The 225,660-nt window shown below is 37.6% G+C and overlaps 2 protein-coding genes across 8 annotated transcripts; one reads left to right on the top strand and one right to left on the bottom strand.

Moving 5' to 3' along the window:
* The first annotated feature begins 32,998 nt into the window (after positions 1-32,998).
* Positions 32,999-65,797, top strand: FAXDC2 (fatty acid hydroxylase domain containing 2). The gene is made up of 9 exons (XM_074291882.1): positions 32,999-33,095; positions 53,756-53,803; positions 57,432-57,523; positions 57,718-57,821; positions 58,879-59,000; positions 61,463-61,665; positions 62,130-62,235; positions 62,676-62,842; positions 63,554-65,797. Exons 2-9 carry the CDS (start codon positions 53,756-53,758, stop codon positions 63,708-63,710), a joined length of 999 nt encoding a protein of 332 aa, XP_074147983.1. The 5' UTR covers positions 32,999-33,095; the 3' UTR covers positions 63,711-65,797.
* Positions 65,798-69,261: 3,464 nt separating this feature from the next.
* Positions 69,262-144,512, bottom strand: LARP1 (La ribonucleoprotein 1, translational regulator). 7 transcript variants are annotated; one of them, XM_074291879.1, is made up of 20 exons: positions 144,312-144,512; positions 142,395-142,667; positions 91,494-91,555; positions 91,064-91,129; positions 89,688-89,862; positions 89,420-89,551; positions 89,095-89,277; positions 88,474-88,636; positions 87,438-87,582; positions 87,048-87,222; positions 86,732-86,901; positions 80,697-81,074; positions 80,202-80,325; positions 79,776-79,981; positions 79,178-79,284; positions 77,843-77,994; positions 77,100-77,244; positions 75,457-75,566; positions 75,140-75,267; positions 69,262-73,733 (listed from the first exon to the last, which is right to left on the bottom strand). In XM_074291879.1, exons 5-20 carry the CDS (start codon positions 89,809-89,811, stop codon positions 73,533-73,535), a joined length of 2,643 nt encoding a protein of 880 aa, XP_074147980.1. In that variant the 5' UTR covers positions 89,812-89,862; positions 91,064-91,129; positions 91,494-91,555; positions 142,395-142,667; positions 144,312-144,512; the 3' UTR covers positions 69,262-73,532. The 7 variants fall into 7 exon arrangements, with proteins under 7 accessions (XP_074147980.1, XP_074147982.1, XP_074147978.1 ...); XM_074291881.1 differs by lacking the exon at positions 142,395-142,667; XM_074291877.1 differs by lacking the exons at positions 142,395-142,667; positions 144,312-144,512 and adding an exon at positions 120,441-121,369 and having other exon boundaries at positions 89,432-89,518.
* Positions 144,513-225,660: the final 81,148 nt, after the last annotated feature.

The raw sequence follows: 225,660 nt of genomic DNA, 5'->3' as shown, positions 1-225,660 counted from the left end.
AAGATCCACCTCAGATCTTCCAGGCCGCTCCTGATTCAAACATTCTGACTCCATAAACCATTGCTGAAAAGTCTAGATATTTCAGCAACTAGTAACTGAATAAATCAAGTAAACATTATAATAAAAAGGTCAGTTGTAAAATAAAATCACAAGGAGTCAACATCTGTATATGTATGAATTTTTGTACATATGTAAATGTATACATATATATGCATATGGTAGAGGGTAGACTATAAATGGCAACGTTTCTCATCTTAAAGCCCAGGAACATAACTGTTTTATGGATGCTGTGCCCATATACCTGTAATGTCAAAGCAATTTGACCATAAACTATTGCCATCAAGCCTTTATTTCTATTCTGATCAACAGAAAACTACAGTTCAGCCTAGATGATCCTAGGATATTCCCTCCAAACACGTATTCACACACATCTAGAATTTAATAAGGATAATAGAAAAGACTAACTTTAATAAGGAATTTAATATATAAATGTGCCAGAGAGCGAAACATTCCCACTTTCCCAGTACTCTGAAAGGTTTGTATCTTTTGCTCACTTTTAATAAGATGCAGGGAATAAATTAGCAACTGAGAGCTTTTTTTTTAGGGCTTTTTTGTTTTGGGTCACTACCTGCAGCAATTTCAGTTTAACAGCCTGAAGAAATAAAATAAAAAATTTACTATCCCCATTATCACTCAAAACTACTCTTACATTTCTAGATAGATGCATTAAAACTACACAGAGATCTCTTGTTCTTTGGTAGGTGTGAGAATGTCTTAGGGTTTTTTGGTTTTGGTTTTAGGGTTTGGTTTTTTTTTCAGTTTTAGGCAGATTTAGTATGTCATTTTGATGCACACATAAAAGCTATTTGGATCAGAAATTCTTAACCTTTTTTTATGTTACAGAGCCCTTTCACAGTCTAATGAAGTCTGTGGACCTCCGAATAATGTTTAAATTTTTTTTCAATTATTTTTAAATAACTTTTTTATTTTCAAAATGCAAAAATAGTTTTCAACATTCACCCTTGCAAAACCTTGTGTTCCAATTTTTTCCCCTTCTTTCCCTTCACACCCTTCCCTTAGACATCAAGCAATCAAATACAGGTTAAGCATATGCAATTCCTCTTTAAAGATATTTCCACATTTATCATGCTGCACAAAAATCCAAAAGGAAAAAAAAATGAGAGGAAAAAAAAGCAAGCAAACAACAAAAAAGGTGAAAATACTATCTTGTGATTCACATTCAGTACCCGTGGTCTTCTTTCTGGATGCAGATGGTTCTCTGCATCACAAGTCTATTGGAATTGACCTGAATTACTAATTGTTGAAAAGAGCCATGTCCATCAGAATTGATCATCACATAATTGTTGCTGTATACAATGTTCTCTTGGTTCTACTTACTTCACTTAGCATCAGTTCATATAAGTCTCTCCAAACCTTTCTGAAATCATCCTGCTGACCGTTTCTTATAGAATAATATTCCATAATATACATATACCATAGTTTATTCAGTTATTCCCCAAATGATGTTCATTGGTTGAAGTAATTTTCCCACAAGCCCTTGAGTTCTCATATGCCCATTCTCTGGGAGGATAAAAGAAGACAACATTGAGCAAGGAATGAGTCTACTCTGGGATAGAGTTGGGACGGCACTCTGGAGGAAGAAGGGTCGAGTCCGGGATTGAGTTGAGACAGCAAATCTCCTCCCAGAGAGTGATCGGCAGTTTCTGGAGACAACAGAACATTACAATTATATACTTCAACAACAATACTACATAATGATCAACTGTGATGGATGTGGCCCTCTTCAACAAAGAGATGAACCAAATCAGTTCCAATTGTTCAAAAATGAAGAGAACCAGTTACACCCAGCGAAAGAACTATGGGAATGAGTATGGATCACAACATAACATTTCCATTCTTTCTGTTTTTGTTTGCTTGCATTTTTGTTTTCCTTCTCGGGTTATTTTTACCTTATTTTTTGTATTTAACATATATTGACCTACCTGCCATCTAAGGGAGGGGGTGGGGGGGAAGAAGGGGAAAAGTTGGAACAGAAGATTTTGCAAGGGTCAATGCTGAAAAATTACCCATGCATATATCTTGTAAATAAAAAGCTATAATAAAATAATTAATTAAAAAGTAAGTTCACAGAAAGACCTTAGGTTACCCAGGTTTAAATGAATTCTTAGGAGAAAGAAAGTTAATGGCTTTTACTTAGGAAACCTTAAAATATTATTCCACCATGGCTATTAATAATAGCTCATTTTAGTATAACACTTTAAAATTTACTAACTGCTTCCTCATAGCAATCCATTAGTATAAGTAATATATTACCCTCATTTTACAAATGAGGAAAATGAAGCTGAGAGAACTGATTTGTGAACTAATAAGTTTCAGATCTAGATTCAAACTCAAATCTTTTGACTCCCTGAGTCTGGTATTCTTTCCACTATACCTGTTATGAATACCATATCTTCCAAGCACATTTTCGCTGCTCACAATTCTAAGGAATACCCTTCCTTAACAATCTACTTTTAAAAAAACAAACAAACGAACAAACAAACAAAAACAAAACTAAAATCAATGTGTAATTATAGGCACAATAGAAAATATTAAGGATCCAGAAACCTGAGTTCTAGTACCAGCTTCTCAACTTTTGGTGTTATCTTGGGTAAATCAAATCACTTTCCCTCTCTGGGTCTCAGCTTCCTATTCTGTGAAATGAAGTGGTTGAATCAGAGGATCTCTAAGATCCTTTTTGGTTTCCTTTTGATTAACTGTCTTCTCAAATCCTTCCTAACTTCAACACTATGTAATTTTGTGTTTCTGAATTAAGTCTACCTTTGCATTCTTAAACTACATTGTAAATTCCATTATCTGTCCTTTCACCTTATTGTAGATAAATAATAACTTCAAAAGACTTGATTCTTCTAAAAGATGGAAAAACCCTCGTCTTGCACCAGGAAATTATTGGCAGTTGTAAATTAATGGATGCTCATGGAATGAAACATGAGGATCATTATTTTTATAATTGATTATTTTGCTTTTTCAATTTCAAACACTGTGGACTCTAATCATTTCAGGTTTCAAATAAACAAATATTAAATTTTTCCTATGTGGAATATACAAAAAGACAAAAATAAAAACTCCTACTCGGGAACATTATATTCTACTGGAAGGATATAACATGTTCACACATAAGTAATTTAGAAATTATGAGAAATAAGTTAATTTCAAGAGGGAGAAAGTCCTAATAATTGTTGAAAATCAAGGAAAGTTTCACAGAGGGGATGACACCTGAGTGGAGCCCAAGATAAAGATACTGAAAAGTAGAAAGGAAGAAAGAGGACATTCCAGGATAAGAAAGCTATGTGAAAGCATAGAGTATTTGGAGAACCCAATGCATACGGTAATAAGAAGACTAGAAAATCAGGTTGGAGAGAGATTATCCAGGACTTAAAATACCAGTAGTTTGTATTTGTATCCTAGAGAAAATACAAAGCTTAAAAGTTTTTTTTAAAAAGAGCAATGGCATAGTCAAATCTGTCTTAAGGCACAGCATTTTGGCAGCATTGTGGAGGATGTTGTAGCCAAGTATTGCTGAAAGCAGAGAAACCAGTTAGGAGGTATCATTATAGCGGTCCAGGCAATTGGTGATAAGTCTAAAGTATGGCGGTAGGTGAATGGTAAGAAAGGAACAGATGTAGAGGATACTGTGGAGATGGAATTTATACAACTTGGCAGCTTATTTGATGTGAGGATTGAAGAAAGAAAAGTTGAGGATAAAATTAGAAGAATAGTGATAGATAGAGGAACTTAGAGGAGTTTTGTGTAGAAATTTTCTACACTGAAAGTATTTTTCATTCTTTAAAATGGAGAGTGAATTATTTTTCTAATCACTTTTTCCCTCTCAAAGTTATTGAACTGACAAGATCTTAAAGATTTAGTGAAATGATTTATAAAACTATAAAACATCAGAACTGGAAGAGACCTTAAAACAGAACATTAAAGTAGCAAGGGACCTTAGAATACAGAATATCAATGCTGGAAGGAGCCTTAGAGATCACTTAATATATCCTCTGTCCTTTTCCACCATTTTACAAAGGAAGAAAGTAAGGTGTAAGAAAAAGGAAGTAAGCTGATCAACCTCACAGTGCCAAGACTAATACCTAAATTTTTTGGCTCCCAATTTAGTAATCAACTGCTACTTAAAAAGAATAGAGTGTATTTAACATGGTTATAAAATAAATTATTGATTCATTAATTCTGAGGCCAGTTAAACATGTAGTCCTAACCTTTTTTTCGTGATTTGACTAGGTTTGTAATGAGAGGAAACTATGTCAGTTACTGTATACCATCTATCACCAAACCTGATCCTACTAATGACTTTATACAAAACTTTAGCAGTAGGTACTTAGTACATAGGAATTCATGAAAGAGATAAAAAGGAAAAGTGTTTTGGTTTTTTTTTTTCCAAAAGGAACTCTTAGACCAAAGATAAGCTTTTGAAAACACCAAAAAATAGCATACAAATAAAAGCTTTTCTCTATGACTCCCATAACTGCCTAAACACAGGCTCTTTGGGACATTTCTACACTTTCCTCTTCTGTTCTGCTCTGACCCACACTGAACTACAATGCATTTATTCAGTTACCTCTTATTTCTCACAACTGGGCTACAATTGGTATCCCTCTATAAAAGTTTTCTTCAAATGTTTTACAAATTAACACCAGCTATGGGAATAATGTTAGAGGTAATCAAGGCACAAAGTACTTCAGGATTTTCTGTGAATTTCCCAATTAGGAACAAGAAACATTAGGCAAAGAGAACCTAGAAACAGGGAAGAAAAATCCTTGCTCAAGCCATGCCTACAGGTCCCTTTACTAAGGAAAATTTTCCAGGAGGAGCTCATTTTATAGTATCTTTTGTTATCAAATATGATAGGAATTCTCCCCCCCCCCCAGGATAAGAGACCCCTAAAGACTTTCTGGGTTTCCCCCTTTCCCCATTATTGGTTAGAATAGGGGCTAACAACTTAAGTGTTAAGAGTTTGATCCATTCCTCTGTACAAGCTACTAATTCCTTTTTGGTAAAGTATTTGTGATGATGTATTGGGGGATATGAGGAAGGAAGAAAGCATGGTATTTAAAATCAGAACACCTAGTTCTGCTTCTGTGACCTTTAGTATGTGGCTTAATCCCTTAGAACTTCAGTTTCATCATCTATAAAAAGAGTGTAATTCAATTCAGTTTCCAAAAATATATTTTTTAAATGTCTACTATACACAAGGTACTGTGATGGGCATATATGTCTCTGTCCTAAAGAAGCTTACTGGGGACAGATGCAATATATAGACAGATAACTATATGTAGTATAAGGCAAAATGAGGACAGAGATTCTGAGAATCAAAGATGAGATAGGCATGCATATCAGTCATAGAGAATGGTTTGTGCAAATATATGGAGGTAGGACTTCAAAAAACAAGTTTTCAGATCTGTTGATTATGCAATTTACCTTTAATTAGTAAATGGAATGAAATATGAAATAAAGGTAAAAAGATGGGTGATTGCATAGAGCTTTAAATGCTAGACTAAGGAATATGTAGTTTGTTCTATAGTCAGTAAGCAAGTGAAAGTTTGAGCAGAGGAGTGATATGGCCAGATTTTTTGTTTAGGAAAATTATTTTGGTAGCTATGTAGAGGAAGGATTGAAGAAGAAGAAGTTCCTTAGGAAATGTAGTGATAAGATTGCAAAGAAGTCAATTCTGGGAAACATTCAGTTTTAAAAAATAGGAGAGGGATAAAAAAGGATCCATCAGACAAGTAGATGGAGAATAAGGAGAGAATAGCATCATGAAATGCCAAGAGAATAGTGTCTAGTCTTTGTCCAGGGCCTCCTCATCTTCTATATTATTTCACTTGGTCATCTTATCAGCTCTGGTGGTTTAATTATCATCTGCCTCTAAAGAGTTGGACAGCTAGGTAGCACTATGGATAGAGGCTTGGGCCTGTGGCTGTGTATATGTGTGCGTACATGCTGTGTTTGGGAAAAAATAAATGCAAGGTATGGAATACCACAAGAGACTTCATTTGAAAGATTGGCACTTGAAATGAGTTTTGAGGGAAACAAAATTCTAAGAGGTAAAGATGAGAAGGAAGTATGTTTTTGTCAGTGAAACAGCCAATGAAAAAGCACGAAGATGGGAGATGGAATAGACAGTGTGATGGTTCACTCTTGTCTGACTGCATGACCTAATTTGAGGTTTTCTTGGCAAAGATACTGAAATGATTTGTCATTTCTTTCTCCAGCTCATCTTACTTATGAAGAAACTGAAACAAACAGGGTTAAATGATTTCACAGGGTCACATAGCTAGTGTATGTCTGAGGCTGGATTTGAAAGCCTCAAGAAAGATAAATCTTCCTGACTCTTAAGTCCAGCATTCCATATACATCTACTTCCCCACCAGCTGTTAGGAACAGCAAGAAAGCCAATTTGCAGTTCCAAAGGATCCATGATGAAAAATACTATATCCTTCCAGAGAGAGAACAGATGAACTCTGAATGCAGATTAAAGAATACTTTTTAAAAAAATATAGGTATTAGTATAAGCACCTCTACTCATAAGATGAAGACATGGTGCTTCTAGCTTCACTTCAGCTCTCCCCTCTGACTTGGACTCCCAAACCAAGAGCTCTACCATCCTAGAAGTGCCTGGATATCTATCTTCCTAGAAGTGCTTGCCAGCAGCTTCCCTGCCCCCCTGCTTCTGCATTCATGGGTGCTGGTTCCTTCTTGACCAGAGCCAAGTCTCTATAGCACAAATAGGCCTGGTGTTCCCAATCAGCCAAGACCCACTATCTTGCTGGACTCACACCCTGATTCCACACACAATCCAGGAGATGAAAGTATCTGTGGTTTCTGCTGAGACTCCAGCCCAACCCAGTTAGCTCCAGAGCTCCCTACTTTATGTTTCTGTGGAACTAGCAAGGAGGTATTTGCACTTCATATGGGTTAATCCCTGGCCTGGAGTCTTTCCCCAGATCTTCTTGGGTTGTACCTAGAGGATCTTGTTCTGTCCCAAGTCATCTTGATTTTTCACCAGTCTATGTTTGCCCAGAGGCTCAAAGTTGTTCTATTTGTGGGGGAAATCTGGAGACCTTGAGATTTACCAACTCACTTTGTCACCTTCCCAGAATTTTCCCCGAAGAATACTTTTTTTTCCACTTTATTTTTGTTGGGGTTTTTTGGTTTGGGATTCCAAGTCAGAGGGGAGAGCTGAAGTGAAGCTAGAGGCACCATGTCTCCATCTTATGAGTAGAGGTGCTTATACTAATACCTATATATTTTTAAAAAGTATTCTTTAATATGCATTCAGAGTTCATCTGTTCTCTCTCTGGAAAGATGTGTGGGGTTTTATAATATGGAAATGTGTTTTGTATTACTTTACATTTATAAAGAGTATCAAAATGCTTGCCTTTTCAAGGAGGGGAGATGGAGAGATTTAGGAGTATAAAATTTTTTGAAATGATTTTAAAATTTACATGTTAATTGAGAGATATTTAACAAAATAAATAAAAATATTTTTTCAAAAAGGAGGCAACCAATCTGGCTCTTTTTTAGAAGTTGGAAAGAGAAGAAACATTTAAATTTAGAAAAGTAGGTTGAAGCTAGATTGTAAAGAGTTTTAAATTCCCAACAGAGGAATTTAGATGTGATTCTGAAAGCAATTAGCAATTTCTTGAATATGAGGATGGCAAGTCAGACTTGCCTTTAGAAAATTTTGACAGCTATGTGAGTGTATGGTGGAGTGGAGGCAAAAAGAAGAGGGATTAGAGGACTCTTGCAATAATTTCAGAACCTCAGGATAAGTGTACTAAAAAGAAAATTTTATTAGCTTTCTCAAGAAAGGATACTCTTGAACACCAAAGGTTCTGTCAATAGAGAAGTGTATGTGTGTGTTCAGCAAAGCAGATTATATAGACTCTAACCACAAACTCCTCCCTCCCTTCTTCCCCTTTAACCCATCTGCTGGATCTCAGGAGGTATAATCTACTCACAGAAATCTACCCCAGTACAAAAAGCAATGTTTTTCATAACATCTTTTACCAGATAGTGAGGCGATGACTCTTTTTCCTTCTAGTCTGGAGATTATGTTAACTTTAATTTTGGTTAGAAGAAGTAAGGTTTCATGGTCAAAATGTATTTTAGCTGTCAAAAACAATTTTATTTACAAGACAAGATACAGGATATTTTGGGCCTGTCATAATGAGAGATACTTTCCTAGCATAAACACCTCTTTAACCCTGAGAGGATTTCATCATCTCATTCAGTACCTCCTCTTATTCCTTACTATTTAAAGTCCTCTCACACCAACGCTGATAAATCTTTTCAGCAAGACTCTCATAGTTGTGCTCATCCCCTATTCTTTTTGCCCACCTGAGATATTCCTTTAGCTTTAAAATCATAAGTAGGACAGAATTTTCTGCCTTTCCTTCCATCATAACCATTTTAGATATAACATCACATAGGACAATTTGAGTTATTAGCTGTATTAAGGTAAACAAGGAGAAAAGTTACTCCACTAACAGCAATCAGAAGGAACCACAAGGTCTGTTTCCACCAGTTTCCTCCAAATCAAGATATTTGTGAAAGGAAATGATCAAATTTGTATGGGAATATGACCAATTTACCATTATCATCAATTTTCATGAAACAATTTGACAAGTTTAACTTTCCACAGATAGCTCTTCTTCAGTCGATAAATACTAGGCTTTGTTAAATGATTGATTCCTGGGTCTGCTTAACTTGATCAGCTAATAAATGCATGCCTTTTCAGTTTGATTAGTGATTATTTCCCTTCAAATCCCATTTTGGGCCCAGGTAGTAGGGCTACCTATCACCCCAACCATTTGCATCCCTAGTTACTAGAATAGGTAACCCTTCACAAATACAGATGCCTATCATGAAAGTCAGCAACAACAGACCATATCAATAACCAAATTAACAAAAACCATATGATCATCTCAATAGATGAAGAAAAAGGATTTGATAAAATCCAACATCTATTCCTATTAAAAAAAAACACTTGGGAGTATAGGAATAAATGGACTTTTCCTTAAAATAATCAGTAGCATCTATTTAAAACCATCAGTAAGCATATGTAATGGGAATAAACTGAACCATTCCCAATAAGATCAGGAGTGAAACAAGGTTGCCCCTATCACCATTACTATTTAATATTGTATTAGAAATGCTAACTTCGGCAATAAGAGTTGAGAAAGAGATGAAAGGAATTAGAGTAGGTAATGAGGAAACCAAATTTTCACTCTTTGCTAATGATATGATGGTATACTTAGAGAACCCCAGAGATTCTACTACAAAGCTACTAAAAATAATCCACACCTTTAGTAAAGTTGCAGGATACAAAATAAACCCACATAAATCATCAGTATTCTTATATATCACTAACAAAACCCAACAGTTAGAGTTACAAAGAGAAATTCCATTTAAAGTAATTACTGATAGTATAAAATATTTGGGGATCTATCTGCCAAGGGAAAATCAGGAACTATATGAGCAAAACTACAAAACACTTTCCACACAAATAAAGTCAGATCTAACCAATTGGAAAAATATTAAGTGCTCTTGGATAGGAAATATATAGATGACAATACTACCATTTATTTAGTGGTATACCAATCAGACTCCCAAAAAACTATTTTAATGACCTAAAAAAATAACAAAGTTCATATGGAAAAACAAAAGGTCAAGAATTTCAAGGGAACTAATGAAAAAAAAAATCAAATGAAGGTGGCCTAGCTGTACCAGATCTAAAATTATATTATAAAGCAGCAGTTACCAAAACCATTTGGTATTGGCTAAGAAATAGACTAGTAGATCAGTGGAATAGGTTAGGCACAAAGGACAAAATAGGCAATAACTTTAATAATCTAGTGTTTGACAACCCCAAAGACCCCAGCTTTTGGGATAAGAATTCACTGTTTGACAAAAACTGCTGGGAAAATTGGAAATTAGTATGGCAGAAACAAAGCATTGACCTACACTTAATACTGTATGTACACCAAGATAAGGTCAAAATGGGTTCATGATCTAGGTATAAAGAATGAAATTATAAATAGGATAGTTTACCTCTCAGACCTGTGGAGGAAGAAGGAATTTATGATCAAAGAAGAACTAGAGACCATCATTGATCACAAAATAAAAAATTTTGATTATATCAAATTGAAAAGGCTTTGTACAAACAAAATTAATGCAAACAAGATTAGAAGGAAAGAAATAAATTGGGAAAACATTTTTACAGTCAAAGTTTCTCCTAAAGGCCTCATTTCCAAAATATATAGAGAGAATTGACTCTAATTTATAAGAAATCAACTCATTCTCCAGTTGATAAATGGTCAAAGGATATGAACAGACAATTCTCAGACAAAGAAATTGAAACTATTTTTAGCCATATGAAAAGATGCTCCAAGTCATTATTAATTAGAGCAATGCAAATTAAGACAACTCTGAGATACCACTATATACCTGTCAGATTGGCTAGAATGACAAGGAAAGATAATGATGAATATTGGAGGGGATGTGGGAAAACTGGGGCACTGATACATTGTTGGTGGAATTGTGAATACATCCAGCCGATTTGGAACTATGCTCAAAAAGTTATCAAACTGTGCATACTCTTTGATCCAGAATGTTACTACTGAGCTTATATCCCAAAGAGATCTTAAAGAAGGGAAAGGGACCTGTATGTGCCAAAATGTTTGTGGCAACCCTCTTTGTGGTCGCCAGAAATTGGAAACTGAGTGGATGCCCGTCAATTGGAGAATGGATGAATAAATTGTGAATAAAAATATGAATTTTATGGAGTATTATTGTTCTATAAGATATGACCAGCAGAATGATTTCAGAAAGACCTTGAGAGACCTACATGAACTGATGCTGAGTGAAATGAGCAGGACCAGGAGATCATTGTATACTTCAACAACAATACTATCTAATGATAAATTCTGATGGACGTAGCCCTCTTCAACAATGAGATGAACCAAAGCAGTTCCAACAGTGCAATAATGATTAGAACCAGCTACACCCAGCAAAAGAACTCTGGGAGATGACTATGAACCACTACATAGAATTCCCAATCTCTCTATTTTTGTCCACCTGCATTTTTTTATTTCCTTCACAGGTTAATTGTACATTATTTCGAAGTCTGATTCTTCTTGTGCAGCAAAACAACTGTATGGACATGTATACATATATTGTATTTTACATATACTTTAACATATTTAATATGTATTGGTCTACCTGCCATCTGGGGGAGGCGGTGGGGGGAAGGAAGGGAAAAATTGGAGCAAAAGGTTTTGCAAATGTCAATGCTGAAAAATTACTCATGCATATATCTGGTAAATAAAAAGCTATATATATATAAAGAAAGAAACAACAGAAATGCTAAAAGAAACAGACATCTAGCAACTGATAAACCAAATACTCATTTATTTATTTAGGATATAATGATCACATATTTTCAGATCAAAAACTGCAAGATCTTACATACTTGAATTGTATTCATGGCTTCTACCGACCACTTGCTCTGATTATAGAAATTTATTTATAAGAAAAAGCAGGGACATAATTATAGTAGCATCAAAACGTCCTCCAGGTCTCTCAGCCTGATAGGGTTAACTCAGTTTGACTTCAGGTAACTGTCACAGTTTTTCAACCAATCATGTAATAACTCAGGATTAATCAGGTGGATTCTTATTCAAAGGAACTCCACTGGGAAATTGAATCAGAAGGATCCCACCTTAAGAGGAGGCCAAGATTGCTCTCCCAACCCTAACTCTTACCCAGATATTAATCTCCATCTCTAACAATTCAGGATGACTTTCTTCTGAGTAGCTTGTGGCACATTTCTTTCAGGTGATGGGTCACTGGCTTGTGATTTATCAGATAACAGTGAAGTGCCCAGGTGAGAGAAAACACAGGACAGCCACAATAATGAAAATTTAAGAGCATTTATTGCTAGCTAGTGACTGAACCCCACCTGAACTGGGGAGTCAGCAAATGAGTGGTCTTAGGGCCACATATTTATAGAAAGAAGAGAGAGACATCAAAATGTTTCTTAATACATTTGTCATAATAAAGCAATTTCTATTCTAAACAGGAGGCAAAAAATTATCATTCAAAGGGGGGGTCATTCCCAGACAGCAATAAGCAGTATTTAAGTTTATCAAGTTGTCAAGGTCTTAGGTTTTTCAGGACAGCACATCTGGGGGTGTAAAAAAACCATCTGCATTAGGGAGTGAAGAATTAGTATTTAACTACAAAGATTCAAGATTATGTTTCTCACGGTCCCATTTAGGGTGCTTTTCCACTTAATTTTACTCTTTTGAGACTATCAGAGACTGGACTCATCAGAGGCCAGGGGAGAATAAGTGACCCTGGCAGCAAACAACTTAATTGCCTGGATCCTCTTCCTGATATATGTGGTTAAACAATCAAACAAGGGGTAATCAATAGCTCCAGCAGAAATAGGGTAAGGGGGCCTATCAGGGAGGTCACAAGAGAGGTTACCCAGAAGGAACAACTGAAAAATGACTGGGACCAAGACATTGATTGGCGTTGAACCTTCTCTCATTCCTCTATCTGCTTCCATGCAGGGAAGAATGGGGGTGGAGCACCCAATACGCCCCTACCCAGGTCTCCCAGTTCCCAATGGAGTTCAGCAATGTACTCCTTAAGTATCCTGTTCATGACTTCTCCCTGACCAGAACCCTGTGGTCCATAGGCACAGTGCAGGTACCCTTGAACCAGAGTTACCTGGAAGGTGCCAGAACCATAATGTTGACCAACCCTATTTGAAGCAAATAAACCAAAATGGAAGTAGAAAAATGTAAGGACACTTATATGGAAGGGCAAGTCTCTCCCTGACAGCTCCAAAGTTAACAGCAGTACAAAGGCTCCCTCTTGCAGCATGACAGATGGAGCACCATCTCAGCCAGAAAATCTAGTTTGAGATGGACAGTTCACTGTGTTAGGTGGTCTGCAGTCATTTGTGCACTTAACTCAGCCTCTGCTTATATAGGGAGTAGCAGTGCTCAAGACAGTCATGCTGCCCATTCAGAGGGGCAACCCACTCCAGGGGAGAAGGGTGAGGCCTGGAGTAGCTCTACCTGTCCCCAGCCAGGATCCAGATTTCTGAGCAGAGCTATGAGAGTACGCACAAGTAGACCATCAAGGCAGGCAAACTCCGAACTTTAGAGGCCTGAAACGTCCTTTGAGAATGCCAATACCAGTTAAGAACCTGAGGTTACAGGACTGGAGACTGCCAAGTCCCAAGGTGCCTGATTTCTGGTTGTTTCAAAAAAAAAAAAAAAAAAAAGTGCCAAACACTGAGTCTGCCGGGGCAATTCCAACAAAATAAGCGGTTTCAAAGGTAAAGCATAACCAGCAGACACATCCCAGTAGGTTTAAGCAAGGAGTAAAAATGAAAAAGGACTGCTTAAAGGACTTCTAATTCAATCTGAACTAGTGAGATAGGGGGTGGGCAGAAGTACCTAGGGCAAAGTGAACAGGAAAATAAGGGTTCCCATTCTTCCTCTTCCCCAATTTCCTATCTCTTCTTCCCTCCCTTTTTCTCTCACGCAAATGGAATCATCCTAAAAAAGCAAATCAATTGTCAAATAACTATCCCACATATAAATCCCAAGAGTGAATTCCTATATATATATCACAGTAGGGTTTCCCAAAAATCATTCAAATATAACAGCAGGAGTTACACAATTTTAACAATTTCCATCCCAATCTCATCACACAGTTATAAATGACCCATTCAGGGTTTAATAGTCATTCATCAACCATTTTCCAATTCCTCATATCAGTCTATCAGGGGCAGAGGGCAAAACATCTCATCCAAAAACTGCTTCATACTGTTCAGGGACGAAGACAGTCTGAGATAAAAAGACTGGTCCACAAAAACTGCTGCAAGATGTGGGAAGGCCAAAATACACAGGCCAGCAGCTGCCCATGTAAAGATACTTATCTCACAGTACAGCCAAACAGCTGTCAGCTGCAGTCCCAATAAAAACAGTAATTAGATTTCACAGACCACTGTTAATTGTCCTCTCATCATTTAGAAACCTTTAAAAACCTGAATATCTTTGGACACGAATGTCTAGTAACAGATAGATGACCAGGCTAAACATGCATTTGCCTAAGTATTTAGGATATAATGATTACATATAACCAGATTGGAAATAGCAAGGTATGACATAATTGAATTGCATTAACAAATTCTACTGACCATTGGCTCCTATTAGGCACAGGAGGAGAAAAAAATGCAGAAATGACTATAACATAATATAAAACTGATCCTTCAGCACGTACAGGACACAGGATAAAGGCTTTAACCCAGTTATACTCCAGGTAATTGTCCCACTAACCATCAGAGAGTGGAGCTTAAAAACTCCCTACAAATATTAATTACAAGCCCAACAAATTTTACCTCCAATAACAAATTTCATTGAACAAAGTTTCAGATAGATCCCAAACAGGTATTTACCATGACTTTATATTGATAACAGTAAGAAAATTGTCCCAGTAAGTTCGCAACTCATCTTTCATATCTAAGTAGGCAGTGTCATAAGTCAAACATTATAGAAATCATTTTGTTTTAAAATACCTAATACATAGACAAATTCCAAATTACATATTGCCCATAACAGAAACATTTTCAAAAGGACAAAGAAAAAACTATTATTTTTAAAATTTCTTTAAATGATGGGTATACAATCAATACAATCAATACAGAATATTCTAATATCACATAAAAGAATCTGAAAGAACAGCAATTAAGCTTTTAAAAATAACTTTGCCAAATTATAGATCACATTTATGACTATATTCCTTAACCAAGTAAATCATTATAAATCCAAAAAAAAATGTAGACAGTTGCTCCTGTCAGCTAGCTTCAATTTGATAAAAAAGGCTGGAACACACTTGGGGGGGAAGGGGAGAAGAAGGAAGGTGAGCTAAATCGGCACTCCTGTTCTCACTGAAGCTTCCCCACACAGAAATCCTTTCATTAAAACCCTTCCTTCTTCTCTTTCTACTTAATTCTTCTCTTTCCCTCAGCTACATACTATAAACACATTTTAACAATCTTTTACTAGATGCTCCATTGCTAAAGTAGCAGAAGCAGTGGAGAGGGGGGGGGTGCGGTGTGAGTTGAATTTTTACCTTTGAAGACAAAAGATCCTCTCCTATTTCTCTTACCCCCACCTGTAAGGTTTCTTACAAATGGCGCCTGAACGTGGACACATCAGGAATTATCAAGTTTTGAAAATATTTAATATTCAGAATTAAGATTCTGAAAGATCCAGTAGAAACGCCACTTAGGAGGGAAGGCAGAAAGGCAATATGGACCGAGGTAACTCTGGGATCAGGCTCAAGGATACAGCTGAACATAATGCTTATATAAATAGGTTAAAGAGCCAGATAGAAGATCTTTTAACAAAGATCACCACTGAAGAACAGCAGGAAGCTTGTAATCAAGCTCCCAGAAGGCTATCCCCACACCCATTAAATATAGCTCGGACAGGGAGCAACCTAGAGCTAATGTGTTTGTATGACAGTATAGAGTATAAAATGTGACAACTAGACGACAATTAAAAAAGAGTTGCTGGAATTGCAGGTTAAACTACAGATTGAGATAGAGAAAGAAAAAAAAGCTAGGTTACTACACAAACCAGTGGCTGAAGCTAAGGAGGGAAATAAATGAACCACATGGACTTCAGTTGGAGAAATTCTTCTTAGCGTTTTCTTGATTTACCTCATGCATTATTGTTTTAAGGACTTTATTGATTATTCTTCCATTGAGAAGAAGTTTAGTTCTTATGTGCAAAGCTTGGGTTGGATTCTAAATCAGCCTTTAGGGAATTTTCCAATTCCTGACCCATTTCTCTCAGCCCCACCATGGGCCAAGAGAGGAGGAGGAGAAAAAGGAAGGGCGATAATATCATCAGCACTGCCCATTAATCCATTTAAAACTCCTGTGTCTTCATTTCAAAAGACAGGAGTAGGCTTTATGGACCAAGGCAAAAAGTAATTGTGCCAGAAAAATTTTAAAAATACAGTTCAGTTAATTTCTAAGAAACCTTACAGGGATAAGACCTTGCAGTTAGAGAAAGTGGAGTTTTATACTTGTAAAACTTCTACGATAGTCTTTGGAGAGTTGAAACTCCTCTTTTCTTACCTCATGGATTTTTCACTTCCACAGGTGGGCTTGATTGCCCAACCTTCTACCAGTACTTATAAAACAGTGTCTATGTTTAGAATGGTTTGGAAATTTGCTGTTTTAATCACTAGAATAAATAGACAATGTGTGATCTTTGACCCAGGAGGAAAAGTAATATCAGATTTATTGATTCACACTCCTGAAGTACAATTCGGTATCAGAAACTCAAACTTTGATGAAACTCAAACTTTGATTTTTAGGCAAAAGAATTCAGGAATATAGCCGCGTGTTCTTTTTTCATTAACTGTATGAGTGGCAGACCACTGAAAAGGTATCAGCTCTTTTAAGAACTTCGAGAGCTAGTGAGAAAGTGCTCATATAAATATTATACCCTATATGTCCATTTTCAGAGTGGACCTTCAAATCATTTACAATCAGGCTGTTAGAGTCTTATATTTGCAAATTGTGATAACTAAAGAGGAAGTTAAGAGCATGGCAGAAGGCTACACAGCTTATCTTTCTTTCACTCTCCTACCCTATAGGACAAAACCCTTATGGTTTGAAATTTAATGTTTTAAGACCAATGGACATTATGGTTTCATTCCAATCTGGAGAAGCAGCTAGACATGTGATCAACCATTTTTCCATTGTAGAAATTTCACATGCATTTAAGACAGTTTATGGATTGGCTTACAAATATTTTGCCTTTAGGTGCTTTTGCATTGAATTTGACTTTGCCCATTCCATTGGCATTTCTTATAATCCTATTAGTAAAGTCATTACTGCACAGACTATATCCCCAAGATCTTCTCTTCTAAACAAGAGAAGGGAATTTTGGGATATGCACAAGATGTGGCAATACATATATGTGATTGCTTGCAATTTTTAAATTTTGATTTTACATTTTTAAACACTTTTGATTTTACATTACTAAGTTATTTTGATTTTATATTTTTAAGTTATTTTGGTTTTACATTTTTAATCTATTTTGGTTTTACACTTTTAAATTATTTTGGTTTTACATTTTAAAATTCTTTGCATTTTACCTTAGCAATGCACTTCGGGCATACACAGAAATTGCAGCTAAGTGACAGACTGACTAACTTTTGTCTGATTTTTATTAATCTTTTTGACAACAACTTTGTTTCCACTGTGATGTGGAAAGGCCTGGATGGCATTTGGAAAGGCCCAAGTTGGGCCCCAGGTACATTCCTTCCTAGGTGCAGATCCAGCAGCAGAGTTGATCCCCGCCAGAGACATTTGTGAACTGGGGATCCAAGAGAAGGACCAGACAACATCCCAGAGGGACCAGCCAGATGTCAGCAGCCCTTCAGATGCTGATGGCAGCAATGTCCCTCCTGACTGTGACACCAGAGACAGCAGACAGTTCCAGTGTTGCAGCTGAAATGGACTGTTTTGGGTGATATGCAATATAAAAACTGTAAATAGACAATGGGCCTTATTGCTTCTCCTGTGGCTACTTGCCATATGGTGGCCTGGGGAGAGGCTTTGCCCTATGCTTTCTATTGAAGGACTATGCTTTTAAATTAGTGGGTGAACAAGCAACACACCCACCTGCCATTGTTATTGAGAAATGTTACTGGACATGACTTTGCTTATGTGCACCTGTGAAACTAGAATTGCTCTAGGATTGTGAAAAGTTCGATAGAGAATTGTGATAAGCTAGAATTGCTCTAGAATTGTGAAAAGAGCAATAGAGAATTATGAGAAACTAGAATTGGTCTAGAATTGTGATAAGTGTAACCAGAATTGTGACAACCTACCTCACTGATATTTAATTGTTAACTAGAATTGTGATGTTTTACCTTGTTAACTTCCCACCTCAATGCTGACATCCAACCTCATTGGCTTATTATCTCCTTGAGTATGACTTTGATGAATGGGTTTAACACTTGGGCCACTGTTGAGCCTAGTTCTCATTGTCATACTTCTGTTTACTGATCTGCTGCTTTGTACCTCCTTGGGCATAACACTCTGTCATCTCACGGATCAAGTGAACTATAGCTGGTGCTAAAAGTTTAGCTTGGCTTGGAGAGACTTACATCAACTGATGCTGAGTGAAATGAATAGAACCAGAAGATCGCTGTACACTTCAATGCTGTATGAAGAGGTATTCTGATGGAAGTGGAAATCTTCAACATAAAGAAGATCCAACTCACTTCCAGTTGATCAATGATGGACAGAAATAACTACACCCAGAGAAGGAACACTGGGAAGTGAATATAAATTGTTAGCACTACTGTCTATCTACCCAGGTTACTTATACCTTCGGAATCTAATACTTAATGTGCAACAAGAAAATGGTATTTACACACATATATTGTATCTAGGTTATATTGTAACACATGTAAAATATATGGGATTGCCTGTCATTGGGGGGAGGGAATGGAGGGAGGGGAGTGGATAATTTGGAAAAATGAATACAAGGGATAATATTATTTTAAAAAATTACTCATGCATATATACTGTGGGAAAAAAATTCTAAATTAAAAAAAAAAAAAGTTTAGCTTGATGAGATGTGCAGTTCCTGCAAAACAAGAGAAGGGAATTGTAAGGGTCCTTTAAATGGGCGGCACCACAGCACAACAGGAGATTGAGTGGCCCGGAAGTAATCTCTGTGGATATTAGGACTGCCCTATGGTTGGGATCTTGGCCATATTGAGATAGCTTCGTAATGGGTGATGACTCTCACTGATTGGCTGTGTGTGTGACCTCACAGGCCCTTTATAAGCCCACTGTAGACAGCAGTCACTCTCTTTAACCTGGCTCCCTAACCTGGGATAGCTGAGCCAAAATGAGGTAAGGAGTTTGGTAGTGAACATGTGGGTCTTCTGACCAGGTGTTCACTAGGGAACCAACAAGTCAGGGCATCAACTAGGGCATTATGTGAGTAGGTATAATAAAGGCTTTTAAGATTACACGTGGCTGTTCTTAAGTGTGCTACTGGTTATTAAACTATAGATTGAAGAGATCGTGGCCAGAGATCTTTGAAGGCCTCAGAGGAGGTGAGCCAGGTAGAGTTGACACTGCAAAGGTCAGTGGTCAAAGGTACTCTGTTGGGCCTAGGACAGACTAGTAATTGTAACTGCCAGGAAGGCATATTACACCCACCTCTTCTCTTTCCTTACTCCTAAAACTTTTCAAACCTACAACTGCTCCTACAAATCAATCTTTCATAAATCACCATCATTCTCCTTTCCTTTTCCCTTCAGAAGTTTTAAAATTCACAATACAGTAAATAGCTAAATAACTCTATAAAACCCACATGTCCAGCAAACATAACCCATAATGTTAACAAATTATCCAATGTTTCAGAAGCAAACCAAATAGTTTTTTTTTTTTTTTTTTTTTTTAAGTTTTTCTTCCTTCTGTCTGAGTGTTTCAAGGCCACTAGCATAAACTTCTTTTTCCCAGGTGGGATTAAGCAGATGAGATTATATTGCTGTTACTCCTCTCTAACAGACTTTGAAAACCTGCTTTTCAGGGAAAACTTCCTCACCAGTTTAAAATAGTAAAGTTTTTTTGTTCTCAAAACTTAACAGAGCTCTTTAAATCAACACAGCAGACAGACAAGTCATAAACACAGAACACAAATCACACATAGACAGCACAATTAAAACATTAAACAAAACATTGAACATATACAGACTAGGGAATATTCAGAAACCTTAGAATAGCCTTGAGGGAAGTTGTTGCAGCACAAGTGTCTTCCCTCCAGAATCCAAACAGAGCTTTTTAGGCTTCCGAGCCTCAGTTTGGTGCATTTCTCTGCCTTCACAGAGAATGCCCAGAGAACCAGATAGTGCAAAAAGGCACTCAGAACCAGAGTTGTGCCACTGGCACACAGAACCAGATAGACACAAGTACACTTAAACACAAAGAGACAGTAGACAAACAATTCCGGAATGCAACAGACAACCAAACCAGCAGGACATCCCCAACAGCATCCTGTGGAGGCTGGTAGACGTTACTATTGCTGGGTCCAGTGTAACCACCTACTATCCTTGAATACTCACCCAAAATTAAACCGGTTCCCAGAATGCTCAAAGCCAATTGAGTCAAATTTATGTCTCCTCTTCTGGTACGCAAAGGTGGATTACCAAGGTCTGAGGCCTCAGAAAGTCTTTTGTTGGCCACCCCCTAAAGACAGTAATCCCCTTCGCCCTCTAGGGAAAGGGACTGGCTATCGAAACAGACCCAAAAGCTATCTCACTGAGGCCTCCAAATGAAATGCCCAGGCAAGAGAAAAAACACAGGGCAGCCAAAATAATGAAAATTTAAGAGCATTTATTGTTAGCTAGCAACTGAACCTCACCAGAACAGGGCAGTCAGCAAATGAGTGGTCTCAGGGCCACATATTTATAGAAAGAAGAGAGATACATCAAAATGTTTCTTGACACATTTGTCATAATAAAGGAATTTCTATTCTAAACAGAAGGCAAAAGTTATCACTCTAAGGGGGTCATTCCTAGACAGCAATAAGCAGTATTTCTTTAAGTTTATCAAGTTGTCAAGGTCTTAGGTTTTTCAGGACAGCACATCTGGGGATGTAAAAATACCATCTGCATTAGAGAGTGAAGAACTAGTAATAAACTACATATAAAGATTATGTTTCTCACGGTCCCATTTGGGGTGCTTTTTCACTTCAATAGTTCCTGAATTCAAAACTCCAAATAATATTAGCTACCATCCCAAGAGATTTTATCTCAAATATAAATCTCATTAATCAATGCTTCAGATGAATTTATCTCTCAAGTATCACATATCCTAAAGTATTGATGATAATTTTGCATTGATAACAATTAAGAGATTCATCCTAGAAAGTTCAGTTTTATCTTTCATATCTAAGTAAATGTTTTAAGTTCAACACAAATCATTTTGCCTTAAGATGCTCAATAACCAATAACCAAAGGCACATATTATAGAAATATAAAAAGATTCTAAATTGCATAAAATTTAGAAATATAAAAAAATCTAAATTGTATAAAAATATGTTCAGCTTAATAACTGAATAATAACAGTTTAATATTCATGTTCAAAAGGACTACTATTCTCAGAATGCCTTTAATCCAGCTTTAAGATGGCTCAATAACATATTTGACCACCCTTTTTTTTCTTTTCTTGAGCTTAAATTCATTCTAATATAAGAGATAAACATTAGAAATCATTTTTACATAACAAACTTGCAGATTATCATTAAATCCATTCCTTGTTTGGAATTTATAAAACCCAAACAAACTTTTCCCAGCCTGACTAGATGGTTTCAAAAAATAGTATTCTTTCAAATTAGGGGTAACAACAAGGACCTAAGAAGAGAGGATGAGCTTGACGTTCCTGCTTGTTCACCCAACTATCCTCCAAACACAATTAATTTCCCTTTCTACCAAAATATTCCTAATTGCCCCTGTGCAAAGTCAATTTTGGAGGTTATAAATTGTCCTTAATCCATTCTTGAGATTTCTTCACAAGTCCTTTAACCCTGGTGTCATGATCTGCCTCTTCTTAGCCTCTAGACCACAGCCTCAGTCATTAATAATATCTGATTAAGTCCATTCCATCCTGATCCTTCCAGGATTTAGAAGGTACCAAGTCTCCTGGAATTTCAAACTTCAAAAGTGGTTTTTTTGGGGAGGGCCAGCAGTTCTTGTTTCTCAGGGGCTGAAAAGGATAAGGACAATGCCAGTACATAATTCTTTTATTTTTTTTTATTTAGAATTTTTTCCCCACAGTATTATATGCATGAGTAATTTTTTTTATAATATTATCCCTTGTATTCATTTTTCCAAATTATCCCCCCCTCCCTCCACTGCCTCCCCCCAATGACAGGCAATCCCATACATTTCACATGTGTTACAATATAACCTAGATACAATATATGTGTGTAAATACCATTTTTTTTTGTTGTTGTTGCACATTAAGTATTAGATTCTGACGGTATAAGTAACCTGGGTAGATAGACAGTAGTGCTAACAATTTATATTCACTTCCCAGTGTTCCTTCTCTGGGTGTAGTTATTTCTGTCCATCATTGATCAACTGGAAGTGAGTTGGATCTTCTTTATGTTGAAGATATCCACTTCCATCAGAATACCTCTTCATACAGCATTGAAGTGTACAGCGATCTTCTGGTTCTATTCATTTCACTCAGCATCAATTGATGTAAGTCTCTCCAAGCCTCTCTGTATTCCTCTTGCTGGTCATTTCTTACAGAGCAATAATATTCCATAACCTCATATACCATAATTTACCCAATCATTCTCCAATTGATGGACATCCATTCATCTTCCATTTTCTAGCTACAACAAAAAGAGCTGACACAAACATTTTGGCACATACAGGTCTCTTTCCGCTCTTTAGTATTAGTACATAATTCTTTAAAAACTTATTTTTTGTTTCAAAAGAGGATTTTCCCCTTTTCCTTTTTCCCTTTCAAATAACCCAAGTAACATCTCATATGGGGAAAACCCCAGATCTCTTCTAGGGGCAGTTCTTTAACAAAGCAATAGGCAAGCATTTGATCCAAAACAATTTAGTATCTAACATAAATTTAGTAATCTGTTTCTTTAAAACTGATTCATTCAAAAAAAGATTTCAAGCAATGAAAATTGCATAGAGAATTGTTATTGTTATTATGCTGCAATTACAGTATAATAACAATAACAATAATAGCTACTATTTGTATGATACTTTATTTGAAAAGAGATTTGCATGTTACTTCATTTTATCTTCACCAAACCCCTCTGAAAGGAGCACTGGACCCACAGTTGGGAAAATGTGATTTGAATCTCACCTCAGGCATTTACTAGATATGTTGCCCTAATGTCCTCCTTTGTAAAATAGGAGTAATCATAGCACTTATTGGGGTTACTTCAAGGCTCAAACAAGATAATATTTGTAAAGCTCTTAACATAGTACCTGGAACATGATAGGTGTTATTATGAATGCTGAAGTAGGTGCTATTATTATCCTTATTTTGCAGATGAAAAAAACTGAATATGAGAGAAGGACTTTCCTAGGTAGTACAATTAATGTTAAAGGCAAGATTTGAATTCAGATCTTCTTAATTCAAAGTTTAGTGCTCAAGTCACTATGTCTCATAGGGGGAAAATAGTATTTTTAAAAATTATCAAGATAATATAAGATCCTAAAAATAAGTATATTGATAATGTTTAGAAAGTAAGGGATCATAGAAGTAGCAATCCACAATGTAAATGAAGATACAGTTTTCAAGAGTTACAAGTATCATCTTTCGGAGCAGCAACGTAAACAGTTTAACCTTGTTGTTTTTTTTCTTTCCTGTTAACCTTTGTATGCTTCTCTTTTATCTTGTATTTGAATATTGAAACATTAAAAAAAAAAACTTGATTCATTCTTTTCACTTTTTCTGAAGAGGACAGATACACTCAATTTGCAACTCCTTTCCCTTATTTATTAATAAAACCTTAGAAGTAAAAAAATATGTTCCATTATCAGAATTCAATAGCCTCTAACAATCCATACCTAGTTATGATTTATTCCAATATTATTCTACTAACACCTCTCAAAAGCAAAGCTCAAGGAAAAGCTTCTACTCATCCTATCAGATGACCCACTATAATAAATACCTCAATTTTCCTACTAGTGTCCTTTCAGTAATCTCTAACTTGAATATTCTGGAGCCAGACTCCCAGGCCCTGGAGGGACTCCTCCTCAATAACTTATTTGTCTTTAGATATTATTACATACTTTTCAGATTTTTTTTTGCAGTTTTCTTAAAGACATCACACATGGGGCAGCAAGGTGGCAGAGTAGATAGAGCACCAGCCCTGGAGTCAGGAGGATCTGAGTTCAAATCTGTTCTCAGATACTTAACACTTCTTAGCTGTGTGACCCTGGACAAGTCACTTAACCCCAATTGCCTCAACAACAACAACAAAAAAAAAAAAAAAAAAGAAAGAAAGAAAGAAAGAAAAAACATCACATATGAATAAAAGCATCTACACCCAGAGAGAGAGAGAGAACTGTGGGAACTGAGTGTGGATCACAACATATTATTTTCACTCTTTTTGTTGTTTGCTTGCATTTTTTCTTACTCATTTTTTTTCCTTTTTGAACTTAAAATTTTTAAACCTCTCCTAATTCTGCCATTAATATTCTAATAGACTTTCAAATACTATCTGATAGTTCAACACTTCTAAGTTCAATATTATTTGTATAATACAATCTCTGCCAAACAAATTATTCCACACCTTGGGATTTACATCCATCCTTTAATTTTGCCCATATACAGAAGTGACTTTTATAATAGGAACACAGAAATCTTTTCCTTTAATAATACCTAAGATTTTCCATTAATAATACCTAAAATTCATGACTAATTTACAGAGTGAGGATCTTTCCACTCTAATAACTACAAAATCTTTTCCTTTTTACTCTTGTTCTACACACACAGAGTAATTGTCAATTGTAAGCTTTAACATAACAATCTTACAATTTTCATAAGTAATAACTAAGTGGTGTTAGCTATAATTTCCTCTTAACTCAACAAGCAAAGGGGGAAATACCTAATCTTCTGATTTATGTTTACTATTAGCAAGGCTGATTTTTAAACACCTTCTTTAATTTTTCGGCTTATATTCTAATAACATTCAGGTACTAGATAACAAACCAAATCTGGGTTCTACAGTCTCAGAAAGAATCCACTGATTATCAATTCAGTGGAACAGAGTCTATCACAATTGCTTACAATTTTAACAGACATATCAATTTAAAATTATTTTTAAATTAACCAGTACTTTAGTTTGTTAAATTCCCTAAAATCTATCTAGATGTTCTATTCAAGCAAATTTATCTTTTAGTTGTTTTCCCAATTCACACAAACCACTTTTATAAGCCAGGAAAGAGGTAAGTGACAATTTTTGCTTCAGAATGGGTTTTTACCTTGAGATTCTTCCAGGCATGGTTCCCCAAGCTTGAGTTCTGATAATAAAGTTACACGTTTCTTGCTTTCAAGAGTTTTTAAGAATGATAGCACACTGCTTTTCTGTTTTCCCAAAAGTTCCCAAACTCTCTAATCCCTTTCAGTCTATGTTCTTCTCATTCCTACAGGCTTAAACTTTCTCACTTACCTGTTTAAAACTGTATATCTCATTTCTTTTTTATTCTGCCTACTGTCTTCCACTTGTACTTCCACTAATACATCTTCACTATATTAAATATATTTTCCTCTTCTGACTTTCAAAATTATCTGACATTCTAATCTATTCTCCTACATTCCCTTGTTTTCCTACATTTCCCAAAACTAGGAATGTCTCCAATTTCAAGGGAACTTAAGAAGACATTTCAATATGACAGGAGCAACAGGATAGTTTGAAATCTCTAAAGATCTTACCTTGAGTCACTGTGAAAGAATGACTACTATGAATGAAATCCAGCAATTTATCCCGATCTTTTTCCAAGCCAGCAATACAGAGACTAAATTCTTATCTCTTACAATCTTGCTAACTTTTAACACAGAACAAAAAGTGGAGATTCACACACAGACACCCACAGAAATTTCCTATATCCAGCTTTTACATAACAGTTTTAATCCTGACATGCCCAATTAGTTCTAGGTGTGTCCTCCCATTTTTTTCCTTTATATTTTGGTAATTCATTCCAATAACTAACTTTGGATTCTAAGGAGCTATCAGCTGGCACTTCCAGTAACAATTCCTTTCTGGCCAACTTCAAAATTTATCTTTCCCATCCTTAGGGACTCTTAAGAGCTTAGGCTCAGGGAGCTCAGGTCACACAGATCTCACTTACCTGGGTTTGTGTACACAAAAGTATGTGACCATTGTTGCAGCCAGGCAGCTTCATAGTTTTCTCCTTACCAATTGAGAGAGAGAGAGGGGGGGGGAGATGAGACATAGAGAAGAGAGAGACAGAGAGATGGGGGGGGGGAGAAATGAGAGAAAGGGGAGAGACAGAGAGACAGAGAACAGAGAAGTGGGGTGGGTGCTTCTGTTTTACTACCCTCAGGTCTCTTTGGATTTTTCTCTTTTCTAAGGGAGATCCCCAATCCAGAGTCAAACATGAAAGCCACCAGAAGTTCTGGTGTGACACCTGCTTTCACTTTTAGACCTGGGGACCCCCAAGAAATGAGTTCAAATCCTGGATGACCCTCAGTTGAGTGGGATGCAGAGACCCTTATCAATAAATCCAGAGCCTCAGGATAAGTGTAGTAAAAAGGGAAAAGTTTATTAGATTTCTTGAGAAAAGACATTCGTTGATCACCAAAGGTACTGTTAACAAAGAAGTGCATGTTTGTGTTCAGCAAAGCAGATTATATAGACCCTAACCACAAACTCCCCCCTCCCTTATTCCCTTTTCACCCATCTGTTGGGTCTCAGAAGGTACAATCTACTCACAGAAATCTACCCCAGCACAAAATCAAAGAAAGCAATGTTTTTCATAATATGTCTCACCAGATAGTGAGGCGACGAGCCCAGTCCTTTCTAGTTTGGAAGTTATGATAACGTTTTTAGTTTTGGTTAGAAGTATGGTTTCATGGTCAGGATGTACTTTAGCTGTCAAAAACAATTTGATTTACAAGGCAAGATACAAGATATTCTGAGCCCTTCAGAATGAGAGATACTTTCCTAGCATAAACATCTCTTAACCCTGAGAGGATTTCATCATCTCACTGATGGTATTTTAATTATTTTCAGTTGTGTCTGACTCTTTATGACCCCATTTGGGCTTTTTCTGGCAAATATACTTGTGTGATTTGCCATTTCCTTCTCTAGCTCATTTTACAGATGAGGAAACTGAGGAAAATGGTGTTAAGTGACTTGCTCAGGGTCATATAGCTAATAAATATCTGAAGCCAGATTTGAACTCAAGAATATGAATCTTCTTAACCCCAGGTTAAAAACTTTATTCACTTTGCCAACTATCTATCCCAGGTGATAAGTACTTAAACTCCATGTGAAAAAGAGAAAGGGATAGATAGATGACATGTTATGAAATAGTCAAGGGTTACAAAGTATAATCAATCATATTTATATCTTCCAGAGTGTCTCTGAGGAAAATATTTTCTATAATGAAAAACCTTATAGGAATATGAGAAGTCACATGACATACTGAGTATCAGTAATTGGGAGTCAGGAGCCCTGGGTTTGAATCCTTCCGTAAGCACATTCTAAACTGTATGACCCCATGGAAAATTTACTTAAGACATCAGCCCTTAGTGTAGACTAAGAAAGGAATCAATTTTCTCATCCATAAAGTGGGGATAAATAATGCTTGCATTCCTTCACTCATACATAGAGTTATTTTAAGGAAAATGCTCTGTAAATCTTGTAAGTGCTATGTAAATGTCAGCTATTAAAAGTGATGAATATTATGAATGCTTTGGTGAATTATAAATAATATTTAAAAATTGATTTTGTGCTGTGTGCTGGCAACACCGTGCTTTTAAGGAATGGGGGAGGATAGATAGAAGTTTATATATGATGCCCTGCCCTCAGACAGCTTCCCAGTTAGTTGGAGTAATATGACAAATTACACAATCATTTCAAAAAACATTTATTAAGCACTTTGTACCGAGTACTGTTCTAGTCATTGAAGATAAAAGCGAAAAATAATTTCCTTGTCCTCAAGGAAATTATATACTATCAAAGAGATAGGACAAGTGCATACAAGGAAGTAGATCAAAGACTCCTTCAGAGGAGGCAAAACTTGAGCTGAGCCATAAATTAAGATAAAAATTGTGAGAGATAGGGATGATGGAGAATATTTCAACATTGGCAAATACCTATGTAAAGGCGTGGAGATGAGACATGAAATGGTGGGTTCAGGGAACAATTTGATTGGGATACAATAGAAAGTTATTTAAAATAAATCTGGAAGTTGTGAGAGTTAGATTTTGGAGGATTTTAAGTAACAAATTGAGAAATTTGTATTTTATATTTGAGGCAATAAAGAAGACTTGAATAAGGTACTGACAGGTAATTACAGAGATGTCGAAGGAGGAAAAAGTTCAATACCAATTAAGGGATATTATGGTAGTCCAAAAAGCTTCTGTTTTGTGGGGCCTCCTTAAGATCCATAAGTGTTTTGTGCAACAGATTGTCTCTGCTCTAGACATACCACCTCCTCTTGCCTGGTACCTCAGTCATCTTTTCCTCTTGCCTCATACCTCAGACCCAACCTTATCTCTTTCTGGAGTCCTCCATAGTTGGAATCTTCAGTCCTGGAAATTTCCATGCCCCATATGTTGGCCAGCCTATCCCTGGCATTTTCCTGCCTATGACATCAGAGGTCCAAACCAACCAAAAGAACTTGAGCTGGACACTATTCCTTTCTGTATGGTTTTGGCTTCTTTGTTTTTTGATCTGAGGATTCCAGATTTTGGTTAGGATATAGAATATATAAAAGATTTCCTAAAAAGGCTAGAATTTTAGTGTAGCATCAATTAATATAGCATCTCCAATGCCAAAGCAAAGAAGTTTAACTTTACTCATGAAAAATAGGGGATTATTTGTAAATTTTTTTAGCAAGGGGATCATGACCAAATCTATGCAATAATAATATTAATCTGGCAAAAGAAGGATGAATCATAAAGTAGGGAAAACATGGAAGGCCTGTTAGGTGGTTAGGTTCTTTGTCTTGAAGACTATACTATAGTGATTCTGGAAATGGGTGGGGGAGGGGAGCACAGGACAAGGGATTTTGCAAAGATAGAATTTACAGGATTCAGTAACTAAAAATGAGTGAGAAGGATTTGGATTATCCCAAGGTTTCAAACTTGGTCTATTAATGTAATAGCACTGAAAAAACTAGTCAGGAGAAAGAAGAAATTTTAGGGAGGAAGTAATAAGCTTAATTTTTGATATAATGAGTTTGAGTTGTTATGGGACAGAGATATATTGTTAATAGCTTGATATGTGAAGTTTGGAGGTCATGAGAAAAGTTCCTGTATATTGGAAATAAGATTTCGATAATTAATTCCTGATTAGAAATGATAGATGAAACTACAGAGGTTATTGAAGTGATGATGATACAGGAGAAAGTATTATAAGGAAAGAGAGCTAAGGATAGAACTGTAGGGAACACATTCCCTACATGGTCAGGAAAATAACAAAGGGTCAGTGAAACAGGTCATGGAAAAAGTAAAGGAAAATCAAGAAAGTAAGACAAAGGACCTTATCTTTAGAAAAGGAAGGAAAAGGGGGTGTGTTGAAAATACCAAGGGCCTAAAGATGAAGAAAAATATGGACTATAAAGCTATAAAGCTCATTAGGTGTGGTAAATAAAAGAGTTAATTTTTGAAAGAGAAGTGTTATTTGAATGGCAGAAACAAATCAAATCAACAAGCATTTATTAAACACTTACAAGCATGTATTAAGTACTTATTATATATTATGAGGGGCATTTAAGTGGCTCAGTGGATAGAACATTGGATTTGTAATTAAGAGGACTTAAGTTCAATGACCTCAGACACTTCCTAGCTGTGTGATAAGTGATTTAACCCCTTGACTGCATAAAACTGGAGAAGGAAATGGTAAGTCATTTTAGTATCTTTGCCAAGTTGGTCCTTGAATTTGCAAAGATTCTGACACAAATGAACAACAACAAGCATATTGGACACTACTCTAAACTTTGTTGTTGTTTTATCAATTAGTGGTATCTGACTTCTTAGTAAAGGACCTCATCTCTAGAAAGGAAAGGAAAAAAGGTTGTCCTGAAAGTACCCAATGCCTAAAGAAAGATTAGGTGGCTAGAGTACTGAGCTTCCTCACTCCCCTAATGTGCTAAATTCTGGTCATATAAATCACAAACAGAAAGAATATAAGGATTTATTCTGCAAGGTTGAGAAAGTGGAAACAACTGACATAGAAAACTCTGTTAAGAAGATAATACTAATTATATATTGTGTTATATTTAAGGTACTTAGAAATGCATTGTTTTAAATAGAAATTGAAATTCTCATAATGATAATGCAGTCTTTTCAGCTAGGCTTGCAATTAGGTCAGGGACCAGCCTTAATTGGTGGATAAAGAGAACAAAGATATTCTATGGCAAGGTAAAGCAAATTCAAAGTGTAGTCTGCAAAAGAATGGTCTGTGACCAGCTTGTACCCACTTCAAATGAAGGTTCTAGAAGGAGCCATCCCATTCCAATCTGAGAGAGGAATTGAAGGACATTTTCTTTTTGAGAATTCTAGGGCTAGAATAAGGTTACAGGATAAAGAGCTGGGACAGGGTAGAGCAGAGTCCCTACTATAGTTTAGAGAGGGATATTTGTTGAAGAGAGGATGCCGGTGGGAAAAATAGTGGGGAAAAGGAGCCAGAATTTAGATAATCTTGAAAATCAGGCAGAGGATCTGTTGTTAAATATTTTGAATCCCCCCTGATGTTATGCTGGGCACATTATAATGTTGTATTTCGTTTTGTATTGTTTTTTCTGTTTTTCTTTTTGTTTATTCTGTTTCTTCAAATAAAATAAATTTGAGCGAAAGAAAAAAGAAAATCAGGCAGATGAGTGTGGATTCAATGTATTAGATAATGCTAAGAATCTTCCATTTTGGGGGTAAATTGATACAGATCAAAATCCTTCATAATTTAGTAGATAGTCTTTTAGAATTTCTATGACTAAAAAATTCATCTTTCAGCCAACCAGGTGATAAGCCTGATTATCTAGATCAGTTTAAGTTCAAACTTAGACTGGTTTTAGAATCACAGATATACAGCCAGCCATGCAATCCAGCATCAGGCCCCTTTTCTCACCTTTTCTTTTGGTGAGAACTGATTGATGGAGTTTTCATTATGCCAGATTAGCCTTGAGACACAGTTTCACCTCTACACCATGAATTTATTTTCCAAAAAATTAAGATTGAAACCAATTAAAGGGCAATGGGGAAAATATATGGTGAATGTGAATAGATTACAACAAAAAATATGATAAGAATTACCAAAAATATGTAAAAGTATGACATATGATCTGAAAAAAGAATGGCCAGCAATAAACCAAGAGTGAGGAATGTCACTGGCACATGCAATGGTCTTCTCATGGATAATTTATGCAATTTAGGGACAAAAGTCTGACATATAAGATGTAGTTGGGTCATAATCAACATGAATGGAGAGAATATCCATATTGATAAAATCACAGATCTATTTTAGTATTAAATTTATTTTAATAAGGTGGCTGTTGGAATGAAGAAGAGATAAATCTTTTTTTTTTTTTTTTTTAGAAGAGATAAATCTGACACATTTCAAAGGACATTTCCAGTGCACAGAGGGAAATGGAGAGGGAATAATCAAAAATAATTTCACATTTTCCAGACTTTGAAACTAGCACCATTGAGGAAAGGAGGGCAGGAATAATTTGGAAGGAGAGCCAGCTTGGGTGGTGAGGGGAAGGTCAGTTTTTAGCTGAACAGAAACTTATAGGATAATATAAGATATAGAATAGATAACTTATGGGAAATAATTATAAACACTACATGTGAACATATATCATTAATTTTGGGGAGAGTAGAATAAAGACTTCTATTTCCCAAACACCCAGCTTCGAAACATACCTCCTATTTCTACGGCCTTTAGCAGTTTTCAAAGTTATTTCCATGTAAGGAAAAAGCCCTAAGATCCCTGAGGCCTAGCCACTTACTCTGAGTTGAACTTTCTTTTATGTATTTCTTCACCCACCCACCTACCTCCATTAGATTGTGCACTAGCACAGTGCTGGGCATTTTGTGTACCATAGTTCTTAGCTCCATAAACACATAGTAAGTTCTTTGCCATTCCGTGTCATAACAATCTTAAAAGGAAGTAAATGCAAACTGTACATGTGCCCATTTTACCTATGAGGAAATTGGAGACCCACAAAAGTTAGAGGTCTCATTTTGAGTTTCAAATCTACATGTTCTGATTACAAGGTCAATGTTCTTTTTACCGTGCTCCATTTAATCTCCAAAAAGTGCATAAAGCATCAAATTTATAACTAGTGTTGAAAGCTAAGAAAACAGAGAAAGCCACCTTGGGTAGGAAAAAAAAAAAAAAGCCAATATTTAGAAGGCACCCAATTGTTAATTTGATTATCCTATGAACTTCCTATATTAGTTTATTGACTGGTGGTTATCCTGCCTCTCTTCACTTTTGCCTGAAAAACCCTAAATTTAGTGCTTTTCAAATAGCAACAGGTGGTTTAAATAAATTCATTTAAAATGGACTGCCTGTCACTCTCTAACATAGTTGAGGACAGTCTAGTGTAGCAGAAAGAACATTGGACTTCAGAAGTGAGAAGTCCTGACTTAGGAGAACCAAGTTCTGGTTTTACTACTTCTTAGATGTGTGTCATTCGGCAAGCCAGACACTACCTCTTTTTGAGATCAGTTATCTTATATGTAAAATGAGGATGATAATCCTTGGACTACCTTCTTCTCCCAGGGTTGTTTTAGAGAAAATACTTTAAAAACTTGTCTGTGACCTAACTAGAATGACTGTAGTTGCTATCTTAAGTGCCCTTTCAAGGAGGGAAACAAAACTCCACAACTGACTCTAAAGGTTTCTAAGCTCCCACCAGAATGACCCATTTTCTCCTGGATTCTGAGAAAATCAAGCACAGTCCCTTTGCCCCACTAGAAGAAGGACATTTTTGTCTGTAGTCATGAGTGAGTGACCCAGCTCATTCTGTGTCACGTGCTTGCTAAGAGCCAGTTGATTGCTCAGTAATATGACTAACACACCCGACTGGCCTCCAGCCAGACTTGAACTTATCGTTGGCAATAGTAGCAGTAGCCTCAGCAGCAGCAGCAGCAGCAGCAGATCAAGCTAGGAAAGGAAGATCAAACTGTGGCCGTGAGTAGCTCAGGGGACTTTTTTGGAAGCCTGAGATTGTAGCAGCAAGCTGTGATAAGCAGATGAGAGACGGGGCAAAAAGAAGGGATGAGGGAGGGAATTTAGTTAGGAATCCTGACCAGAAAGTTTCAACTCAGGTCCTCCATCAAGACTTTGTATAATTGTATAAGTGCACCCTCCCTCCCTCCCCAACAGCAAAAAAATATATTACTATATTCTATTGTATTAAAAGATATAGCTATAAAAGGAAATACATATTCATAACAGCAGTCCTCTTCTGAGATACCCCATAGGGGCACAATCTTTCGGTGCATCCCTAGCTACTTTCATTATTGTCTGTAACCTGTGTCTATTAGTAACTTAAGTCTCCTCCTTCATTTTGTTGTTGTAATTGACTGGTTGTTCTGAATTATTGCTTCTAAAGTTAGGACAATGTTAGCCAGAAATATTGGGACAGGAATCAGACAAAATCAGGAAGAGGAAACCCAAACTCTTAGGGATTCTGTGTTGGGGAGAAACTTCTGCTTAGGCTGACCAGAAGAGAATAATAGCAGCTCCCCTTTCTATTGTGCCTAATAATTCACTAAGTACCTTCCTCCTAACAATCCTGTATGATCTGGCCCACTTTGTGGATAAGAAAATAATCTCAGAGAAGTAATCCACCTAAGGCCACAAGTCCAAGGTTCTTTCCACTGATTAAAATTACAATAACAATGGCTTTCACCTTAGGATTTAAGATCAGTTATAAGTTTGATAACAGACTGTTTAGAAGTAGCACATCAGAATCTTTGATTGTTTCTGGAAACTGTTAGTCTATCAGATGTTATTGAGAGTAGGGGTGGAAGTGCTGTTGAGACAGAGATGGTGGTATCAGTTTTTCAGAGAGGAATGGGTAAAGGGAGACTACCAAGGGGTTTAAAGAAAGATGGACACACACACACACATACACACACACACACACACACACAATTTAACCCTACCTTGTAATAAAATAATAATTAAAATCAAATGACCCAATCACTATGACAGGATATGCAATTCTCCACTGGTGATCCCTACATCTCTGCCTAGATAAGAAATGTATGTATACCCATGATCATTAAAATCAATTAAGGTGGGTTGTGCAAAAAATTTGGGTTTAGTGCAAACTTTATTAATTACTGTTTTCCTAGTTCTGCACATCCCATGTTTCTCTAAAAACCTCACATTTGTCATTTCTTATGATGAAGAACAATTCAATTAACATTATATACCACAGGACCAGTTAAGAGGCACAGTGGATAGAGAGCACCAGCCCTGAAGTCAGGAAGATCTGAGTTCAAATTCAGACATTTAATACTTCTTAGCTGTATGATTCTGGGCAAGTCACTTAACCCCAATTGCCTTAGCCAAAAAAAAAAAAAAAAAAAAAAAAAAAAAAAAAAAAAAAGATTACATACCACAGCCATTGTTCTAATCAATTGGTACCTACTTTGTTTCTAATTTTTTTTCTTTGTTATCATAAGCAGGCTTCTACAAATGTTTAAGTATATATGAGTTGTTTCCCTCTGTTGTTGGCTTTCTTTCAGCTTACAAATCCCCTATGGTGTGTTCTCTGAATAAAAGGGTATATAAGCAATTAAGTGATTTTTCTCATCATTCCATCTTGTTTCCAAGTACCTGGTATTCCATTATACTCTAAGAGAAGGGGGCTGAAGATTTCCTCTCCAGTAATGGAATGCCCTATAAGGGAAGCAGAGAGAACTGAATCAAAAGCTCAGAGGCCAGGGTTTTGTCCGCTGGCTAGCCATATCAGCTCAAGCAAATTACTTCTCATTTTCTGAGTTATTTCTAAATGTGGAAAATCAAATGACTTTCTAGGGTTGTAAATGAGAAAAGTACTTTATAACTTTTAAGAGTATTGTATCAGTATAAATTGCTACTATCTGAAAAACAGGAATTACAGCAAAAAATATTTAATAATTCAATTCAAAAAGCATTTATTGTGCTACTCCAAGGAAAACACTGATACGAGAAATAGTTCCTACTATGAAGGATATCATACATTTACTGTACACTGTGGTAATTGAAGACTTTGTGGAAATAATTGATTTTTAGGGAATTTATTGATATGAGATTTTAAGAGGGAAATTACCAGTTAAAGAAGAGAGAAAGAAGGCACTCCAAAACCCAGTCTCATTTCTTTCATAAGACAACATGCCACAGTAGAAAAAACCCTGGACTCAGAATCTGAACATTTTATTTCTCCATGTGACCTTGAGCAAGTCACTGCCTCTTAGCTTTCAATGACTCCATTATAAACTAAGAGTGTTGAACTAGAGAACTGAAGATTATTTTCATTTCTGATTTTAATGTGCTTTTAAATCCTTCCATTCAAAACATTCTGTATTGTGTAATGCAGTGATCTTTCTAACTTTTCTTACAGGAATAGTATTGCATGACTTCTTTGGCTTTTTCCTTTTTTGGACCTCAGTTACCTCATATATAAAATAAGAATCATACTTGCATAGTTATGTCATAGGAGGTTTTTAATATGGCCAATTATACTGATAGTTTTCCTAATATTGAACCAGCCCTGCATTCCTGGTATAAATCCTACTTGATCATGATATATTATCCTGGGGGATGATTTTTTGGAGTCTTTTTGCTAATATCTTATTTAAGATTTTAGCATCAATATTCATTAGGGAGATTGGTATAAAGTTTTCTTTCTTTGTTTTCAACCTACCTGGTTTGGGTATCAGTACCATGTCTGTGTCATAAAAGGAATTTGGTAGGACTCCTTCAATCCCTATTTTTTCAAATAGTTTATATAACATTGGAGCTAATTGTTCTTTGAATGTTTGGTAGAATTCACCTGTGAATCCATCTGGTCCTGGAGATTTTTTCTTAGGGAGTTGATTAATAGCTTGTTCTTTTTCTTTTTCTGAAATGGGACTATTTAAGCAATTTACTTCCTCCTCTGTTAATCTGGAAAGCCTATATAATTTGGAGGTAATCCTCCATTTCACTTAGGTTATCAAATTTATTGGCATAAAGATGGGCAAAGCAACTCCTTTTTATTTCTCTAATATTTCATCCTCATTGGTGGACAGTTCCCCATTTTCATTTTTAAGACTAACAATTTGATTTTCCTCTCTCCTTTTTCTAATCAAATTTGCCAAAGGTTTATCTATTTTATTGGTTTTTTCATAAAACCAACTCTTAGTTTTATTTATTAGTTCAATAGTATTTTTACTTTCAATATTATTAATTTCTCCTTTTAATTTTAGAATTTCAAGTTTAGTATTTGATTGGGATTTTTTAATTTGGTCTCATAGGAGGTTTTTGAAATATAAATAAGGCAAAGTACAAGAAAGTGCTACATTATTCTATCTTTAGGGGTAAGATCACAGAAACATTTCAGGCCAATGAAAGTGTGCTAGGTTTTCAGTCACTTTTTGTAATGTAACCTACTTGGGAAAGGATTAATAACTTTTATATATTTCATGTTTTCATGCTTCAAAATTTTGCAAGTTTTTATTATTTTACCATCTCTGATTCCTGTTTGCTCCAAATCAAGAACTCAGTCATCCCAAGTAAGACAATGCATTCTTTGACTTGTCTATTGGGTTTTATTGGTCTTTCTGTCAATGTCCCAATTAAATGGATCAATTTCAAGATTAATGTGTTAAAGTAAAAGATATATAAAATTCAAATAGCATGAGTCAGGGGGCAAATCTCAAGGAACAAGAAGCTGAAGAATTAAAATTCTATTGTTAATGTTAATTACTAGCTAGGGATTCAGGCCAAAGACTTCCTCTTCTTGTATCCTGTTTCCCATTTATGACAATGAAACTCACGAAACACATCCTGATGGTAAAGTGAAATAATGAAAACAGCAGTGGACCAAGAACCAGGAGACCTATGTTCTAGATTTGACTTCCATTAACTTTTTGTTTGGATTTTGTCAAGAAACTACTCTTCTTTGGATCTCACTTTCTTTCAATATTAAATGAGGAGGTTAGACATAATGGTCTGTCCCCTAAATACTCTTTTAAGGTAGATACCCCAAATATAACATTCTTAACTAAAAATCACTTAATATAGCCTCCTCCTTCTCAGAGAAGGAAACTCAGGCATATAAAAAGGTATGATTTGCCCATGAAAACACAGCAAGTTAGTTGTAAAGATTTAAATGGAACCTGGACCTAGTTCAATGTTCTTGCTATTATTTTATTTTGCTGTTCTTGAAACAACATATGCAATGTCATGGACTTTGGTACCGTTTGTTTTTCCCTTTTAGTCCCAGTGTCCAGAGCACAGTGGGCTCTTAATAAACATCTATTGTTGTTGGTATGAAGCTTGGAGAAGTGGAAGATTGGTAGTGAGCTTAATGTGTTGACACATTTATTTTTTTTAACCTTTACTAGACAATAGTGAAATATTTCTTACCTACTTCGGTCTTCCTCATTCCTAGAATCAATTGACATCTGAAATATTTATTGAGCATATGGCATTGCTCCAGGCACTACTGTAACATAGAAACTCTGTTACTTACCATCTTTATGGCCCTCAGCAAGCCATTTAGTGTGAGCCTCAATTCTTCCTTATATAAAATGAGTATGCTAATACTGAAAAGCACTATAAAAACATAAGCTTCTAATAATTAAAGTGGCTATCCTGAAACTGCTTATGATTTTCACTGTTCTCTTACAGCTACATGAAGCTTACAACACAGACTAAAATTAAATCAGTATTTTACTATGGTCAAAGTACAGTAAACTCATATCTAATCTTTCTTCTAGAATTTTCCCCAAATTATCTATACTGTTATTTCATCAACAATTTTCTGTTTTTTCTTAGAGTGGAAATTTTTTCTTCAAAAAGGTCAGGCTTGACAGACCTCATTTATCTCCACCACGTCCCTAAGAGATAGAAAGGGGTTATTTACAGAGAAGAAATCTGGGATCAAAAGAAATTGTGTTCATTTTCTTTGGGTCACAGAGAAATTCTGTGTAATATCAAAGAATAGACTTCAAGGCTTTATCTGAGTAGGAAGAGATTAATAATGCTTGAGGAGTGGAGATGGCTAGAGTGGACAGAGGTTAGCTCCAGGGAACTAGATAATGTAGCACTTGTGGATTTAATAGAAAGACAACATGGTGCAGTAACAGTGGACCTAGAATCTTGGTTGTAATCTTTGGTTTGCTAACATGATGTCCTTAATCACATTCTTAACTTAGGTCTGAGTTTCCTTCTTTGTAAAATGAGACTCTTCCCACTAGGAAAGAGTCCTTTCTAGGCATTAACATTTTTTCTTTTAAGTTTCTTTACAACTCAAATATTCTACTTAAAAGTCAAAATTCAACTTACATTAGACACATAGATTTGAGGTACTACATTTATAAAGGCAAAGGCAAGATAGTTCCTGCCCTCAAAGAACTTAGGTCTACCAGAAGTAAAATATTTGATGTTCTCAGATCCCTCCATTCTGCAATATTTTACAATTCTGTGACAAGGGAAAGGTTCAAAAGATATGGAAGACATTTCCTTTCTTTAATGTGTTGTTACCTAGTGGGAAAGAAAAAAAAACATAAGATACTTTTATAATATTATGATTCATATTGTGTGCATAAAATAGGTTAATGTCTTGTACATAGTACTGGGCTCAATAAATGTTTGCTAATTTGATTTGTCAGGATCCTTATCCTGAACTGTGGTGTAGACTGGTCTTTAAGAATCCTCTTTGGGAGAAGATATATCTGGTTCCTCTCTAATTTTGGGTCATAGAATTACAAATGATACAGCTAGAAAGTTCTTGAACATTGTTTAGTTCGAATATCTCATCTTTCAAATAAGGGAACTGAGTCTCAAAGAGAAGAACTAGTAGTCTGACCCATAACACCAGCTAGTTAGGGACAGAGGCAGGACTCAAGGCCCAAATTTTCTCTGATCTCAGCTGCCACCAGAGCTTTTGTTCAGCAACAACTATATTCAGGGAGGGAAAGTGCCACAAAAAAAAAAATTGAGGGGCATAGCATATTCAGCAGACAATTTCATAGTTTATAGAAGGTGGTTAACAGCTATCTCAGTAGTTAGTATACAGAAGTATTTCATTGCGGGATCATAAAAGAACCTTATGAAAGCTGGTGTTTCTTGCTGGCACAGCAAGTCAAATGGCCAATTTCCAAAGATAAACATTTTCCCTTTGATCAGAGAGATTAAGTGGAACAGAACTGGTCCTGTCTATCCAAAGTCGACTGGATTGTGAATTCAATATCTAATTTCCTATCCTGCCCCTTAGCTTCATGAAAACAATTGTAGTGGACTTCAGACTTACTTCACAGCTTAAGAGGCTGGTTTTGTCCCTCAGAAGCACAAAGGAAGAAGCTTTATCACTGTATATGGAAACATATCTTAAATATATGGATAGAAAGATTTTGTGTATGTATAATGACAGATATGGAAGGAGTATGCACTTTGTAATCTATAAATCTAAATTTTCCTTATAACATTTCTGGCAGACCAGGTAGGGAAAGTAATACTTTAATTCCCATTTTATAAATAAGGAAGCTGTGTTAGGGAAATTAATAATAATAACTAGAGATTAATTATAATAACCAATAGCAATATGTGCTTTACAATTTACAGAGCAATTTTTTCACAACTTTCTGAGATGAATAGTATTAATATTATTAACCTCCACAAAAAAAGGCTCAGAGATGTAAAATGACTTGTCCACATCACTGGGACATAATGGAGCCAGTACTAAAAACCATGTCTTTTGATTCCAAGTCCAGGGATTTTCCCTAACATTACCAATCATGGACAAAAAGCTATTAAGATCATCCTAGCCTGTCTTATTTTTTTTTAATTCTAAGGAAAAGCCTTAGGCTTTAGTGTTCCAAGATAATTCAGAAGAAAAAATTCAATTCTAGGCCTAAAGTGATTATTCAACTCTCTCTCTTTAAATAAATCTTGACATTCATCTTGCCTGTGAAGAGAAATCTGTTTTCTAAATCTTCCTTCATAGATTGGATATATGTATTTAGAAATTAATTTTGGCAGTCAATACTGCATAATCCAAAATAGTTTGAACATAGATGAGTGCTTAATAAGTTAGGATAGGATAGGAATAGGAATGAACCTGTGATGGCAAAGAAATTCTAACTGCCAATTCAAGTCAGCACCTGCAATTTATATGCATGTTAAAGCATGTTACAGATTAAGTGACTTGACTTACTTATATCGTTGGACATATATATTTGGACAAATATGTAATTATTTAATTATTTAATGAGAATAGTAGTGGGAGAAATGGATAAGACTGAATTCTCAGCCCCTTTGGCCTGATAAAACAGAAGAGTTACAGAAGATTTAACAAATAAAGCAAATTAAAGAAATTAAAAAGTTATCACTCATATAGTGTAATGAGCTCTTGGACCACCAGCAGGTATAGGTTCTAATTACAACTTTGTCAATATCTATGTATCAGCCCTAAATAATCATATTCTTTCTCTGGACTTTACTTTTCTTAATGAGAAGTTAAACTAAAATTATAAAATTTTTAGGGTCCAGCTCTATCATCCCTAAACAATTAATACTGGTTCTCCATTAAACGTTGATGTGGAGGCTATGTTTATTTGCTAAAATCTTGGTGCTATTTAAAACTTTGAAGTATTTCCCAGTGGGCCAATATTACTTTGACACTTGGTTCCTTGGCTGTGAGGCAGACAGTACTATTAACTCCCACAAAGTAACCCACACCATTAACACCACACCTCATCTCTTAATGATTTATGTTTTTCAGTCCCCAGCTGGCAGCTTACCTACTAGATGGAAAAAAAGAGCTTGCCTTAGCTTAGGATACTGTCTCTACCTCTTTGGGGGGAGGGGAAAATTTTCACCATTGAGATAAACTCAGCACTTAGCACAAGATGATAGAATATTTGAGGATCCTATCTATTCTTTATTCGATCTTTCCATCCCCATTCTCTTCTGTCTTTTGTAGTTAAATTCAGTGTCCACTTTTTCCTCCTCTCTCTTAATCTCTTAGAATCTGGCTGCTAACTTCATTATTTCTATTAAAACTGATCTCTCCAAAATTATTAATGATTTCTTAGTTGCCTAATTCAATTGCCTTTTCTCAGATCTCATTCTCTTTGATATCTCTGCAGCCTTTGACACTATTGATCACTCCTCCTTCCTCTTCTGGTTTTTGTCTGTCTTACTGATAGCAGCTGCATCTCAGTCTTCTTAGCCATATTATCTTCTAGATCACATCCTTTGTGAGTGTCCCTCAGGATTATCTCCTGGACCCTTTCTGTCTTCTCTCTATATATTGCTTCACTTGATGATCTCATCAGCTTCCATAAATTGAAAATACCATCTCTATGATGATTCTCAAATCTACCTATCCTGCTCCAATTTTTCTGCTGGCCTCTAGTCTCACATCTCCAACTGCCCTTCAGAAATCTTGAATTAGATGTCCAGTAGACAGTTTCAACTCAATATGTCCAAAAGAGAACTCATCATTTCCCCCCCTAAATCATACCCCTATTTCCTCATTCTTTGTTACTTTATAAAACACCACCATTCTCCTAGTCCTTCAGGTTCACAATTTAGGAGTCATCCTGGATTCCTCCCTAAGTGAAGTGGGTGGTAAGGACATTGTAATAGTCCTGGTAAGTCTCTCAGTACTTTAATCCAACCTTCATTCAGTTACTAAAGTGATTTTCCTGAAATGCAGATCTGAGCATGTCACCCATTCTATAAACTCCAATAACTTCCTTTTGCCTCTAGAAGCAAATACAAAATTCTGTTGGGCATTCAAAGATCTTCATAACCTAGCCTACCTTTCCTACTTTTCCAGTAGTTTTATACTTTACTTCCCAGTATATATTCTTCAGTTCAATGATACTGGCCTCTTGGATGTTCCACAAACAAGACATTCCATCTTTCATTCCAGATAGCTTCTTTGGGTATTACTCCCTCTCTGCTCAGACTGATGGCTTCTCTAGCTTCCTTTAAGTCCCAGTTAAAATCCCACCTTCTGCAGAAAACCTTCTCCAATTTCATTACCTTTGCTCTGCAAATTTTCTCCAGTTTATCCTTTATATAGCTTGTTTATATATAATTTGTTTCTGTTTGTCTCCACTATTAAATTGTGAGTTCCTCAAGGGTTCTTTTTTGGCCTTTCACCCCTCATCCCCCAGCACATGGAACATAGTAAGTGCTTAATAAATATTTAAATTATCATATATACTTAACTGTATTCCTCCTTCTGTAAACTATAAATTCCTGGATCTTAATTTATTAACTCTTATTTAGGCTTTTTACATTGTCAAAAGTATGTATTAGTGATTTGAAAAGATATATAAGTATATGTAATCACTAGACTGCAATCTGTTTTTGGAAGCTCAATAAACCTTGAATATGTTGGAATTCAAGGTCAGGATCACACATAAACCCAATGACTATTTTAGTGGATCATGGAAAAGCCAAATTCTTAAAGTACTCCTGGAGGTCATTGTAACATTCAGTTTGTACTTGTAAAACTTGAATTTTACCCATCTGTTACCACATTATATGTCTTTACCATAGCAACACTGATGAGTCAATTGAAAAAGCTAGTAAATAATCCCAGAGGTCAAGTGATTGTATGTGTTTGGAAATGGAGTTTGGATAATGCTCAGATGATATTCTCTCATCATAAAAAGTAAGAATTTTGATATCACAAGTACTTCAGCAGTAAAAATAGCAGAATACATGAGATAAGTATTAAGTTTTTCTAGTTTATCTACCTAATACACCCCACCCTTCACTTGTCACACACATCAAACCTTACATATGTTGAACATTATAAAAATATTCTAAAAACATGACATAATAAATGCAGCATTGTCAGTTCTAGATATCATCTATGTAACTCAGTATTATGATAACTAAGCCATTATTGGATGTTGATTAAGGAAACATTATTATCTCCAGGGATTATCATGTGTCCTCAATTAACTTTATTGTACTACCATTCAATAGTGGAAATAGTGGAACAAATAAATACTTGCATGATTATCCCTATTCAGCAAGATTCCAATAAGATTCTGCCTCAATTCTTTTAATTTTTGAACTCCTATTCCTAAACTTACCATTTGAGTAGGCTGTTAACTATATGAAGTAGGATAAATATGTACCACCTCCAAGGTCACATGTTAAGCATATATTACCCTTCTGTAAAATATTCCAAGTTTTCCTCTTGGAATGATTACCTTCCTTTTTTCATTTCATATCAAAAAACTTATCATTGACTAAAAAACATTTGCTTCTCAGTAACCGCTATTTATGGTTTTAGAGGACAATGGAAGCACCATTCTCCCTAGCCAATTCAATTGGCTCTGGATTGGAAAATATATACTAATATAGAGGTTATGCCAATTATCCAATACATTCATATCATATATTCAGGAATGAATGAAAGCACTACAAAATACCTCTGGGACCCAGTGGTCCAATGGTAAAGTAGGCTCTTCACTATTACTTTCTCATAACAAAGGAACCATAAATACCAATTTGATGCTTCTAGTATCACTTCTGAGTCAATAATTCAGTGCCTCTTAAAACATCTGGTTATTTTCCTTAGCTCTTGGCATGGTAATACATCGAAATTACCTAAAATCCTAGAGACATGGGTACAAGTCCAGGCCATTTTTAGACAAGTATTTCTAGGTTCTTCAATTGATTATCAGGGTAGAGATAAGTTGTAGAGAATCTTCAGTCAGTCACTCTAGCCTTTTCTGTTCTACTGTGGTTTTCTACCTATCCAGATATAGGAATATATCTTTTTTGAACTCTATTGATTGGCTTTTATCCTTAGAGAATTCATTCCAGGCTAATTTCTATTGTCACATGTTCATATTACCAACAGAATATAAGCTACTTGAGAGTAAGAACTTTAAATTTATTTATTTATTTATTTTTAGCTATAGTGCTGAACAAAATTCCTTTACACATGATAAGCACATTTAGTAAGTGTCTATTAAATTGAATTTGCACTTTTTTGTTGGTACCCAGTCCCATTTATTTGGACTGACAAAGCAGATAGCTAGTAAGTAAGTAGTAGTTCATCTGGGAGTAAGTTGAAGCCATCTGAGAGTTCAGGCATTCCCAACTTGTTTGGCTCTATAAAAGTCCTCTGGATATTCACATTCCATGACTCAGGATTATGATATATTCCAATTAGGGTATATATCTTGAAAATAGAGATCTGAAATGGTTTTGATTCAACTTTTTTTGGTAGCATAAGTTAAGAGATGAGTCTGACTTGTTTTTGTTTTGTTACCTGAGACCATTTTTGGTATCACACCCAAGGATTCTTGCAGTAATGTTCCTATTTTTATTCTCATGTGGTCCTGGACCCTCTCCAATTATCTAGAGTGATGAGCAGTGATGAATGATGATAATCAGGCTATCTTACAACTTATGGACTCTTTTTTACTCCATCATAATATTCCTTTTTTTAAAAAAAAGTTTCTGGGGCAGCTAGGTGGCCCAGTGGATAGAGCATTAGCCCTGAAATCAGGAAGACCTGAGTTCAAATGTGGTCTCAGACACTTAACACTTCCTAGCTATGTGACCCTGGACAAGTCACTTAACCCCAACTGCCTCAGCCAAAAAAAAAAAAAAAAAAAAAAAAAAAAAAAAAAGAGTTTTGATATGTGTTATTTTTGCATTATAAACATTTACAAAAGTTCCACCTCCCCATTCCATGTGAGGGTTCTTATAACAAATAAGTGAATATTTATACAAATATAAAATACTCAAATTAACAGAATGAGAAATAGAAAGTTTAACCAAATTTCAGAGGAAGAAATGAACAAGTCATAAGTATAAAGAATGAATAAAAACTTTGATTTTAAAAAATGATATTAAAATCACAATTTTCATAGTATTATTTCCTAATAAAACACTTAAAAACAAAGTAGGTGCCCATGAATTGAGAAAAGGATGAACATATAAATGTAATGAAATATTATTGTGCTGGCCAGCTGACAGTTTGGCCCTAAGCAAATTATTTAACTTCTTAGGACTTTTAAGCAACTCTTTACAATTAAAACTGAAGAACTGTTGCCAATCTGTCTTAAAAGAAGGGAGTTCCTTTTTTAAAATGTTAAATATTCTCAATTACATTTAAATTTTTTAAAAAATTCTTTCCTTTCTTTCCTCCTATCTCCCACCCTTTGAAAAGACAAACAATATGTTATTGATAAGACATGTGAAGTCATGTGAAACATTTCCCTAATAGTCATGTTGCAAAAGAAAATTAGCACCAAAAAACAAAAAAAAAACAAGGGAAAAAAAAAGGAAAGTGAAAAAAGTATGCTTCAGAATCTTTCTCTCTCTAGAAGTAGGAAACATTTTTCATAATGAGTCTTTTAGAATTGTCTTAGATTCTTGTCTTGATTAGAGTAGCCAAGTCATTCACATCATTACAATATTACTCTTACTGTGTATAATGTTCTCTTGGTTTTTCTCACTTCACTTTGCATCAGTTCATACAAGACTTCTCAGATGAAACCATTTTGCTTGTCTTTTCTTACAACACAATAGTATTCCATTACAGTCATATACTGAAACTTGTTTAACCATTGCCCAATTGATGGGTATCTCCTCAATTTTCCAATTCTTTGCCCCCACAAAAAGAGGTGTTACAAATAATTTTGTCCACATAGGTCCTTTTTTTTCTATAATCAAAGAGTATATATGGCATTGTAGGCCTTTGGGCATAGTTCCAAATCTTATTCCAGGATGATGGGATGAATTTACAACTCTACCTTCAGTGTATTAGTGTTACAATGTTTCTACATCCTCTCCATCATTGTGTTATGTTACTTTTCTGTTATGTTAGTCAGTCTGATAGGTATAAGGTGACATAAAAATTGTTTTAATTTGCATTTCTCCAATCAGTGGTGATTTAGACTTTTTTTTCTACATAACTATTATCTTTGATTTCTTCTGAAAACTTCCTGTAAGTATCCTTTGCCCATTTGTCAACTGGGCAATGCTCATATTTTTATACATTTCTGTTCCCTATATATTTGAGAAATGAGGCCTTTATCAGAGAAACTTTCTGTAAAAAAAAAAAAACAAAAACCCAAATTCCCCAGTTTCTAGGAGAGTTTCCTTGCTGGGACATCTCCATACCAATAAAATCACAGATACAGATAAAAAAGGAAAGAAATGATAAATATAAGGAATTCAGAAAGACATAGATTTATATTAATTTATCTAGAGTAAAATAAGCAGAATTCCTTTTTGTGATCTTTTTACTTACATTGTCATAAAGAAATTAATCATTGAAAAGCCAATAATAGTTTCTATTAGGAATGAGTGTTGGATTTTATCAAATGTTTTTTTTTTTTTGCATCTATTGAGATAATCATGTGGTTTTTGTTAATTTGATTATTGATATAGTCAATTATGCTAATATTGAACCAGCCCTGCATTCCTGGTATAAATCCTAGTGGGTCATGGTATATTTTCCTAGGGATGATTTTCTGTAATCTCTTTGCTAATATTTTATTTACATTTTTTGCATCAATATTCAATAAGGAGATTGGTCCTACCTGATTTAGGTATCAGTATCATGTCTGTGTCATAAAAGGAATTTGGTGGGAGTCCTTCATTCCCTATTTTTCCAATTAGTTTATATAGCATTGGAGTTAATTGTTCTTTAAATGTTTGGTAGAATTCACATGTAAATCCATCTGATCATGGAGCTTTTTTTTTTTAGGGAGTTAATTAATAGCCTGTTCTATTTTTTCTAAAATGGGACTATTTAAGTAATTTATTTCCTCTTCTATTATTCTGAGCAACCTATATTTTTGTGGGTATTCCTCCATTTCACTTAGATTGTCAAATTTATTGGCATAAAGTTAAGAAAAGTAACTCCTAATAATTGCTCTAATTTCCTCTTCATTGATGGATATGCTCTCTTTTCATTTTTGAGACTAACAATTTTATTTTCCTCTTTCCTTTTTGTAATCAAATTAACTAAAGGTTTATCTATTTTGTTGGGTTTTCTTTCATAAAACTAATTCTTTTCTAATTGTAGCTTCAGTGTATTTGAATTTTTTATTTATTTGTTGCAAAATTTTCTCTTTGATCTGAGTTTTGAAATTTGGCAATAATGTTCTTATGGGTTTTCCACAAAGGATCTCTTTGAGATGGTGATCAATGAATTTTTTCTATTTCTACTTTCCTCTCATGTTCTATTACTCCAGAACAATTTTCTTAGATTATTATGTAAAGGTCCTTTTTATCTTTTAAAATTTTTTGAAATTATTATTTACTTTTTAACTAAAGGTTTTTATTTTCAAAACATATGCAAGGATAATTTTTCACCATTGACCCTTGCAAAACCTTGTGTTCCAATTTCTCCCCTTCTCCCCACTCCCTTCTCTAGATGGCAAGTAATCCAATATATGTTAAACATGGTAAATATATATGTAAATCCAATAAAGGCATACATATTTATACAATTATCTTGCTGCACATGAAAAATCAAAACAAAAAGGAAAAAATGAGAAAGAAAACAAAATGCAAGGAAAAAACAACAGAAAGAGTAAAAATACTATATTGTAATCCACACTCAGTTCCCATAGTCCTCTCTCTGGGTGTAGATGGCTCTCTTCATCACTAGAACATTGGAACTGGCCTGAATTGTCTCACTGTTGAGAAGAACCACATACATTAGAATTGATCCTTGTATAATCTTGCTATTGCCATGTGCAATGATCTCCTGTTCTGCTCATTTCACTTAGCACTAGTTCATGTAAGTCTCTCCAGGCCTCTCTGAAATCATCCTGCTGATTGTTCTTTATAGAACAATAATATTCCATAGCATTCATATACCATAAGTTATTCAGACATTTTCCAATTGATGGGCATTTACTCAGTTTCCAGTTTCCAGGCACTACAAAGAGGGCTGCCACAAACATTTTGGCACATACAGGTCCCTTTCCCTCCTTTAACATTTCTTTGGGATATAAGCCCAGTAATAACACTGCTGGATCAAAGGGTATGCACAGTTTGATAACCTTTTGAACATAGTTCCAAATTACTCTCAAGAATGGTTGGTTCAGTTCACAACTCCACCAACAATGAATCAGTGTCCCAGTTTTCCCACATCCCCTCCAACATTCTTCATTATCTTTTCCTGTCGTCTTAGCCATTCTGTAAGATGTAATGGTATTTCAGAGTTGTCTTAATTTGCATTTCTCTGATCAATAGTGATTTAGAGCACTTAAGGTCCTTTTTTTTATCATAACTTTCAGGCAGTCTAATTATTCTTATATTTTCTTTTCTTAATCTGTTCTCTAGACCTGTTATTTTTCTTATGTTTCACATTCTGTTCTAATTTTTGATTCTTTATAATCTGTTTTGTTATTTCTTGATCCATTTATTCTTTCTTACAAGAGAGAGCTCAATTTAGGCAGCTGAAATTTATTATCTAGAAATTATTATGATGATAATATAATATGTATTAAATAAATACAAATACACACAAACTATATAGTATAACAATATTGTTATAATATATGAAAAATAAAAGCTGTCAATAAAACTTATTTTTCAAAAGTTTTAAAAAGAAAAGCAGTGAGTTTGTCTTTGAATCCCCAACTCATTTATTTAGATCTTAAAAATGAAATGTTGATGTGAGAATTCTGATACTGTTCATGTGCTGTTGTACGATGAATACACTTTTTCCATGTGAGGTGGTAGCCTCCTAGACTTTCTTCTACTTATTTCTGGAGGCATAGTCAGCTTTAGATAGGGTGGGATTAAAGACCAGGTTACACACATAGATGGGAACCAATCAAAGGAGTGGGGGAATGCTTAAATGAGATTCCTTACTGGCCAAGTTGAACAAATTGAATATGACAAGCACAGCAGCAGGATATCTGTCATAAGAATTGAGCATAATTGTCACATTATGTAGACATTTAATTAAATAAATTCAACTATCCACAGTCTATTAAATGAGAAATATACAGAGGCATAATTGTTGAATACATGCATACAAAAAGTTGCATGCATATAACCACTGAGCATTGGAAAATGAGTCTTCTGAATAATCACCAGGCCTCTACTTAAACAATACATAGAAAGGGTCCTGCTTATGTAATCATTCCTCCATATCCCCTTGTTGGCCTTTGGCCCTGGGTGCTTCACAGCCCCTGACATCATTTCCTGTAGTGGAGCTGCCATACCCACCTCCTCTGTGGTAGAGAGCCAGAAATACCCCTGGGCTACTCAGAAGAGATACTATATCCATCTACTTTTACTTTCAACCAGTTTGCTTCACTTGTTCTTTAGGTGCAAATGAAGGAATTCAGAAGACAAGGTAATTTTGACTATCTAATTTTCACTTTCTCGGTTGATTTTAGAACCTAATTTCTACAACTGCATTGTTTGTCAGAAAATTCATTTAAGTTAGATACCTATTATAATCAAGGCATGACTGTTTCATTATATCCTCTGTCAAAGGCAACTGTAACAGCTCTAAATAGAAGTCCTTTTCAATGTTGGGACTTAGTCATTAAATACTTAACAAAAAGAAGTTTACTTTGTCCTAATGTAACAAAAGTATTAAACTAGGATACTGTGATTTAACTTCTTTGGACTACACTCCTTTCATTTACATATGTAAACAAGCCTGGTCATTAGTACAGATATGATGGATATAGTGATTTGTATGGTCTTCAGATGTCCATCAAGTACAAAGGGGAAGTCTGCTAGGAGTTATCATATTTATTATGCTCAAAAGCTAATGTCAGTCAAGTCTGTTTTACAACTTTGCATTTAGAGAAAGCTAATTCTTAAGGGCAGTGGATAAGGCTGGGCCTGGAATTAGGAATACTTGAGTTCAGTGCTGCTTTAGCTAAAATACTAGCTGTGTGACCCTGGGCAAGTCACTTAATCTTGTTTGTTTTAGTTTCCTCATCTGTAAATGAGCTGGACATAGAAATGAAAAACTACTCTAGTATCTGTAACATGCCCTCCTGGCAGTTACAATTACTAGTCTGTCCTAGGCCCAACAGAGTACCTTTGACCATTGACCTTTGCAGTGTCAACTCTACCCGGCTCGCCTCCTCTGAGGCTTCAAAGGTCTCTGGCCACGATCTCTTGAATCTATAGTTTAATAACCGGTAGCGCACTCAAGAACAGCCACGTGTAATCTTAAAAGCCTTTATTATACCTACTCACATAATTCCCTGACTTGATGCCCTGACTTGTTGGTTCCCTAGTGAACACCTGGTCAGAAGACCCACATGTTCACTAGCAAACTCCTTACCTCTCTGGGCTATCCATAAGCTTGGCTCAGTTACCTCAGGTTAGGGAGCCAGGTTAAAGAGAGCGACTGCTATCTGCAGTGGGCTTATAAAGGGCCTGTGAGGTCACACACACAGCCAACCAGCAAGAGAGATGTCACCCATTACGAAACTATCTCAATATGGCCAGGATCCCACCCACAGAGAAGTCCTATATCCACAGAGAATACTTCTGGACCACTCAAATCTCCTGTTGCGCTGTGCCTGCCCATTTAAAGGGCCCTTACAAGTATCATTGCCAAGAAAGTCCCAAATGGAGTCACAAAATGCCAAACATAATTGAAAAATGACCAAGCAACAACATAAGCCTTCAGCTAGTTGAAGATAGGGATGGGGAGGGAGGAAAGAGGCAGTGCTGTAACAAATGCTGTTCTTCTGTGGACTAAAGAGTTTTGGGTTAAAACTGCCTATCACATAAAGCCTCTGACTAATCCTCTTTTCCAGAAGTAACTATGACTTGGAACTTGGGACAAAACAGCTGATCACCCCAACCAGGCAATGCCCTCATCCAAGAGGTAGCATTGTAAATATAAATACAATGATAAGCTACAAGGGTAGCCTGGGGAATCTTCCAATCCAAATCAAGACCTCAGTTTCCTTATCTGTAAAATAAGCTTAAGAAGTAAATAGCAAATTACTTCCCGTATCTTTGCCAAGAAAAGCTTAAATAAGGTCATGAAGAGTCTGACATGACCAAAAATAACTCAGTAACAACATACTTACATATATGGAAATGACTTTTATTTGATATTTGTTTTCACATTAAAAAAAATGGAAAAACAAAATAGAAAAAATCCACCTACTTAGAGAAATATACTTTTCTAAGAGAATTAGATATTTTCAAGGGTCTTTGAAGTCCCTCTGATTTTCACAGTAACTGTATAAAGTGCATAAAATAAATAGCATCATGCCAGTTTTACAGACTGAAGAAAAATCAGATCCCAAGCAGGAAGGTAGGAAGTAGCAAAGCTGAAAAATACATACACACGTACACACACACACACACACACACACACACACACACACACACACACACAAAGAGACAAGGAAAGGGAGAATGACATAATCTCTGCTCTAAAGGACCTTATAATCATTTAGGAAGATGTAATAGAAATATAGGAATACAGTGGAAAGATTTCTAGATTTGGACTTAAAAGACAAGGGTTCAAATACTGGCCTTGCCACTTGCCACCTGTATGATCTTGGGGAATTTACAACTTCTCTGGGCCTCAGTTTCCTTGTCTCTAAAATCAAAATTTGTACAAATGACTTTTGACATCTTGTTCAGCTCTAGAGCTTAATGGCTCTAAAGGCAACTTTGAAGTCTTTCCCTTGTCACTAGAACTTGCATTTGAGTCCTGTAAGTAAGAAAAACTCTGTAACTTCCCTCTTACTATAATGCTGTCCCTCACTGGAAATGTTGTTCCAATTGCAAACAACAATATAGAATATCTGAATAAATAGAGAATTCCTTTTTTTTTTAAATAAAGCTTTTTATTTTCAAAACATATGCACAAATAATTTGACAAAATTAACACTTGCATAGCCTTGTGTTTCAGATTTTTCTCCTCCTCCTGACCCCTTCCCCTAGATGGCAAGCAATTCAATATATATTAAACATGTTAAAATACTTGTTAAATCCAATATGTATAAACACATTTATATAATTTCTGCACAAGAGAAATAGAAAATTCTTCATCTGTTATCAGTTATTCTTCTTGGTTTTGATTCTACAAACATCAGGCCTTTCATAGGATAAACTTATCGCTAGAAATTTCATAATTATGGAGATTAGCTATTCAAAACCACCTCAGAATATAAATTTGAGTGCTTATACTCTCTATTAGAATATTGGAAGGTAAAGCCATAAACTTTCCCCAAAGCCTTTCTTTGTGGAAGAACTTTCTTGCTAAACTTTATCTTCCATCAACTTCTCTGCTTGGCTATAATTACAAAAGCATTATGTCTCATTAGATTGTAAGCTCCTTGGGGCAGAGAGACTTTTGCATGATACATTATAGGTGCTTAATAAAAATTTGTTGATTTGAATATTGTAGGTAACTCTTCTTCATAATCCTTTTTGTTAGCCTTAGCAACTGACTTTTGAACCTCAGGAAAGAATAGAACTCTATGATAATGACTGTTATTTGGGAATCTAAAATAATGTCATTTTCAATCTAAATGACTTTTGGAAATGCAACTTAGAAAAAGGAACAATTTTCTAACCCTTACATCCTTCGAGAACAAGCTCCTATGAAGCTGTCCCTATGTCCCTCCCATCCAGTGACCTCTCTCTTCTCTGGCACTTGCTTTCTCTATCAAAAATTTAGCATTTATTATCATTTCTTTACTTTATGTATATTTGTGTGCATGTTGTATTTTCCATTAGATTTGTTTTTTGAGGGTAGGGTCTGTCTTCTGCCTCTCTTTATATTCCTAAAATCTGACACATAGCAGATACTTAATAAATATGATTTATAACATACTGCCTTCTATTATTGTGTCACTTCCCAATTAGAAGTGAAATTCCTTGAGAAGAGGTGCCAAGTATTAGATGCCTTTTATACCTCCCTATAACACCCAGTTCATAGTAGACATTCAATAAATAATGAGGATTAGTTGAGTTGTCTAGGTTGGATTTCATCCTGGGGAATGTGTCAAGTCATTGTCCTTGCCAAACCTGGAAACCTTGCAAAACACTGCCTTTTTATGAATTAATCTCTTGAATTCAACCTTCCTAATGAGTAGTTTAGATGACACATTCTTTTTCTATGTTACTTTGACTAGTCTATATTTTCATTCCTCTTATCTCTTATCAGTTCATAAACCAGCCTAGGCTCATCATAGTCCTATTTATCCAATGCCATTTCTTTCCTACTAAAATCATTAACTTTGCTTTAGATGTAGCTAGTTCTTTTGACTGCTTAATCAGTTAGTCCACTATGATCACAGGACCAGAGGCCTTCTTAAGTAGTCAGTTCCCTTGGAGGCAAAAAGTCTAAATCAACATAGGATCTATTTCAAAAGAAGACTGGGTCAGTGAACTTGAGGTGAAATCTCAGTTCTGCCATAGACTAGAAGAATCATGTGACCTTGGGCAAGTAAGGCCCTTTGCTTCTCTGGTCTCTTCTAATTCTAAGAATATGTTATATTTTAAAGTTCCTCCTTGTTCTGACATTTTTTATTTGAAGATCTCTTACAGCTCTAAATGTCTGTGTTCTGTGACTATCAATGTATTACCTGAAAGAATAATTTGAAGAGACATTCATTTGTGTTTTCTTCTTCTAGATGAAGGGAAAAGTTGGGGACCCGTTACCAAGTGAGAGGCCAAGGCAGGTAAGAACGAGATTCCATCAGAGTTAGTATGCTCATATTTTCATAGAATGTTACAGATTACATGTTAATAAATAATAATAACTTTGATAATAACCTTTTTGGATAGATAGATAGTTTTAAAATCATCATTTTAATCTGAAAGAAACAGACTCAGAGCCCTAGTTGCTCAGCTAGGAAGTGGCAGAGTTGGGCCTGGAACTTAGCTCTCCAAACTATTACTTTTTTTCTCTCACATTACCCTGTACTTCCAATCTGACTGGAGACCTAGCAAAAATTCAGACAACAGAAATTTCTCCTTCAAAACAGGGTGTTTAGTTTTAGGATATGGATAACACATGCTGACATAGCCTACTCTATTTGAGGTTCTTCCCTCTTTGCCACTTTATTCACACAAGACCCTCAGCATAAAGATGAAGTTAAATATTATCTACCAGAACACACAAAAACATGAGTTTGAAAAAAACAAATTTGTTCTTTGAAAGCAGGACAAGTATGTTACCATCCTTTATACCTTTTTATAGCAATTAAGGGTTCCCAATACAACATTCAACTTCGAGGTTCTCTAGGACAGGGATTATCTGTTATCTTTCCTTTAATCCCCAATACTTAGCACAGTGCCTGGAACATAGTAGGTGCTGAATAAACACTTACTGACTGACTGATACTGGGCTGTGTTACTAGTTTTCAGGAACCCAAGTGTTGAACTCCATACTGTATTCCTGTATTCCTCTCCTATTTTCAGAGGCCTTCTGGGCCACACAGACTAGAAAAAAAAAAGTTAGTTCTCACCCCCTACCTAGTGTCCTCTTGGCTAAGGCAGCCACCAGCAAGATTTTATCTCAGCGCCAAAAGATGCCACCTCCAATAAAACACCCTCCTCAGCACAAAGTCCCCAAAGCAAGTGAGAAAGATCAGCTTATAGCTATTTCATTAACCTCCCCCAGGTTCTGTTTTGATTGAAAGCTGGGGATTCAAGGTGAGGTCAGTAGCCAAGAAGAAACACTTTGAAAAGAAAGACCTTTCTCTGTTTAGTAATCCCTGAAAAATGCATAATTATCAAAGCCCAAACCAACCAGTTTAGCAGGCTTGAGGCTGCCTTTTAACTGGCTCATTTAAAAATAGGCTCCAACCCTGTACCACCTTGTTAATGAAAACAAGAAACAGCAAGTCCTCCCGAAGCTGAGGAGACAATCTTGGGCTCACAAAGAACTTCAAAATTCATCTAAGCCAACCCACACCTGAAGTAGGACTTCGGGCCAATGTCTGCCAGTGCATGAAGCCTTCTAGGGACAGGCTTCTCTGTATCTGTATTCTGTAAATAAACTCTTAGCGGGATTCTCTGTCCTCACAAGAGAGCCAAGTGCCTACTGCTTAAGAGACCAGCAGACTGATGATGGAAATTAGTTCTCATCCCCATCCCAGTCTGGCTGGCTGAGGTGGCCAGAAGCAAGATTTTGTTTTAATTCCTGGTGTGAATGAGGTTTTGTAAGATCCCCAAAATTGAAACCAGGTCTGTCATGTCAGGAGCCAAGGCGTGAATGACAAATAGGTAGCATTTGGAGGGCATATTAGGCAGCCCACTTCACTTGGTATGACTTGTTAGGTAGTATTTCCTTATAACCAAAACTAATCTATCTTCAGTTTTCTCCCATTTCTTCCAGTTGTGCCCTCTGGGGACAAGGACAACAAATATAGTCTCCTGTCTGTCACAGCCTTTTTCACGTTTTGTAGGCAGTGATCATGTGTCCCTTAAGTCTTCTCTCCAGATAAATTCTCAGTTCCTTCATCCAGTCTCCTATAATCCCCTAACTATCCTTATGACCTCCTCCATATATATTGTAATTTGCGAGCATCTCTCCAAATGTGGTATGAGCAGAGCAGAGCACAATGGGATTATCACACATTTGCTCGAGACACTAGACTTTTGTTGATGCAGCCTAAGATCATATTGGTCTTTTTGGTTATCACATATCCTTGTCAACTCATTGACTTTGGAATCTGTTGAAATAGAGATGGTCAGGCAGGTAAGCAGACACAGACAGGCATACAATAAAACCTATATCCATCAATAACAGAGTGATTGTGGCTTAGGAAATAGCACAGAGCTGATTGAAAGGGCAGCTTAAGACTGAAATGATAATCGAGATCTGTGATTAATACCTGGGCCACAATACCAGAGCTCTATAGAACTCTTTGTTAGGCAACCAATGACTCTACAGGATAGTTAGTAATCAGTCATACACCTCTTAAGCTTAATGATGATGACAAGCATAGCTTTGGACTTTAAAAACTACAATGGTCCCCTTAGACCTCAAAGAATCAAAGCATATAAAGGAACACAAATTTAATATACAGTTGTACCAATTGGATGAGAGAAGAATATTTAAAATCTCTGACTCACTGGGCTTTAGTGGCATTATTGTCAGCCTTTAATTGGCTCCTCCTGAATTGGACTGTCTCCTGGAGGGGCTTTCTAATTCCTCACCCCATCTTTCTTGTACAAAAGATAAAACCATACTAGAGTAAAAAGGCAGTAAAGTAGTATACTGAGAATAGTATCAGCCTGGAATCCTGAGTATGAGCTTCTTCCTCTGCCACCCTCTAACTAACTGGACAACACTGACAACTCATTTCACATCTTTGGGCCTTCACCTGTGTTTAAGTCTGAACTCAATGGAACTGTTTCTACCCTGACAGATTTTGTTCCAAGATTACTTCAACTTCTAATCTTCAATATCCTGAGACTTTCTTCCTCTAATACACTGATCTTCAGTGAATACTTTGAATCTCTAATCATCTTTTTCCTTTCAAACTTATTGCCCCAGAGAAAATATAAATAGATAACAAAACACATTGACTACATTTATTTCTTCTGCTTTTACTTGATATTGAGAAAGACAAGTTCAATTGACAGGAAACCAGGAGGAGTGGAGTGAGGAATACCACAGCATTCTGGATCTCCTAAGCTAGAGAAAGGGGGGCATTTTACAAAGTTTCCTTTCCTCTGGAAATGACTCCAATAATCAGGAATTTTTCTTATACCTCATGCAACCAAAGCCCTGAATGACTGGTGGTGCAATCCACTCTCATGTGCTCATTCCCCCCAACAGCTCATGGCTAGACTATTCTGAACTATGTAAATTTACCTGACCTCTTTTCTGTGATTAAGGTCTTATCCAACCCTTACCCCGGAATTCATATTCTTCATAAAACTCTACCTGGGCTTGGGATTCCTCCCAATATCTAGATTTTTTTTTTAGAGAAACCCAAATGGGAATAAAGTTCTCATGTTTAGAAAAGATTCAAAGATCTTTTAAGGGGAAGGGAAGGAGAAATTTGGAAGATAAGGTTTTGCAAGGGTGAATATTGAAAACTCTTTGCATGTATTTTGAAAATAAAAATCTATCACTTAAAAAAAAGAAAGAAAGAAAATTTGGAGCTCTGGACTCTAATCAAAATTCTACTATAACTTAGTGCCCTGGTTCCTGGGGAAGAGCAAGAGGCTGGGGAGTGCATGTTAGACTAATAATTATCTACCCCTACTATCATATCCTTTCAGCAATGACTAAAAAAATGAGCTAAGAGAAACCTCATCTTTCCTTTGACTGATTTTCTATGCCATCTGCAGGAGGGGTATATCTGGGATTCTATGAAGAGGACAGCCTTTATTCTGAGCTCTGGTCTGCTTTTGTCTGTGGCTTTTTGGAACTCTGTCACCTGGTAAGCCAGCTTGAACTTAATCAGAATCTCTGAGTGTGTGTGTGTGTGTGTGTGTGTGTGTGTGTGTGTGTGTGTGTGCATGCATGCGAGCTCAAGTACATACATTGTGGGAGAGGGAAGGGTAGAAAAATAAAATAAGACTTTTTTCATACCCCAAATGCTCTCTCTTCCTTGGGGGGGTTTTCTCTTTGAAGGCATCTGCAGAAATTTTGGGGTGCCTCAGGCTACTTCTGGCAAGCCCAATGGGAGAAGCTACTTTCTACTTTTGCTGGAAACGAGTGGATTCTCTTCTTTCTAGGTATAGTTTTTACTCAATGACTCCATTCTACTGGGCAGTCTCTTGGGTATGGGTATATTACCTTGTTTTTTCCTTTCACTTTGTGCCTCAAAGATTCATCAACTTAAAAAAATTTTTTTTGATACTCAGGAGGAAGCTACCATATTAAACAGGGAAAGATGAGGAACATGGGAAAATGAATGGCTCAGAGGAGGAAAACAAAAACCATACTAGATGACAACAAATGTTTATTTGTTCTTATGTTCAAGGTCCTAAGAATCACTAGAATGAAGGACCACTTGTTGAAGTGAAAAAACTACTGGTTTTAATCATTCATTGAGTCAGAGAAAGGAGAAATCACTTTGTCTTTGGGTGAAACAGAAGGCTTTCTAGAGGAGGTAAAAGGATCTTTAGAAAGGCAAATTATTTTAAATCCAGCTCTTGTTGCTTGTTATTGGTGTGACTTGGAGGCATTTTGGCCAACAGGTGTAGGATTTTCAGACTTTAAATGGCTTTAAAAAGCCATTTTATAACAAATATTACAGTTACATCATGCTTTATACTTTGAATCCTCATACATGACTCAATGATTGATTATTTCACATATGATCTATTATCCCACATGATTCTCAAAAATCTCATGAAATTTAGTTGGGTCCTCATTTAACCAAAAGGAAAACAGAAATTCAGATGTGGAGTGACTTGTCCAAATTTTCCTGTCAAGTAATCTTTTTTTTTTTTTTTCAACTATGTCTTTCAATGGGGCTGAAAAAGGAAACATTTTTTAAGTTGTCTAGTTTACAGATGAAAACATTGTTCAAGAAAGGAGACATTTAATTCCTCAACTCAGAATCTCTCTGGAGAGTTCTTTAATGGTGTATTTCCCACAGGAATTAAAATCTACCATTTTAATCACTATAAACCCTGCTGATAGATTTAAAGGGCCTCTTACCCTCTTTGGTTAATTGGAAAAATGGCCCATTTATTTGAAACCCAACCCTACAAAGGCAAAAGTTAAGGGTGAAGAAATGGATAGGGATGACTTTGACTAGCACTTCCTTTGTCTCCCTTGCTGTAGGTACAATTCTGGTTCCTAGCATATTATTTTGGAGTTTTAATGCCCTTCTTCTAGTGGTGGACACAACTGGGAAGCCACATTTTATCTCCCGCTACCGAATTCAAAATGGCAAGAATGATCCTGTAAGTCTTTTTAGCAGCACTTTGACTATTTGGGTTCTTCATGCTATGTTGGGGGCAGGACAGGGTAGAAGGGTGGTGGGACTGCAAAAAAAAAAAAAAAAAAAGCCCCATTGTAAATTGTTTAGTGACCAGACCTGTTGTTTCAAAATAGGATCATAAGATTTAAAATTAGAAGGGATGTTAAAGATCATTTAATAAAACTCTCACCTCCTCATTTTAGATGAGGAAACTGAGGATGAGAAAGAAGTGATTTGCTCAAAGTCATATAGGCAGAAAACACTGACTCCCAGATCACAGGTTTTTCCATGATGCTTTAGCCCTTCTGACCCTTGACCTCAGATAATCTAAATATCAGAACAAGCATTATTGACAAGTTGGAAGTTGAAAAGCTGGTGGCCTCTGGACTCTGGAGTACCTAGGAGAGAGCATGAGCATGGGGAGTGTGTGGTGTCAGACTAATAAAACAGATATGAGGCTCTAAAAAAACGAAAAGTCTAGTACCTTTTGCCTGATAGAATAGCTGTGATGAGAAACTAGTTTACAAAGTGATTCATCCTCATCTGGACAAGACATGAACAGACTGACTTTTTAACCTGTTTGGATTTGGCCAAGAACACAGATCCTATGTATAGAGACTAAAGGTCCTACTGGGCTGCCAGAGACAGCTTTTTGTTAAGGACCATGCCTAAGTGAAGGGACCGGTCAGTTCTCCAGAGCCTCCACAGCTGGGGATCATAACATCTGAAGGAGTTGCAGGGCAGCCTTTGCTGACACAGGTGTTTCAGACTGGGAATGAGATAAAGTGGAGGCAGAGGGAAGAGGAGAGAGGTCAGACAATGTAACAGCCTCTCACTCTCCTTGAATCATCATCATCCGCTCACATGAAGAAGATCCACACTACAGGTCTGAGTCAGACCTCCAGCAGTCAGACTACAGCAGCTCCTGTATCACAATAGCTTTTATTTGATATAGTTCTAGAGATAAACAAGAAGCATTACTCTGGGATCTTGGACCTTTTCTCGGTAGAATGTTATAACTGTTTGCAGGAGGAATTAACGTATCTGGACTCCTCCCTAAATCTGCTTTTCCACTGGGGGGATGCTAGGTACCTGTTTCTCTTCCTCTTTGACAGAGATATAGTTTGAAATCCAGATTGCTCTCTGATCAAAAAAGCCCTGCCCTGGGGAAAATCAGGTTTGCACAGGGACTAAAAGTATTAGAAGACTGTATAGGCTTCTAGTCAGGAAAAGCATCTTACCAATAGAAGTACACTGGCCAACTTCACCCTTGGTGGAATTTATAGGGAAAAGCAGGTTGAGATAGCAGGCTGTGAGAAGCCTATCAACTCTGTATGTCCATGGGTGAAACCAGGGATGTCCTGAACCCATTTTGAACTGCTTTTGAGGGCAGACTGTAAAGTTTTTAGTTTGAGCATTTACAACTATAAATCAGGGCTCTAGAGTAGGACTTCTTAAATTTTTCCACTCATGACCACTTTTTGCCTAAGAAACTTTTACACAACCCCATGTCCAATTGGAGATGAAGCAATGTTCATGCATGGCAGTGCAAAGTGCACATGTTTTGTGTTCTGAATCAATGCAACATGGGCAAATGCTACCAGAAACACCTCAGATTCATTACACATTTGATTTTCAATTAATTTTTAATTGTTGCCAGGTTTTTTCAATTAATATTGTTACATGTCATGTGTAACTGACTCATATGGAGTTGTGACTCACAATTTAAGAAGCTTTAGTCTAGCATCCCAAAGATATTAAACTTGAGGCTCAGAGACAACAAGAGGCCAGCAAAACTCCTTACCTTATATGTAATTGGGAAATGTTTATCAAAATAAATACAGTACACCTGTTAATTTGCAATTATCTAAGTCAATAAATAAGAATCCCTTTCTATTTTAAGGTAATGTAAGAATATTAGTAATGTAGATACAATTTAAAAGTTTCATACCTATCTTCTTCCCCACCCATTTACCAGCACATCCCTGGGTGGAGCCATTATAGAACTATAGAATTGGAAGAGACTTTTTTGGGTATCCATGATTTAAATGGCAAAGTAGAATTAGCAATCAGAAACAAGGCTTTGTGTCCCAGCTCTAGCACTTACAGATGAACCTTGTGGTTGATATGGGCAAGTCACTCTGCCTCTCTGTATGTCTGTCCCACAAAAGGGATAGAAATGTTTTTATCCTTTATATTGCAGATTTGTAATGAAGGAAGCATTTTGCAATCCTCAGATTATATGCCTACATGAATTATTATTATTAACACCACTAAATATTTAATGAGTGCTTAGTATCTGTAGAGCATTTTGCTGTGTCAGCAGGGTGGGACAGGACTTCTAGCAAGGAAACAAGGCAAGGTTCCTATCCATGTTCCACTGCCCTATGCCAGGCTGTACTGGCCCAACCCAAAGATGACCTCTACCTTCCTTTCCTGGTACAGGTAGACCCCATGAAACTCCGCCAGGCTCTTGTTACAGTTCTCTTCAACCAGTGCATCTCTGTCCCCATGCTGGGGCTCTACTACCCCTTCCTCAAGTGGAGAGAAGATCCTTGCCGCCCTGAGCTGCCCACTTTTCACTGGTTCCTTCTGGAGCTGTCTATCTTCGTACTGATAGAAGAAGTCATGTTTTACTATTCGCACAGGTGAGCTGGGTAGGGAAGGAGAGGCAGGGGAAGAGAAGTCTGAGAGCACTGTGACTAGAAAGAGTTCTGGCATTTGAACCAAGAAGGACTAAGATTTTAATTTCATCTCTAACACTTATTATTGCTCTTGGGAAAGTGACTTCACCTATTTGAGTCTCAGTTACTCCATCTATAAAAATGGGGTTACTAATCCATGGGTATAGTTGAGAAAATTACTTTGTAAACATTAAAGGAATAAAGAGATGCAGGGGATTGTTATATGCTAAATAAGATGAAGATCTCACCTACAACTCACTGAGCTGGGATGGCTGTAGGAACGTGCTTAACTAAGTCCCTTAGTTGTATAGTGTGAGACAAAGATCAAAAGTGTCCCTTTATAAGTGGTTACCATCCTTTGGCTTGTTCCTGTCCCTCTGTGCTATTTGTCAAGCAAGGAAATGATGATTATTTCCTTTTCGTTACAGGCTTCTTCATCATCCCATATACTATAAGCGATTCCATAAGAAACATCATGAGTGGACAGCCCCCATTGGTGTAGTCTCTCTCTATGCTCATCCTATAGAGCATGTGGTAAGCAGATACAGGCTATGGGGCCCTTCCCAATTAGCCTAGGGAAGGGACAGAGACCCTTAACAACTTCTCAGGCAGTCTGGCTTTATTTGTTCTTCTCTCGTTCCTTAGTCCAGGATACATCAGAAAGCCACTTCATTTCTAAACTAGCTACCTTCCCTCCTTCCTCCATTCTCAGGATTATCATCCAAGCAAACCTTAAGTCTCTGAAAACCTGCCAGTGTTCTGGGATCCTCTTAGGAACAACATAGCCAATCTGGCAGAAATAGTCTTAAAGGGCCGATTGAAGAGAGAGGAAAGAGTCAGTGCTTAGTTTCCACAGCATATACCATTGACAGAGCTCTAAGTTCCTTCTTTTGCCCCCATTTTTAGCCTTCTCTTATTGGTAACCCCTCAACCTCCCCCTTGCTCTTCAAAACAAAGCTGTCTCCTACCTGCAGGTCTCCAACATGCTGCCAGCCATAGTAGGTCCCATGGTAATGGGTTCTCATCTGTCTTCCATTACCATGTGGTTTTCCTTGGCTCTCATTATCACCACCATTTCTCATTGCGGTTACCATCTGCCTTTTCTGCCTTCACCGGAATTCCATGACTACCATCACCTCAAGTAAGATCCTCTTCAAGAGTTCCTTGACGTGGGGATTAGCTCAAATATGAACTATATAAAATTTTTACTCTCTTGCCTACTGCAGCCCGCCTGAATAGCTAGCCACTGATACATAATGGGGAACAAAATGGGGCTTTGGTCCTTGTCTTGAACTAGGAAAAGAAGTAGAAATTATGATTTATTTAGAAGGGAGAGGGATCTTAGATAATCTCCTAATCTAATTACCAATTTGAAGAAATTTAAACCCAATCTACACTGACAAAGTTTTATCTTTTATCTCATGCAATCCTTATAATGCGAGCTTGTCTACAAATGGCTCTGCTTTGGGATTGAATCCATAATGAGAGATAAAGTCCCCTAACTTTCCTGGAGATTTTCAGCAAAGGAGAGTCATGCTGTGGGCATACACTGGACTAGATATTCTCTGAAGTTTCTTCCAACACAAAGATTGTATGCAGAAGAAACTTCTTTCTAGGTAGAAATCATATGAGATGACTGCTGGAATATCTTTCAGTTCTTGAATTCTGTGAACTTATTGGGGAAATCATTTCATTCTTTGAGCCTTTTCTATAAAATAGGGACAAGAATAATTATGTTCCTTATCTTTCAAAATTATTTTGAGAAAAGTGCTTGATAAGCTATAAATTCTATAGAAATGAGAGCTGTTATTATTTGGGTATACTGCAAACTTGTTTCATGCTCCTTTGCCAGATTCAACCAATGCTATGGAGTGCTGGGAGTGCTTGATCATCTTCATGGAACTGATACCACATTCAAGCAAACGAAGGCCTATGAAAGACATATGCTGCTGCTGAACCTTACTCCTCTCTCCGAGAGCATCCCTGACCTGCCTAAGAAGATAGAGTGAGGTGGCATGGGCTCTGGCCCCATCCCACTGCACCCAGCAAGGGGCTGTCCCTAATAGACCTAGAATCTCTCCCTTGACAAACTAGAGCTGATAATTCTGCCAAATGACTTTCTAATGAGATAGACAGATTCTCTGATGCCTGGCTGAGTATAACAGAGTGGAGGGAAGGAACATAGAGAAGCAAGAGAAAGGAGCCAGAAATAGCACCAATCCCTATTCTCTTCCCAAAGCTACACCTTAGTGAACATCCTCTATCAGTCATAATATGATGGGGCCAGGTCTATCTTGTATGAGGAGCACTAGAGCCTGGAGAGCTTTTTCTAAAAAGGTGATATGCTTGGCTCCCATTGGTGGGGTTCACTTATGGATCCACTGAAGAGTCTATTATTAGACTGCAGACCATATTAGTTGAGGACTGACTGAAGGAAGAAGGAATGTTGAATCCAAGGAGAGAAGACTTAAAGAAGTCTTAGTTAAAGGGTGTTATATGGAAGAATGATTAGATTAGATTTGTTGTGCTAAAATTGGGAGTGGTGGTTGGAAAATGCAGGAAAGCAGGTTCAGGCTTGATGTAAGTAAATGTTTCCTATCAATTAATGCTATCCAAAAGTGGAAAGGAGATAGTGAGTTCCCCAGCCCTAAAGTCTGGATAACTACTTGAAGAACAATTCCTGCTTATATATGGCCTTGTTGCCCTCTTCAGTTCCCTTCATTTCTGCTTAAAAGCAGAGCTAAGGAGAGAGAAAAAAAGGTATGCCCCTAAACTCCAATTTATGGGGAAACCTTGCTAACCTAAAAGTTTCCATCAAGATTGGATGAAAGATTTATTATAGTCAGATATTACATCAGGGTTATTCTTAACTGCCAGACATTACCATGGGAAGTCTTTCCAATGGGATGGTAGAAGACAGGAAAGGTGGAAGGGATGAAAAGGGGAAAGTGAGATGGCCACCCACCATCCACCCAAGTTCTTGTTCTCCAGGTTCTAATATGCTCATTTTACCTCTTCTGTTAGAGGCCCTGAATAGACTTATTCACAGGAACATGTGATTTAGAGAAAGGACATTAGTCCAACCCCAAGTACCTGCCCAAGGTCGCAGAGATTAAGTAAATAGGAAAGCCACTACACCAAAGATGGATGCCAAGAGATGAGGCTCCTGCCAAAGACAATGCAACTTACCCCCAATCTGCTAGCTAGGATATTTTCATTTAGGAGAACAAGGCCTTTAACTCACTTCCTGAGCAATCAAAACTCTGGCCTAGAGAACACTACTTGGGTTCATGACCAAAGACAGCAAAGAAACTAGAATAAACTCTAGCACTAAGTCCTAGCTGCCCAGCGAGTAGAGACCCAAAGATGTGCTAGTCATAGTGCCCTGTCATGGTACTTTTCAGAGTATCCAGACGTTTTAGTTGTACTCAGTTTCCCCTCAGTGCCTGGAGGCAGTTTTCACTGAACACCTAAGACAAGAAAGAAGCAGTTGAAATTCTAAGCAAGAACCTCTTCCCTATCACTCCCAACATACATAGGTCCAAAAGAATCTAAAAAAGGGCAACTCCAGAACACCCTGAGACAGCCAGCTCTGTCTCTCACCAGTATAGCTGGGTTCCTAGCAGGATGAGCCCATAGAATAAATGGTAAGATTGAGTTGAAAGGGCTCTTAGAGATTATTGAGCTCCATTCCTTCATTTTACAGATAAAGAAACTGAAGCCCAGAAAAAATGGCTTGCCCAAAGTCTTTAAAAAGAGTAGTAATTGGCAAAGCTGGAATTTAAACCCAGGTTCTGTAACTTCAAATCCAGAGCTCACTCCACTGTCCCATGATGTCTCAAATTTGTCAAAGTTCATTCCCTTTTCCACTTTCCCACTTGCAGGACATGATGAATTTCTATGCTTATCATGGTCAAAGAAAGTTCTCTTCAGCTGTCTCTCAAGGATCCTTTCAAGAATATATATCAAAGCACCTCCCACTAAAAGCTGGACCACTTGCATTTAGTCCCAAGGTACCACTCTGAGTTTGGGGCTGCTGTCCTTTCATCCCCTGTAATCTATGCCTGAAAATAAAAACAATTTTAAAAAACTTAATGGTACTTTCAGTTCAGTTCAAGAATTCAACCAATATTTATTTAGCACCTGTGTGCAAAAAAAAAAAAAAAAAAAAAAGTTCACATTTAAATAGTGCATCAATATTTACAAAGTGCTTTCCTTCCTCACAACAAATCTGTAAGTTGCAGTACAAGAATTATCCCCACTTTACAGCTGGAGAAACTGAGGCTCAGGGGTAAAAAGTAACTTGCTCAGGGTCCCAAAATGTAAAAGCTGATTGAAACCTAAAGACTTCAGATTCTTAAGATTAGTATTTTTTAAAATTACATTGACCTTGGTCTTCAAAATCCATAATAAAGGTCATGGTTGAAATATGAGGGAAAATATGGGGGGACTCACATAGAGAATTTCCACCCTCATGCCCCATTCCAGCTTCTTGGATTTCTGTGGTAAACCTCAATAGTGAGAAAAGGAGAGAAGATGGGTCTTATGAAGGCTTGCTGTTCCCTCTCTCTGCCATCCCCTACCCCAGAAGATCTTGGTGTGGAGGTAATGACCTTTAGAAGGAGTTAGGCTAGCAACTTATGCCTATATAGGTGTTGGTTTATGAAGTGCTGTCCTCCCTGTACATAACAACCTAGTAAATTCAGGAGACTAGAGATAGATGGGGGAGAAGAGTGGGGAACCAGAAAAGTACCCTTCTCTCCCTTCTGTCTTCTCCAGACCTTAGGTCCCCAACGTCATCCTCTCTATTAGCAAGGTTTCAGATTGGCATGGGGAAAAAGAGGATATTCAGGTCACCAGCGCATGCTTCAGCGGTCTCCCAACGGCCGTACCAAAGCATCTCCCAAGCCGGGTTTGGCTTGCAGTGGTTTCAAACAACAGCTGTGCCCCCCCCCCCCCCTGCTGATTCTTGATGTCCCACACCCATAGAGCCCTCAGCCTCGCTCTGTCTAAGATGGATAGCAGACTGCCCAGTTTTAGATCCCAGATTGTAAGTTTTCCCCACAGCAGACGATAAGTGGTAGTATCCCCATTGACGAAGAAGGTTCAGAAAAGGGGAGGACCTTACTAAAAAAAGTCGTATATTTAAGAAGCAGCAGAGATGACTCGGACCCAGATCTCTCAACTCCACACTCGTGTGTTTTCCCAGTGTGCCACATAACACATTGAAATAGGAACTAAATTTCAATTGCCATGTTAATGCTACCACAGGCTACGCTCCCCATATCCAAAATCGGCCTTCAGTAAAATTTGAGAGATGCCTACAATGATGTTTCACTCATATCAAAGAGAATGATCAGGATATAAATCTTATTCAATTAAAATACCTTCAAAGTCATATCTTAAAATAATCTTTTGAAAAATTTATCTAGCATAAGGAGTGAGGCTCACAGTTAGGGGTAGCTATTGTTCATGTTGGAAACCAAAGTTCAGATGTTGTTTTCCCCACATTTTAATCCCCTTGTAAACCAGACTAGGAAAGACTGATATAGAGCAGGTGTGTTAAACATCATTGTGGACAATACTTGAGTGTTGCTGCAACCAGATTAAAAAGTAATTGGGAAATGTTTAAATATAAAAGAACACAGATGATAATTTGTGATTTTTTTAAGTCAACATACATTGGCAAGGATCCTTATAAGTATGTGGCCCATTTCTATTTGAATTTGCTGTAAACCATTAATGAACAGGAAATTGGCCTTGTTAGCATGTTATCCAGTAATGTGTGGCTCACCTTTTCTTTTTTGGTTCTTGGATCTCTCTTTGCCCCTCCTAAACCAACTGTTCTAACTATAGGAATCCTCTTACATTGTTATTCAGTCACATCTAACTCTCGATGATCCCCATCTGGGGTTGTCTTGGCAAAGACATTGAGGTGATTTGCCATTTCCCTCTCTGACTCATTTTATGGGTGAGAAATTGAGGCAAACAGGGTTACTTAACTAGCAAGTACCTGAGGCTGGATCTGATCTCGTGAAGTCTTCCCGATTGCAAGTTCTCTCCACTAAGCCACCCAGCTGTCTCCCCATTATATTCTCTCCTAACATGGTTACTTAGCCTGTTTGAGAATTTCTAGTTAACGGGCTGCTCACTGCTTTTCTAGTCTGTGTCAAGGTGTAGCTGTGCTACAACTGTAGTGGTTAGGCAGTTCTTAAGCTCCATTTAAATCAGCAATTGAGCAATTTTCATCCGTTGCTCCTAGTGTTATTCTATGGACCCAAGTAAAACAAGTGTCATCCTCAGCCTTTCTAATATGTGAAGATAGCTATCAGCCAAAACCTTATTTACTCTCCAAGCTAAACTACTGTAGTTCATTGAGTCAGTATTGGAAGAGCATGGTTTCAAGTCTTCAACATCCTGATTGGCTTGTATCAATACCTCTCCAACATGAAACAACTAAGACTCCATGGTCTTTTTCACCTTCCCCCTTACATTCAACTCAAAAAGGTATTAAAGCAGGCACTGTAGTATAGGTAGAGAAGGGGGCCATTACCAACCAAAAGGCATCCTTGCCTCTAAGGTGCTTACCATGCTACTAGAATATGACCTGTTTGAGTTTTGCCTACCAAGTGGAACTTTACATTTTCCTGTCAATATATCACATCAAATTGTTCCTACGTCCAGCTTACTTTGGATCCTGATTCTGTCAATCAACATTGTAGCTATCCATCCATCACCCTCATTTGATTGACGACCATATCTTTATTGGGCCTTCGATGGTCCAATATTGATCATATAAACCCCAAAGAAGAGACCCCTGGGATACTCTTCTAGACAGATCTCCCAACTGGTTACTAACTCATAAAGCTACTGTCATCTTGTTCACCTTTCCTCATCTTCCAAACAAGCATGTCCGCTAACCTCTCTTGAGTTTGATTTTTCTCTGCCCACACCAGTGCTGCTAGTGACACCAGGTAAATTGCTAACCTATGGTTTGGACGTTAACTAATTGGAAGGTAGAGAAGTTGGATAAAATATCTTAATATCCATTCCAACTAGGCCAACTAATTCAAACACAAATACATACCCCTTTTGGGGTTCCTTTTTAACAGGTACTACGTTATTGGCTACCCCAACACTTATGGTCCAGGAAAGAAGGCAATGCCAGTCAGGCTTAAGATTCTTGGATGTTATTTACAAATTTACTTCATACTTCCATAAGAGCAAGAGTTTAGTTCTGAAGGAAGAGAAAAGTGGATGTTGGGGGAGAATAAGCCTTTTAACCCACATTTCCAATTCAGCTACTCTAGTTTGCTGTGGAATATCTGGTGACCAATATAAAAATCCAGATATTTCCCCAACCCCTATCAATGGGTGATTCAATCTGCCTGCAAAAAGCCATTATTTTGTATCCACTCTGGTTTTACAAAACTTACCTAGCTCCTACTCTGTGGCTAGTTTCTTTTGACTCAGAAACAGCTCTCCATTCTTATATCCATTACCCCCAATCCAATCCAATCCCTGCTCCCATTGTGGGTGGGAGAAAGCAAGGCACCATGATGGTCTTTTGAAATTTTTATTTTTATACATTTTTTTTGTATTAAAAAGGAAAAAGCATAATTACCACAAATTACAAAGGACTAAAGCGTTCGTTACTAGAATAATGAATGAATCACATCAGCCTGGAAAGCAGATACTCTGAATAATATTAATGTTATAATACAAGCTCATTCAAGTATCTTACATTTTTTTTTTTTTTTTTTTTTTTTTTTGTTCTTTTAAATGTGATGTTCTAGCACATGGTAAGATTATGTCCTATCAGGGAAAGGTGGGTCCTTTACAGCAAAGCTGGACGTTTTCCTCTCTGGTGGGGAAACAGGCTGTAAGTTTTGCCTTTACCATCAACATGGCTGAAAAGGGATGTTTTGTTTTTCTTAATTTTGAGGGGGGAAGCCAAGTAATCAATCCCCTTCTGACCTGGGACAACAATGGATTCCAATTTGAAAGAAGCCAGACTTGTTGAAGTGCTCAGCCTGAGCTTTGATTAAATTAAACATGTGTAGCTCAGTCATTGGCCCTACTTGTCCCCTCTACCCCTGTATCCCTGGCCCCAGGTGAGCTGGCTTCTGCCTTCTCTGAGCAGCCAAGGCTTTTTTTTTTTTTTTTTTTCCTGTTGCAAAAGCAAAATTTCAAAAAGGAAAAACTAAGTTATAATGTAACAAAACAATTTTCCTAAGAAGGCTCAGCACCAATCCATGTCTGAGTCACAGCTGCCCAGGCTGGGGATAGGGACGGGGGAAATATCTGAATTGGTAGTGCATCTTCTCCCAAAGACAAACCAGGAGGGAAGGTTAGCAGTTGTCAAATTAGAACAAAGGGTAGGACTGGACGAGAGGCACTATTCAGAGGCTAATACCAAAGTTCTTACTGGAACAAGCCAACCTAGGGAAAGTTAAGTGGAAACCATCCAGGACATGTTACAACTTTGTTTTGTAGAGAGTAGAGGATGGGGTGGGTGGGATGGGCGCTGTGGGAGGAAATGAAGAGCTGCTTTGTGACTCAGGTCTTGGGGTTCTTGAGGGAAGATGGAAGGGCAGGCCTGGAGGTCCTAGCCCCCCTGGCGTGCTTGTCACAGATAAGTCGGTCCTAGATTCAAGTGTCTTCAGAAAAGTGAAGATGTAAACTACTCTTTGAAACATTAATCCTAAAACAATAAAAACAAAAAAACAAAAAGAAAAACCTCCCCACACCCCCCACCCATGAACTGAGATGTAGTGCCGACGTTCCCACCTAGAGCACATTCTTTCAGGGTGTTTCCTTGTAAGGAGTCAAGGAGACTAAAAAGGGCAGTCTCACAAGACTCCCACCTTGGGTCCAGGGACAGAATGCAGAAAACCGGTGGTTGACCCAAGTAGAGATTATGGGGGAATCATAGGGAAATCCCAGCAGGCCACCTGGGTTTTCAGTCACTATAGGATGGCTGAGGTGGGAAGTTAGCCTGCCTCTAGCTAATCCCTGGCTGTCCTTGCTTTCCAACCCCAAGTATGGCAGAGGACTGAGCTTTGAGGTTACTGTGGCATCAGAGATACAGTACCAGAGCTGGTCAGTCTGAAGGGAAAGAATGGAGGTGGGGAAAATGCCCAGTGGAGTCCATTGCCAAGGCAAGCACCAGACCAGGGCTAGGAGGGCCTCAGAAGCCCTTGCCCTGATGAAAGCTAGGCAAATTCACCTCCATTGCCAACTCTGTTGCCTTAGATGTCACTGGGCCCCCCCACAGAGCTAGAGGAGTTTATAGACCAGCTCCTAGGCCACACATAACAGAAAGGACAAAACCCAAAATGCTTTTAGGATAAGGGAGCAGCTGAGAACAAAATAAAAGATGGGGTGCTGTTTTAGGCCCCTTTAGCAAATAAGCTAGTTCCAGTCCAACAATAGACCACAGAGGCTAATTCTGTCAATGGCTCTTACTATCAAATAGTTTCCTGCCCTCCAAATATTGATTTGGACCTACGAAGGAAGAACTTTAGAGCCTGGGGAAGAAGTGGGGATGAGGGATGGCAACTTAAGAGTAAGACTGAGAGTGCTGAAGACATCCGCTTCCCTTTGTGCCTTCCTTTCCTCCACCCTTCTTTGATTACAGAGACACGAAACTGCTCTCCATCACCCATCTTTGCTCATGATGGCAGTGGGCTGTTCCACTCATCCCTTTAGTCCCATCATCACTCAGAGACCTGACAAACGATTAGTAGGTGAGTGGCTGCTAGAGCTTCAAGTCCTCATGTAGCCTTTACCATATGGCTAGGTGATTTGTCCTGGGAGATTCTCTCCCAATTCTGACTTCTGTAACACTACTCCTCCCACCTTCCCACAAATGTAGCTACATTTTTCCTTTGGGGAGTGGGGAGGCCAAAGGCCAAGCAAATATGCAGTTAGGGAGCTAGGCAGAGGACAAAAGGCAGGGGCCAAATACATATGTACCATAAGAAACGCACTAGAGAAGAACTATCATTTTGGCCTCCAGCGGAGGCCAAAGCCCACTCCATGGCTCCAGACTGCAACAGACTGGACTAATTCCAGGAGGCAGAAGCAAACGGGGACACGGACAAAGGGGACTTTGTTTTCAACAGCTCTATGGCCAATTCAACCTACCCCTCTAGCCACCGAGAGGATATGCTCTGTCCCCTACTGCCACAGGAAGCACACGGAATTCAAAAGGCAGGAGTTGACATAAGACTAGAGCTTATTGATTCTGCAGCACCCATGCCGCCACCTTCCCTGATCGAAATCAAGAGGACGGGGAGGGAGGAGGGGAAGGGGTGTCACTCTGGGGCCCACATCTCAACGGATGTTCAGGCCCTAGTTCCAGAGGCAATGAAAGAAAGGCAGGGGGCAGGATGGGGGGTGGCACAACAACAGCACAGTACACACACAGAATGTCAGCTTCAAACTACACGTCGGCAGGTATCCAGTAGGAACGCCCCTTCCCCCGATGTGGCTCTCTTTCCTAGCCACAGAAGGTGGGGGTGGGGGTGGAAGGAGAAGGGTGCTGTGCAGGTGGTAGCTCATTCCCAAGGAAGATTTCCAGCCCGTTGAAACTCAATTATATCCAGCCAGCCAAGGACCAGAGTAAGAACTCCTGATGTCAAGTCAGTTTTAGTCTGTGATCCCAGGCCAGATTTCTGACTCCATAGAGGAAAACAGGCCATGCGTGTGTCAAAATCCCCACTCCACAATAAGGCAACTTTTTTAAATATTATTTTTAAGGACAAAAGAACAAAGGGCAAGAAGTCGCTTTTTGTGGCTTGGGGTTGGGGTTTTTTTTTGGTCTTTTGTGGTAAGTTTTGTCCTTTTTTTGTCATTTTTCAAGGGACAGAAAAGTAAAATAAAATAAATCATCTTTTAACAGGGTCTCTTCTTCAGTGAGCAGCGTCTCTCTGGGTTTGGGGAAAGGTCAGGGACTGGAAAGTGTATATGAGAAAAGGGAAGGGCCCTGCCTTCCCTCCCCAAGCAGCCACTTGCTGGGCCAGCCCCAGGCCGGATCCTTTGGTTTCCTCCTCCAAGGTCTGCAGGTCCGAAGGGCAAAGCAGGGATGAGAGGACTGGGAAGGGGGCAAAGGAAAGGAGGCCTAAGGAATGGTGGTCAAGGCCACCAGATGAAGGTGAAGATCATTCTCCGAGAAGCCAGGCAGGTCTACGGCTCTCAAATGGGAGAAATCGCCGCTTGACTGTGAAATTGGCAGTTTCCACAGGATAACGCCAGCCTGGGCATGGGTTGATGGGATGGCACTCTAGGGCTCTGTGCAGGCTGCATAGTAGAACTGATGGGACAGAAGAGAGGAAAAAGTCTCTGCGATCAGGTAGCAGGGGCTGTGGGCTGCCAGCTGTAGAGTTGAAGAGTGATTTTGGTAATATGGACGAAATTCTGTCAATAACTTAAAAACATATATATATGCGTGTGTGTGTATATCTGTATCTCTCATATAGATATACACACAGACTCATACACACATACACACACACACACACACACACACATATATATATATATATATCTATCTATATATATATATATCTATATCTCTCTCTCTCAAACTCTTCTCCTTCCCATCCTGGGCCAAATAAGTTGAGACATGAAGACTTGTGAGGGAAAAGTAGGGGGTGGGGATGGGAGTCTCCTTTTGATGGATCATCACAGTGGCCAGAAGCCAGTCTCTTATTGTCAAGTTGTGTGCACTACAGTGGCCTGTTCTTGGATTGTCCACCTTCACTCCAACCTCTCCATTCTCATAACCTTCTGTCTTCCTTCCCCAAGTCCAAATGGGAAACAGCCCTTCACTTTCCCAAAGTCTGTATGTCTGAGGGCTGGCTTGATATTTTGGCATCTTCCCTTGTAGACTGACTGGCAGGTGGGACATGGGCTTGGCTGGGCGCTGTGGCCAGTTTGCTGGAAGACTGGGACGGATATCGTTTCCTGACTTCTCCTCCTGCCGGCGCTGCGTACCTCTTGTGGCTGCCTTCCTCACCCATGGGGGGCTGAAACAGAAAGGACATGGGCCCAACATGAGACTGAGGTAGGGAGAACATCTGCTTTCCTATTCTTTCCTCATCCAGGGCACATGTCACTCAGGACAGAGACTTGCACAATGGAAGAGAAAGCACTAGTTTTGGAATCAAAAGGACATGAGTTCAAATCCCAGGTTGGATGTCTATTACCTGCCAGACCTTGAGCAAGGGGTGAAAGGGTTTGGATTAGAGGGTTTCTGAGGTCCTTTCTAGCTCCAGATCCAATGAGAACCAATATATGTATAGTACAAGGCCCTGAATTTAATTCAAAGGATCTGGGGTCCTAACACTACCTATCTCTTAGTTATCTGACGTTAGCCAAGTTTCTTATATGTATACAGTGGTCCCACTCAGCTCTCTATGTTTTCAGGAGTTCTAAATCCAGGCCACACTTTCATTTTCTGGGTGCTCCTTAGTAAGCTATTTGAGCCCTGAGTCTCAACTCCACCCTTTGCACAATAAGGATAATTAATAATGCTTCAATTTTTCCTGTCTCATAGGGATTTTATAAAGATCACTGAGATTACTATTAACCTTGCAACCCTTTAAGAGGTGTCCATCAATAGCCATCCTCTTTTCCTTATGATGCCACTAAACACCATTCATTCAATCTTCAGTGCTAGAATTAGGGTCTCACTCAAGTTTAACAATTCTAAGAGTCCTAGAGACTAGCAGGAAGAAGTCAAATGCAGCTTGAAACCCATGAAACCAAGGGTTGTAAGCAGAAACACTTGCCTTCCAATACTATCTTTCTCAGCTTATACTTTTGAAAGGTTTGTATTTCTTAATATCTATATTTTCTGTCCCCTTATTATAAATTCCTGAAAGTATTTTCCCTTTCCATATGCAATGCCATAGATGGCACTATCATTTAATTTTGCTAACCACAAAGTGACTGGGAATCTGGGTTCCCTAGACTTGAGTTTCAATAACCAGGATAACCACTGGGTGTCACTATGGGAGCATTTTCCCAGAGCTGGGGAAGGGCAGAGACTCAAGTCAGACTCGCAGAAAGAATGTTACCGAGGTGGAGATTTAAACATCATGTTGTCCAACCTCTAGGCAAGGAAATGAAGGCTTAAAGATTGTTCCCCTCAGATGAACTCTGGAACACATTGCTTAGTTCTACACACCATTATTTAAGAAAGGCACTAAATTCCCAGTCAGAGCACATGGGCCCTGCCACTTATTACCTTTGTGACCTTAGGGAATGTTTATTATTAACTTTTGGGGGCTCTCTACCCTCAACTTGTAAAATGAGAGGTTGGTCTACAAGACCTCTAAGAATTCTTTCAGGTTCCAGTTTAATCCAGTGACTAAGAGGGCATCCCTGCACATAGTGACACCCTGGGATGGGCAGAGATGCCAAGACTTACATCCACTCGGAAGTCTTCTAGACGTCGGAATTTGCCGAGGTATTCTTGAAGTTTGGGGTCAATATCCAAGTTTTTGGCTTTGGAATATTTTAAGAAGGCCCAGAACTTTTCCAGCCCATACAGCTGCCCTGTGGGAAAACAAAAAGTTTAGAGGCAAGGCCCACAAAACTTGCAGCTTGACTCCAAAGGAATGGCCACAGGCTAGCTTGAATCTTTGATCAAGTAGACTCAAAAGCTGCAGGAAATCTAGAGCCGCTCATGAAAACCTCTTTTCCTTTCAATACACTAACTCAAAGAGTCCACACTGTGATCCCTACCCGCTTCATAGTCCTTCACAGTCTCATCCTGGAAATCCTTGAAAATATCAGGTCGGAACTTCTTTTCCAGACCGTAACTGTAATATCGAAAAAGGCACTCCAAACCATACCTATAAAAAAAAAAGCAGAAGACTAAATTAAGCCTCAATTTTTTTTTAGCTGTGAAATGGGAACAATAGTACTTTCTGATCTAAAGACTAGACTGATAAATATTTAATGAGCAAGGCCTTATGTTAAATATACTGGAAAACAAAGGCCCACATATAATATATAATAAGGCCCATAAATGTGATAGCTTAGTTAACAAGAAGGGAGATAAAAATACAAATCATTAATAGCAAAAGCATGTAAGAAAGTAAGAATTACAAGGCTAGAGAATGGGTTCCCAAAAGGCAGAATCACTATTTATTGGGAAAGGGGCAGAAGAAGAGAGAAGGAAAACTCAAGGCTGAGTACTGAATGTAGGCCTCTGAAAGACAAATCCTATTTCAAAAGGGAGAAATGGGTGGGAGAAAGAATATAGGTATTACCCCAATTTTTACAGATAAGAAAAGTGAGGCTCAGAGAGGCTGACTTGACAAAGTATCAGACAGAATCTGAACCCAATTACAGGAGCACAGATAAAAAGCAGAAAGTTTTTGAAGATCACCTAGTTCAGTTCAGGCCCAGAAAGACATTAAGTCAATGAACATACAAATAAGCAGAGCAAAGATATAATTTAAATACATATCTTCTGACTTTAAATCCAAACACTCTTTCTGCAATAGTACACAGCAGTCTTTCTGATGGGATAAAGAAAATTCTTTATCTGTGCATATAGATTAACTAGTAGGAACCAGGCTAGTTCTGTCACTCAGGACCTGAGTTACTGTAGTATGTCATTTCACTTGTTCTCATTTGCAACTGAGGGGGTTAAATTAGACCTTTAAGGAGGTCTAAAGTTAATTTCATCTAGGCTTAAAGTTTCAATTTAAAGTTCCCAAAGGCAACCAATGTTAATGAAGAGCCTGGAATTTATGTGGTACGCCTATAGTTTGAAAGTACTGGAATTAAACATTCAAGTCATGAGAGCTGTCTTCAAGTCTTTGTAGGGGTGTCAGGTGGAAGAAGAATTAGATTAATTCTATTTAGTATCAGAAAACAGAAATAAGGGGTAAAAGTTACAAAAAGGCAAATTTAGCTTCAATTTTTGGAAGAAATTTTTAAAAACTTCCAAGAGTTGAGAAGGGGAATTAGTTGCCAATAAAATAATGGGACCTCCCTCATTGGAGGTAAAGAAAAGATTGAACAGTTACTCCTTGTCAGGTATGTAACAGAACAGCCTTTTCTTGAGGTAATAGCTAGATTAGGTTAGTCTCTTCCAATCTAAAATTATATTAAGTCCACAGAACATGGGAGAATGATTAAATGTCATGAAGCAGAATTTTCAATGAAAATTAATGCTGTATTATGGCATACAGTCCAAGGAACATTTCTCCCAGCATTGGGTCCTCTATACAATAGAGCAAGCACATGGTTCATCAAGAGTTACTAAATTAAATCACTACATAAATGCAAGGGGCTTAAGCAACACCCAAATCCTCTTGTCCCAGCTTTTTTCCTCTCTGCCTGATCCACAACTAAATTTCCACTTGTCATCTTACCGGTAGCCCTCCTTGCCATCTTCTACAGCCAACTGCTTAAACTCTTCATACATTTTCTTATTGAAGTGATCCCGGAGGAAGAAGGACCAGAAGCGGAAAAGGGTATTCATCTCTTGGGACTGGCCAATGCCTAGCCGTTTCCGCTCTATAAATAGGGGAAGAGCACAAGGGATTAGAATAAGGGTTATGCTGGAGGGCAGCATGAGGAAAAAGCTTGCTCCCATCTACCCCCCCATCCATGCTTCCCATCCTACCGTGAATTCCAAGAGATCTCTAAGGTCCTTTTAACCCCATCCCACCCTAGATATAGCCAATTAGAGAAGAGAGGAGTGTCTCCCAGTACACCAAGGTTCCCCCTCTCCTGGATCCATTCTGACTTGCACCTCTCCTTGCAATACCAATGCAATTTTCCTGGTTCTCTTCCTAATGGAGATAGATAGCATCTCCTTCCTATTCCTTATTAGCTAAGTATAACTTATCTCTACCTTCCATTTTCTTTCATGTCCCAGTTAAAATCCTACCGTCTATAAGAAGCCTTTCCCAATTCCCCTTAATACTAGTGCCTTTCCCTGGTGATTATCTCCAATATCTTTTTTGTACATAGGTTTGCATGTTGTCTCCCTCCTTGAGGTCAAGGCCTGTCCTTTGCCTTTCTTTGTATCCTTGGCACTTAGCGTTGGGCCTGGCATCTGGTTGACTGAATGATGCCGCTTTCTTCCTCAACCACAGTTCTAGTCTCATACCATTAAGGCAGCGCCGACGATACTTGTGGTAGACATGTTGTGTGAAGCCATTCTCTTTGAGCAGCTCATGGGAAGGATGCTGGAACTTGGGTAGTGACTGTGGAGTGCAGCCATAGCTGCCAACAGCTGGGGTGCCCTCAGAAGGGCTGGAGCTGTGAGAAACAACACAACTTGCTCTGTTATCCCACATTTTCTTCAGTCTCTTAAACCCGCTCTGACTCTTTCTAGGGAAGAAAGTGGGGAATGGTCCCCAGCAACCACCAATAGCAAATTACCTTCCCCTGCCTTTTCACCTTTGTTTGTGCTGTTCCATGCACCTGGAAGGCCTAACTCTACCTCTCCAGGCCCCAAAACACTTAACTCTCACATCCACAGACTCAGATCTATTCCAATCTCCACAGTTTAGAGTCAAAGGTTCAGAAAAGGTTACTATTGAGAGAGTTGTTTAGTGTCAGAGATGGAAAAAAGTCCGAAGCTCTTTCCATTACAGAGTCAAATTTACCTTTCAATACAATTCAGTATTTGTGAAATGTCTATGTGCACTATGACCCAACTTCAACACCACCTCAACTATGATGTCTCCATGGACCCCCAGCTCTAAGTTATCAATTCCTTTAAGTGATAGATCCCCAAAAGAGATCTTTTGGGATGCTAAAGTCACCTCAAAGAACTTAATATACTTCATGTCATCTCTCCCCTATCATTCCCTATACTAGAGTATGAGCTAAGTTCAAGGACAATGCTTTATCCATTTCAGTACCAAGAAAAGTGCATTGTAAATCACCAGCACTCGATGTCTATTAATGACTGAAAACATTCCAATGACCCCTTCTTAGCTCAGAAACATGGTTCTTCTGGGCCAACATCCCTATCTGGCATTAAATGATGGCGACAGGGAAGAAAGGGCTACCCTATCTTCCCTGGCATGATCCTAAAGAGCTGGGGACTTTTTCCAAACATATAATAATGTCATTAAATAAGAGTATGTCTGATTCATAAATGTAAAACTCTTAAAATGATATGGGATAGAAGAGTTCCTTAAGCTCTCCCTCTCTCAAAAGTGCTATATTTACTTATCTGAAATAAAGCCACTTCCTTCAGAATTCAGAGTGCAAACCCATATCCCTAGTGTGTGATCAACAAATTCTTGTTCATCCTATTTAGTCCCTTCCTGATTTCAATCAAATCCCTTTCTCAGTCTTTACCATTCTTTCTAGACAAGATTGTTTCACTGCAATCTCTCTTCATTTACATGGATATTCTATCATTCCAGATGCCTCTGTGTTTATCTCAAAGACTACCTCTGCCACAACTCTGCCTCTGACTTCCAAATACCTGATAGATGCTGTCCGGGGCCTGTGCTCACGGGAATCCATGACCCATCCCACATGACACTCCATAGGTGGGTTTGAGCTGTGCCGTGTCTTCCTTTTTCGGGGCATCTGAAAAGATTATTCCAAGATTTGTTATTAATTAATTTGGCTAATAAAGGATGTGTGTCTTCTGAGGACCTTAAATTGTCTGCTGTTAAGATATCTTTAGTCCGGGGCAGCTAGGGGCGCAGTGTATAGAGCACCAGCCCTGAATTCAGGAGGACCCGAGTTCAAATCTGGTCTCAGACACTTAACACTTCCTAGCTGTGTGACCCTGGGCTCCAGCCTCAGGGGAAAAAAAAAAAAAAGAAAGAAAATGCAATTAATATTGTCATTGCTCTTGGAAATATAAGATCATTCATCTCTTATTAATCTTTCCATTCACTATCCTCGGAACTCCATCCTTCTAACCCACTTCCCATTCCTTTGTATGTTGTCTCCTTAACCTCTATATTTGTATTCACAATATTTAGGTACAGTGTTTAGGATAAGATAAATAATTAATGTTTTCTGATTAATTTCCTTTAAACCTGAGGTTGAATCAGATTGAAGCCTCTCACCTTGGCATCTATCGTTCTTCCTTCTTTCACCACTGGGTAAAATCGGGATGTCTGGCTTGCGTCTTTGAGTTGGGGGGTGCGGGGGGTCCGAGGAGTTCTGGTGTTGCGGTAATTCGGCGACTCTGGAACAGTGGTTGGCAGAGATCGGGCAATGGTTGAGGGCTCAGGGGCACCAAACAGTTTGTTGGCTAAGGCGTCTGTGGGAACTGTGGATATAGTAGTAGAAACTTTATGAAAAAAGGGTATGAACAGTATTCTATCTGAAGAGTAAGATTCAGAAAAGGGCCTTGGAGGTCATTTTAGTTTAACCTCTCACTGCAAACCAGAAAACTGAGGCCCAATAGGTTTCTGAGATCACAAGGTAAACTTCTAAATTCACTTTGCTAGAATTAGAATAGGCCCTACCTCTGGTTTTCTTTGACTTACCTTGCTGGAATCGTGGAGGTCCAGGTGGGACTTCTTGATTGGGGTCAACAGGAGGCTCAGGGGTCAATGTATCAAACTGCTCCCGACTAATCATATTTACTTTCTTGAAGTTCTCAACTTCTTGCTATAAACAGGGCAGTAGAAAGTGGGAAAAGAGGAAGACATGTCAAGAATGACAATACCACCTGGTCTCTGATTAAGGCTATACTAAGAAAAGTGGTCATCCAACTCTACAAGTTTTTCCTATCCCTTAATACAGTGTGGTTCAAAATAGGATGGAAGTCTTCCTGGAAAACCTTTCCAAATTAAGATTATCCTTCCATACCTAAAAAAATTCTCTTTTCATGAACCTTGAAAGAACCCATAAATAAGTTCTCCCTTGATCTTGCCACATGATTTACAGTCCCTCTGATAAATGCTTTTGTAGAACTCCATTAACATCCTCAGGTAAATCTCACTTTCTTCTCTGTCCCTTATGTAGCCCCAGGCTCTCACCTTGATCTGGGAGTACTCGGGCTCAAACTTCTCTGTCCACAGATCCTGCTCATAGTAGAAGAGCCCGTCGTTTATAACTTTGGCCAGCTCTGAACTCATCTTGGCCCGAGAGGTATGGTTACCAGTGCGATCACCCCCAGGGTGGCGCCGTAAGTAAGGTGGAGTCTGTGTGACAATGAGGATCTTGTTGACATCCCGGTCATCAATCTCATAGTCTGAGTCCTCATCTGACCAGTCAGTGAAGGTGTTCTTCCGTCCATCCATCTGTTCCATCTCTTCATCAAACAAGAAGTCTAACTCTTCTGGCTCATCTTGGTCCTTGGATTTCAATTGCTGAAGTGGAGCTGTCTGTTGTAGGAACTTGGGCTCCTCTGCTTTCTGAAAGACATAGCAAGGTAGGAGGATAGGGCAAGGCAAATATGGTTAAATGAGGCCCTTGGAAATAGTTTCCAAAATTGACCATCCAGATAATTGTGGCATTCACTAGCACAAATATAATTTCCTTATTTATTTTTACCTTTGAGCCAAAACCCAAACTTTCATTGACTTCAAAACTATAAATTCACCTATCATCCCCAAATTTTGTTTCTAACCCATTTATTTAATAAAAATTGGTTAACTGTGATTATATGTGTATACACACATACACACATGCCACTGGTCTGGGTTGCTGGTGAAAAGACAAAAAAGAAAAACATCTTCATCCTTCAAAGAGGTAATAGTCTACTAGATTCACTGATTCTCAATCTAGGGTCCATGAATCTAATTACGAGAGCACAAGCTTAAGACTGCTAGAGGTTCACAATAGTTTTTTACTTTTTTAGTTTTCTCAATAGTTTAAAAAAAAAAAAGGTTAAGAATCATATTAGAAAATGTAACATGTAAATGTATATATATATATATATATATATATATATATATATATATATACACACACACACACATAGAATTTGAGAAAAATTGGGGGAATTAGGGAGGGAAAATGTACAGAGGGGATTACATTTTATATAAGCTTTGAAGAAAATCCAAGGTAGAGGTCAAGGTAGGAAAGGGAAAGTAGAATCCAGAGAACAAATCTTGTCAGTCTGATTGGATTAAAGTATGCATGAATAAAATGTGTAAGTGTTGGAAGTCAGATGCTGATACATGAATGATGTAATCTCCGAAGCAAAAGGCAGCTACCATAGATTTCTGATAGTGGCAATGGTCAAGACCAGTGTTTTTCTAAGGCAGAGATCAAGGTAGAAAAGGGAATGTTGAATCCAGTGAACAAATCTTGTCAGTCTGATTGGATTAAAGTATTCATGAATGAAATGTGTAAGTTTTGGAAGCCAGATGCTGATACATGAATGATGTAATCTCAGAAGCAAAAGGCAGCCACCATAGATTTTTGATAGTAGCAATGGTCAAGACCAGTGCTTTTCTAAGACAGAGATCAAGGTAGAAAAGGGAATGTATAATCCAGTGAACAAATCTTGTCAGTCTGATTGGATTAAAGTATTCATGAATGAAATGTTTAAGTGTTGGAAGCCAGATGCTGATACATGAATGATGTAATCTCAGAAGCAAAAGGCAGCCACCATAGATTTTTGATAGAAAAACACTGGTCTTGACCATTGCCACTAAGGCAGAGATCAAGGTAGAAAAGGGAATGTTGAATCCAGAGAACAAATCTTGTCAGTCTGATTGGATTAAAATATTAATGAATGAAATGTGTAAGTGTTGGAAGCCAGATTCTGATACATTAATGATGTAATCTCAGAAGCAAAAGGCAGCCACCATAGATTTTTGAAAGTAGTGGCAATGGTCAAGACCTGTGCTTTTCTAAGAGTATTTGGGGAGTCATACATAAGATCTGACTAGAAAAGGGAGAAGCTTAGAGACCAATTTTGGGGGGCAAGGGGCCTACTACATGAAAGAATGGGAGTATCTGTTAAAATCCTCAGTGGATAGGAGACATTCCCTGCTACTCTAATTTACCTACATAATTATGAATCCAGGGTAATTGTAAAAGCTTACTGAAGGTAGGGATTGTATCTTTAATAATGCTAATATCACCTATAAAAGCATGGCATTTAACACGTAAAACCCTTTCATAAAAAGTTCTGTAGTTTGTCAAGTGAGGGTCACTACGGTAAAAATTATTTCTTCAGTCACACAACTAGTATATGCTTATAAGTAGTCTTGTAAGACTGCATTCAACATTGATGTATAAAAAGCTTGTTATCTTTTGCTTCTGGAACATAGTATTCCAAGTTCTTTTTTTACAGCAATGGCTCCTAAGTTACATGTGATCCTGATTATGGTTCCCTCAGAACTTTTTAATTCTTTAAGTTTTTCCTCAATGCTCTAGATTTTGGTTATAATCTTCCTGGGAGTTTCTTCCCAAGAGGTGATTAAAGATTCTCTTTCCATTTAAGCCTCTGGTTATAAGATTTGGGCAGTTTTCTTTTCTGACTTCTTGAAATACTATGGCTAAGCTACTTTTGGTTGTAGTTTTCAGGTAATCAATTGATTACTAAATTGTTTTTTTACCGGGTCAGTTTCTCCTTTTTTTTTTTTTTTTTTTTTTTAATATTTCTTGTTATCAAGTCATCAGCTGGTTTTTGATCCATTCAAATTTTTAGGGAGTTAGCTATCTGGATATGATTTTGTATCTCTTGTACCATGTTAATTCCTTTTTAAATTCATTCATACTTCATTACTTCTCTATCACTATCTCTTATTCCCTTTAGTGCTCTAGATAAATGAAATTTTTTCTCCCCCCTTTCAAGGCAAGGTTAGGGACTTGCATAGTTACATAGCTAATAACTTAACTATCTAAGGATAGATTTGATCTTCCTAATTTCACGGTCATACCATCTAGTTGCCCCTCTTATTCCTTTCTAAAAATATCTTTACCTCTTAAAAAAAAAATTCTTCTAATCATTCTAAACTTGTGTCCCATCTACTTTTCTTTTTGGGTTTTGTATATCATTTGAAATCATTCTTTCCTTCTGGGTTTGTGTCCTATACTTCCCTCACAATAAGTATTATGTTGGAATTTGTTTCTTCTAACAGCCTACTTCTGGGGGCAATATTTAGGTTGGTCTTGCTGTTGCTTTCTTTATTTTAGGAATTTGGGTATAAACTGGGATCTTCAAGTTTTCAGGGTTTCCAAAAGTCTTGATCTAGAAGATTCAGGTGAAGCCCTCCTGAAACAATCCCTGAAAAAGTGGCTTATTTGGGTTTGGGTCTGAAAAATACACCTGTGGTGCTGTTCTTAGTTGGATCTATAGTAGACTATTGCTGGACCTAGCAACCATCTTAGTTCTAAGCTCTCATAACTTCTTAACTAGACTGTAGCAATAGTTTTCTAATCTCTTTCCCTCAGGTCTCTCAACAGTCTAGTCCAACCACTAAATAATCACCAATGATTTTATATCTATATTACTTTTCTACTTAAAAAGTGATTCTCTACTGTGTTTAGGATGAAAATACAAACACTCCTTTTTTTGGCACTGAAAACTCTTTGCAATTGGGCCCTCAAACCACCTTTCTATCCTTAATATACATTATGATTTTTCATGGATTCTCAGCCCAGGAAAATTGAAGTTTTGTTCCTCCTCAATGACAGACTTTGCAGCAACTGTTCCTCACACCTAGAATACATCCCCTTTTCTTTTTTACCTCCCAGAGCCTAAGATCTTCTCTATCAGGCTTTTCTTTATCCTTCCAGCTGTGAGGAGGACCTTTGCCTTTCTTAAACTATCATTTTGTTTATAAAAGCATATCTATATGTACATGTTGTCAGTCTTCCATTAGAACAGAAGCAGCCTTAAGGGCAGATAATATACTGCTTTTGTTTTTATATCTCCAGTGCCTGGATTTGTGTTAGCATTAAACATTTTAATAAATGCTTACATAGTACAAAGCACATTATCAAAATATCTACTTTGTCCACCCACCCCCTTCACAACAACAAAAGTTCTAACTCCATTTCCCTTTTCATCCTTTTGCTTAGAGAAGATATTTTGTGTCTTTAAGTCTGACCTCTACGCCAAATTCCTGGGATCATTTGTGATTGTCTCCAATTTCCTTATGTTACTGAAAGGGCAATAGTAATTGCAATCTGTTGTGACTAGGAGTGTACTGAAAGACAGTGTGGTGAAAGGATAAATGACTCAGTCTGATGCAGATTGTCAGTCAAGAGGTCACAAGTCAGCTCAAAGACACCTTAGCAGGGTTCCTGAAATTTCCTTCTGGGCTCCAAAGCAGTAAATATCTCAGATGAAAGTTGAGGGTAGATAGGCCACAAGAAAGAGTCTACAGAAGAAGTAGGTGAAGCCATTTCAGAACGAATTCAGAATTTCCAATTTAAAAACCATCAAATCTAAGAAAATGAAAGAAAAACAGATAATATTGTGGAGAGATCACAGAAAGACGAAACACTAAATATATTACTGGTGAATTGTGAGCTGGTCTAAGAAATCTGGAAAGTAATCTAGAATTCTACTACAAAATGTGACTATGCTCATACCCTTTTGATCCAGATACCCTGCTACTAGATACCCCCAGAAAGGTCAAAACAGAAAAGTTGCATACATATCAAAATATTCATAAAAGCCTTTATGTCTATATGTGTGTGTACTTTATACTTGCTAAGATCCAGAAACAGCTGAAGTTTCCTGAATAGAAAAGGGTTAAACAACTGTGGCACACAAATGTTCTATTATTTTGCCACAAGAAATAAGAATTCAGAGAAGCATAAGAAGCTTCTAAGAATTGATACAGAATGAAAAAAAGTATAAATAGGAAAATAATATATATAAGGCTAAAGAGGAAAAGATCACAACTGAATTCTGTGTACTTACAATGGCCAAAAAAAAAGAAATAAAACAAAAGTGGCACCTTCACCTTTGCTAGGGGTGGTTGGGTAGGAACAGACACTGCACAACAGAAACATACAGGGCTAGAGACAGATCTTTTCAGCAATTTAAGGATTTTTGCTTAATTTTGCTTATTTATTATAAAGTGCTTTGGGGATGGGAATAGGAGAAGAGAGTTGGTGGGATATGGGATGAGAAGAGAAGCAATAGTGATCCCACCCCCACTGACCCCCCCCCAAAAAAGAGGAAAGAGTCACTGCATTTTTTTAAATGCAGGGGAAAAAAAGCAGAAGGGGGTTGAGAAAGGCACAGACAAGCAGGACAGCTTTGAAACTAATATATTTAATTTATTAAATAATTCTGAAAAGAAATGCATGTTGTACGTCGAGATTGATGGTTTCATGGACAATCCTCTTTTTGTGTTGTTCTTCTTTGTATATAGAAATGATCCTGTTTGTAGATATAGTAAGTTAAAAAAAAATCATCTACAACAAAAATGAAAAATAATCAAGTCCAACCCTTTCATTTTATAGAAGAGGGAACTGAGAAATCATTTGCCCAAAGTCATTTTAGTAGCAGCAAAATGGAGACGGAAACAAATCTTGATGAACCCCCCCCCTTTCAGGTATATGAGAAGGGCCTTTTATAGGGGATGCTATTTTCTGATGACAAAACAAGGAGAATGGTTTCAAATGTAGCCCTGTGGTGGTGGGGAAGGGGGGAAAGGGGAGGGGAGAAATATTAAATTTGAGGAAGGATTAAGTGAGAGCTATTATTAAATCAAGGGGTATGACAAAAGACCAAAGAAGAGTCCTCAAATCTGGGTCCTCAAGGAACCCTTGAGGGTGTGAGATTTCTGAAATGTGGTTCCGCCTCCAATTCTAGGACTTCACCGTTCTCTGGTACATCTGGATATCTGTGTGTATGCGCTGACACATCAGGGTCATCCCATGCTGGAGTGAGACAGGTTAGGACTAAGACACTAGGAGGAAAGGGAGCAGGGAGTGAATAAGGGTGATTAAGGCAAGCAATGGTTAGAATACACTGGCCTCAAAGGCCCTCCAATTCTTCTGTAGAACAAAAATCTGATTAAAGAAATTCCCTGATGAATATATGGCAAAGCAAAAAGAGCAATCTGCCCAAGTCCCTTCCCCATCCAATACAAACCTTGGGCTTTGCTGGAGAGGGCCGAGGTCTCTTCTTTACCTCTATCCAATTTTCTGAATCTAGGTCTGGCAGGCTGGCTGAGAGGCCTTTTGGTAGCGTCTTTAGGTTGCTGACCTCCTCTGTCTTAGTTGGCACAGGGGTGGCCGAGCGTGGAGAACCTGGTGCTGATTCTGGAGGGAGTGCTGGGATTAGAACAAGCTAGGGCCTAAGTCTTGAACTGTTCCCACAGTTTTCCCTCTCTCAAGTAGAAGGTAACATTTTTTCATAGGTGGTCTCCCCAGTTTTGCTCCCCATCCTGCCAATTTCCCCCACTGACCTGTCTCCTTCTGGAAACTCTGTCGGGGCACAAACTCAGGGCAGTTGATGAGCTGAGAGAAGTCAGTCTGGGAATAATCTGTCATCGTGGGTCCTGGTAGGGGCCATTTCTCAGGCTGCTCCTTCCTCCGGATTTTCTGCTCTACAATCTCAACCACTTTGCTATCCTTTAGGGCCTATACAAGGAATATGCATGTACAGTGACAAAAAAATTCCCACTTGTGTTGGTCAGACCCCACTAAAATTCTAGCTAATAGGCAATTTGGGGGGCAATCACCAATGCAAATTGAAATGGGCTGTCCTCCCACCCCCAAGGCCAGCACCCTTCCTCCCCTACCAGGTCCTAAACTCTACTTTCCCCATTCCCTGCAGTGTCCCTGCTCCCTGGCACCTGGATAATGAGGCCCACTTCAGTAGTGAGGGCTTTCACTCTGTGGAAGGAGGCAATGAGGGTGATGGGAAGGAAACCGTCATTATCCATTTTACGCCGTAGGAAGAAATCTCGCTCCAAATTGTCCACACTGAAATAGTATTCGCTATTCGCCAGGAAAGAAAGAGGAGATATGAATAAGAGGAGGGTGGGGAAAGGACACTGTGCCTTTTCTGCACACAATTCTCTATAGCTCATTAACATACACTGAAACCTTTCTTCTCAGAGTCCTTCAGCAGCCCTTTTCTACACTTAAATCTTTCATTCCCCAAAAAGGCTCTGTGCTCCAGGAATGGTACCCTCCAAAAAAGGGGAGAAAAACCTCCTAATAAAACGAGTGGCAGTATATTGTAGCAGAGATACAACAAACTAACAATATGGCATATGACTCAGATTAAGAAAATGGTAGGTTTAAATCCCACTTCAGATACTAGTCAATCAACAAGTCATTGAACCCCTGTGCTTTGGTTTTCCCATGTTTAAAAAAAAAAAAATGCAATAAAAAACCCCCATCCACTAGGGAGTTAAAGGTATTTAACGACAATCCCATCTCTTATATAGTGCCTTCTTGACTAGTACCCAACCTCCCTCTCAGTGCTTAGCAAGGAACTGACTTCAAAGATGATACTCCCATGTTGTTGATTTGAATAGACATGGCCTGACAAAAGTCAAAAGAGGCAGAATAAAATAAAGAATTTCAGGTTTAGAGCTAGAAGGAATTTGAGATCTATGTCAACCTCCTCATCTGTAAACACGAAAACTGACATTCAGAGAAAATGACTTGCCCTATGTCACACAGAAGAACCTATATCTGAAGTTAAGTCTCATGACTCCAAATATAGAATGCACTCCTTAATATCATACACTATCTTATTATTCCATTCGAAACCCAACCAGGTTTCTTAGGCCTTTGAATTCCTTGCCATTCCATCCCCCCACCCCAGCCCAGGAGCACAATCATTCTCCCTGAAGCCAGCCTTGATAAACTCCAACTCACATCTGTCGCTTAATGTAGTCTTTCAGCAGCTCCTGGTCCACATTATATAAATCATTGCTGCTCACATTGTCAAAGTAATAAGTAATGTTACTTTGGTACTTGGGTGTGCGAGAGCCATCAGAGCAGTCATACTTTCGGTAGCCATACTGGTAATCAAAGTGGGCTGTGAAGCGGGAGAAAGGAAGAGAAAGATGTTATCATATGATGGAAAGACAGTCTCTTTCTCTGTGAGGGAACTTTCCTGGGAAGGACAGATGGCTGCTGAGGGAACAAATCAGACAAAGGTGAAAACGTGGAGGAATAGAAAGACCACCATTCTGGGAATCCTAAACTTAAGATTCCAGATTTGATTCTGCTTGCTTGGGCAAGTCACAACTTCTCTGGGATTGCATTAGACACTAACCTCTAATAGCTCAAGTGCTCTTTTAGTTCTAATATTTTTGCATTTTAAGGACCCTCCCAGATTTAAGTCCATATGAAATTCATAAAAGGAATCCAGAGTTAGATTTTGCTAATGGCCCCAGCTTAGTGGGGGGAAAAGGAGGATTGATTCAACACTCCCTACCCAAAACCTAAGCACTAGGTCCTATTCCCCTCACCCCATTCTCAGCTCTCACGTACATCGAGTGTTGCCCCGGCCTCGGCCCCGGCCTCTGCCTCGCCCCCGGCCTCGGCCCCGGAACGCGCCCCGAATGGCTCCCCCCTCACTCTTCACGCTTGACGTCTCATCATGGTCAGGCCAGGCCCTTTCCTGTTTGTTGTCCGGATGCCACCCCGGGGAAGAGGGAGGGCCTTGGCTCAGTCCTGGAGAGAAGGGGGAGGGGTGGGGTTCATCCACCTGGGGGATACCTCCTTTCTGCCCCAGTTCCCTATCTACCCCTGATAGCTTCCCACTCTCCAGCCCATCACCAAGAAATCCTCCCTACCCAGGAGAGCTCTCAGGTACCTTTGACCTCACCACGGCTGGCAGACGGGTGGCGAAGCTGCTCATTCTGGCGGTTGGTACGTAAAGCAGTTTTGTCTCTGGCCACATCTGACTTCATGTCTATTTGCAATGGAACCCACTTGTGTTTGCTCCCTGGGGAACATCGTGAGCACGTGAAACACCGTTAGGGGAGAGGGGGGGCTTTTCAGTGACACCTTTTCCCACCCCCTCCCATAGATAGAATGTCCACTTTATAGATCTGGTCCTTCCCAGGGTTTAGGCCACTTACCTTTCTTCTTCTGTCCAGATTTCTGGCCATCATCATCCCCATTTTTCTCTTCTCCAGATTCATCTGACTTAGCCTTTGGACTTTCCTTATTGTCACTCCCATCTCCTTTTTCCTGTTCCTTCATGTCCTTCTTCAGAGGTGGTTTGCGAAGTGGAGCTGGCTTATGGGGCTGGGGCTGGAGGAGAAACAAGGGGTTCTTCATAAATAATCCAGTAGGAGAGAGTAAATCAGTCAGGGTGAGGTATCCCCCCTGACCCATCATGTTTTCCTAAACAACATTCCTACAAAGAAGAGTGTTGAAGGAAAAATACTAAGTAGTTTAAGAGACCTGGACTTGAGTGCTGGTAAACCCATGAGCAGGCTGCTTAACCTTAACTACAGGGAATTTCTTCTATAAGCAAGGTTAGGGTACAATATATGGGGCTAGACCACAGCTCTAAGCCTTCCTCACACACCTCCTGCGTGATCCTAGCTAAGTTACTTAATATCTCTCATGCCTCACTTTTTCTTTAAAAGGGGACAAGTGCTTATCTCATGAGGCTGTTATGAGGATCAAAAGAAGGGCCTAGCAAACCTTAAAGCACTATAAAATTTCTTGCTATTTTTATTATGATTTTTTAAATATGGGAGATGATAATTCCTGGTTAAATTAAAATACTAGAATTTGAATTCAAGCTATGATATTTACTATGTGATCATTGGCATATCTCCTGGTTTCTCAGTTTCCTCATCTGTATTTGCTTTGTCTACCTCAAACTTACTGAAATACTGTGTAAATTTTGAAATATTTACAAGAAGAAATGAGTTATTACTATTATTATCATCACTACTAATCTATACACAGGCCTGCTGGCTACTTAATCTGAGAAGTGAAGTCCTGGACAAGTTAGGGCCTGAAGGGATTGAGGATCTCCCCTTGTGGGAAAGCTGAGGAGAAGCCAGACCCAGGGTCATATTACCATCCAGCAGAGGGAGAGACTCAAGCACACTGGCAGTCACCACCAGCAGACCTGGACAGGAATGTTATCCAGCCTGCAGTCCCAGAATAGCAGTATGGAATAAAGAAACTAGGGGACAGAAAAGGCCTAACAAGGCAACCTAAGGCCTACAATCTTTGGGGGAAACTATTCTTGGCCCCTCCTGATCAGGAATTCAAGAACCCAAAAACATTCTAACCAAAGAACTTAGGCTAATGCTTAGTCTAGATCATGGTAGTAGGTATGATAGCACTCCAGCACAACTTCAATTTTATACTATTTCTCTTCCCACCCCTATCTTTCTTCTGGTTACTAGGCCCCAGAAGTCACAGGTTAAGAAACCAAGTTGGTGGGGAAGGGTAAATACAAGCTGATCTCAACTGAACCCTAGTCTCTTACCTGAACACTCTTGTGGGCTATCTCCCCAGGTGTGGGCCAGTTGGTAGCATCTCCAAAGTCACTAACCTGCAAAGCAAAATTAGATCATTCTCTTAACAACAATGTGCCCTTATTACCTTTTCTCCCCTTATCTCTCAATTCCTTAATTAGTATCTTTATTAGTCCCCACACCTCCCACCTGTGTTTAAAAATTTGCCATCAAAGCAGTGGGTAACTGGAGAGTGAGATGAAGATGGAAAGATTCAGAATCATCTCCTCCAATAGCCACTCTAATCCCTATCCCTAACCCTGAACAGCTGCTAGTTAGGTAAAGTCTGAAGGGGAAGTGACAGCTGGTACCATAGATGGAGTAAGCTCCAGGCTGAAAATCTCGTAAGGCCCTAGGAAAACTGCTCCTGGAAAGCACCTCCAGTTGATACTATTAACATACCTTGCTACCTTTTCGAGGTTTGGGGTTGGCTGCTCTCACCACTTTGGCCGGAGCTGAATGCTCTATGGGGATAAGATGAAAAAGACATTGATTGAAGCAGAGGCAATCAGGAGAAAGTGCACAATCCTGCCCTCTCCCAAATGAACTTCTATTTCCTGTCCCCCCTCTCCCTCTGTTGCACAAATAGGCCCCAAATCTGAACCTCCCTGAGTCTGGTAAAGCCAATATTGGAGGGAAGTAAGGGTTGAACAAAAAAGGCTCAGATGATCTACATTCAATGGAAACTAGCTTCTCCTCAATCCTCTTGTTATCCGCAGACTTTAAAAGCAGGGCTGGGATACAATTGTGGAGAGGAGACCCAACCAAAAAAAATTACAAGTGGAATGAGGCTCAATGTTTCTCGCAGTGTATAGCAGGTGTGTGTATGCGCGCACACATACATATGTGTGTGTGATATCACTGAAGGCATCCTGCTAGCTTTCTAAAGTTTACAATCCTACAATCTTTATAGTAATCCCTTCTAACATAAGCTAAGTGGGAAAATTCAAGCTGAAGAAAGCTTAGATTCTGAGCTTTTTTACCTTTTTGCCTCAATTTTCTAACAATCTCTGGATTTAATGAGTTAAGGCAAAGGATAGGTCAAATTCCACTTTTTTGGTGAGCTTTCGTGACCCAGGTTGATGAATACATTTCTATCAGTGAAACATTAAACATATCTACATACAAGGAATATGCATTAAGTAGGATGTTAGGCTGATGCTGAATCAAACCCAAGCTTCGAATTCCTACATTGAACATAAAGATCTTAAGATCATCAGGCCAAATCTAAGTCTGCCACACTTGATCTAAAAGCACTATGGGAAGGGATGTTAGTTTAGAGAACACAAAGAGTCACAGAGATACCAAAAGAATAATCAATGGAAAAGATTCTAAGAAACTGGAACTAAGAAACACAATATAATCTCTATTAGGGATTCTTCCTGGGGGCAGCTAGGTGGCGCAGTGGATAGAGCACCAACCCTGAATTCAGGAGGACCCCTGTTCAAATCTGGTCTCGAATACTTAGCACTTCCTAGCTGTGTGACCCTGGGCAAGTCACTTAACCCCAGCCTCCAAAAAAAATTTCTTTTCCCCTAATTTTTAGCTCTTTTGCTTTATTATTTCTACCTACTACAATATAGACCAAGTCACTCAACTTTTATTGTAAATAAGATGATCTAAGGTTCCTTCCTGCTTTAAATCCAATGATGCCATAAGGTATGGGAATATGAAAATTAGGGCCATCAGGGAAAAGCATAGAAGGTAGAAATGGGGAAATGATACTGTATACCCTCGGAAGGAAAATCAGAATGGGCTCCCAAGAATTCAAACAATTAGAAACCTGAAGCTGTCAGTCTATATGTCTCCCAAGCCTGGTAATACAGAGTCCATATTACTATTCTTGAGATTCAGAGATTATTACTAAGGGACAGTCTTCCTCCAGTCACATAGGAGACCCTTGCTTTGCCAAAGAATAAAAATAGATAGAGGTGGTGAGGAATGAATGAGCTAAGATAAGTGAATATTTAGGTAGTATAGCATAAAAAGAATCAAGGCTTGGATTCCAGTGTCAGTGCCAGTCCCAGTTCTTCTACCTGGCTGAGCCTCAGGTTCCTTCTCCTATAAAATTAGGAGAATTGTATTATATGATATCTGAGGTGGCTTGGGTGGTAACATTATTATTAACAAACTCTATAATAAAACTCTTTTACAGGTCAATCTTTCAGGGAAGAAGATGGACATTCAATGATATAGGTGAATTTCATCTATTTCTGATGAAAAGATCAGGACTGAACAAAAAATTTTATCTCCAAACACAGAGTTCAAGGGAAACATAAAAATGTAAAAAAGAATTCTTGAGAAATATATTTCTGTTATAGGCATACGTTTGATTTTATTATGAAAATATGAAAAAAGAAACTTAAGGTGGAAAGGGGATTGTACTGGACAAAAAGGTAAAAAGAGGTAAAATAGGAGAAATTACATCTCACAAACCTATGAACCTTCCTGAGATTTTGAAGAAACAACTTCCCACCACCAAACACTAATCTCTCCCACCAGGCCTCTCTAGCCCTTAAGTTGCCAATATAGCCAGAGACCAATGACCTTGAAAGCCAACAAACCTTTTAGGACTCAATAGCCAAGGTTTTTCTCCAACTTACCTCCCACCTCCTTCTGCTGCCTTATCAGCTAGGTACCAGCTGGAGAAGATGACATTTCCCAGACCCTGAGAGGACAGAACTCACTGAGCTGATTATGAAAGAAATGTTCTACTCTTTGGTCTGACCAATGTTCCCTTAATGAGCAGAAAGTGTCCCCACCCAGCTTTTTACCGAAGCATTCCTGACAACAGCTCCCTAGAGAAGACACTGCTGCTTTAGAGTCACCCCACACAGAGGTAGGCTACAAATTAAATCTGAAACTGCCACTGGTCTGTTTTCTCCCCCCCCCCTCCTTCAGAATACACAATAATTTTCACCTACTCGCTCATATTTCCAATCAGCCTGGCACTGCCCCAACCTCTGGGACTTCCCAATAACTTGGTGTGATTGCCACAGTGTATTGGAAAGAATACTTAGACTGAAGTCAGAGATCTGGCTTTGAGTCTTAACTGTTGAATATTCACATAACTGTGATCCTAGGCAATTTTAACTATTCATTAATTTTCTCACTGACAAAAAACCAGGAATGCCATTATTTTCATGAGTTACTACCATTTTGTTACGAGGAAAGTATTTTGTAAGCCTTAATTATTAGATTATTATTAAGTATTATTATTAAGTATTATTATTATTAAGTATTAGAGATTTAAAGTTGGAAAGATCAAAAGACCACCTTGTTGCTGAGGAGGTAAGGTCTCTGGCTGGGATTTATCAAGGGCAATCTGATGCTGAACATCTTTTGTTACCTGTTGGTAGAATGTTCTTTATCATGCAATTCAGGCCCAGATAGACTTTTATGATTAGTGATGACTTATTGAGAAAAAGTTGGACCACCAGAATGTGATGTATTATGTGCTCGAACAGAATTGTCTATACTGTGATTTTCCAAAGTCTGATTCAGTGTAAAATCAAGGGCTCCAGAGGTTGCAAATTATACCCCCAAAATCAGTTATTTTAAGAATCAGAGACAGAATTTGAACCTAGATCTTCCTGATTCTAAACCTCTTACTTTATCAATTTAACCATCTGAGCTTACTTCAAATGAACAATCGAGTCAGAATCAAGCCTGTGAAGCCTTTTTTACTTAGTTATATAGCTATATATAGCTACTGTTACAATGAATACACCAGGGTAGCTGCTCTAGACCAAAACACACCTCTAACCCTATGATTTTTCAAGGGAATTTCTCCCTGCCTCTGATGGCACAATACTTCCAAAAGTTTTGGAACACAAAGTAAGAAGATGACAAATTAAGGAGTGCTTGGCTAGTCCTATTCCAGAGTGTGACAAGCATGAAATTGACATTGAACCTGGGTTGAAATCAAGACTTATACCTGTATGACTTTAGGCAAGTCACTTTCTTCTTCTTGGAGCCTGTTTCTTCAATTATAAAGCCAGGGTGAAAGTAAACCACAGAATAATTAAGACTCCTTTTAGCACTTAAATTTTATAATTCTAATCTACATGAGCATCTGAAACAAAATTTACCCTTCTTGCCACAACCTGTGGTCTCTTACTCTTTCCACTTTTGGTACAACTTTACATTCAAAAAAGTGAGAGGGTTGCAGTGCTAGGAGCCCAAGTGTTTTATAATTGGGTGGGGAACAAGTCTAGGAGATAGAGCAGACAAGGGCTTTCCTGGATTGGAACATGCTTTTTTTTTCCTTTTTAAAATTAAAAAAAATTTTTAATTAATTTTTGTTGTTATAACTTTTTTTTGACAGTACATATGCATGGGTAATTTTTTACAACATTATCCCTTGCACTCACTTTTGTTCCAAATTTTCCCCTCCTTCCCTCCACCCCCTCCCCTGGATGGCAGTCAGTCCATACAGGAACATGCTATTTTTAAAAATTAAATAGCAGCAACTCACATTTCTGTAGAGTCACAAGAATTTATAAGGAAACTTCTTCAGAATGATCCTTCGAGCAAAGAAGTATAATTATTATTATCCTTAATTTTCAGATAAAGAAACAAACTTTTCTGAAGTCTGGTATCCAAAATATACAAGGAATTGAACATCAAGAACCATTCCTTAGTAGATTAGTGGCCAAAGATTAAAAATAAATTGTCAAAAGAACTATAAAGAGCAACAGTTACGTCAAATGTTTCAAATCACTACTATGGAAATATAATAACAACTCTGAGTCTTTACCTTCCAAAAATCAGAGTGGGTAAGAAACAACCAATTGGTGTTAGAGAAGCTATAGAAGAACATACTTTTGCTGAAGGTGTGAACTGTTCTAACCTTTCTGAAAAACCATTTGGACTTAAAGAAAAATAATATGCATAACTTATAACATACTTTTTTACTATCTCATACAGAGTTAGGGGGCCATGGATGGGGGAATATTACTTAAGTAGTATGTTGGTTTTGCTTAACTTTTTTTATGTATTATAAGGAAGTGTTCTCATTGGAGATATAACAGGAATTATGATATAATAACAAAAGAGATCAATAACATTTCTCTTCCAAGTTCATGTTAATCATACCATACTTAATTTTTTTGCCTAGACCTACTCCTTTTCAATTAAGATTTAAAAAAAGAAAAAAAAAAATCTTCCATTTCTTGCAGCAAATAGACTGAGACATGAGCCATAGATTCCAGACTATCAGGCAACAGGAGTACCAAGGAAGCAGTTTATAACGCCACATTGTATCAGTACTGATCTGCAGGGGGACTGCAAGGGGAAACTTATGAACTATTGTGTCCAAATTCTTCCCATTTATCCCTTTTCTTGCTTTCCTAATCAGTCATAACAGATCAGATCTTCCCTAAAAACTGTATTTACAATATATGTGGCTAATGGATTTTTTTTAAAGTAGTCCCTGACATAAAAATCTGTCAAGAAGCATTTAACAAGTGCCAGGAACTATGAGGAGTACAGGGTATTTAAAAAAAAAAAAAAAAAAAGGCGGGGAGAGGGGCCACACAAGATCCTTGCCCTTAAGGAGATTAAATTCAAATGGAAGAGACAAGTGAACAGTTATATACTAACATATGAGAAACAGGGAAGACAATCTAGGGAAAGTGAGAGGGGCCATGACAGCATGGTTAGGCTCCAAAAATGTAAAAGGTAGGCACTGGACTCCAACCCTCTCGTTTTATAGATTTTTTTCAAAGATAGTAAAACTAACTCCCTCAATTTGTATGAATAAACACAAAGATGACCTCAAAAAAAAAAAAAAAAAAAAAAAAAAAACACACACATTTTTCAAATCTACTTTATATTTGAGAATAGACAAAATTACAGAGCTAGAAGAAATCATCTGGATCCAGCCCACAAAGGGGCTAAGGTGATATTCCAAGGCAGGCATAAAGTCAGGGCCTACAAATTCAGTTCTGCACCCCAAGCCCTGAATTCCTACTGACAATAGGTACAAAATAAGGAGAATAAAGGGGTTCAGAGTCGGACTAGGTCTTATTTGCATTTGATGCAAAAGAGGCCAAGCTAAGCCAAGCCAAGCCCAGGGCCCCCTCAGAGCTGACTCAGCAATCCAGATCCCAAAAGGGGAGGAGACTTTTCCTGTTCCTGGACTAGGTATTTAGAAAGGGATTTTTAAAATAGTGTATATTAAACAGTGTATTCTATGCACAGAGCTCTGAGTAGCTCAAAATAATGGCTTGCTTAATGAATGAAAAATGATGAACCATCAGGAGATGACTGAGCCCAAACCATACTCCTCAGCTCACTCCAATACCAGGGTGGGAGGTGGAATGGGGAGCCAGAGTAGAATATAACAATCAGCATCTTCCTCCCACCTTTTAGGGAAGCCACGCCCTGTGAAACTCCAGCAGTTTCTAAGGTAACAAGCAATTCCACAACCCCAATTAAGATGCTTTATAGATCTAAATAATGGTGCTATTAATCTTTAGGGAAGAGAAGAGGGAAAACCCATATAGAGAGCAGTGTAAGTGAAGGAGGGAATTCTGCCCAGTTTAACCCAGTCCATGACACCAAAAGGTTTTTCAAGACAAGGGGGAAGCAGCACTAATAGCCAGAGCTAAAGGTCCAAAAGCAGTCCAAGAGCTAGTTACCTCAATTCAATCAATTAATATTTATTAAGCACCTATCAAGTGCTTGATTGAGTGCTATGCACTGGGTTGCCTTCAAGGACCCTACAATGTAATGGGAAAGAAAATATGCCAACAAATATATACAAAGCAAGCAAGCCACACATAGGACAAATAGAAAAGAATCAGCAGACAGAAGGCACTTCGAAGGAAGGTGGGATTATAAGTTGCAGTTAAAGGAAGCTTGGGAAATGGAGAAGAGAGAACATGGGGGAATGTCATTTAAAGACTAAGGCATTCATTCCTTCAGCAATGTCACTGATCCAGAGATCTTGGAGGGGAAAATCCCCTCACCTATATCATCTTTAAAAGGATGGAGAACAAGTTATAATCCCAAATCCATCTCTCATAAAACTCTTTCCTTCTCTGGGACTCATTTTGCATATATAAAATGAAAGGGCTGGATTTTTCTCCTTTCCAGTTTTAATTTTTTTTAAAAGACTGTAACCTCTTTCCATGTGCATTAAAGTTTCTGTTTCCAAAAAAAATGTCTATCACATAGAAAAAATGGAATTAAAAACCTTCTTTCTTTTGCTCATTCCCAGTTAGGAAGCCCTGGGCTCTGAAATCCTAGGACTGAGTGTAAACTCGGACAAGTCATAGAACCATTCAGGTCTGAGCTACAGGGTCGGGCTAAATAGCCTCTGAGGATCCCTCCCAATTCTCAATCTACAACTCAATGATCCATTTCGGCCACAAAGTATTCCCAGCTCAACAAAGACCCAGTCACTGACCCCATTACCCACATTAATTAATTAGCTTTTGCTCCTAGGGCCCTTGGGTGAACAGTATTTCCTCCTCAATTCTGGATTTGAGTCCCAAAAGGCTAGAGTTTTTGGGACAGGGAAGCCACCTCCCTTTTTCCTGAGGCTCAGCTCTATCTCAAAACAGCTCAGGGTGCCTTGGATCATATAGGTGAGGACCCTTCTAAATCCAGTCCTCTCCCCTCCCAATTAGGCATCAAAGGGCTTTTAGGGAAAATAAGGACTCCTCAGGACACTCAAGGCAACACAGAGACAACAGGGCAAGCTCACTTGAAAAGAATATTGGATTAGATGCTAAAAGACCCCAGGGTCACAGCTATGGTTTTACAATAACCTAGTGACCTTGGATGAGTCATTATGACCTCTACACTTCAGGGTTATTTGTAAAATGAGACTCAATTAGATCGGTATAATTAAACTTTTCCTGTGTCACGGACAGTCCCCGGGGAGTCTGGTGAAGTCTATGGACCTCTACTCAGAATGGTTTTTAAACACTAAAAGGACAGGTTAAGAAACCTGAAATAGATTTTTAATGCCTTTTGTAACTATACAGCACCTGAAGTCTTACCAATTAGGCAGACAAACTCAGATAGAGATGCTCCCCTTAGAAGACAAGCAATAAGCAATCAACACTTAGGGAAAGGAGCTATGGTCATATGATAAAACTGCACCCAACATCTCCCTATCCCTTACTCATGCTACCAAAGCATCTTGGCCTGGATCAAGTAAATAAGTAGGAAAGTAGACAGGCAAAACAGATGTCCCAGACTAGGTTAGGAGGGAGGACTTCAGTGAGAGGCAGAGAGAGGCAGGTAGAGAGAGGGTTCTATGATTTCCCAAAAATTCTCCTAAGGATTTTAACCCCAACAAATATTGACAAGCCCTAGTAAATGCCAGGGCACTCAGAACCAAAACAGCCTAGCACAATGAGAAAAACTCACCCTATGTTTAACTGTGCAGGGTGTATATATAGTATGGGGCTTTCTAGCCACCACCAGTACTGGACACATAAGAGAGTTCATTTTATATTCCCAAAGCACCAAATTACTCACCCCCCATCACAACAGAAATTCAAGAAATAAAGAAATTCAAGATTACAGCATGAGTATTTGTAACTTCAGACTATACTGATAGCTCTCCTCCCAATGCCAACCTAGATTAGCAGAGTGGACCAGGAGTCTACAAACCAGTCTAAGAAAACCTGGGAATGGGTGAAAGGGAAGAGGTCCATGAACTTTGGTAGAAAAAATAATATTTTTATGTCACTGTAATTAGTTTCCTCTTCTGTGAAGTTTCCTGCAATGACTCTTAGCCAGGGTTCTCTAGCTCCTGAGAAGTTTCACAATGCAAAATAGAGCTGTCTGAAGGAGTAAGGCAAACAAGAAGGAAGAAACATGGGGATCCATATCCCATCTCCCCACCTGTGATCATCCATCATGATCTAGGGATTGAGTGGTGGCAGAGCCTGCGAAAAGCTAAATGTTTTTTCAGTTATCAGGAGACACAGAGCACACAGATTTCCCATTTTTACCTTCCACTCCTAGATGCAAAGCAAAGGAACAAGAAACAGATTAACTTCAGGACCTGCTGTCACCTTGTATTCTAAATGCTAGCTACTCTCTAGGACTTCTTTCTCTGCCTATTTTTCAGAAATATCCTGCCCCCCAATCAAAAGGAATCAATGAACAATGAAGGGGAAGGGGAAAGAGGAGAGAAAGAGAACACACCTAAGAATGTCAAACCATTTTCTTCAAATCCACTGGAAGCCAGAGTGGATGGCTGAGCTGTGTGTGTCCCTCCCTCATCAAGGCAGCTTCTGGGTGGAGGAGCCCCTGACAAATAATCATGTGACCCCCCCTAGGCCGGCCATTTGAGAACCCCAGCCAACTATATTTAGTTCACAGTGACCTGGATGGCTCAGACCAACCCCCACCCCCTCACAGATGAATATATTCCAACATCCAATCCTAAAGCCTCTCAGATTCACTCACCTAACCCCAAGATCAGCCTGAATAAAAAGAATGAATGTTAGTGATCACATCAGCCCAGTCCTCCTGATGAAAGGGAAGTGTGTGTGATGAGATAGGTGTGTGCATGTGTAGGGAGGGCAGAGGAAAAAAAAATCTTTGTAGAGTTGCTTCGAATATGAAGTATTTTGCAAATCTCACAAATGTTCTATAGCTTACAAGCTGCAGAAATCCTACCTTGGACACTTACTAGCTATATGACCCTGGCAAAGTCATTTAACTTCTTTATAACTCAATTATCTCATCTTTAACATAAGGAGGAGATACAGCTCATTAGGTGATGGGTATATCCAAAAATAACTATAATGTGTGAAAAAAGGCTACCTACAGAAACTAAAAGGTAGACATTATTAGGTCTGTATTCCAAAGAAACCATAAAAAAGGGGAAAAGATCTGTATGCACAAAAATTTTTGTAGTGACAAAGAATTGGAAGTTGAGAGGATGTCCATCAATTGGGGGATTGCCAAACAAGTTGTGATACATAAATTTAACAAAATACTGTGGATAAGAAATGATGAACAGGCACATTTCAGAAAAATCTGTTAAGACTTACATGAATTGATGGTGAGTGAAGTGAGAAGAACCAGGAGAATATTGTGCATAGTTTAGAGCAACAATGACCAATTATGACCGACTCAGTTAATTTTTTTCCAGCAATAAAATGAAATATTGAAGACAATTCCAAAAGACTCCTGATGGAAAATGCTGACCACCACCCAGAGAGAGAAGGAATGGAGTCTGAATGCATATTGATGCATCCCATATTCATTCCTTCTTTCCCCTCAAACTGTTTCACCTTTCACAACATGAATTTTACATGATTGCAAACATATAACTTACATCAAATTGCTTATTGTTTTTAGGAGGGAGAAAATTTGGAACTCAAATTTTATAAAATCTTAATGTTAAAAATTGTCTTTGCATGTAATTAGGATAAATAAGGTAATTTTTTTTAAAGAAAAAGTTGAATAACATGAGAGAACTAGAAGTTGAGACATATGTTCAAATTTCAGCTCTGCTAACAATTTACTATGTGACCTAGACAAAATACTTCCCCTTTCTGAAACTATCAGTTTATTCTGTTAATCTAAGAGTACTGGACTATGGACTAAAGGTCCAGTGTGATTATAAAATGACATTAAACCAAGGCAAGGAAAGAGTCAAATCTGTCTTACAGTCCTAATCTCTCTCATTTCCCAAGGCAGATTGGCTATCTCTCTGGTTTTCATTCTCTTCATTTAAAAAGTTAAGGTTAAAAAACCTGAGTGTTTTTGGTTATAAATGTTTATGGTTATATTTCCTGGTCCCAAACTAAGATCCTTTCTGGCTTTATCATTTTATATTCTAATGTCCCCTTTGACTCTACTATTCTGTGTTTTAGATGTCAAAACTGAAAAGCTTATGATGACCACTGACAAAAGTTGCACTAGCTAGTTGATTCTTAATTCTTAACTGTTCACAACTATATTTCATTTTCTCTTTAGAGGCTATAGTAAAAAAAAAAAAAAGAAAAAAACACCTCACATTTTCACAATGTTTTTCCCATCTATGATTTCATTTACTCCTCACAATTAACTCTATGAGGAAGCTATAACAAGTGACTCGAGGTTCCAAGGACTTGTTCAGTACTGCTTGAACAGATATTAAGAAGCTGATCTGGAGTTTGAACCAGAGTTTCAACTCCCCATTATACTTCCTTTACCAGGCTGCAAAATAGCAATGTCACTATTTATGGGACTTTTTAAAACACTACAGACAATAGTAACTTTATGCGTTAAAAGAACTGGGATAAGATCCTTTGGAAGAGTTTAGATAGGAGCCAGGAGATAAAAAGGGATATAAAGCTGTCACACCTTATCACATACTTTTCAAATTCAACCCATATAGGAAACTGAATTTTGGATATAGAGATCCCTCAGAAAGCAGAATGCTAACATTAGAAAGGGCCTAAAATCACATCAGAGAAAAGAAAACTGAAGCAAAGACACAAGATCATACAGGTAGTTAGCAGAAAAACTTGGGACTTAAACCTAGAGCTTCTGATTACAAGCCTAGGACTTTTATAACAACAAAAACACACACAGTCTCTAAGATCTAATTGGGATACAATGTTAAAACTGGGAGAGACTTTTAAGATTGAGTACACTTCAAAGACAGACTATCAAGGGCTAGTGGGGACAGGTAACTTGCCCACGTTGGTCACACTTGGTGGCTGGTAAGACAAAAGTTTCACAGCCCACAAAACAGTAGGAAAAATACCCAATCAGGAGATTAGCATTAATCTGAACTATAAAGTATATGCAAAATTCCAATGTAGTCTGGGGTAATTGGCTTCCTCAAATGAAAATACCACAGATCCTAAGTATCTCACAGCATTTGTGAAAATCCAAGATGGATATAGAGTTCATAAGTCTTTCTAGGTTTTTCTAAAATCTGCCTATTCATCATCTTAAAGAGCACAACATTCCACCACAACTGTAACTGCTAAATATTTTTGTACAAATTACTTTTGATCTTTTAGTATAACAAACCTAGTAGTGCTGGGTCAAAAAGTGTGTATATGGAGTTGTTTTCCAGAATGGTCAAATCAGTTCATAACTCTACCAAAAACAAGTGTGCTTCAATTTCCCTACATTTCCTGTTACATGTCATTTTCCTTTTATTAGTCAATCTGATAACCAACCTAATGATTCTGAATGTGTTTTTCCCCCTAGTACTTGTGGAAAAATATACTGCTAAATAGTCTCAACCTAAATTTACGGATCATAGTATTACTTCCCAATTCAAAGAATGGAGTCAAGCTACACAGCCTTGTCATCCCTAACGCAAAACAATCCATCCTGTCCCCTTCCTTGATAACAGCCTCTTCAAATCCTACTTTCCTCCCAAGCTTAGCTCAAGAACAATTTCCTGCATGAAGCTTTTCCTTATTTTCCCAGATTCAGGGCTTCCCATCACAAATACCTTTCAATAATGTCAATGATGATGATAATAGCAGCTAGTATTTATGTGGTATTTGCAAAGGTTTGCAAAGCTGTCTATAAATATTATCTCATTTTATCTTCATAGCAGCCCAGGAATGAAGGTGCTATTATTATCCCTATTTTACAGACAAGTTAAATGACTTGTCTAGGGTCACAGTTAAGAAGTGTCAAATTTGAATTGAGGTCTTCCTGATTTCAGGTCCACTGCTCTGTGTACTATGTACTATGTCGCCATCTAGCTGCATGCAAACTAATGTGTACATAACTGTGTCCCCCACAATTGTCTATATGGGAGTTTTTGGAGCACAAAGTTTCCTTTTGGTGGTCTTATTGTAACCAAAAGCTTACAGTAGAAAGCCAGTTTCTCGGAAACTAAGCATTCTTTACTTTAAAAAGATAACTATTTCAATATAATTAGTTTTTTGCTTCAATGCTATGCATTTTAAATTATTATTGAGAAGAGGGTCATTGGGATTTACAGAGGAGTTCATGACCCCAAAAAAGCTTAGGAATCCTGAGTCTGTAACAAGCTCATTGCCTTTTAAAACATCTGTGGCAAAAGATAGCAATGTGTACCTGAAGGTCCCTGAAAGGAACAGAAGTAGAAGTCAAGCTGTGCTTCCCCTCAAGACATTAAACCGCTTCTTTGAATAGATAGAGCCTGTATTTAGGGACCTTATGACCATGTTGCTAGAACCTGTCTTGATCACTATAACTCACTCCTACCAGAAGTCAGTGCATGACTCAGCAGCCTGAGAGTGAGACAGCCCTCTCCCTTCTCAGAGCTTCAATTTCCTTCCACTCCCAATAAATAAGGATCTAGGGCTAACTATACAGCAAGGAAAGAGTCCTCTAGAATAAGAAAGTTGCTGTTTAGCTGTCCCCTTCTCTTCAAGCAAATATAGTAGAATATAGGGCGAAAGCCAGAAAGGACTCTTGAGGATCTGTCTAATCTAACCACTCCCCACAACCAACTTTACAGATAGGGAAACTGAAGCCACAGGGAAGTTTGCCCAAAGTCACAAAGGAAAGCAGCAGAGTTGTGGTTCAAACTTTAAACTTGTTTCCAATTTGTGGTCCCCCCCTACCTCTCACTAAGAAATTCACATAAGTCCTTATCTGTAAACCCTTGCATTCAATAATAAAGAGATGCCATGGAATCCTAGGACTGGGACTCTTAATTCCACCTTTGCTATTCACTGTATAAATGACATAGGAAAGCTATTTCACCTCCTTGGTCTTTGTTTTACCCTCTACAAAAGCTGTTGAACTAGATTATTTCTAAGGTCTATATTTCATATATTATTCATTCATGACCAGTTTTATTTACTTTATTGGGGCCTAATTGGCACACCAGAGGGATAAATCGTCCTCATGAATCAAAAAGTAAATAAAAGCAAAACTGATCATTTTGTCTAACATTCACCCTTTTCATTTACTCAAACATTAGTTAAATCATCAAGTTAACTGAAAAAGGTCATGCCAAATTTACTAGCTAGACAAGAGAAAGAATATGCATATGACCAAGACGTTTTTCAGATTTTTAAAGTCAACAAACACTTGTTTATTGCCTGAGGAAAACTGTAGAAATCAAGGCTGAGACTTCTCATTTTACAAGGGAAGAAACTGAGGCTCAGCTGAAAAGCAAGTGACCTACCTCTTCACAATCACATAATGAGTTAGTGACTTAATAATTGAACCTAATCTCATGACACAGGGACCAATGAGTGTTCTTTTCATTCCCTCACTATTCATTTTGTGCTCATCTATTGTTATTTCATTGTATTCACTTTCTTCACTCTCTATGCCTACTTTAATTGCTCTCCGTATCTGACATTTCCCTACAAGTGAAGTACCTATTCTGCTCAGGACCAAGAAGTATGCTCTGATTGGGAAGGGAATGACCCCATAATCAAACACATAGATTAGTGGAGAGGTGAGCACTTGATTCCAAGTATCAAGGATGCTGGTTCAATTCTGACCTCAGACACAAATTAGCTGTGTGGCCTAGCCAAATCTTTCAATCCTGTTTGCCTCAATTTCCTTATCTGTAAAATGAGCTGGAGAAGGAAATGGCAAAGCCACTTTAGTATCTTTGCCAAGAAAACCCAAAATGGGTTTCTGAAGACACAACAACCACCTAGAAGAAACCTAAGAAACCATCTAATTCAACTGTTTCCTTAACAAATAAGGAAAGTAAAAGTGACTTCTTTCAGGGTTACCAAAATTAGATAATGGCAGAGCTGGGATCAGATCTTAGGCCTGTCCCCTGAGGCCTAGCCTAATGCCTTGCCTACTATACAGAATAGAGAACAGAAGGGAGGCCAGAAAGAAGCACTGAGAAGCAGGACAGTTTAGAAAGCTATAGATGAACTTAATTCTATACTTAAAAAGCAAGCTGCAGTGTGTTTTACATACCACCCTAATATTCTGTCCTACCATGTATATAGGAATTTCCTAAAATGGAAAACTAAAATGTTGGAGTTTAAGCTTAGAATAAATTTAAAAAACAAAACAAAACCAAGCTTCATGTTTAAGACCAGGGCAACAGTGCTTTTATAGAAAGTGAGAGCCGGGCCTCAACAGGTAGATAAGTCTGATCATATGGAGAAAACACCAAAGGGATGATCACCCTGGATATAAAAATGGGTTGTAATGATAGGCTCTCATTGCATACAAAGACAGATGTTAGAGACCCTAGATTTCACAATCACAATTTCTGCTCTTTTCCTATTCACGATCCCAAGACACAACCAAGAAAACACAAAACTGGGCTTCTTCCCATACAGTGGCCTTAGGTTCACATAAGCATCATTCCCAGATCTGCTGACTTCAAGTCTAAGGCTTTGTATAGTATCACACCAAACCTTGAGAGCCTAATGACCTAATTCCTTGAGATCTTCACAATGGGTTTAATTTTGGATCAGAAGTGTCAAACTTGTGGCCCCAGAAGGTAATCCCAGAACCAAACTAAGATGTCTTTTAGAGACTAGAGAATCATTTGTCTTCCTAATAAATCCAGACCCAAAGTCTACATCTATCAGAATGGAGGTAACAGACACCCTTGGCCTCTCTAAAGGGAAAATATTTGGCAATTATTTTGACTTCTAGCAATATCCCAAGGTACTAAAGAGTTGCTGTTCTCACACAGCCCAATTAAGCCTCAGGAAATTGTGGAATCTCTCTCTGCCACCAGGGGGCCAGAACTCTGGGACTAAGGTAAAACTAACTACAATTCTCCAACTTTCTTCCGAGGTCACATTCTCCAAAACTCACCTGCCCTAAGGGTAGGACTGTGAAAGTCAAACACTTTCCAGGGATCAGAAGAACTCCAGGCTGGTCTAGTTTAAAAAAAAAAAAAAAAAAAAAAAAAAAGTAGGCCCCTCTAGGGCAGAAGCAAGAAACAATTACAGATCACAGACAGATACAGGGGCTAGAAATACCCTTATTTTACAGAAGAGTAAATTGAAGCTTAAACAGCTTAAATTGCATACCAACAGTCAAAGAGGTAAAAAGAAACAGCACAGCAAATTGGTAGAAAGCTGCCCTCCATCAAGAGGAGTTTAAATTTTGCCTTCCTCTTACTTAGTATGTGATTCTGGGACCCTAAGTTTCAGAAAAAGTTCCTAGATACTCACCTAGGAAGTTCCCTATACCAATGAAATCATAGATTCAGTCCTAGAGGTAAACTACAGTGACAGTCCTGAGATTCTGATATGGTGCTCAAAAGGCTCACAAAGTTGTACACTATCTTTGGAGTCAGAGGAACCCCAGCTAATTAATGAAGATATTTAATTCAACTAAATCAAATCTTAAATGCCTACCAAGTGCAAGGCCCTGCACTCGTTTTAAGTTTTCCCCTTTTGTAAAAAGTTATCACCTAGCTCAATCTCAATATCTTGCAGTCCTAAATCCTGGCATCCTATGGTTCCCTTTAAAGGAAGCAGAGACTGATAATGAACAGAACTCATTACTCTCCTAAAACTCAGTTTATCAACTCAGGTAACAATCATATTCCCAAGTTCTAAAATGTCATGAAAATACCTAACACCTGTGCAACCGTCCCTTTCCTCTAGGCCAAGAGGTTCTTAACCTGGGATCTGTGAACATTAAAAAAAAAAAAAAATTGGTTCATTATATTTCAATATAATGTAATTCTATGTATTTTATCTTACATATTTAAAATGTGTCATTTTGAGAAGACTTCAGCAGATTGCCAAAGTGGTCTAGGACTCTTACTCTAGGTCCAATTGAATATCACATGTTAGAAGATCAGTAAAGGATGACAAATATGTACTTTTCCTAATATGCTCAGAGTACCAGACTTGGTCAAGGAAAACTGTACAAGAGTTGCCTGGGATTTTTTTATAGCACTGCCGTGATGATGGTTCCTCTTGGGCTGGCGAAGTTAACAGAAGGATAGGATGGGTAGAGGGGCAGCTAGGTGGTGGATAGAGCACCAGCCTTGAATTCAGGAGGGCCCGAGTTCAAATCTAGTCTCAGACACTTAACACTTCCTGGCTGTGTGATCCTGGGCAAGTCACTTAACCTCAGCCTCAAAAAAAAAAAGATACTGGGTAGGGAATGGATAACCTTGAGTCACTAGCAATTCTTAGTAAGGAGATAGGTGTTAGGCAGAAAACTCAAGTCAATAAGCTCCTCATCCTAAATGTCAGCCCTACTTTCACCAGCTGCATGGACACTTTAGCTGCATGGGTCTTGGTTTCCTCAACTGGAAAACAGTAATCATATTTGCACTGGCTACTTGTGAACCTTAACACATTATTACAAAAGGACTGTTTACAAACCTTAAAGTACTATAAAATATGGATTACTGAAGAATCATTTTAAAAGATTAACTCGAGGAGCAGCTAGGTGGCATAGTGGATAGAGCACCAGCCCTGAAATAAGGAGGATCTGAGTTCAAATATGGCTTCAGCCACTTCCTAGCTGTGTGATCCTGGACAAATCACTTAATCCCAATCACCTCAGTAAAAATAAAACAAATTTTAAAAATAAATAAATAAATAAAATTTAAAAAAGATGAACTCTACCAATCCCCTCATTTTCTGGAGAGGGAGAGGAATGCAGTCACTAAGCACGTGGCTTCTTCCTGGGTGCAAACCCCCAAATGACTTAGCAGATAAAGAGTTCCCCAAAAAATGAAACCTAGGCAATCTACTCTCCAATAGTCATCTCCTCCAAGGTTAGATTTAATAGCAAAAATTCGATTCAATCAGCATTTATTAAATGTGTTTGCTGTTCCTGGCACTTTACTGGATATAAACAAAGTATAGCTTATACTATATATTAAGTACAGTAAATTTTAAGAAGGGGAGGCCATGACATTTTCAGGTTGATGGGTAGCAAAATTTCATGAGAGAAGGCAGAGCGAGCCTATGCTAAGTTTTAAAAGAGACTACAAATTCCAGAAAGTAGAGATAAAAGAATGAATGATGAGATAATCCTGATTCAGGAGGACCAGGTTTGTCTTCTGGCTCTACCCCATAAAATTGTGCAACCCTGGACAAACCATTTCTCTTCTGAATCTCAGTTCCCTCATTTGTTAAAAAAAAAAAAAAAAAAAAGACAATAACACATGTACTTCCTATCTCAGAGGATAAGTACAAATAAAAAGCAATTAAGAAGAGTGTGTAAAATTCTTTACAACTCTTAAATTATAATAGAAATGTTAGCTACTGTGTATATGCTCCCAAGATGAACAGTTGTTGACTTCCAAAGACTTCTAAGAGTACACAACTACTTCTATCACTGCTCAGAGGAAACATGGGATATGAATGAATATGGGCAGAGTGTTCCCAATGGAAACATAAGGCTTAAGTCCAAGGAAACCATAATACTTGGTTTTGGTAACTCCCATTTCTGGGATCCAGAGCATGATGAGCCTGAGCTGAGGGAGGAAGACCTGCTGTGGCCCATCTTAAAAGCAGCCACTGACCCAGGGTTCTGTTTCCAATCAAAATTTCCTTTAGTTGCTAGTTCTGTCTCTTTTCCAAAAATTAGCACCCCCACCACTACCTCTTTCCCAGAAGACATTCCTCATTTCTCTTCAGCATGTTCCCTGTTACCTACTCCTTAGTTCTCTAAAGGTTTTTAAGTTGCCAGACCACCACCCCAAGCTAGAGAAGGCATCCAGGGTGCAACTGAGAAGCTGTCAAAAACAGCTACTGGCCCATCCCTCTTCTTGTTATTTTTAAAATCAGTTGAGTCTGTAAAGCAGGTGAAGGGGCTGGAGTAAACTGAGAAGGGGGTGGAAACAAAAATTGAATTAGACAGAAGCGCCAAATCCTCTAAATACTCAGCAGTTGGCTGTAATTGCATGGGAAGGAAGTATCATCTACATCTCTAGCTTACATTGAACAGCAAGGCCTCTCTACTCCATAGAGCCTAACCCAGCCTAAGTCCCTCAAGACTCATGGAATAATTCCCATGGTATACCTGAAACTAAGATAATTCAGAATTCTCCCTCTTTTTGGCAGGTACTATCTTGGAATTCCTTGTCATACAAGAAGTGTAGATTTGAATTCAACTCCTAGGGAGTGATCACCAAATCACCTTAGCATGATGAAGAGTCTCCTACAACCTTGAAGCTCAATAATTTGCTAGCACCTGCACAGGGATACTGTTCCCCAAACATGCTGCAAGTTTAAGAGATAGGAATGAAAACCAGGGTGATTGGGACAAAACAGCATCTTCTCTGGGTCCCATCTGGCCTTCAAAACTCTTAATGATTATTTGGATTTATAGGACCTCTTTCATCTGAGGGGACTCAGAAAATTCACTTATATCTCAGAGAAATGCTATGAGGTAGAATAGAAAAAAAAAAAATGAAGCATGAAAAAAAAGAAAGTAGGATATAGAAAAGTGGGGAAAATGCTCCCATTTGGAGACAAAGACCTTGATTCAAATCTCTAAGCATGATTTTATAGACTTGACAATTTCTAAGGTTCCTAGGGACGATTATTTTATGTTCCTACAAAGAAGGCAAAAAGAAATTTTTTGGCTTTAAAATGGCCCGGGAGTTCTTAATTCCTAGCCTTGTACAAATTCAAGGTTTTGCCACTGAATGGGAGAATTAGTTTAGGAAAAAAGTTTCTTTGCACTGGCACATCTTTGTTTTAAGAATAATAATTAAGAATAAAAGAGGGAAAAAGTAATATCTCCACTACACAGCAATATTAATTAGTGAACAGACATCCACTACCATCCTGTACCACTTTAAAATAGGAAGATAATTCCAAAGGTAAGCTCCAATCCAAGTAGCCTTCTCTTACTTACACATAGAGAATTAAATCACAAGGTCAATATCATACACCCAAAATACTGGTTCTTCTTAGCCCTTTGCTCTACCCAATGGGTAACTATGGTCTGAATGAGGACTATTTTAAAATCCAAGAGTGGAAACTCAGAACTCCATATTTTAAAAGGGAAGTCACCTCCATTCTTTTAGACCCTTTACCCCTGGGGAAGAAAGAGGAAGGAAACAAAGGAATGTCCCTATGAAAGCAATTAACCACTACTAAGTTAAAGTACAAAGCTAAAACATACTGGACTGAAGGGCTTAGTTTTGGTTTCAGCCTTGATGATAATGCTAAGTAATATCTCCCTCATTAAGCCTGTTTCCCCTTATGTTAAATGAGAGAGCTGGATAAAATATAGACGGTCCTTTCCAACTCAAACATTCTCTGGTCTATGTATGCTCCCCCTTACAATTCTGATAATCTATCATTTCAGTTACCCAGAATTAGACCAAGAAGTACAATCTAGCAGATCACTCTAAAAGGTTATGCTTTCAAACCACAAGGCCCCAAACTCCCACAAGTCCAAAAGAAGGCAGTATGGTGTTGTGGAAAAATTGCTGTGATTGGCAAAGTCACTTAACCTGAGCTAGTTTCCTCATTTGTAAAATTATTTTGGATTAGATCTCCACTAAATCTGAGATATCAAACGCACACACACCCACAATCTCAAGTGCTTTCTGAAAAAGATTTAAAAAAAAAAAAAAAAGTGGGAAAATAATTAACAAAATACATATACAGTAAGAATGTTACTTTTTAAAACGGCATTTGGCCATCAGGGATCCTTATGTACCCATTTGGTGGCCCCAATTTCTACTTGATTTTGATATCACTGCCCTCAAATGTAACTCTTAAATATAAATCAGTGAATTCAAAACATATTTAATTCTTCAGCAGGGTATCTCTAGGAAGATAAGAATTCCAGGAGCAGAGATTTCTGAGACCAAACCTCACTGGCACCAACAATAATGGTGTCAACAGCAAACTTTTGATAAATTTTTATTAAAAAATGAGAATGAAATAAAATCCAAAAACATTTTCCAGACCAAAGTCATAACACAAAGCAAGAAAGACATTTTGGCTCTTAAGACCTCAGGCTTGCTGAACCAGGCCTCCAAATTCCTTTTCCCTACTCCACCTATTATTAATGCCACATCTTTGACTCTATGTCCCTAGAACTTTGGCTCAGCCAGGCATGGTCCACAATATTCCCCAAAACAAATTCAGAGCAGAAAGCAGTACCTGTACTCATTTCCAGAAGACTCTTGTGTGTGTGTGTGTGTCTGTCTGTCTGTCTGTCTCACTTTGACAACCTAGTGTTTAGCAAGACCAACAGGACTCTGTGCTTCAGGGCTTCTCTTCTGAAGAAAGGGTACATTATAATTAGATCAATTAATTCTGACTGGGACACACATAAAGCACTGAAAGTGTTCTAGAATCCCTGCCTGACCAGAGAACACAGACTACACTGAAAGTCAGAAGAGACCATAGAACTCTCTTGCCTGGCACATATCAAGTTCAGGCTAGGAACTTGAGGTACAAACAGCCCCCAAACCATTTCAGTCAGGATAAATAGGCCCTTTTCATGCATAGGAAGTATTTAACAAGTTGGAATTACTGGGTTTCTTGAGGACATCCTTGGTTGATTACCCCAAAAAGCTACTGTAACTTTGCCTAGCTTCCCACTTAATAAACTGGAAAGCTCATTTTAATTCCTACCAAACTAGTCACAATCCTTACTGGTTGTGGAGATAGGGCTTTCCCCAACAAGGCATTCTGGAACAGAGAATGTTAATGTTGGTCCAAACCTGAGTCCACTGATCCCAGGTCAGAGGAAAGGCAATTTCATGATGGGATGAATAGCAGGTTTTATCTCTGAAGCAGAGGGAATCCTGCCAGGATTGGAATCTTTCACCAAATGCCTGATTGAAAATGACTAGGAAACTTAGCAAATGGCTCAACAAGTAGCAGAACCACCGTTGAAAAGTCATAGCAAAAAGGGTCCCAAATAGCCTCATGGAAGTTGTTATTTCCTTAATTCTTGAAGGACAGAGATGTAGATCAGGGTTCTCTTTCTCTTGTTCATTAAGCTCATAAAAACAACTCTCTCCCCCATAGACTCAATTTCATTTAGGGTACACATCTGCAGCTAACCAAATACTCGCAATCTCTCCAAATGCTAGGGCCTCAGAAACCCAGCTTTCCACAGAGGCTCAGTCCTATGTTACAACAGGGCAGGCTGCTACTGTGGGACCAGTGGCCACCCCCATCTTCCCACTGTTGACATCTAACTACAAACTTCACATCTCCTCTTGGCTACCAAACCAAGTCTTGCTTTTAGCACCAGAAAGGTTGCTATTCTAATTATGCTAATTGGCTCCTAGCACCAAAGGCACATATATACCACTTTCTTCATTCCAATAACAGTCTTCCCTTTTGGATATGGGAATCCCTGCCCAACTCTCTGGTACTTTCCAGGTCCCTTTCTAAGAGCCTCAGGAAAGTGAGGCAATCTCCATTTGACTTCCTACCACAAGGCACCATCTTTTAAAATTATCAACAATTAGATCCAATCTTTCTTGAGCAGCAAGATAACTGTATAAATATGTGTGTGTATATATATCTCTATATATTGCATTTAACATATACTTTAACATATTTAAACATGTATTGGACTACTCTCTAGGGGAGAGGGTGGAGGAAAAGAGGGGAAAATTTGAACAGAAGATTTTGTAAGACTCAATGTTGAAAAACTACCCATGCATATGTTTTGTATATAAAAAGCTCTAATAAAAAAAATTAATGAAACAAAATTATCATCCTTCTACATTCTTTCATTTGAGTCTATCAACAATCTTTCCAGGTAGATATTAAAGCTATTATTATTGTCCTTGTACTACCGAGGAAGAAACAGGCTCAGGGAGGAAAGGTTACCTATCCAGGTATCAGAAATAGTATTTGAACCCAGACCTTCTGGATTCCATGACAAATTCTCTATCCATACAAAATACTATCCTCTCCAAAGGTGTTTTCCATGCTGCTTCCCAAAATTCTATGGCCTAGGGACTCTGAGACATACATGATACAGGTTTCTTTATAGAAAAGACTTTTGAGATCCTGTAAGCTTTCCTGTCTCCAAAATGACCAGAGATCACTCTTCTGGCACAGAGAGAAGCAATGCATATATGACACAACAGATAAAACTTCCTATGTCTCTTGGGCTCTTTAAATTTCATAGTTAGGAACAGAGGACCAAGACCTAGGGAGAAAGAGAAGACTAAAATTTGCTCTCAAAAAACACAACCTCTGAGCGCCCATGGCAGAAAGTGAGAACTTATGAGCCCTAGGGTCTTAGTAATGAACTGAAAATTGGGTTTTTTAGAGTTGATCCCTAAAGAACCCCTAACACAAATCTAAGAACAAGACAGTAAAGGGCTAAAAATAGAACAATTCTGGTAATGGGACAGTTCTTAAAAAAAAAAAAAAAAAAAAAAAGGCTCAAGAAATCCTACTACTTATTAGCTGAGTATGAGTAAATCACTTTTCTCTTCTAGGTCTGTTTCACCATCTCTAAAATGATTGGTTTGAACACAATGAGTTTGAACTTGTAAGAACCCTGATGAGCATCTTCTCTGAAAAAGGAAGTGGATTATTTAGAAGTAATTTCTGTGCTCTAATGAGAGATTTGGACTTGCTCTCAAAATCTAGTTCTATGTACTACACTTGTCCATTCAATCTGCCCCACTGTTAATTGTCAGATTCCATAAACACTGATTTTGAGGTTAAAAAACAAAAAAGATTTAAATAATCGAACATCCTTAAAATTACTTACCTGGCTTTGAGAAGAACACAAAATCATATTCTCCAAATTGGCAGGGATATTAGCAGGCCAGAATCCAACTCTTTCATTTTACAGGTTAGGAGAAGACAAAGATTCAAAGATATGACTATGACTTGTCCAAGGTGTTACAGGCAATAGATAACAGAGCTGGGAAGTAGAACCAGATTCCAATCCCATCCACAGCTTTTTTCATTATAACCTTTGCAACTCAGATTCAGAGGTTCATATTCCCCTGCACCTTGCCTCTCTGATGCTCCCTTCCTGATATACTCCAGACTGTCCAGAAGATCCAAAAGCCTCAGCTGCTTTTCAGGGCCTATACCTTATACAATGCAGCAACTCTTTTTTTTTGAATCTGTTCCCAGAGATTAAAAATGTGACACTAAAGAACAGCTACAATAAAATGTTTACTCCTACCTAAAATATTACAAATGTATCTTGTGAGAGGTAGGAATAAAAGAAAAAAAGGGAAAAGCTGACAAACTTACTTCTAGTGATTACAATCCAATATCATAGTTTAAATACTGGTAATCCCAACTAGTGCCACTCCCAAACCCCAAAAACAACTAAGAACCCTTTGGAGTACAGATTCACTGATTTAGTCAAAATGTACACATGTTAAAAACATCAGCCAAAAGTTTCCTACAACTAGATTGAATCTATAATGAAATGTCACAGTCCTAGTTCTATTCTAATATAACTTTCCTAACCCCCAACTTCAAAACTACATCTAACTAAACACTCTTCATAGATTAGAAAGTAGCAAATTACAGATTTTTAGAATTGTTAAGAGATGTTATCAGGTTAGACCAGCTTCTTCAATTCAAATGTTATATTCAGTACCTACCATGTGCAGAGTAGGTATTCTACATTGGGGGAGATTCAAAGATTAATTAGATAAATAAGAATTCAAAACAATTATGAGAGCACAGTGCTACCTGGATGAGCAGGAGAAGGATGAGAGAAAGCTTCTTACCCCCCCTTTCTCAAAGGTTTCATTTTTGCTTTTTTTTTTTTAATTAAGTACCCATCATTTCCTAATGTTTCTCTTGAAACAAATAAGTACAAATCAAAACAAGAACAATGAATATGACTGAAAATGTATGTTTCCTTCATTCCATACCTGAAGTCTATCATCTCTTTGTCAAAAGGCAGGAGGCTTGCTTGTCTCACCAATCAATCCTCTGAAGCTATGATTGCTTTCTACATTGATCATAATTCTGAAATCTTTTAATGTTGTCTTCCCCTATATTATTGTGAGATTCATACAAATTGTTCTGGTTTGGCTTAGTTCACACTGTATCATTGCATATCAGAGGCAGACAAAAATAGCATAAAGAAAACTAGGTTTGAATTCAGAACACTTGAGTTTAAACCATTTCAAATACCTAGGCCTCAGTTCCTATTCCAAATCAAAAGGCTGGACTAAATGATTTTGGAGTAAGGCTTACCAGAAATCTTTCTAGTTCTAAATCTAGGAACGTGAGATTCACTAGAAAAAACTTCATGGAAGAAGGGGCAAGTGAGCTAGATTAAGGAATGGTTAGGATTTCAAACAGGTAGAAAATATTCTAAGGCTGGAAAGTAGAGAAACAACAGCTATTTTTAGGGGACTCTGAGTAGTCTGGCTTGACTTGAAAAGATAGGAAGTGCCAAAGAGCTGTATAGGGTCACAACGATGAGTTATAGTTGAGTCAAAGTTGGAACCCAGATCTTGAAAACCATAGTTCTAATATTCTCTGATATTGTACTACCTTATCAAAGTGATATGAAATGTTGTCAAATCACCAAAAAACACACCTAAAGCATAAAACACATTTCCAGGTGCTAAACAGATCTTGGAGAAGGTGTACCATAAGCCCAGAATCAAATCCAATAGCAAAAATTAGCGCAGCTGATGTCTTTTAAATCACAACTGAAATTTAGGTTTAAAAACTTATTTCCTACTTCCAGAAAATGGGAAAAGGAGCTGTCCAGATCTGGGGGAAAATTAGGCTAGGAGTAAAAGTTTTAGTTGAGGCTATAATCCAGTCTAAACTTATGTTCCACTTAAGATATAGTACGTAAAACTATAGAAAAGATTTGTCAATTTTATTTCTTCAAACTACCTTAGGAAAACATGTTATATATATTGTAAATGATTTTGATGAATGGAGATAGTCTCTTGATGAACTTCTAAGTAGATTCTCAAAAATTATATAGGGATTCACTGTGACACATGTGCAGAAATGCTTTCATTTCAGCCAGGGTTTCTTCTATTCCCCCAAAAGCACCCTGACTTCCCAAACTGGCATGTGGACAGGGAACAAAACCTAATTTTGATCCTAGGCTGCTAAACATGAAATAATTAAATCAATTTTAAGAACACAAGATATTAATAGATCATAAGAGCTGGAAAGACCCTTAAAACTTTCAGAATTAAAGAAAACTTAGAACAGAAAATCTAAGAATTGACCAAGTTAGAAATCACTTATAATTCCTTTATTTCTACAGATTGAGAGGCCAAAAAAGTAATTCTTTGGATTATGTGAATTATGTCCTCCATTTGTATGGTTAAAGCAAGACTAGAATTATTTTCAAGAGTATAATCTTTTAATTTCAGTTTGTATTAAATGGGACATATCAGAGAGTACCAAGTATTATAAAGAATTTTGTACAACTATCTAGATAGTCCACTTTAATTTCACAAATGAGGAAACATTTCAGAAAAAACATGACTGGCCCAAAGTCATAAGGCAATTAGTGAAAGATCAGGAGCTCAAACCTGGGTTTCCTTCTTTTCAATTAAAGGAAATACTAAAGAAATACAACTCTGTAGAAGACAATGTGAATAATCTACTATGGTAAGTTGACACATTTAAACAAGCTACATAGGAAAGTAAGCAGGTATTTGACCTCAAAGTATCTTTCATTACTCCTTACTGTGCATGTCCCCTCAAAAATACTACCAGAGCCAAACCAGTGAATAAAAATAGGCTTCTACAGCAAGCTTTGGAAAGTTTGCAGCCTGAAGTTTACACCCTGTCCTGTAGCTTCCAAAAAGCTAGAACATGCTATTAATGTAATAACCTATCCAACAATCTATGGGTGTGCAAGGTCTGAAAGGGACCTCAGAATCAACCTAATTCAATCTTAACTCAGGAAAACCAGAGACTTCCAGTGACAGAAACAACGTAATTAGAACCTGGGAATACCTGTCTTTTCCCTTTAAAAAAAAAAAAAAAAAAAATGCCTATCAGCCACGTGCCCAAAGAGGCATGGCAATATATACTGAGCACTTTTCTCACAGCTACTTCATGACGTAACAAGGGCAACTATTGCTATTCATATTTACAGATAAAACTCAGCATAGGTTTTATTTGATCCTAGTACCCCAGGTATTATCAGCAAATAAGAGAGCCAAGGCTTGAACTCAGATCTCATTTTATGTTTACTACATCAGGTATGTCAAAGAAGATGCCTACTACCCTCCAAATCACATTCCACTGGTGCTACAGCACTAACTGGGATTCCAATGACAGACAGAGCTAACAGCACAGAAACCTATCTGGGCAAGATATGGTTTGAAGCACCTTGAAAAGAATGTCTACCTCCCCCAATCTTGTTAGGAGAGAATGGGGGAGAAGTCGAGTCAGGCCACACATTTCCCATATGTCAACAATGGTGACGACGCACCATTTTAGAGGGCATCAGCTTTCACAAAATGCCAGCACATGCACCTGTAGGGCCTTCTGATGTTGCTCACTGGGATTTAAAATCCAGAAGGCAGGCTCGCTATTCATCCGCCTGGAGACAGCCACACATGGCTACCAATCACTTCCCTTTCCTTCAGTGATCTTTCTGATAGTCCATTTAGATCATTTTTCAGCTCTAAGTACCCAAACCAAAATCCCTCTCCCTTATCCCCTGGGTAGAAATAAACTTAAAGAAAATGGAGATTTCCAAATTATCTTTTGCATAAGAGCATATTGTAGAAAGGGAGGAGTTAAACACAATTTGAGGTACTGTTAGTAAATCCCAAATGAACCCTCCTCCAATGAAGCAACCTAAAGAGAAATGCCATTGCAACACTGATCTAAGGGCTGGCTTTTCAGTTTCCTCCAGGCCAAGGCCTCATGCCAGCTGAAGGAGGGCATGCTTTTACCTCCTCCCATTTGACTTTCCTGAGCCTAAGGTCTCCCCCTCAACTCCCTGGTGTAGACTTATAAATGGGGGAGAATCATCATCATCATCCTAGTTGGAAAAGGGCCAGAAGACCAAGACTGGGTAGTCTCTGCATTTCCAGTCACCATTTCAGGATCAAGTAGAGTATATGGCTGGGTGACCCTGCCCTATTTAAAAAGATTGGAAGCCAGGGGGGAAAAAAAAAATGAAACGAGTTGAAATGGGCTGGCTCAGGTACCTAGGACGGAAGGGTGAAAATCAAGGCCACGAGGCTCCCAGCCCAGGCCCAGTCCTTCCTCTGCCTTCCCCTCTTCGGATACAGTTGCCTAGATCAGAGAATTCGGCTCCTAACTTCGGTGCACTGGGGAGAGGAGACCTCGTCCCAAAGCTTGGGGAGGTGGAGGGTGGAGGGGAAGGGCACAGGGTCCGAGCTGAGCGGAAGGGATTTGGGGCCGAATCACATGCCGTTTCAGCAGGCAGTGAGGAGAGAAACCACGTTGTCTTTACTGCAGTGGAATGCTGGGAAGGGGAGGAAGCTCGGCGAAACACATACACATACACACACATACACACACACACTCAGGCATACACCCTCACCCGGGCCCGGCGGGCCGGCGTTCTAAAATCGAACCCTGCCACTGGGCCTCGAATTCCTCAGATCCCCGCGTGGCCGCCCCGCAGGAGTAGACCTGTCACTCATAAGGCACAACCCGGCAGGGCCCCCACTTTCACTATCCTCCGCCACCTTCCCCCCCAACACTCCCCACCCCTCCACATTTCCACGCCCCTCCTGTCCGGCTCCCTTGCTGGATATTTCGGTAGTACCCGACCTAACCCAACCCCGAGAAGAGCCTATAAAAATTACGTATCTGGGTCTTGTTAGGAAATACACACATACACACACACACACACACACACGTGTGCCTCACCACATTCTCAATGACACGTTTAGTTTCCTTCTTTCAATCCCCCCCACTATGGGGCCCTGGATGAGGGGGCTGCACCTAATCCACCCACCTGGAGATCGAACATTAGGGAACTTTGAAATTCAGAATCCATATTTGTCCCTATGAACTCCTCCCGTTCTGTCCAGGACACGCTTGCAGAACGCTTACAATATGTTAAATACTGCAAAGCTCGAAAAGCGGGGTGAGGGATTTAAGATAATTTCTTCTTTCGCCCTTGCCCCACCCCCGCAGGCTGCAAGTGTTTCGGGAGGCAAAGGTGAGCGAAGGGAGAAAAAGAGCCATTTGCACCCGAAAAGTAGTTTTCCCAGGGGCTCGAGGCCTTCTCGTCGCTGCCCGCGCCAGCTGCTACGGCCCCAGCAAGGCCGCTCAGTCCTGCCCTCGCCCGGACCCCGACCACTACAAAGCGCAAACAACTGTCCAGGGCCTGGGTTACTTCCCGGGGAGGATCCTGGGGAGCTAATGACTGCAAAGACCCTCCAGATGGGTGGTGAGGAAGGAAAAAAATAGTGGAGTCCTCGCTCGCGCCACCCCCCCCCCCCCCGCTGCGGCCCCGCGCGGCGTGGAAGCACGACCTGAGAAAGCAAAGGGGCCGAGTACCCACCTGGCGGGGACTGTCCGTTCACGGTGACCAAGGCCGTAGGTCCCGCGTTTTTCGTCCACGGATTCACCTTGGGCGGAGGGGCCTCTACGAACTCGCGGCGGCCAGTCTCACCGCCCTCCTCGCTACCACTGCCGCCGTCACTCTCGCCCCGGGGCGGCGGCGGCGGCGGCAACTGCAGGCTCTCCCTCTCGGGCGGGGGGCCGTCGTCCCGAGGCGGCTTGGCCGAGCCGGGCGGCCGAGAGGACCGGGCGCCTTCGTCCAGAGGCTCTCCTTTCCCCTCGGACTGCGGCGTCTGCTGCTGCGGCGGCGCCGGCGGCGGCTGCTTCATCACCAACCCGCCGTGCTCTTCGGCCTGAAGGAGGGGGTTGCCCGGCGGGAGCGACTCCACCTCGGTGGCCATAGGAGCGCCTGCCTCCCGAACCGAAGCCCCCGCCGGCGCCGCGGCAGTCTCGCCCCCACCCCTCTCGCCTGCCGCTGCCTCAAACTTTCCTGAAGCTGCCCGGCCTTGCCACTCTCCCCTCCGGGAAGGCTTCCTCAGGGGGCTGCCCCCCTCTCCGTCCCCGGGGACCGGAGCAGGAGGGGAGGGTCGGGGGGGGAATCTAGCCGAGCAGCCGGGCGCGGCCCCCTCCTTTTCCTCCCTCCCTCTCTCCCCGTCGGAGGGAGTAGTCGAGAAGCCCAGGCCCCGAGCGGCGGCGACGGTGCCGGGGCGGGGGGGGGGGAACCCCTGTCTTGTCTCCTCGCCTGGGGCCGTAGGCTCCCCCCGCTACCCCCCACCCCTGAAGGCCTGGGCCCAGCGGTTCTTCTCTCTGCCTCTCCCACTCCTTTCCCTCTCCTCTTCCCCCCCGGGGGCAACCCGGGCTCCCTGCTCAGGGCTGCAGCAATATGGAAGGGGAGAGTGGAGCGGAGCAGACCACGCGATCGGCGGGGGCGCGCTTCGCAACGCGGCGTCTCTGGGACGGGAGGGGAGGGGATGCGGTCGGGGACGGGGACGGGGCAGCGGGGCCGCGCGCGCCGTGGCCCAGCCTCTGGGAAAGGAGAGGAGCGCGCGCGCACGGCTTCTCTTCCCCTCACTCCGGACTCCGTCCCCACCCCCTTTTCTCCCCTCCCTCCCTCCGTCTCCCCGCTCCAGTTCCCCTGTGGGGAGGAGAAGGGGAGGGCTCCGACGGGACGGGGACGAGCACGTGCCTGATGCAATTCGGAAAGGTGGATAGAGGGAGAACGCAGAAGGGAGGGGGCCGTGGGGGAAGCCGCGGAGGGGCGGGGATTTCTTAAAGGGCCCGCATGGGGAAGCCAGGCCGCAGGTGGAGCACATGGATTTAGGGCCATGCGGCGGCAGTGCCGGGTTGCTTTCGTTTCTTAAGCGGAGGGCAGCTGACTAGTTGGTGGAAGATGAATTTGCATTTGGAATAGGGAAGGGAAAACGCTGATTAACGGACACCCGGGCTCACTAAAGCTTGGGTGGATTCATTTGCTTGGGCCTTGCGGGGTCCTCTCCGTCCCCGAACCTCGTGCTCTCGGCCTTCCCCGCCCAGCCTAGGTGACCTTGGCGAGCCACTTTCTCCCCCACGTGCCTTAACCCCTAGGCAACTTTCTGCGCTATAGACTGGGAGAAAGGAGGAGGAGGAATTAAGTCAAAGCGCTTGGAGGATCGGACGTGGGTCTGCCACTTAGCTGCCAGTGTCACTGACCTTCCTCTCAGGGGGCGGGGGCATGAGCCCTGCAGAGGGAAGTCCCTGTGCCCTTTGGAAGGCAGATTTGAATGCTAACAAATGTTGGCTAACACGAATGCACTCTGCTTCTAATCATCCAAGGCAAATGAATGACAGGATGTTCATATTCTACAGAATAGTTCTTGATTATCAGCTCAGCCGGGTATAGGAAATGCTTTAAAACGATAGCACAGACGGTCAGAACTAGAGGAGAGATCTGAGGACACAGACTTCACAGCTACAAAGCAACCTTACAACATAGAATGTTCACCAGAGCACTGAGTTAAGCACTGAAAGTGACCCTAAGAGTAGAAATGTAACTCTCTGGGCAGTGTGTTGTTGAATAGGAAGATGAGATATAACAGCACAGATAATTATATGATCAATAAATACAAGGAAGCAAGCAGTGCTTTTTTGAAATGGGGGAAATAGTTATTGGGATCAAGGAAGGCTTCATGCTTTAAAGGACACCTAGGAATTCAGAAATGGGAGGAAGGGCACATGGGGAGCAGATCGAGCAAAGGCTCACTTCCTTTCGGCTTCCCTAGTGGAAAAATACAAGGCTGGGTGGTGGTGGTGAAGGAGTGGGATCTGACTATGACCTAGTACAGAAAGAAGATCCTACTGGATCGAAATTACCTCTAGAGGCCCAATCTTACCTAACATTACACTTTCCCTAATGCCTACTTAATGTGGTGTTATGTATTTTTTCATAATACATATATTATGTATTCATTATGTATTCTCTTTCAGGTGAGAAATAGATCCAAACAAGGTGAAATGATTGCCAGCACAACTAATAAGGAATAAAAGTGGCCCTGCAATTTATGTTTTCATTCTGAATCCAGGAATCTTAATATATGAAATTAACAGCATTAAATTTGTAAGAGAAAGCCAGAATGCTAATTACTTTGTTTACTATTGCTGAGTCATTTCAGTCATGTCAGATTCTTCGTGATTTTCATTTGGGGTTTTCAGGGGAAAGATACTAGTGTTTTGCCATTTCTCGAACTCAGTTTACAGATGAGGAAACTGAGGCAAACAGGGTGAAGTACTCAGAGTGACACAGCCTAGAAGTATCTGAGGTCAGATTTGAACTCAAGAGGATGAGTCTTTCTAACCTCAGGCCTGGGGCTCTTCTCTTTTGAGCTACCCTATTCCTTAATGGAAAGGACCTAATTTATTTGCTCAGAATCACTCAAAAACATTTCTGTAATGTTAACTTTTATGTGTAAGGCCCTGCACAGCTCTGGATTCATTAATAATAAAAATCTACATTTATGCAACACTTGGAGTATAGTATATTATCTCATTTGTTCTATACAGCTATCCAAGGTATATATCACCACCCCATTTTACAGATGAAAAAACAAGCTCAGAAAAAGGTGGCTAATCCAAGGTCACAAAACAAGAAGATATCAAGATCAGATGATAGATTTCAGGTCTTATGACTCCAGTTCCTGTGCTATTTCTGCTCCATCAGGTAAGGTGTAAATATACATAGATGTGTATGTCTCCTCTATAGATCTCATGTGACATATACGTACCACTCGATCTGTAAAATATTTTAGGAGCCCCAGAAACAATCAGCTAGGTGGCAAAATGGGTGGACTTCTAGGCCCAGACTCAGGAAGAGTCATCTTCATGAGTTTAAATCCAACTTCAGGTATTTCCTAATAGTGTGACCCTGGACAAAGCAATTAACACTGTTTGCCTCAGTTTCCTCAACTGTAAAATTAGCTAGTGAAAGAAATGGCAAAGCACTTCAGTCTCTGCCCAGAAGACTCCATATAGGGTCAAGAAGAGTCAGACATGCCTAAATAACATCAGAAAGAGTCACCTCAAAGAGGCAATAAGATAATAGAAGTTTTTGTACATCAAAAAGAAGTGAAATTGATAGACATGAATTTGAGCTCAGGATCTTTCACTTACTAATTTTATAATGGAAAATTCATTTAACTTTCCTGTACCTCAGTTTATCCATTTGTAAACTGATTTAAGTTGGCTAGATAATCAATATTGAAGGTCTTCTCTTCCTCCTATAATGTTCTGGGTTTTTTGTTGTTGGGTTTTTTTTTTTTTTTAATGTTTTAAGATCCCTTTTAGCTCTGGTGTTCTGTCATCTGTGCTCTGTGTCTTAGTGTCCAACCTTAAAACTTTATGATCCCATAGCAATTTATACTTCTTTTAAACAAATATATTCTAATTTGTGCTATACTCACTGTGTACATATCTTATCTCCCCTACTATATTATAAAGTCCTTTTGAGGGCAGCTGCCATGTCTTAAAAGTATCTTTTGAACTGAATGAAATTGAAATAGTATCTCAAAGCTCCAAATCCTAAATAAAATTGCATGAAATTGTTGACCCCAAAATTTTTAGTCCTAATTACTAGTTATTCATCCTGTTCTTCAAAATAAGAGCATTTTATAGATGAGGATATTTAGGGAGAGAGATTTAAAAAAAAAAAAAAAAGGATTAATTAGTTCAAGATCACATAGCAAAATGAGGAGGGAAAAAAAAGTCAAAAACAGACCCAATATTGCCCTTCCTTTGTACTTGCCTGGCACCAAAGAAGGACAGACATATGAATTGATGGAACAATTATATATGTATTGCAAACCCTTGGTCTACAGGATTGCATAGAATTTGTATGTGCTTCCTCTGATAGCATCCTCATTAGCACATCATAGAAATATTTTGTTCCTCAGGTGAGAGACTTAGGCCTGAGAGAGAATAAACATAAAGTGCCCAGGATGAGGATGAATGAGACCTTAGAAATAAAATAACTTAGAATTGGTCAGGGCCTTAGAACTCCTATAAACCAGCCTTGTTATTCTGCTAATGAGGAAGTTCAGTAATCCTGGGCATTTCCTGTACTTCTAGTAAGAGACTTTTAGTCAAAAAAAAAAATAATAACAATATTAGGCTTTTAAGTTATAGCTTTCCTACCAATTCAAGGATAGCTAGGTGGCACAGTGAATAGAGTGCTGGGCCTAAGGTCCAAAGGACTTGAGTTCAAATTCAGTTTTGGATACTTACTAGTAGTGTCACTCTGGCCAAGTCACTTAACTCTGTTTTCCTGTTTCCTCATTTATAAAATGACCTGGAGAGGTAAATGACAAACCATTCCACTATCTTTGCCAAGAAAACTCCAAATGTGGTCAAGAAAAAGTCATTCATGACTGAAAAATGGCTGAAAACTATTGAATGCACCATTCCTACCAGCTCATATTATTTATAGATGAATAATTAGTTTCCATAGCACATTATGCCTTTCTAATAGTTTTAATATTTACTGTCTCATTGGATCCTCCAATGATGTCCAGCCATAACCAATAAAGGTCTTCCCCTCCCATTTGTTCATAATTAAACCTATAAAATTTTACCTATCACTCAAAGAATCCTAGACCAAATGCCAAATTCTCCGTGAAGATTTCCCTGATTCAATTGTCAGTGATCTTTCTTCCTCTGAAATGTATAGTGCTTTAAAAAAGTATACAGCATGTATTAGTATCATAATAAATATATGCCTTGTATCATAGTTATATGTATCTTTGTAGCTATTTTCTCCAATCATGAAAAGAAGAATTACCCCCTAATACAACTTTGTAGCTCCTAAAATATATATCAGAGTATCTTAGATTTGTTGAACAAATCTTTACTGAGTGCTTTATTGTGTGGATATTCCATAAATTTTTGTTGAATGAAAGACTGATGTGTTCACTATGTGACTAGATGTTTAAACTATCTTAGAAGGGCTAAGTGACTTGGTCAGGATCACACTAAATCAAAATTAGAACTTGGGTGTCCTGATACCTAGGTCAGTAGTATACCAGGTTATTGATTGATTTGTTGATTCATCTATCAGCTGCTTGCTCTGTGCAGAACTATGGATGGTAGGCACTAATGGGGTAAATCCAAAATACAGCAAAGGCCTTGTCTCATGATAAAGCTAGGCAAATAGGACAATGAGGTAGAGCTGGATAATCTTTAGGATTTCTTTTAATTCTAATGGACTGTGATGATAAGAATGAGGAAAAATGCATAATTAAATCACCTTTGGGAATCTATCAATAGTCAGCAAATACAAGTACTACCAGAATAATATTTGGTTATTATGGATATTCTTATCAATCAGAAATAACTTAGTTGAGGGACCTTCTGATTATTAACATCAAGTGAAACATAAAACAAGGTGAGGTTTTTCCAAATGGTATTTGGCATTATCAGAGAAGACTTCTAGTGCAGAGACCAAAACAAAATTTGTTATCTTTCCCCTCTAAGTTTCCCTTCTTCCAAATTTGACAGTTCAGGGCACTACTCCTATCTTCTAGTCACTTTTGGCCCAGTGTCATCCTTGACTCTTCACTTCTATTCACTCCAAATGTCTAATGTGTTGCCAGATCTTATGGTCCTGACTTTTATAACATTTCTCCTATTTCTCTCCACTCACACAGCCACTACTCTGATATTAACCCTTTACCATCTTGAGCTTTGATTATTACAGTACTCTGCTGGTCAGTTCCTTGCTTCAAGTCCCTCTCCACTCAGCTGCCAGTGATTTTTCTAAAGTACAGATCCAACCTATGTCTCACAAACACACAAGCATACTCTCAATAAACTTCAGTGATTCCCTACTTTCTCCAACATCAAAGATAAAATCCTCTGTTTGACTTTCAAAGCCCTTTACAAACTGATCCGTTCCTACCTTTCCAGTCTTTGTACACTTTTCTTCTGTCTATTCTGCAAATTAGTAATCCTGTCCTTCTTGCACAAAACCTTCTTATATTGATTATGTCTTTTCACTCTCTGTCTCCCATACCTGAAATACTTTCTCTTTTCACTTCTTGCTAGTTTCCTTAATTTTGCTCAAAGACTCACCTTCTATAAAAGGCCTTTTCTAGTCACTTTCCTTACTGCTAGTATATTCCATCTGAGATTACTTCCTATTTATATTCTATAATATCTCATATGTATATAGTTATTTATCTCTTCTATTAGAATGGGAGATTCTTGAGGATACAAACCATGTTTTTGCCTGTCTTTTTGTCCTCAGGCTTAGCATAAAACTTGGTACTTAATACACACATTTTAATTGAATTAACAAAAAAACATAAGAGATTGCTGTCTGGGAAGTTGAAGAGGAGGAATTCAGGGGAAATTTTAGGTGATAGATAAATGAAACATCAGTAAAAATTATTTTAACAAAACTACAGAATGATACTAACTGAATTTAGTGAATGGATCAACAAGCATTTTTGTTAAGTGCATGTTTGTTAAGTCCGTGTCTTGGATGCTATATTAGGCACTGAGCATACAAGATTAAAAAGGAAACAATTGCCTCCTTCTACAAAGAATGACTATTGCCTAGATTATGTAATAAATCTGAATAGACAATACCTAGGTTCATCTATCTGTACATATATATCTTGGATAGAAATGGCAAATGGACAATGAACTAGTCCCAAAAATGGACAAGAAGAGAATGGACTACACAATCACTGAAAAACTATCTAGCACTTTTAGAGACCCCCAAGCTTTTCCCTGAAACTATTTAAAATTTTTAAAATACCCTTATTATTTTGATTATGTTGTGTAGTTATAAGTTATAGAATGCCACACTCTGTAACGTACTGAAGTCAAGGATCACCCAAAGAGTAATAGAGGGGCAAGAGAGGGCTATGACACATTAACAATGAGGATTTATGCAGAAATAGTGATGTAAAGGATTTCATATATGAACTTATATGAATTGGTATAGAATGAGGTAAGCAGAATTGAGAGAACAATTTATACACAGACAATAATAAGGTAAAGGCAAATAACTTTGAAATAATTAGGAACTGATCAGTGTTGGAGAAAAGAAAAGGCAAATCACTATGATATCTGCCAAGAAAACCTCATGGACAGTATTTGCATATTATGATCATAGAGAATTGGACACAATTTGAACCACAATTCTAGAAGACTCACAATGAAACATGTTATCTGTCTTCTAATAGAGAGGTAAAAGAACCACTCTTCCCTCTGAGTCTTTCATCTCTCTATCAGAAGACAGATAACATATTTCCTTGTGTCTTCTAGAAGGGTCAAAAAACTTCATATTGGGAAAGCCCCTTCTTCTCTCAGGGCTTAATCTTCTCTGAAAAATAGTGCTTTGGAAAAATTGGGGTTTTCTGGCCTCCATCAGCTTTAATATGGAAATATCGAATTATAAATTTGGAGCTGGACATTAACCTTGGAAGTCAGCTAATCCAAACATCCTCATTTACAGATAAGAAAACCGAAGCTTATTTGCCCCAAAGTCACTATATGCTTATGTTCTAAGATTCTAAGGTTCCTTCCAATTCTAATATTTATACTTTTATGAGTCTCATATGGGAAAATGAAGGGATCAGTATGCATTTGTCTAACAAAGTTGATGTTCTTTCAATAAATGACCATGTCTTTTCTATTAGCCAGTGCATATATTTACCGAACCATAGAATCGTGTTCATTATATTGCACATATATTTCCATAAAATATATATACATGTTTCATATATAGAGAACATTTTTTTTTTTTAAATCTGGGAACTTCTACAAACTCCTGAGAGATAGGAATCTATGAATACAAATATAATATGATAAAATCCTCAGTAATTTGTTTTATATAATCCTATACAAATTATTATTTTATTTAATAGTTTTTTCCTGTTTACAAATTATAGACCAGCACATTCGGAATTCCTACACCTAGAGGTAGGTGGATTGTATGTCTTATCTTCAACTGGTAGGGAAAGAAATGGAAGCCCAGTGAAAGAGAGTTGCTTGGGCAGGGTTATCCAGCTGTAATGCCACCAGAATTAGAACTCATGACCTAGGCCTTGAATTCATGCACAAAATTGTGATGAAAAGAGTTTGAAATAACTTGAAGTCAAAGGAGACTCTATATTAGGGTTCCTATAATAGGGCTTTTAAAAGGGCAGCTAGGTTGAACCATGGGCCTGGAGTCAAGAAGACTCATTTTCATGACTTCAAAATTAATCTCAGATATTTCTTAATGATATGACCCTAGGCAAGCCAATTAACCCTGTTTGTCTCAATTTCCTTATCTGTAAAAATAATTGGAGAAAGAAATGGCAAAATACTTCAACCTCTTCATCCAGAAAGCCCCAAATGAAGTCACAAAGAGCTAGACACAACTGAAAAAGACTCAAAAACAATCAGCTTTAAATATTCTGATCCTCTATAGGGTCACAGCTGGAAGAGGCCTTATTACACAGAAAGTCAAAATTAAAGACATTAGTGAAACCAACCCCAGAATATAATATTTTAGTTAGAAATAAGAATTGAGCATCAAATAGCATACTGGCAAGAATCATTAAGGTCATCTTGTCCAATCTTAATTAAATCCTTCATTTTGCAGATGAAAAATTCCTGATTCCACTATTTTATCCATATGTCTCAGTTCATTGTAAATATGAATTTTTCTCTACAACGAACCTTCTTAACTAATGCAATTTAGGGATCATCTCCTACAGATGGTCCTTCCTGACCCATCCCACTCCCAAACCTCTCTTGTTAGTTCCTTCCCCCTCTTGAAATAACTTTTTATTACTTTTGGGTTATTCTACCTAGTCTCCCTCAGTAAGACATAAACTCCTTAAAGGCAGGGATTGTTCGTTTTTAAATTTTGTGTCTGTAGCTTCTAGAATAGTGTCTAGTATAAACTAAGTACTTAATATTTGTGGCTTAATTTTATTTGACGAGAGGGAAGCATTGCAGAAAAGGGTAGTATGGCAGAGAAAGTAGTGCAAGAAAATGAAAGAAAAAAAATCAGTGAAGCATTTAAAAATATACAAGAGAGTAGAGGGAAATTTATTCTTTAAACTTCCAGGCCTCTTACCACCTCACAACTTTCAGATTGGCTAAGATGACAGGAAAATATAATGAAAAGTGTTGGAGAGGCTGTGGGAAAACTGGGACACTGATGCAGTGTTGGTGGAGTTGTGAAATGATCCAACCATTCTGGAGAGCAATCTGGAACTATGCCCAAAGGGCTATAAAACAATGAATACTCTTTGATCCAGTAGTCTCTCTGCTGGGTCTGTATCATAAAGAGATCATCAAAGAGAGAAAAAGACCCACATGTGCAAAAATGTTTGTGGTAGCAAAGAATTGGAAAACGATAGATGCCCATCAGTTGGAGAATGGCTGAATAGATTATTGTATATGAATGTAAATATTGTATTCTATAAGGAAAGATGAACAGGCTGATTTTTAAAAGACCTAGAAAGATTTTCATGAACTGATGCTGGGCAAAATAAGCAGAACTAGGAAAATACTATACATATCAATAGTAAGATTGGGCACTGATCAACTATGACAAACTTGGTTCATCTCAGCAGTTCAGTGATCCAAAGCAATCCTAATAAACTTTGGATGGAAAATGCCATCCATATCCTGAGAGAGAACGATGGAGATTGAATGTAAATGAAAGTCCTTTACCATCTGGTCCCTTCCTACCTTAAACTTTGCTCCTATTTGTATACTTTACAATCCAACAACACTTGCCTTCTTGCTCTTCCTTGGGGGAAAACAAAAACAAAAAAAACTTCCTCTCCTGTCTCTGGACTTCATTCTCTCTATCAACATGCCTGAAATGTTCTGTTTTCAAGTCTACTTTGGCTCTCCTTCAAGGTTCAGTTCAAGTTCCATCTTCTTCAGATCTTTCCCAATCCCCCCTATTCCTAGTACATTCTCTCTAAGATCACTTATTATTTACATTCTATAATATCTTGTATTTACATAGTTGTTTTTATATCATCTCCTCTATTAGAATGAGAACTCCTTGATTGTGTTTTTGCCTTTCTTTGTATCACTGAGGCTTAGCACAGTTCCTAGCACACAGAAGGCATTTAATAAATGTTTATTATGATTATGATCAGAGAAATGTTCAATTTTTGGTTATGATTGTCAAGGTCATAATTTTAAAACATTTTAAAATAAAAAATAAATATTTGCTAAATTTAATTGAATGTTACTATAAGCAAATTAGTTCACTTTTCTGGGTCTCCTTTTCTCCTTCCATGCAAAATGAGGAGAATACTAATTCTTAAACAGGTATATAATGAATATCCAATTAAATCATATAACTATAGATAGGAAATCACTTACATCTAAATGTAAAATGTTGTTGTTATTACATTAGAAGAGTCCTAATCAAATAATATTCAATCTTTCATATTTTAGATATTAGGATGATTTGTAATAAGTATTTTATAATTTACAAAATAGTTCTCCATATTACTTGTGATAATGTATAGATGGCCAGTTGGGAAAGAGATTTAGCATTCAAAAACCTGGGTTTAAATCTTGGATATGCTATATACTGTAAGGCAAGTCATTTCTTTGGACCTCAGTTTCCTCATTTATAAAGTGAGGGAGTTAAACTAAATGATCTGCTGGGATCCCTTCTGGTTCCAAATCCCATAATCATCTCAACCTGTAAGGTAGGTAGTGAAAATATAATTATCACCCAGGAATATAGCCTGCCTGAAACAATTAGGCTTTATCCTAGTTTGCTGACATCTAGAGGGGATTTTCCTGAGTGACCACTGTCCCAGGTCTTTGCTTACATGAAGCATGACCAATCCAGCATGGACCCACCTGCCAATCCTCTAAGGCAGGGGGTTCCCAAACTATGGCCCGAGGGCCAGATGTGGCTGAGGATGTTTATGCAGCCCGAAGGGTTATGGCAAATGGGCTGAGGGGTGGAAACAGAGTGTGAGGTTTTGTTTTTACTATAATCTGGCCCTCCAACAGTCTGAGGGACAGTGAACTGGCCCCCTATTTAAAAAGTTTGAGTACCACTGCTAAGGTATAGGCCTGACTTTCTTGGGGACAAGCCATCTTTCCTCCCAGCATAACGACTTATTATTAGGCAGTTATCTGTGCCAGTGATGCAGTTCCCTTCTTTCTCTCTCCCATTCCATTTGAAATTAATTTACTTCAGGCTAAGGAATTTCTAGTGATTGCTTGCTTTAGTATTCCTATATTATAAAAGAAGAAACTGAGACTCAGAAAGGAGTTAAGCAATTTGTCTAAACTTAAACAATGAACTCAACCTATTTGCCAAGTCATGTTGTTTCTCATGCTTGCTGTTGCTCTACTTTGCATAAGCATCTAAGCAAAAAAAAAAAAAAATTAAGTATTTGGTTACAAGCATCTGGACATCCTAGATAAATGGGAGTAACGGCGGGGCAAAGGTGAGGGGGAATGGAAGGGCAGAAGGAAGGGAGATGGTTTGGTTAATTTCTGTAATCTCTGTTTATTTTTAATCATCCAATCATTATTTCTCTGATTTCACTTTAAAAAAAAATAGTCTGAGGAAATAAACTACAGAGAACCTGGTTGATGGGGTATTCAGACTTTGAACTTTAGTAAGAAATTTACTGACTGAAGCTAGCTAATGGGAGATTTGGAAGAGGAGCCAATAACTTCTCTTCTCTTCTTTCTTTTGCCCAAAATATCATTTCTGATAATGAGCTTCTTCTAAATTAGCTCACTGAGTCCTCAGAAGTCCCTCATTCATCTTGAAATCAAAGCTTTTTCAATTTTGAGCCAGAGATCTTGAACTCTTTTGGCATAGCTCTCAGAATGCCAGGATTACCTCGACACCATGATGAATCATTGGAGGGAAGACTTTTGTGTAACTGAGTCCTTGAATTATTGGAGAAGAGACTTTCTTTGATACAGTAAAAAAGCTTTATCACAATCTTCTGTAAGAGACTAGGGCAGAATGGATACTGGACTTAAGAGTCAGGAATACCTGGTTCAACTCCTATCTCAGTTATTTACTAGCTCCATAATGATCCTGGAAAAGTTATTTAATGTGTTTGTGCCTCAGTTCCCTGATTAGGGATTGGAATTAAGAAATTGGAATCAGTGGTTTCTAAGGCTCTTTTTAATCTCTAAATATGTACTCCTATATTCCCCATTTGACAGATGAGGAAAATGAGACCCAGAAAGAGCTTTTCAATGGTGTCAGAGCAAATTAGTGTAAACTGGTGACAGAATAAAAGACTTGTTATTTCCAGTTTAGACATAGGTAATCTGAGGCCCAGAAAAGAGAAGTTACATTTATAACTAATCAGTGACAAAGCTGGAATTAAAACACAATTGTCCTAACTCAGAGACCGATATCTGTTCCACTATCTCACCAGTCTCTGTCCCAGGAATAATCATCAGGACATCACTGGCAAATATTCCTTCCTTGGAGATGAATCATGGAAAAGTGCAAAGAGCCCTTGCCTTGAAAGTGGATGATCTAAATGTGACTTCTGATTCTGTCATGTACTCAGTGTGTGAGCTTGAGCAAGTAGGCCTCAATAAAAACAACTGAATTCTAAGATTCATTCTAGCTCAGACATTCTGTGAGTGTTCAAGAGAACTTAAAGGCTGCTGGGAAAGTCACACAACCCAGGAAAGCCTGAATAGTATGAAAGAGGATGTAGGTCTTTGATCCCTGGAGAGAGCTTCTTAGCTACAATGCTTGCTCTCTTAGCCTGATAAAAATGGATCAGCAGGGAAAGAAGTTCAGGAAATGGAGCAGAAACTGTCATGCTAGAACTGGGCCTGAAGGCACTGGAACTTAGGCAGAAATGACTTCCTTAGACTTGGTTTAGAATCCCAAGCATCCCAACCTATAATGGATACTATCTTGAACACACCTTCACAGCTCAGATCCTGAAACCACAACATCACAAAGGCATCTTGCCTCTTACAGCGGAGGATGAACCTGTCAGAAAGCTATGGTTCTGCCTCTTCCCTTTGAGGGAAGAAAAAGACAGCTAGCTTTGCTTAACCTGGTTCTGTTGCCAGGTGGTCCATGAATAGATTTCAGGAGCTCTGTGGATTTATATTTAAATAGTTTTAAGTAAGCTTAATGCATACTTTTCATACCTTTGCTGTTTTACCCTCATAGATTTGTTATGAGGATCATTAGAGAACAGAAACTGGGTTTCTCATTGTTACAAAGCCTCTTATGTCCATCATGTCCATCATGCTTACAACAACCCAGTGTGGTTGGTGATAGATAAGACAAATATCATTGTCCCCACTTGACACACAGGTTAACTGAAACTCAGAGGGGTCTTGTTTATAATTAGGTACCTTCAAAATAACAGAAAACAGCACTTGAATCTAGGTCTTCTGGTCTAAGTACAATGTCCTTTCCAAGACATCATGGCATCCTATACTACTGAACACAGAATGGGAGATAGGTTTCCTAGTCCCAGTTCTCACTGGGGTACTCACCCTCATTGGGGGAAAGCAAAGGATGAATTCTTTCTTTGAGTATGAAAACATGTTACATTGTCTGAGTTTCTGAGAGTCTGTTAGACTTGCCTAAGCAAAAGCAAAGCACTTTAAATCAGAGAGAGCTATAAAGACTGAATGTGGATTGAAACATAGTATTTTTACTTTTTATTTGTTTTTTTCTTTCTTGTGGTTTTTTCTTCTTGCACAACATGACAAATATGGAAATATGCTTAAAAGGAATGCACATATTTAACCTATCTTAGATTGCTGTTTTAGGGAGGGGGAAGGTAGAGAGAGGAAGAAAATTTTAGAACACAAAGTCTTACAAAGATGAATGTTGAAAACTATCTGCACATGTATTTTAAAAATAAAGTACTATTGAGAAAAATAAATAAATAAAGTACTTTGTTTTCCTGGTATCAGCAGCTTGAGGAAAAAGTAAAAGAAAAAGCTCTGGATTTATGATGAGGGCAGAAAATATTATTGTTTCAGGCCCATAGGCTTCAGTGTGTATGTGTGTGTGTGGTCACAGATGGGCTATGAAATTTCCATCTGGCCCCTTGAAGAAATTATTCCACTTAGACCCTGAGGTCCCAAGAGAGTCCTCTGTTATTGAACAAGAAAATAGAAGCATAGAATGTTAGAACTAGAAGGGAATCATCCTATAAGGGAATGCTAATGGCCATAGAGCAATTCAATCAAAGTCACACTTAAAGTTCAGACTTTGTATAGATAAAAAAAGAAAAGACCAGAAAGCTTGGTGAAAGTTGTATAGAATCAATAACCAAGCAAAGGATTCAAGAAACTGACTGTATCCAATTGCCTTCTACATCTTTGGGGATTGGCAAACTTCAGCCCAAGAGCCAAAGTTGCATCCCAGCTAACTCCTACCCCCTTTTTGTGTCTTATGAGTTATGAATACTTTCCCTCCATATTTAAAAATATAATAAAACTTTATTTGAAAATGTAAAAACAATTCTTAGCTGCTGGCTCTAGGAAAAACAGGAAGCAGATGAGATTTGGCTCTCAGGTATTAGTTTCCCATCAACTAATATATACTATGTATCAGAGTAATGTGTGATATTGGGCAAGCTATATGTTTTTTTGTTTTGTTTTGTTTTGGTTTTTCTGAAGCAATTGGGATTAAGTGACTTGCCTAGGGTCACACAGCTAAGAGCTGTTAAGTGTCTGAGGTCACATTTGAACTCAAGAGTTCTCCTGACTTCCGGGCTGGTGTACCACCTAGCTGCCCCAAGCTATATGCTTTTTATGAGCTTAAGTATCAGTAAACTAAAGAGAGTGAACTAGCTCTCTAAGGTCTCTATAAACTAATATCTTATATTCTAAATCAAATCCCATCCAGTTTATTATTCTGTCAGTCAACAAGCATTTATTAAGCATTTACTGCACACTGAAGCACTGTGCTAAGTCCTGAGTATACAAAGAAAGGCAAAAATTGTCCTTGTCCTTTGTGAACTCACAATCTAATAGAGGAGAGACAACAAGAAAATATATAGACAATAATATAGCAGGAAGGCACTAGAGTTGAGGGATTAGGAAAGATTTCTTATAGAAAGTAGGATTTTTGTTGAGACCTGAAGGAAGCCAGAGAAACCAGGGAGTAGAGATGAGGCTGGAGAATATAAGGGAGGGGCAGAGAAAATGTAGAGTTGAGAGATGGAGTGTTTCATTGTAGAAACAGTAAGGAGCTTGGTATCTCTGAATTGAAGAGCACATCGGAGTTGGGGGCAGAATTAATGAGTAAAGAGAAGTGGAAGAAGGAGAGAGTAACAATATAGTAATCAGTCCCTGGACATGTAATGAGATGGATAAAGGCAAAGAAGGCAGAGTCAAGAGGCTTGTTTTCTGTAATTTTGGGGTGGATTTCTCACAAGGCAGAAAGCCCATTTTAACTGATATCTGATAAGGAACTCTATATCTGGCCTCTATTTCAGTCCTAACAAAATGTCCATGGACCAAAAGCACCTGAGCATGGGTCCTAGTGCCTAACTCCTGGCATCTGGAACTGGTTACACCCTCAACAGGACAGTAGTTTCAGCTGAAAGACTGATCATCTGTCCTCACAACCATTTATCCTGGCAGCTGGTGCCCCCAGACTCACTGGAGGAGCCAGAGGCACAAAGCCAGAAGGACTCATGGGTGTGGAGACACTTGCCTTGGGGCACACGTTTTTCCTCCCCAACACATTCTTTTAAATCTGAAGAGGAAGATAGAGAATAAGCAGGTCTTTGAGCCCTGCATAGTTACAGGAGCAAATGCCCATGGATCTCTTTCTTTGTTGCCTACAGAGGGACTTAGTCACTAAAATTCATTTCCCTTAATGTTCCTACACCCTTTCCTACTTGACAGATATTTATTAAGTGTCCACTATATGTTAGGTGCTGGGGATTCACAATTAAAAATATCCAAGAAGTTGGACTTGGCCCTAGATTGGAGGATAGAGGTAGAATCAGTCATTGAATGGTAAAGTCAGACAAACTGAGACCTGCCTGGGAAACACCTTAATTTAAAAAGGATAGGGTCACCCACCACTGCTGGAGATATCACCAGTTGTCTTGACTTTTGTCTCCCCACTCGACTTTAATAATACTGAATGAGTAAGTGATGCTAACACTTTGCTCAGCTCTGTCTCGATTAAATCCAGTTAATGAGCAAGGTCAAGACGTCACCTTTGTGATGTTATTGGTCCACTTCATATGAAGTGACCAGATTTAAGATTTTAAAAGATAGGGAGTAAGACACATTGGGATTCTATGTTGTAATGTTCTTTGTTCTAAGACTCTTTATAAACTATAGTATGCTCTGATAGTATAAGATCAAGATATAATCACTAGATTTGAATTTAGTGGATTTTGGTCAAATACTCTTTCTGTCACATATTTGCTATGTGACCCTGAGCAAGCTACTTATTCTCTGGTCCTCAGTTTCTTCATCTATAAATTAAAATCAATTCAACAAATATTTATTAAGTACCTACTAAGTGTTATGCAAAATGCTGGGGATATAAATACAAAAATTAAATCATCCTTATTTTATGGGTACAACAACATATAAGTAAATACCAATAATAATAAGTTATAATAAATAATAGGATAAGTATATATTATGACAGATAATATATTATATTAAGATATATCAAGGATAAAGGAAGACTTCAACGAGGAGATAAATCTTCAGCTGAGCCTCAAAGGAAGATACAAAGTATAAGAAGAAGAGGTAAGGAAAGAAGGCATTCCAGGAATGGAGAAATAGCCTATGCAAAAGCTTGGAGGTGGGAACTGGAATGCCAACTTGAGAGAACAGCTATTATTTCAGTCTGGCTAGAACATAGACTACATGAAGGGAAGTAATATGAAATAAATATGAAAAAAAAGTAGGTGGTTGGTTGATGTTGTTCATTTGTTTCAGTCTTTTTGTGACCTAAGTTGGAGGGTTTTTTTGGCAGAGATATTGAAATGGTTTACCATTTCCTTCTCTAACTTATTTTATATATACTAAAATTGAAATAAATAAGGAGAAATGATTTGTCCAGGCCCACACAGCTAGTAAATACTTAAGGCTAGATTTGAACTCATAAAGATGAGTTTTCTTGATTCTAAGTTTGCTACTCTATTCACTGTGCTACCTAGCTGCCCTAATTAGATTGTGAAGAGTTTTAAATATCTTCAAATATTTGGGGTTTTTTATCCTAGATTTAATAAAATACTAGAGAAAATTTTATAGCAGTAGAATAATATAATTAGATCTGTATATTTTAGGTATATTAATTTGGCAATGGTCTGGAGGATTAGTAAGTGAATAAAGAGAGGCTATTACGAGACAAAAGGGAATGAAGCCTTGAACTAGGGCAGAGACTAGGAGAGTGAATGGAAGGAATAAAAGCATCATAATTTAAAACTGAAAGGGATATAGAAGCCAGGGAATTCTACTTTTTTAGTCTACAAGTGAGGAAACTAAGGCCCAGAGTGGTTAAATATCTTATTCAAATTCAAACCGGCATAAGTAGAATCTGGGCTTCAAAAGAGATAGATGGAGGTAAAGATGGTGAAACTTGGCAACTGATCAGGTAAGGAAGGAGAGGGAGAGAAATAGAGTTCAGGAGGACTCTAAGTTGCAGACTTAAGTGAATGGAAGAATAATAGCTAAAATAGAGATTTTTGGCGGATGAGTAGATTTTTGGGGAAATAATGGTGATTTTCATTTTGTATTTATTGATTTGTAAATGCAGACAGGTTGTATTGATGGTAATATCCAACAAGTGGTTTTGAACATAGACCGGGGGTTCAAGAGATTAGGGCTGGATCTATAGTTTTGGAAGTCACCTACACAGAGATGATAATTTAGCTCTGAAGAGTTAAGATCAAAAGCAGTTGCAGTTAGAGAAATGGAGTTTCAGCAAGAGCTTTGGGAGGAATTCCTGGGAAGGAGATAGTCAATGATTAAGCAAAGGAAACTTGAAGAGTAGGAGAACCAAGATAGAACAGTATCACTGAAGGCAAGAAAGGGGAAAGTGTTTAAAAGAAAAAAGTGGCTGGCAGTGACCAAAGCTGGAGAGGGGTCAAGGAGAATGAGGACAGAGGAAAGGTCCCTTAACTAAATGATTCAGAGATTCAAAGATTGTTGGTAACTTCAGAGGAAACAATTTCATTCAGGTGGAGAGATCAAAAAGTGGACTAAAAGAAGTTAAGAAATGACAGGCAAGAAGTTTGAGGAAATGTAGAGTAAGCAAATATAAATATTTCTCTGTGAAAGGATGAAAAGATATAGGGCCATAGTGTGAGTGGATTAGAGAGTTGAGTGAAGGTTTTTTAAAGATGGGGAAGAAATGGGAGAGTTTGCACAGAGTAGAGAAGGAACAAAGGAAAAGTACATATTAAGATGAAAAAAGGAATGAACAAGGGTGTAAGTTTAATCAAAGTTATAAGTAAAGAGATTAACTTGAGAAAGGAGAAAAGTCACTCATTCCTTAGAAAATGAAGCAAAGAAGAAAAGAATGGAGAAAAATAGAAATATGAAGGGGGGAGTAGAGAGAAGAGGATCTTGGACTAATGACTTTTATTTTCAATAATGTAGGAAGTAATATTTTCTATTGAGAGTAGAGGAAATGATGAGGTAAGGGACTTGAGATGAGAAGAAAAGGTTTAGAATAGCTGAGGAAGAAGGGTGTTTGTTAGAGGCTTAATCCAGGATAATGTAAGAATTGCCATGTAGCAAAGAGGACCCACATAATGTTGTAGTAATATTCCAGTACGTGTAGGTAAACTGTTGCGTATATATACTAAAGTTTGGCAGCATGTGAACAGACCAGAGTAGAGATATAGTGGGAGTAATTCAAGGTTAGAGTTTGGCAACATATAAGTGGTGACAGAAGAGGGAGGCAAAGAATTCAAGGGTAAAAGATAGTATATAGCATGCAGTTGAACTGGTCAAACTGTAGAATCAAATTGTAGAATCAAAACTAAGAGAGTCAAAGCTGAGGTGATGGATTGAGGAAACAGATAGAAGTGTAGGAGTTGGCCATCAATCAATAAGCATTTACTAAGCACTTACAATATACTGGATATACAGAAACTTAAAAACTCATAAGGAATTTGTATTCTAACAATGGAAATTAGCAACCTTAGTTAGAATGAAGAATATTAAGGGGATTATAACAGGAGAGATACGATTTTGACCAAAGGGAGGAATTACTTAATTCAAAATTTTGGAAGTGAAATAGTTATGGCTGATCAAGGATATTTGCGATCAAGTGGAATTGTAGATCATGGGTATTGAGATGTTTGATGAACTGGAAAGCCAGTGTGTTGAAGAGTATATTAAGTCTTGTAAGTATGAAGGCAATGTTTGAGGGGTAGAGATGAAGATTGTTCTACAGTTACCAAATTCTTTATGGAAGGGGGAAGAAAGATGACCAGTGGATATCTACAACAAAGATCTGAATGTGATGATAAAAAATATAAATGAAATTAACCTTGAAGAAAGAGATATGTGACAGTAGCAGTAATTAACAATGTACTCCTGTTGATCCAGTATTTCAGAAAGAAAAAGTATCCAGTAGGAGAGAGAAGAGATTGGGGGATACTGTATCTTATTAAGAGATTCAGTTTTCCATTAAGACTTCTTCCCCACCTGGCACCACTCTTTTGCACTCCATCATGCTCTTAGGTACCAATCTTCTCTTTCCTCCATTAGATTGTAAGTTCCTTGAAAGCAGGAATTACCTTTCTTTTTGTATTTGTAAACTCAGTACTTAGTACTGTGCCTAGTTCATAGAAGGAGCTTAACGAATGTTTATTGACCTACTGACCAAAAGATGGAAAGAGGTTAGTTTTAGCAATAGAAGATGAATGTGATAGGGTGTAATGGAGCAGGATAACAGAGAAGGAAATTATCTGTGAAGACTCAGGTAGACAGGGAGGAGATTATTTGAAGAAGTAGCATGAGGAAGGGTTTTTCCATCTTTGTAGATTCTGAATCATAGGGATAAGAGAAACAAGAGCTACAAGTTTGCCCACTAGAGGATGGGAAAATAACCAGTTTATTGGGGGTACCCACCCTCCTGGGTCTTGTGATTGCTAATTATGGCATAGGTTGGGGAGGAGGAGTGGACTCAGTGTACATGGTCATCTTGAATTTGGGGCTACTGGGGATATAGGCAGTAAAGAAAGACAGAAAGAAGGTTTGTCCAAATATCAGTCAGAAAAGAAATGGTGTTTGGGATTCCCAGGTGGGACAAAACTCATATTCAGTGACAGCCCTAAAACTTCATTCAAAGATGGTGGGAAATGAAGCCTATCTCTGAATAGGTAAATAAAATCAAATTAAAATAAATTCAGAATACCAACCACCTGAAACATAGGCCTTCTAACGTATTTCTTGACCTGAATCTTGAGGGGTTTCTGCTTATGTGCATATGGGTCCCTTTTAGAATAAGAAGGATCTCTATTCCACTCTCTTCACAAAAGATCTTCAAGCCCCTGAGCCATTTCATCATTTAACCATTTCATCTCTACAACTTCTGTCCTTGATCTCTATTGTCCAACTGGTGATTGCCTCACCTGAATCAGCCATGATGTTCACGTCCTCTGGACAGCAGGCACATACCCATCCACTCACCTAGCTAGCTTGGATCCATTCTTGGAATAACTGAGTGCTTATTGTTCACAGGGTATATTTGAGTTCAATATAGAACCAAGGACATGAATACCTAGCCACACCCTGGATACACAATACAGAGAAGGGAGATTCACCTTAAGAGTCTCAAGATGTCAATCAAGGTGGAATATTGTGGAAGTTTTTTCACAGGGTGAGCTAAGAAATCTTTTGACATCTAGGGTAAGAGGACAGGTCAATCTGAAGGAAAGGGCATTCAGGATTCTATTTCTCTTCCTCTTGTTCCTTCCCTTTATGGGTTTTTTTTGTTTTTTTTGTTTTTTTTTTTTGGTTTTTGTTTTTGTTTTTTCCACCCTTCAGATTTTGATTCAGTTTTCAATTCCACAAATATTTAGTGTCTACTATGTTTTAGGCATTATGGTAGGTGCAAAGCATTCAAAGACAAAAATTTTAAAAAGTAACTACTCTTAAAGATTTTATATAAGAAAACAGCTCAATACAGATGCTTTAGACTGTAAGCTCCTTGAGAACAAGAACTATTATTTGCCTTTGTATTAGGAGCCTGGCAAATCAGTATATTAGGTGCTTAATAAGACCTAACTGACGTCTTCCTAAATATGCAGGGGTGGGCAAGCTCTGACAAATGAGGAGATCAAGATCATGAGAATTGCCTCCTCAAATAGGGGGCATTCATATTGAGTCTTGAGTCTTAAGCTTTGAATGGAGGGAGGGAATTCCAGGAGGCTTATACAATGGTAATGACTATTTTGGTTCACATAATTCAAATATAGTACAGACCCATTACCTCATTCTGTGATCCTTACAACCCTAGGAGGCAGGTAGGTTGGTGAGTCGATAGGACTATCTCCATTTTATAGCTGAAGAAAGTAATGTTCCAAGGTTGTTGAATAGGCTGCACTGGGGTCTCTCAAACTCAGGTCTTTTCACTCCAGGTCCAAAGTTTGTTCATGGAGCTATGGACCAAATAATGAGGGGGTTCCGGGCATAGCTGTTTCTCTCTCACTGATGGTGTTTCTGCTCCCACGCTCCAGACTCAGCTTCTTAGTCTTTTTAAAGTCTACAGTGAAACAAATGGCAGCCTCAGGCTCTACAAAAGAATCTGTTTTCATATCTATTAGAAGCCAGGATTCTGAAAGATTTCTGACTCAGCTAGTTTCTCCTTAAGCAGCTGCAAATTAATCATGGGAGGACAGGGACGAAAGAGAAAGGTGGGAGAAACAAGTTCTGGGGGGAAATGTTCGAAGGGGGTATCAGGTTCTAGACATGTATTGGAAGGAGCCAAATTACCTTCCCTGGGCTACTCTCCCTGGTGCCTCCTTGCCATGTACTCTCTTTGCCATCTTTTCTACTACCTTGGCCCTTTCCTGTGTGCCTTTTACAATCACAGGAAAAGATAGTTCAAAGTGACTATGGGGTCATAGGTTTTAAAGCTGGAAAATGGTTTTAGAGATTATTTAGCTCAATCCTTTCATTTTGATCAAGAAACTGAGACCCAGAGAGGACAAGTGATTTGCTCAACTTCACACAGCAAGGCTTTTTTTTTTTTTTTTTACTGGCAGAACCAATATTTCCAATCTAAGCCTCCTCTCTCCTATTTCCATTACTTTCCACTAGACTCCTTCAATTTTAAGATGATATAGCCTCTGCTTAGGCCTATGCATTCCCTGAGCCCTCTTATACCTCCTTATGTTCCTCCAGCACTTAGTTTCCCATTTTTAGTACTCATCACTTTGGCTTCTGGATCCTTCTAGCCTTCAGAAATTTCCCCAATGGATCCTTTGAAATAATAATAACTTAGCATCTAAGATTTGCAAAATACTTTAAACACATCATCTCTTTTGATCCTCACAAACACGCTGCAATGAGGGTTCTGGCTTTATACCCATTTCACATATGAAGAAACTGAATCTTGGAGGAATTACATGTGGCCAGGATCATACGGCTATCAAATTATCTGATGCTAAATTCCAACTCTAGTCTTTCTGACTTCAGATCCAATTTTTGACCACCTCATTATGTCATAACAGTCTTTATATTAATTGGTCAATAAACATTTATTAAGCACCCATGTTATGTTAGGCATTGTCCTAAGCCCTAAGAATACTAAGAAAGGCACTAGATAGTGTCTGCCCATAAGGAGTTGGCGATCTAATGGGCCAAGTCATTTATAATCCTTATTTACAAGTTTTTTACATTTACTAACTCATTCCATTTTCATAAAAGTGTTAAAACAGGTATTATTATTATTATCATCATTCCACAGATTTGGAAACTGACAGTAAGATCAAATGATCTAAAATCTTGGAACTAGGAAATGGCAGAATGAGAAATTTGAGGAACCCAAGTCTTTTGACCTCTATAATGAAGTTTACAATATATTAGGCTATATCCTAATCCAGAAATACATGCAACAAATCTCAAGGTTGACATTTAACCTTTAAACTCAGCTTCCCTATGAATATACTGGAGATAACCCTAAGAAAGTGGACTTCTTAGAAGTAGAATAAGCTTACTCTATGGAAATCTGGTGAGGAAGGAACAACCCAGAGAAATCTAAGAAAGAGTTCATCTTTTTTTTTAGTAAGGACCTTAAGCTAGTATGTCCAGAGCATATCAGTACTTTATTAATTCCTAAAAAGCAAGACTAGAGTTGGCAGATTATCTATGACCTTTTGGGAAGACTCAGACTACTTCCACTCACCAGAGCTGCTGGAGAAAGTCAAATCTGGAAAAAAAGTAGTCCCAGCTCCATGGTGGACATGGATTTCTCCCAGATACCAGGTGGTTTCTTCATTGGGAACCAGTCAAATCAGAGAAAACCAGAAGGTCACTTCAGACTCCAAGTTGTAAGTCTCTGGTGGAAATCAGCTGAAACAAAGAATGGGAAGGCCCCAGGGTTTCCACTGAGGTAAATTCACTCACATTTATCCCCCACATCTCTGAAGCATCTTGGGTTGCTAAGCTAGTTTCTTTACTACCTTCGGTATGCCTTTAAGACAGTGGTAGGATCCTATTGGCTACAGATGGCTCAGGTAGAGATCTGAGCAAGCTAGAGATTCAAGTTAGTAAACATAGCACCTAGCAACCTGTTACTGCCAACACCTCCTTGTACCTTCTTTTACCTTCTATATAGGGAGTTTAATAAAATTGAAAAACTCATTTTCAGAGCAGGATTCAACAAACTATAGCCAGGACCAAATCCAACTCACTGCCTGGCCTGTTTTTGTTTGATTTGAGAGCTGAGAATGGTTTTTACATTTTTAAAAACAATAACAATTTGTTTTTATTTTGTTTTATTTTTTAAAAACAAAGTTGTGCAAATCAAGAAGTGTTTGTTAAGAGTTTGCCTGCTACCTGTATGTGCCAAAATGTTTGTGGCAGCTCTTTTTGTTGTAGCTAGAAACTGGAAGTTGAATGGATGTCCATCAATTGGAGAATGGTTGGGTAAATTATGGTATATGAAGGTTATGGAATATTATTGCTCTGTAAGAAATGACCAGCAGGAGGAATACAGAGAGGCTCGGAGAGACTTACATCAACTGTTGCTGAGTGAAATGAGCAGAACCAGAAGATCACTGTACACTTCAACAACAATACTGTATGAGGATGTATTCTGATGGAAGTGGAAATCTTCAACATAAAGAAGATCCAACTCACTTCCAGTTGATCAAGGATGGACAGAAATAACTACACCCAGAGAAGGAACACTGGGAAGTGAATGTAAATTGTTAGCACTACTGTCTATCTACCCAGGTTACTTATACCTTCGGAATCTAATACTTAATGTGCAACAAGAAAATGGTATTTACACACATATATTGTATCTAGGTTATATTGTAACACATGTAAAATGTATGGGATTGCCTGTCATCGGGGGGAGGGAGGAGGGGGATAATTTGGAAAAATGAATACAAGGGATAATATTATTTTAAAAATTACTCATGCATATATATTGTGGGAAAAAAATTCTAAATTAAAAAAAAAAAAGATATATATAAAAAAAAAAAAAAGTTTGCCTGCTCACTGCAGGAGATTTAAAAGTAAGGCTAAAGAACAAAAAATGAAAAAGAAATGTAAAAGAAACATAAAAGAAAAAAGTCTTAACCTCACTTGCTATATAATCTTGTGGGTAATAGTCTGAGGCCCCCTGCTCTAAAAGACTTTTGAATACTTAGAGCATTTCCTAGGAGTAGTCAAAATAATTCTCTTCCCCATTTCTGGCTAGGGTTTGGAGAACATTGTGAGCAATTAGGTAAATGGACTTTTTTTTTATTCCATTCATTCATTCATTCAACAGTTTTTTTGAAACCTGTATATAATGTCCCAGTGTAGGAATTTTGGAGGATCCTGCCCAGCAGGAGCTTGGAGAGACAACTATACATGGAACTTGTTCTCTCATTCCAATTGTGTGTGATTTCTTTTTTTACCCTATTTGGGGTTTTCTTCACAAAAATTCAGGAGTTTTTTTTTTGTCATTTCCTTCTCCAGATTATTTGACAGAGGAGGAAACTGAGATATATAGGGTTAAGTGACTTTCCCAGCGTCACATAGTTAGCATGTGTCTGAGGCTAGATTTGAACTCTATAAGAAGAGTTCCTGACCCTAGGCCTGTGCCACCTAGCTGGCCCTAAAACATAGAAAAGTGAGGGGATATAATGCTTCAATGAGTGATAAAATGGATAAAAAGGATTATAAGATTCTTTTTTTTAATTCGGAGAAAAAAGAGATTACCTAGTGCAACCCCTTCATTTTCCAGATGAGGAAATTGAGGACCAGAAAGATTAAAATTAAATTCCTAGAGACACACAAAACTGAAGTCTTTGTTCCCTGAAAACCCTCCTGTCTTCCTAACTTCTCTATTACTGTTGAGGGAACACTTATCCTCCCAGTCACCCAGACTCAAATCTCAAAGTCATATTTGACTTTTCACTTGTGACCATATCCATTCTGTTATCATGTCCTGTAGATGTCAAAGAATTAGAAAATGAGTAGATGTCCATCAGTTGGGGAATGATTGAAAAAGTTATGGTATATGAAAGTTAAAAAATAATAATTTTATGATGAACAAGCTGATTTTAGAAAGACCTGGAAAGATCTGAGCGAAACTGATACTGAGCGAAACAAGCAGAACTAGGAAAAAATTGTACACAATAACAGCAAAACTGTACCATGATTGACTCTGAAAGATTTGGTTCTTCTTAGCAGTTCAGTGTTCCAAGGCAATCCCAATAAATTTTGGATAGAAATGCCATCTGCATCCAGAAAGAGAACTAGGAAGATTGAATGTAAATCCACATCTACTATGTTCACTTTTTTTTGTTCTTTTTTTCTTGTGTCATGGTTTTTCCCATTGTTCTGATTTTTCTCTCTCAGCATGATTCATAAAGAAATGTGTATTTTAAAAGTTAATATACATATAAAAATAAAATAAAATACACTTGTGGAGAAAAAAAAAAGATTTGAACTTAACCTGCTTCTTCTGATACACAGATTGGTACAGACTGTTATCATCTTATATCTGAATTATTCCATTATTGTGCTGGTTAGTCTACCTGCCCCTCTCTCCACTACCTTCCCACTCCACATTGCTTATCTCTAGTTTATCCAGTACATTTCTTATTGGCACATGGTTATGTGCATGTTGTTTCTCTATCAAACTGAGCTTCTAGAAAACAGAGAAAATTTTTAGCCTTACTTTTAAATCCCCTGCATTTAATACGTGTTAAACTCTAAACAAATGCTTCTTGATTTACACAACTAGTGTGTATCTGAACTGGTATTTGAATACAGACCTTTCTGATTCTGGGTCCAGCTTGTTATTTACTATATCATACTGCCTTCCAAAGACATAAGATATCAGAGCAGGAATGATAATGATTATTCACACTTTTATGGAGCCTTATGATTACTACCTATTGCTTTATATATATTATCTCATTTGATTTTCACAACAACCCTGTGAGGTAGGGAACATAAATGTTATTATCTGAGTTTTATAACTATAGCCTACTATACAGACCCAAATGAAGCTCTGGGATTACAGGTATGAGCTTTAATCCTGGGGACTTTTCAATAGTATTTTCTCTGGCTCACATTCTCACCCCAGAGTTTTCCTTGGATACGTTGGAATTTGGATTTTGTTGCTTTCATCCAGGATTTTCCCTGGGAATAGCTGAATTTGGCTCATATCTTAAGTGTCTGCAACAAAAGGATGAAAACCCTCTGCTCTCAGACAAGCACTCAGGCTGATGAGATAATTGAATGTGAAACATGATTTAGTTCACATGACAAAAAAGCTAAGGACTCATATTTGAATCCATAAACTGTCAGAACACCTAATGTTCCCTCTCCAGTGTATCTTACCTGCAGAGAGACCAATGCCGGGATCTTTCTCCTCAACTCTAGTATTGGTAAAGACTTTAAGGACCTAATGTCCTTAAAGTCCTAATGTCCTTTTCTCTAATAGAAAAGTCAAGCCATCTATTACTTTAGTGAGCCCCATCTTCCAGGGACATATACAGGCCTTTAAATCTATAGGACTAGCTTGAGTAAACCCTCTACTTCTCTAAGAAGAAAGCACTTGAGATTGCTGAGTTAAATAACCCATCCTTCCAATGAACCCTACTCTATAGAGCCCTATGCAGCCTATATAGTAGGTTAAATAGAATCTCTAGGTAAAGGACTATATTCAAAAGAACTTGGCTTGAATTTAGTCTAATCCAGGTGATATTTCTCCCACAGAGTGTTTTCTTTCCTTTGAAGTCAAGTACCAAGTACATTCCCAGGGCCAACATGATTTGTATAAACCCAGGAAGATTATAATAGTTTGAGCTGGGCTCCTTCCCTGAAGCTACATAGTCCACATAACTCTTAGTGAAGATCTGACTTCCTCCTCTACTTCTCTAAACCAAGCTCCAACTTCTGTTTGATCAAGATTCTCCTCAACTGAGTCAAGACTTAGTCTAAAAATTCCTCTGTTGGTTTAGGAAATCCCCAATTTTCCCCCATTTTTATCTCACTGAAGACAATTTACATTTCTGTAGCTCTTGGTTTTAGCAAGGAATTCCTCCTCCCTTAACTACCACCTCCATGTATCGCCATATCTGCGTAGCATAGTTCCAAGAATATGTGGTTCCCAGTAAGGGTGTTGGATCAGTCAGTCAATCTACTAGCATTTATTAAGCACCTACTTTCTGCCAGGTACTGTGCAAAGGTTTGAGGATGCAAAGAAAGGCAAAAAACAGTTTTTTGCTCTTAAGAAATTCACAGTCTAATGGTTCCTTCTAGGAAGACAAGTTTTTATATGTCCACCTGACTTCTCTCTGACTTATCTCTTCTCTAGTCCCTTAACTTTCAACTTTTGACTTTTTAAAAAAAATAATAGCTTTTTATTTTTCAAAATAAATACAAGATAATTTTCAATGTTCACTCTTGCAAAATCCTGTGATCCAAAATTTTGGAACCCCCTCCCTTAGATAGGTTAAACATGTACAATTCTTCCAAACATTTATCATTCTGCACAAGAAAAATCAGAACAAAAGGAAGTTTGAAAAAAAAATTTGAAAGAAAGTTTGAAAAAAAAAAAAAAAACAAGCAAGCAACAAAAAGGTGAAAATATTATGCTTTGATCCATATTCACTTCCCATAATCTTTTCTCTGGATGCAGATGACTCTCTCCATCACAAGTCTGTTGGAATTGGCCTGAATCTTTCATTGCTGAAAAGTACCAAGTTCATTACCAACTTTTGACTTTTTAAAGATTTCATCCCAAGAGTGTCACTCAAATATATGAACTGGATGTGAATGTATCATCAGTTCTCATTGTAGTATCAAAGAGGCTATGATAACTATCTAGAACAACACAAAATTGTTGAGAGAGTTTAAGTATTAAGAGAAGCTGATACTTTGTTAAGGTAAAATCAAAGGTCTCATCCATAGAAGTGATAAGGCTCCTATCTTTGCTATGGTTTACACACACATCATTAATACTAATACAAAGGTCTCAGCAGTGGTCCCATAGCCTCATCAGTGGAATAACAGGGGCTCAGAGTAATAGCTGGACACAGTAACACATTGATTTAAAAAAAAAGCTCAGAAATTTAGATTGCTTGTCTAAAGTTTCACAGATACCTTGCAGAATGAATTCAAACCTTCTGAATTAAGTGTTTGATTTTGTTTGAACCGGAAGTCATTACAACATATATAATGTAAAGTGCTAGAACTTTGAGGATCTGGTCTTCTAGACCAGAGGTATGAAACTTATATTCAGGACAACCAGATTGTAATGTAATTGGGAAATGTTTAACAAAATAAAAATACAATACAACCTAAATAATGTTAATTTGTGGTTTTCTAAGTCAATAGGTTTAATATCATTGTTCTAGTCCAATGCTATATACAGATCAAGCAACTAAAGCCCAGAACTAAAAGGAAGGGAATCAGTTTTTCCCAAAGTCAGATAGTAAGTTAAGTTCTTTTCTTTCACACGCTAATGCCTTTCTTTCAGGAGCCTTTTTAATCACAAGGAAGTCCAGAAATACAACAAAATGTTTTATGTTTTAATTATTAAACTCCAGAAAGAATTAGATAGGAAATTAGGGTTACTGTTTCATGTTTGTCTGTCAATGTGTTTCTTTTGTGTTTAAGCTTTTCTTTTGTGGTAGAAAATCTACTTTGTACATTAATACCTTTAAAGAAAGTATCTTGTAAGTTCTTTTTGAGAAGATCCTAGACATAAACAATGCCTAAATATTAAATGATTTTCTCTGGGGTCCTGAGGTGGAAGTGTTAAAAAAATGAGGGAGTAGAAATGTCTGACTCCCCTGTTCTTAGAGGACAGCCTCCCCTGACCTGAAAGTGATCCTAAAGTCTCTCTATAGAAGCCAACAGGTTTGTTGTACATCCATTTTTCTCATCTCATCCTCACAATATTCCCATAACTTGGCCAGTTCAGATACTATTATCCCTATTTTATATGATAATTGAAATAATGAGCATAACTAATATTCGAGAGTAAGTTAGCTTGCCCATAGTCACATACCTAGTTAGTACAAGAGCTGACACCCACATCTTCTGACTCCTAATAGAGTGCTCATAATATCTGTTTCTAGGCATTCAGAAGAGGAAGAGATCATCTTTGCCTTTGAACAATATCCCTCCCCCCCATTTCAAATAGGGACTTTTTTGGAGTCATTGCTTTCTATATATGTTATTTTATGTCCTAAAGTCCTTTTTAATTTGACAAGAAATTTAAGTCTGCTCGTCTTCTGCCCATCTCTGAAGGGAAATCAGCAAGTCCTATGTCATAAACAACCTCGTTAGGTACAGTTTCCTTTAAGTTAAGATCTATGCTTTTAAGTAAGTGTTTATGTCTATAAGGGCCCAAAATATTATCCAATATTAATAAATCCAACATTTCCAAACATTGCCTTGAATTCATGTTATGAAAATTCCTCTTCACAGGCCACTTTCACTTTCAAAAATTCTTCAGTAGGTTTTTAAGGGCCACCTTATCTGGTTGACCAAAGGCCAACAATGAAAACAAAAACAGATCTGAATATTTTTCTCCTGCAACCAAAAAATGAGGAGGCTGAGAGCTCAAGCTTCATCAGTTTAAGTCCTTCCAAGAAGCAAGAAACTCATGAGATTTATAGAAGCAAGGGGTGAATATAGAGTTGAGAAATGGAGTCACAGAATGTCAGAATTGGAAGCGGTTGCCAAGCACAGACTGTTAGTGCTGGAACATATAATCTAGGATGTTAGATCTTGGCATTTTAAGGCCCTTGGTGATCTGGCTTCCAGCCTACCTTTCCAGTCTTATTTCATATGACTCTGGCACACTATACATTTCAGTCTTAAAACATAGTCTAAACAGCTGTTCCCTAAACTAGGCAACCAGTCATTTCAGTGACTACAGTACTACTACCCCTTTTCCCCTCTCCCCCAAGCCTTATCTTCCTTTGAATCTCAGCTCAGTTGTTATCACTTCTATGAATCCTGTCCTCATTTCTTCCAGTTGTTATCTGTGCACATACTGTATTCTTTTTTTTTTTTAATAGTTTTTATTTACCAAATATTTACCAAATATATGCATGGGTAATTTTACAACATTAATAACTGCCAAACCTTTTGTTCTAATTTTTCTCCTCCTTCTCCCCCTTCCCCACCCCCAGAGGCAGGTTGACCAATACAGTACATACTGTATTCTATAGCAGAATGTAAGCTTCCTGAAACCGGAATTTACCTTATTTTTGTCTTGTACCTTTGGTGGTTAACTCAGTGCCTTGCACATATGAGACACTATATAAAATGCTTATTGATTGAAATGGAATTGAAATTGAATTTGGAATAGATCCCTTAGTACCAAGAATACAGAATGTTAGAGTTGAAAGCTTCCTTGGAATAAAGAATTTAAAATGTGAGAGTCAGGGAGGAACAAACCCCAGAGTAAAGAACAGAGAATGTCAAAGCTAGAAAGCTTTTGAAGATGGAATGGGGTATGTTAGAGTTGGGAAAGATCTTAGAATCAATCAATCAATGATTTTTGTTAAGCAGAACTATTAAACCCAGGAAAGACCTTGGAACATAAATGAGGAAGGCAGAGTTAAAATGGATCTTTGAAAGCCATCTAGTAAGATTCCTACGTATAACAGCTTAGGAAGTCCAGAAGGGTGAAATAATTCCCCTGAACTAATATATATCGAGTCATTAGCAGGGCCTGAAGTTCTAAGCTGAACTTTTTAGATCCCAGCTCAGAGCTTCTACTTGAATGGACCTTTCAGATGAGTTGATGCCTCATTATATTGAGTGAGAATGTGGAGCTGCATGAATATAGTCTTAAGCTCTTCTCCATTTGATAAGCACAAATGAACTCCAGAGAACACCTTCCCCCTGTCCCATGCTATTTCACTGTCAGTGAAAATCTTCAGTCTCCAGCTCCTGGAATCAAGGCATCATAATCTCATCCAGATCTGTGATGAGTAGGAGGGGAGAAGAAAATCATATTAAAATGCCAAGCATATTGTCATTATTCCAATGTTGTTGCAATAACAACATAGAAATGCTGGAGCCATAACAATCTTAACCCCAATACTCATTAGTCCTACCTCTGCACTGGCCCAAGTGTGAGGCCTTAGACAGGGTGCTTTTCCTCTCTGGGTCTCAGTTTCCTTAACTGCAATTAAAAAAGGATCAGTTAATCTCTGTTTCCTCATCTGTAAAATGGGGATAATAACATTACACTCCCTATCTTATAGGGTTTTCTTTTTTTGGTTTGATTTTTGCCATGTGATTTCACTACTATAGGAAACTCCCCTACTAATATAAATGAGCAACTTTTCTACATTTTATAGTCATCTTACAGAATATTGCTTGGGTCAGTGATGAGATATGAACCGAGATTTTAAAATAAAATCTCCACAAACTCTATGCTATGATGTCTCATCAAGTAGAGTGTTCATATACAGTAGCTACCTGGATAAATAGGGGTTTTGGGGGAGGAAGATAGTTTTTTCCCCTGGAGAGCCTAGTTGTTGAACATGTGGCAGGACACTCCTCTATGTAACCCTGTGGATGTCAAAGAGAGAGAGATTCCATATATGCTTGAACATTTATAGCAGCACTTTTGGGGGTTAGGAACATACCTGTGATTTCATTTGCATAAATAATTTCCTGTGAAGAAACTCCCTCTACTCATACAAGTCATGGGATCATAGATCAGATGGATTCACTGAGGGATTAAAAAGATTTACTCAGGGTGAAACAACCAATTATGTGTTGGAAACAAGACCTGGCTTTCTAACTCAGAGTTATTCTGCCTCTCACATTATAGAGGAGGATTAAATAAGACAATTTGGGAAAGTACTTTGTAACCCAAAAATTCTATATTAATGTAAACTATTTTTATAGCTTCCTCCTAGGCTTTCCAGAAAGAAATGTAAGTCAGGAGCAGGTGAGAGAGCTGAATCTGGCAAGAGAGATAGGGAGACAATTGTCATTTGAACACCTTTTTAGGTCTCTGCTTTGCAAAAGCATTATACTGTCCCCAGAATGCTCTTTTTCATGAGCATCAGAAAATATTTATTCACTTATGAATATTAAAGTATTTTTTAATTTATGCTCTCATGAGTCTGAGTAAATTGGCCAAAAGATCCTGGAGATTCTTACTACCAGGAAGACCATTCCTTATTTTTCTCCTTTGCCAAGACTTTTTCCTTTGAAGTTGATAGTTTCCCCAGCAATAAAATTGCTGAGCCTTTACACAAGATCAGGGAATGAGGAAAGGTCTCATAGAGAAGTATAAAATATTTAAAGCAGTCCTTTTCTGGTAAAAGGAAATTGGAAACAAGGTAGGTCCACATTAATTGGGAGAATGATTGAACAGATTATAGCATATGAAAATAATGCACCTAGCAAATAACAAATAAGAATTTAGAGAAATGTTGAAGAAAGAAGAAAATGGAACCAAAAGAGCAGCTTTTAAAATGACCACAATAATATAAAGGAAAACAGCATTGAAAGACATAAGAATTCCTAACAATGCCTTGACTGGTCTTAATTCCAGATGTCAAAGATGAGGTAGAACTATCTCATAGAGGGGGTAGAATACTGCTATGGAATAAGGTAAATGAGGTATAGTCAAATATGATCAATGTGCTGGAGCCATATGCTTTGATTAGTGAGAATTTACTATATATATCTAGACTGGCCTAGTCACCTCACAATGCTTCAAATACATTTTCCTTTTAGAATTGCACCAGTGATAGGTGTGAGGTGGTACCTCAGAGTTGTTTTAATTTGGAGCATTTTTTCATATGACTATAGATAACTCTGATTTTTTTCTTCTGAAGGCTGTTCATCTCCTTTGATCATTTATCAACTAAGAAATGATTTGTATGAAGAAGCTCTTCCTAAATGCTTCTAATATGCCAAACTGTGTTGAAAAAAAAAAAAAAAAAAAAAAAAAAAAAGGTGGGGCAGTTAGCTAGGTGGTGTAGAGTGGTTAGAGCACCAGCCCTGAAGTCAGGAAGACCTGAGTTCAAATGTGACCTCACATACTTAACACTTCCTAGCTGTTTGTCTCTAGGCTTAAACCCCACTTAAACCCCAATTGCCTCAGCAAAAAAACAAACAAAAAAAAAGTGAGGTAGTTCCTGCTTCTAGAAGCTCACATTCTAATGGGGGAAACAGTACATGTAGAAGTCAGTCAACAAGCATTAAACATTTACTATATTAATCATTTACTATATTAATCATTATAGGCTAACCACTGATTAAGCTGGGGATACAAAGAAAGGCAAAAATAGTATCAGTCCTCAAAGAATTCACATTCTAAAGGGAGAGACTAACGGGTATATAACTAACAGTAGCTAACATTTATATATTACCTACTTGTGCCAGTACTTTTCAGTACTTATGATTGCTGTGATACTTTGCAATGCTTTATTAAGATAGGAATGTCTTGTTCAGTGGAAAAAAATTATGGGGACAGTAATTGTGAAGCTTGGATTTCAATAGTGATATTAGCTGGCTCTTCTGCATTTGGTAACTTCACTTCTCCAAGATTCAATTTCCTCTTCTATAAAATGAAAGGATTATTTCAGAAGATATTTAAATGCAGTTTTATTACACAGTAGATAAAGAGCTGAACTTGGAATCAGGAAAACCGGAATTAAAATCCTGCTCTAATTTCTTTGAGGCATCATCCAGGGCAAAACACTTAGTTTTTATCTATATTTGTTTTCTTACCTGTAAAGTGGGGATAATAACATTTATCTCCCAGGATTGTTGTGAGAATAAAATGGGATACAATTTGTAAAATGCTTTGAAAATTGTAAAGGCCTTTCCCTTCTAGTCTTAACATTCTATGTTCCAAGATTCTTTCTGGCTCTAACGTTCTATATTTCAAAATGCATGTCATCTTTAGTCTTCTCAGGCTATCCTTAATTTCCTCATCTGTAAGATGGAGATAATATTTAGCCCAGCTACTTCATAGAGGGTATTTTAAGTTCAAATGAGATAATGGATAAAACAGGGCTTTGTCACTCTAAAATGCAACATATGTATGGTATCATTGTTATTATCCTAATAATGATGGCCAAATTTTTACATGTAGATGAATATATTTTGAGTTTTTAAAAATGTATATCTTTTGTTTTTATATTATATTAATTTTTGAATATATCTTTACCTCTTTGGAAAGCTATCCCTTATAACAAAGACTAAAAATAAAGAGAAAAAAATGTGATTCAATGACACTACTGTGAGTAACTGTGAATGAAATGACACATATGGAATGGTGGGCTTGGAAGAGACACTATTGATTTATGCAATCTATATAATATATATATATATTTATTTATATATATATATGTGTATATGCATACATGTACGTGTGTGTGTAGAAATTATATCCCACACTCATAGTACCTGCCATATTTACATGAAAGGAGGAAAAAAAAGGGAAAGATAGTTTGCTGCAAAGTAACTCTTAACAACTCCCTTTGCTTCTTTGCAGAGGAAGGAGATCATGGATGTGGGATGCTGAATGTAACACTAGACTTCCCCCTCCCATTACCTAGTTTTACAAAACTTTGTCCTTTTTTTCTCTTTTAAAAATTATTTATTATAAGGAATGATTAAAGGAAGGACATGAAGGGATGCAAAGGTAAAAGTGCAAGACTAACAAAGATGTCAATACAAAATTTAAAAAGAAACAAAAGGAAAAACTCACAGGCTACAAATGGACTCTTTGTCAGTAACCAGTGTGATAACAGTATGGTTTTATGGTACAGATTTTAAAAATATGTGACACAAACCCAAAACCTTACTGCTGTTTAGTGCCATATTTCTCTGGAAAGCGGATCTTTTAGAAGTTGGATTTAGTTAGGTTTCTAACAAGCTGAGACTGGACAGATGACTGAGGTTCAGCCTCCTCTGAAATTCATACCATTGTGACCAGGCAGGAAGTGTAGTTTCTTTACCACCTTCTCAATCTTCCCTCCTTTGTCAGTGTGCACTGATGACTCAGCTTCCCAAAAAACGGAGAGCAGAGAGCAGAAGGCATAGCCACGCCCTTGGGGCCCAGAGACAACTACCTGGACACACACACAGTTTGCAATGCTTAAGTTTCTGAGGAATTCTAGGCATCCTGTTCTCTTGTAAGAGCCTCCTGTTCCATTCTGGATAACCAGAGAACAAAGTGAAAGCCAGATTCAAGAACATGAATAAAAATGAAAATGTATTGGAATGCCATTGTTTGCTTTGGGATTCTCTGAGGTGTAAGGATTGCTGGCTCCTCTCATTTTTCTGTTTTTTGTCTTTTTGTTTTTGTTTTTGTTTTTTTACATTGAGGAGAAAGAAGAAATGATAAAGCTGGACTTGGAAAAGACATATGACTTGTTTATGGAGTCAATGATAATTTAGTAAACCTTTAGTATGTACCAGGCACTTTGGCTTTGGAAATACAAAGATGTATAGGATACAATTCCAGTCCTCCCATTGTTTTTTTTTTTTTTTTTTTTTTTAAATAATAATCGCTTTTTACTTTTCAAAATACGTGCAAAGATAGTTTTCAACATTCACCCTTGCAAAAACTTGTGTTCCAAAAATTTTCCCCTCTTTCCCTGTCTCCCCACTTCCCTAGACAGCAAGCAATCTGATATAGATTAAACATATGCAATTCTTCTAAACATTTCCACACTTCTTATGCTGCACAAGAAAAATCAGATCAAAAGGGGAAAAAATGAGAAAGAAAAAATAAGCAAGCAAAGAAACAAACAAAAAGGTGAAAATACTATGCTGTGATCTACCTTCAATCTCCATAGTCCTCTCTTTGGATGCTGATGACTCCTTCCATCACAAGTCCATTGCAACTGCCTTGAAACAACCCATTGTTGAAAAGAGTCAAGTCCATCACAGCTGATCATCACATAGTCTTGTTGCTGTGAACAGTGTTATCTTGATTCTGCTCATTTCACTCAGCATCAGTTCATGTAAATCTTCTCAGGCTTTTTTGAAAATCAGCCTGCTCGTGATTTCTTATAGAGCAATATTATTCCATTACATTCATAGCATAACTTTTTCAGCCATACCCAACAGATGGGCATATACTCAGTTTCCAGGTGCTTGTCCCTACAAAAAGAGCTGCTACAAACATTTTTATACATGTGGAATTTTTTTTTTCTCTTTTTATGATCTCTTTGGGATACAGATCCAGTAGAGAGACTGCTAGATCAAATAATATGCATGTTTTGAAAGCCTTTTGCGCATGGTTCCAAATTGCTCTTTATAATAGTTGGATCAATTCACAATTCTACCAACAATATATTAGTGTCCCAGTTTTCCTGCATGCCCTTCAATATTTATCATTACCTTTTCCTGTCATTTTAGCCAATCTAAGAAGTGTGAAGTAGTCCTCACATTGTTTAGAATCCAATAGAGGAGATGAATACATAAATAACAATAAGATGGGAGGTCTTAAGCACACAAGAGAGAAAGAAATCAAGTCTTCACAGAGTGCCTGTGTTGGTGGATTATCCATTTATACTCATGATGGTAGGGTGGGGCCAACATGGTAAAGAGAAGTCAAGAAGTTGCCTGTGTTCTTTTGAGTTTCCCTCAGAAAAAACAAAAACAAACAAACAAAAAAATACATGAAATCAATCTTCTAAGAGAATTTTGGACTGATAGAATCCATAAAAAGACAGAGTGAAACAATGTTTCAGCCCAAGAAAACTTAGAGGAACTTCAGAAAAGATCTATCTCAATTGGGTAAAGGGGTAACATAGCCCAGAACAGATCAGCACCTGAAGCCCCTTTATTTTGCTTCAGCCGGCCACCAGTACCGTAGGCCAGCTTTGAGGTTTGTGACCCCAATGCAGTAAGCAAACTGCCAATCCTGAAAACCGGGACATAATAGGCATATGATTAGTCTGGGCCACCCTAGTACAGTGGGAAAGTTGCCAGCCCTAGAGGCAAAAAAGTGTCTTGGAAGAGCTGAAGAAGGATTTTAAAAATAAAATAAGAGAGTTAAAAGAAAAATTAGGAAAAGAAATAACAGTAATGAAAGAAAATGATGGTTAAAAAAAGAGTCAACAGTTTGGGGGAAAAAACATACAAATTGACTGAAGAAACTCCTTCAAAAGTAGAACTGACCAAGTGAAAAAGGAGGTGCAAAAACTAACAGAAGGAAGTAATTCCTTAAACATTGGGGTTGGGTAAGTGGAAGCTAATGATTCTATAAGACATTGAGAATCAGTCAAACAAAATCAAAAGAATGAAAAAATTAGAAGAAAATGTAAAATGCCTCATTGGAAAAACAATGGAAAATAGACCCATAAGAGAGAATTTAACAATTATTGGCCTAGGGGCAGCTGGGTGGCACAGTGGATAGAGCACCAGCCCTGAAGTCAGGGCTGAGTTCAATTTTGGCCTCAAACACTTAATACTTCCTAGCTGTGTGACCCTGGACAAGTCACTTAACCTCAGCAAAAAAAAAAAAATAAATAAATAAAAATTATTGGGCTACTTGAAAGTCATGATCAAAAAAGAACCTAGACAGCATCTTTTAAGAAATTATTAAGGAAAATTACCCAGATATCATAGAATCAGAAGGTAAAACAGTCATTGAAAGAATACATGAATCACTTTCTGAAAGAGATCTCAAAATGAAAACTCCAAGGAATATTGTAGCCAAATTCCAGATCTATAAAGTCAAGGAGAAAATACAGCAAACAGTCAGAAAGAAACAATTCAAATATCAAGGAGCCACAGTTAAGTTTATACAGGACTCACCAGCTTTGATATTAAAGAATTGAAGGACTTGGAATATGATATTCAAGAAGGTAAATCATAAAAAGGTAAATAGGAAAGGAAAAACAAAACAAAACCAAATAAATCATGCTATTCAATAAGGTTAAACATCCTTACATGCAAAGATGTTACTTGTAACTTTTAAGAATTGTATCTCTATTAGGGCAGTAAGAAGGAGTATACTTAGACAGAGAATGTGGGTATAAATTGGCTTTGATGTGATGACAAAAAAAAAATTCTTAAGGATTGAAAAAGAAACGATTGTACTGGGAGAAGAGGACAGAGGGAGACAGAAGAGGTAAATTATATCACATAAAGAAGCATGAAAGACCTGTTGCAATAGATAGAAAGAAGTCAGAGCATTGTTTGAACCTTACTCTCACTAAATTTAACTCATAGAAGGAATAGCATATAAGCTCAGTTGAGTAAAGAAATCTATCTTATCTATAGTGAAATAAGAGGGAAAAATGTAAAAGAAAAGGGGATTGTGATTGAAGAGAGAACAGATTGAGGAAAGTGGTGGCCAGAAGCAAAACACCAATGAGGAGGTACAGGGAAAAAGATTAGAAAGAGAAAAGTATAAACAGGAAAAATAAGATGGAGGGAAATAGTTAGTCATCATAACTGTGAATGTGAATAAGATGAACTCTCCCATAAAATGGAAGCAGATAGCAGAATAGATTAAAAACCAGAATACCACAATATGTTGTTTACAAGAAACATATTTGAAGCAAAGATATGCACATAGTACGAGGTAATAAGCTGGAACAGAATGCATTATACTCAGACAAAGCAAAAACAAAAATAAATTTAAAGAGACAGGGAAGGAAACTACATCTTGCTGAAAGGTACTATAGACAATGAAGTACTATCAATACTAAACATTCACACATGAAGTGGTATAGCGTCCAGATTTTTAGAGAATAAATTAAGTGAATTACAGAAAGAAATAGATAGCAAAAGATAACAGGAAAAGATAATGACAAATGTTAGAGGGGATATAGGAAAACTGGGACACTAATATATTGTTGGTGGGGTTGTGGACTGATCCAATCATTATGAAGAACTATTTGGAACCATGGCCAAAGGGCTATCAAACTGTGCGTGCTTTTTTTTTTTTTTTTTTAAGTAATATATATTCTTTAATTATATTTTCTTTTTTTATTATTATAGCTTTTTATTTACAAGACATATGCATGGGTAATTTTTCAGCATTGACAATTGCAAAACCTTTTGTTCCAACTTTTCCCCTCTTTCCCCCTACCCTTCCTCCAGATGACAGGTTGACCAATACATGTTAAATATGTTAAAGTATAAATTAAATGCAATATATGTGTACATGTCCAAACAGTTGTTTTGCTGTACAAAAAGAATCAGACTTTGAAATAGTGTACAATTAGTCTGTGAAGGCAAAATCAAAATGCAGGTGGACAAAAATAAAGGGATTGGGAATTCTATGTAGTGGTTCATAGTCATCTCCCAGAATTCTTTTGCTGGGTGTAGCTGGTTCAATTCATTACTGCTCTACTGAAACTGATTTGGTTCATCTCATTGTTGAAGAGAGCCATGTCCATCAGAATTGATCATCATATAGTATTGTTGTTGAAGTATACAACGATTTCCTGGTCCTGCTCATTTCACTCAGCATCAGTTCATGTGAGTCTCTCCAGGCCTTTCTGAAATCATCCTGTTGGTCATTTTTTTACAGAACAATAATATTCCATAATATTCATATACCACACTTTATTCAGCCATTCTCTAACTGATGGGCATCCACTCAATTTCCAGTTTCTGGCCACTACAAAGAGGGCTGCCACAAACATTCTTTCACATACAGGTCCCATTCCCTTCTTTAAGATCTCTTTGGGATATAAACCTAGTAGTAACACTGCTGGATCAAAGGGTAAATAGTGCATACTTTTTGATACAAGTGTCTCTACTGGATCTATATCCCAAAGAGATCGTAAAAAAGGGGAAATGACCCATGGGTACAAAAATATTTATAGCAGCCTTTTTTATAGTGGCAAGGCACTGGAAACTGAATGGATGCCCATCATTTGGGGAAATAATAGAATAAGTTATGGTATATGAATATTATCATTCTATAAGAAATGATGGGTAGGCTAATTTTGAAAGCCTAGAAAGACTTACATGAATTGATAGTAAGTGAAGTAAATAGAACCAAGATTACACTGTACACAGCAACAATGAGACTGCAACTGTGATGGATGTGGCTCTTTTCAACAATGAAGTGATACAGGCAATTCCAATAGACTTGTGATGGAGAAAGCCATCTGCATCCAGAAAGAGGACTGTGGAGACTGAATGTGGATCACAACATTGTATTTTCATCTTTTTTGTTGATGTTTGCTTGCTTTTTTCCCTCATTTTTTTTCCTTTTTGATCTGATTTTTCTTGTGATTTTCTTATGAGAAATGTGAAAAAATATATAGAAGAACTGCACATATTTAACATAGATTATTTGCTGTCTAGGGGATGGTGGGGGGGGGAAAGAGAGGAAGAAAAATTTGGAACACAAGATTCTGCAAGAGTGAATATTGAAACCTATCTCTGCGTGCATTTTGAAAATAAAAAGCTATTATTAAAAACAAAATTTTAAAGAGATAACAAAACTATATTTGTAGGAGGCCTTACCCTGTCCCTCTCAAAACTAGGTAGATCTAACCACAAAATAAATAAGAAAGAAGTTAAGGAGGTGAATAGAACTTTGGAAAAGTTAGATATGATAGAGATTTTCTGGAGAAAATTGGATGGGAAAAAGTAGTATATACTTACACAAAAATTGACCATGTATTAGGGCATAAAAATTTCACATTCAAAAGCAAATCATGATGCAATAAAAATTACATGTAATAAAGGGCACTGGAAAGATAAGATGAAAAATTAATTGGAAATTAAATATTCCAATCCTAAAGAATGGATCAAACAACAAATCATAGAAACAATCAATTATTTCATCAAAGAGAATAACAATAATGAGGCAACATACCAAAACTTATGGGATGCAACTAAGTAGTAAGTACTTAGGAGAAATTTCATATCTCTAAATGCTTATATGAATAAAATAGAGAAAAAGCAGATCAACTAATTGGGCATGCAATTTTAGAAGCTAAAAAAAGAACAAATTAAAACTCCCCAATTAAATACAAATTAGAAATTCTGAAAACCAAAGAAGAAATTAATAAAATTGAAAGTAAGAAAACTATTGAATTAATAAAACTAAGAGCTGGTTTTATACATGGTGGTATAATTATGTATATTTGCATTCATGTACATTGCTGGGCATGTGTTTATGCCATGTGTTTTTGTATGTGTATGTGTATAGTGGGGAAACTAGCCAAAGAGAGCTATGGGAGTATGAACAGATTTGTCCTTGAAGAAGTGCCAAACTACATGGACATCTGGGCCCCTCAATTTCACTTCATTACAAAATTTCAGAAGCAGATTCTCTAAACTTCTGCCTGGGTTGCCACCTGGTAGGGCCCCTTGTACTTAGTCCCAGGACTGCATCCTCATTAGCCAGGTCCCTTGTTCCATATGTGTTTATATAACAATAATAGCAATAATAATAAAATGACATTTAAAAGAAAACCTTAAATGACTGAAAATGACACAATGTCTTGACTGTGAGTTTAGTACTTTAGCTACTCTGCTTAATTGCATATAGTTTATGAATGAGTTTTCCCTTTTTAGGTCATAATTTCATTCTCTATAAAACAACCAGATAGCATTGGATGATCTCTAGTATCCCTTCTAGTTATAAAAATTTTTATTCTACATCTTTCTTTGTGTGTACGTATTTATGTATTTAATCTATGAACATATATATGTTTGGGATATATGTATGCATAGGAGTTTGTATCTATTTAAAATATCCAGCCTGATGATTGATGAGGAACAGGAACAAAGCCTTTTATTTTTTAATTGAATTTCATTTTTTATTTTAAATTATCTTCCTATACTTGTCACCTCTCCCTCCCATTGAGAAAGCAAGAAAAACAAAACTTATTAAAAATGTGAATAGGTAAGTAAAACAAATCCTGCATTAGTCATGTAGGACAAGGTCTTCCTTCTAATTCATCTTGACAAAAAAGTTTGTCTTGGACTGAACACAGATATAAAACCTTGGATCATGCATCCAAGCAGTTTGGGTTCTGAGATGTTTGGGTCACTTCCCCTAGGCCCCACTGAAAACTTCCAGGGAGGATGGGAAAATACCTGAGACTTAAACACCTGTCCTGGGTCATGCCAGGACACAGGTATAATAAAACCAACAATCATCTCTTTCTCTCAGCTCATTCCTTTCCCTTGAACATGTCTGTGGGTCCAGATATCCAATCTACCTCTAGCATAACCCCCAAATGCTTTGAGCTCTTACTAGAGAAGTCTCCATCAGCCTAAGTTATAGTGATATTAAGTGTTATATAGACCTCTGTGGTCTGCAGAGAGGAAAAGAAAGCAGGACACAGAACAGCAGAATTTCAGGTAACTATGAAAGGAGTGAAAAACAAGTATTTTCTTTGCTTGATTGTCTTTTGGTTCCACTTTGTTTAAGTAATGCAATTAAGAGAATTGGAGCTGCAAAGTGGCTAGAATATTGAATCTGGAGTTGTGGAGATGTGGATTCCCATCTGACCAATGACACCAGAGGTGTGACAATAAACAAATTACTTAACTTTTCAGTTCCTAGATTTTCTTGGGTATAAAATGATAAGGTTAGATGAAATCACTTCTAAGATCCCTTGTAGCTTTAAATTTATAATGCTAAGAATATGGAGTAAGTTTGTGTGTTTATTTCATTAATATTTTTATTATAGTTACTAAATTTATTTTTTGAAATTAAGATTATGATTTGCTTTTGGTTTCAAAGTGAATGGAGGGAGGTTGGGGCCAAAAGAGAATCTTGGATTATCCAAATTCATCAATAATATAAAACTCTCACTTGAATTACTGATCTCACCACCCCCCACAGAGCCTATTGCCAGGGGTATTCATGAAAAGATCACTACTTATTCAGTGATTTCTGTTTAAAATTTCCTGTTCACTTTTCAGATATGGAACATCAAGACTGACTGCCTGAAGGAAGGAAGAAGAGGGGAAGCAAAAGTTCTTAGAAAATGTTTCTGTCTGTCTATCTCTATGTCTGTGATTCTTTGTCTCTCTGTCTCTGTCTCTCTCTTACACACACACACACACACACACACACACACACTTTCCTTTCTATTTATTCCTATCTCTGTCACATCCATCAGTTTTAACATTCAAGGTCTTCCACAATCTGCTTGTAATTCCAATCTACTTGTTCCTCCTTATTCCCCACCCCGACTCTCTACATTTATTCTTTAGCCCCACCAAACTGATCTCACTATTCCTTCCCCCACAATTTATCTTGAGAATTTCTGGCTCCGGAGAGGCAGTGTGACCTGGGAGATCCTTATATCTAAGGTTCCTTAAATTTTTTCCACTAGTGACTCCTTTTTGCCTGAGAAATTTTTATATGATCCTGGATATATATACATATATAAAATAGGTATACAAACCAAACATTTAGTGATATTAAATCATAATTTCTACCTGTATGGGGTAGCAACCCACAATTTAAGAAGCTGGGATTTAGAGGATGCTATTTAGACACAGGGGTTCTTAAACTATGGCCCGAGAGCCAGATGCAGTCGCTGAGGACGTTTATGTGCCCCGCTGGGCAAATGGTCTGAGGGGCGGAGACAGTGTGTAAGTTTTTGTTGTTACTATAGTCCGGCTCTCCAACAGTGAACTGGCCCCTATTTAAAAAGTTTGAGGTCCACTGACAGAGGATTTGCCTTCCTTCAGCAGCATAAAAAGATTTGATTGATTAATCAACAAGCATTTATTAAATGTTTATTACTAGGTGCCAGGCACTATACAACTGACTTTAACATTTAGTTAGTAAGAATAAATAAACTAAGAAATTTACTAGGCCTATGGCTGCAGTTTGAGTGAGTTCCATCTTGTCCTGACTTTGTCCAGTTTCTGCCCATTGGGGTATCCTGAGATATCCTGTATGATTTTTACCTTAAATGGAGACTTTGGTTTGTGTCCCAATATTCATGCTGCCTATGCAGGAACATTTTGTACTGCTTGCAGTGGGTGCAAAAATGACTAGTTAGAGCTCTGGCTCCTTTATTTACTCAGCTAACTTTGTGACTATGGGAATTTCTCTTCTCTAACTCTCAATTTCAGGTGGCTCAGTGGAGAGAAGATCAGGTCTGGAATCAGGAAGATCTGAGTTTAAATTTGGTCTCAGATACTTAGCTGTGTGGTCCTGGACAAGTCACTTAACTTTTATTTTCCTCAGTTTTTTCATCTCTAAAATGAGCATATTTGTAAGACCTATCTCACAGGAGTGTTGTGAGGATCAAACAGAAAGAACTGTCAAGCACTTAACATGGTGTCTGGTACTATATAGTAAGCACTATATAAATGTTAATTATTATCATTATTGTTAATCTGTAAAATGGAGTTAAGACACTATTTCCTTCACAAGGACAAGGTAAGGAAAACGGCATATAAACTGCCAAATGCTCAATTTCTTGTAGTTTTGCTACTCTTAATACCAATCATTATGATTATAAACCATATAAACATTTGCTAATGGTGAAGCATCATAGCAAGGAGCCTAATTGCCTAATAGGTGCTTAATAAATGTTGATTGATTGATAGAGAATTGAGCTCTGGGCTGGAAAACCCTGACACAAACTGGCTGTTTGGCCTGGGGCAAGACACAGAGGCCTTCAGGCAACTCTATGTCTAAGCTGCAGAGCAGGTAGCAGTCTGAATTGGTTGAGGAAGTTCCTCACTGGGAGTTCTTTATGTCAATAAAATCAACTGGTCTGGTTAAGACAAAATATATTGTTACCATTTTCTGCACCATTGATCAAACTATTGCCTATCTTCCTACCCTAGAAATGCCATCCCCAGCCCGCTAAAGAAAGCCTATTTTGTTTTATTCATATCCATCCTTCAAGGCATAGATCAGTCTCATCTCCTAGAAGAAGGCTTCCTCAATTACTCCGTACATCATTCCTGACAAGATCTCTTTAGCTCTTGTCTATAATACCAATTTGTTACTATATAGACATACATAGCTCTACCTATGTATCTATCTTTCTATCTACACATTTATCATCTGTCTACCCTCTGTCTCTACCTACTTACTTACCTGTCTGCCTGTCTAAGTACCTATCCACTTATATATCCATGTATCCAATCTATTCTCTCTGTGTGTCTCCCTGTCAATCTCTGTGTCTCTGTCTCTCCCCCCCATTTAACATCTGTCTACCCACTGTCTCTACCTACCTATATACCTACCTGTCTGCCTATCTATGTACCTATCTAATCATCTATCTCTGTCTACACATTTGTCATCTGTCTACCCTCTGTCTCTATCTACCTGCTTGCTTGCCACCTATCTACCTATGTATCCATCCACCTATGTATTTATTCTCTCTCTCCCCCACATTTTTCATCTATCTACCTTCTGTCTTTCTATCTATCCATCTACCCAATCTCTCTTTGCTTTATGCTTCAAACTAGACTATAGGTTTTTGGAAGGAGGATTATTTATCTTTTTGTGGTGAGGGACTATGTTTTATTTAACTTTATATTCCCTCTGAGTGTTCAGCATAAAATAGGTGCTAATACAAATCTGTTAAGTGCAGGTCACTCAGAAGAGCCTGGAGCTCAAAAATCACATTTTTAGTCTTCAAGTACCCTCATTCCATCTGGGTGCTAGTGGAGTGAGATGCAGTCAGACCATTTATTATGTATTATGTCCAGATTTAGGCACCATATTTTACTTTGTTCTAATTTCTAGAAGATCTTATTTTTAAAATAAGTTTTATTGATATTTTATTTTTACATGGCAGTCATTTCTATATAGCATCCGTAACATATATTTAATGATTCTTTCCTCCGGACAAAGAAAAAGAATTAACTAAAATGAATTGACACTATGAGCAAATCTGACAGTGAATGCCACATTCCTCAGTTGTAGTCCCCAACCTTTCTATGAGCCATTTTTCCTCATCTCTTCTCAGTAGCCATTATTAATCATTGCATTTACTCAGTATATTGTTTTGGCATGTGTGTGTTTTCATTTATATTATTGTTACTATCATATACAACATATTTTAGAATGGACAATGACAAACTAATACTTGTCTATGAAAAGACTACTGAGATGGTAAGGGTCCATTGAAGGAACAAGGGAATTTTAGTGTAGAGACATGACAGTTGTCTTCAAATATTTTGAAGAAGGTCATAGGAAGAGGAGTTAGACCTTTTTTTTGGCTACAAATTAGTAGGGCTAGGATCAAAGAGGAGATAGAATCAGAGATACTCAGTTTTTTTTTCCCTTTTTTTTTATTATGGCTTTTTATATACAGAACATATGCATGGGTAATTTTTCAACATTGACCCTTGCAAAAACTTCTCTTTCAACTTTTCCCTTCCTTCCCCCCATCCCCTCCCCTAGATGGCAGATACATGTTAAATATGTTAAAGTTTATGTTAAATACAATATATGTATACATATTTATACAGTTATCTTGCTGCACAAAAAAAGATCAGATTTAGAAAGAAGGTAAAAGTAACCTGAAAAGAAAAAACAAAAATGCAAGTAAACGATAACAGAAAGAGTGTAAATACTATGTTGTGGTCCACACTCATTTTCCAGTGTTCTCTCACTGGGTGTAGCTGGCTTTGTTCATTACAGATCAATTGGAATTGATTTGGATCCTCTCATTGCTGAAGAAAACCATGTCTATCAAAATTGATCCTCATATAATATTGTTGTTGAAGTTTATAATGATCTCCTGGTTTTGTTCATTTCACTCAGCATCAGTTCATATAAGTCTCTCCAAGCCTCTCTGTATTCACCCTACTGGTCATTTGTAACAGAACAATAATATTCTATAACATTCATATACCATAATTTAACCAACCATTCTCTAATTGATGGGCATCCATTTAATTTCCAGTTTCTGGCCACTACAAAGAGGGCTGCCACAAACATTTTTGCACATACAGGTCCCTTTCCCTTCTTCAATGTCTCTTTGGGATATAAGCCCAGTAGTAACACTGCTGGATCAAAGGGTATGCACAGTTTGATAACTTTTTGAGCATAGTTCCAAATTACTCTCCAGAATGGTTGGATCCATACACAGTTCCACCAACAATGTATCAGTGTCCCAGTTTTCCCACATCCCTTTCAATATTCGTCATTGTCTTTTCCTGTCATCTTAGCCAATCTGGCAGGTGTGTAGTGATAAGAGATAGTCAGTTTTAATTGAAATGAAGGACAACTTCCAAACAATTAGAACAATCTCAAACTGTAATGGGCTGCTTTGGGAGGTAATGAGTTCCCTGCAAGGGATATATTCAGGAAAAGACTAAATGATTGTCTGTCATAAATATTGTAGATAGGATTCTTGTTCATGTTGGGATTAGATGCTCTCTGAGATCCCTTCCACCTTTGATATCCTATGAGTCTATATTATTTTTCCCTTTAATCAATGCTCTCATGGACTTTATTATGCCTCTCACATGAAGAACATGTTCAGAGAGCTGTGGACCCACTGTAAGTGACAGCTAGAAATTGCTGACAGGCCATCACCCAATTAGAGAATTCCTCTTTGCTAAACGGGGGACATTGGTTCACAGACTCATAACAATGTGGGATCTGGAGAGAACCCCTGATCCATACCATGCTGGAAGACCTTCCTTTTGTTTGATGATGAAAGGCATCCAGCCAACCCAGCAGAGTGAGAGGATAATTATACCCAGGCCCAGAAAGAGCCTGTGAGCTCACTACATTCCAGTCCTTAGGGAATGGCCCTCAATTAAGAGCCACACCTTGTAGGTTCCTCAGACTTCACACCCAGAAGTCTTATCTGAGTGAAGAAGAGAAAAAAGGAGAATGAAGATTTCAGATACAAGGGAGGATCCCTTAGGATCCTCAGGAATCCATAATAAATGTTGAATTAGATGAAAACCTTCACCAAGTTTTGCTTCTTTTCCCTCCTAGCCTGGGAGGGACCTTGATAAGCTAGAGCCATCAGAGTGGAGATCATAGAAGCCTCATTTCAGGAATGTTTGGCCTTCTGAAGACTTAGGAGGGAAATTGCTATTTTTAAATATTTGGGAAGGGTTAATTTACTTTGTCCTTTTTAGGTGCAGATAACAGAATTTGACAATGTAGCAATGAAACAGGTTTCTTATCACTTGGAGGTTTAAATGGAAGCTGAATGATCACTTATTGAAAGCATTTTAGAGGGGATTCCTGCTTGGGAAGGGGTTGGACTAAATACTTTCTTAGGTCTCTTCCAAGTCTCAGATTCTATTATTCTCCTGCACTGGCTTTTCAAATGGCACAGCAGGTGATTTGTTACTATCTGACAGCTCAGGAGGATAAATGCACAGTCATAGTCTGTGTTGGGGGTGGGGAGACATCAAGAGCTTCTCCTCCTGCAGCTACATGAATGGGAAAAGTCACAAGGTTTTTCTTCTTATCTTTGAGGTTCATTTTCCCTAAAGAGCTGTTAGGTGTGATTCTTCCCTCAGCACTTCATTTTGGGTCCTGACTCCCCAGATTGGTGTGATGTTCTGGCAGTCCTCCTATACCATCCCCTCTCTCATTTTAGAGGACAGGGAGTAAGGGAAAGTGGAAAGAACAGGGGATTAGAATTCAGAATATCTGCATTTGAGTTCCAACTCTGTCTCTGACTCTGTATGATATTCCACATTCCCTTAGCCTCTCTGGGCCTCGGTATTTCATTTGTTAAACAAGAGACTTAAATGAGACCATATAAAGGTCCTTTTCCAGCCCTAATATTTCAATATTTCAAGTTATTTCCATGTTAATTTTCTTTGTTTTATGATCTAAAGTCCTTTCAAATTTTGACATTTTAAGTTTCATGTTACCTCTACATTATATGATGGGACTTTGGTATTCTTTCTAGCTCTAAAGCCTCTGATCTCTAAAATAGTCTGGACTCTGATCAGAACTGTAGACACCCATGTCTAAGGGACAGTTCCAAAAATCTTGTTCCAAGAAAAGTGTAAAACAGGTCAGGGCTGATGACAAGGGATCTTTTCTCATCTTCCCAGAAGCCAGAAGTGAGGAAACCACTTGAATCTCTGGGAAGTGGCCCAGGGGCAGGTCCCAGGCTTGGAGAGGAAAAAGAATACTCTCAAATTGGGCTCCTGGCCAACTTACTTTGGCCATGGACTTCATTAGAAGCACCCTGTCAGGGGACCAGGGTGAGTCTGTGAAGACATGGCCTTCAGTCAACAAATATTTATTGACTACATTCTATTTACAAGGCCCTGTACTTACCACGATGGGGATCACATAGCTGATTAAGATATAATCCCTGTTCTTGGGAAATTTAAAATCATAAAAAATGAAAGGATCTTAGAGCTCATGTAATCCAACTCCATTTTATAGATAAGGAAATTCAAATCTTTTTTTCCCCCTGAAGTAATCAGAGTTAAGTGACCTGCCCAGGAGTGGGTCACACAGTTAGGAACTGTTAAGTGTCTGAGGTCAGATTTGAACTCAGGTCCACCTGACTTCAGGGCTGGTGCTCTATCCACTTCACCACCTAGGTGCCCTCTAAATTAAAATCTTTAGAGAATAACTTTCCCATAGCTATCAGCAGATCTCTAGAACTCTTTAGGGACCTCCATAGAGTCTTCCATGTTATCTTTTCCATCCTAGTTCTTTTTGTCCCTCAAGGCCAAGCACAATCTCACTCATTTTAGGAAATCTATCATCATCATCATCATCATCATCTTTATCTGTCATCATCAGATCTAAAATTTATATAGTTTTTTTTTAAAGGTTTGCAAAGTACTTTATATAGATGACCGTATTTGCTTCTCAAAACACCCTTGTAAGGTAGATATTACTACTTATGCTAAATTTATAGATGAGGAAACTGAGTCTGAAAGAGATTAGGTGACTTACTTTCAATCATATAGCTGGCACAGGTCTTGAAACAAAATTTAACTCAGGTCTTCTATATAACATGGCAGTAATAATTACTAGTCTGTCCTAGGCCCAACATAGTGCCTTTGACCACTGACCTTTGCAGTGTCAACTCTACCCGGCTCGCCTCCTCTGAGGCCTTCAAAGGTCTCTGGCCACGATCTCTTGAATCTGTAGTTTAATAACCGGTAGCACACTCAAGAACAGCCATGTATAATCTTAAAAGCCTTTATTATACCTACTCACATAATGCCTTGACTTGTTGGTTCCCTAGTGAATACCTGGTCTGAAGGCCCATGTGTTCACTACCAAACTTCTTACCTCTCGGCTATCCATCAGCTTGGCTTGGCTTGGCTACCCCAGGTTAGGGAGCCAGGTTAAAGAGTGCCAGGTTAAAGAGAGCAACTGCTGTCTGCAGTGGGCTTATAAAGGGTCTGTGAGGTCACACACACAGCCAACCAGCGAGAGAGTCACCCATTACGAAGCTATCTCAATGTGGCCAAGATCCCACCCACAGGGAAGTCCTAATATCCACAGAGATTACTTCCTGGGGCACTCAATCTCCCGTTGCGCTGTGGCGCTACCCATTTAAAGGGCTCTTACAATTCCCTTCTCTTGTTTTGTGGGAACCGCATCCTTACACTTCTAGACTTAAAGTCCAACACTATTCACTGTACCCCCTAATTGCCTTTGTCCTTTATGATCCTTTTATTCATTAAGAAATACTTCTTGAAATTGCTCATGTTTAACCTATATTGGATTACTTGTTGTCAAGGGGAGAGGACTGGGAGAAGAGAGGAATAAAAATGTGGAACACAAGATTTTGCAAGGATATATGTTTGAAAACAAAAAGCTATTATTAATTTTTTTTAAAAAAGAAATATTTCTTGAGAACTTGCTATATTTAAGGCCCTAATTTAGGCTCTATAGGGGGTATAAAAATGAAGGATCTCATCCTTTACTCAAGAAGCACATAGTCTAATAGGGGGAACAAGAGATATTCACAGATAATTACAATACAATAAATATAATATAGAATCTCAGAGTTGAAATGGACCTTTAAAGATCCAACTCACACTTGAGCAGTAGATCCTATAACAGATGGTTATCTAGCTTTTATTTGAAGTCCTTTAGTAATGGATAATTTACTATCTTTTGAGATCTGTTGAAGATTGGACAAATTTTTTGGACACTTTTCCTTATATTGAGCTTAAGTTTGCCTCTCTGAGGTTCCCTCCTGGCTTGACCATCAGAAGACAAAGGGAACATGCCAGAATTTTAAATACTTGAAAATAGCTATTATATTCATCTGTATAACTTCTTCTCTAGGTTAAACATCCCCAGTTCTCTCATCCAACCCTCATATAGCCATTACTTCCCTTACCAGGCTGATTTCCTATGGACAAATATTCAGTTCTTCCTGTAGCAGGTATGTTCTCGTGCACTATTCAGAGCTGGGGCTTGGCTCTCAGGTTGTCTCTCTTCTTTATTGCTTTTTGGCTTGGAGCCCCCATCAGTTATGTTCCTATCACTATTAGGCACATTCCAGTTCCACTTAACATCAATTAACTTTTACAAAAAGTTCCTTTACTCTGAAGTTACTATAAAGTAAAAACAAATATATGAACATTGTGTTCCTCCTCCATCAACACCTTGAATATAAGCTATTAGCATTGATCCTATCAAATTCATATCCAGATCTGGCATAACTGACATTTTGCACTGTAGGTGCAACTGGACTAGATCCCAAAGGTCATTCACTCATCCTCAGGGCACTGATTTCTTATGAAGTGACAAGATGCCAGGATACCTTCCTTTTCTTTCAACACTTAGAGATTTGAAGGCTCTACTCTCTTCACCAAGGAAGAAAAACAACAAACATAGAATGTAAAGACTGAGGTCTATTATTCAGAGTTACATGCCCTTGGCAATGAGAAATCTTTAAGACCTTTCTCCTTATAGCATAATTTTGCCTTGTGTAGAATACATGAATGGAAGTGCTGAAACACTAAGGCAAGGGACTAACCTGATGGAGGTGTCTTTTTGATAGTACCTCCTGTTGCAGTGAAACAGTCAAAAAAAATTCCTCTTAAGTCTTCTGGCCTACCAGCTTTTCCATGGTGTCTTCAAGGTACTTTCATTATATGTCATTATGACTCTTCTGGCAATAACCATCTCAACCTTTCTGCATGGGGGAATTGCATCAATCAAATAAACTCTTAAACATAAACTCTTAAATTGTAGCGTTCAAAATTGGGTATAATATACCAGGTGTGGACTAATGACAATTACACAGAATTGAAGTGTTTCACAAATAATATTTATATTACTTAATTTTAAATAGTCATTAAGCACTAAATTCTTTTTAGGCATGCTATCCTTGACTTTTTACTTTTCTTTTTCTATATTCTCTCTTATTGACCTCATTTGCTCTCACAGATTTAATTGTTTCTATACCAATGACTCTCAGATTCATATCTTCTACTCTAATCTCTCTCTTGAGTGCCAGTCTGGCATTACCAACTGCCTGTTAATCATTTCAAACTTTCAAAACATCAAACTCAACATCTCTATATCACAAATTTTTATTCACCAAATCTACTTTCTTCCAAAGTTTCCCATTTATCTATTGTGGAACATGTCTGCAATATTTGCTGAGAAGGAGACCTGAGTCTTCTTGGTGGATTGCTTGAGCTTGGGAATTGAGTTATTAGAAAATAAAGATGATTAAGTATTTGAAGTTTTCTATCAATTTTAGAAAGTACTTAAAAGGTGGGGGTGGGATGGGAAAAATGATCTGTTTAAAGAGGAGGTGAATCTATCCATTTTTGAAAAATGGAGCAAGTCAGAACTTCCATGCTGATAAGTATCAGGATTGGGACTATAAATGGCCTGCACTTCCAGTCTATTTGAGATAAGGCACCCCAGTTTCTTCCTTCCTTCCTTCCTTCCTTCCTTCCTTCCTTCCTTCCTTCCTTCCTTCCTTCCTTCCTTCCTTCCTTCCTTCCTTCCTTCCTTCCTTCCTTCCTTCCTCTCTCTCTCTCTTTCTTTCTTTCTCTCTCTCTGTCTCTCTTTCTTTCTCTCTCTCTGTCTCTCTTTCTTCCTTCCTTCCTTCCTTCCTTTCCTTCGGCAATTAGAGTTAAGTGACTTGCCCAGGGTCACACAGCTAATAAGTTTCTGACGCCAGATATGAACTCAAGTCCTCCTGACTCAGGGCCTATATTGTATCCCCTGTATCACCTAATTGTCTCCCAGACCCTAGTCTTTAAAACAAAAACAAAAACAAAAAACTCCACAAAATTCTTCTTAATAACAATACTATCATCCTCCCACTCCACTCCTCACAAGTCTTTTTTGATTCTACCTTTATAATATCTCTCACATCTGTCCTCTTCTCTCTATGCACACAGCCAATACCCTAGGTTAGGACTCCATCAGCTGTTTCCTGGACTATTTCAATAGTCTCTTAATTGGTTTCCCTGCCTAAAGTCTCCTTTGTCTCCAATCTACCCTCTATATTAGTAGTATCAAACTCACATAGAAAAGGGGACCACTAAGCCCTGTACATAAGGATCCAAGAAGGCTGAATGTTGGCTTAATTTTAAAATGTAATGTTATCTATGTTATAATTTTATTTATTTTGTTAACATTTCCCAGTTACATTTTAATCTGATATTGGCTCTACTTGGGAGATTTACCAGTCTCCCCACAGGTGGCATTTTAAAACTGTATACATTTTGAACTGTATACAATACCAAAATGATATTTCTAAAACATAGGGCTTACTATGTGACCTTACTGTTCCAGAAGCTCCACTGATTCTCTTCCTATCACCTCTAGGATCAAATATGAAGTCCTCTGCTTGTCATTTAAGATCATTTATATCCTGGATATTTCCTAACCACCCAGGTCTATTCTTAAAATAGAAGTAATTATATTACTTCCCTTTATACACTTTATAATCCAGCTGAATAATATTACTTTTTTATTGTTCCCTTGAATTTAACATTACTTTTTTGGTATCCAAGGCTTTTTATTGCTTCTCTTCCATGCCAAGAGTACACTTTCATTTGGTTTCCTTCAGAGTAAGTTTCAGTACCACTTTCTATCTACATGAAGCCTTTTCCTATTCCCCATTACTATCACTAGTACCTCTCCATATATTTATTTTTATATATGGGTATGTTGGTAAATGCTTAAAAATTGGCTTTCTGGAAAAATGCATGTATGTAGCATTTTTAAGTTTGGTCTTCATTATTAATATTTTCTCCATCACTTTCTTGAATAAAAACAGTGAGACAAAAAACAAATCAAGTTCTGACTTGTAGCATTTGTCAATTCCTGAGGCATAAATGCTCACACTGAAAATTTAACAATTGGCTTGCTCTAGCACACCCTTGATTTTGCCTATAATTATATGTGTACATGTTGTTTTCCTTGATAAAGGAAGGTAAGCCTTCTGGTCAGAGACTCATTTATTTTTGCTACTTTTGCTAGCTTAGGACTGGTCATATAGTGGAGACTTAATAAATGCTTATTGAATAATTAACTGATCAGAGCAGAGAACAGGTTTATGCCCTAGTTCATTTTGGATCCTGATGAGCCCTGTAATTCTAAATGCAGAAAGAAATATGAACAAGCTGCTTTGGAAGGAGAAGGAAGACATCATTTCCAAGTGGTAGGGAAAAGGAGTGGCTTGATGGCGAAAGCTTTGGGGTTAATTCTTAAAATATAGGGAAATTTTCAACAAAAAAAAGTGAGGACAAGAGATGTTCTAGGATGAGCAAAGGTACAGAGGTATTACAGGAAATGAATGGAATACAGAGAACAGTTAGCCCAGTTTGACTGGAATATAGACTGCATAGATAAAACTAATGGAAAATAAAGATTGAAAGGACTGGTTACAGTGGGATTGTGAATGACCTTCAACACCATATTGAAATTAAATTTTACTGGTGCAGCAAGGAGCCAGTGAAATGACAGGATAAGATCTTTGCTTTGTGCAAATTAAGTAAGTTAGAATAGATCAAAAGTGTCTGGCCTGCTACTTCAGGGTGTGGCTTGAACTAGATTAAAAAGTAATTGGTTAATAAATAATTTGACAAATAAACACAAATTGCAATAAAACATAGATAAGATTACATTTTAAAATAAAATCAATATGCTGGGCTGCTGGGATACTTACATATTAATTAATCCCCTCCCCCCACCCCACTTTCTATTTGAGTTTGATACTACTGGACTAGATTTTGGGAGGCTGTGGATTTGGGAGCAAGGGATCTGAGTTCCATTTCAGCTAATGTTTATTAGCTAGCTAGTTATGGGCAGTAGAATTATCTTTCTGAGTGTCAGTTGTGGGTTTTGTTTGTTTGTTTTTGTTTTTATTTCTTTTTTCACTGAAAAAGATGATGGGAGTAGGTAGCTGGTAAACAGCTGAATGGGATAAGGAAAAAAAGAAAGATCTAAATTTAATTCTTGCTTCTGCTTCAGATGCAGTCCCATCCAGGAAATTCCCTCAGTTCCTGGAGTTTCCTCACTCTGGAACATCTAACTATCTCTGTGGCCTTTTTACAATGGAACATCCCTCCACCATGTTGGTTGCTTTCCTCCCACTGGTGAGTTCTTCCTAGGGCCTCTATTTTGGATAAGGGCCCAGAATGGCTAACCTTCATCCCCCTACCAACCAAGTTTTAGGGTTTGCTGGATTTGTAGTTCAGATCATTCCTATATGCTAATACCTTTATCTTCTCCCAACTCCAGCTTTTCAGCTCCCCTTTTAGAATAAAACACTCCCTGGGCAGGGGCTTTCTTTTTTTTATTTTTGTTTTTATCTTAATTGCCAGTACTCAGTACTATTCCCTGATACTTAGTAAGTGCTTAATAACTGCTTATTGTCTTGACTTGCAGTCGGCTAGCTGTCTAGCCTCTGACACTGAACAAATCCTTTAAGCTTTCTCAGCCTCAGTCTCCTCCTTTGTAAAAGGAGAAAGTTGGATTCATACCCTCTAAGGTCCTATGATCCAATAACACTTGCACTACTCATTTGAGAGAGTGGTAGGAAGGAAAATACTCTGCAAGATTTAAAGTGCTATGAAGATATGAATTATTATTACATGTAGAATGAACTGGAGGTGATGAGGTACTAGGTTACTAGGTTGGGTTGGCAGAGAAAATCTGAAGTACTGATAAAATTATGCCCTCAGCTAAGCAGGGAAGGGAATTATACTAGGGAACTTGACTTTTCCATCATTAATTGTTAAAACTCCTTTTCTTGCTAACTATATGCTCTCCCAACTCTATTTCATTTCCCATTCCTGGTGCCTATTGTATCTTTTCATTTTGTGTGTAACCTCTTCGCCTAAATAAATTTACCTTTTGCCAAAGAGAATGGCTATTGTGAATTCTTCATATGACCATATCCTAACATATGTTACCTGAATCAGAACTAGGAATTGCTATCCTGATCACACCAGAGGCAGGAGGACCAGGTTAGAATCTATGACAGCTGTCCAAGACAGAGTAGGTTGTAAGAGTAAAGAGAAGGAGGTGTGATTATACAATTTAATTGTGTTCCTGGATTACTTTATGTGTGTATTTGGTATCCCCAACCAGGCATGCTCCTGGAGGGCAGGGGCTGAGGCAGCTGGGATGAGCAAATAAGAGACCCCATCTTGGAATTTCTCTCTCTGGCTAAAAGAAACTTTGGGCTTCTCCAAACTGTATCATGGAGGATAAACTTAGCTTTTTCCTGGGTCTCTGACTGGGGGTAGGGGGATTTCCACTTTGGCCACTCCTCTCTGCCCCTCCTTCCAGCTGCCCAGTTTCCCTCTGTCAGCAGCTGGTCAGCGGATCAGAGGAGCAGGCCCTGGGCTATAAAGTAAAATGCTGTGCCAGCTATTACACTGCTTTAGGGCAGTTCAGGGTGGGGTGGGGGTGGGGATTGGGGTAGTGGAGTGGGGGAGAAGGCACTTAGGGCAGGCAAGTCTATTAGGGCAATTAGAACTCTCTGCTTAATCAGGAACAGGGCTGGCTGGGTTCTGAGTTCAGAGGAAAATGATATCTACAGGCAAAGGCAGCTCCATAGAATTAGGCAGTCTGTGAAAAGGTGTTGCCAAGGTTGAAGCAGGATATGCAAATAAGAAAGGGAGCAAATAAGAGAGAGTGGTTAGAGCACCAGGTCTAGAATTAAGAAAATCTGAATTTAAATCCATCCTCAAACACTTTCTAGCAGTGCTAATCCGCAAGTCACTTCAATTTGCCTCAGTTCCTCATTTGTAAAATGAGGACACTCTGGAGAAGGAAAAGGCAAATATCTTTGCCAAGAAAACTCCATAGACAATGATCATGGGGATATATAGAATTGGGATGACTGAACAACCACAACGAGGTCAACAACAGCAACAACAATGGATGTAGGAAACTATGCATTTATTAAGTGACTTGTCCAAAGACCACACTGAATTAGGGAGCAGAGCCTGAGACTACAAGCCCAAATCCTAACTCTTGGCAGGGATTTATTCTCTTTCACTGGGTGACAGAAATGAAGTGCAAAGCCCCAGGCTGTCCAAAGGAATCCAGTCAAATAACCTATCAATCTACATGCATTCAGTAAGTTCCTGGTGTATACTATCTTTAGGAGATAGCCTACCCTTCCTTACCTTCTTTTTCTAAGATTTTACTTTCTCTCCTATTTGATCAGAAATGATTATGTGAGAAGCACACTGGACTAGGAATCAGGAGACCTGAGTTCTAGTGCAGTACCAGCTCTGCCACTAACTTTCAATTCAATTCAATCACTTATTAAATGCCAACTGTGTGCAAGATATGATTCTAGAGAATACAAAATGGGTTCTAAGAGTCTGACTTCTCAATCTCTCAGTGTGAAGTTAAGGAAATTATTTCCCTACGATGAGGGAGATTGGATTAAATTATCTCTTCCAGTTTCTTCCAGTTTTGACGGCAGAGGCATCCAACACTCCATCCTCAAGTGACATATAGTCCACAACATTCCCAAGTGTGGTGAGAACCAGATTAAAATGTAACTGGAAATACTTACCTAAATAAATAAAAATACAAAAAAACAAAAAACAAACAAAAAAACTCCAACATAAATCATGTTAATATGTAATTTTCCAAGTCATTTTTGAGCCTGCTAGAGATCCTGAGGTGCAGTTTAGTGGATTCCTTTTCTACTTGACTTTGACATCACTATTCTGTGATAGCTTCTAGCTCTACTATTCTAAGTTCTAAAGTCCTTTCCAGTTCTGATATGCTCTGTTCTACATCCCATAGTTCCTAAATCTGACATTTTATATTCTACAACACTATTCAGAACTCTTTTAGGTTCTAAGGTTCTATATAATTCCAATGTTCTAGCTTCCAAGGTTCCTTATAGTTCTAATATATTCTATTTTAAGGTTACTAAGGGACACTTTGGTATGAGGGGAGACAAGGAAGAAGATAGCCAAAAGTGTGTTAAATGATAGAAGAGTCAAGGAAAATTGCTATTGGATTAAGAAATTAGGAAATTATATCATTGGTACTTGAATACATTTTCAGTAAAGTAAGAAGACAGAAAATAGTTTGAAGGGAGTTTAGGAAAGAGTGGGTGGTAAGGGAGTGTAGATGATTATAAATCACTTATTCACAATGTTTGTAGTGGAAGGAAGGAGAGAAATGGATGGATGTTTATATGCTTTTAATAATAGTAATAATAATAGCATTTCTATAACACTTTAAGGTTTACAAAGCATTGTACATGTTTATCTCATTTTCATACATTTGTTGGCAAGCATGCTGTTGGCATTTCATTTCACAAATATAACCAAAAGTGACTTGTGCTTTATAAGCCCGGCAGAGAGAAACTACTCAGCTGGGCCCAGAGAGGCTGAAGTCTTTCATAATTCTCTGTTTTCTATCCATCCACTGCAGTCTTCCAACCTGTTCAGCTCAGGGAAAGCCTGATCTCTAATTAAGGGGATTAGGCTCCTCATTTTCTTGCTCTTTGGCTCATTAACGGCCCCACACTCCAGCATCTCAGGGATGGTACCAATTATCATGATAGTTAGGTTTGCAAGTCTAAAGTTCTCCCCAAAGAGGGTAGGTAACAAAGGTATTTAAAGTACAATAAAAATCATCTATGGGACAGATAGTTTATTCCTTTGCAAAAAGAAATGCTAAACATGGGGGCAGCTAGGTGGTGCAGTGGATAGAGTGATCAGCCTGAAATCAGGAAGATCTGACACCTACTAGTCACTTTATCCTGTTTGCCTCAGTTTCCTCATCTGTAAAATAAGCTGGAGTAGGAAGAGGCAAACTACTTTAATATCATTGCCAAGAAAACCCCAAATGGGGCCACGAAGAGTTGGGCATGACTGAAAATGACTAAATAACAACATAGAATCAGAATGATTTAAACAGGATTTAATAATTTATAACTACTTATAATCTGCTGGGAGGCTGTTCTTTAAATCTCATGTGGACCTAAAACAGTTTGCTGGACTGTTAATTAGACATGGTAGATTTTTTTTTTTTTCTTCAACTGGCTCCATAACTGCTGGTTTACAAGTTATACTGAAATAGTCAAGCTAAGCAAATCTTTCTGTTGGCTGCCTTCTCCTAGGAAAAGGTTTCCTTTGATGCCATTGCTGTAACCTCAACTGTTCTGTTGGACACTGCTGCTGATTTACTCACAAATCTCCAGATCTTTCATACTCACAAGGTCCTTGGGACAAGTCTCTCTTGGGAAATTTTGCCACCTAGAGAATTAGAGCTAAGAGCATAGCTGAACAGGAAGAGAGAAACAGAGGAGGACACTCTTATTGTAGATCCACAGGGTCATTAGCTCCACCAGCTCTGTAGCCAATCAGGGAATTCTTCCTTATCTCTCACTGCCAGCCTTGAAATCATACATCCCCAAATCTCCCACATGGTTCATCAGAAGCAGACTGAGAATATATGAGTGTTCTTGGTACAAATCTACATTATATTAGCATTATAATAAAATGACTTTATGTATAAATAACTTTTCTCCATATTCTTAGAGGTCAAGGATTTGGTCATTATGTTATTACCATGATCATCATAACCTTCACAACAGTTCACATTATGCATTAGAACACTGTGAGTTAAATAGTACCTACCTGGGTAGGGACTGCTGTTTTACAGATATATGGATTGAGATTCAGAGACATGGTCCTTTACATACTTAGTCCAGGTTACACTGTGAATTAATGATAGATACTTTGTCCTCAATAAATGTTCTATGAACACTTATTGAAGGACTGAATGAAAATTTGGGGCCTAGAGCAAGGGCTGTTCCAAGTTACTGGTATCCATGTCTATCAAGCCAGAGGCTAGAGTAAAGGATCCCATATGCCACTGAGAATCTGAACACTATTTCTATGTAGGTGGGGCTGAAATAACAAGATGGTCCCATTGAAAATCATGTTTCCCATCTCTGATGGCAATTTAAAACTTTATCTCTAAAATAATCATGGAAAAAAGCCTTTTAGTAAGCTGTAAAAGAAATTTCAAAGGCATCTTGCCTACCCCATTTCTTTCCTACCAAGAAACATTCCAAACAGACCTGGCTCTTTCTTGGCTTTGGTTCTTTCAGTGATTGCATTGTCCTTTCAGTTGTTATTCTGGCTAGGACTTTTTTGTCTGTCCTGCTTGCCATATTCTCTCCACTGCACAGGGATATGGCAAGGTAGTGAATGCCATTTGTGGAAAGACCACTAGCCTAAATTTGAGGTCTGATTTCTGAATATAGTAGTAATTCACTATGACCTTTGGTAAGTCAATTTGATAAGGGAGGGAAAAAGGAAGAAAAGAAAGAAGGAAGGAAGGAAGGAAGTTAAAAAGAAAAAAAAAAAGAAAAAGGAAGGAAGGAACTTTTCTAGTAAAAAAAAATAGTAAATATTCTCAAGATAAAATGATTTGGAAGGGCATAGATCTTTTCAGATGTTCTTTGCTTATGGTAGCTGTCTTATCAAACCCTAATTTCTGTGCTTTTGACTTCTATAGATTTCTCTTCTACCTTTTTTCTAGGAATAGTATTACAAACTCTTAATTGGCTTCCCTGCTTCCAGGTTCTTACTCTTTCATCTGTACTTCACATAGCTATTACAACAATGTTCCAAATTCACTCAAAAACCTTCAGAGTGCATAATCTCTATTGCAAAACAGGAGCTCTTTCACTTATTTAATATATCTGAATTTGGCTTCTATTTACCTTTCAAACTGTATTTCACTGTATTGTCCTTTATCTACTTTACATTCAACCCACATGAGACAATCAGCCATTCTCAATCTCATCTTGTCTTCAGCCTCTCAACATGTGTTTGGGTCATTTATTGTGCCTAGAATGGTCTCCTTCCCCACCCTTACCTACCCAGACTTAAATCTCTTACCTACTCAAGTTCACTTTCTTTTCAAGGCCCAACTCTGTTGATAGCTTCTCTGTACTTTTCCTTATCCCCCAGATAGGATTGATTTCTCTTTTTCAAATTATACCTATCTGGATTCTCCCAAAATTTATATTCTGCCCTGCCGTGTATGAATATTTATGCTTATCCCTCTAATAGGCTACAAGTTCCTTAAGATGAAGATTGTATCTTATTTGAACATTGTATCACCTTCAATGCTTGGCAAGATGCTCTGTAAACTTCAGTTCTTTGTGTATCCATACACTTTCTAATGGTATAGAGAGCAAAGCCTCCACATTTGTCTTTCCATAAATGTTAACATTTATCCTTCCATAAATACTCTATAGGAGTTGATTGAAAATGTTCCTCTTGATCTTTTGCAATTTTGTGCACACTATGGGTTGCATACCAGTTATCCTTAGCTCTTGCTACATGATTGGTCCACCTCCTTTTTTGGTCATACATTCTTATGATGACATCCACTTCTCTTACACAATTCTTTTTTTTTTTTTCTTTTCCTTTTTTATTGTAGTTTTTTATTTACAAAACATATACATGGGTAATTTTTCAATATTGACCCTTGCAAAACCTTCTGTTCCAACTTTTCCCCTTCTTCCCCCCTCCCTTTCCCCTAGATGGCAGGTAGTCTAATACATATTAAATATGTTAAAGTATATGTTAAATACAATATATTCTAATACAATTCTTTATTGGTGATATGTTGCGATCTCTTTATAACCATCATGATCATTTCCCTTGTCACTTGGGTAAGCCTAAACTTTAATTGTTTATATGCTATGTTATTCCAAGATTTGAAAATCATATAGCATCACTGGAAAAATACATTGCAATAAAAATAGATGGGCCTTTGTTTCAGGGTGAAGCTTAGGGTCATTAAAATTGCTGCGCAATTTCCCAAAGGCAAGCTAGCCTTCTCTCCTTAATGTTAAGAGATCCATAAACTAGGAAGAGGTATGCTTACCAAACATGTTTTCCACCATCATGAAGTATGTCCTGAACAGAATCCAAATTGAAGAAGAATGTGATATATTCTATGTGCTGCTGCTTGTGGATGATATTGTGCTGATTGAATGAAGCTCCAGAACTTCAAAATCTCCTCAGTGAAATCCCAAAACATATAGATGATACTATGCAGTTGGATTCATAATCTATATTGGTCTCTCAATCTATAGATCCTGGACAGTTTTTGCTATATATACAATAGATATTTAGCACATATTAGCACATTAATTTGTGTGATTAAATCATGTTTTATGTCTGTATTTTTTGCAGGTGACACAGTGAATAGAACAATGGGCCTGGTTTCAGGAAGGCCTAAATTCAAATCAGAATTCAGAGATTTATAAGCTGTGTGACCCTGGATAAGTCACTTAACCTTGTTTGCCTCAATTTTCTCATCTGTAAAATGAATTTTTATAGGAAATAGCAAACCACTCCAGCATGTCTGCCAAGAAAACCCCTTATGTTGTCATGAAAAGTTGGACACAGCTGAAATGCCTGTACATCAATTTTGGCAGTAGCAGTATTTCTTCTCTGTTGCTGAAAGAAGGTAGAGGAGAGCTGGAGAGGGAAACTTCTGTACCTTTTTCTATAAGTGAGAGAGTAGAGACTACGGACAGAAAAATCTAACCTTTAGGTCAGCTGCACCAGAAACATTTTTGACTATGTCTTTTTCATACTAAACTGTAAGTTTAGGAGGAGATTATTTTTCATATTGTTCACTCAGGGGTGAGACTTAACTCCTTGGAGTGTGGGGCTAAGATTGTTCTTTCCTATGCTTTTATTAATTGTTATAATTTAAATGACAAACTTTATTTTGACCTATCGTGGATTTGGAGCTAGCAGGGATCTTAATTATCTTTTAGTTCAACTGTCTCATTATACAGACATTGAGGCCTAGAGAAGTGAAGGGATTTATTTGTGTGGCTAGTTAGTACAGATCTGGGATTTAAAACCAAGTGTCCTGGCTCCAAATCCTGCTTTTTTTCCCATTTTGGTATGCTGCCTCTCAATACATGTTTTTCTTCTCTTCTGCTAGCCTTTGAAAACTATGCTTATATGACTTTAAAAGTTTTTGACTGAGTTGGGATGTGGGGCATAAACCAAATGGGCTACATTTATTATTCAAATATCCCAAATAAAAACCTGTAATTTATGTGGATCCAGGGCTAAGTAGTATGGGAACTACTCTTTTTTATCAGCTATTTTTCTATTTCCAACAATGTGCTAGAGCTAATTTTCAATAAAGGCCTGAAGCAAAATCAATTTAACTGTAACCTTTTTATTCCAAGCCTTCTAACCTCTTTTCCAGCTCTTTTCTTAACCAAAGGAATTATAGAAAGTTTCATAAACAGGCAGCACTTGGGGCCCAGTAGCAAACATTTTAGTACAATTCTCTTTTCTAGCCCTCCAGTGAGCCTTCTCCTTCCTCCTACTAACTAAGATTTCCTACGTTTTTCTAAAAAGAGAACACAGGCCCCTACTCCACTGCTACTCCTTTTTCTCAGGGATGCCTGTTGCCCCCTAAGTGCTGTGGAATCCTATGAATGGAAGGCATCTACCACAGTCTTTTCAAACCCTTGACAACCAGAAAAGGCCCAGGGTTAATCTGCCTACCTTAAGTACCTTACCCAAAGTCACACAGACTAAGAGCTAAGAACACATCACAGGCCAGCCCAGGAAGAAAGCAAGCTGCCTCTCCCAACCCCCTTTCGGGGAGCAGAGCCAAAAGTTCTATTTTGTTTGTTTTGTCTATAGAAGAACACCCCAGGCTTTCCAGGCCTGAGAAAAAAACAAGCTTAGAATCATGGAATAGCTAAGCTGGGAGGAGTTATGTAATCTAGTTCCCCTCATTTTATAGATGAGAAAGGTGAAACCCAGAGATGGAAAAGGGACTTGCTTAGAGTCGTACAGTGACCTAATGGCCGACAGAGCCAGGATTAATTCTAAGACTTCCTAAATCTAAAATCCAGGCTTTTTCTTCTAAGCCATCTGATGTGCTTATTTGTGCAGGTGGAGTACCTTACCTAGCCTTCATTGATAGAATAAATAAATGCACCCTTAGAGATAGGACAATGGAAAATCTGGATTTTCTCCCACTCAGCCTCTGCTTGGTTCTCTGAGTGGTTCTACCTGGAAGCTACTTTACCCTGATCTAACAATACAGAGGTCTCTGTGACTCCTTGTGACAGTTCTGCAGCTCAGGAGCCCAGACTAATGTGTGCATGAAAATCCTCCTTACTTAGCTTCATGATAAGATCCTGGGACTCAGCAGAATGTGGTATCAGCAACAAGCAGCTAGCCTGACTGGGCAGGCCCCAGGGATCTCAGAACTACCGACCACTAGAGATAAGAGGTATTGCCCAGAGAGTAGAGATGGGAAGACAAGGGCCTGAAGTTTAGGGGTCTCTGAGAGGGTGGGGAGGAGCTTCTTTCTCCTTTGTCATGGGCCAGAGTTCAAGATGTCTATGTTGAGTAAGGTAACAAGGGACAGGGCTTCTGACAAACCAGTCTGTGAGATATATAAGAAAAATGCTTTTATACCCATTTGACAGATGAGGCAACTGAATGAATTAGTGGTAAAGGAAGGACAAGAATTCCTAAGGTGGTAATCTGTCTACTATGGAATCTGGTCCTTTCCCAAGTAATCCTTTGGTGTTCCCACTAGAAACAAAAGATAGACTAATACAGTGTAAGTTATTCTTAGGTCCCACCTCAGAAATCAAGCACAACATAGGACTGATGAAAGGGAGGTAGAAGTGGAGGGATCACACTATATCCACACATACACTGAGCTGTGAGAGCTTAGGGCCAGATAGGAACAGAGACTTTTATCTTGTTTGTGTGTTCAAAGGTTATACATCCACACACCAGGAAGGACCACAGAGTTGGCAGATGTGAGGTTAGGTGTACAAACAACTCCCAGGCTTCTGGGAACTTGCCATGAACTTCAGGAGAGCTTGTGGCGAGTATCCAGGAAATTCTACCTGAGGAGCTGAATTGCAATGTTCATCATCTCTCCAAGATGGTATATTTAATTATGTTACATTCAAACACTATGCAAGTCCCTTTTCCTACAAACTCCCTCAGCAAAGATCAGGTATTGGTTTTCCCATTTCTTGTGTATATTTCAGAGGGGATTTTTTAATATAGAGAATGGCCCAGGATGAATTTAGAGAAAGCTGGGATGTTCAGAAACAATTCATCCTGAGAATTAAGTATTTCTTGCTTATACTGCAACTTCCCATCTCTCTGTTCCCATAGCAAATCTAGGTCCTCTTTTCTTCCAATCTAGAACCAAAGAATCCCAGAACTGGAAGGTCATCTAGACTCTAGCTTCTTAAATTGTGGTTTGTGATTCTATATGGGGTTTAGTAACTGAAGGTGGGCTAAAATATGATTTCTTTCTTTCTTTTTTTCTTTTTTTTTTTTTTTTTTCTGAGGCTGGGGTTAAGTGACTTGCCCAGGGTCACACAGCTAGGAAGTGTTAAGTGTCTGAGACCAGATTTGAACTCAGGTCCTCCTGAATTCAAGGCTGGTGCTCTATCCACTGGGCCATCTAGCTGCCCCTAAAATATGATTTCTTATCAGCAAATATTTGATTTATATATCTATTGTATATATCCACATAATTTTTTTTATTTATAACAATATTTTATTTATCCACATAAAAATTTCTAAGGCAAAAAGGTATCATGAGTGGAAAAAAGTTTAAGAAGCCCTGATCTTAACCAATCCTTGTGTAAATCAGAAAGTTCTATAAATGATCAATCTTTTTCTATTTGGACATTTTCAATGCCAGAGAGTTTATTATCTTCCAAGGTAGTTAATTCTATTGTTCATGGTTTCATTGAATCATCAATTAATGAGTCAATCAGTCAGCAAGTCCTTAAATATCTCTGTTAGGATTTGAATTCAGATATTCATCATTTTAAGCCCAACATTCTGTTTGTTGTGCTGTGCTAGTTCTACAATTCGACTTTTCTACTTATTTCTATTCACAAATGATATTGTACTTAATTGAATCAAACCCTGAAATGCTATCAGGTTTTCTCAGTGAAATTCACAGTCATATGCCAAGAAACCATACACGCCAAAACATCACCTACACTAGAGAAATAAAATAGATGAAAAACTAATTATATGTATCTGGAAATGAAGGTCACTGAGTTAGCTTACACACATAGATACACACACACACATATGTGTATATATATATATATATATATATATATATATATATATATATATAGGCAATTAGGTGGCACAGTGGATAGAATGCTGGGCCTAACTTAGGAAAACTTATTTCCCTTATTTAAAATCTGGCCTTATAACTCAAGACAAAATGCCATTCTAAATATTATTCCACAGTACTACTGTACTATTTATTGAAGAGGGAAATTTATGCTCATGGAATCGCTAAGATTATTTCTTGATAATGCAACTGAAATAAAGAGGCTTTTCAATTTCAAAATCAAATCAAATCAAATCAAATCTGGCCTTAGATATCTGTTTCATTGGACAAGTCGTTTAACCCTGTTTGCCTCAGTTTTCTCATCTATAAAATGAGCTAGAGAAGAAAATGGTAAATTATTCCAGTATCTTTGTCAAGAAAACCTCATATGGGGTCACAATGAGTCAGACATGACTGAAATAGACTGAATAAGACAGTGAAGGAATGGAGACTGCAAATGATGAAATTATGACTTTGAACTATTAAAGATGCATAAATCCCTACATCATACACACATGGTAAAAAAAATTCGAGAACTGAATAGAACTTTAGAATTCACATAGTCCAATTCCCACATTTTACAGATTGAGAAATTGAAGACCAAGAGAGTGAAATTACTTGCTTATCTTGCTTAATGTGATATAATAGAAATAGTACAAAACTTGGAGTTGAATTAAGCAAGCATTTATAAAGTTCCTACTATATTCCAGGAACCTTGTTAGACACTAGGAATACAAAGCCAAAAGTGAATAAAACAATTCTTGGCCTCAGGAAGCTTATATATATATATATATATATATATATATATTTTAATTTTTAAAAATTATTTTTATTAAAGCTTTTTATTTACAAAACATATGCATGGATAATTTTTCAGCATTGACAATTACAAAACCTTCTGTTCCAAATTTTCCCCTCCTTCCCCTCACCCCCTCTCCTAAATGGCAGGTAATCCAATAAATGTTAAATATGTTAACTCTAATATATATATACATATTTGGAAGTTTATATTCTAATGGGAGAACAATATATACATTCATATATATACAATATAATGTGCATATATACATATATTTATATGTGAATATGCAGGTATTATATATACATATATGTTACATGCATGGATGCATATATTGATGCTATATACATGTGTGTATAGGCATGTGAATCCACACTTACACAAGTTATATCTATACACATGCATGTGTGTATGTGTATGAATATATATATATTCTAATACTGAAGAAGCACTGCTGGATTCCATGGGTTGGTACCCAAGCAGGTTATGGACAGGGTTCAGTCTTGGTGGAAACTGGCCTCTAATGAGAGTGATCAGGCTCCCTTGTCTCCTACTGTTTAGTTCATTAAACATTCACCTTGGGGGCAGCTAGATAATGGTGGATAGAGTGCTGGCACTGAATTCAGGAGGACCTGAGTTCAAAACCAGCCTCGGACACTTAACACTTCCTAGCTATGTGATTCTAGGCAAGTCACTTGACCCCAGTTGCCTCAGCAAAAACAAACAAAATCCATTCACCTTGAACCCTTTCCCTCACCTGGAAAAAAATGATTTATAGTTTAAATTTATTTAGGGTTTCTCAAAAAATTGGGGAGGAGTAAAAATATACTCATTGTACAATATGAAATAAGTTTGGGACAAGTATTTTATTCCTGTACCTAAAAGGAGTGCTAAACTTAAGAGTCTCACAGTGTGCATTTTACGAACAACTTAAAACAGAATTTAGTAACATAACTACTATTATAAACTGCCAGAAGGTTTTATTTAAAATTCATCAGAACATAAAGCCTTTTGCAGGACTCCTAATTAGGCATTTTACATTCACCTTGGTACTGCATTGTGGAAATAGATCCTGGTACATGTCTGATAATAAAATATCCAGACTTAGACTTCTTTATTGTCATTTTTCTCCAAAATTGTCATTTATTGTCTTGGGTCTCTCTTCTTTATTGTCATTTTGCTCCAAATTAATGGAATGAACCTTTGGACCTCCAGAACTCCCAAGGTCACTTCTAAGTCTGGACATGTCAATTTAGGGATTGGTACTCATTTATCTAAGTTGAGAAAAAAATAAATACAGAAGAAATAGTACAAAATCAAGCTCAGGATTGCCTACACAAGACACATGGTTTAGATGCCTTGTACTCATAGGTATATGGAGGACAGAATAGAAAGTAGGACAAGCTGCCTCCTCCCCCTCCAAACTCCTCTCAGTTAGGAGCTCAAAACAGTCCTGCAAGAATTATCAGTTGGGAAAGAAGACAGCAAGGATAGTGGGATCACTTCTTTTTAAACATCTACTGAGTCATCAGCTCTTCTGCCTCTACAGCCAATAAGTGGACATTTATCATCTTAAAGGACAAGTCATTTAGTCCTGAGTCATAGATGGCCAGAAGCCAGCCCCAAAGCTCCCATGTGATCAAGAACCTCAAATGGCAACTCTGAGGATACTTTACTGAGTAGACCTATTCTGCATCAGCTATATGTAAAAACATATAAAGTAGATGGATATAAGGTCACCTTGGAGAGAAATTCACTAATATCTAAGGGGACCAAACAAGGTCCAAATCAAAAGCCTGAGAATTTTTAGGCTTGAAGGATTTCAAAGGCAGAAGTGGTAAGGGAGAATTTTCTAGGTACTGGGGGACAGATAAGGCAAAGGCACAGAGATGGGAATTGGAACCTCTTTTGATCTTCACCAGGACCAAAAAGTAGGCTAACATTGTTGAACTAGAGACTATGTGGAGAAGGATAATGTATAAAAAAGCTGGAAATGTAGGACAGTATCCTTTTATGAAGAGCTTTGAATACTGAAGTTTGTATTAGATCCTAAAAGTAATAGGGAGCCATTGTAATTAAGGGAGTAACATGGTCATGCACATATACTTAAGGGAAAATTACTTTAGCAGTTTAGTAAAGAATGAATTGGAATGGTGAGAGATTTGAAGTAGGAAGACTAATTATGAGGCTATTATAATCATTTCAAAGGTAGCTCAAAGGTGATAGCTCTGTGAATGAGAAACACATGAAAACAAAACCAAATTTTGATAATTGATTAGATTTGTGGGGTGAGTGACAATATAGAGTAGAGGATGAAGCTAATATTGTAAATATACTTAATTTGGTGAGTAGTGGTGCTCTTGACAGGAACAGGAAAACTGGGAAAAGGCAAGGATTTTGGGAAAAGATAATGATTTCTCTCTTGAACATGCTGAGTTTGAGATGCTTATAGGGTATCCCATTCAAAAATGTCCAATAGGCAATTGATGGTATAGGTGAAAGAGACTAAAAAGTGCTTTAAAAAACAAAAAAAACAAACAAAAAAAAAAAACCAACTCTTTAAGAAATACAATACTATTTTATAAATGAAAATAGCAGGATGGGCTGCAAGAAGTAAAGGAATTTGCCAGGGGTTACAGCTAGTATGACACAAAATGCATTTGTAGGTCCACGAACTCCTAAATTGCCATCCACAAATTGCTTCCCTGTTGCCTAAAAACATACCTACTTCTACCCCATAACAACATTGGGGAGATCCTACCATTTGCTCGCTATTGTCCTATGTCTCCCCTCCATTTCTCAGCCAAGCTTCTTGAAAAATCTGGCTATACTTCCATTTTCTTTCCTCTCACTCTGCAATCTGACTTCCCATTTCATCTTTCAACTAAAACCATTCTCTTCAAAATTACCAAAAACTTTCTCTCAGCCTCTTCTCAACCTGTTTGCATTGTTTGAAGCTATTGATTGAATGTTCCCTTTGGTGATTGTTTTTGTTTTTGAGGCAGTCCAGGTTAAGTGACATGCTAATAAGCATCTGAGGCTAGATTTAAACTTAGATCTACCTGACAGTGCTCTATCCACTGCATGTCCTAGCTGCCCCTCTCTTTGGGTTTTCATGACACTGTTTCCTTCTGATCCTCTTCTTACTCCTTAAACAAAGCTAGATCCTCAGTCATGTCATGCTCTCCAATTGCCAAATGTATTCTATGGATCGCTCCTTTTCACTATAGAGTCTCCATTGGTGACCTTCTCAGCTCCCACAGGTTTTTTCTTGCATTAAGCCCAAATCTACCTCTCTGTAACCTCTATCCATGGATGCAAGTTGCATCTGCTGGAATCAGACAGAATGAGCCACACAAAGGAATAGTGATAATACCAGGGCTAGCGCCCGTCTCCTTGTTCCCCCTAGACAAAAAAGGCACCATCTTTATTCCTTTGTCCCCCAGGGAGGAGGTCAAACTGCTCAGTCTGGATGATCAGAAAAGCCAAAGAAGGCCCAGTGCGGGGAGGAGACCTGAGCGAACCACAACAGCAGATGCCTGAAGATTACTCCCTAAGGAAAGCTGAATCTTTGAGCTTCCCCAACTAATCATTTCACCTGAGGTTTACCCTTGGGCTAAGGTGTGGAAAGTTAGGAAGCCTGACTTTGCTGCCATCTTGTGGGCATGTGGAGAATGCACTATTCCCCTTTATTTCTTCCCCCAAATCTCCATCCCAAGCATTTGGAAGAAGGGATTTTAAAAGTCAAGTCTTTGTCCACTCCACTCCCTATTTTACAGATAAATAAACCGAGTCTAAGGTAATTTAAATGATCTCATAAAGACTGGGCTAGGAATGGTAGGAGAACAAAAGAAAAAAAAAAAAAGAGACTGATGTTATCAAAGATCGCATAGAAGAAGTTTATGGGATGATTAACTGTGATGGATTTGGCTCTTCTCAACAATGAGTTAATTATACCAATAGACTTATGATGGAAAAAAGCCCTCTGCATCCAGAGAGAGGACTATGGGGGCTGAATGTGCATCACAGTATAGTATTTCCACCTTTTGTTGTTGTTGCTTGGTTGCTTTTTTCTTTCCTTTTTTTCCTTTTGATCTGACTTTTCATGTGTAACATGATAAATGTGGAAATATGTTTAGGAGAATTATATATGTTTTACCTATATTGGATTTACTTGTCTACGGAGGGGGTGGGAAGGGAGGAAAAAGAATATGAAACATAAGACTTTGCAAGGGTGAAATGCTGAAAACTTTGCATGTATTTTGAAAAATAAGAGCTATTAGTATATACAAAACTTGAGTGCCCACAGATAAATCCACAGGTTAGCTATTAATAACGGAAGGGAAGATGGCCTCTAAACAAACTCAGAAATCTCTGAGTAAATATAACAGGATAAAGAAAAATGAAGCAATACATGATGAGGCAACAAAAACTTTGGATTCCCAAGAGAGTATCACAGCAGGATATTCCAAAATGGTACAAGAGAGAAATAAGAATCTTCAAAGCAGAATGTATGGCTTATACAGGAGAAATAATTGGCAGAATTGAAACATATGAATCTGCCTTAACATATCTTGCCAAAGAAGCAAAAAAAAAAAAAAAAAAGCTTCAATTCTCTGAGGAACATGGGACCATAAATGAAAGAATAAAAGTTTAGAATAGATAGAAAAGATTGTTATTAAAGATAACAAAGTAAAAAGAGATATTAAAAATATAATGGAAGAGACTGCAGTCAGAAGAGGTCCCCTATCTATTGGACTGGTGCCATCCCACATAGTACTGGCCTACCTTCAAGCCCACTGAAAAATGTCATATATAACCAAAAGATTCTTAGTGAATCAAAGAGACTTAGCCACTGAAGAGTTCAGGAGACTCTAAGAAGAATGATTCAATCCCTTCTCCCATTCTCTTTTCCTCTTCTAGGAACATATTATTTAGGACTCAGGCAGCCTCTCCCAGACTTCCAGTAATATGGGTGAGAGGTACTGTGTCTCCTTTCACTTTGGCAGTAATTGTGATTGCACAAACATGGCAGTACATGTATGTACTCATCTAAGTGAGTCTGAATCTGGATTTCAAGTGCCAAACTGCTTCTTCTTTTTATTTCTTATCATGAGCACAGGTAATCAAACAGAGACCCCTAGATGAGGGACTTTATACTATGACCCTTAATGATCTCTTCAGCTTCCAAAGGTTCAATTATTATTATTTTTTTTAACTTTGTTTTTAATTTATGGACTAAAACAAGAAATTCCATTACCTAGTACAAAACAATAGATGATTATTAATCTAATGGGTTTGAAAAGTCAGCATTTCCTGACCCCAGGTGCTGGTTATCCACCAGGAAATAATTTATGAAACAACTTCTCAGAGGACTTGCACAGAAGTGAAAATGAAATTTCTTTAATAGATCCAACATGATATATTTTAAGTACTTGTCAATGTGTTTATGAATTTTTAAAAATTGTGTTTAAGTCTTTCCTTTGGGGTGGAAATAATAATAGCTGTTCTATTTTTGATCTACTTTGTATTTTGAATATCTTTCTATAGGGGCAGCTAAATGGTACTGGATCTGGCCTCAGGTACTTGGTAGCAGTGTAACCTTGGACAAGGTCACTTAACCCATTTTATCTCATTTCTTTCATCTGAAAAATGAATTAGAAATGGAAACCACAAACCACTCCAGTATCTTTGACAAGAAAACCCTAAACAGGGTCACAAAATGTCAGCTATAACTGAAATCACTAAAAAACAACAATATTAAGTTATGCCAAAAAAATCCCCAAACAAAATTGGACCCATTTTTTCTTTCCTCCTCATCTCACAGGAAAATTTAGACATTTTCCCTCATTGTCTTTTGCTTCATTCCTGAACCAACTAATGTTGTGGCCCTTCTTGCCAAAGCCCCTCCTGACTTCTCCAGCAGATTGCCCTGACCTTCTGTCCCCTGCCCCTCCTCCTTCTTATCTCCAGTCTCTACTGATACCTTCCCACCTACCAACACACCCATCTCTTCCTCATCCTTAAAAAACAAAACCCTTACTAAATTAATCTAACCTGTTTCTGTATAATATTTCTTTTCCCTTTCTCAGTCAAGTTCCTTGAAAAAGCCACTTATATCTCATGCTTCCAATTCCTCTCTTCTTTCTCTCTAATAAAACACTTACAGTTGGGCTTCCAACCCTATTATTCAACTGAAATTGCCTTCTCCAAAGTTATCAATGATCTCTTGTTTGTGAAGTCTGATGGTCTTCTCTACAGATTCTTCTGAAATTACTCTCTCCTGGTTTTTATATTTTCTGTCTAAAAAGCTCCTTCTCAATCTCTTTTGCTAGATGAATCTAGTCTCTGTTGTGGGTCATCTTTTCTTTCTCCTGTATACTATGTCATTTAGTGGTCTCATATTTTTTCATACTTTCAATTATTATTATTTTAAAAAATTTATTTTAAATTTATAGATCAAAAAAAGCATCTCAGAATATAGTACAAAAAAAGAGATTGTATGTGAAACTGCAAATCAAGTATGAACAACTTGCTATCCCTTTCAAATATACAATTTCTTCTTTTTCTTTCTTTCTTCCTCCTACCTCCACTCTGGAGAGGACTATTATTAGAAACAAATATATATGTAAAATTATTCAACACATTTCTATTTATCAGTTCTTTCTCTGGATGCAGATAGTGTCTTTTTACATATATCCTTTGTGGTTTTTTATAATAGACAAAATAACTTTTTCACTCAAGGTTGTTCATAAAACAGTATTACTATTACTGTGTACAATGTTCTTTTGGTTCTGCTCCTTTCATTCTTCATAATTTTGTGCAAGTCTTTCCATGTTCCTCTAAAATTTATGAACTTATCATTCCTATAACACAGTAGTATTCCATTATAAGTATTTACCATGATTTATAATTTTTAAATTATTTTATTAATAATAATTACTATCAATTATCATTTCACCATTGGAGATGAGTCTTTCTCACATCTGGAATGCTCTATCCCCTTACCTCTGTCTTCCTTTGAGACAGTTTAAATTTCATCTACTCCATCTAGATGGTCTTTTTTAATCCTCCAGTTACTAATTCATTCTCTTTTCAGAATGCCTTCAATCCATTTTATACATACATTGTATGTTTTTTGTTGCTTATATTTTGTCTCTCCCGTTACAGTATAAGATAATGGAGATGAAGGACCATGTTTTTGCCTCATGTGTACCTTCAGTGTTTAGCCTGTGCCCAGTACAAAGTGACTGCTTTATAAATGTTTGTTGACTTCAATTGTCCACTCATTCCACTATTAGATAGTTAATTCTCTTAACTGGAGACTGGAGAATTTCTCCTTAGTCTGGACTGAATTCATTGCTGCTTCTAGTCCCTTAAAAGATCAAATCTGGGATCAAGATCCTCTAGTTGAATTGAAGTAGAGAAAAAGCAGATCTCAAAGGGAATCACTAAATGCAGGCTATGTAAGTGTCTGGTCTCAGACACTTAAACACTTCCTAGCTGGGTGGCCCTGGGCAAGTCACTTAACCCCAATTGCTTCAGCAATTTCAGCAAAAAAAAGATAATACTTGATATTGACAACCTTTCCTTTCAGGATCAGGAGTTCAGACCAGAAAATAAATTGGCTAATTTAACAAAAATACTTTGACATGAAATTTTCCAATGAGAACAGACTGTGCTAGAAATTGCTAGGAAGGAATTTTATAGAAATGTATCTTAGGATTCATAGATCTAGAGCTACATAGGACTCCAAAAGCTTTGGAACCAACTCCTTCATTTTAGAAATGAGGAAAATTCAAGCCCATAAAAACTAAATGACTTGTCCAAGGTCACATTGGAATTAAGTTTCAGCAGCTGGATTTAAACCAAATCTTTTAACTTCAGAGCAGTGCTAGTTTTGTTCTTGAGTAGAGTTACTGGACATTTTAAGCAGACTAATTTTTAGAATCCTGAAAGTTAAGAATAAGAAATATGAAAATCCTTCTTTCTATGTTTTGTAATATTTTTAAATATCACTTGTCTTCCACTAGGGGGAGACAAGGAAATGGGGAAAATAAATAAACTGATAGAGATTTATGCAAAATGTAGGGTGCTCCTTTCATTTTTCCTAACAGTCCCCTGACATTCCTTCCCTTTCCCCAATATTCCATCCCTCTTTTTCTTAGTATTCCCTTACTTCTTCCCACTTCAGGCCTTTGATCCATTTCCACAGCATCTCTTCCCTATTACCAACATTCCAATGATTTTTCCAAATATCTTTTCATTTTTCCTAACAGTCCTTCCTTTTCCCTTGTCATTTCTTTATTTTCCCAATATTATTTCCCCTTTTAAAAATAATATTTTGTCCTTATTTCAGTGTAGCCAATATGTAAAACTTGTTAAATTACTTCTTCATTTAAAATGTTGAATCTTGCCTTCTTCTTCTTCTCTGTAGGGGTAGGAAACCATAGATATAGAACACTGTATATATTGTTAGGTTTTTTTATATGTTGGCTAATTTTATTAAACTTTTTTTCTTCCTTGATTCTTCTAAGGGTTGACTCTCCAAGAAGGGATTAAAGGAAGAACAGGATGGGAAACAGGGATATAAAATTTTTAGTAAAATCAAAAAATAAAATAATGCCCTAATTGGAAAGGGGCATTTACCATAAAAATAATTCACCCCAAAAGGAATTGGTATCTCTCATTCTTCTCTCTACATGTACACTAAGGAAGAGAAGAGTTGGAAAGAGATTGAAATATATTCCTCATCTTAGGGCAAAGAGATGATCAATTTCCCACTTTTTAGCTGGGATCCACCTTTTTTAAAATCCTCTAGGAACTTCCTGACCTTACTCTAATCTTACTTCTGTATTTTGCATCCCTTTCTAGCAGTCATCATTATTCCATCCTATAACAATTCAAATTATATGGAAACTGAATAAACAATGAAGTCATCAAATGATAGCAATAATGATAATTCCCCGTGAGGGTCAAAGAGATGAAATTATTTACTTCAGGTGTCATACAGCTAATGGCAGAATCAGGACTCAAACACAAGGCTGAAACAGGCCATTTGACATTTCCCCATTGATTTGGGATTTAGGAAGATGGGTAATCTTTGGATGTTTTCTCAGTGTCAGGAATGCAGGGTGTTAGATAGAGTAATCATGACCTGATACCCTGAAAACTATGATGAGTGATCTGGAAAAGGGGAGACAAGTCATGTCCTCTCTTCCACCCACCAGGATAGGGCCAAGATGTTATCCTGGTTAATTTATCCCCTAGTGCATAGGATTTCAAGATGAAAGAGACAGAGTTATTGGAAAATTGATGGACAGACAAGGCAGAATTGTTCAACAAAGAAATGATTGCTAAAACAAATTCAGTCACATAGAAAAAACAAAGGATAACCCTACTTGTCTGAAGGAGTTGGGAGCCAAGAATGTTCAGGTATCTGCTGAGAAGGACCCATTGTTGTAGAGCAAAGTTTCTCACTCCTGAGCTGGGAACTGCTCATGACCTCAGCATCTCCAGCTCACTTGTAATTCTTCCCTCTTAAGAACAGAACTGACTTCACAGAACAGTAGCCACAATGGGGAAAGCCCTACATATACTTTTCATCACCTGCCTCAGAACCCACTTCCCTCAGGAAGCTGGGTATGGTAAACCTCAATCAATTCTCATCAGTCCTTGAATTTATGTCTCCTTAGCATTTACACACACATAGAAGGCCTGGAATGGTAAAATTAGGAGGAATAAATAACATATAATGTTGAGAATAAAAGTGGAGATGTGTTTGAGTAAGCCTTCTGCAAGAGCCAATTGTTAAAATTTTCAGTGTGAACATTTACACTTAGATATTGGCAAACACAACAAATCAGGTCTTGGTTTACCATTTTATTGATGGTCTAGATATAAGAAAGTAATGGAGGAAACATTAATAATGCAAATGAAAAAGTGTATCCAGCAGACAATTTTTTTTGACAGACAGTTGTTAAATATGAAAAGCTTAAAAGAGATGATTTCTGGACAATCAAAAATTATATTAATTCTGACTAGCAAATAAAATAAAGGGATCAGTTAGCTTTTTCTTCTAAACCAAAGTCAAATCATGGAGGCCAATGAATACTAATTACCCTTGGAAGAGTAGCTTTTCTTGACAAATGGAATTCTATTCTGATTGGTTAACAATGAGAGGATAAGAGATGAGCTTATCTAATGAGGACTTGGGCACTTAATTTTGATTATGTCATTCCTGGACAAAGAGAGACTTATCTTAGGCCTGATACTCCTTGTTTGGGGTAAACAATATTTATCCTCCACCCAGTCAATGAACTAGGAAGATTGGTGGGGCAAGAATTCCACCTAGGTAAGATGATCTGGCCTGGGTAAGCCCAGAAGAGACCTTTATGAAATATAATAATGATGGAAGGAAACTTTTAGAGGATAGAACACAAAATATTAGAGATTGAAGGTGACCTAGAGAAAAGGATTTCTAGATTGAATGTTAGAATTGGAAAGAACCTTAGAAAATAAAATCATAGACCTGGGAAGAATCTTAGAACATAGAATGTCAGTGGCCAGTGTCCTTATTGATCAATATTTTACCAATGAGGAAACTGAGACCCAGAAAGAGATTTGCCCAATGGTCACACATCAAGTTAAGTGGCAAAGCTGGCCTGAAGGTGGATGTCTTCTGATTCCCTATTGAGAACTCTGTTACAATAGGTACTATTTTCATTAAGACTTGACTAGAGGGGACCCAAGAATGTGGTAGGTTTCCACAATCTATGCTAAGGCAGTTGTACTATAGTAGGAAAAACTCTAGAAATAAAATTGATGTTAGCACTACTGTCTCCCTACCCAGGTTACTTATACCTTCAGAATCTAATACTTAATGTGCAACAAGAAAATGGCATTTACACACATATATTGTATCTAGGTTATACATGTAAAATATATGGGATTGCCTGTCATCAAGGGGAGGGAGTAGAGGGAGGGAGGGAGGGGATAATTTGGAAAAATGAATACAAGGGATAATGTTTAAAAAAAAATTACTCATGCATATATACTGTCAAAAAATTATAAATAAATAAAATTTAAAAAAAAAGAAATAAAATTGAAAGACCTACACTGATTCCAGCTCTGTCACTTCCTAGTTATGTGACTGGTTTTTAGTTTCTATATTTGTAAAATGGATAGACTAATTCCTGTCCTGCCATCCTGCTGTGAGGATCTAGTATGATAATGATTTGTGGTGGGTCAAAAATCCTCTGAGGTTTAGAGAGTTTCTAAGCTCACCTATAGTTGAATGTTTCTTTTAGAAATGATTCCTGCTCTTGTTTAATGCTCTCCCATCTCTTCTCATTCCCTCTGCTTTATTTTGGAAGTTCAAAGGAGATAGATAATGTGTTAAGTATAAGTTGTAAAGGGCTATGTTGAACTTAAGGAATATAGGGCAAATCATATGTCATGTCACTTCCCTTTTGAAGGGAAATCTTTGAAAAGATTTGTGATTTCATCAATATGGGCTACTCCTGGTGAGGAATTTCTACCAATGCATTTTGGCATCTTCTTTGAAACAAAGTGTTGGAGAGTTCCTTGAGATACTGAGGAGTTAAATGATTTACTCAGGGTTCATACATACTATATATGGCAGGGGGAACTTGAATCTAGGCCTTCCTGATTCTAAGGCCAGCTTTCTATTCACTGCACTATGCTGCCTTTTGTGTCATATCATAGCATGTCGTGTTGTACCATTTCTTGTCCTAACCCGGCTATCCTAGTCTATCCTATCTCAGGCTATTCTATCCTATTCTATCCCATGATATCTATCCTATCACATTCTATCCCATGCTAACCTATCCTGTCCTATGTTATCTTATCCTATGCCATGCTAGGCTTTCCTACCCTATCCTATTGTGTTGTATAAAATCTCCTTCATAAAGTACTCTTCTTATACTTCGTTGTGACATATGAATTACCCATGTAGTAAAAGCAGTATCTAGAGTCTCTGACATACAGGCCAATCTTGTTCTTCCTCAAGAGATAAGGAAACTTAATTGGTTCAGGACACTAAGACTCAAGATGTGGACCCAGTTTTTAGGTTTAAAATATATATATATTATACACACACACACACACACACACACACACACACACACACACACACACACACACACACACACAGAGTCCTTTAGCAATGTGCTTCTGTGTTTCCTCACTCATCATTTCTCTCCTATTCCTTTTCTTCCTTCTAATAGTTTAATGGTGAGTGAGAATATTTACAAGGTGAAGGACTACTTCTATCTATTAATAATCAGCACTAGTATTTAACTCAAACAGTAATATTACATATGCTATATCTGTGTAATATGGTGATATTATTATAAAAACACTAAATTTTCCTACCTTGATTAAGGCAGGAAGAAGCTACAATCTGTCAGTGAGGGAAGAATCCAAATCTCTGGAATCATGTTTTAAAATAAGTATAACAATAATGACAACTACTGGACCCAAAGGAGTAGAGCACTGTACCTTTTCCCTCTCCATTGAAGAACCCTTTTCTGTTAGGCACCTAAGAATGTGGGCTGGGTTTAGATTTGGGGAACCCTACTCACCTAAAATATAAATCAAGTTCTTTTTGGGGGGCCATTTTTTTTGTTTTTTTGTTTTAGCTCTTTACATTCATATCCTAGAAGTCCAAGGAAAGTTAAAGTATAAATTAACAGAAATGCTCAAATAAGCAGCCCCAGGAATATAACACCATCATACTGTACTGGTAGATAGAAACATCAAGATTTGTTGCAGTTTGTAGAATTCCTGGATAAACATTTCATATTTCCCTTCAGCTCTACAGTGTCTACCAAATGCTATTTGGGTCCATGTCTTTTGACAAGCTGAGTCAGAGGTTGGGGTCATCCTTCCATCATTAGTTGTTTCTTCCTTTAAGAAGTGTTTTAGTGGATGACAGTTCCCACAGAGCAGCCAGCATCTGTTGAGGGGAACAGGACTCTGACCTTTCAAGCTCAAAGGGTAATTTTGTCAACATAGTTTGCCTGGACATACACCAATCAGGAGCAGTCACTTACACTCAGAGAAGGAAACACAAATCTGAAAAGGCAGTCAAGCATCACAAAGCTCAGATTGCATTTTCCTATTTAAATATCTCCTGTAGCTGTCATGTGGGAGTAGTTCATATGTTGCTAGGACTGAGAAGGCTACCCCTCTCTCTCTCTCTCTCTCTCTCACACACACACACACACACACACACACACACACACACACACACACACACACACATAGGAAGCCCTAAAAATACATAATACTACCTGGAGAATGTGTGTGTGTGTGTGTGTGTGTGTGTGTGTGTGTGTGTGTGTGTGTCCTTCCCTTTTAATGTGGAGTGAGCAGACCATTTCACTTAGTAGTTTATCCTACTGGAAGCTACCTTCTCCTTTGCAGATGTCCTGCGATGAAAGACCAAGACAATACCCAGGACTTCCTCTATCAAGTCACAAAGTCTTTTTGAAATCCTTTCTGTTAACTCAAGACACAATAGTGACTTGGGGGAATAGTGATGGGAAAGTGGTAAGCTAGATAAGGTAGAGAAGCACCAAGTAAAAAAAGCACACAGCAATTGAGGAAAGTCAGGTACCTAGGGGCTTAATTTGGATGAGTTGGAGGATACACTGAAAATAGAAAGCATCTAATCTTTTATTTTCCTATTTTTCTATAGAACCCATAGATCTAGGCCAACTGTGGAAGACAATATTGCCCTGAAATCCAAAAAAGAGAAGTAAATCTGTTTCTTCCTCCTCAGTTCCCTTCCAAAGGTCTGCCTGCCCCTTCCCCCTACTACTGGGGTCTTTGATTCTTTAAACATCCCCCCCTCACCCCTTGCCCTGTCTTGCCAGGCTTTTAGGCTCATAAATATACTATTCTCATTACCTCCAAGCCTTGAGTTCAAAGCCCTGGCCCCAAAAAGGGCAATTTGTTCTCCTGCCTGTTGCTATATCCCCATATATCTGTTCCTGTCTGCACCTAGGAGCTGATTAGGACTAACGATGCTAAGAGACCAAGCTGTTGGAGATACCCTGTTGTCTCTCTTCTCAATGCCCTTCCATTCCATCCTGGCAGACTAATTTTCCCTACAGGTCACTTTCAAAGAAGGGTAGCATATATACTGGACTATGGTGTTAGACCTCTTGAGTTCAAATTCAGACTGTATTATCTTGGTCAAATCTTTTCATCTCTGAGAACCTCAGTGTTCTCATCTGTGAAGTGGAGCAACTGTTCTCCTCAGTACTTCACAAGGATTTCATGAAGATAAAAGAATGGATATAAACTACCTTGTAATAATTATTTATGGAAATATAAAAAATAATAAATCCCTCGAGCTAAGATTCTTATTAGTTTGGCTCGAATCCCTTTTGATTCCCTCAATAAAAATGCTCTTTACTCTACCTTGTTTTGCTCCTTTTAGGGAATGAAATAAAAACAAATGGTAGATGGTATGATATGAGATTAAAAAAAAGTACCTGACCTATCCCAATAAACCTTGGATAGAAAACACCATCTCTATCCAGAAAGAGAAATGGAGAATGAATGTAAATCAACACATGCTATGTTCACTTTTTTCTCCTTTTTTTTTTTCTCTTGTGGCTTTTTCTTTTTGTTCTAATTTTTATCTCTCAACATGATTCATAAAGAAATGTGTTTTTAAAAATTAATATATGTATATAACCAGAAAACCAAACCAAAACAAAAAAGTAGTGGGGGGGAAAAAAAAAAGCACCTTCTGGATTTGTTCTATCTGTAAAATGAGGAGATTAGGCCAGAAGTTTTTTAAGGTCTCTCCAAACTTTGGGCTAGGTGATTCTATAATTAACTTAGGGACTTCAGGAAGCATACTATTTCTTAGTGAGTTGCTATTTATTTGTTTATTCATTCATTTTAAAAGCATAGGACAGAAGAACTGGGTTCTAGTTTTGATTTTTGCCACTAACTTGCTGGTGACTTTTGGGCAAGCCATTTCCCTCTTGGGACCCACTAAAATCAAGGGAATCAGACTAGAGGAGTTCAAAGGTCCTCTTTAGCTCTGATATGATTCTATCAACCTGGGCAATGAATCATCCTACCAAGGGGCTCCGGGCCTAGTTCTTAGAAAGCCAGCAAGGTAGAAATGTACACCGGACACTATTAGCTAAACTCTTGAAAGGGTCTCCAAGTTTCAAGTTACAGTTAGGCAGTAAATATCTCCCTGGCCTACTTGACACTGATTAGTGTGCACAATCCCAGCATTCATTGGGTTCCCCCCAGTCTCCCTGAAGTGGGTGTGTTTGGGCCTTCCAGGACATGAGAGGGGCCCCTGGCCAGCCCTGTTTGTGATGGGATTACGCAGACAGTAATAGCTTGCTCACATTGAGGCTCCTGACATTTATGAGGTGAGATTGAGGGGGTGGGCCTTAGTCTAAACTCCCTCCCAACCTCCCCATCCAAAAAAAAAAAAAAAAAAAAAAAAAAAAAAAAAGAAACAACTCTTAAAGGAATGTTAATTGGCCAAAGCTGTGGCCCGTGTGCTATGCTCAGGCTGAGGCTGAGGCTGTTATTACTGTTTTATTTTAATTTGTTTTTCCCTCAGGGGTTTGAGAGTGCTTGCCCCCTCATCCATGGCTACTGGAGCCAGGGAAAGTGAGGGACTTGGAGGAACTGAGAGCAGATGTGATGGAGCCCAAACAGGGCCCGAAGCCAAGGTGGAGCACGTGGCAGCTTTCTTCAGTGGTGGGGGGAGGGGAGGAAAAGTCGAAGAGGTTTAGTCAGAAAGTGATGGGGAAAAGCCTCTGGAGGGACTTGAGAAGATTGGTGAAAAGTGAGATGGGGAATCATTGAATGTTAGGGCTAGAAGTGCTTCTTAAACTTTTTCCACTCGTGACCCCTTTTTACCTGAGAAATTTTTATGCAACCCCAGATATATAAAACAGTATACAAACATTTACTGATAATAAATCATAATTTCCTGACTCCACATTCAGTTAGGTGACCCTAGATAGGGTGGTGACCCACAGTTCAAGAAAGAAGCTTTTATTTAGAACACAGAACACATATTCCACTCCATCCTACTGCTTTTTAGAGTAAATTTGGAAGTCAATATTTGATTTATAAATCCCACCTATTGCATTCTCTGTCTACAGACTGGGTAGGAACAAGTATTACACAGCAAAGTATTTAAATAGGACAAATTAGCATAGTAAATAGCAACAAAAATAGGCAATTCAACTCTTTTTCTGGCTACCTCATTTAGAAATGAATATGCTTTCTTTTAAATTCCTGTACTGGTGAAAAAGGGAATAGTTTATTGAAAAACTCATGCTCTGAGATGAGGAAAACTTTGCAAAATGTCTGGCACTTGCCCTGAGTGAAGGCTGGGAAGATTTTCTCCTTTATCTTCAACTAATTTTTTTTTTTTTTTAAACTATCTCAGTCACAGTAAGAGATTCTCTTTCTGCCTCTGTCTTTTTGTCTCTGTTTTTGTCTTTTTGTCTCTGTCTCTCTTTTTCTCTATTTCCTTCTACTTAGTTTCAGTAATTAGCAGGAAATTGACACTATGAAAATATTTTTTCCTGAAAGATGTACTACTTGTTTCTTTCACTAGAGTTAGGGGTCCTTTCAAGTCTCTGGTATACCAGAGTCCCCATCAGCAGGCTGCATTTCATGATATACAATTTGTTCCCAGCTCTTAATTGCTCTGGGATCTCTGTGGATCTCAGGAATATCTTGCTCAGAAACTGATTCAATCAATCAATAAACATTTATTAAATATCTACTATGGGCCTGGCTCTGTATTAAAAACACAGGCAAGGAGCACAAAAGGCAGTCCCTGTCTTTGAAAAGCTTGTGATCTAATCAAAAAGACAACAAGCAAACAAATATATTCAAAGCAAGTTATATATACGATAAACAGGAAATAATTAGCAGAGGAAAGGCATTGAATGGATGACTAGTGGATGCCATTTCAACTTCATGCCATCTATCTCCCTCTTTGTTCATGATCTCATCACTGTGACAAAATACCATCTCATAGCATTTTACTTTTGGGAATGCCAATCAAATATTAAGGGAAACATAGTCCCAATAGAAACAATACTGAAACACCTAATATTGGACTTGGAAGGGACTTTAAAAATAGTTTATTAGAATTAGAAGGGACTTTAAAGATCTAGTCTAGTGGTCAGCAAACTATCATGTGGTGAGCCAATTTATCCACCTCTGCTTTTGTACTTCTCAGGAACTATGATTAATTAATCAACAAAAATTTATTAAGCTTCTATTATGTGTCAGATACTGGGCTAAGTGCTGGCAATACAAAAAAGAAGCAGAAGGTAATACCTGCCTTTAAGTTGCTGACAAAGTAATGGGAAGACAACATGCAAAACAAATTTGTATAAAGCATACTATATACAATATAAACAAAGGGAAGTCATTAGAATTAAGACAACTAAGAATTTTTTTTTATATTTTGGATTTAAATAGCTTTTAAAATTTTTCCTAATACATGCAAAGATAGTTTCTACCATTTACCTTTGCAAAACCTTGTGTCCTAAATTTTTCTCCCTCTCCTCCTTTCCCCTCCCATAGACAGCAAACAATTTGATACAGGTTTAACATGTGCAATTCTTCTAAAGTAATTCTAATAACATTTCCATATTCATCATGCTGCCCAAGAAAAATCAGACCAAAAGGGGAAAAAAGTGAGGGAAAAAACCTTAAACAGACAAATAACAACCAAAAAGGAGAAAATACTATGTTTTTGTTTACATCCAGCCTCCATAGTTCTCTCTCTGGATGTGGATGGCTCTTCTATCACAAGTCTTTTGGAATTATCTTGTATCACTTCATTGTTGAAAAGAGCCAAGTCCATCACAGTCAGTCATCACATAACCTTGATGTTGTTGTATGCAATGTTCTCTTGATTCTCCATACTTTACTTAGAATTAATTCGTGTAAGTCTTTCCAGGCTTTTCTGAAACCAGCCTGCCGATTATTTCTTATAGAACAAAAATATTCCATTATATTCATATACTGTAACTTATTTAGCCATTTCCCAACTGATGGGCATGCACTCAATTTCCACTTCCTTGCCACTATAAAAAGGCCTGCTACAAACATTTTTGTACAAGTGGGTCCTTTTCCCTTTTTCACAAATCTCTTTGGTTTACAAATGATTTTTATATTTTAAAATAAAGTTTTGTTGTATTTTAAAATATAAAAATCATTTTTACTAGTGCAGTACTAAAACAGCCACCTTTGGGCAGTAGTTTGCTGATTGCTGATTTACTCTAGTGTAAAGCTTCCTTTTAGAAGTAAGGTAACTCAGTCTCAGAGAGGTAATAGTGGGTCAGGAACTAGAATTCAAGAAATTAGTGGACAGATTACTTAGATGCTATGTTTTACATAAAATTAGTTCTATTGATTCACCTCTGCTGTTGAGAGAACTACAAGGATTTGGTATGTTACTACAGTATGAACTTTAAATTGAGTTTCCAGAGGAAGGTACAATTTGTAGGGAATCATGGACATTTTTTTATTTGTGCCAGTTATGGTTTTTAAGGTGGTCGGTCAACTATGAAAATCATCAGCTCTGTAATTGTTTAAGCTAAGAGCAAATGGATTATCTTGGATTCATTAGTAGGATCTAGTAACTATGTGGTGCTAGGATCAATGGTAATCCACAAAAGTCCTCCAGTAGTATTATTAAGTATATAGTATTAACATTGATAACAATGAAATCTAGACATTGTTATAGACAGTAATTCCATAATAGGTTTCTGGCCTGGAATTTACTTAAGCTGGTTGATAAAAACTAAACTTCATGTAATCTTTGGTTCATCACACTCAGCATTGGTCTTCACAGGAATCTAGGCACAAAGTTGTAGTAATAGAACTTTGTGGAATAGATGGTATGAAAAGGTCTTTGGCCTGCCAACTTGCTTCATAGATCACTTTGAGAATCACTGATCCAACCAACTGATACAAAGGGTGGAAGTCTTAGGGAGGAAGATTTCAACTAAGGAAGAGCTTCTTTTTTTTTTTCTTTTAAGCTTTTTATTTTCAAAATATATGCATGGATAATTGGACAACATTGACCCTTGCATTGCCTTGTGTTTCAAATTTTCTCTTCCTTCACCCTCCCCTTCTCCCCTAGATGGCAAGCAATTCAATGTATGTTAAACATGTTAAATCCAATATTAACATATTTATACAATTTTCTTGCTGCACAAGAAAAATCAGATAAAAAAAAGAAAGTAAATGAGTAAGAAAACAAAATTCAAGCAAACAACAACAAAGAGTGAGAATGTTATGTTGTGATGCACATTCAGTTCCTACAATCCTTTCTCTGAGTATAGACAGCTCTCTGCATCACAAGATCATCTCATTGTTAGAAAGAGGCATGTTCATCAGAATTGATTGTCATATAATATTAATGTTGTTGTGTACAATGATCTCCTGGTCCTGCTCATTTCACTTAGCATCAGTTCATGTAAGTTTCTCCAGGCCTTTCTAAAATCATCCTCCTGATCATTTCTAATAGAACAATAATATTCCATAAATTAATATATCATAACTTATTCAGCCATTCTCCAACTGATGGGCATCCACTCAGTTTAAGGAAGAACTTCTAAGTAATTAGATTTGTCTGATAATAGAATGAGCTATTTTGGGAGGTAGTGAGTTCTTTCTCTATCACAAATTCAGTCAGAGGCTAATGCCTACAATTATTCTTTACACATTGTGACTTTCCTCATCATAGTTGTGATGTATCATTGGTTAACATTAAGAAATTAAATGGAAATTTTAGGATAATTTTGCAGAAGCCATAGAAAACACACAAAGGCCAAAAGATGACACAGAGCCCTATGATTTAATCCAAATTTTACAATAAGGAATTTTCCATAAAAGGAAAAAAAAAATCAGACTTCTCTGATATGAAGGAAGGGTCAAAAATTTTTTATGTGGTTTTCTAGATTGTAGGGGCACCATGCCCTAATCCTTGAGATGTGGAAGGGATAATTGTACTTGTTGAAGATTCTGTCAATGGAAATTGTGCACTTCGCAGACGGTAGGACCAAATGACCTTCCAGCTATGTGTGCAATAACACCTCCTAGTGGCAGATTCTAAATCACAGGTCTGAAGATGTCAGTCTCCTGCTGGGAAAGCTCCAGTGAAGTTTGCAAGTGGAAAGGATTTAGGGGGAAAGGTAATGAATTCAGTTTTAGAAGTGATGAGTTTAAGATGTCAACTAGATATCCAGTGCAATACGTGTGAAAGGCAGCTGAGATGTGAGACTAAAGCTTAACAGGGAGGTTAGGAATGGATAATTAGATTTGAGAATCATCAGAATAGACACTGTGATTAAATCTATAGGACATGATGAAATCATCAGGTGAAGTAGAAGAGGGCCCAGGACAGCCCTGTGTCACGTCTCTCCCCCACCCCTCAGTCCAGTTAATGGGCAAGACCTAGATAGGGATCCAACAAAGTAAATGAGAAGTAACCAGGTAGATGGAGGATCAGGAGATAATGATTCCTCAAACCTAGAAAGAATAGAATATCAAGAAGACAATAGTGAATACTGTCAAAAGCTGAAAAGAGATTAGAAGAAGGATGTTTGAGAAAAGGCCATTTTATTTGCCAATTAAAACATCATTGACAACTTTGGAGAGAGCAGTTTTGGTGGAATAATATTAGAAGCCAAATTGTAAGAAGTTAAGAAGAGAGGAAGTGGAAACATCTATTATAGTTAACCTTTTCAAAGAGTTTAGCAACAAATGGTAGGAGAAATATAAGGTTATAATTAGTGGAGATAAAAAGATCAATTGAGGGGTTTTTTTTTGTTTTGTTTTTTGAGAAGGGAGAAGATATGGACATGTTTGTAGGCAGTAGGGAAGGAATAAATAGAAGGAAAAGATTGAAAGTAAGTAAAAGAGTAGGCATGACAGAGAGGGCAATATGCTGGAGATGATAAGATGGAATGGTATCACTTCACTAGGTAGAAGAGTTTGCTTTGGCTAAGAGTAGGGCTACCTCTTTATGTGAGACAGGGATGAAAGAGAAAATAGTGAAAGAAAAGGAAACTTTTGGTGAATATACTCTTTTTTTTCCCCCACAGTAAAATATCAGGAAAGGTTCTATGTAGGGAGAAAAAGCCATGGAAGATTCGAGGAGGAATAAGAAATTTGAAAGACCTTCTGTGGAGAGTGGAATGGTGAGTTGATAAGGTATGGAAGTATTACCTAGCAGCAGTAAGGTCCCAATTGTGTAACAAGATTTTGGTTTTTTTTTTTTTTTTTTTTTTTTTTTTTTTCATCAGCACATGTGTAAGACTGTAGGTGGAAGACACTGGAAATGATTTGAGGCTGAGGCTCGGTATGGAATAATTGGCAATATAAGGAGATAACTAACTTGGAAAACAGATCAAAGAGAAATAATTTAAGAACCACTGGATTACCTGAAACTTATTTCCAAAAGAGGTCTTATTATCATATTTCAATAAGTCATTTGTAAAAGCTGCCTCCTTAGAAGCAGAGGGCAAATTGAAAATAGAATACACCAATCACCTCCTAAAATAAACTCTCAAATGAAAACTTATGGGAATATTATAGCCCAAAATCCAACACTTCTGGGTTAAAGAAAAAAACTACTGCAAGCAGCCATTGTGTGGGATAGTAAACCTTACCCAAATTAAAATCAGAGACTCTCAAGGTAAAAAACAAAACAAAACAAAACAAAACAAAAATTCTTACAAGCTTACAAGAAAGGGCAACTTCCAACAGACAAAGGTATCAGTAGAACAATGCAAAGCACAAACTGCAAAACAAAAGATTAAATAGACCTTAAACAGGGAAGCTCACCTCCTCCCCCCTTCTCCTTTTTCCCATTATCTGGTGGAGTACAGGCTTACACTCAAACCAGAAATCTATCTCAGAAACAAAAGAATAATGCAAATTTCCCTAGAAAACCACTATATAAGCTAACATTCTTCGATGAGAGAATTCTATTACCTGAATTCCCAAAGCCATCATCTCCTTTAAAAGAAGCGCTTAAATACTAATTAAAAGATGGGGGAGGGGCAGCTAGGTGGCGCTGTAGATAGAGCACCAGCCCTGAATTCAGGAGGACCTGAGTTCAAATATGATTTCTTCTTAGCTGTGTGACCCTGGGCAAGTCACTTAACCCCAGCCTCAGGAAAAAAAGAAAAAAAAAAAGAGATGGGGGGGGAATATTCATCCAAGACAATCAAATATCTGTAGCTATTTAGCTATTGCAAAGTTTCAAGTCATAATTACAGCATAGTTCAAGGCCACATTCCCATAAGAGGTCTTCATTCAGTTTATCCTATTCAGCCAGAAAGAAAGAGTTTAAGAACTTAGGAGCTACAGTCAGAATCATAAAAGATTTAGTAGCCACTACTATAATTGAGTGGAGATCTTATAATGCAAAATTTCAGAAAGCAAAAGGCATATATTTATAGCCAAAAATTATTTACCTAGAAGAAGTGTATAATTCTACAGGGGGAGGAAATGGACTTTTAATTAAAAAAAAATACTTCCAGACATTCCTGTTGAAATTCCAAGAAAGAGGAAAAAGAGAGATAAAGAGTAGGAAAAAATTTATTTCACATAATAAAGTTACAGGAGTAAAAGATTATATAAACAAGGAAATCGAGGAACATGGTATTTGAACCTTACTTTCATTAAAACTGGTCAAAGCAAGGAAGACTAACATATACATAGTAGAGTGCAAAAATACATTCACTCGACAGAAAAACAGAAGGAAGGGCAGATAGATGGTGCAGTGTTTAGAACACCAACCCTGAAGTCAGGAGGACCTGAGTTCAAATCCAACCTTAGACACAATACTTCCTAGTTGTATGATACTGGGCAAGTCATTTAACCCCAATTGACTCACAAAAAAGGGGGGAAAAAAAGAAAAAAGAAAGAAAAACAGAAGAGAAGAATTAAAGAGAGGGTAAATTAAGGGGTGATTAGTTCTAAGCAAAACAAACTAACTACAAAGGATAGATGATGAATTAGGGTTTAAAAAGAAAGAGAATAAGAACCTATGATCAGGCTCTAAGAGAAAGAGAAAGAAGGCAGGGAAGTAGAAGCAGTATGCATCAAACTTAAAGCATTAGTGCTGAGCATGTTCCTCTTTAACCCCCTTCTTTCTATATAAAGAGAAAGTGGGAAAGAGAAGAGAAAATATAATCGAATAAAATGGAGAGATGTATACAATTAACAATCCTCATTGTGAATGTGAATAGGATGAATTTTTCTATAAAATAGGTTAGAGAGCAGACTCACAATATATTATTTACTGTAAATACACTTTGAAACAGATTCACATAGAGTTAAAATGAGGACTGGAGCAAAATCTATTATGCTTCAATTAAAGAAATAAAGACAAGGGGAGCAATATCTCAGATAAAGCAACAACAAAAATAAATAATTAAAAAAGATAAAGAAATAAAAGAAAATGAATTAATATCAATATTAAATGTATATATACCAAATGGCTTAGCATCTAAATATTTAAGGCAGAAGTTAAATGAGTCACAGGGAGAACTAGATGGTAAAACTATAATCGTGGGAGACTTTGCTCTGTCCCTTCAGATCTAGACAAATGACAAAAAATTATTACACATTTCTCAGTTGTTCATGGCACCTTTGTAAAATTGACTCTGTATCACTAGAAGTAAGAGGGTTTAGGAAAGCTTCCTAAGGAAGGTAAGATTTTAGTTGGAACTTAAAGGAAGCCAAAGAGGTCAATGGATGAAGTGGAGGAAGGAGAACTTTTCAAGCATGGGGGATAGCCAGACAAAATTCCTGAAGCTAAGAGATAAAAGTATCTTGTTCTTGGAACAGTCATGAAAGAGGGGATTAAGAAGAGAGTAAGAGTAGGAAAAAATAGAAACACCTACTGTAGTTGGCTTTTTCAAGGAGCTTAGCCTAAAAGACAAAAGAGATATAGCAAAAGAGTTAGTGGGAATAGAAGGATCAAGGGAGGGGTTTTGTTTTTGTTTTGGACGGGAGAGACTTGGGCATATTTGTAGACAACAGGAAATGGGCCAGAAGACATGGCCTAAACTAAATTAAAATGTAATTTCTATATGCTTTTAATGTGTTGATATAGTAATAAAAAATAAATGATAAATAATGGTTTTCTAAGTCAATATGTAGCCCATAGGCTTCCCTAGATATAATTAAATAGGTCCTATATCTATTTGAGTGTGATATCAGTGAACTAGATGATTTTCCAGTAAGATCAGGAGTAAAACAAAGATGTCCATTATCACCCTTGTAATTTGATAAATTTTTAACATGCTAGTTATAGTAATGACCAGAAAAAGAACCTGAAGGCTTAAGCATAATAAGGTAGGAAATGAAATTATTGCTTTTTGAAGATGGCATGATGGTTTACTTAGATAATTCCAAAGAGTTTACTGAAAATTAATTTAAGCAAAGAATAACTTCAGAAAAATTATAGAATATGCAATAATTCCATACAAATGGTCAACATTTCTCTATTATCATCAATAGAACCCAACATAAAGAGATAGAAAGAGAAATTCCATTTAAATACCTACAGAATATATCAAAGACTTGGGATCCTACCTGCTAAGATGCACCCAAGAATTGTATGAATTTAAAAACAAAATGTTCTTTTAATAAATAGCAAATCTAAATAACTAGAGAAATATCAGTAGCTCATAAGCAGGTCAAGTCAATATAATAAAAACAACAAAATTATCTATATAAGTTTATTTGTTTAATGCTATTCCAATTAAATTAAGCAATCTTTATACTGCTAGAAAAATAATAAGAACAAAATTCATCTTGAAGGACAAAAGATTAAGAATCTCAATGGAAATAATGTTTAAAATTAAGCGAGGAGGAGAGCCAAGCAGTACAGATCTCAAATTATACTACAAATTAGTTATCATCAAAACAATTTGGTATTGGATAAGAAATAGAGAGGTCTATTGGTGAAAACAAAATTAGTTATGCATCATACAGAAGCAAACAAATATGGTAGCCTAATGTTTTATAAACTCAAAGATTCCAATTATTGGATTAAGAACTTTCTGTCTAACCAAAACTGCTCGTAAAACCTAGAAATCAATCTGATAGCAATTATAGACTAACAACTCACACCCTGTACCAAGATAAGCTCCAAAAAGGAATATACTTTATATGTAAAGGGATATTATAAACAAATTAGAGGGACATGGGAACAGTGACCTATTATATTTGTGGATAGAGGAAGAATTCATGAATAAATAAGGAATAAAGAGGATCACAGAAAGTAAAATAGACAATTTTGATTACAAACAATTAAAAGCAAATCTACCAACTAAAACAAAACAAAATCAATATAGCTAAAATGCAAAGAGAAGTAGATAAATGTGGGGGGGGGGAAAATCTTTGTAGCAAGTTTCTCTGCCAAAGATCTGGAATAATAAATATCAATTTTTTCCTGTTTTTTTTTTTTTTTTTTTTTTTTTTTTTTTTTTTTTTTTAATAGGATGTTATATAAGGATCATGAACTTAGAGCTGGAAGGGATCTTAGAGATCTTCAATTCCAGCTTTAGAGATGAGTAAAGAGATGTAGAAGGGTTGTAACTTTCTAAGCTTATACAGGTTATAAATAACAAAACAAAACAAAACAATTCAAGATTTGAACCCAGATCCCACTTCAAATAAGCTAGGTAAAAAAGTCAATAGTTTTTTACTTGGGGAACAAAATGAACTTCTCTGTATTTTTGTTTTTTCATTTGGAAAATAGGGATATTTTTATCTTTGTCTTCTAATCTCAATGCATATACCTAATTGGCATTGGAAAAAAAGAATCAGTGAGTGAAGTTTAGACTGATAAAGAAATTTTTGCTATTTAAAAGCAATTTGCCCATCTTCTCTTTGAATAAACTGAAGGATTCTAACTGTACAGGAGAACTGGTTAGTTGCCTGAAAAATTCTCCCCCTCTTTCCAAAGTCTTTTGCGTCATGCTCAGGTCTTGTAAAGCAAAAATGAACAAGTGCTGGCCTGAAATTCTCAGCTGCCTATGCTTGGGGTAACATTGTATTGAAAAGAGAATAGATTTAAGTTTGAATCCTAGTGAGATGTATAACTTTATACAAGACATTTTCCTTCCTTTGAGAATCAGTTGCCTTATCAACAAAATGGGATGAGTTAAAAGAGATGTTCCCTTCTCTAAGATTTCTTTTGGCTAAGACATTCTATGCTTGAAGGTCTCATCTAGTTTGGAGGATGAGGTTTGTATTTGTTTTATTTGGAAGGGGGTGATGCTAATAATAACAATTGAGTCAATTTCTTTCCCTCTCAAGTCTTAGTGGGGTCATTCATAAAGGATTTGGTTGGTATTGGGCTGACTGGTTGTTTCTTCCCTCCATTCCCCCTCCTACCAGGCTTTTATGAATTATTTCTGGCCTGGGAAGAATTAAGTTCCTCCTACCGACTAGGTAGAATTAGGTAGACTTCTTTTTTATTATATTTATTGACAAAACATGTGCATGGATAATTTTTCAACATTGATCTTTGCAAAAACTTATGTTCCAACTTTTCCTCTCCTTCCCTGCACCCCCTCCCCTAGATGGCAGGTAGTCCCATACATGTTAAATATGTTAAAGGATATGTTAAATACAATAAATGTATACATATTTATACAGTTGTCTTGCTACACAAGAAAAATCGGATTTAGAAAGAAGGTAAAAATCACCTGCGAAGAAAAAGAAAAATGTAAGCAAACAATAACAGAAAGAGTATAAATGCTATGTTGTGGTCCACACTCATTTCCCAGTGTTCTTTCATTGGTTGTAGTTGGTTCTGTTCATTACTGATCAATTGGAACTGATTTTGGATCCTCTCATTGTTGAAGAGGGCCACATCCATCAGAATAGATCATCATATAGTCTTGTTGTTGAAGTGTATAATGATTTCCTGGTTCTGATCATTTCACTCAGCATGAGTACATGTAAGTCTCTCCAGGCTTTTCTGAAATCTTTTTGCTGGTCATTTCTTACAGAACAATAATATTCCATAACATTCATATACAACAATTTATTCAGCCATTCTCTCACTGATGGGCATCCATTCAATGTCCAGTTTCTTGCCAATAGGAAAAGAGCTGCCACATTTTTGCACATACGGATCCCTTTCCCTTCTTTAAGATCTCTTAGAGATATGGGTATGCAGTTTGAGAACTTTTTGAATATAGTTCCAAATTGGGTAGACTTCTGTTTTAAACTCACTTCTTCAGAACAATGTATTGGTGTTGGGAGGAAGGGGAAGGGGAGAGCTACTGTTGATTAAATGTGGTGAAACGGGGAAGGGAGAAGGAACAAAATTAGAGTGACCTGAAGAAACAGTTGTGGTTCCTTTGGAGAGGAGATAAGACAGATAACTTAGAAAAGAGGCCATTAAGAGTGAATGAATGAATACTTACTATATGCTCAGAGCTTAGTTAAGTTTGTTAAGAGCACTGTCCTAAGCAATGGGAATACAAGTGCAAAATTGATAATCTCTTTTTGCTGGAATTTGTCTGAATGGGGAAGGCAACTCTTTGGGGAGTTGTGTTCAAGAAAAAGAAATTATGGCCTTGGATGTCACAAAGATGTTAAGTGGCATTATTGGGCAGTCCGTTGATAAGTTCTTTTCAGAGGTTATTGTAACACTGATTTAATTCTATAGCCAAAATTGGTTAGGAGGAAAAGGAAAAGGGAGGATCCAATAGTACTGGAGACAGCAGAAGACACCTAGATGAAATCCAAACGATGGGAAGAGTGGATTTAGAGTCAGAAAACCTAGGCTTAATTGTTCTCTACCATCTAATACCAATGTGAGTTTAGTAATCTCTGGGCCTAGGTTTCTTCAATAAACATCTATCCAATATCTGCTATGCACCAAGCACTGGGGTTATACAGGCAAAAATTCAAAGCAGTCTCTTTCCTTTGTAATTTGTAATTTATCAGAAGGATTGATTTCCCTAATAACTATTCTCCTTACCAGGACTTTCCTGAAAGGCTGTGAAGGGGCTAGAATGGTATCTGCCCCCTAATACTCTTTAGACTTTTAAGGGAAATCATCTTGCTAGATTATCTTCCCTCCAGAAGCAAAGTGAGGAGTTAGTTCCCAGACTACTGAGCTCACTATCCAGAAGCCATTGTAAGGAGCCAAAAGAATGAAAGGAGAAGGGGTCTTTTGTCTTTAATTCCTAGCTCCTAGCATAGGACCTGGCACATAGTTCACACTTAACTATTTTGTCTGATTAATTGACATATATTTGGGGAGTAATAATGAAGTGAGAATAGAGAAGTAAAAAAAGGAGTAGGCCTTCATTTAGCACAATAAGGGAAGGGTTAGGATGTGCAGATCCCACTGAAACTGACAGATTTTCTTTCCTTTTGGTTGGAGGAAGCTATATTCTCCCAGCAACTAGTTGAAATTCTGCCTTATACATAAGACTCCACAACAGTATTTGTCCTCTTTTCTGTTGTCTTCAAATATATTTAATAATTGTGACAGGGAATGAGATTTTTAATAACTCTCCAATCCTTCTTTCTGCTACTTTTTCTCAAGTGTATACTCAAGTTTTGTGTTTAAATTAAAACAATACACATATTTTTAAAAATAACTAAACCATTCTATGGACTATTTTAAAGTCCTTTCCAGCACTGTTATTCTAAAAGTTTATAATTTCCATTCCAAAGCTGAATAGGGAGGGTTTTTGGATTCTATTCAGGCTTGTATCATCTATGTTACTACTACTACAGTTCATCAGTGCAGAAAGTTGAGTAGATTGATGTTTTGGCCCGGATGTTGCTAGCAAAGGAGCTTATGCCCTGGGAATGTTAGTGAAAATGAGAAATATGGCTTTGTTTAACATTCCAATTTTTATTACACTGCCTGAATTTGACTGATAAAAGAATTTTTATATCATAGGAATAATAAGAATAAAAGATGCAATGGAAATTCAATTCAACATGCATCTTTCTTCAGCTGCTCCTTTAGGCCAGGCATTATGATAAACATTGGGGAAACAAAGGCAAAAATAAGACAATTATCAGTTCTCAAAGAACTTACATTCTCCTTTATTGGATTGTTGCCTATATCACTCCCACTAAGTCTGGGTGTTCCTTAAGATTCTGCCCTTGGCTCTTTTTATCTTTAAGTCAGCCAGAGAACATAATTAGCTCAAAACATTTTGTTTTGAAAACTAAGGGTTTTTTAACCATTTTAAAAAATTTTGACAATCTTCTCAGATTAATGCTTTTAAATGCATAAAATAAAGTACATTGGATTGCAAAGGGAACTAATTACAATGAAATGTAACAAAATATAATTTTTTACAAAGATCACTGAACACCAGGACACCAGGTTAAGAGAACCTGCTATATACTATTTCACTTGATTTCATAAACACCAGAGGATTCAATTATCATTTCTATACAAATGATTCCCAGATCTGTTTAGCCCTAATCTCTTTCATATTCTGGTCTAACATCACCAAACTTTGTTTACTTGTTAATTAACTTTTATCTAGTTAGTCTAACTTTCAGAAATGGAAACTTGGAAAGTGTATAGGACAATTACCATCAAACTGTCTCTGAAGTCTAAATCCTATATTAGGAAATACAAAGAAATAAAACTAACTTTAGACTAAATTGGGAATATCAGCACCCTTCTAACTCTAATATGAATTAATTTTCTTTTTTATGTACCTTGGCTACATAAATTCTCTACACGTGTGCTTCTTTACTTCTGTCTACTTTTTTTCTTGTTGATTGAACTTCAGGGAGTATGACCTGCACCTTTTGGGGGAAGATGATTTATTGCTGTTTTTCCTACTGTGTCATTTTATTAAATGCAAACTGGAGAGTGTTCCAGAAATTTGAGAACTGGAAAGAATCTTACAGTCAGGACTCAGATCTAGGTTCAAAAACCATAGATTTAGGATAGGATGGAACTTTCCTTGAAAGTTATCTGGCTTGATCTCCTTATTTCTCAGATAAAGAAATAAAGTCCAGAGAAGTTGAGATTTGCTTAAAATTACAAAGTTCGTATATAGCTGATTCAGAACTCATCCTGAGAACCTGTGACTTCAAATCCAACTTTTTCCCATCACACTTCTCTGTCTTCATAGCCTTCTGACTCCAAGTACTATATTCTTTTTGCTGTAGCAGTGCCTTCTCATTCCACAACATTAACTCAAGTACTAAATTAGATCTCATATTTTGACAAATGATTCCACTGGACTTGGGAGGGGTGAAATGAAAAGTTTTAATTACCTAACTGCTGAAGTGGGTATGCTATAGAATAAAACACTTAGAATCAATAGACATCTTTTTTGTATTTTCCTCTGATTCCCTATTGACTGAGTACCATAGAGATCACAATATATTCAGAATGCCTAATCAGCTCCCATCCCCATCTCCAACCCAAATATATCAATACTTCTCCCTTAGCCTTCACCTTATTTGGATATTGTTTATTCCTTTCCCTGATTCCTTATTGGCTGAGCACTACAATGGTTCAGCCTCTCTGGAGAGCCTCCACCTCTCATTACATCATTACTTCTCCCCCAGTGTAAGTCCTTAAATACATCTTTCCTTCCACTTCTAAGTACCTACTGCTGATTATATTTTACAATTATTTTCTTTATTCTCAGACCCCACCTCTGATTATATTTTACGTGTTTCTTATTCTGAATTCTCATTTCTGATTACATTTTTCTTCCATTTTCAAGTCTGAACCCCCTACCCCTAATTACATTTTCCTTTCATTAATTTTGTTTCCTTGTTATTCATTCTAGCCTCCATTTCTTAGATTTCAATTTTATTGTAAAATTCATAACTTTATGGAATCCTCATCCAGTTCTCAAAGTATCACTGAGAAATGACCCCTTTTTCTTTCCCCCACTCCTATAGGAGAAAGGGCCTATAACATGGCTAAAGTTTCAAGATCTAATGTGTATTGAATAGCAGAAGAGAAAGGTGAAGGGGTTTAAATTAGAAGGAGCCAGGAGAGAATGAAGAAAGGTTAGTGGGGAAAGAATTCTCCAACTGAAAGTGTCATTACAACTTAAAGAAGAAATGCCCAGGAAAGGGAAAGAGAACATTGTGATTTGTTTGGTGAAATGTACAGATCCCAAGTTCATAAAATCTTTGGCCTGTCACTGTGGATCCATGGCCTTCCCCAGCTCTACTTCTCATTAATTCAGAAGCAGACTTGGCCATTCAGGCTTAGACCTTACCTACTATTAGGAGAATGAAAACCAGAGAAGTATATACAAATGAGAGAGAAGATGTATATATCTGAGTATGAATGTGAGAGAAAGCAAGTATGTGTATTTTAGGCTGTAAGAAAAAGCAGATTTTAAGAATTTGTGTAGGAGTCCGAAAAAGCAGGTACATAAGATTCATGTGTGTATATATGTACACACACATATATGTACAGAAAGAGAAAAAGAGGAAGAGTAAGAGACAGACAGAGAGATAGGCAGACACACATACATACACAGATAGAGAAAGAGAGAAAGAGAAGTAAGTTGTTCAGGGAATCCCCAGTCAATCAAGGCCTCTAGATTTACTTGATGACTTTTCTGAATGTAAGGAGCAGATAACAAAGATAGTGAGATGAGAAGCTTTTTCAATCAAATGTACAGATTATAGGTGTGTCCCTTTTAAGCTAGCCATGATCCATTTATATCTTGCTAAGATCCATAAATAAACTATTTCAGTAAAGAAGTTAATATGAGGATTGGTCTGTGAACTTGCCCTGTATGTGGATTACCTTGGTACAATCCCCCAAATATTTGGACCAGTGGGAGGGTTTACAATAAGAACCAAACCTGAAGAGAGAGTCCAAAAGGGAATGCACTGAGGAGGAAGAATTCAGCTTTTATTCTTCATTCTCAGAAGGTATATTAGAGGAAGAATCAGGATTTGCTTTTCCTAACCATAGGACCAAATCCTGATCAGTAAGTCTCATCCACTTCCCTTTTGGCTGCAAAAATACTAATAGCAGGTGAATTTTTAAGAACAAACCTTAGAAATTATTCATATGTCCAGCAATTAGGTTATGGTTAAACAAATTGAGGTATGAGAATCTGTTGGAATATGGGAGACATTTCTATATAGTGGACAGACCGTAAGACTTGGCATTGGAAAACTTGGCTTCAAGTCCTGACCTATGTGATCTTGAGCAAGGTTACTTAACTTCTCTGAGGTCCAGGTTCTTCATTCATAAAAAGAGGAAGTTATACTAGACATTCAAAGGTCCTTTCCAACTCTAAATCTATGATTCTGTTGCATAGTAAGAAATGATGACTATGACGAATACAAAGAAATAGGGGAGATCATATGAAGATGTATAGAGTATAAGGATATATATATAGAGAGACTAATTAATTATTTAAAAATTTTTAGAATCTCTGGAGAGCAATTAGGAACTATGACCAAAGAGCTATCAGCAGCGCATACCTTTTGATCCAGCAGTGTCCCTACTGAGTCTGTATCCCAAAGAGATCATAAAAAAAGAGAAAAGGACCCATATGTGTAAAAATGTTTGTAGCAGCTCTTTTTGTAGTGGCAAGAAACTAGAAACTGAGGGGATGCTACTCATCAGTTGTGGAATGGCTGAATAAGTTATGGTATATGAATGTAATGGAATATTATTGTTCTATAAGAAATGATTAGCAAACTGATTTCAGAAAGACCTGGAGAAACTTACATGAATGGATGCTAAGTGAAGCGTGTACAACCAAGACTACACTGTATACAACAAGATTATGTGATGATCAGTTGTGAGGGACTTGGCTCTTTTCAACAATGAGGTGATTCAGACCAATTGCAACAAACTTGTGATGGAGACAGACATCTGCATCCAGAGAGAGGACTATGGGGACTGAATGTACATCACAACATATATTTTCATCTTTTTAAAAATTGTTGTTTGCTTGTTTAATTTTTTTATTTTTTTTTTTACCTTTTTGATCTGATTTTTCTTGTGCAGCATGATGGATATGGGAATATGTAGAGAAAAACCGCACATACTTAATCTATATTGGATTACTTGCTGTGTAGGAAAGGGGGAAACTGGGAAGAGAGGGAGAAAATTTTGGAACACAAGATTTTGTAAGGGTGAATGTTAGAAACTATATTTGCATATATTTAAAAAAAATAAAAAAGCTATTATGATTTAAAAAACAATTCTGAGGTACTACCTTAAACCTATCATATTGGCTAATATGAGATAAAAAGAAAAAGATAAATCCTGAAGGGCATGTGGCAAAATTGGAACTATTAGTAGAATTGTGAACTTGCCCAACTTTTCTGGAAAACAATTTGAAACTACATACTAAGGGCTATACCCTTTGATCCAGCAATACTAATACTAGGTCTGTATCCCAAAGAGATAAAAAGAAAAGGGAAAAGAACATATGTATACAAAAATATAGCACTTTTTTTTTTTTTATGGAGACAAAGAAGTGGAAATTGAGGAAATGCCCACCAATTGGGAAATGGGTTAAATGTGTTATGGTATATTTGTGATAAAATACTATTGTGCTATAAAAAATGACAAGGGAAGGATAGGAGAAAACTTGGATTTTATATTTAAAATGAGTATTAAAAATAAGTAAAATTTTACTTTAAAATGTTTTAATAACTTTTTATTTTTGTAATACACACAAAGATAGTTTTCAACATTCACTCTTGTAAAACCTTGTGTTCCAAATTTTTCTTCCTCACTTCCTCCCAACACCCTTCCCCAGAAAGCAAGCAATCCAATATAAGTTAAATATATACCATTCTTCTAAACAGAATTCCACATTTATCATTCTGCACAAGAAAAATCAGATTAAAAAGGGAAAAAGTGAGAAAGAAAAAAAAAAAGCAAGCAAGCAAACAATAACAAAAATGGTGAAAACTGCATGCTGTGATCCATATTCAGTCCCCACAGTCCTCTTTCTGGATGTAGATGGCTCTCTCCAGTGCAAGTCTACTGGAATTAGCCTGAATCACTTCATTGTTAAAAAGAGCCAAGTCCATCACAGTTGGTCATCACATAGTCTTGTTGTTGCTAAGTAAAATGTTCTCTTGGTTCTATTCACTTTAGAATCAGTTCATGGGGTATCTGGGTGGTGCAGTGGATAGAGCACCAGCCCTGAATTCAGGAGGACCCGAGTTCAAATGTGATCTCAGACACTTAACACTTCTAGCTGTGTGACCATGGGCAAGTCACTTAACCCCACCCTCAGAAAAAAGAAAAAAAAAATAGAATCAATTCATGTGAGTCTCCATCATGCCTTTCTGAAATCATCTTACTGATCATTTCTTATAGAACAATAATATTCCATAACATTCAATATACAATGACTTAGTCATTTCCCAACTGAAGGGCATCTACTCAGTTTCCAGTTTCTTGCCATTACAAACAAGACTGCCATAAATATTTTTGCACATGTAGACCCTTTTTTCTTTTTTATGATCTCTTTGGGCCACAGACCCAGTAAAGACACTGCTGGATCAAAAGGTATGCACAGTTTGATAGTCCTTTAAGTATAATTCCAAATTGCTTTCCAGAATGGTTGGATCAGTTTACAACTCCACCAAGAAATGCATTAGTGTCCCAGTTTTCTCACATCCTCTCCAACATTTATTATTATATTTTCCTGTCATTTTAGCCAATCTGAGTTGCCTTGATTTGCATTTCTCTAATCAATAGTAATTTAGAGCATTTTTTCATATGATTAGAAATGGCTTTAATTTCACCTGAAAACTGTCTGCTTATATACCTTGACCATATCATTATTATTATTATTTTGCTGAGGTAATTGGGGTTAAGTGACTTGCCCAGGGTCACACCACTAGGAAATGTTAAGGGTCTTAGGTAAAATTTGAACTCAGGTCATCCTGACTTCAGGGCTAGTGTTCTTTCCACTGCGCCATCTAGCTGCCCCCCAACTTTGACCACAATAAATAAAATTTTAAAGGGAAAAAAAGTTGGAATCACTCATTAAATACCTACTATGTTCTAAGCTAAATGCCAGGGATACAAAAAGAGGCAAAAGACAATCCTTCCCCTCAAGGAACTTAGACCAAAATGCTTTCCCCTTCACAAATTCATATGAGGAAAGAAATCAGAAGGGAATAAAGAACCACAAATTACTTTTATTATTTTGTAAAACTTATGCAGATTTTGAAACAATTTTTAAAATGTTAAGTTTAGGAATTTATGAGAAATATCTTTTAAAATGTTATGTGGGTGTATTTTTCTTTTTTTATTGTTTACAGTTTTTAAATGCCCCTCCAAAAAGGAACCCATTTAAATTCCAAATTCTTCCCCTTATTCACATGGGATTAATCAGAAACAAGGAAGGAAGATGATTTACTGCAGACCATGTTACCCCATCATTAAAGAAATTCCTCATACTCCAGCTTGAAACTAAAAATCCCTCATTTTGCATGATACTTTTAGATTGCCAAAATTAACTAAGCCAAAGCCACTTTTATGCTAATTGTCTCATTCTATCTTCAGATACTCTTACTGGGTAGGCAGAGCAGAAAGTACTATTTTAACAAATATTTGACAAAAGGAGGAGAAGTCACTTTCCCAAGATCAACCACTGAATCATTAACATAGCCAGCTACAGAACCCTGATTCTCTCTCTCTCTCTCTTTTTTTTTTTTTTCTTTTTAAACAATGCCTCAACTACAAAGGACAAAAGTATTTGTCCTTTCTCCTAGGCTGATGTAGCGGTTGCTCTGCTCTTTAGCCAATAGATGGTGCTATTGACCAGGGTTGTAGCATCCTCATTCCCCAGTTGCACCAAGAATGATTGATAGAAATATAGAATTCTAAAATGCTAGAATGTCGGACCTAGAAGGATCAGACCTAGAAGGATCTTCGTAACAGAGAATATAAGATGTTAGAGACTTTGGAACATAGAATGTTAGAGATGAGAGGGAACTTAGTAATCAATCAAAAATCACTTGAGGACTTATTGTTTATGAGGCATTATTCCCCAAAGAGGGAATAAAAAGATAAAAATCAAATTCACATTAGGACAGGGGAAACTATATTTCCCCATATAAGTAAACTGAAAATATATACAAATATTATCCTAATTGAGCTCTCATCACTTCTCTTGTACTTCGAAATAACTTCCTAACTGGTCTCCCTTGTTTAAGCTTTTTCTCTCTCCAAGCCAATACTCCAAAAAGCTGTCAGTGATTTTCCTGAAGCAAGGTCTTATCACATCACTCCTACTCAATAAACTCCTACAGTTCCCTATTACTGCCCAGATCTCTTTATAAAATAGCCCGTCCTCTATTGTCTCTTTACATATTATTCCTCTCCAAGAATTCAGTGCTACATAGAAGCTGACTTTCTTGTCATTCCTAACTTCCAATTATATCTCTTATGTTTGGGCCTTTGTATCTCACTTCACCAACTAGAATATGCTCTTCTCTCCCTCCTGCTATTTCTAGCTTCCTTTAAGTCTTGTCTCATGTACCAGTTTTTGCAGGAGGCCTTTCCTAAACCTCTCTACTTAGTTCTTTCCTTTCTTCTCTGCAGTTACCTTGTGTCTGCTTTGCATGTCTTGTAGATACATATAAGATACTTTGTAGATACCTATTTAT

Source organism: Sminthopsis crassicaudata, chromosome 2 (assembly GCF_048593235.1).
Source record: "Sminthopsis crassicaudata isolate SCR6 chromosome 2, ASM4859323v1, whole genome shotgun sequence".
NCBI lineage: Eukaryota > Metazoa > Chordata > Mammalia > Dasyuromorphia > Dasyuridae > Sminthopsis > Sminthopsis crassicaudata.
This window is presented reverse-complemented; position numbering and strand designations above follow the sequence as displayed.

Coding starts and splice junctions, on each gene's coding strand:
- LARP1 (XM_074291874.1), bottom strand. CDS start 120,840: ATGGCCACCGAGGTGGAGTCGCTCCCGCCGGGCAACCCCCTCCTTCAG. Junction 91,556..120,440: donor GAACGGACAGTCCCCGCCAG/GTGGGTACTCGG, acceptor TTATCCCCATAG/AGCATTCAGCTCCGGCCAAA. Junction 89,863..91,063: donor TAGCCCACAAGAGTGTTCAG/GTAAGAGACTAG, acceptor TTTCTCCTCCAG/CCCCAGCCCCATAAGCCAGC.
- FAXDC2 (XM_074291882.1), top strand. CDS start 53,756: ATGAAGGGAAAAGTTGGGGACCCGTTACCAAGTGAGAGGCCAAGGCAG. Junction 57,822..58,878: donor GTGGATTCTCTTCTTTCTAG/GTATAGTTTTTA, acceptor CCCTTGCTGTAG/GTACAATTCTGGTTCCTAGC. Junction 62,843..63,553: donor CATGACTACCATCACCTCAA/GTAAGATCCTCT, acceptor CTCCTTTGCCAG/ATTCAACCAATGCTATGGAG.